The 272,055-nt window shown below is 42.5% G+C and overlaps 17 protein-coding genes across 28 annotated transcripts; 5 read left to right on the forward strand and 12 right to left on the reverse strand.

Annotated features, from left to right (window-relative positions):
* Nucleotides 1-46,425: 46,425 nt before the first annotated feature.
* On the reverse strand, nucleotides 46,426-48,724 carry cfap73 (cilia and flagella associated protein 73). The gene is made up of 7 exons (XM_041042872.1): nucleotides 48,646-48,724; nucleotides 48,417-48,546; nucleotides 47,937-48,029; nucleotides 47,645-47,836; nucleotides 46,917-47,138; nucleotides 46,653-46,811; nucleotides 46,426-46,560 (listed from the first exon to the last, which is right to left on the reverse strand). The coding sequence occupies exons 1-7, from the start codon at nucleotides 48,684-48,686 to the stop codon at nucleotides 46,435-46,437; spliced, it is 963 nt and encodes a 320-aa protein (XP_040898806.1). The 5' UTR covers nucleotides 48,687-48,724; the 3' UTR covers nucleotides 46,426-46,434.
* A 9,813-nt stretch (nucleotides 48,725-58,537) lies between these two features.
* On the reverse strand, nucleotides 58,538-68,309 carry tbx5b (T-box transcription factor 5b). Its single transcript, XM_041042586.1, has 8 exons — nucleotides 68,139-68,309; nucleotides 67,630-67,724; nucleotides 67,240-67,359; nucleotides 65,734-65,881; nucleotides 63,941-64,093; nucleotides 62,075-62,166; nucleotides 60,844-61,097; nucleotides 58,538-59,124 (listed from the first exon to the last, which is right to left on the reverse strand). Exons 1-8 carry the CDS (start codon nucleotides 68,307-68,309, stop codon nucleotides 58,538-58,540), a joined length of 1,620 nt encoding a protein of 539 aa, XP_040898520.1.
* Nucleotides 68,310-75,829: 7,520 nt separating this feature from the next.
* On the reverse strand, nucleotides 75,830-86,955 carry plekha2 (pleckstrin homology domain containing A2). The gene is made up of 12 exons (XM_041041708.1): nucleotides 86,728-86,955; nucleotides 83,039-83,199; nucleotides 82,853-82,909; nucleotides 82,285-82,333; nucleotides 82,063-82,160; nucleotides 80,508-80,639; nucleotides 80,161-80,250; nucleotides 80,002-80,070; nucleotides 79,845-79,915; nucleotides 79,243-79,306; nucleotides 77,714-77,791; nucleotides 75,830-77,575 (listed from the first exon to the last, which is right to left on the reverse strand). Exons 2-12 carry the CDS (start codon nucleotides 83,177-83,179, stop codon nucleotides 77,123-77,125), a joined length of 1,302 nt encoding a protein of 433 aa, XP_040897642.1. The 5' UTR covers nucleotides 83,180-83,199; nucleotides 86,728-86,955; the 3' UTR covers nucleotides 75,830-77,122.
* A 4,675-nt stretch (nucleotides 86,956-91,630) lies between these two features.
* Nucleotides 91,631-111,492, reverse strand: LOC121184200 (transforming acidic coiled-coil-containing protein 1-like). 6 transcript variants are annotated; one of them, XM_041041702.1, is made up of 14 exons: nucleotides 104,945-105,136; nucleotides 104,671-104,844; nucleotides 102,795-102,886; nucleotides 100,054-100,492; nucleotides 98,037-98,091; nucleotides 97,834-97,915; nucleotides 96,638-96,690; nucleotides 95,571-95,705; nucleotides 95,382-95,458; nucleotides 95,034-95,077; nucleotides 94,700-94,860; nucleotides 94,027-94,133; nucleotides 93,798-93,918; nucleotides 91,631-93,622 (listed from the first exon to the last, which is right to left on the reverse strand). In XM_041041702.1, the coding sequence occupies exons 2-14, from the start codon at nucleotides 104,775-104,777 to the stop codon at nucleotides 93,554-93,556; spliced, it is 1,542 nt and encodes a 513-aa protein (XP_040897636.1). In that variant the 5' UTR covers nucleotides 104,778-104,844; nucleotides 104,945-105,136; the 3' UTR covers nucleotides 91,631-93,553. The 6 variants fall into 6 exon arrangements, with proteins under 6 accessions (XP_040897636.1, XP_040897637.1, XP_040897640.1 ...); XM_041041703.1 differs by having other exon boundaries at nucleotides 104,933-105,136; XM_041041706.1 differs by lacking the exons at nucleotides 104,671-104,844; nucleotides 104,945-105,136 and adding an exon at nucleotides 111,315-111,492.
* Nucleotides 111,493-113,259: 1,767 nt separating this feature from the next.
* Nucleotides 113,260-125,374, reverse strand: ddhd2 (DDHD domain containing 2). 5 transcript variants are annotated; one of them, XM_041042928.1, is made up of 18 exons: nucleotides 125,271-125,374; nucleotides 124,650-124,856; nucleotides 122,433-122,625; nucleotides 120,935-121,122; nucleotides 120,718-120,807; nucleotides 120,460-120,580; nucleotides 120,268-120,357; nucleotides 120,035-120,176; nucleotides 119,691-119,899; nucleotides 119,543-119,604; nucleotides 119,305-119,424; nucleotides 119,124-119,219; nucleotides 118,619-118,786; nucleotides 117,875-118,030; nucleotides 117,620-117,722; nucleotides 117,368-117,529; nucleotides 115,481-115,655; nucleotides 113,260-115,335 (listed from the first exon to the last, which is right to left on the reverse strand). In XM_041042928.1, the coding sequence occupies exons 2-18, from the start codon at nucleotides 124,767-124,769 to the stop codon at nucleotides 115,254-115,256; spliced, it is 2,277 nt and encodes a 758-aa protein (XP_040898862.1). In that variant the 5' UTR covers nucleotides 124,770-124,856; nucleotides 125,271-125,374; the 3' UTR covers nucleotides 113,260-115,253. The 5 variants fall into 5 exon arrangements, with proteins under 5 accessions (XP_040898862.1, XP_040898860.1, XP_040898861.1 ...); XM_041042926.1 differs by having other exon boundaries at nucleotides 120,935-121,125; XM_041042927.1 differs by having other exon boundaries at nucleotides 120,935-121,125; nucleotides 124,650-124,804; nucleotides 125,271-125,358.
* Nucleotides 125,375-126,612: 1,238 nt separating this feature from the next.
* Nucleotides 126,613-137,646, forward strand: si:ch211-166a6.5 (clustered mitochondria protein homolog). Its single transcript, XM_041042804.1, has 28 exons — nucleotides 126,613-126,881; nucleotides 128,366-128,475; nucleotides 128,936-129,107; nucleotides 129,679-129,816; nucleotides 129,914-130,068; nucleotides 130,165-130,319; nucleotides 130,506-130,628; nucleotides 130,768-130,900; nucleotides 131,001-131,093; nucleotides 131,191-131,357; nucleotides 131,510-131,689; nucleotides 131,778-132,218; nucleotides 132,308-132,381; nucleotides 132,484-132,588; nucleotides 132,690-132,790; nucleotides 132,881-133,033; nucleotides 133,134-133,196; nucleotides 133,308-133,540; nucleotides 133,639-133,723; nucleotides 133,869-134,022; nucleotides 134,126-134,265; nucleotides 134,939-135,019; nucleotides 135,117-135,242; nucleotides 135,371-135,480; nucleotides 135,593-135,686; nucleotides 135,785-135,910; nucleotides 136,024-136,097; nucleotides 136,462-137,646. Exons 1-28 carry the CDS (start codon nucleotides 126,833-126,835, stop codon nucleotides 137,138-137,140), a joined length of 4,314 nt encoding a protein of 1,437 aa, XP_040898738.1. The 5' UTR covers nucleotides 126,613-126,832; the 3' UTR covers nucleotides 137,141-137,646.
* Nucleotides 137,568-139,765, reverse strand: srrd (SRR1 domain containing). Its single transcript, XM_041042805.1, has 6 exons — nucleotides 139,524-139,765; nucleotides 139,353-139,393; nucleotides 139,044-139,252; nucleotides 138,864-138,962; nucleotides 138,174-138,325; nucleotides 137,568-138,087 (listed from the first exon to the last, which is right to left on the reverse strand). Exons 1-6 carry the CDS (start codon nucleotides 139,670-139,672, stop codon nucleotides 137,847-137,849), a joined length of 891 nt encoding a protein of 296 aa, XP_040898739.1. The 5' UTR covers nucleotides 139,673-139,765; the 3' UTR covers nucleotides 137,568-137,846.
* A 413-nt stretch (nucleotides 139,766-140,178) lies between these two features.
* Nucleotides 140,179-145,169, forward strand: tfip11 (tuftelin interacting protein 11). The gene is made up of 15 exons (XM_041043261.1): nucleotides 140,179-140,294; nucleotides 140,801-141,011; nucleotides 141,133-141,301; nucleotides 141,395-141,551; nucleotides 141,666-141,793; nucleotides 141,915-142,076; nucleotides 142,321-142,512; nucleotides 142,655-142,834; nucleotides 142,942-143,076; nucleotides 143,182-143,285; nucleotides 143,388-143,556; nucleotides 143,735-143,978; nucleotides 144,129-144,271; nucleotides 144,361-144,526; nucleotides 144,666-145,169. Exons 2-15 carry the CDS (start codon nucleotides 140,803-140,805, stop codon nucleotides 145,010-145,012), a joined length of 2,505 nt encoding a protein of 834 aa, XP_040899195.1. The 5' UTR covers nucleotides 140,179-140,294; nucleotides 140,801-140,802; the 3' UTR covers nucleotides 145,013-145,169.
* A 540-nt stretch (nucleotides 145,170-145,709) lies between these two features.
* Nucleotides 145,710-152,998, forward strand: thoc5 (THO complex 5). The gene is made up of 20 exons (XM_041043321.1): nucleotides 145,710-145,820; nucleotides 146,099-146,203; nucleotides 147,176-147,319; nucleotides 147,589-147,702; nucleotides 148,092-148,189; nucleotides 148,415-148,561; nucleotides 148,687-148,801; nucleotides 148,927-149,059; nucleotides 149,159-149,236; nucleotides 149,420-149,463; nucleotides 150,141-150,240; nucleotides 151,057-151,165; nucleotides 151,257-151,358; nucleotides 151,460-151,556; nucleotides 151,648-151,759; nucleotides 151,851-151,954; nucleotides 152,073-152,160; nucleotides 152,258-152,373; nucleotides 152,512-152,702; nucleotides 152,805-152,998. Exons 2-20 carry the CDS (start codon nucleotides 146,105-146,107, stop codon nucleotides 152,866-152,868), a joined length of 2,055 nt encoding a protein of 684 aa, XP_040899255.1. The 5' UTR covers nucleotides 145,710-145,820; nucleotides 146,099-146,104; the 3' UTR covers nucleotides 152,869-152,998.
* A 2,921-nt stretch (nucleotides 152,999-155,919) lies between these two features.
* On the reverse strand, nucleotides 155,920-159,802 carry LOC121184528 (neurofilament medium polypeptide-like). The gene is made up of 4 exons (XM_041042256.1): nucleotides 159,052-159,802; nucleotides 157,541-157,740; nucleotides 157,299-157,423; nucleotides 155,920-157,208 (listed from the first exon to the last, which is right to left on the reverse strand). Exons 1-4 carry the CDS (start codon nucleotides 159,800-159,802, stop codon nucleotides 155,951-155,953), a joined length of 2,334 nt encoding a protein of 777 aa, XP_040898190.1. The 3' UTR covers nucleotides 155,920-155,950.
* Nucleotides 159,803-162,705: 2,903 nt separating this feature from the next.
* fancg (FA complementation group G) lies at nucleotides 162,706-168,863 on the forward strand. Of its 2 annotated transcripts, none has more exons than XM_041042432.1 (14): nucleotides 162,706-162,857; nucleotides 163,471-163,570; nucleotides 163,685-163,810; nucleotides 163,946-164,118; nucleotides 164,673-164,826; nucleotides 165,302-165,432; nucleotides 165,542-165,688; nucleotides 165,913-166,073; nucleotides 166,228-166,300; nucleotides 166,443-166,780; nucleotides 166,870-166,910; nucleotides 167,015-167,188; nucleotides 167,617-167,731; nucleotides 168,273-168,863. In XM_041042432.1, the coding sequence occupies exons 1-14, from the start codon at nucleotides 162,789-162,791 to the stop codon at nucleotides 168,364-168,366; spliced, it is 1,896 nt and encodes a 631-aa protein (XP_040898366.1). In that variant the 5' UTR covers nucleotides 162,706-162,788; the 3' UTR covers nucleotides 168,367-168,863. The 2 variants fall into 2 exon arrangements, with proteins under 2 accessions (XP_040898366.1, XP_040898367.1); XM_041042433.1 differs by having other exon boundaries at nucleotides 166,228-166,294; nucleotides 168,273-168,862.
* Nucleotides 168,864-169,126: 263 nt separating this feature from the next.
* LOC121184354 (valosin containing protein) lies at nucleotides 169,127-177,556 on the forward strand. Its single transcript, XM_041041980.1, has 17 exons — nucleotides 169,127-169,269; nucleotides 170,880-170,991; nucleotides 171,155-171,327; nucleotides 171,416-171,558; nucleotides 171,684-171,814; nucleotides 171,900-172,031; nucleotides 172,261-172,363; nucleotides 172,907-173,040; nucleotides 173,399-173,534; nucleotides 174,399-174,511; nucleotides 174,682-174,846; nucleotides 174,955-175,077; nucleotides 175,173-175,385; nucleotides 175,520-175,828; nucleotides 176,175-176,330; nucleotides 176,424-176,578; nucleotides 176,958-177,556. The coding sequence occupies exons 1-17, from the start codon at nucleotides 169,253-169,255 to the stop codon at nucleotides 177,061-177,063; spliced, it is 2,421 nt and encodes an 806-aa protein (XP_040897914.1). The 5' UTR covers nucleotides 169,127-169,252; the 3' UTR covers nucleotides 177,064-177,556.
* A 25-nt stretch (nucleotides 177,557-177,581) lies between these two features.
* Nucleotides 177,582-181,039, reverse strand: akr1a1a (aldo-keto reductase family 1, member A1a (aldehyde reductase)). Its single transcript, XM_041041981.1, has 9 exons — nucleotides 181,006-181,039; nucleotides 180,231-180,328; nucleotides 180,018-180,137; nucleotides 179,475-179,626; nucleotides 179,150-179,345; nucleotides 178,959-179,008; nucleotides 178,708-178,857; nucleotides 178,456-178,615; nucleotides 177,582-178,160 (listed from the first exon to the last, which is right to left on the reverse strand). The coding sequence occupies exons 2-9, from the start codon at nucleotides 180,309-180,311 to the stop codon at nucleotides 178,095-178,097; spliced, it is 975 nt and encodes a 324-aa protein (XP_040897915.1). The 5' UTR covers nucleotides 180,312-180,328; nucleotides 181,006-181,039; the 3' UTR covers nucleotides 177,582-178,094.
* Nucleotides 181,040-186,090: 5,051 nt separating this feature from the next.
* dnajb5 (DnaJ heat shock protein family (Hsp40) member B5) lies at nucleotides 186,091-196,053 on the reverse strand. 2 transcript variants are annotated; one of them, XM_041043256.1, is made up of 4 exons: nucleotides 195,924-196,053; nucleotides 194,085-194,366; nucleotides 192,558-193,219; nucleotides 186,091-188,234 (listed from the first exon to the last, which is right to left on the reverse strand). In XM_041043256.1, the coding sequence occupies exons 2-4, from the start codon at nucleotides 194,293-194,295 to the stop codon at nucleotides 188,001-188,003; spliced, it is 1,107 nt and encodes a 368-aa protein (XP_040899190.1). In that variant the 5' UTR covers nucleotides 194,296-194,366; nucleotides 195,924-196,053; the 3' UTR covers nucleotides 186,091-188,000. The 2 variants fall into 2 exon arrangements, with proteins under 2 accessions (XP_040899190.1, XP_040899189.1); XM_041043255.1 differs by lacking the exon at nucleotides 195,924-196,053 and adding an exon at nucleotides 195,216-195,364.
* Nucleotides 196,054-200,027: 3,974 nt separating this feature from the next.
* epg5 (ectopic P-granules autophagy protein 5 homolog (C. elegans)) lies at nucleotides 200,028-221,112 on the reverse strand. The gene is made up of 46 exons (XM_041042201.1): nucleotides 220,937-221,112; nucleotides 220,575-220,732; nucleotides 219,523-220,197; nucleotides 218,770-219,030; nucleotides 218,472-218,670; nucleotides 217,504-217,640; nucleotides 217,301-217,408; nucleotides 217,119-217,192; nucleotides 216,901-217,009; nucleotides 216,023-216,137; nucleotides 215,794-215,944; nucleotides 215,505-215,666; nucleotides 215,255-215,412; nucleotides 214,789-214,940; nucleotides 214,264-214,404; nucleotides 213,986-214,147; nucleotides 213,768-213,890; nucleotides 213,421-213,683; nucleotides 213,191-213,331; nucleotides 212,920-213,064; nucleotides 212,301-212,498; nucleotides 211,744-211,851; nucleotides 211,534-211,656; nucleotides 211,101-211,267; nucleotides 210,760-210,993; nucleotides 210,526-210,649; nucleotides 210,229-210,373; nucleotides 209,924-210,095; nucleotides 209,583-209,745; nucleotides 209,339-209,481; nucleotides 209,033-209,189; nucleotides 208,594-208,788; nucleotides 208,283-208,496; nucleotides 206,806-206,993; nucleotides 206,479-206,686; nucleotides 206,293-206,368; nucleotides 205,750-205,853; nucleotides 205,450-205,625; nucleotides 204,435-204,659; nucleotides 204,135-204,344; nucleotides 202,506-202,650; nucleotides 202,176-202,418; nucleotides 201,683-201,896; nucleotides 201,353-201,571; nucleotides 201,122-201,236; nucleotides 200,028-201,016 (listed from the first exon to the last, which is right to left on the reverse strand). The coding sequence occupies exons 2-46, from the start codon at nucleotides 220,626-220,628 to the stop codon at nucleotides 200,834-200,836; spliced, it is 7,779 nt and encodes a 2,592-aa protein (XP_040898135.1). The 5' UTR covers nucleotides 220,629-220,732; nucleotides 220,937-221,112; the 3' UTR covers nucleotides 200,028-200,833.
* A 1,459-nt stretch (nucleotides 221,113-222,571) lies between these two features.
* Nucleotides 222,572-226,356, reverse strand: LOC121184845 (protein limb expression 1-like). The gene is made up of 6 exons (XM_041042745.1): nucleotides 226,281-226,356; nucleotides 225,395-225,600; nucleotides 224,543-224,683; nucleotides 224,324-224,419; nucleotides 223,146-223,223; nucleotides 222,572-223,030 (listed from the first exon to the last, which is right to left on the reverse strand). The coding sequence occupies exons 1-6, from the start codon at nucleotides 226,354-226,356 to the stop codon at nucleotides 222,572-222,574; spliced, it is 1,056 nt and encodes a 351-aa protein (XP_040898679.1).
* A 1,273-nt stretch (nucleotides 226,357-227,629) lies between these two features.
* Nucleotides 227,630-231,981, reverse strand: riok2 (RIO kinase 2 (yeast)). The gene is made up of 10 exons (XM_041041371.1): nucleotides 231,818-231,981; nucleotides 231,025-231,163; nucleotides 230,820-230,936; nucleotides 230,365-230,540; nucleotides 230,153-230,241; nucleotides 229,856-230,047; nucleotides 229,665-229,757; nucleotides 228,897-229,307; nucleotides 228,532-228,631; nucleotides 227,630-228,184 (listed from the first exon to the last, which is right to left on the reverse strand). The coding sequence occupies exons 1-10, from the start codon at nucleotides 231,881-231,883 to the stop codon at nucleotides 228,023-228,025; spliced, it is 1,545 nt and encodes a 514-aa protein (XP_040897305.1). The 5' UTR covers nucleotides 231,884-231,981; the 3' UTR covers nucleotides 227,630-228,022.
* Between the last annotated feature and the right edge of the window lie 40,074 nt (nucleotides 231,982-272,055).

The raw sequence follows: 272,055 nt of genomic DNA on the forward strand, positions 1-272,055 counted from the left end.
CCTCAGAGCCGGCAGGTTCTCATAGTTTGTTTCAGCTGTTCTCAGTGGACTGGAGATGAACTCAGTCCATAAAATATTATAACTTTCAGACGGTCGTCCCTCAGACTCTCTGTGTTGCACAAGGTTGAAGTAACTGACTAAACAACAATGTAAAACCTTTTTTCCATCTGTCCTCAGTTGAACCAGTGATCCTGGAGAGTCCCGTCCTCCCTGTGACGGAGCGAGACAACGTCACTCTGCACTGTAAAACATCAAACTCCGCCTCCTACCTCACAGCTGATTTCTACAAAGACAACACATCTTAATTGGGTCTGAGGGAACATGACCATTCACAATTTTTCCAAGTCTAATGAAGGTGTCTACAGATGTGCAGGCCTTGGAGAGTCTCCGAGCAGCTGGCTGTTGGTGAGGGGCAAAGATTCAAAGTCACTAAACTTTACTCAACAAATCTGAGGCAACGGACAAAACTGAAACTGCTTAGAGGACAGATTTTATCTGCTAGTAGTCAAGCCTGGAGGAGACAAAGGCATGGACAAGCTTTTCTGTATCCGAAAGGGTGAGAGATGGGCAGAGTTTAGCAATGTTTTTAAGGTGAAAGAAGGATGATTTAGACAGATGTTTAATGTGATTATTAAATGTTAAGTGAGGGTCCAAGGTTGGTAACTACAGATGAGAGGGGAATGTCCAGTCCAGAAAAAGTGATGGTATTTATGGAGGATGACTGGAACTGATGGGGGTGCCAACAAGTATGGCTTCAGTTTTGGAGCTGTTTAATTGGAGGAAATTTTGGCTCATCCATGCCTTTATCTCCTCCAGGCAGGTGGTAAGGGTGGACAATGGTGATGGCAGTGATGAAGATGGTAGGGCAGCAGAAGGGGTTGAGTCAGTCTTGATATAGAGCTGTGTGTCGTCAGCGTAGCAATGGAAAGAGATTCCATGCCGGCTGATGACACGACCGAGGGGAAGCATGTATAAAACAAATAGAATCAGCCCAAGGACGGACCCCTGAGGGACTCCACAGGTGACAGGAAGCGACCGGGACTTAGCACCACCCACGCTGACATATTCTGTCCTCCCAGAAAGATAAGATCTGAACCAATCTAAGGCAGTGCCACATAGACCAATGCAGTGGAACCGGTTAAGAAGAATGCAGTGATCCACTGTGTCAAAAGCCGCAGTTCGGTCGAGGAGTATGAGTAGGGAGGGAGAGCCAGAATCCGCCACCATCAGAAAGTCATTTGTGACCCTGACCAGAGCAGTTTCTGTACTGTGGGTGGAGTGGAAACCTGACTGGATTTCTCTGATAATTCATGAAATTATTACTTAACCCTGCAGAAAGGACCCTACCTGTTTCCATGACGATGCCCCCAGCCAGCGAGGATGATGAAGGAGTGGAAGGGGAGTACAATGACGTTACTGCTGGCGTCACCACCAAGCACCATTTTTAAGCTGAACATCGTCTCCAGTTCGTCCACTGAGAAGTTTCCGTCCTCACGCAGCTGCTTTCTCATGGTTTTCATCTGTGGAGCACCTGCTGGTCTCCCTCAGTCCATGTTCAGTGTTCTTCTCTGGTGCTGGACTAGTTCTTTGAGCGTGCAGTGCATTATTTTAATAATATTAAAATAATTATAAGAATTGTATTATAATTCTTGTTTTTTGTGTAAAGGTTTTACTCACTTTTTTTTTACTCTGTATTTAATGAAAGAAAACTTCTTGCTTCATCACAGCCAGTTTTCAAGTTGTGGCTTTGACGAGTTTTGTTCAGTTAATTTTTTTAGGCCTTGTCCACACTGAAAACGATCTATTTATATTTCTTTTTAAAAAAGTTTTCTGTAAACATAGCATCGTCTCAAGAAATGTGTGTGTCCACACGACACCACTGAAAACGCTGCAGTACATACGCCAGGCCTGTAATTCAACGTTCAATGTTTTGTCTTCAGGCTCCCAAAAAGCCAGTTCAGTGCAGATGAAACGTCCATATGATAAAAAACATTTGCAGATATTCGTCTCCATGTGGATGGCCCCTTAGTTTAACAGCTGTGAAGCCTGGAAACTGCCTTTCCTTCACTTTAAAGTCTAAACAGTTTGTAAAGGAAATAATCAGGTTAGACAGCAACGCACTGCCGTCTTAACACTGATACACATTTGATTAAAGGGTTTTAATCTACGATGACTATCACGAAAAATACCTGTTATACCTGTTTTTAATATTCCTGTAAAATAATTCCTTAGCCTGTTTTCTGGCTTGGTCAGTTCTTTGTTCAGTTTAGAAAACATCCCTCCCACTTTCTGACTCCATGGTGACATATTTGTGTCCAAGACCCAAAGATCAAAACTCAAAATCTGAAAACAGAAACAATTTATTATTTCAGAAAAAGTGTATTTTTTTAAAGTACAGATCTACAACTTCTTGACATTTCTCAGTAATAAAAAAAATCCTAACACAATCTGTGACCTGCATACCCACAGCATCACAGCATCGCAATATATACAATACATCTACAATACATCAAAAATCCTATTTTCCCAGTTTGTTTGTGCTGTCCTCAGACAGATGTCCTGTTCCAGTGGTGCATATTTCAAAAGTCCTTTCAAAGGTGAGGTCTGGATGTCAGAGCAGTGTGCAGGGTTTGGGGAGCTCAGGTCAGGTCACAGGCCACTTTCCAGTCTTCCTTAAGGTTGGACATCTGTCTCAGAAAAAAAAAAATTAGCATAAATACAGAGCACAGACAGATTTAGCTGAAGTGGATGATGTATCTGACAGAACACACCAGTATCCGCAGAGATCAATCACATGGTGCAGAGGTGGGGGTGGCATCGCCGTCATCAGGGAGGACTCGGTCCAGCTCGGCCTTCGTCTTCTTCACACGTCTCTGGGACTCAGCTCCTCAGGGTCGCAGCGTCCCACGCTAAATTCTCTGGTGGCACAGGAAACCTCGGAACCTACGGCAGCCTTCGTCAACGCCTGGCACCATCTGGCTCGTGCACCCTGCAACTATTCATCCACAAAGCATAATGAGATGTAGTCCACAACGGGCCACTACGCCCATACATGACACCCCACCCCCATCCATCAGAGACTGGCTGAAAACTACTCCAAGACAATCTAAGCTCAAGAGTATGATGTTATTAGTTAGACAACAAAAGTCTCTGCCCTTCCCAAACTTTGACCTGGTCTGAGAGTCCCTAAGTGTCATGTCTGGTGTTGGGGGGTCTGCAAAACAAGTTTAGTATCCTGAAAAACAGGATTAAGTTGGATGAATAAGTGATCTAAGGAGCTGGAGGACTGACAGGCTCATCAGCTGGTGATGGACTGATGGTCCAGTGTGTCCATTACACAGTAAATGACACAGTTAAAGAGGGAGGTTGTTTTAACTGTGGCAGCAGAAACCTGTAAAACTCAAACTTCTGTCAAGATTCAAAGTGGACTCGTGGTCCATCTGAACTGCATGTTGAATGGTGGGACGACATCAACACCACACACACACAGACACACACCTCTCCAACATCAGCTAACAGGTGTTTGTGTCTGCCACTATCTGAAACTTTCCAACCTTGATGATCTGACATTGAGACCCACTTCCTGCTGTGACTGGCCCAGAGATCACCTGGCTGCTGACTCACAGTTCCTCCTCTGCCCCTGATTCTGGAGCCTCCCCTACATTTCACTCTCTGCTTGAACCTGCTCTTAACAAAATAAAACAATCACCCTTCATTGTCAGCTGTTGTCTCATCTGCAAAGGGAGCTGCTTCCAAATTCAACAAACAATCAACAAAGCAAACAGCTTGAAGCCTGATCTGCCCCTGAAATGCATCAATGATGACTCATGATCACAAGTCTGAAAGTGGTAATGTTACTCAAATGTGTTTTACCTTCATCTTCTGCAGGTATCTGTGCATCAGAAAAACCTGAACACCTGTAGTTTGCTCTACATTACCAAATCTATCTTTGAAACATGAACTCAGAGTAGGATCCTGACAGCAGCACACCACGATCAGCTGATTCACAAAGCCAGAGGGATCCTTGTCTGGTTTTGGAAACTGCATGATTGAGGCACACAAGCTCTGCAGAATAAACTCACAGGGCTAAGTTTCTCCTTACTTGTCTAGGAACCTGTTCCACTGCCTGGAAACACTCCCAGCCTCTGGTCCTGTAAAAGTCCCTGATTAAGACAGAGCCAGCAGCAGAACTAACGATGACTGATTACAGCACAGACTTCGTCACACACAGAGAAGAAGGGGAAGGAGAAAAGCCTTGCCTTCTTATGAAGTGAGTCGACTCGTGTGGCCTCATTCTCTGTTGTCTTCAGAAATCTGAGCTCATTGAAACCTGAAAATAATCCTGGGGAGACATTTTCAAACGCTGCTGATTCTGTCAGGACATGTCAACGTCTCTGGCATCGTCTCCTACATCACTTCAAACTGTTCACAGACTACAGGCAGGGTCACGGTCTCTCAGACAACTAGTCCTGGAGACGTGTTGTCCAACAACATCAGAAACCAACTGAGTAAACAAGTGTTCACAGTGACCATGCTGGAAAATCCAGCTGCCACAGAGAGGGGGAGGGTTTAAAAACATAACTACCATTTCAGACACTACAAGGGGAGTCACTAATGGTGCTGCATTGGGCGAAACACCTGTCACCTGTCTCACCTCCACACACCTGGCCAATGTCAAAACAGCTGAATCAGATCATTTCAGAAAGACGACACAGGCTTCTACTATCTGCCAGCAGTGTGTGTGTGTGTGTGTGTGTGTGTGTGTGTGTGTGTGTGTGTCATATGACCATCCAAAATGCAGTTCAGACTCACCATAAATCACACTCACCTCAGCAGGTTTGTGTCTTAGGCCTAGAGACAGACAGCTGAAATGAAAATTTAAGGTTTAATTAAAAAGGACCAAACACTAGAAGTGGTCTGTGGGTCCTGGACTGGACTTCAGTACTGAACTCATCAGGTTCAGGAAAGTGAAACCCTGATGATGCAGAGGGCCTCTTCTGTTTTTCTTTACCCTGATCCATCTCTCTGATGCTGTTCCACTAGGGGGCAGCAATGAGAAGGAAGAACGTGTCATGAGGTGGAGAGGTCACATGTTCATGTCTTCTGTCCCTTCTGTGGTCACATTAGCCCCTGCAGCTAATTTAATGCTAATGAAGCCGGCTGTGTACACGGAAACATCCTCCTCAGTCGGTTCCTTCAGCCCTTAACACTACCCCCCACCCCCCGTCTTAGAGACTATGTCCAAGGACTGAACAAGTTTTTCCTTTTGTCTTACACACGGTTTCTAGGTTTGACTTGTTGAAATTGTTGTAACAGCTCAGATTAACACATGATGTTTCTTTAAAAATATATATATATATATGCCACCTTCACTGGTTTAACAGTACAGCTGCCTCCTGCCTCTGAAACAGACACTGACCACTTGTCAGCTTAGAAAACACTGTTTAGAACACGTGATCAGATTAAACACAATAAACAGCAACTCTGCAAAGAAATAAATCTCATGGAATGTTATAAAAGCACAGAACCAGTTTTGGTCACTAATTATTAATATCAATATGTCTAATACAGGTACTTTCAGTGCATCAAGAGCTCAAAGTCTGTCCTTTGTCTCTACTTCAACCTGAAGACCTTCTCTGGGATTCAGCCCACAGTTTGTATTTCAAATACAGCAACAGCTGGTAACTGATCCCTCAGAATCAAACTGGAAAATATGGTGTCAAACTGGTACAATAGACTTAAAGAAGGATCTAACAGTCTCTGCTGCTGCCTCTCTCATCACCAATAAGGGCAAATTAATCAAAGGCACCCAACACGGGTCTCCACAAGCTTCATCTGTGGTATCTGAGTTGTCTCTTTCTGCCAGGCTTCCTCCATCCATAAAACCAGAACGCAGAACGGTCTACCGATCATTAAACAGGTCCGAGGACAACCCCCCCACCACCCAGTAAGAATTCCTGTGTCGGTTGATAACACGGCAAGTGTCAGAGGTGGTTGACGGTACCGTACCCTAGAGACGTAACGCTTTGCAGGGGCGGGAAAAAGTCCCCTGCCGGGAGGCCTCCCTACATGGACGGGGAAGAAGAAGAAGAAGAAGAAATATGACACGCAAAACTGGACGTTGCTGGACCGACTTCAGCTCAACGGCTGTAATTGAGTCGCCCCTTGGAATGAAACTTGGCAGAGAGACAAACCAGAGTTCAACATCCAGATAAATTAACCAGGAAGCCCAGTAAACAGGAAGTCTATTTAAAATTTGAATGGTGATGATCTCAACAGCAGCACAGATCTCAGTTTGGAGGATCCCCAATCAGTCTGGATCAGACCTGCCCACATGCCTCCATCTGATGACGGAAGAACAGATGCAGGATCCACAATCGACTCATGGAGCCAAAAGGTTTCATTCAACAAAAGAAATGTGGAAATACTCAGAAGCCAAAACTGATTTTACATAGATTCATAATCTACTACCCGTGGGCTGAAAACCACAGCAGTCTGAAACCAGTCTCAGATGGACAGTGATGTCATGGAAGGATGGATCATGGAAGGACAGAAGGAATGAAAGAGGAAGGGAGAGAGAGAGAGGGGGGGGGGAGAGAAAGTTGAAAAGTTAAAAAAAAATTCAAAGTTACTCACCGTTTGTAGATCCCCCCACCCCCACCCCCACCACCACACACACACACACACACACACACACACACACACACACACATACACACACACACACACACACACACACACACACACACACACACACACACACACACAGACCAGCTGAGACGTCCCAGTCCAGGAAGACCCTCAGCTGGAGCCCTGAGTACAGAACTGTTGAGAAACTCTGACTAATGTGCAGAGCAGAACTTTCAAAGGTGAGGTCTGGACGTCAGAGCAGTGTGCAGGGTTTGGTGAGCTCAGGTCAGGTCACAGGCCACTTTCCAGTCTTCCTTAAGGTTGGACATCTGTATCAGAAAAAGAAAATCAATTAGCATAAATACAGAGCACAGACAGATTTAGCTGAAGTGGATCTGACAGAACACACCAGTATCTGCAGAGATCAATCACATGGTGCAGAGGTGGGGGTGGTGTCGCCTTCATCAGGGAGGACTCGGTCCAGCTCGGCCTTCGTCTTCTTCACACGTCTCTGGGACTCAGCTCCTCAGGGTCGCAGCATCCCACGCTAAATTCGCTGGTGGCACAGGAATCCTCGGAACCTACGGCAGCCTTCGTCAACGCCTGGCACCATCTGGCTCGTGCACCCTGCAACTATTCATCCACAAAGCATAATGAGATGTAGTCCACAACGGGCCACTACGCCCATACATGACACCCCACCCCCATCCATCAGAGACTGGCTGAAAACTACTCCAAGACAATCTAAGCTCAAGATCACCTGAGTATGATGTCATTAGTTAGACAACAAAAGTCTCTGCCCTTCCCAAACTTTGACCTGGTCTTAGAGTCCCTAAGTGTCATGTCTGGTGTTGGGGGGTCTGCAAAACAAGTTTAGTATCCTGAAAAACAGGATTAAGTTGGATGAATAAGTGATCTAAGGAGCTGGAGGACTGACAGGCTCATCAGCTGCTGATGGACTGATGGTCCAGTGTGTCCATTACACAGTAAATGACACAGTTAAAGAGGGAGGTTGTTTTAACTGTGGCAGCAGAAACCTGTAAAACTCAAACTTCTGTCAAGATTCAAAGTGGACTCATGGTCCATCTGAACTGCATGTTGAATGGTGGGACGACATCAACACCACACACACACACAGACACACACCTCTCCAACATCAGCTAACAGGTGTTTGTGTCTGCCACTATCTGAAACTTTCCAACCTTGATGATCTGACATTGAGACCCACTTCCTGCTGTGACTGGCCCAGAGATCACCTGGCTGCTGACTCACAGTTCCTCCTCTGCCCCTGATTCTGGAGCCTCCCCTACATTTCACTCTCTGCTTGAACCTGCTGCTCTTAACAAAATAAAACAATCACCCTTCATTGTCAGCTGTTGTCTCATCTGCAAAGGGAGCTGCTTCCAAATTCAACAAACAATCAACAAAGCAAACAGCTTGAAGCCTGATCTGCCCCTGAAATGCATCAAGACTCATGATCACAAGTCTGAAAGTGGTAATATTACTCAAACGTGTTTTACCTTCATCTTCTGCAGGTATCTGTGCATCAGAAAGACCTGAACACCTGTAGTTTGCTCTACATTACCAAATCTATCCTTGAAACATGAACTCAGAGTAGGATCCTGACAACAGCACACCACGATCAGCTGATTCACAAAGCCAGAGGGATCCTTGTCTGGTTTTGGAAACTGCATGACTGAGGCACACAAGCTCTGCAGAATAAACTCACAGGGCTAAGTTTCTCCTTACTTGTCTAGGAACCTGTTCCACTGCCTGGAAACACTCCCAGCCTCTGGTCCTGTAAAAGTCCCTGATTAAGACAGAGCCAGCAGCAGAACTAACGATGACTGATTACATCACAGACTTCGTCACACACAGAGAAGAAGGGGAAGGAGAAAAGCCTTGCCTTCTTATGAAGTGAGTCGACTCGTGTGGCCTCATTCTCTGTTGTCTTCAGAAATCCGAGCTCATTGAAACCTGAAAATAATCCTGGGGAGACATTTTCAAAAGCTGCTGATTCTGTCAGGACATGTCAACGTCTCTGGCATCGTCTCCTACATCACTTCAAACTGTTCACAGACTACAGGCAAGGTCACGGTCTCTCAGACAACTGGTCCTGGAGACGTGTTGTCCAACAACATCAGAAACCAACTGAGTAAACAAGTGTTCACAGTGACCACGCTGGAAAATCCAGCAGCCACAGAGAGGGGGAGGGGTTAAAAACATAACTACCATTTCAGACACTACAAGAGGAATCACTAATGGTGCTGCATTGGGCCAAACACCTCTCACCTGTCTCACCTCCACACACCTGGCCAATGTCAAAACAGCTGAATCAGATCATTTCAGAAAGACGACACAGGCTTCTACTATCTGACAGCAGTGTGTGTGTGTGTGTCATCTGACCACTGCCTGCCCCCCCGTCTTACAGACTATGTCCAAGGACTGAACAAGTTTTTCCTTTTGTCTTACACACATTTTCTAGGTTTGACTTGTTGAACCCTAACAGTTCAGGATAACCCATGATGTTTCCAATAATAATAATAACAGGCCAGGCTTCCTCCCTCCATAAAACCCAAATGCAAAATGGTCTACTGATCCCTAACAGGTCAGAGGAAGAATAAACAATCGTCTCATGGAGCAGAAAGGTTTTATATAAAAAAAGAAATGTGGAAATACAGAGAAGCCAAAACTGATTTTACATGGATTCATAATCTAGTACCCATGGGCTGAAACCAGTCTAAGATGGACCGGGGTGTCAAGGAAGGAAGGAAAGATACAGGGGGGGGGGGGGGGGGGGGAGTGCAAAAGTAAAAAAAAGAAAAAGAAAAAAAATTACTCACCGTTTGTAGATAAACCTGAAATAAAGTTCTGCCACACACACACACACACACACACAGACCAGCTGATACGTCCCAGTCTAGACAACAAATGTCTCTGCCCTTCACAACCTTCGACCTGGTCTTAGAGTCTCTGACTGTCGTGTCTGGTGTTGGGGGGTCTGCAAAACAAGAAAATCAATTAGCATAAATACAGATCACAGACAGATTTAGTTGAAATGGATGATGTATCTGACAAAACACACTGGTCAGTATCCGCAGAGATTGATCACATGGTGCAGAGGACGGGGGTGGCGTCGCCTTCATCAGGGAGGACTCGGTCCAGCTCAGCCTTCGTCTTCTTCACACATCTCTGAGACTCAGCTCCTCTGGGTCACAGCGTCCCACGCTGAATTCTCCGGTGGCAAAGGAAACCTCGGAACCTATGGCATTGAAGCTTGGACCATGTTTAGTTTTTAATTTATAGCTCAGAACCAAACTACACCATTCTCACCTGTCTCACTATGAACTCAGGTGACTGTGGTCAGTGGGACTCAACTCCTCTGGGTCACAGCGTCCCACGCTGAATTCTCCAGTGGCACAGGAAACCTCAGAACCTATGGAACCCTCGTCAACGCCTGGCACCATCTGGCTCGTGCACACTGCAACTATTCATCCACAAAGCACAATGAGATATATTCCACAACGGGCCACAACGCCCGAACATGACACGCCACCCTCGTCCATCAGAGAATGGCTGAAAACTACACCAAGACAATCTAAGCTAAGGATCACCTGAGTACGATGTCATTAGTTAGACAACAAAAGTCTCTGCCCTTCACAACCTTCAACTTGGTCTTAGAGTCTCTGACTGTCGTGTCTGGTGTTGGGGGGTCTGCAAAACAAAAAAGTCAATTAGCATAAATACAGAGCACAGACAGATTTGGCTGAAGTGGATGATGTATCTGACAGAACACACTGGTCAGTATCCGCAGAGATCAATCACATGGTGCAGAGGTGGGGGCGGCGTCGCCTTCATCAGGGAGGACTCGGTCAAGCTCGGCCTTCGTCTTCTTCACACGTTAAAGACCCACATAGAGAAAGACAGGCTCACATAGAGACAGACACAAAAGACAGACCCACATAGCGACATAGAGACAGACCAGCTGAGACATCCAACACAATACACAGAGATGCGGAGGTGGCCATGTTGGAGAAACAGAAATATCTTCATGACACCGTGACCACAGAAAACCCATCACCAACAGCACATAACTTTGTATATTGGCAGGAAAATCATCAAACTGGACGACGAGCAGACAGGTGGAGACATCTTGGACGGAGAAATGTCTTCATCAGATGTAAAGGTGGAGACATCTTGGACGGAGAAATGTCTTCATCAGATGTAAAGGTGGAGACATCTTGGACGGAGAAGTGTCTTCATCAGATGTAAATTGGCAGGAAATTCATCAAAATGGACGAACAATAAATGAAATGACGGCGAGCGGACAGGTGGAGATGTCTTGGACGGCGAAATTAAAATGTCCTCATCAGATGTAAATTGGCGGGAAAATCATCAAAATGGACGAACAATAAAATGATGACGAGCGGACAGGTGGAGATGTCTTGGACGGAGAAATTAAAATGTCTTCATCAGGTGTAAATTGGCAGGAAAATCATCAAAATGGACAAATAATAAATGAAATGATGACGAGCGGACAGGTGGCGACGTCTTGGTTGGAGAAAATAAAATGACTACATCGCATTTAAATTGGCAGGAAAATCATCAAAATGGAAAACAGACGGATAAGGATCTAACGGGCTGCCATGTTAAATGGAGAAATGTGTGGGCGATGGTTGGAAAAAAACAACAAATTACAGCAGAAAAAAAAAAAAAACTACAAGAGGCAGAGACAAAGCCCTGTTTTAAAAAACTATAGATATATAGATGTGTTTGTAGATATGCCTTAATAATGAGTGGTCATGTTGGACGTGTTCAACAACCAGAGGAAAAAATGTGATGGCACAGCATTAAGAAAGATGGGGGCATGAGGATGGAACTAGCAAAGAGGGCAAACGGATGAAAATAAACAGGGCATGAGGTTGAGGATGAAAATAACAAACGGGGCAAGAGGATGGAAATAAAGAGATGATGAGAATTAAAATAACAAAAAGGGCATGAGAATGGAACTATCAAAGAGGGCATGAGGTTAAGGACGAAAATAACAAACGGGGAGAGAGGATGAAAATAACAAACGGGGCATGAGGATGGAACTAGCAAAGAGGGCATGAGGTTGAGGATGAAAATAACAAACGGGGAGAGAGGATGAAAATAACAAACGGGGAGAGAGGATAAAAATAACAAACGGGGCATGACGATGGAACTAGCAAAAAGGGCATGAGGATGAAAATAAACGGCATGAGGTTTAGGATGAAAATAACAAACGGGGCAAGAGGATAGAAATAAAGAGATGATGAGGATTAAAATAACAAACGGGGAAAGAGGATGAAAATAACAAACGGGGCATGAGGATGGAACTAGCAAAGAGGGCATGAGGTTTAGGATGAAAATAAACGGGGCAAGAGGATAGAAATAAAGAGATGATGAGGATTAAAATAAACAGGGCATGAAGATGAAAATAAACAGGGTATAAGGATGAAAATAAGAAACGGGGCATGAGGATGGAACTAGCAAAAAGGGCATGAGGATGAGGATGGAACTAGCAAATAGGGTACGAAGATGAAAATAAACGGGGCAAGAGGATAGAACTAAGAAAGACAGGATGAGGATCAAAATAACAAGCACAGTAGCAAAATAAAAAATACAAGAGGCAGAGGCACAGTGGCTGACAGCAGTGACGGTCGGCGAACATCCAAACCACATATTAAAGAAAATGCAGACTTACAGTTCGTAGATCTACCTGAAAAAAAAAGAAGAAGAAAACAGATTTAGTGTCAGTCGAGTCTAGAACTCCTGATGTTTTCAGGTTTGGTCTTGTCCTGACTGAAGTTCATGATGGGGGGTGTGTGTAGTATTTTATCTCACTCTCTCACTCACATATTCTCTCTTTACTGAGCACCTACTCCACCACGTTAGTCATTTAAAAAAAATAAATAAATAAAAATAAAAACACATATAGGAGAAAAGGCTTAAATATTAAACATAATTTATTTAATGCAGCCGACTCGTGCACATTTGTAATATCTTTGACTAAAAATTCAAACTGTATTTGTAAGGAATATTTTCACCTGACATTCTGACCGGCGGGGTTGGAAAATACCGGCAGATTTTAACAGACCCCCAGGTCGCAGTAATAACGTATACCGGGGTAAAATGTGGAGGAGGTTTGACGGTGTGGAAGTTTGGATACCGCCCAACTCTACCTGAAAGCTCTCATTTTGAAGCTAACTAGTAGCTACTTCAGCAGACCGACAGGTGTCACTGACCTCTCTGGATTAGTTTAAGTTCCATGTGAATCTGGACGAGGTCAAGTCAGCATCTCTGTCCTTCTCCTGCCTTCTTCACCAGAGGAGCCGTTTCTCTGTTAAATCAAAGAGAAAAGTCAATTAGTCTGAATGCAGACCTGAGGCCTGGACCATAAGGCAGGACTTGTGATTGGCCGGCTAACTTCAGGTTCAAGCCTGGGCTCTCAGGGTTATGGCAGCGGTCTACCTTTAACAAGTGTGCATCACCAAGCTAACTTGTGCTGTGTAATTCAAGGTGTTAGTTGTTGTTTTTTTTTTTTTTTTTCTAAAATGACTGATCCTCATTATGACGAAGGCCCGGCTACTGAGCTGGAGAGTCCTCTGAAGGACCGAGGCACTGAAGATTGGACCATGTTTAGTTTTTAATTTACAGCTCAGAAGCAGACTACACCATTCTCACCTGTCTCACTGTGAACTCAGGTGACTGTAGTCAGTGGGACTCAGCTCCTCTGGGTCACAGCCTTTGTCACCGCTTGGCACCATCTGGCTCGTGCACTGTGCAACTATTCATCCACAAAGCACAATGAGATATATTCCACAACGGGCGAAAACGCCCAAACATGACACGCCACCCCCCGTCCATCGGAGGCCAGCTGAAAACTACACCAAGAAAATCAAAGCTAAGGATCACCTGAGTATGATGTCATTAGTTAGACAACAAAAGTCTCTGCCCTTCACAACCTTCGGCCTGGTCTTGGAGTCTCTGACTGTCGTGTCTGGTGTTGGGGGGTCTGCAAAACAAGAAAATCAATTAGCATAAATACAGAGCACAGACAGATTTGGCTGAAATGGATGATGTATCTGACAGAAGACACTGGTCAGTATCCGCAGAGATCAATCACATGGTGCAGAGGTGGGGGTGGCATCACCTTCATCAGGGAGGACTCGGTCCAGCTCGCCCTTCGTCTTCTTCACACGTCAAAGACCAACAAGGAGACAGACTCACATAGAGACAGACACAAAAAACAGACAGACCCACATAGAGACACAGAGACAGACCAGCTACAAGAGGCAAATAGATATATTGCTATTTAAAAGCAATATATCTGTTGCTTTTAAATAGCAATAGATATATAGATGTGTTTGTAGATACGCCTGAATAATAAGTGGTTATGTTAGACGTGTTTAACAACCAGAGGAAAACCTGTCATGGCATTAAGAAAGATGGGGGCATGATGATGAAAATAACAAACTGGGCATGAGGATGGAACTAGCAAACAGGGCATGGGGATGAAAATAACAAACAGGGAATGAAGATGAGGATGAAAATAACAAACAGGGCATGACGATGAGGATGAAAATAACAAACGGGGCAAGAGGATAGAAATAAAGAGATGATGAGGATGAAAATAACAAACAGGGCCTGAGGATGGAACTAGCAAAGAGGGCATGAGGTTGAGGATGAAAATAACAAACGGGGAGAGAGGATGAAAATAACAAACGGGGAGAGAGGATGAAAATAACAAACGGGGCATGAGGACGGAACTAGCAAAGAGAGCATGAGGATGAAAATAAACGGTATGAGGTTTAGGATGAAAATAACAAACGGGGCAAGAGGACAGAAATAAAGAGATGATGAGGATTAAAATAACAAACGGGGCATGAGGATGAAAATAAGAAACGGGGCATGAGGATGGAACTAGCAAAAAGGGCATGAGGATGAGGATGGAACTAGCAAATAGGGTATGAAGATGAAAATAATAAACGGGGCAAGAGGACAGAACTAAGAAAGACAGGATGAGGATGAAAATAACAAATGGGGCATGAGAATGAGGATGAAAATAACAAACAGGGCATGAGGATGAAAATAACAAATGGGGCATGAGGATGGAAATAACAAGCACAGTAGCAAAATAAAAAATACAAGAGGCAGAGGCACAGTGGCTGACAGCAGTGACGGTCGGCGAACATCCAAACCACATATTAAAGAAAATGCAGACTTACAGTTCGTAGATCTACCTGAAAAAAAAGAAGAAGAAAACAGAGTGTGAGTCGAGTCTGGAGCCTCTGATGTTTTCAGGTTTGGTGTTGTCCTGACTGAAGTTCATGATTGGGGGGGGTATTTTATCTCACTCTCTCCCTCACACATTCTCTCTTTGCAGAGTACATACTCCACCAAGTTACCCTGACTTAACCAGGTTAACACACCTGACAGTAGGGTTGGGCAGTAATAAGGTATACCGTCGGATCTTAAAAATAGCAACGGTATTAGTTTCAATACGTCAGTAAAAAAATAAACAATAAATAAATAAATAAATAAAAAAAATGCAATGCACTTATATAGGAGATAAGGATTAAATATTAAACATCATTTATTTAATGCAGCCAACTTGTCCTCGACTCAAAATTCAAACTGTATTTGTAAAGAATATTTTCACCTGAAATTCTGACCAGTGGGGTTGGAAAATAACAACAGATTTTAGCGGAAACCCAGGTCACAGTAATAACGTATACCGAGGTAAAATGTGGAGGAGGTTTGACAGTGTGAAAATTTGGATACCGTCCAACTCTACCCGAAAGCTCTCATTTTGATGCTAACTAGTAGCTACTTCAGCAGACCGACAGGTGTCACTGACCTCTCTGGATTAGTTTAAGTTCCACGTGAATATGGACGAGGTCGAGTCGGCATCTCTGTCCTTCTTCTGCCTTCTTCACCAGAGGAGCTGTTTCTCTGTTAAATCAAAGAGAAAAGTCAGTTAGTCTGAATCCAGACCTGAGGCCTGGACCACAAGGTAGGATCTGTGGTTAGCCGGCTAACTTCAGGTTTAAGCCTGGGCTCTCAGGGTTATGGCGGTGGTACACCTTTAACAGGTGTGCATCACCAAGCTAACTTGTACTGTGTATTTCAAGGTGTTTTTTTTTTTTTTTTTAAATGACTGATCCTCATTATGACTAAGGCCCGGCTCCTGAGCTGGAGAGTCCTCTGGAGGACCGAGCCACTGAAGCCTGGACCATATTTAGTTTTTAATTTACAGCTCAGAACCAGACTACACCATTCTCACCTGTCTCACTGTGAACTCAGGTGACTGTAGTCAGTGGGACTCAGCTCCTCTGGGTCACAGCTTCCCACGCTGAATTCTCCAGTGGCACAGGAAACCTCGGAACCTCCGGCAGCCTTCGTCAACGCCTGGCACCATCTGGCTCGTGCATCCTGCAATTATACATCCACAAAGCACAATGAGATATATTCCACGACGGGCCACAACGCCCATACATGACACGCCACCCCCGTCCATCAGAGAATGGCTGAAAACTACATCAAGAAAATCAAAGCTAAGGATCACCTGAGTATGATGTCATTAGTTAGACAACAAAAGTCTCTGCCCTTCACAACCTTCGACCTGGTCTTGGAGTCTCTGACTGTCGTGTCTGGTGTTGGGGGGTCTGCAAAACAAGAAAATCAATTAGCATAAATACAGAGCACAGACAGATTTGGCTGAAGTGGATGATGTATCTGACAGAACACACTGGTCAGTATCCGCAGAGATCAATTACATGGTGCCGAGGTGGGGGGTGGCGTCGCCTTCATCAGGGAGGACTCGGTCCAGCTCGGCCTTCGTCTTCTTCACACGTTAAAGACCCACACAAAGACAGACAGGCTCACATAGAGACGGACACAAAAGACAGACCCACATAGAGACATAGAGACAGACCAGCTGAGACATCCAACACAATACACAGTGATGCGGAGGTGGCCATATTGGAGAAACTGAAATATCTTCATGACACGGTGGCCACAGAAAACCCATCACCAACAGCACATAACTTTGTACATTGGCAGGAAAATCATCAAACTGGACAACGAGCAGACAGGTGGAGACATCTTGGACGGAGAAATATCTTCATCAGATGTAAAAGTGGAGACATCTTGGACGGAGAAATGTCTTCATCAGATGTAAATTGGCAGGAAATTCATCAAAATGGACGATCAATAAATAAAATGATGACGAGTGGACAGGTGGAGATGTCTTGGACGTAGAAATTAAAATGTCTTCATCAGATGTAAATTGGCGGGAATATCATCAAAATGGACGAATAATAAATAAAATGACGACGAGCGGACAGGTGGAGATGTCTTGGACGGAGAAATTAAAATGTCTTCATCAGTTGTAAATTGGCAGGAAAATCATCAAAATGGACAAATAATAAATGAAATGATGACGAGCGGACAGGTGGCGACGTCTTGGACGGAGAAATTAAAATGACTACATCGCATTCAAATTGGCAGGAAAATCATCAAAATGGACAACGGACGGATAAGGATCTAACGGGCTGCCATGTTAAATGGAGAAATGTGTGGGCGATGGTTGGAAACAACCAACAAATTACAGCAGAAAAATAAAAATAAACTACAAGAGGCAGAGACAAAGCCCTGTTTTAAAAAGCTATAGATATATAGATGTGTGTGTAGATATGCCTGAATAATGAGTGGTCATGTTGGACGTGTTCAACAACCAGAGGAAAACCTGTCATGGCACAACATTAAGAAAGATGGGGGCATGACGATGAAAATAACAAACAGGGCATGAGGATGGAACTATCAAAAAGGGCATGAGGATGGAATTAGCAAACAGGGCATGAGGTTGAGGATGAAAATAACAAACGGGGCAAGAGGATAGAAATAAAGAGATGATGAGGATTAAAATAACAAACGGCATGAGGATGGAATTAGCAAACAGGGCATGAGTTTGAGGATGAAAATAACAAACGGGGCATGAGGATGGAACTAGCAAAGAGGGCATAAGGATGAAAATAAACAGGGCATGAGGTTGAGGATGAAAATAAACGGGGCAAGAGGATAGAAATAAAGAGATGATGAGGATTAAAATAACAAACAGGGCATGAGGATGGAACTAGCAAAGAGGGCATGAGGTTGAGGATGAAAATAACAAACGGGGCAAGAGGATAGAAATAAAGAGATGATGAGGATTAAAATAACAAACGGCATGAGGATGGAATTAGCAAAGAGGGCATGAGTTTGAGGATGAAAATAACAAACGGGGCATGAGGATGGAACTAGCAAAGAGGGCATAAGGATGAAAATAAACAGGGAATGAGGTTGAGGATGAAAATAACAAACGGGGCAAGAGGATAGAAATAAAGAGATGATGAGGATTAAAATAATAAGGGCATGAGGATGGAACTAGCAAAGAGGGCATGAGGTTGAGGATGAAAATAACAAACGGGGAGAGAGGATGAAAATAACAAACAGGGCATGAGGTTTCGGATGAAAATAACAAACGGAGCAAGAGGATAGAAATAAAGAGATGATGAGGATTAAAATAACAAACGGCATGAGGATGGAATTAGCAAACAGGGCATGAGTTTGAGGATGAAAATAACAAACGGGGCATGAGGATGGAACTAGCAAAAAGGGCATGAGGATGAGGATGGAACTAGCAAATAGGGTATGAAGATGAAAATAATAAACGGGGCAAGAGGACAGAATTAAGAAAGACAGGATGAGGATGAAAATAACAAACGGGGCATGAGAATGAGGATAAAAATAACAAACAGGATATGAGGATGAAAATAAGAAATGGGGCATGAGGATGGAAATAAGCACAGTAGCAAAATAAAAAATACAAGAGGCAGAGGCACAGTGGCTGACAGCAGTGACGGTCGGCGAACATCCAAACCACATATTAAAGAAAATGCAGACTTACAGTTCGTAGATCTACCTGAAAAAAAAGAAGAAGAAAACAGATTTAGTGTCAGTCGAGTCTAGAACTCCTGATGTTTTCAGGTTTGGTCTTGTCCTGACTGAAGTTCATGATGGGGGGTGTGTGTAGTATTTTATCTCACTCTCTCACTCACATACTCTCTCTTTACTGAGCACCTACTCCACCACGTTAGTCATTTAAAAAAAAAAAAAAAAAAAGCAAAACACATATAGGAGATAAGGCTTAAATATTAAACATCATTTATTTAATGCAGCCGACTCGTCCACATTTGTAATACCTTTGACTAAAAATTCAAACTGTATTTGTAAGGAATATTTTCACCTGACATTCTGACCGGCGGGGTTGGAAAATACCGGCAGATTTTAACAGACACCCAGGTCGCAGTAATAACGTATACCGGGGTAAAATGTGGAGGAGGTTTGACGGTGTGGAAGTTTGGATACCGCCCAACTCTACCTGAAAGCTCTCATTTTGAAGCTAACTAGTAGCTACTTCAGCAGACCGACAGGTGTCACTGACCTCTCTGGATTAGTTTAAGTTCCACGTGAATCTGGACGAGGTCAAGTCGGCATCTCTGTCCTTCTCCTGCCTTCTTCACCAGAGGAGCCGTTTCTCTGTTAAATCAAAGAGAAAAGTCAATTAGTCTGAATGCAGACCTGAGGCCTGGACCATAAGGCAGGACTTGTGATTGGCCGGCTAACTTCAGGTTCAAGCCTGGGCTCTCAGGGTTATGGCAGCGGTCTACCTTTAACAAGTGTGCATCACCAAGCTAACTTGTACTGTGTAATTCAAGGTGTTTGTTGTTGTTGTTGTTGTTGTTTTTTTTTTTTTTTTCTAAAATGACTGATCCTCATTATGACGAAGATATATTCCACAACGGGCGAAAACGCCCAAACATGACACGCCACCCCCCGTCCATCGGAGGCCAGCTGAAAACTACACCAAGAAAATCAAAGCTAAGGATCACCTGAGTATGATGTCATTAGTTAGACAACAAAAGTCTCTGCCCTTCACAACCTTCGACCTGGTCTTGGCGTCTCTGACTGTCGTGTCTGGTGTTGGGGGGTCTGCAAAACAAGAAAATCAATTAGCATAAATACAGAGCACAGACAGATTTGGCTGAAATGGATGATGTATCTGACAGAAGACACTGGTCAGTATCCGCAGAGATCAATCACATGGTGCAGAGGTGGGGGTGGCATCACCTTCATCAGGGAGGACTCGGTCCAGCTCGCCCTTCGTCTTCTTCACACGTCAAAGACCAACACAGAGACAGACTCACATAGAGACAGACACAAAAAACAGACAGACCCACATAGAGACACAGAGACAGACCAGCTACAAGAGGCAAAGACAAAGCCCCGTTTTAAATAGCTATAGATATATAGATGTGTTTGTAGATATGCCTGAATGTGTGAAGTGAAGTGGTTATGTTAGACGTGTTCAACAACCAGAGGAAAACCTGTCATGGCATTAAGAAAGATGGGGGCATGATGATGAAAATAACAAACTGGGCATGAGGATGGAACTAGCAAACAGGGCATGGGGATGAAAATAACAAACAGGGAATGAAGATGAGGATGAAAATAACAAACAGGGCATGGCGATGAGGATGAAAATAACAAACGGGGCAAGAGGATAGAAATAAAGAGATGATGAGGATTAAAATAACAAACAGGGCCTGAGGATGGAACTAGCAAAGAGGGCATGAGGTTGAGGATGAAAATAACAAACGGGGAGAGAGGATGAAAATAACAAACGGGGCATGAGGATGAAAATAAACGGTATGAGGTTTAGGATGAAAATAACAAACGGGGCAAAAGGACAGAAATAAAGAGATGATGAGGATAAAAATAACAAACGGGGCATGAGGATGAAAGTAAGAAACGGGGCATGAGGATGGAACTAGCAAAAAGGGCATGAGGATGAGGATGGGACTAGCAAATAGGGTATGAAGATGAAAATAATAAACGGGGCAAGAGGACAGAATTAAGAAAGACAGGATGAGGATGAAAATAACAAATGGGGCATGAGAATGAGGATGAAAATAACAAACAGGGCATGAGGATGAAAATAACAAATGGGGCATGAGGATGGAAATAACAAGCACAGTAGCAAAATAAAAAATACAAGAGGCAGAGGCACAGTGGCTGACAGCAGTGACGGTCGGCGAACATCCAAACCACATATTAAAGAAATTGCAGACTTACAGTTCGTAGATCTACCTGAAAAAAAAGAAGAAGAAAACAGAGTGTGAGTCGAGTCTGGAGCCTCTGATGTTTTCAGGTTTGGTGTTGTCCTACTGAAGTTCATGATTGGGGGGGGGGGGTATTTTATCTCACTCTCTCCCTCACACATTCTCTCTTTGCAGAGTACATACTCCACCAAGTTACCCTGACTTAACCAGGTTAACACACCTGACAGTAGGGTTGGGCAGTAATAAGGTATACCGTCGGATCTTAAAAATAGCAACGGTATTAGTTTCAATACGTCAGTAAAAAAATAAACAATAAATAAATAAATAAATAAAAAAAATGCAATGCACTTATATAGGAGATAAGGATTAAATATTAAACATCATTTATTTAATGCAGCCAACTTGTCCTCGACTCAAAATTCAAACTGTATTTGTAAAGAATATTTTCACCTGAAATTCTGACCAGTGGGGTTGGAAAATAACAACAGATTTTAGCGGAAACCCAGGTCACAGTAATAACGTATACCGAGGTAAAATGTGGAGGAGGTTTGACAGTGTGAAAGTTTGGATACCGTCCAACTCTACCCGAAAGCTCTCATTTTGATGCTAACTAGTAGCTACTTCAGCAGACCGACAGGTGTCACTGACCTCTCTGGATTAGTTTAAGTTCCACGTGAATATGGACGAGGTCGAGTCGGCATCTCTGTCCTTCTTCTGCCTTCTTCACCAGAGGAGCTGTTTCTCTGTTAAATCAAAGAGAAAAGTCAGTTAGTCTGAATCCAGACCTGAGGCCTGGACCACAAGGCAGGATCTGTGGTTAACCGGCTAACTTCAGGTTTAAGCCTGGGCTCTCAGGGTTATGGCGGCGGTCCACCTTTAACAGGTGTGCATCACCAAGCTAACTTGTACTGTGTATTTCAAGGTGTTTTTTTTTTTAAATGACTGATCCTCATTATGACTGAGGCCCGGCTCCTGAGCTGGAGAGTCCTCTGGAGGACCGAGCCACTGAAGCCTGGACCATATTTAGTTTTTAATTTACAGCTCAGAACCAGACTACACCGTTCTCACCTGTCTCACTGTGAACTCAGGTGACTGTAGTCAGTGGGACTCAGCTCCTCTGGGTCACAGCGTCCCACGCTGAATTCTCCAGTGGCACAGGAAACCTCGGAACCTACGGCAGCCTTCGTCAACGCCTGGCACCATCTGGCTCGTGCATCCTGCAATTATACATCCACAAAGCACAATAAGATATATTCCACAACGGGCCACAACGCCCATACATGACACGCCACCCCCGTCCATCAGAGACTGGCTGAAAACTACACCAAGACAATCTAAGCTAAGGATCACCTGAGTACAATGCCATTAGTTAGACAACAAAAGTCTCTGCCCTTCACAACGTTCGACCTGGTCTTAGAGTCTCTGACTGTCGTGTCTGGTGTTGGGGGGTCTGCAAAACAAGAAAATCAATTAGCTTAAATACAGAGCACAGACAGATTTGGCTGAAATGGATGATGTAGGATTAAATATTAAACATCATTTATTTAATGCAGCCAACTTGTCCCACTCAAAATTCAAACTGTATTTGTAAAGAATATTTTCACCTGAAATTCTGACCAGTGGGGTTGGAAAATACCGACAGATTTTAGCGGAAACCCAGGTCACAGTAATAACGTATACCGGGATAAAATGTGGAGGAGGTTTGACAGTGTGAAAGTTTGGATACTGCCCAACTCTACCCGAAAGCTCTCATTTTGATGCTAACTAGTAGCTACTTCAGCAGACCGACAGGTGTCACTGACCTCTCTGGATTAGTTTAAGTTCCACGTGAATATGGACAAGGTCGAGTCGGCATCTCTGTCCTTCTTCTGCCTTCTTCACCAGAGGAGCTGTTTCTCTGTTAAATCAAAGAGAAAAGTCAGTTAGTCTGAATCCAGACCTGAGGCCTGGACCACAAGGCAGGATCTGTGGTTAGCTGGCTAACTTCAGGTTTAAGCCTGGGCTCTCAGGGTTATGGCGGCGGTCCACCTTTAACAGGTGTGCATCACCAAGCTAACTTGTACTGTGTATTTCAAGGTGTGGTTTTGTTTTTGTTTGTTTGTTTGTTTGTTTTTTTGTTTTTTTAAATGACTGATCCTCATTATGACTGAGGCCCAGTTCCTGAGCTGGAGAGTCCTCTGGAGGACCGAGCCACTGAAGCCTGGACCATATTTAGTTTTTAATTTACAGCTCAGAACCAGACTACACCATTCTCACCTGTCTCACTGTGAACTCAGGTGACTGAAGTCAGTGGGACTCAGCTCCTCTGGGTCACAGCGTCCCACGCTGAATTCTCCAGTGGCACAGGAAACCTCGGAACCTACGGCAGCCTTCGTCAACGTCTGGCACCATCTGGCTCGTGCATCCTGCAATTATACATCCACAAAGCACAATGAGATATATTCCACGACGGGCCACAACGCCCATACATGGCACGCCACCCCCGTCCATCAGAGAATGGCTGAAAACTACATCAAGAAAATCAAAGCTAAGGATCACCTGAGTATGATGTCATTAGTTAGACAACAAAAGTCTCTGCCCTTCACAACCTTCGACCTGGTCTTGGAGTCTCTGACTGTCGTGTCTGGTGTTGGGGGGTCTGCAAAACAAGAAAATCAATTAGCATAAATACAGAGCACAGACAGATTTGGCTGAAGTGGATGATGTATCTGACAGAACACACTGGTCAGTATCCGCAGAGATCAATTACATGGTGCAGAGGTGGGGGTGGCGTCGCCTTCATCAGGGAGGACTCGGTCCAGCTCGGCCTTCGTCTTCTTCACACATTAAAGACCCACACAAAGACAGACAGGCTCACATAGAGACGGACACAAAAGACAGACCCACATAGAAACATAGAGACAGACCAGCTGAGACATCCAACACAATACACAGTGATGCGGAGGTGGCCATATTGGAGAAACTGAAATATCTTCATGACACGGTGGCCACAGAAAACCCATCACCAACAGCACATAACTTTGTACATTGGCAGGAAAATCATCAAACTGGACAACGAGCAGACAGGTGGAGACATCTTGGACGGAGAAATGTCTTCATCAGATGTAAAGGTGGAGACATCTTGGACGGAGAAATGTCTTCATCAGATGTAAATTGGCAGGAAATTCATCAAAATGGACGATCAATAAATAAAATGATGACGAGTGGACAGGTGGAGATGTCTTGGACGTAGAAATTAAAATGTCTTCATCAGATGTAAATTGGCGGGAATATCATCAAAATGGACGAATAATAAATAAAATGACGACGAGCGGACAGGTGGAGATGTCTTGGACGGAGAAATTAAAATGTCTTCATCAGGTGTAAATTGGCAGGAAAATCATCAAAATGGACAAATAATAAATGAAATGATGACGAGCGGACAGGTGGCGACGTCTTGGACGGAGAAATTAAAATGACTACATCGCATTCAAATTGGCAGGAAAATCATCAAAATGGACAACGGACGGATAAGGATCTAACGGGCTGCCATGTTAAATGGAGAAATGTGTGGGCGATGGTTGGAAACAACCAACAAATTACAGCAGAAAAATAAAAATAAACTACAAGAGGCAGAGACAAAGCCCTGTTTTAAAAAGCTATAGATATATAGATGTGTTTGTAGATATGCCTGAATAATGAGTGGTCATGTTGGACGTGTTCAAATACCAGAGGAAAACCTGTCATGGCACAACATTAAGAAAGATGGGGGCATGACGATGAAAATAACAAACAGGGCATGAGGATGGAACTATCAAAAAGGGCATGAGGATGGAATTAGCAAACAGGGCATGAGGTTGAGGATGAAAATAACAAAAGGGGCAAGAGGATAGAAATAAAGAGATGATGAGGATTAAAATAACAAACGGCATGAGGATGGAATTAGCAAACAGGGCATGAGTTTGAGGATGAAAATAACAAACGGGGCATGAGGATGGAACTAGCAAAGAGGGCATAAGGATGAAAATAAACAGGGCATGAGGTTGAGGATGAAAATAAACGGGGCAAGAGGATAGAAATAAAGAGATGACGAGGATTAAAATAACAAACAGGGCATGAGGATGGAACTAGCAAAGAGGGCATGAGGTTGAGGATGAAAATAACAAACGGGGCAAGAGGATAGAAATAAAGAGATGATGAGGATTAAAATAACAAACGGCATGAGGATGGAATTAGCAAAGAGGGCATGAGTTTGAGGATGAAAATAACAAACGGGGCATGAGGATGGAACTAGCAAAGAGGGCATAAGGATGAAAATAAACAGGGAATGAGGTTGAGGATGAAAACAAACGGGGCAAGAGGATAGAAATAAAGAGATGATGAGGATTAAAATAAAAAGGGCATGAGGATGGAACTAGCAAATAGGGCATGAGGTTGAGGATGAAAATAACAAACGGGGAGAGAGGATGGAACTAGCAAAGAGGGCATGAGGTTGAGGATGAAAATAACAAACGGGGCAAGAGGATAGAAATAAAGAGATGATGAGGATTAAAATAACAAACGGCATGAGGATGGAATTAGCAAAGAGGGCATGAGTTTGAGGATGAAAATAACAAACGGGGCATGAGGATGGAACTAGCAAAGAGGGCATAAGGATGAAAATAAACAGGGAATGAGGTTGAGGATGAAAACAAACGGGGCAAGAGGATAGAAATAAAGAGATGATGAGGATTAAAATAAAAAGGGCATGAGGATGGAACTAGCAAAGAGGGCATGAGGTTGAGGATGAAAATAACAAACGGGGAGAGAGGATGAAAATAACAAACAGGGCATGAGGTTTCGGATGAAAATAACAAACGGAGCAAGAGGATAGAAATAAAGAGATGATGAGGATTAAAATAACAAACGGCATGAGGATGGAATTAGCAAACAGGGCATGAGTTTGAGGATGAAAATAACAAACGGGGCATGAGGATGGAACTAGCAAAAAGGGCATGAGGATGAGGATGGAACTAGCAAATAGGGTATGAAGATGAAAATAATAAACGGGGCAAGAGGACAGAATTAAGAAAGACAGGATGAGGATGAAAATAACAAACGGGGCATGAGAATGAGGATGAAAATAACAAACAGGACATGAGGATGAAAATAAGAAATGGGGCATGAGGATGGAAATAAGCACAGTAGCAAAATAAAAAATACAAGAGGCAGAGGCACAGTGGCTGACAGCAGTGACGGTCGGCGAACATCCAAACCACATATTAAAGAAAATGCAGACTTACAGTTCGTAGATCTAACTGAAAAAAAAGAAGAAGAAAACAGATTTAGTGTCAGTCGAGTCTAGAACTCCTGATGTTTTCAGGTTTGGTCTTGTCCTGACTGAAGTTCATGATGGGGGGTGTGTGTAGTATTTTATCTCACTCTCTCACTCAAATACTCTGTCTTTACTGAGCACCTACTCCACCACGTTAGTCATTTAAAAAAAAAAAAAAAAAAAAAAGCAAAACACATATAGGAGATAAGGCTTAAATATTAAACATCATTTATTTAATGCAGCCGACTCGTCCACATTTGTAATACCTTTGACTAAAAATTCAAACTGTATTTGTAAGGAATATTTTCACCTGACATTCTGACCGGCGGGGTTGGAAAATACCGGCAGATTTTAACAGACACCCAGGTCGCAGTAATAACGTATACCGGGGTAAAATGTGGAGGAGGTTTGACGGTGTGGAAGTTTGGATACCGCCCAACTCTACCTGAAAGCTCTCATTTTGAAGCTAACTAGTAGCTACTTCAGCAGACCGACAGGTGTCACTGACCTCTCTGGATTAGTTTAAGTTCCACGTGAATCTGGACGAGGTCAAGTCGGCATCTCTGTCCTTCTCCTGCCTTCTTCACCAGAGGAGCCGTTTCTCTGTTAAATCAAAGAGAAAAGTCAATTAGTCTGAATGCAGACCTGAGGCCTGGACCATAAGGCAGGACTTGTGATTGGCCGGCTAACTTCAGGTTCAAGCCTGGGCTCTCAGGGTTATGGCAGCGGTCTACCTTTAACAAGTGTGCATCACCAAGCTAACTTGTACTGTGTAATTCAAGGTGTTTGTTGTTGTTGTTGTTGTTGTTTTGTTTTTGTTTTTTCTAAAATGACTGATCCTCATTATGACGAAGATATATTCCACAACGGGCGAAAACGCCCAAACATGACACGCCACCCCCCGTCCATCGGAGGCCAGCTGAAAACTACACCAAGAAAATCAAAGCTAAGGATCACCTGAGTATGATGTCATTAGTTAGACAACAAAAGTCTCTGCCCTTCACAACCTTCGACCTGGTCTTGGCGTCTCTCGACTGTCGTGTCTGGTGTTGGGGGGGTCTGCAAAACAAGAAAATCAATTAGCATAAATACAGAGCACAGACAGATTTGGCTGAAATGGATGATGTATCTGACAGAAGACACTGGTCAGTATCCGCAGAGATCAATCACATGGTGCAGAGGTGGGGGTGGCATCACCTTCATCAGGGAGGACTCGGTCCAGCTCGCCCTTCGTCTTCTTCACACGTCAAAGACCAACACAGAGACAGACTCACATAGAGACAGACACAAAAAACAGACAGACCCACATAGAGACACAGAGACAGACCAGCTACAAGAGGCAAAGACAAAGCCCCGTTTTAAATAGCTATAGATATATAGATGTGTTTGTAGATATGCCTGAATGTGTGAAGTGAAGTGGTTATGTTAGACGTGTTCAACAACCAGAGGAAAACCTGTCATGGCATTAAGAAAGATGGGGGCATGATGATGAAAATAACAAACTGGGCATGAGGATGGAACTAGCAAACAGGGCATGGGGATGAAAATAACAAACAGGGAATGAAGATGAGGATGAAAATAACAAACAGGGCATGGCGATGAGGATGAAAATAACAAACGGGGCAAGAGGATAGAAATAAAGAGATGATGAGGATTAAAATAACAAACAGGGCCTGAGGATGGAACTAGCAAAGAGGGCATGAGGTTGAGGATGAAAATAACAAACTGGGAGAGAGGATGAAAATAACAAACGGGGAGAGAGGATGAAAATAACAAACGGGGAGAGAGGATGAAAATAAACGGTATGAGGTTTAGGATGAAAATAACAAACGGGGCAAGAGGACAGAAATAAAGAGATGATGAGGATAAAAATAACAAACGGGGCATGAGGATGGAACTAGCAAAAAGGGCATGAGGATGAGGATGGAACTAGCAAATAGGGTATGAAGATGAAAATAATAAACGGGGCAAGAGGACAGAATTAAGAAAGACAGGATTTGGATGAAAATAAAAAATGGGGCATGAGAATGAGGATGAAAATAACAAACAGGGCATGAGGATGAAAATAACAAATGGGGCATGAGGATGGAAATAACAAGCACAGTAGCAAAATAAAAAATACAAGAGGCAGAGGCACAGTGGCTGACAGCAGTGACGGTCGGCGAACATCCAAACCACATATTAAAGAAATTGCAGACTTACAGTTCGTAGATCTACCTGAAAAAAAAGAAGAAGAAAACAGAGTGTGAGTCGAGTCTGGAGCCTCTGATGTTTTCAGGTTTGGTGTTGTCCTGACTGAAGTTCATGATTGGGGGGGGGGGTATTTTATCTCACTCTCTCCCTCACACATTCTCTCTTTGCAGAGTACATACTCCACCAAGTTACCCTGACTTAACCAGGTTAACACACCTGACAGTAGGGTTGGGCAGTAATAAGGTATACCGTCGGATCTTAAAAATAGCAACGGTATTAGTTTCAATACGTCAGTAAAAAAATAAACAATAAATAAATAAATAAATAAATAAAATGCAATGCACTTATATAGGAGATAAGGATTAAATATTAAACATCATTTATTTAATGCAGCCAACTTGTTCTCGACTCAAAATTCAAACTGTATTTGTAAAGAATATTTTCACCTGAAATTCTGACCAGTGGGGTTGGAAAATAACAACAGATTTTAGCGGAAACCCAGGTCACAGTAATAACGTATACCGAGGTAAAATGTGGAGGAGGTTTGACAGTGTGAAAGTTTGGATACCGTCCAACTCTACCCGAAAGCTCTCATTTTGATGCTAACTAGTAGCTACTTCAGCAGACCGACAGGTGTCACTGACCTCTCTGGATTAGTTTAAGTTCCACGTGAATATGGACGAGGTCGAGTCGGCATCTCTGTCCTTCTTCTGCCTTCTTCACCAGAGGAGCTGTTTCTCTGTTAAATCAAAGAGAAAAGTCAGTTAGTCTGAATCCAGACCTGAGGCCTGGACCACAAGGTAGGATCTGTGGTTAGCTGGCTAACTTCAGGTTTAAGCCTGGGCTCTCAGGGTTATGGCGGCGGTACACCTTTAACAGGTGTGCATCACCAAGCTAACTTGTACTGTGTATTTCAAGGTGTTTTTTTTTTAAATGACTGATCCTCATTATGACTGAGGCCCGGCTCCTGAGCTGGAGAGTCCTCTGGAGGACCGAGCCACTGAAGCCTGGACCATATTTAGTTTTTAATTTACAGCTCAGAACCAGACTACACCGTTCTCACCTGTCTCACTGTGAACTCAGGTGACTGTAGTCAGTGGGACTCAGCTCCTCTGGGTCACAGCGTCCCACGCTGAATTCTCCAGTGGCACAGGAAACCTCGGAACCTACAGCAACCTTCGTCAACGCCTTGCACCAGCTGGCTCGTGCATCCTGCAATTATACATCCACAAAGCACAATAAGATATATTCCACAACGCCCATACATGACACGCCACCCCCGTCCATCAGAGACTGGCTGAAAACTACACCAAGACAATCTAAGCTAAGGATCACCTGAGTACGATGCCATTAGTTAGACAACAAAAGTCTCTGCCCTTCACAACCTTCGACCTGGTCTTAGAGCCTCTGACTGCCGTGTCTGGTGTTGGGGGGCCTGCAAAACAAGAAAATCAATTAGCATAAATACAGAGCACAGACAGATTTGGCTGAAATGGATGATGTAGGATTAAATATTAAACATCATTGATTTAATGCAGCCGACTTGTCCTCGACTCAAAATTCAAACTGTATTTGTAAAGAATATTTTCACCTGAAATTCTGACCAGTGGGGTTGGAATATACCGACAGATTTTAGCGGAAACCCAGGTCAGAATAATAACGTATACCGGGGTAAAATGTGGAGGAGGTTTGACAGTGTGAAAGTTTGGATACTGCCCAACTCTACCCGAAAGCTCTCATTTTGATGATAACTGGTAGCTACTTCAGCAGACCTTCACTGACCTCTCTGACCACTGACCTCTCTGGATTAGTTTAAGTTCCACGTGAATATGGACGAGGTCGAGTCGGCATCTCTGTCCTTCTTCTGCCTTCTTCACCAGAGGAGCTGTTTCTCTGTTAAATCAAAGAGAAAAGTCAGTTAGTCTGAATCCAGACCTGAGGCCTGGACCACAAGGCAGGATCTGTGGTTAACCGGCTAACTTCAGGTTTAAGCCTGGGCTCTCAGGGTTATGGCGGCGGTCCACCTTTAACAGGTGTGCATCACCAAGCTAACTTGTACTGTGTATTTCAAGGTGTTTTTTTTTTTAAATGACTGATCCTCATTATGACTGAGGCCCGGCTCCTGAGCTGGAGAGTCCTCTGGAGGACCGAGCCACTGAAGCCTGGACCATATTTAGTTTTTAATTTACAGCTCAGAACCAGACTACACCGTTCTCACCTGTCTCACTGTGAACTCAGGTGACTGTAGTCAGTGGGACTCAGCTCCTCTGGGTCACAGCGTCCCACGCTGAATTCTCCAGTGGCACAGGAAACCTCGGAACCTACGGCAGCCTTCGTCAACGCCTGGCACCAGCTGGCTCGTGCATCCTGCAATTATACATCCACAAAGCACAATAAGATATATTCCACAGCGGGCCACAACGCCCATACATGACACGCCACCCCCGTCCATCAGAGACTGGCTGAAAACTACACCAAGACAATCTAAGCTAAGGATCACCTGAGTACAATGCCATTAGTTAGACAACAAAAGTCTCTGCCCTTCACAACGTTCGACCTGGTCTTAGAGTCTCTGACTGTCGTTTCTGGTGTTGGGGGGTCTGCAAAACAAGAAAATCAATTAGCTTAAATACAGAGCACAGACAGATTTGGCTGAAATGGATGATGTAGGATTAAATATTAAACATCATTTATTTAATGCAGCCAACTTGTCCCACTCAAAATTCAAACTGTATTTGTAAAGAATATTTTCACCTGAAATTCTGACCAGTGGGTTTGGAAAATACCGACAGATTTTAGTGGAAACCCAGGTCACAGTAATAACGTATACCGGGATAAAATGTGGAAGAGGTTTGACAGTGTGAAAGTTTGGATACTGCCCAACTCTACCCGAAAGCTCTCATTTTGATGCTAACTAGTAGCTACTTCAGCAGACCGACAGGTGTCACTGACCTCTCTGGATTAGTTTAAGTTCCACGTGAATATGGACAAGGTCGAGTCGGCATCTCTGTCCTTCTTCTGCCTTCTTCACCAGAGGAGCTGTTTCTCTGTTAAATCAAAGAGAAAAGTCAGTTAGTCTGAATCCAGACCTGAGGCCTGGACCACAAGGCAGGATCTGTGGTTAGCTGGCTAACTTCAGGTTTAAGCCTGGGCTCTCAGGGTTATGGCGGCGGTCCACCTTTAACAGGTGTGCATCACCAAGCTAACTTGTACTGTGTATTTCAAGGTGTGGTTTTGTTTTTGTTTGTTTGTTTGTTTTGTTTTTGTTTTTTTTTAATGACTGATCCTCATTATGACTGAGGCCCAGCTCCTGAGCTGGAGAGTCCTCTGGAGGACCGAGCCACTGAAGCCTGGACCATATTTAGTTTTTAATTTACAGCTCAGAACCAGACTACACCATTCTCACCTGTCTCACTGTGAACTCAGGTGACTGAAGTCAGTGGGACTCAGCTCCTCTGGGTCACAGCGTCCCACGCTGAATTCTCCAGTGGCACAGGAAACCTCGGAACCTACGGCAGCCTTCGTCAACGCCTGGCACCATCTGGCTCGTGCATCCTGCAATTATACATCCACAAAGCACAATGAGATATATTCCACGACGGGCCACAACGCCCATACATGACACGCCACCCCCGTCCATCAGAGAATGGCTGAAAACTACATCAAGAAAATCAAAGCTAAGGATCACCTGAGTATGATGTCATTAGTTAGACAACAAAAGTCTCTGCCCTTCACAACCTTCGACCTGGTCTTGGAGTCTCTGACTGTCGTGTCTGGTGTTGGGGGGTCTGCAAAACAAGAAAATCAATTAGCATAAATACAGAGCACAGACAGATTTGGCTGAAGTGGATGATGTATCTGACAGAACACACTGGTCAGTATCCGCAGAGATCAATTACATGGTGCAGAGGTGGGGGTGGCGTCGCCTTCATCAGGGAGGACTCGGTCCAGCTCGGCCTTCGTCTTCTTCACACGTTAAAGACCCACACAAAGACAGACAGGCTCACATAGAGACGGACACAAAAGACAGACCCACATAGAGACATAGAGACAAACCAGCTGAGACATCCAACACAATACACAGTGATGCGGAGGTGGCCATATTGGAGAAACTGAAATATCTTCATGACACGGTGGCCACAGAAAACCCATCACCAACAGCACATAACTTTGTACATTGGCAGGAAAATCATCAAACTGGACAACGAGCAGACAGGTGGAGACATCTTGGACGGAGAAATGTCTTCATCAGATGTAAAGGTGGAGACATCTTGGACGGAGAAATGTCTTCATCAGATGTAAATTGGCAGGAAATTCATCAAAATGGACGATCAATAAATAAAATGATGACGAGTGGACAGGTGGAGATGTCTTGGACGTAGAAATTAAAATGTCTTCATCAGATGTAAATTGGCGGGAATATCATCAAAATGGACGAATAATAAATAAAATGACGACGAGCGGACAGGTGGAGATGTCTTGGACGGAGAAATTAAAATGTCTTCATCAGTTGTAAATTGGCAGGAAAATCATCAAAATGGACAAATAATAAATGAAATGATGACGAGCGGACAGGTGGCGACGTCTTGGACGGAGAAATTAAAATGACTACATCGCATTCAAATTGGCAGGAAAATCATCAAAATGGACAACGGACGGATAAGGATCTAACGGGCTGCCATGTTAAATGGAGAAATGTGTGGGCGATGGTTGGAAACAACCAACAAATTACAGCAGAAAAATAAAAATAAACTACAAGAGGCAGAGACAAAGCCCTGTTTTAAAAAGCTATAGATATATAGATGTGTGTGTAGATATGCCTGAATAATGAGTGGTCATGTTGGACGTGTTCAACAACCAGAGGAAAACCTGTCATGGCACAACATTAAGAAAGATGGGGGCATGACGATGAAAATAACAAACAGGGCATGAGGATGGAACTATCAAAAAGGGCATGAGGATGGAATTAGCAAACAGGGCATGAGGTTGAGGATGAAAATAACAAACGGGGCAAGAGGATAGAAATAAAGAGATGATGAGGATTAAAATAACAAACGGCATGAGGATGGAATTAGCAAACAGGGCATGAGTTTGAGGATGAAAATAACAAACGGGGCATGAGGATGGAACTAGCAAAGAGGGCATAAGGATGAAAATAAACAGGGCATGAGGTTGAGGATGAAAATAAACGGGGCAAGAGGATAGAAATAAAGAGATGATGAGGATTAAAATAACAAACAGGGCATGAGGATGGAACTAGCAAAGAGGGCATGAGGTTGAGGATGAAAATAACAAACGGGGCAAGAGGATAGAAATAAAGAGATGATGAGGATTAAAATAACAAACGGCATGAGGATGGAATTAGCAAAGAGGGCATGAGTTTGAGGATGAAAATAACAAACGGGGCATGAGGATGGAACTAGCAAAGAGGGCATAAGGATGAAAATAAACAGGGAATGAGGTTGAGGATGAAAATAACAAACGGGGCAAGAGGATAGAAATAAAGAGATGATGAGGATTAAAATAAAAAGGGCATGAGGATGGAACTAGCAAAGAGGGCATGAGGTTGAGGATGAAAATAACAAACGGGGAGAGAGGATGAAAATAACAAACAGGGCATGAGGTTTCGGATGAAAATAACAAACGGCGCAAGAGGATAGAAATAAAGAGATGATGAGGATTAAAATAACAAACGGCATGAGGATGGAATTAGCAAACAGGGCATGAGTTTGAGGATGAAAATAACAAACGGGGCATGAGGATGGAACTAGCAAAAAGGGCATGAGGATGAGGATGGAACTAGCAAATAGGGTATGAAGATGAAAATAATAAACGGGGCAAGAGGACAGAATTAAGAAAGACAGGATGAGGATGAAAATAACAAACGGGGCATGAGAATGAGGATAAAAATAACAAACAGGACATGAGGATGAAAATAAGAAATGGGGCATGAGGATGGAAATAAGCACAGTAGCAAAATAAAAAATACAAGAGGCAGAGGCACAGTGGCTGACAGCAGTGACGGTCGGCGAACATCAAAACCACATATTAAAGAAAATGCAGACTTACAGTTCGTAGATCTACCTGAAAAAAAAGAAGAAGAAAACAGATTTAGTGTCAGTCGAGTCTAGAACTCCTGATGTTTTCAGGTTTAGTCTTGTCCTGACTGAAGTTCATGATGGGGGGTGTGTGTAGTATTTTATCTCACTCTCTCACTCACATACTCTCTCTTTACTGAGCACCTACTCCACCACGTTAGTCATTTAAAAAAAAAAAAAAAAAGCAAAACACATAGAGGAGATAAGGCTTAAATATTAAACATCATTTATTTAATGCAGCCAACTCGTCCACATTTGTAATATCTTTGACTAAAAATTCAAACTGTATTTGTAAGGAATATTTTCACCTGACATTCTGACCGGCGGGGTTGGAAAATACCGGCAGATTTTAACAGACACCCAGGTCGCAGTAATAACGTATACCGGGGTAAAATGTGGAGGAGGTTTGACGGTGTGGAAGTTTGGATACCGCCCAACTCTACCTGAAAGCTCTCATTTTGAAGCTAACTAGTAGCTACTTCAGCAGACCGACAGGTGTCACTGACCTCTCTGGATTAGTTTAAGTTCTACGTGAATCTGGACGAGGTCAAGTCGGCATCTCTGTCCTTCTCCTGCCTTCTTCACCAGAGGAGCCGTTTCTCTGTTAAATCAAAGAGAAAAGTCAATTAGTCTGAATGCAGACCTGAGGCCTGGACCATAAGGCAGGACTTGTGATTGGCCGGCTAACTTCAGGTTCAAGCCTGGGCTTTCAGGGTTATGGCAGCGGTCTACCTTTAACAAGTGTGCATCACCAAGCTAACTTGTACTGTGTAATTCAAGGTGTTTGTTGTTGTTGTTTTTTGTTTTTTCTAAAATGACTGATCCTCATTATGACGAAGGCCCGGCTACTGAGCTGGAGAGTCCTCTGAAGGACCGAGGCACTGAAGATTGGACCATGTTTAGTTTTTAATTTACAGCTCAGAAGCAGACTACACCATTCTCACCTGTCTCACTGTGAACTCAGGTGACTGTAGTCAGTGGGACTCAGCTCCTCTGGGTCACAGCCTTTGTCACCGCTTGGCACCATCTGGCTCGTGCACTGTGCAACTATTCATCCACAAAGCACAATGAGATATATTCCACAACGGGCGAAAACGTCCAAACATGACACACCACCCCCCGTCCATCGGAGGCCAGCTGAAAACTACACCAAGAAAATCAAAGCTAAGGATCACCTGAGTATGATGTCATTAGTTAGACAACAAAAGTCTCTGCCCTTCACAACCTTCGACCTGGTCTTGGAGTCTCTGACTGTCGTGTCTGGTGTTGGGGGGTCTGCAAAACAAGAAAATCAATTAGCATAAATACAGAGCACAGGCAGATTTGGCTGAAATGGATGATGTATCTGACAGAAGACACTGGTCAGTATCCGCAGAGATCAATCACATGGTGCAGAGGTGGGGGTGGCATCACCTTCATCAGGGAGGACTCGGTCCAGCTCGCCCTTCGTCTTCTTCACACGTCAAAGACCAACACGGAGACAGACTCACATAGAGACAGACACAAAAAACAGACAGACCCAGATAGAGACACAGAGACAGACCAGCTACAAGAGGCAAAGACAAAGCCCCGTTTTAAATAGCTATAGATATATAGATGTGTTTGTAGATACGCCTGAATAATAAGTGGTTATGTTAGACGTGTTCAACAACCAGAGGAAAACCTGTCATGGCATTAAGAAAGATGGGGGGATGATGATGAAAATAACAAACGGGGCATGAGGATGGAACTAGCAAACAGGGCATGGGGATGAAAATAAAAAACAGGGAATGAAGATGAGGATGAAAATAACAAACAGGGCATGACGATGAGGATGAAAATAACAAACAGGGCATGACGATGAGGATGAAAATAACAAACGGGGCAAGAGGATAGAACTAGCAAAGAGGGCATGAGGTTGAGGATGAAAATAACAAACGGGGAGAGAGGATGAAAATAACAAACGGGAAGAGAGGATGAAAATAAACGGGGCATGAGGATGAAAATAAACGGCATGAGGTTTAGGATGAAAATAACAAACGGGGAAAGAGGATAGAAACAAAGAGATGATGAGGATTAAAATAAACTGGGAGAGAGGATTAAAATAACAAACTGGGAGAGAGGATGAAAATAACAAACGGGGCAAGAGGATAGAAACAAAGAGATGATGAGGATTAAAATAAACTGGGAGACAGGATTAAAATAACAAACTGGGAGAGAGGATGAAAATAACAAACGGGGCATGAGGATGGAACTAGCAAAGAGATGATGAGAATTAAAATAAATGGGGAGAGAGGATGAAAATAACAAACTGGGCATGAGGATGAAAATAAACAGGGCATGAGGTTTAGGATGAAAATAACAAACGGGGCAAGAGGATAGAAATAAAGAGATGATGAGGATTAAAATAACAAACAGGGCATGAAGATGAAAATAACAAACAGGGCCTGAGGATGGAAGTAGCAAAGAGGGCATGAGGTTGAGGATGAAAATAACAAACGGGGAGAGAGGATGAAAATAATAAACGGGAAGAGAGGATGAAAATAAACGGGGCATGAGGATGAAAATAAACGGCATGAGGTTTAGGATGAAAATAAACGGGGCAAGAGGATAGAAACAAAGAGATGATGAGGATTAAAATAAACTGGGAGAGAGGATTAAAATAACAAACTGGGAGAGAGGATGAAAATAACAAACGGGGCAAGAGGATAGAAACAAAGAGATGATGAGGATTAAAATAAACTGGGAGAGAGGATTAAAATAACAAACTGGGAGAGAGGATGAAAATAACAAACGGGGAATGAGGATGGAACTAGCAAAGAGATGATGAGAATTAAAATAAATGGGGAGAGAGGATGAAAATAACAAACTGGGCATGAGGATGAAAATAAACAGGGCATGAGGTTTAGGATGAAAATAACAAACGGGGCAAGAGGATAGAAATAAAGAGATGATGAGGATTAAAATAACAAACAGGGTATGAGGATAAAAATAAGAAACCGGACATGAGGATGGAACTAGCAAACGGGGCATGAGGATGGAACTAGCAAAAAGGGCATGAGGATGAGGATGGAACTAGCAAATAGGGTATGAAGATGAAAATAACCGGGGCAAGAGGATAGAACTAAGAAAGACAGGATGAGGATGAAAATAACAAACGGGGCATAAGAATGAGGATGAGGATGAAAAATAGAAATGTGGCATGAGGATGGAAATAAAGAGGGCAAGAGGATCAAAATAACAAAGAGGGCATGAGGATCAAAATAACAAAGAGGGCATGAGGATCAAAATAACACAGTAGGGAAATAAAAAAAATACAAGAAGCAGAGGCACGGTGGCTGACAGCAGTGATGGTTCGGCGAACATCCAAACCACATATTAAAGAAAAAGCAGACTTACAGTTTGTAGATCTACCTGGAAAAAAAAGAAGAAGAAAACAGTTAGTGTGAGTCGAGTCTGGAGCCTCTGTTGTTTTCAGGTTTGGTCTTTTCCTGACTGAAGTTCATGATGGTGTATGTGTGTGGTATTTTATCTCACTCTCTCTTTACTGAGTATCTACTCCACCACGTTACCCTGAGTTAACCAGGTTAACACACCTGACAGTAGGGTTGGGCAGTAATAAGGTATTAAGGTAATCAGGTATACGGTCGTCTTAAAAATAGCAACGGTATCAGTTTCAATACGTCAGTAAAAAATATAAAATGCACTTATATAGGAGATCAGGATTAAACATTAAACATCATTTATTTAATGCCTTATGTGGTTGAACTTTCAGTTTTACTTCAGTAGTACATAGAATATAATATGTTTTACTTTTCGAGACATTTGATAAAGTTTATGAACGTGACGTCATTACGTGACAGCACGGAGAAGAGAAAGAAAGATGTCTAGTCGCACAACAAGTGACTATCCATTCAGTTTGTGAACAGTGCAGGCACAAGCCAATACTTTGCTGAGCCTCACGGTCATCATTTTTATTTCACAACATGACCGGCAGGTTTTCAATTTACCGGACAAATGTTTTTATTAAATATTTGTATTATCTGAATTTATAGAGCTTGAGGATGTATGAGAATGATATCAAAGTATGTCAGTTTAGAATCTTTTTATTGAAACATATAGGCTATATCAGATAAAATAAGGGCCGTCAACTGACTCCCATGCCTCACTTCTAAAATAAATATTGCACAAAGCTGCGCTCTTTGAACATGAATATAAAGAAAGTATTCTCAAATAAAACCCATCTGGACTGACTCATACCGTTTTAATAACATGGCGTGCTGCCAACTGAAAAAAGTCCGTTCGCTATATGCGTTTTCAATGCAATAAAAACTATATTAATATTAAAAGATCCCTTGACATGTTTCAGACTTTTTCTAATGCATATTTGCTGCAGTTAATTGAAGGCTACGGCAGCTGAATTAAAATCTAAAGTATGCAATGTCTCTCCGCAACTTGCAATGCGCATTATACAATAGGCGCCGTTTGAATGCGGCTCTGCAGAGAGAAACCTCTGTGCTGGCACACTGGAGACGGGGATCACGGGAGCTATCTTGGCCAGTTTAGCCCACTCAGGGTAGATTTCGCTGAAATCTCTAATGAGAAATTCGCTGTTGATAAGTTCAAGCCTCCAGAATCACGGAGAAGCGATGGCGTCTTGTTGCGCACTTGTGGCATCTATGAGCGGCTGTAGCTGCAGCCGACTTGTCCTCATTTGTAATGTCTTTGACTCAAAATTCAGATTGTACTTGTAGGGAATATTTTCACCTGAGATTCTGGCCGGCGGGGTTAGAAAATACCGGCAGAGTTTAACGGAAACCCAGGTCGCGGTAATAACGTATACCGGGGCAAAATGTGGAGGAGGTTTGACGGTGTGAAGGTTTGAATACGGCCCTACTTTACCTGAAAGCTCTCATTTTGATACTAACTTTAGGCTAACTAGTAGCTACTTCAGCAGACCGACAGGTGTCACTGACCTCTCTGGATTAGTTTAAGTTCCACATGAATCTAAACGAGGTCGAGTCGGCGTCTCAGTCCTTCTCCTGCCTTCATCACCAGAGGAGCCGTTTCTCTGTTAAATTAAAGAGAAAAGTCAGTTAGTCTGAATCCAGACCTGAGGCCTGGACCACAAGGCAGGACCTGTGGTTAGCCGGCTAACTTGAGGTTTAAGCCTGAACTCTCAGGGTTATGGCGGCGGTCCACCTTTAACAGGTGTGCATCACCAAGCTAACTTGGCCCGGCTCCTGAGCTGGAAAGTCCTCTGGAGGACCGAGGCACATAGTGATGTGACTCAGTTAATTCACCACTTCACCCAGTTTAGACTCAACCTCAGGCCTTCGGCAGCTACAGGAACATGAACCAGCGTGGAGACGCGCTCACCTGGCGGTAATGACAGTGATGGCCGACTCATGGCGTCACTGGCCTGAGCGAGCGACACTTCGGATCCGGGTTCTGAAGTCTCGCCGCTCGCCCACATTCTTTACAGGACTCGGTCTCTCTGGCTCTGTCAGGTTCGGGGGTTTAACTTCAGTCCGGCACCCACGCGGTTTTATTGGCGTCTGACGTCACACGCTTGGCAGTCGCGCGCTGTGGCGCGTTGAAAGAAAGAGTAAAACTTTCCCCGCACACAAATGTCCGGTACCTGGACTAAACTCCGATAGAGTCCTAGTGCCCTCGTCTCTCTGTTGGTGTAAACCGAGTGTCAGTGGATGCGCACCTTTTAAAAGGTTTCCCGCGCGGGATTCTAATTCTAATTGGTTTGTGGCTGCACCTGACCAGGGGGAGGGCGGAGCAACACAAAAAAAAAAACATACTTCACACACCCCCCTGTGTGTGAGCTGTTCACACATGGGGGGATTCAAACACACAGAACTTTATTGAAACCTTAACAAATGGCAGGACGCTGTAAATGTTCTGATCAGCTGATTATTTCACCATCTCACTGGCTCTGACTCTGAAGTGATGCTGGGTGGAGACCACCACAACTTCATCATCGGCCTCAGCCAACCACTGCTCAGCCTCGGTGGGTTGTGCTGTTGCCATGGAAACAGGGAGGTCACTTCCTGTCAGCGGAGTTCAAATGTTAAGTTAATAAACAGAATCAAATACAGCAACAGCAACAATCAGCACCACATAACTGTAACTGATAACAACAGAGATGTTGTGGAATATTTCACTTATTGATTGATTGATTGATCACTGTGAGGACAATGATTCAGAGTGTTACCTGTGGGTCTGTGGCGATATAAAGACACATTGAGAAGGGTGGAGACGAAGTGCGGACAGAACACCACCAGGTGGCAGAGCAGTCTGAAGACAAGCTGGAGGGGGGCGGAGCTAAGAGGCGAGGCTAAGCCAGAGTTCACAGGGGCTGAGGCTTCATCTGTAGAGTCCCACCTGGTCAGGTGAATACGTGGATGAAACGAGTGATGAAGTCAAAGTGAAGCCCCTGACCTGAGAGGTTCAGGAGTCCACAAAAACACGTGCCCACACGTGTGTTTGGACACATATGACAGTTCGGGGTTTTCCTGTTGACTTCCGAACAGTCACAGTCTGATCACAGCAGACTGGACATTAGAGGAACTGCAGCTCAACACACGTCAGCTCTGACATACGACGTCTGCAGGTGACTGATGTTAAATGCAGCTCACCTGAATTCTGAGCTCAGTTATTGGTTATAGACAAACTGTCACTAATTGTTGATGTTCTCCACTATAACAGTGAAATCAATGTGGAGGTTTCCATCAGCTGTTAATGTTTCTTCAGTTTTAGATGGAGATTTTTCCTCCACCTGAACTTTAACCTCGTTTTTATTTCTTATATTTTATTGAATCATTGATTCTGTTTAGGAAACATTTTGTTATCAGACGCAGGCCCGGCCCTAACCAATTTGGCGGCCTAGGCAAGATTTTAGTTGACGCCCCCCTTGCATCACAGTAAATTCCACTGCTAGTGTACATATACTCACAAGAAACTGAATAGCTTTGTCTTAGACATTCTTTTATTGAAATAAAGAAATTGCACATTCAAAACACTTAGAACAGTGTAAACGAGTGATAAAAATTAACTTGTAAATAGAATATAAATAAGGAACTGCACAAAATAAGATAGTAAAAACCAGTGTGCACAAAAATTAAAAGAATTTAAATAAAAATAAAAAAATATAAAAAAGTGATCTTACAAAGACCTCTAGGGGTGTTTTTTGGTACTGCCTTAGCTTAAACTATTCAAAAACTACACCACCACCTCCTCAATCTCACATAATCGGCTACAGCTTTACCCTCCTGGTCTTTCTTGCAGCAGTCACACATTGCACATTCAAAATACTTAGGGCCTAGAAAAGTGTAAACGAGTGATATAAATTAACTTGTAAATACAATATAAATAAGGCACTGCACAAAAATAAGATATTAAAGAAACCAGTGTGCACAAAAATTACAAGGATTTAAATTAAAAAAAATATATATATAAAAAGGTGATCTTGCAAAGACCTCTAGTGTTTTTGGGTTTTGTTTTTTTTTTTGGTATTGCCTTAGCTTAAACTATTTAAAAACTACACCACCACCTCCTCAATCTCACATAACCTGCTACAGCTTTACTCTCCTGGTCTTTCTTGCAGCAAGGTCATCTACAACATCATCATATGACAACTGATTTGAGACCACATGGTTTATGCTTATGATGGCAAGTCCACTGAGACGTTCTTGCATCATAGTAGACCTCAGATAAGTTTTAATTAGTTTGAGCTTAGAGCAGCTTCGTTTAGCAGCAGCAACTGTAACAGGAAGAGTGGCAGAGATTCTCAAAGCAACCCACATGTTGGGGTAAATTTCTGTCAGCTTCTTCTCATAGAGGAAGGTCAAAAGTTCCATGGTTGTCATATTCTTTGATGGCAATGGTGGGAAATTCTGCATTTCCTTTGCAAGTTCTGTGCCATCAATGTCAGGCTGGCTGTCATGGGTCAGAGCAGTACTTAGGGTGTGACACTTCTGTAGCAGGTCCTCTTTTTCTAAGATGGGGAAATCAAGGGGCACAGCAAAGGTGTTATTCACCTCTCCAAGATTCTGAAATCTCTCATCAAGTGAAGAGATGGCAGTATCCACAACCACATTAAAAAATGTGGTTTCCATTTTTCTTAGTGCATCTTGTATGGGCTCATCTGGAGACTCATAGCCAGCCTTTTTGTGGTTCTCAAACGCTTTTGTTTGAGTTCAGCCTCCACATTCATCTCTTCACACATCTCCTTTGCAGTTGTCTGTGCATCAGAAAACCCAGTGTTTCTGTAAGTGGTGAGGGAATCTCTGGTTTTCTTCAGCAAGTTGACAGCCACACCAAGCTGCATGGAGGGTGACTGCATCAGTTTACTGACATACTGGATCTTGCTGAGAATGTCATACCATATAGCTGTGCAAATGCAAAAGCGATAGGATCCAATCTCCTCAGCCAAAGACTGGGCTTCAGCTCTCACCACAGGGTCTGCAGTTGTTTCCCTCACCTCCAGAAGTGCCTCCCTGACTTGCCCAGCCTGATACCTTACTGCTTCAATGCTTTTTATCCTGCTTTCCCTTCTGGTCTCAGACCATGATTTCAGAGTGATTTTCACATATTTCAGGAGGACATCCCACCTATGGGTGGAGGCTGAGAAGAGCTTGAATAATTTTGTTAAATGCCCAAAGTAGTTAAGGGCATCTGGTGAGCTTTTTACAGCATCAGCTACTACCAGATTTAAAGCGTGGGCACCACATGGGACAAAAAAAGCTCTTGAGTTCAGCTGAAGCAACTTTGCCTGAACACCTTTATTTTTTCCCTTCATGTTGGCCCGATTGTCAAATGGGATGTTGAGTTTCTCTAGCCTTTTTAGGATTAGAGATGACAAATGTTGTCCTGTTGACTGCTCTGCAACAAGAAAGCCCAAGAAATGCTCCTTAACTCGAGGTACGTCTTCTTGTGACACTATCCTGACTATGACAGAGAGTTGTTCCTTATGACTCAGATCAGGGGTGCAATCCAAAATGATGGAGAAATGTTTGGATACTTTGATCTCTTTCACAATGCGTTCTATTATTTTAGAACTGATGGAGTCTATCAGTTCATTTTGGACTGCCAGCTCCACTTTCCACCCTACTGACATGCTGCTTCATCACTGGATCAAATTTGGCCATAAGCTCCACCTCTTTCAGAAAATTTCCATTGTCTGGTTTATTTAATGTGTCTGTGGAACCCCTAAGAGCCATGTTTCTTTCAGCTAAAGACTGAATTATTGCCACCAATCGATGTAGAACATCACGCCACCTTTTCCTCTCTGCCTCAGCAAGTGCCATCTCTTGTCTATCTATTGTGAGCCCTTTCGCTATACAGACCTCTAAGTCCTTCTATGTTGTCATGTGAGCATTATGCTCCTGGCTATCCTCATGGACCTTCAGCAAGTGACTTGCATTTTTCCAGTCCTTTAGTCCTTCCCTAGTCAGCTTGTACTCTCTTTTAGAAAAAAGTTTGCAACAGAAGCAGTGCAAGCTATCATCTTTCTTAGAGTACATAAGCCAACTCCTTCTGACTTTTTCTCCATTGACTAAGACTCTGTTAAAATAGTCATGTTGACACCTTCATCCGTCCTTTTGTTTAGGGAATGTGAAGGTGTTTCCAATTTGAAATGGACCACTGTTCTTACATTATCAGTTAGAGGAGATGGCCAGTCCGCCAGGTCTATTGGAGCAGCAGAAGGTCCGCTTGATACTGCTACATCAATGCTGGATTGTGTTGCTGAGGTGGAGACAACAGGAGGAGGAGTGCCTGATGCTGCTGCATCACTGCTGGATTGGGTTGCAGAGGTGGAGGCGGCAGGAGGATTGGCAAGGGTGGGACTGAGGAATCTCAGCAGTGCATCTGAAGAGAGGAGTATGTGAATGTGGTAAACCGAATGTTACTGAATGATAACCTCTGTAATGTAATGATAGAGCTAGAGAATTAGAACCAGAGAATAAGAAGCAGAGCCACGAGCTGTAGGCATGTTGAGTTGTAGACAATAAACAGCATCAAGTCAAAGAAAGGCATTCATTCGTGTGGTAATTGCTTCAAACGTAGGATATCACAGTAACACCAGTCTTATAATAAACACATGATTTCAAGAATAAAATAAAATGAAATAATATAAATGAAAAACATGAAGAAATACATGCATGATGTAGACTGTGCTGTACAGTATAATATACAATGCACTTTTTCTGATATGCAAATTAAATTAGTAATTCATATAGGCCTATTAGTAATGAAATCGATTTTATTGTCATTACAGTGAAATGCTACTTGGCAGAATGCAAAGAATCAATAAAGTGCAGTATAGTATAGCATGTGGGAATGTACACTGATATAAAGTTTAACACTATAAACACACTTTTGACGATATTAACACAACAAACAGCTAGGCTTACACCTATAATATATAAAGGAGTGGGAAATGAATAGCATTTTGATTAACTATTACAAGCTGGGAAAACGTGAGCTAACCTGATATCAAAATGTGAAATTTAATACATGCTGAATAAATGTAATATTTACACATTTACCTGAAGAAGGTATGGTGGAAATAGTTACATTACTATTTTCCATAACAGCTTAGGCACTTCCATAACATAAACTGACGTTAACAGCCTAGTGCTGGCTATTTATTTATTAGCTGAATATGTTATGCTAATGGTTAATGACGTTATCAATCATTGTTCTGTATTGCAACAGAAAAATAATATCATGACATCATCTTTACAGTAACATTACCTCTGTCTTTGTTGCGTTTTTCCTCCTCTTCTTTTCTTTTTTTCCTCCCCTGGGCACCAGACAGTTTGGGGCGTTTTGACATTGTCCAATTTTACGTTGTATGAGCTTGTTGTTGACGCATCATCAAAAAAACGAACATCCTTCCCAAGTAGTAGGGTTTGGACCTCTGTCTGGTGTGCACATTTAAAAACTGGATCCAAGAGCCATTTCAATCATTTATTTGGGAAAGATGGATGGGTGAAGGGATGAATGGACGATTTTCTGTATAAAGGAATACATAATTAAATACTGCCATACATGTCACAACCAGCTAAGTGAACAAAGGGAAATAATCTGCTTACATTTTTTATGCATCCACCGAAGGCCTAAAAGGAGTAATGCTCTGTCACATAATCTATTTAAACAAGGAAATTAATATACAACAAATGTTACTCAACAGAATTGGGTATAAATAAACTCAAATATAAGCAAAGGCAAACAAAACAGCAGATAATATGGAGTGACTTACTGGTGTGGCAGCATGGCTGAGAACAAAGGGGGATCTGTGGAGAACACACAGCCTTTTATCACCTACTTAGCTCCTCCCCCGTTCAGGTGAGCATTTCCACCCACACCCACACACTGTCTAACTAAACTCTCTGGATATGAGATTCTTTAACAAAGACATAATAATAACTAGTTTTAAGAATAGTGGAAGTTTTTTTTCACCTGATTTCTGGTGCCCCCTGGAGGAATGGCGGCATTAGCATTTGCCTATATTGCCTATAGCACGGGCCGGCCCTGGTCATGCAGACAGCAACAACAGCTATTTGATGATGGTACTAGATATACAGTATTCTTTAGGTTAAAACAACTCAACTTAAAATGGGCAATTACAACGTAAGAACCATTTCAGAATTTATAATTAATGCACATTAATGTCAGCAAGGACAAACATCCTACTGACCACAAAAATGTCTGCTAATTTTACACCCAATCCTGACACTTGTTCATTACTGACAGAATAAATATAAAGTAACTGCAAAGCAGATCCAACTGAGAATTCTTGTCAAAAAAATGAGTCAGTTGCTGACTGCATTCTTCATTGTCTTGACTTTATAGAAGTTCATTGTCTTTAAAGTTCATTTAACTCACAATAAGAAAACTGAACACAATTAGAACAACGTTTACCATTAGAATAACTGAGAAAACTTTATTTATGAATTGAAAAATATTAACAATTCTACTTCAGAAAAATCGGTGTTAAAGCAGCATAGAAACATATGCTCAAGTGCAAATTGAAATATCACTTTTTAGAGTGAGCTGTGATGGGCATTTTACCCGTGTTTCTTTTCTGCCTGTTGCTGTGTCTCTGCGAGGAAGTGTGATATTGTTTCACTATGTCTTCATGGTCCAGGATGAACATTTTGATCTAAGAGGGAGACAGTAGGAGACAGTATGTCACAATGATCTTTTGTTCTGTTGCTCTGTCTGTCACCATCTCTGCTCTGTCAGAGTACATACCTTGTCCAGCTGTTTCTCTGTGTCATTTATATCGACACCTTCATTTTCTCCTAACTGGCCATCTGTCGCTTCATAGAGGTTGAGGGTCGCCATCTTAATCTGGCCCAGCAGCACAACTTTCTTCATAGCAGTTTCCTCAATGTGGTTCCACCTCTTTTCCTGTATGAAGTACATGGATGAAGATGCCAGTTCAGCCTTCAAGCAACATTTGATCTGGTCTATGTGCTCTGACATCAAACACTGATTTAGGATTATGTGTGGTACCCAGACTAGAGCTTCGGAGAGTGTGTTCTCCAGCTCGGTCTGGAGCTGGGACAGTTCGTTGAACTTTTGCAGCCGTTTCACAGCATGCTGATCCTCGAGTGCCACCATTGTTTTTCTCAGCTGGTCAACCTGCTCCTCCTCCTTACTCAGCCTCTGACAGAGCTTGTCTCTCAAGTGGAGTTGTCTTTCCAATTGTCCTGCCAGCGAATTCACATCTTTGAACTGTAACACACACATTAAGAGTGACAGGGTTTTCCATAATGTTTCATGGCAGAGGTGGGCAAACTCAGCTGAAACAAAGACCACTCCTGCTAACATCACACAAACTCACAACACCCTTCTGCAATAAAACATCAACCTGTTGGGAGAAAGAGCCAGAGGTGCTATTTCACAGTGTGGCTACTGTTTAAGTCATCATCAAGAGACAAGGTGAATCAAGATTTAGATTTAGGGTGGCTTACCACTATGACTAAACGGTTTCCAGGGATCAAAACTAGCTTCGAACCCTCAGTGAAATTTTTCAGTTACAAAATACTTACATCACACTGAAGGGGTTGTGTGAGGAAAGCTGATGAGCATCTTATGCTTTTAGAACAGCAAAAATATGAGTTATGTGTAATAAACTATAACTCACAGTTTAGGAGTTGACATACAATGCAAAAATATCTTTTTGTGATTTCATCACACGTCTGTCTGCCATGTAAAAATCCTCGCTGTAGTCATCCTACCGTAGTCGTTTTCAATATCTGCTCCATGATGTCCCGGTACACTGTGTGTCTTTGCACCTCACGCTCAACCTTCCGTTTCTGCTCTATCAGTTCGGCCTTCTCCTTCTTCAGCTTCTCTATCTCTTCAACCATTTGAAGCACCTCTTTCCTCTCCCTTTCTGCGTCCTCAACAGCTTGGTCAGTGGCTGCATTCTGCACAGGAGATATAGTGATTTTAGTCATCCAGATCCAGCCGTGAAGCCGAAATCCAATGTGTACGGTCTAAAATAGTTGTGTGTAAAATGTACTGTACCTTGAGAAAAATATCAAAGCTTAAGTTCTCCTCCTGCAGTTCCCGGTAGTGCTTCTGCAGCTCATTTATGCGCTGATTCAGACTCTCCAACCTCTACATGAAAACACACAGCAAAAACAGATTTTGCTTAAAAATATTAGTTGATTCTCAAATGCGTCATCAGTGACTTTCCTTTTGACTGAAAGATGATTTCTTTGGCATCTTTGATTACCAAAAAGAAGGTGGAGGCATTTTTTCCCAATTGATCGTATTTTTCAATAGTCAGTGAGTTTTTTATTTAAATTGAGTTGAAGAGGTATTTTGATTTGATTCCTTGAAGTCTTCCACAAACGTTAAAGTTATGAAGACTGTGCGTTAATTTAAACGGTTTTCCGAGATTTGTGTTTATGTGTTTGATTAACCTGTTATGTTATTATTTACTTGTTTATGTTGCTCCTTGTGCCCTTTAATAAAGCACTGATAAACCAAACTTTTAGCCACCTGTTTGGAGTCATCTGACACTGCTTCAAGGTCTTCCTTCTCCCGGCGTTTCTTCAGTTGTTCAAAGCTGAAAACGGTCTCATCGTCAAGCGCTCCTGTCATCACAAGGCCGGACCCCGCAGGCTGCCCCCTGTTCACACACAAGCATAGTAGAAAGTTATTAACATTGATCGCTCTGATTGATCCTGGCCGGGCTTCACACGCTCGGACTCCACACTCACAAACTCACCGCGAAGCCTTCTCCGGACGGATGGGCCTGGAAAGTCTCATGATTTTCAGATTTTTCTTCAAAGTTTTAGCTCTTTCTTTCTCTTAATCGTTGGTTAAAAGTTTGGTTTTTTTTTTTACGAGCGTGCGTTTCCAACAGCGCCGCCCACCACCGTCTTCCTCCAACCCCCTTGTTTCTATGGTAACACAAACCAGGGGATCTTTAAAGGCACAAAGGCACAATCCGGGATTTCAGTGCAAAGGAAAAACGCGCCACCTACAACTTCAAAACAATTTCTTAAAACGTAATCTTCAAGGCAGAATCTATTACAACTGCGAACATTAGCCGATTAATCAGTTAGAAATTCTAAAGAAGACCAAAGAAACATTCCCACAAAAAACTTTGAGAACATGATCGTTATACTGAGTTGATCTATGAGTCCATATTAGTTATAACATGCCAAACATTTGATGGTTTCAGCTTTTGAAATATCCCTTCAGACATTTTTAGATAGATATAAAAATACTCAGAAGCTTTGAAAAATAATGTGTGCATGATTTGGCTTTTCCTTGCAAACATTAAACAAACAAACGATTATCTATGTAGTTGAAAATTCTTTAGAGCACATTTACTCTTCTTTCCCATTAGATGAATCCAGATGAATCTTGTACTTCACTTTCATACTGAATATCTGACCACCTACAACACTATTAATTTCCATCACATTTCTCAATACTGCAGCTCATTCCATACTAACACTGTACTGTGACTACTACTTACTAGCATAAGGCTTTCCTTTGAGTATAACGTTTAGTACAGTGTCCCATCTTATTTTATATGTCTGTAGAGACAAATGTCAGTGTAGATCACCTGTGGGTTTTGAAATAAGTCAGCCTCTCTTCGTCTCCAGAGTGAGCCAAATACACACAGTTTTCAACCATGATTAACCTACAAAATCTCTAAACACAAAGCTACAAGGAGAAACATGGCTCTGCCTGCAGGGGGCTTTTCTCTTATAAGCATATAGGTGCCCACTGTCTCATAATCTGTCCATGTGAAACATCTAAACTCTATGATTAAAAAACAGAAGAAAATATGTGTACAGTGTGGCTGTCAGTGATGTTACCCCTGATACATTTGATTGACAGGTGTTACCATGGGGAGATGTGTGATTTTTTCTCTTTAAGCATAAAAATCACACTTGATGTCACACCTTTCCACTGCAGACGCTTTGACGACGCTGGACAGTGCATGGTTACACACCACATTCCTCACCATACACTAGAATGACAGACACACCCACACATGATGACACTTTGCGATAAACATGTCAGAAAGAAGATCAGTTGTGTGAAATTGTCGAGGCTACTTTGGATCAAAAGATGTAGGCTTAATTTATGTGAGGATTTATTGGAGTCTGACGGGGTTGTTTACATACTGAAACATGTTTGGAAATAAATCCCCTCTGACCTGTCAGTGGGTCATGCTATGCAGCCCAAACATCACCATTTTTAAAAAATCAGACACTGGAAATGTGGGAGGAGGGATGGTTATATCATCTATAAAAGTCCCTAAAGACACATAGTTATAGAGAACTGCTCTTGAGAACTGAAGTTCAAAGTTCATTGTTCACACTGGAAACAGCAGCTGATTTCAGTGATAATGACTGAAAGATCCAGAGCAGCAACTAAATGGACCAGATGAACATTACCGCTCTAACCAGGACATTCATGACTTTGTTCACGCCTAAAATATCCTCAGAGACTTGTTATCACCTTTAAGGAAGAGTTGTATAGGACTGAGTTAATGGTAATGTGACATTACATGTTCATACTGCCACATGGTGACAGAGGAAGGTGGCATCAGTGCACTTAATGGAAATGCTGTGTGCTGTAATTTTCGCATAACAATTGCCTGGTGTGATGAAGATGGTGATGCTGACAGTGACAGCAGCAGAACCAGGAAAATGCATTGGATGTAAATGTGTGTCATGAACACACACACAGAGACACACGCAAACACACATGCACACACAAAACAGGCAGAGAAAGAAAGAAAGAAAGCTATGACCAAAAGCCAGTGAAGGGGAAAAACAACAACACAGATAGCTGCAGGCAGAGATGCCACTCTGTCCATTTTTGATGAATGAATAAATAGCTTGCTGCACATACACACATAGTGCTTTATTAATAGTAATGGAATGATGCTATTATAATAAAAGCATGTTGTGTCAGGTGTGAGGCTGCGGAGATGGAGACATCACACCCATGTAAACACCAGGAGACCTTTTAACAGCTGAGGAGGACGAGGAGAAGAAGATCAGTTAGAAGCTACAATGGCAGACACAAAGCCCACAGGGACAATAAAAAAATACTGCTCATCTTTTTTAACCTTAATGCTACTTTGTCCCATGAAATGTTGCTGAAGTTGCACATATATAGTATTGATTCTGAGCATCCGGATCTTGGGAAATGATTTCACAAGGCTTTAGGAAAGTAAAGCAATGTGCAATGTGTCTCTGTTTTGGACTTTGACTGGATGATGTAATGTTTGATGTGTATGTTTCTGCACATGCTGATGGTGTCGGTCTATCTTAAAAAAAGTCCTCCTACTTCTCTAATTTATATATTTATATTTCCTCCTTAGCACGTCACTCAGAGAACCGCTTTTTTGACATGTTCCTTCCTTTTTTCTTCTTCTTTTTTTCTTGTAAAAAAATTGTACACAAAGTTGTGTTCTGGTCTCGTTCTCATTCACACACCTCTGTTTAAGTACAATTAAAATAAAAAACTGAGAATAGGCAAACATGCAACCATTAAAAGCCTTTGATTTTCACTGTAGCTTGCACACACACACACACACGCAGTCACAGTTGAGTGGACAGGTAACAAACATTTAGACATCCATAATTAAAGGTCAACAGTGTGGTGCAAACAGATATTGAGAGGAAGTCTGTGTTTATGCTAATGCCTTGTCAGACAGAGAGGCGAGTGGCTCTCTGACACTATCTATTAATAATGAGACAAGATTACAGAAATGCACTGGGTATGAACCAAACAATGCTGCTTCTGGCAAACAATGGGATCTGCCAGTGGGCTGAGTGAGTGCTATGAAATCGGGCTGCGTGTGCGTGCAGTGTTTAGAGGGAGTGGGGTGAATGAATGGATTTGTTTGTTTATTGATGTTTGTGTTTTGTGTTTGTCTCACAGCAGTGGTTCTTGTCTGGCCTGTTTGCAAACATGCTTGTACATGAGTGGCGACAAGCTCGGAGGAGGACGTGGGCAACCGAGATGCAGGGAGAGAGGGAAACCTGTCTGGAGTTGCTGAGGCCCACCAGACCTCTACAAAAACTCAAATACAAACATACTTATCATGATCTGTATAAAAAACAACAGTGTATGCTTTTTAAATGTATTTTACAGATTTAAAAATATATTTTTCTAGTTGGGATATCTGTTAATCTAATTTACAAAAAAAAAGAGTGATTCCCAAACTCGGCCCACGACTGCTCAATAGACGCGATTTCCCAGATACACCTGTTAAACAAAATTATGTCTATGAAGTTTTTTGCTTTTTTCTCTTGTGAAATTCTCAATGTTTTTACTGCTCTAGGGCACTAAAATCCTTCAAATCAAACAATCCATGTTGGAAAGTCATCTTTGTGGTTGCCTTTGTTTTTAATCCTAACTGGCAAATGTTAGCATGGTAACATGCTAAATTAAAATGGTGAACATGTTAAAATAAAATTATGCCTTCTATACATCATCATGTTAGCATTTCTATTGTGAACATGTTTGCATGCTGACATTAGCATTTAGTATAGCCCTGCAGGGCCACTAGTAGGGTTAGATTTGAGTATTTTACAGACTGGTTCCAGTATTTTGGATGCCATTTTTGACTATTTAAACCCAAAATAGCTGATTTGTGTGGCCACTTGGGGGCAGTAAAAAGGAGTTATGAAAACAAGATTGTGATATCATTACCTTTTAAGTGGTTTGCAGACTGGTGAGTGTAAGTCCAATATTTACTCTGCTTTAGCTCAGTTTTCCGTCTCTGCCAATTCCAGAGAGAAATGCTCCACTAGTCCACTAGTCCACTAGTCATTACTGTGTCCGTCTGCTGTTAGGTGATGAGGCAGGAAGTGTACCGTGGGTTTATAGACCCATTTCCCTGAAAACCAGCTGCCTGCTGCAGCCGAAAATGATGCCATGGGAGTGGTGAGAGTCAACCAGAAGAGTAAAGTTGCAGAACAGACAGCTAAACAATGAGTGGAAATCACCTTAAAGCTCCATGATCTGAGGGAAGCTCCAGATTCAGGTAATAGTTCTCTGTAGGTTCATCAGTGCCGCACTGTCATTTGAAACTCTTAAATAAATATTAATTATAGCAGCTTTATGGTTATTAAAGCAGAATAAACATTTAAAAAAGGGGGATTAAGTAACTTGGACTCACAGGAGTATTTTAATAAATTTTGGCTATGGTTCTGTCCTGGGCACATGCACAACAGTGACCTGACAACGGTCCTTTATTCAAAACTGGGAGACTGTGAAGGGCCGCAGCCACTCTGTACAGTGAGCAAACTAGTAGAGCGACAAAGTGAAGTCCTGCTGGTAGTGATATCATTATGCTGTGTGTCCTGTCTGGACAAGGGGACTGGTGTGAGGTCAGGGGGTATGGGGTGTAATCTTTTGATTGAATAGGTTTGTGTGTGTCAGAATTTGTGTGTGTGTGTCCATGTCTTTCTGTCTTGCTGGTTCTGTGTCTTTTTCCAAGAGAGTGTGTGTGTGCATCCACATTTGTGTGTGTGTGTGTGTGTTGGTGGAGGATTAGCGTGCCTCTCCAGTCCTCTGGCTGTAATCAGACGGGACACTGGCTCCATGACGGCCCACAACCCCCACCACCACCCACTGCGGGAGCGCCTCTATCCCTTTCACCCTGTCATGTGTATTTGGCTGCCGGTCTTGGGACCATGGCGGTATGTTAGGAGTTAAAACAATTATTCATGCTCACATCACAGTGTCCTTTTTCAAAACATAACTTCTATTGGAGAGAGTGACCGGAGTATCAGTGAGACAAAGATCTTCATCTGGACCTGATCCTGGGACGCAAGCTCCTCTAGGTCAGCCAGATATCCTGCTTCTTTAACATGATGTTTGTATGCTTTACTTTCAGTGGGATCAGCTATCCTTGAAAACTGGCGCTGAAATGCAAAAGTGAGAGTCCAGAATGAGAAGGAACGATGCAGCAGCTCTATCAGGGTGATGGTTTGAGGGTCGTCAGATAAACAACCATCACTGATCAGGTTAGTCTGAGCCCTCTGACCCTGGACTGGCCTGTCTGCTGTTAGTTTGACCCTTAACCTCTCCCTTTGTCTTTCAGATGCAACACGCTGGACAACCCCAGCGCACCCACCCACTCACACACACACACACACACTTACTTGGCCTCTTATCCTTGACAGCTCTTACGCTCATATTAAGATCTACTTCAGTGATTTCAGAGCTGTTTCAGCCATAAACTCTCATTTAGGGGGAAATTAGCTTGGGTCTGAGTCTTGTTACTATACTGTGCTTAACAGAATTAGACCATTCTTGTGGCTTTTAAATAACAACAAGGATGGATAGTACCATTCAAATAAACCTCCACCACCCTACTTTGTTGCACCATATGTAATGGCCGAGCATTCATTGTTTTACATAATTGTGCTGCCATTGTGCGGTCCTCTTAGTGCCATGCAGTGCTTACTGATTATAATTGCAGATACTTATGGTTTGTATATTAAGATGTTCTGAAAAAAGTGGGGATTTTTTTGCATCCAGCAGCTCATTTTGTGATGATGTCCTCTCAACTTTTGAATCCCACATAATTCGATGAAGCTCTAAAAACAGCAAACATTCACCTAAATAAGCTTTGATAAGATTTTGGAGCCACTGAGGAAAAGAAAAAAAAAAAAAAAATCATACAGATACTCAGATACCTGCAGTTTTAACATTAAGTGCCAAACATGAAAATTGCATGGATCCAAGCTTTCTCTGCTCTCTGTGGCATTCCAGCGTAATAGCTGTTTTACCAGTACCATGCTAGTCAGGAAGGACTAAGCTGTCGCCCTTTACTGCCACAGAGACGGAGCACCATCAGACCTATAGAGACGAACCATAATCAACTTTACCAATTACACTCCATCTCAGACCACTTATTCCACACAAAATGGCATCACTAATGCCAGACATCACACAAGTGCCTCTCAGAGTTCTGCAAGAGACTCCGAATACACATTTATATATTCAAACCGATAGTTCAAACTATAATGAAATAAACTTTAAAATAAGTCTTTGATGTCTTTTAAAAAAAGCTTGTTTTGCAAGAGAAATTGCTCTGCATGACTGCGCAGCAGCTTTAACATAAAACATGGCAAAAACATAAGCATTCCTCAGGAACCATCCTGGTTTAGCTCAACAAAAATTCAGGTCTGCAGGCCAAATGAGTGACATTTAAAAATGTCAGTCTTTCTTTCTTTTAACGTGGTGTCTCGACTGTGCACACGACAAAAAAAAAAAAAAATAAATAAAATAAAATGCGCGGATGTGGTTGTCTGTGCTCTGTGCTTGTTAGAAACCATCACAGACTAGTAAATTTTGGATAAGGGTGAGAAAAGGAGAATATGTAGAGGGCAGGCAGAGGGGTTAGCAGTAGTGTGGGGGTGGAGGGGTGGGTGGGGGGTGTTGGGGAGATAACGATAAGCACCACTTAGGCTCTTTGATCACAAAGGTTCATCAATCTACTGTCCAGCCAGTGTGTCTGAGAAAGTCCTCCACAGATGGATTACACACACACACACACACACACACACACACACACACACACACACACACACACACACACACACACAAACACAAACACACACACGCACACAAATCCACACTGGCTTTGTTTAATATTACTTTACCACTTTACCCAAAGCTTTATTCTATCATCTAACTCCCAGCCCCACAGAGGTCATCACAGAACTCTGTTACTGTACAAGCAAGCATGAGGCAATGCAATCCATCTTCAGAGCTGGAGGCCCCTGAGACCTCGTTCTTTCTCCCCCTCCTCTCCCCCTCTCTTCGTCCTGTCCTGAATTTGACTGGAGACGAAGGGTTAAGGAGGAACAGACCCTCTGAAGAGCTGCCTGCTTAACCTCCGACCTCAGGGTGTGTGAGAGAGAGAGAGAAAGGAAGAAAGAAAAAGAGGAGAGAGGGAGGTCTGACAATGTCTGACAGACACATAACTGTGTAATTAAATGTAAATACACTTGGATAGAAGTTTAGCAATTTAACAACCTTTGCAAATAAATCTTTGTGTTATGTCCATCTGTTCTTTGAAAATACGCATGTTGTAAACTCTGAGCAGGTGTAAGGTGTAAGAGGTTAACTCTGCTGTGAGAGACGCAGATGCATGACATGCCAGGCGAGAGGAAGGATGGCGAATGGCGGCCTGTAGGGGAATCTAAGAGAAAACAGGGACCACCAACACCCCTCCACCTTTCTTTGTCCTACATCCCAGTAGACCCCTCCTCTCTCTGGGCAGCAGGTTGTCAGTGAGGGGGTCCAGCTGGTGAAGACTGGAGATGCCAAACAACCTGTCAGAGATAAGAGAAGGCGGACAAGCTATGCACAGCACTCCAGCACCCACACCACTCTGGGAGGGGGGCGGGGTTCGCTGCTAAGTGGAAGAGCTGGAGACACTGGGGTTCCTTATACTTGATAAGACAGCATAGTACACACTGTTACGCTTTAAACAATACTCTCTCTACATTGTCGAATGAGACTGTTGGACACTTTGGGAACATACATTTGGGAAAAGGTGCAGGCTAGTGTTGTTATCAGGTCCTTCATATTTATACATGCATTGAAACTGATAAACTGCAGTGCACTTAAAAGAGTTTCCACTCCCAAGGTGCTGAGCGTACTTTAAATAACCCACTGGGAATGTTAATAGTTTGTCTCTGCTGTGTTTGTCGTCTAATCACAAAGAAGAACACCACAACCAGTTGACTTACGCAACGTTCTCTAAAATTTATTTCATTTCTGTATATAAATCTGTCTTTATTTCCATAGAACAGAAAATGTTTGTTTATCACAACTATTTATCGATTTATCGCCATTTGGAGATGGAGGGTGAAACCAGAAACAAACCATCAAAGAGAAACAAATATCTCTGAACAGTACCATCTTGTTTCACAAGTTGACAACAAAGTAATCTTTACAAATCTAGAGTAATAAATACTATTATCAGGAAAAAGGCTATAAAACACAAACATTTTCATCTTTACATCTCACTGTCACACACATACACACAAATCAAATACATATCAAGGAATGATGAAGATCTGCTCTCTGCATACTAATGCTTTGCAATGGTAGAGTGCCTTCTCACGTTACTGCATGTATAACATCTCGGCAGAAACATTAAAAAAACTGCTTCATTACACAAAAATAAACCAAAATCTCAGCTTATGTCTATTGTGCACAAAAGGAACCACAAATCCTTCTTAACAGTTAGCTACAAGGATGAAAGTAATACCCAAATCTGCAGGGAAATGTATTTAACCAAGTCTAGTCAAAGCAATTAGTGGAGTAATGCTGTATGGACATGACAGGGACCAATTTAGATTTAAAATAAAGAGACTAATAAAAAGTCGGTGCATCAACATGATCACATTTACAGCACTGTGTTTCCTTGTGCTTGCTGAGCAATCCCCGCATGTCAAGGATCAACACTGGCCTCATGAATATTTCAGAAACAAACAAAAAATGAGCCATCACACACACACACACACACACACACACACACACACACACACACACACACACACACACACACACACACACACACACACAAAACAGGCTGCGCTCCAGCTCTGACTGGTCAGCTGGGGATAAAAAAGAGCTGGATGCCCATTGGTTGGCTGTCAGTGAACGGAGAACGCTAATTGGTCAGCCAGGGGTGACTGAGAGGACAGTGGTGACAGCTGTGTGACGTTGAGTAGTGCATTTACCCAGAATGCAGCGGAAACAGTGTTTACAGGTCCTCCAGCCTGTAGCGTGGTCTAAACAAACTGTTTATCTCTATGCTGCAGAGCCTGCAGCTACTACTGCCTGTCTCATTGGAAATTAACTCATAGCATCCTTGAGCTGAGCTGACATAGGCTTTACATATAAACACAAACACACACACACACACACACACACACACACACACACACACACACACACACACACACACACACACACACACACACACACACACACACACACAAGACAACTCATGCCTTTTCTCCTTCACTGAGACTGAGCATGGAGCTGTGTTTTGCTCCACTAAAGAGAAAGAATGTCTCCCTCAGACTCTGCTGTGAGAGCTGAGATTGTTTTGGTCAGTAAATGTTACTGCCTGTCTGACACTGGGTCACAATTCACATCCTCGACAATGCAAAGAGTGAGAGTCATTGAGAAGAAAACAGCCTATTGCTCTTCATGGTCTGGCCTTAACAGGGCTCACAGTGCAAACATTTGGATGACCAGTCTTTGAGTTATGAAAAGATGAACAACTACAACTTTGATTGTGCTGCTTTTTTTTTCTTCTTCTTCTTCTTCTTTTTTTTTTTTTTGTTAAACATCTGAAGCTTCATGGATGTCCAAGTCCAGTCTTTAACAATCCACTCCTCCATCCAGCACAGGGAAAAAAACATGGCTATTAGATCAGACCTCTTCACACGGCACAAGAGCACACTTTTCACAATTATATTACAAAGGTAATATCATAATTAGTCTGTATACGGTGCAGCATCTTTCCGAAGACCAGAAAGAAGGGTCATTGAGTTTGAGACTCTCTGTCTACTAATCATTGTTTTAGGTACGTCCCCCTGGTTCAGTTAAGAGGCTGCACTCCATTCTGGTACCCCACACCTGATGTGCGTGTGTGTCTCTAGCGTGTGGTATAGAGGAGGGGACAGGTTGGGAGTGTAGCGAGGATACTCTCTGAGCGGAGGGCTGAGCTGCCTGCTGTGAATGTTTTGGGAGCTCTGAGATGGAGGTCCGGAGCTCTGGCTCTGGTAGGGATCGTGGGCGATGTGCTCTCCTAGCGGTGGTGAGCTCTGGTGGGCTATGGCACTAAGTCGAGAGCCCTGAGGGCTGGAGCTGTAGGGAGGATGCGGGGTATATGGTGGGTAGGGTTCCATTGGGGTCATGGCAGAGGGGAGGGGACAGGCGTACGACCAGGATGTACAGTTGAGTTCATCCAGTCTGGGCTCTGAGCCGGCAAACATGCACGCCTGACGCTGCCCCATGTCTGAGCTGTAGGGGGAGTCAGTGAGACCCAGGGCAGTGTTGTTGGATAGACCAGGTGGAGGAGGAGGAAAGGAGGAGGGGTGATAGTAAGACTCGCCTTCGCTTGGTGAGCTACCAGTGAAGGGTTTCTTGTACGGGTGCTGGCGGTTTCCTGAAGGGCAGTTCTCCTCCACTGCAGACAGACAGAGAGAAAATACTGTGTTGATTTTCCATTTCACAGCAAGTGAGAACTGGAAAAGTTCCAGCTCATAATTTCCGACTTCCCTCATTAGACAGTTCAAATATCTGAGTCAAGAACAAAATGTACACATAAAAAAAAATTGAATTAGTTTGGCTGCTTTTAAAGTATGTATGACATTAACTCAGGTACAAACATAATGCCAGGGTTAAAGTGCAGTTAATCTGTAAAACTGTCTCTTTAACTAATAGGTTACAACCAAAATGTGTCCAAGTCACCTTCAGGTTTACTTACACTGTGATCATAGTTTCTGAATTAAATCATAATTTTATTATAGTTATAATATGTGTTTTATTTGGGCAAACTGCTTCTGTGGCTCCTTGTGTTTAGACAATATTTAATATTTACAACATCTGGCTTGTTTTGTTGAATGAACAAAAGGTTATGTTTTATGTATGAGTTTATATTCCTCAGACTGATTCCACATGTAGAGACAGGCATGTATTTTTTTTTTTTTTTTTTCAAATTGTCACGCAGGCCTTAAAGCACTGGTTACCTGTCACCTGAATTATACCCATGATTAGTGAAGTGATCAGTTAAGCGTAACACAAATCGTGTTTCTCGGCTTGGGTTTAGTTGCGGCCTTAGAAAATGTATTAGAATTTAACATTTTGGTATTTTCAGCCTCGTTACGCTTTGATTTTTTTTTTTTTCATCTGAATTCTATGACCTAAAATGAATCTCAACACAAGTCTCCTTCTCTGGAAAAGTGGAGAGGTGGTGGCACGGTCATCGTTACTTTTGTCGCTGATTAATACGTCTGAATAGACCCATGCAAGCATGTGTAAACGAACAGCCATGAACATAAATTCATTCATTCGGCTGCTGCCTCAGTAAATCTGATGCTAATTACACACAGTCTGCAAACACAAACTGAAGGCCAGTCACAGCACAAATTAATGTAAATCTGGTTTTTAAGTTGATTTCCAGCTTCCCAGGTATGCAAAAGGAGTAGTCTTGGCACACAGTAGTACAGAACAAAAAAAAATAAAAAATAAAAAATCAACTCCTGCACACAGCTGCATTTCAGTCAAACAAAATTCATAAATTCCTGATGAAGGTTTTTTTTTTCACCAAAAACTACCTACACCACCAAACCAACATCTGTCCTTTATGGTCAAAAAAAAGGTAACTCTTTTTTCTTAGTTAGGCGTTACGTGAATGATCATTATTTTAAACCTAACTCATGAATGTGATGCTTTCAAAACTTGTGTGAAGTTTAGAAAAACGTCAGCAATAACTTTGAGTATGTATATTAGCAGCCGATAGGAAAAAACATGTAAAGCCACTGGGGTGGTCCTTTTGTAACCCGCTAACAGAAATTTAATTATTATGAAATTTATGAAATTTATTATAAAAATTTTTTTTCACCATGAATATTTTGGCACAAAACCACAAATAAGAGAAGTCAGTAATCATCAGTCTTAAGGCTGCTCAAAGGATATTTTCCTACTTGGAATAAGGAAACATTAGGAGGAGTAATAATAGTCATAAATAATTTTTAAAATGAGATAAACACACAATTGTTTCCACTATACAAAACCTATTACAATAATTCAGTGAATATTAAACTATTCAATTTACAGCTTGACTAAGGCAGTAATTCTCTTTTACATAGTGCAGTGAAGGTACCGACGCACAGCTTCCTCCTACCTTTCCTCTTCGTGCAGTGGTAGACCTGCGGCTGTTGGCCATGCTGCAGGTGAGGATGAGGCAGGGCGTAGTGACCAGGGGGAGCGCTCAGCAGCTCCTGGGGGCTGCTGCTGTTCAAGCTGTTCTCGCAGCTATAAGGGGATCCTACAGCTTCGGGGGAGCCCCTCAGACCCCGGCCCTCCCCGCTGAAAGGACTCCCGGCGGAGCAGGCTCTCTGACGGACGGTGCTGCGGGGTACCACTGGGTAGTCCTTGCTGAAACAGAAAGAGAGAAGTGGGTCGAGAATTACAGCAATAGCAGCGATTTGCATCCGATGTTGTTAAGGCCTCAGGTATGCAGAAAGCCCCAAACTGCCTTTCCTGACTCTGTACAGATATTTTTGTTAGATTCAATTCTGCCAGGTTGTATTTTTTGCAGTCTTGTTTTTTTTCTTCTTCTTCTTTTCCTTTTCTTTCAAGTCTACTTTGCCGTTCTCCATCCTTTCAGCTCTGATCTCTCGCCGTACACACTGGCCTCTCGGTGAACTCTGTGGTATGTAGGGGACAGCGGGCCACATCTCCCTGACTCTCACTGAGATAGTGACACACTCTCAGACAAACACACATGCAGGCACACACACACACACAGTCAGTGCTGTTGTGAGATAATTTGCCGCTCTAAAAATAAACATCCATCGTTGTGTCACTTCAGATACACTCTTCTCCTCTCCTCTCCACCAGCCACAGCAGCACAATAACACAGGGGTGCTGCTTTTAACACAAACCTCCCTCCATCCTACTCCTCCTCCCCTGTTCTCGTTCCTCTCCCTCCCCTTGAATGGAGAGCAGTTGAGCACACAAACAGACACCATGTAAGGCCATCAGCTGATCAGCAGTAATAGACCAGCAGCAACGTGATATCATCTATCTGTCAATGCAGCAGTGGAACTGATGCTCGGCGCGTGTTGTGTTTGCGCTGCACGTTTTGGACCAGGTTTCAGGCTGAGATCAACCTTCAGGTGACAATGGCTCACATCTCTTTATATCACTTGGCTCCGCTCACGCTCTCACACACACACACACACACACACACACAGCTTTGACCATATGTACCCCATCATAACAACCTCCCCCCTTAGGTGAGGGAGGGAGGGAGAGAGAGAGAGAGAGGGAAGAACAGATTTTGTCTCCTATAAATGTTGACGCACAGACACTGGAAGCACAAACACACACACTGACAAAGCTGTACTCACCCTTGCAGCTTGGCCATGCGGTGCAGCTCATTGTCATCACTGCCTCTGAAGCCCTTAGCAAAAGGATTATTCTCGATCTTCAGCTGCGTAATCTGAGGATGACACACGAAAAACCTTTCACTCAGACACCGGTATTACACCGCAGGACGCTCGCAGACCCAAACACACACACACACACAGTTTCATGCATGCACAGACACACACAGGCGCAAAAGCACATTCAGTTTTTAACTGTTCTCTCTTCATTGACTGAAAGTCAATAGTTTACTATTAGTCAGAGGCCCTGCAGATGTTAAAAGCAGCCCCACTGAAGCTCTGCACGGCCAACATTCCTCAGCCACTGACGTTTCTAACGGAGAGGACAGTGTTCTCGCCAGCTGACACAGAATAAACTGTTTACCCAAACAGCCGCCAGGTTTAAGGATTTCAGGCCAAAGCTTTTAGAGGTCCAAAGCTGAGAGCTTTGATGTTAAGTCCTCAAACTTTTCTCACTGATGTCATGGCGGGAAACCTTCGTGTTTTGAAGGATTTCATTTGGCTGAAGACCATGTCCATCACACAGGAGGCAAGTGGACTGGAGATCTGACACCAGCTCAGGTCCAAACAAACTTTGAAGTGCAGATAATACTGATAACGACCTCCACCAAACTACTGCTCAACAGCTCTAATTTCTATATCGTACCAGAAGATTACATTTAGTTTGGTAATGTGAGATCAGATCTATGTGTTACTGTATCTATGATGGAACAAATATAAACGTTCAGAAAATAAAAACAATAATTTGCAAAACTTAAAACTAATTCGGGGTCACTTTGTCCTTCTCACTCTGTTTTACTACTTCTGCGATACTGATAATAATATAAATCAGTAGTAAAATTTAAAATACAATCTACATATTTGTTACACTACATTATATACACATTTTATTAAATACATAAAATAAAACAATATGAAATTACACATTTGTTTATAAGCTAAATTGTACAAGAAATGAAAAAAAACATTAACACTGTACATAAATGTGTGATGAATTTAGACCTCTATTTCTGTCAGGTGAGCTATTATGCTAACAGGACATACTATGTAAAAATGAAGGAAAATAGCTTTGAATAAAAAAAACTTTAGCTGACATTTGTTCATGTTATTTATGACTTGTCATGAAATGTGATCAAATTGAAGCCATCTCATGAAAAATATATCAGCAGAGTGCGAGGCTTAAAGCTGCAGCAATCTGTCTTTCAAGTAGAGACAGAGGAAACTGGATCAGCCAAGATCAAGGGAAAGAAACAGGTCATTACAGACCGACACTCACACATACTCACCCACCCACACACACACACACACACACACACACAAAAATACCCTTGCAGACACTCTTTCTCTGTTTGTATAACTGTCTGTATTTTGTATCCAGAAAGTCAATTTGCATCTTCTTTGTTTATGTGTCCTTATTGAGTATTTGTAAACATGTCTGAAAATAAATCATGCTTGTGTGTGTGCATGCATGTACACATGTGTGAGGGTGTGTGTCCAAAGGCGAAACCTCATGCATTTATCTAAGTGGTCACAAATCTGACAACAGAACAGATTTGATCTGAACGCATAAGAGTCTGAGATCAATGTCCATAATCGTTAGAATAATTATGAGGCAGCCTATAGCTCCAGCCAGTAGAAGATCAGTTACACTTCATATTCAAACTCAGAGTGATTTCAATATTACTGTATTTATTTTTTCTTAAAACCTCCAGTATTTTACTGTAGTTACATCCATAAAAGAGGTTCAAGGGGAACCTCTCTAAAACATGTGGGCAGGATAGGTCCTGACTTTTGAGCCTGTTTCAGTAATGTGCCCTGTGCCGGGCCTACCTTGTGGTTCTGGTAGGACGTGACAGCGATGAAGGCAGTCTCGGAGAAGACGTGGGTACAGAAAGCTGTGTTTTTTGAGCCGAAGCCGTTGTTCTCATCCGCCTTGACAATATGGAGACGAGGCTGGTATTTGTGCATGGAGTTGAGTATTATCTGCACAAGGGAGAGATTGAGAGGGTGAGGCTGACAGAACTGTCTCTGCGTTTCCAGAAACACACCAGCACATGCTGGGACCTGGACTGGAGTGGAGACTTATGTGGAGGGTAAGCCCACCTAAATTCAAGATACCAAGATTTCTTAGCTGACATGAAACTCTAAGACAGGGATTTGTGCTTTACATATTAGCAGGATCAAACTGGTGTAAGTCAAGATGAAAAACAAATAAATAATTGATTTTTATTTCCTCCAAGACTTTAGCCAAGGTTTATAATAATAAGATTCTTTAAAACCTGCTTTGGTTAAAAAAAAAAAATACCAACAACTTATGAAGAATCTTATTTTAATGTAAATGTCACTAGAAATTCATACATGAAACAAAAGTAGCCACCATCTTGAAAACAAGATGATTAGTGAAGCACATTATTCATTGTTTACTTTAATCAATTCATCAATTATGGCATATGTGACCATTTTCTTTCAACCAAATAACACACAGGTAAGACCAGAACCCACAGGACAGGACATTGGTAGACAAGGCCTAAATGTAAAAATCCTAATGTTCATGTTCAGTAACCTGACAGTCCAGTTCGGCTGATTAAGTTACTGCACTGTTACTGGTGACCACTTCCTACTACAGCATTTTTTTTCTCCACTCAACAGGCTCTAACATTGCTAAATTTGGTTTGGACATACCAGTGATGTAAAACTATAACAACTCTCTGCATCCCGTCTAAACTTCCCACGACACTGACAACTCCACAAGTGCTTTTTAATTGGAGCACATTTGTTTATCCAGGGCTGGAGGGGGGGGGGGGGGGGGGGGGGGCGTTCGGTTTAATCGCAGTGACGACTCCGCCGGTGACATGCATTAGCTAATGGACGTTAATAAAGTCACTGAAATCATTACCTCTAATTTATCCTACCGAGCCTGAAAAGATGATGTTTATGTCTCTTTCCGCGCGGACACACACATGGCTGCGCAAAAGAATAGGCTACCTGCTGGCGCGCCGCACAGTTCATTGCGCGCTTTGAAACCCAATGTATAGCCTATACAGCAGTTATTGTAAGGTAATTAGTGTTTGGACATGGCGGGAAACGAGTCCCAGCTCCGTGGAGTCTGAAACGTGTCCTCTCTGCCCTCGTGGTGATTTGTGCTGTGTTGTGATGTCTGCTGAGTTTTATGTGCTGCCACCTGAGCTCAGGCCTGAATGGGTTATGCCTCGGGTTATGCCTGTCTGCTGAGCTGGTCCCGTGACTATAGTTTGTATAATTAGTCTCCTTAAATTAAAAACATCACCCACAGATATTTATTTAAAATGCATAGGATGGATGTTTGACATGATCAGATTTAATGGGAGGGTTTATGATTTTGTATCCTCATGCGCATTTTGTTTTTGTTTTTTTAAACGACGTTTTATATGAAATAGCCTAAAACTGTAGCCCTACAATTGCGCTGCAAAGGCCCAGGTGGTTATTATTATTATTATTATTATTATTATTATTATTATTATTATTATTATTATTATTATTTCAATTCAAGCAAACACAGATAAAGAACACGTTTTTCTTGTTTTGTCTGTTCAGAAATAGAAATCCACCACATTTCAGAAATGTTACCAATAAGTCAGACTCACGTGTCCAAAGGGGTCCAGGTGGTTGTTGGTGAGTTTGAGCTTTTGAAAAGAAACGAGCTGGCGGCTCCAGTGCGCCCCGGTGGCGGGAGAGTCCGGATGGACGTAGAGCCTACCCGGCATCGCGGGTTCTGCCTTTCCCGTTATCGACCTATGTGGCCAAGAAAACAAAAAGAGGCAGACAAGAAAATGGTCAGACATTGACGCTCAGTTGATCACAGTTGGTTTTGTCTGAGCGCGGTTCTGCCCGGCGCCCTGTGGCGCAGGAGGCCTGCGCTGCCGCCGGCTGCAGAAGGCCTATCTGGCGCTTTAATTAGACAGACACAAAACGCACCATGTTTTGCTGAAGTTTACACAGATAGTCACATCTGGACCTCAGCCTAGTCGACCCAAATTAATTCGGTCTCCTCCAAAGTTGCTGTAGCCTCTGTTATTCTCTGCTGGAGAGATGTTGTTGTGTGAGGCGCCGAGCGAAATGCTGAAATAAATCACCACAAAACTAAAACAACAACAAGGGCCACACTTTAAACCATCGAATCTAAGAACTAATGGTCTATTCTACGTCTAGCTGAAGAGCAGATACTAAAGTCAGGGCCAAAGACGTTTCAGCTCTGGAGCGAGAATAAAGGCCTTGAAGAAATAGTCATCATATGTAGCTGCATGTAGTCTGGCCTATGTTATGTCTCTGCATCATGATATTTTGTGGAAAAAATTACAGCCTGTTCTATTTGAGGGGATCAATCACCCCCCTCACTCACACACACATATACACACAAAAAACTTTATCTCTCAAAACTGCCTCCAGGCTGTAACACCGACTCTGTAAACACCGAGCGCCTCCATGATGCTCTGAGCTGGGACTTTGTGTCACACTAAGTTTATCCACACACGAAAAAGTCCTGTTACCGGCCCGTTACATTGATGGATCTCAGTGTAGAGTCAGTGCTCTGTCCGGATTTCCCCCTCAGCGCAACAAACGTTGAACGGGAGACTTTAATCCGGCCTGTCCGCCCGGTGAACCCTTCACACTCTGATCCAACCGGCGGGCAGACACGGGGGGGAAACACGGGGAACTAGGCCACCCCAGTCTGTGTAAGAAGGACCCGACCTTTACACAGTGCGCAGGCGGATACAGACCCACAACAGCACGATTTACCGGGATTTCCATTTACTGGTTTATTAGACTGATATAGTCGGAATAAGCTGACAGCCTCGTGAGCGCAAAAGTGCTAAATTTGGGAGGTTTAAAATTTACGGATCAGGATATAAAGACAATTGATTTTTTTCCCCCACCATATCAATAAAGTTATTTTATTTAGAATTCAATCTGTCATCCCACCATGAGAACACGGTTAGACATTAACAAACAGCTGACCTGTGCAGACATACAGCTCCACTGCATCTTCAATACTTCAAACATTATAATAGGTTGTATTTGATCACATTAAATATTAAAAATCACAGGTTTTGGGGTGTTGTAGATTTGATCGATTGCTCTGATATACGAACCATTTGTTGTCTGCAAACTTGTAGCGATGATCGTCCCCGGGGACAATGTCCATCAGGAGTATGTACTTGGTTTTTGGGTTGAGGCCTGTGACCTTCACCTTGTAACTGGGGAACATCCTCCTACAGGAAACACAGTCAGTTTAAAAAAAAAACGATGACGTGCGCCATGTATATTGTACATTTTGCCCGAGATATATTGTTGGGCCAGAGATTCATAAAAAATAATTCTGGTTCTTTCAGTTCGATTACAAAGTTTTAGTTAACTCCATGATGTCTACATTACCAAAAAAACAAAACAAAAAAAAAAAAAAAACATGATAAACAAAATAAATATAACCAAAGTCAGAATTTATTTTCTGTAGTCAGTGGATAATGATTTGTCCCTCCTACCTTCCAGCCTTAGTGATGATCATTTCAGTTCCCACTTCATCAAACTTTGTCCACAGTTCCCTGTCATGGAGGAAAACTTTGATTCCTTCCATCCCCTGCAGCAAAAATACAAACAGAGCTCACTACAAATGAAGAGGAAGTCTTCTGGAAGGAAAGTTAAAGCAGGACAACGGTCTCTAAATGAATTGCAATTTCAATTTATTTATTTTTTTCAAAATTAAATTTAGAAAATAAAAGTATTTTTATGGTGATTCGTACATTTGGGATGGTGATTTATTGGTTTATGATTGACTATAAGCCTAATCCTTGGTGAATGAAAATAAAAATACTACACATTGAGGTGAATGCTCTTCTGCGGGTTGGGTAGCATCAATAAAATTCTCTGTGCTTTATCTTCTTTAAACAAAGACTGCACAAACTGGTCCAAGAAGTTAGTTCAACCCAAAGATCAATCAAATTTAAAAATAACATAAAAATAAATAATTAACATTATAAATAACAATAATTACATCACGATCCGCAGAACAGGCCGTAGATACCTGCTGGCTGGACGCTGTCTGCGGGGAAGGTGGTGAGTTTAAAGTGTAACTGGGATTTTCCTGTTTGCTTTCTTTTGGGGAATCCATGCAGTCCGAGTCCGGACGCTCTGCAAGACCGAACTGGTCCCCTCCGTTTGCCATGTCCCACTGCTAAACACACACACACACACACACACACACACACACACACACACACACACACACACACACACACACACACACACAGACAGAGTCAAAAAGGTCAGCATTGTGTGCGTTTGGTTTTGAGGGGCTTTGAATCTGGTTTGTTGTGGGTCCTGCACACACAAAGCACACTCTCGCCCCTTTTACTAGTGTAAAACATTTGTTGCGAAATTGTTCTGTGACAACGAGGCGTCTTACAGACCTTGTGATTGTCACTGAATATTTCATATCACAGTTGCATGTCTGATTGGGCAAATTAAGGGTAGCCTCAACAAAACTACAAATAATCAATCTTAGATTTTTGAAATCCATAGGACAAAAAAAAAACACTTATGTCCTAACCATAAACTATAAAACGAAATAAATATAAACTAATAATAAATACAAACTCCTGCACAATTGCTGTTTGGTTGAGACTTTGTCAAAGGACACACAAAGAGGTGGTCAGTGCTGGCCTTTATTATCTATCTATCTATACGCTCAGTGATATGATGGTGAAAAACCACTAAGAACCTACAGTCTTTGCAAAACAGCATGAGGATAATGACATTACATTATAATGGCGTCCAGTGACTTAGACTGCGACTGATCCAATAACCTAATTACAGGCTTCCACTTAAAAGGAGATTAAATGTTGAACATGAACTTGAACTTTAACATTGTTCTCGAAGAAGAAGGCCACAGGATACAGCCCGCTACTGATCACGCATGTTTATGTGATATTAACAATCCAGATGACAGACTACATTTTAAATAGAGTGGTTATATTGATTACACCACTATTCAGTCTTTGTGTTTCAAACACAAATTCCTGATAAACTGGAGCTTTAAATTCTTCGGTGTGTTTACAGCTGAATTGTGACTTAAGCCTACATGTTGTTTAAAGTGGAAGCAGCTCTTAAAAGTGTGTATCACTGACATAAAATAAGCTAACCGCAGCCTTTATCTGGCATGTGTGTGTGTGCGTGTGTGTGTGTGTGTGTGTGTGTGTGTTTTGGATGGTCTCTCAGAGGGCCTTTACCTCAAACGCACTGCTCTGCCCTCCCTGCAGAAAACACACTCATCCTGCTCCCGCGCGCTCTGCAGGCTTGCTTTGTTTTTTCCTTGAATTATTATTGTTATTATTATTTAAATCCAACAGTCCAGTTGTTGCAGTTGTAGGTTCTCAAAAATCCACCATGTTCCCTGTGCAGCTTTGAAATATCAACGGGTTTGTTTCTCTCTGCGCCGTCCGTCTGCCCTCCCTTCCTGCGCGCAGACCGCGGCTCGTCCGCTCCGCTGCCTCCAGTCACCGGCGGCTACAGCGGAGCCTGAGTTCCGTTCAAAGCGGCTGCAATTTCTTCCTCGTTTAGCTCACTCCTCTCCCGTATTGCCCTCGCGGACGCGGAGGCAGCCTTGATCTGAGCCCCGCTCATCAGATCCTTCATTACAAATGGAGTCAAGACCGCCTCAGCTATTCTGCCCTCCCCCTTCTGCTTTTCCTGCGCTCCCATAGGTCTGCACGGTGCATCGGTATCCGCAGCCCAAATCACGGCCGCGACACTAGCCAATCACACACACACACAAACAAACACGCACACACAAATACGTACACACACTGACCTACACACAAGCAGCCGCGTTATTTCTTTTTCTGAAACATTATTTATTAATTTACATTGTCGATTTGTCCCTGCAGCATTAATCATTCATACCACACACCTCCCAAAATGACCGCTGACCCCTTCTACCTGAAAACAATTGCATTATCCGCCCAACTGTTCTGACTGAGCAGAGGAACTTGTTACTGTTACTGCTAAAGTCAGAGTGAGTGGGAATATTTCACTCTTGTATTAACGTTTTTTTTTAACCACTGATGTGAGAGGAAAACGACTAAAGGCAAAATTAGGCTGAAAATAAAAAGGAGATTTAGATTTTTTTTTTCCCCCAAACTTTTGAGGTGATCAATCACCAATCCCATATATCCAGAGAAGATGGATGACAAAAATGACAGGATTTGTTTCCACTGGTGGACAGAGGTCCTGGACTCATCTTCATTAACAGTCTATTAATTCATGCCTGTTACCAACGCATCCAGATGCCATGTGAACTCAGTCTGTGCATTTCCTAAAACGATTTAAAAAACACAGGCCTAATCTCACATGAGGGCCACACACATATGATCTCATAGTTTGATAGATTATAGATGCAGGCACAATAGGCCTATAGCAGCAGCGGATTGACGCGAGCGCGCATCACTTTGACTGGATTACTGTAGATCCCGGAGGCAGCCAGAGTTGAAAGTTGAAGGGGTCACTGGGGGGTCAACATGTCGGATGCCTCCCTTACTCATTTCTACCGATTTCTACAGCCGCGTGTCCTCTCCTTTCCACATTGCTCCATTCATCCTAACCACACACAGTCTGCTAATTTAGAGTGTTTTGTGGAGATTTAAGCATTTATAACAATTCTCCGATCAATAATTTACAGGAAACGTATGTGATGTTGACTGTTTTTCTATTAAAACCGCTTGTGGCAGGTGCACATGGTCTAAAATAGCCTGCTGCACAAATTACTGCAGCTTATGTTCACATATTGGAATTGAACATAAATATAACGAAATACAGTATAAGATATTTTAATATAGGCTGAAATGTTAATTAAATTAAATCATAGCCTTTGAGGAAATATTGTGCGTAAAAATGCGCTTTTTACGCACGAGAATTTATCCGGTTTTGCGCACGTGCAAGTGTCTATCTTTTGCTTGAAAAAGCAGTTCATAATTGGAGCTCTTACCGTATTCAAATATCAAATTCCCCGGTGAGAGACCTCCGGTTACCAGCAGCTCGGCGCACAGCCTCTCCTGCAAAGCGTGACACGCGGGTGCATGCAGTGAGAGCGCGCTTCCACTGGGAGAGATTGGATCTGTTTGCATGTTTGCGTGCGTGCGTGTGTGTGTGTGTGTGTAAATGCAGACCCATCAAGTTTCCGATCTGCTTGATACCCTACCAATAAGCCTATCAATTTCTACTCTGACACGCTCAGACACACGCGATGTCTGTGCCGTTTTAAGCTGATGTCTTCAATAAACAGCTTACACACTCTGCGTGTGAGATTATTATTGAAGTAGGCTACGATTCTAAATAAATTGTTTACTGTTCTTCATCTGATGATCAGGCAAAATTAAAGGTTGCAATAATTTAGTCACCTACAGAAAAGGATTTGAGCAACAAGCGAGAAAATCTTGACTTTGATAATGCGCCTTTTCATGAAAACACTACTAAGTATCATTATCATTTCATATTCTAAAAAGGAGTGAAGAAAACATACAGTAGCTTATTTTAACAATGTCGGTCAGACCATAGTAGCCAGGATATATTAACTGTCAGTTTACAAGAAAAACCCCGAAAATAGTGCATGTTTATCACATTCATTAGATTTGTTTATAGTTGGGGTTTTGAAGGTCTCCTTGAGAATTTGTGTTGTCCACAGGTCAATCATTCGACTTTTCATCCAAAACAGAAATAAACAGACGTGGCAAATCAAAATATGAACCTAAATATTTGTAATATGGAGAAAGGCTAGGCTTTGCATTGAAAAAAAAAGTAATTATCTGAAATTTTTATCTGGATTATCTGAAAAACAAAAGTCTCTGGAATCACATCCAAAATGATGACTCAGATTAATCATTAGTCACTACATTTGTAATCCCCCTCGGACAGGCAGAGATTTAAATATTTTCTCATCAGTATGTTGCCACGGGAAAGTTACTGTACACAGAAATCAGCAAAAATATATATGATATATTCTGAGGATCGAAATAATCTTGAGCAAAACATACTTGAAGTGAGTCTGGACAAGCTGCTCCGCCGAAATGTTGAGCAAATAATTCAAAACGAGCGATTTGGCAAAACCCGTTTTACTGTTAACTGAACTTCAAGCTAAAGAGATATGACAGACAGCAGCCATCCGTTATTTTATTCTGAAAATAAAATATATAATTATTTTGTGTATTCCTGGAAAATATAGTTTCATCAAATACAATATTTGACGACAGATGGCAATTACACAATCGAAATTGTAATAAATAAAACAATCCGTCTAATTATCTCACGAGTTAAAGCAACACAGCTAAATTTCTGTTTTTAATCTGGGAATTAAAAACCAAATGCTCAATAATGCCACCATACAGGAAAACAACTGGGTTAATATATGTATATTTTTTAAACTAGCTTTTACTTTTCAGATATGATGAGCCCCTGGAATATGTTTAATAATCAACAGTGTTAATAAGTCACACAAACACTAACTGAAGTTAAAATAATTCTCCATAAAACTCCACAGTCCTTTTCAAGTCATTTTCTTAATTTGGTCTAAATGTTTCATTATTTTTATACCTCAATTAATGGCCTTGTCCTTAAATTATTTGAAAATTAATTTTCCAAAATTAAACATTTACTATGAGAAAACTGTGATATTGGGCGTGAGGTTGACACACACTATTAAGATATACACACCACAGTCATTAAGGTTTCTGTTTATCTGATTACATTTACTTACAAAAAGCTTTTTGTTGCTTAAATCATTTTTTTTTTTAAAAACTGAGTAATGAGTCTAAATCTTAAACTGGGTTTTGCTTTTTCTGGGCTATAATGTTTCACATGGCCTTATCCCTGAGTTGCTTGGTCTTTGCAGAGGAAAATAGAGAGGAGAAGGTTTCAATAATACCTGAAATGAGGTGGTGGTGGCTGGACGGCTCATTATTGTCCCATCCTGGCTTCAGCTGACTGGATCCTCTGTTCTCTGTCTGGAGGAAGTGGTGAAGGGGTCCCAGACCTCCTGCACTCAGCAGGTCTGTCTCACACACCTCCAGCTCGGCCAGAGTGAGTGTGTGTGGCATTAGAGGGCAAGGTCAACCCATTCCTCTGCAAACAATCACATCACACAAGGCAAAATACATTCCAACCACCCCCCCTCCCCACCCAAGCCTCCAGTTTGTAAGGCAGTCTGATGTGGGAACAGAGGAGGGTTAGGGGTTTGGCAGTGGTCCAGACGGGGCCTCTGAGTCCAGATGAAGGGAAACCTGTTCCACATTAATATGACTTCATATTACACATGTTAGAGAGACTCTGCTTTCTGCACAGGCTTAGTTACATGTTGTGCTCCTCATTAAAGTCAGTGTGTGAAATTTTCACTTGCTGTAAATGTGCCTTCAGACCAGATCACTTAGTGCTTCAGGGACAAAAAATAAAAATATTACACTGCAAAGGTCATTTTTGATCAAAGCTAAGATGCCTGTAAAAACTCTACACACACAAAAACCTAAAATCCTAAAACCTGAAATCAGAAGATGTTGTAGCTTGAGAATTCAAGCAATGTGACTTGAATTCATGAGTTGTATCACACTAATGTCCTTCCAAACATTGACAACGCTGATCAAAATAATTTATTAGTATCAGCTTATTGGCAGAGTTCATATGGACGAACCCTCCAAAGACCTTGAAAAAGTGACTCAGTCACCGTTATAGCTCCAATCACTGCGCTTGCTTTTTTCTGACGGAAAACCTTAAGTATCTTAAGCTTAAATTCCTTCTCTCATAATCTTCATGTTTAGCTGTAGTCCATAGTCCATTTCTTGTGCTGGCACTGGATTCAGCAGCTAACAGACCCATAAACCTGAAATAATTATACATAAACATGAGCAACTAACATTTCTATACAAGTGAATAAATGAGATATCTGAAAACCATTTCACTCATTAATGGGGTGAAACCTGACTAAACTTTTTTGTGGTTGTTTTTAGCTCGTTGTTATTGTTGGTCTAACAACACTGTTTGTTCTATTAAACTGATTCTGCACTTCTTTTCTGATCTGATCCCTGTTTTTAATTTCTGTTGGGGCTTTTATTCTGAAGGCAACACAGGAGTATGAGGCTAACAGCAACATAACAGTCTCAGTGACAAACAAAAGAAAATAATGTATGAACACGTGGCACATTATCCTCAGTTTTTCTTGTTGTACCTTAACGTTGGATTGATATTGAATGGAATTATAGCTTCTGTGTAAAGTTTTACAGGGTTTTAAAGTGAACCATAGTAACAGAGGAAGGCTGCTTCATGATCTCATTGCACCTTAATCTGCATCATGCCTGGTCCTCTCACCGACTTGACACACTAGGCAGTGTGGTGTCTTGCAGCTCCCTCTAGTGGTTTTCCTCTGTAAACAGGGAAACCACAGTTGGGAGCAAAGGCGTCAACATGGCAAGGTCCAAAAGAAACAAACAACACACAGCACATCTGTCTTCACCATACACGCATTCTTTATGCCTGTCTACAAGCAATAAAACACACAGGTCCAAAGTACTGGGAAGCGATGACTGTATTTTCTAACAGTTAAAATCACCAGAGTGTAACAACATCAGAGACAGGCAGAGAGAGAGAGAGAGAGAGAGAGAGAGAGCAGTCTGCTGTGGATTCATCCATGTGGGAACATTAACATTTAAGGGAGCAGTGCGTCTGTCTGCCCTCAGAGCCTCTGTCACTCACAGGCGTCAAACTGAAGTGCTATGTGACCTTTACATTATGGACAAAAAAAATTCCAGCTCCAAGGCTTCTGGTGTGTTGCCATATTTCCAGACATTTATCTCCTTGTTTCTCAGACTGTTTAGAGACTTAAAGAGAGACTAGGAGCTCACCAGAGAACTAGATTACATTGGTAGGAGGTTTTAGGTCAACATGTCAAAGCTTCACAGTTTAGTGAGTTTCTAATTGGCAAAAAGTGACAAGCTCCTCCTCTGTGGACTGCGTTATATCATTTCTTTCCTTAACCTCACCAAACTTTCATCACTGTCTTCATTCCCACATGTTCCTGCATGGCTTTCTCTCAGTACCTAGGGGAGCTCTGTCTTTAACAGACTGAAAACTCATTTCAGCACAGCTGACATTTCACAGGCACTCAGGGCCTTTTTACCTAACGACACAATTTAAACTGTTCAGTGGAGACATTTTACTCTCGCCGGGTCCTGCAGCCGCACAGCTGCTCTAGGAGCCGAGAGAGGGACGTGGACGGAGGTCAGGACAGCGTTTTAGGCGTTTTACCTAATGGACCTTTGCACTGGACGTGTGAAACACTTCACTTAACACAGCCTCTGGGCTTCAGATTGGCATGTGTGTGCATGTTTGTGTTTGTATCTACATGGCGTGCATGTGTTTATGGTGACAGTGTTAAAGGGCAAATGTGCTGGCCCTGACCCTCTGCATGCCTCGCAGCTGGACATTTTTGCCCTTTAGAGAGAAAACAGGCGATAAAAAGATAAAAGTTGAAAGTCTTCACTTTTAGTAGAAGGTAAATTAGAAAACTCTTCAAAGTTTCTCTGTGATGTCTTTGGTGTGAAAGGTGCATTGACACACAAGCCACTAGATGGCAGATTGTGAGAAGTCAAACGGGAAAAAAAACAACAAAACTTCAGAGTTGATCAAAAACAGCCCAAACGAGACAAATAAAAGGCATCATTTTAATGTACAAGAAGAAAAATTAACAATATACGCAGGCAGACGAGTGCACACAGCCTCATAAAACGGAAACAGGAATGGAACATGGTACCACATCAATGAAGTCTTGAGGTGAACCTGAGAAGGGTTGAGACTGCTGGTGAAACAACACAAAGTATCTGAGGCATTTTCTCAGAGGAAGCCGTTATATCTGCTGTGAAAGCTGTGATAAAATATAAAAAAAAAAAAAAAAAAAAAAAAACACATGAAAAGGAGAAGAGCAAAGTGCGGAATTTCAATTCAAATTACCAAAAGTAGTGGCACATCTTCCCGCGTAATGCTGCAATAAGAAAAATCACATTTACAAAGCTGTCAACCAGCTGATCAGCTGTAATTTGAAGTACATTCTACAACAAGTACCATGAAAACACTGCTGTGTTATGGTACCCGCGTTAAAAGCCAAAAAAGGAGTCACAGTTTACTAACAATTGACCTTCAAGCCAAGTATATTATGAAGATTAGAGAAAGTTTAAAACATAGTACGAACACATAAAAGCTGCTGCTGACTCCATCTTCTCTGTCGGTACAGATTAAAACCAGAGTCAGCTGGCATGTGAGTGCACGTACCTTTTTTAAATGAGACCCACAGGATACTTTCCCCCAGACGCCTGATCAGATTGTAGCTATAAATGCTTGTTAATTATTAATGTGGGTAAGTTGATGGGAGGCTTTTCATGTAACGTGTGTCCCAGGAAAAAAAAACAGTAGGAAAAACACTGCTCGGCTCAACAGGAAAATAAAGTTGTCCAGAGTATTTAAAAGTACTTTGTGAACATAAGCTTGAATATAGGACATATGGATACTAATGTGCTAAAATGCCTTTAAACACTTCTTTGTGAATACTTTGTGAAGCGGGGGTTCAAACACGATCCTGGTGATACATGTCCAGCGGGAGCCAAGTGCAAAAGACTGAAAGCATGTGCCATAATTTGTAGGTCCGCAAGAACGACTAACAACAAGATTATTCAAGTTTCCAGAGGAAGTTGCACTAACAACACTCCATCATACCTTTTCACAGTCCTGTGATCAACTAACACTGTCCCTCTTGGTTTCCTCCCAGCTGGGTGATCCTTCATCTGCAATGCAGCTACAAGACCAGCAGGGGGCCCCAGTCACACATCATGACATTGAGGCAGATGGTCACAGTGTCACTTCGTTAGCAGAGAATACTATTATTACCAGTCACATTCATTTTAAAGCAGGTACCAACACCACACAGGAGTCTGGACAGACTTCAGTGAACTACACGTCTGTGGTGCGGATGCTGTCGTCATCCAAGTTGAAGGGGAAGGTGCAGCTGGTGTGAGACTGAGGCTGAGAGCGGTGCCTCCGACGCCCGCTCGCCACATCCCCTGATGCTGTAAGCATGCCCAGTCCGCTGGTCGAAGGCGCAGGGTTCGCACTGGTACAAGGGGTCGGGGTAGAGAGGGAGTTAGAGGAGGAGGAAGTGGAGGAGGAGGTGGAAGAGGAGGAGAGAGAAGGCAAGGTGGGTATGGAGCTGAAAGCGCTGTCTTCATCCTCTACATCCACAATGGGGGGCTCACACTGGGGGACAGGCGTCCAGGGCTGCCAGCCCGGCGCCACAGAGCAGGACTTGACCAGCGGAGGTCTGCGGTCATCACTCTGTTGACCACGAGACGCAGAGGAGGCATTTTGACTTCGATAGAGAGAAGACGCACGTTTAAATGAAAAACCCTGCAATAAGAAAAAGACAAAAACGCCATCTTTATGAGTCAGAGTTTTCATACACAGCCAGAGGGAAGCGACGAAAGCATTGTCTGTTTCTGATGTTTCGCCTCAGATCAAAGGAGAGAGACGACACGACAGAGTTACCTTGGGGGGACCTCTGAACTCCTGGATCTTCATCTCGATGTCCCTGATCCAACCATGCATCTCCTCTGGAGAGTCTGCCTGTAGAGAAAAGTTACCAGAAGATAAAGCCATGCAGAGGAACATGTCTGCGGTCATTTTCACAGCAGCCATTGAACTTAGTTTGTCCTGTTGTGTCCTTTCATATTTTCTAGCAGCTGCTAATCTTATTTTAAAGTTTAGGTCTAGACATACTCTATATTTTTCCTACTGTCAACAGATCTCATGAAAGAACAAAACCAACGATCAATTGATCCCACTAACAAGTAATTTATGTGTAGCCAAACCTGATTCAGCTTTTACTTCAGCACCATTTACTGTGCCTCTATATTCCTTTATTAGGCTAAACGTGGACAGTGTGGTTTATTTTGACTCCTGCATAAAATGTTCTGCCCCTGTAAACACTTCATATTTTAAAAAATGTGTATTAATCTGCCACTAAAAATAGTCCCCAACATACAGGCTATTTTCTCCTTGAGTAATGTTTTTATTGGTGACCCATTTTTAAAAACTGACATTTTCAGAAGGTACATGTAGGCTCAAGGCTACGTGCCATAGACAGGCTGGGGAAATGCAGAGGTACTGAGAGATGGGCAAATGCATTGCCGGTGTTTGACTATAACAAAAATACTGATTATCACCAGGCTTATCCTTTAATTAGATTAAAAGAAATTTAACGTGCAAATATTTTGGTTGATCGTTTAAGTAATTTTAAAGTAAAAATTACACCAATTCACTGTTTATAGCCTCTTAAGTTTAAACATTTATTATTTTTTAAGTCTCTGGGTTTTGAACCGATCGTCTGACAACTTTTTAAAATTTATGTCACTATATGTAGCAGGGAAATTAAAGAAAAACATAATGGATAGATGATAAAAGTTTATGTTATGTATAAGCAGATATATCTCTGACAGGTTTTTCAAACTCTCAATTATCAATATTGATCTTGACTGGACTTTTAATTTGTAATTCAAATTTCATTCTCGTTTAAGATGATTTTTCATTTTGGTGCCTGCACTTCCACTGTGATAATAATCTCTGTTTAATCTATTTTTGTTGACATGTTGGTTTTTCAGTTTTAATGTTTGTCATGCTTCCTTTTTTTCTTGCACAGATAAAAATAAAAGTGCTCTGGCTTGCAGCCTCTCTCTCTCTCTCTCTCTCGCTCTGAGCACTTCCCATCTGATCAGACGCTCATCGTCTCCATCAGCTGTTCTCCCAGGGGGAGGAACAGGATGTTATTATTGTTATGGTAACAGATGGCTGTGCCCCCTTCACAAAAACAAACTTTTCATGCTCCTAAAAAAGAGCCCGTGCCACACATCAGCAGCAGAGCATTTAGAGAAAACAACTCAAAACATCAGGACAGACACACCTGGGAGTACATACCCTCTCTGTTCTTACTCTGTGTTCATTAATTCTGAGTTATATCAGTTTTTTTTTTTAATGTGTCATAAACAAAGATTCACACAAGCAGGTGATTGGGATTTTACCTGGATGTAGAAAGTTCGGGAGCTGGTGATGATCTCAAACAGGTTGTCTCTCAGCAGGAGATCCCTGAAAGTGAAAAATTAAGCGTCCAAGAGAAAGAGCCTTAATAGTTTATAGGGCTACTTTTTTTTACCCCCCAAAGGTGATAGATGTTTGTGGTGTCTAAGAAAAAATGAGAAAGCCATTCTTGACTATTGTGCATGCATTTGTAAGACATAACTGTAACTTCAGCTCATCAGTTTCCTTCTACTCTTCTCAAGTCCAGCACAGTACCAGGCTTCAATGTTGGATCATGAGGTGAAAAATAACACCTGTACAACATCAGTCAAGCTTCATCCTGCACTGAACAACAAATGTAGCAAAGACTGATGAAAACTTATTGGAGATGAATCTCATCAAATGTGTGAATATCAAATTTAAAATGATCTGTCTTTGTTTTTAGCCTGTGGTCTATTTGTTTAAACAGGTACAGCTTGTACCTGTTCAGAGTGCGTTATCTGTTCACATACAAATAATGTATTTGTTTACGTCCATACCAGATAGATAACCAGATGGAGAGCCATTAAAATGCTAGGAAAATTTGACTCATTGACATTTGACTCACCCTGACTTGACAAGACACTCGTGGACCTTCTGAATGTCCCTCAGTGGAATAGCTCGGAGCGGCTCTTTATCCTGCGACAAACATGAGCGCAGTTCATACATGGGAAGATAACAACTACAGTCACACAAAAAGAGACAAAAAAACTCTGGCTCCTCACCATCTCAGACTTGTAGTAATTGACAGTGCTGTCGTCCAGCGTGAAAAATCGCCTCTTCCAGCTTTTTCTCTGAAAAACACCCGACATTACAGTTTCCACACACCGTTTTTTTTTTTTTCAAACCCAGAGTTAATCAGTTATAAGTAGCTTGGTACTCACCACATTTCCCTGTTTCACACAGTAACCACATCTCAGCACACCCGGCCTGTTGCCCTTCCTCTCTCTCCCTTCTGCCTCTTCACTCTCATTCTGAAACATATCATCATAACCATCTTCATTACCACCATTATCATGGTCACAGTAACGGTCATCTCCAGACATCTGAGCCTATACTTTCAGTGTTTTTTTGACTGTGCTATTTTTGCATGGCTGAAATTAAATGCCAAAAAATTAGACGAAAAAAAAAAACATTACACCAAAAAGATGCATCATTACCTTTGAGGATCACCGCTGACATTGTCATTACAGTAACCACTGGTTACTGGTTTTGGCTTCCTCTACTTTACCTGGATGAGAGTGTGAACCACCACACCGCCTATGATCTCAGTCTTGTAGGCCTGCTGTTTCTTCCCCCCCTGAGTGTCACTGATCACTGCGGTCACATCAGACCTTGCAGGTGCAGGAAAAGATTTAGGAACCTGTCAACAGGTAGAACAACACATTAACCACGTAGACATTAGCAAGTAAAAAAGATTGGCGTAACATTTGCTCTAACGGCCAGAAGTTAGCAGTTTAATTCCCACTGGGAGTCCCCTGTGCTGGAAAACCCCCCCTCCCCCAACAACTGTGAGACGTTCTGGACGAGAGCATCCAGCTTGTGCAGTTGTTTGAGCATTTACCTTTGCCAGACTCTGACTGAACTGCAATGAAAAGTTAACAGTAGATTTTGGAGAACAACAGCTGGGAAGTAATTGGCATGTCACTTGTTTCAATGAGAAACACTTAACAAAGAAGGAAAAAAAGAACTGCATGTCTGTGGTGCCATACTGCATTACACAGAGAGATATTTTTAGAGCTGTCACCTAGCCTACCCTCATTGATATAGACAGGGTGGACGAACACCTGTCATTTACACACAGTATGATTTAACCGCACCACAAGCTGCAGCCTCCTAAATGATCATACAGTTAAATCAACACCTAACTAAAAGCTAAAACTGAACATTATAACCTTCATGAAAGGAGGATTTATTTCAGCACTGTTGTATAAGACTGCACTAGTTTTAGTTGGATGGACCTAAATAGTAGCAGCTGACTGTGGATCAAACACTCAGTTTTAATACTGTACGAAGTATATGACAAAAACATAAACTCCCCCACACACTGATGTGGCTGAAGAAGAAGAAGAAAAAAAAAATGAGCAGAAGGGCCTTATTTTTACCACTTTATCTTTTTTGACATATAACGCTGAAATTCATTAGTCAGTGTTTTACTTTTATCCCTGCATTATCATCATGCCCAATCTGCTTTTTAAAGCATTTTCACACAGTTTCATTGAGGTCAAGGAAGCTCAGAAAAGGCGGCAGAGCAGCCCTCCAATCGAAGGGGAAGTGAAAGAGAGAGTGAGCAGTGCTGCTTCCTGTCACTGTGCAGGTGAGAAAAAAAAAGAGAAACACTCTTCTCTGTCATCTGCCGTCGTGAGACATCTGGATGTTGCCGGTTATAAAGGCCCTTGTTATATTGCTGAACAACAAATACAAATATCATGCAAATGTACATGGCATGCACACTCACGCACACACATATGTGTACATATTCAGTGGTTTTTTTGACACCTCCACCACAGTGACGTGAGTGTGTTATCACTCATAATTGAGCACATTCACAATTTCCTCATTCACTGACTATGTGAAAGGGTATTTGCAGGTGACGCGCTGGCATTTGCACCCACTTGGGCCACACTGGCTTTTAGTCACACCACCGCAAACTGCAGCTTCTTGCACTCAGGTGGAAACACATCCCTTATCGATAACTGCTAGTTCAGCCTTTTTTTCTGCAGCATTAGACAAAGACATCTGGTTATAATTTCATGTACGTGTGCAGGTGTTTGTGTTGCACTCACAGTGATCTTGCTGGCCTTGTTGAGAGCAGCCACCCAGTCCCTCATGTCAGTAACATCGTTGGCTTGGAGGAAGTACCGCCGGGAAACTGCGTTGATGACTGCAGAAACAGACATTAATTCCATGAATATCAACAATAACCCCATTATGTAATTTTATCTCATGTGTGATGCCATTGTGCACCACCGCATAAGGCTGACTCAGTGTTTCCCTGAAAAACTCACCAAAACAGAACTCTGCCTTGGGCTTTTGCTTCGCTGTGGCTTCACTCACCTGAGAGAAAGAGAGGAGAGGAGTGAGGAGAGGAAATAAAAGGAAAAAAGAGGAGAAAAAAGAAGATCAGAGGAGACAAAACAGAAAGAGTCAAGAGGAGACAAAAAACAGACAGAAGAGGAGAGAAGAGAAAAGAGAAGAGAAGAGAAGAGAAGAAACATTTCATATCTTTGACGTCTATTTGACTCAGAGTGTCCAGGGAGGAGCTGTCAGCACAAAAGTGCAGTGAAGCCAGATGTCATTATCTCTGGTTAGCTCAGCGAGCGCCGTGACATCTGGAAAACTTCACAAAGTCTGCTTCAGCTCTGCGCAGCGCATGTGACCGTTAACTATAACGGCAGATAACCCAAAGAGCTCATGTATCTGTGAAGCCTATTTGCATGTTTCTATTTGTGTGCACTTTGTGTGAATTCCTGCATCCACACTGTTCTCAAATGTCTCCATTAGATGTTCACGGGACTTTATGTAACTACGGCCCACAAAGGAGGGAAATGACAGGCAGTCGAGAGAGTGGTTTACCTTAGATATGTAGGTTAGTTTCAGGCTGCCAACAAAGCTGGCTCCACTGGGCAGGTTCTGCATGCAAACACAAACACACAGACTCGGCATTGGCTCAGGGTCCAAGGTTACATGGCTTCTGTTGGTCAATTTCACTTCCTCTTGCTGTTTGCACAAGTGTGTGTCATGCATGTATGTGTGGAGCACCTGAGGGTTGTCCATATACCACAGCAGAGCATTTCCCTGGGTGTCGAGGATGAAGTATCGTCTCTGGAAGCGGCAGCTGTTCTCCTTCTCCTCGATGTCCAGGAAGCCACATACACGGTTTAGCCGGTCCACGTACGGCATGCTGCTGCTATCACATATCACTGGGACAGATGGACATACAGAAAGACAGGGAATCAAGTGAGATGGACAACGGGAGGCAAAAAGGGAGCAGCAGAAGGAGACAGACAGAAAGGCAGGCAGATGTGATGTGGGGAATAAACCATCTTTCTTTGAGTGTTCAAATACACACAAGCATGCACACATGAGCACACACACACACGCAGGAAGAGAGAGACCCGCTCACACTCAGCAGTTTTTCATGTGACGTGATTGAGGCTGAGCAGCAAACCCTGAAGCCCGAGGCTGAGCTGAGGCCCTCCACCACAGCCAAAAATTACAGACTGCACTCAAGATCTGCACACACGCACATTTCCACTGGCCAGAGAAGAGAGAGGAGGAGGGGAGAGGGAGGGGGGAGAGGGAAAAAGAGGAGAGGAAGAAGAGGAGGAGGGTGGTGCTGGTAGAGGTGGAGGTGGTGGTGATGGTCGGGGGGGGGGGTGTTGTTCATTGAGATGATGCCATGCATGTGTATCACTGAGCTGCTGGCTGACTGCAAAATCAAGACTCGTTCAGCCCAGACGCTCAGGTATGTGGATGGTATGTCGATCGTGTTTGCTTTCCAAGAGAACTTTATCCACGGCAGACATCTGACAGTAAATTTAAGATGTTTTTTTTTTTTTTTATTCTTTGGGGGAGTTGGAAGTCTTTTGGCATGGAGAGAGCTCCATTTTATAGCTTTGTCCTCCTTAAGTTGTGGGGGGAACATTTCAGTCACTCCAATGTTGTTTCTTTTGCATCTCTGCAGACTGAAAAGTGAAGTTATTGCAGTGACATACTGTACACAGTCAGATGCACTGAATACAAAAATGCAAAGCAGGGTCTCTGCACTTTTTCCATTTCACTGGCCTCTACTTCTCCAGATATTTGAATTTATGGAAAGGACTTGAACGTAACATGGCCACAAAAGGTAATATGATGGCAACGAGGCCACATCTGTGACTGATTTTTTTAATTTTTTATAATAAGAACAAAAATTATAACGCGAGTGACAGTCACATAAAATATATAATCAGGACTGCACAGTTGTCCCCTCTGCCAATACTTTTAAAGGATTGTCTTGGCTGGAAACCTTTCGAGAGATGGAAATTATTTCCATGGAATCATTCGCACACATCACCCAACAAAACACAGACAAACGAAAGAAATGACGACAGACACACAGGCTGCATCTTCTGTAAAACTATTTTTAAGTCCATGGTTTGGAAAACGCTTCATTTTGAAACTGCTTTGAAAAATTTGCAGGCTGTGCTTATGATGCATCAGTCATTCATTTTATTTTCTTTTGCGTATTGTAATAGGTCAAAGACACAAACTCTAGACAGGCCTTTTCGCAGAAACTTTGAGTCTAATGGAAAAGTGAAAATGATGCTGCAAAGGTCAGACACCAACACTGAGGCTGGCACTTACACACAGACACGCTCGTTTACACACACGCAAACCATTTTGGGTATCAGAAAACATCTGGGCTTAACCACTATAGGGAGAAGCAGCGGTGAGGCCACAGCATCTTTGGCAAAACTTAACCAATAAATATAATTCAGACGGGCTTTAGCAGATTTTTATGAGATTTAAAGCACTAAGGCTTTGAAATGCAACAGGATGGCACAAATGTACAAGTTTATGTGAGCAGAGTTTGTGTGCATGAACACAGTGTATAGATCAGAGCAGTGATATCAGAGATATTTTCTTTTACCACATCCAGGGTAGCGAAGTGAAACCCACCTACTCTCTCTATACACATCTGCTTTATTTGTGGACGAGTTCAGCCTCAGATTAACAGAAACCAATAGTAAAAATGTTGGAGAGCAAATTCTAACTGATATCAGTTCTATAAGGATTAAAAGGGCACTTTGGTAATGTACAGACAGAATGACAGGATAACAAAACATTGGTCAAAATGGATGCAACTGAAGACATCTTTGAATCCTTCATATGAGTCAAACCCAAAAGACTCTCAATACTACATTTCCCTGCATGCAATTCAGTACTGTGGCGCCTTTTGTTTTGCCTGGTAAATGCTTCTTTCAAACTCCATCCGCCCAGGTCGTAACGCAGGATTTCGGTTAAAACTTTTTAGACCAAACCGAGGAACCCAGCTGCTGCCACTTGAATTATCTCTAATTTGACAAAGTTCGCTGAGGACATTACACAACTGTTTTCACAGGCTGAAGAGTACTCCCCGCAACAAGGAAATTGGCTCTGACGTGTAAAATTACCCCTTTAACTTAGAGTTGAAAAGATTTGGCGATTTGACCGAAAAAAAGAATCTGCGACAACCTGAATAATCGATTAATCCTTTGTGTCATTTTTGAAGCAGAAACATTCCTCATTTCCAGCTGGTTCACTGTGAAGATCAGCTGATAGTGGTGGAGTATTATTCATATCAGTGATGCATTAACATGTAAGTATCTTGTATTTTTAGGAAATGTGTTAAAAATATTAGGGAGAGTTATGTATTTTTTCTTTTTGTTGAAAGATGGGAAGTCTGGAAGTTTTGGCTGAATTCTTCTCATATATTTTTTTCCATCCATCACTACTAGTCACTGACAGTGGTAATAACCATCCAACTGGTAGCTCGGACTTCAAAAGTACAGCGGCTGGAGCCAGACGCACTGCAATTCTATGTTCAGACAGAATTTCTGATGTGAAATTTGCAGATATAATTTGAGATATTAGGGCTGGAAGATGTTGCAGTCCAGAAAATGATAATAAAGCTGGGAACCAGTTCAGCTCCCTCCCCACCCAAACAATTTTCATACAGTCCCTAAACTCATCATATGTTTTCAATACAAAATCATGATCTGAAAAGTGTAGCTATGGCTGTAAAATAAATACATGTGGTGGAGTTAAAAAGTGAAAATATTTTCCACCAAAATGTGTTGGACTACAAATAATGTAGCATAAAAAAGTTACTGCTCCAATATAATGCCACAAATTTTTAAATATTTTTGAGTTTTGGACTCTTGTTTAGACAAAAAAAAAGCGATCTTAAGACTGCCCTTAGGCTCTGGGGAAGTTGTGACAGACATTTTTCAATAGTATCTAACATTTTACGAACCAAACAATTAATAGATTACAGAAATATGTGTTGGATGCAGCTCTAGATTAGTCACTTTCTTTCTTTGCTGTTTTCAAGTCATGGCACAGCCTTTTCCACAGAAGCAGCAGCAGCAGTGAGGACACTATCTTCACACCATTGATTGACGTGTGGTGGACACTGACGAGCACGTACAGCGTGATTATGAGCGTGCGACGAAAAGTTTAGACCAAGGCAGAATTACTCAGCAACACCTGACAGACATGACATATGTTCAGCTCAGATGACCTGCACTGACTCACCAGACCCAACGACTCAACGGCCTGCCACACCTACTGCACTGTGCCATCCGCGCACATTTAAGACACAAGCATGGGGCAACACACATACACACACACACACACACACACACACACACACACACACACACACACACACACACACAAAGTGCCAATGTCGACTGACTACTTACCCACTGTGGAGAGTCAGTGTGCGCCACAGCCAGCGCCCCGCACGGCTACGAAGCAGAGAAGGAGAGACCCGAGTTCGGTAAATACAAGCATGGTAGAGAAAGTTTTTAACAACTTTTACAAACAGCAGACATTTACAAAGCCGGTGTGCATCGGGCTGTCACACTCTCGTCTATTTGTTTGTGTGATCGGATTACAGAAGACTTGTCTTTTTTTCCGGGTAGGACGTTTCGTTATTAGAATAAACCAGCCCCGGATGTGATCTATGCGTCCTCTCAGCTCCGGCCGGGTCCTCCTCCTCCTCCTCAGCTCTGCTTCTGCTGCTGCTCCGCTCTCATATGAGGAAATAAATGGAGCTCAACAGGCTTAACTGCCCGTTTTTAACCCCATATATTGTAAATTCAACAGCTTTAGCGCTGCAACTTTGGCCCTTTGTTGGATTTTTTGTATTATTACTTTTTTTTGGTGAGAGCTTTGGCTCCTTGCCTCCTCCTTAAGTAAAAACTGTGCACTTACACTTTCTCTTCCTGCAGCTGCGTGCTGTATATCGCCTTTTCTCAGGTGGCAACTTGAGAACTGGGTCAAACGCGCGCACACACTCACTCTGCTGGTTCGCATAAATGCTTAGCCATAAAGGAAGAGAGAGTGAACCTGGATAAACAGGAACACAGTGAAGAATAGAACCATTCATACACCTGTCACCATAGGTGAGTTTGTCTGAGTGTGTGTCACAGGTGCAACATTATGTACCAAGAGGAGTTAGTGACAACACAACTGTACTTCCTGTTAATGTGAGTCCTGTTCTGAGGAAAACCAGAATGTAAAACTGCTTCTTTTAAAACCAGCCCATAACCTTCTCTAACCTGCCAGTTATTTCTGATGGAGAAATACTGAATAAACTGAATCTTTTTTATTTTATATTTTTAATTAGAATATAAAAATATTTCATAAAGGTTTCACACTATTACAAATGGATAATTTTACTTTATTACCATTACCACACAAAACACAACAGTTTTAGCCTGAGCAGAGTTTTCCTCTGCATCAATGAGCTCAGGTCAAAGGGTCATTTGGGATTGTTGGGTTCAGTTTTGACGTAAGTCAAATCAAGTGACCTTACAGTGTCAACCATGATAAATACTGTAAAGTAACACCCCTGACCAAAGCTAACCACCACAGCTCACATATGTTCCACTTTCCAGTTAACCAGCAGAGTGCAAAATAGAAGATGGAGGGGTTCACCATTGAGGAATGAACTTCATGAACTGGTACTAAGTACCAGGTAGTACAGCTGATGCAGAAGGGTCCCATCCCCAATAGGGAAAAATAACTGGCTTGACCACCACATAGTTTAAAATTCATCTTATCTTTGAGCTTATCTTATGTTTTAGTGCAAAAATCGTGATCTGCAAAGTAGAAACTTCACCATCAGACAAATGCTTTTGTGTAAAAGTAATAACATCACGTCTCACTAACTGTGAAGCACCTCAGACCGTATCCGTCTTGAGTACAACAGTTATTGCTTCATTGTTTCTCCACTTTCACACAAAGGTGATCACAGTTTGAGTCCTGTGATGAAACTCCCGAGAGACTGAACGAGAGGATGAACTGATCTGACCTGTTGGTTTCAACACTTTATGTCTAGTCAAGAGTCTGGGTTTCGACTTTTCGTACGTGTTTGATCTTTCTCCGTGCTGAGCCTGTCACTTTTCTAAATGCTGAAATAAGAATTGTAAGCATTTACAGGAGGGATTCTGTTTTCTGTGTCTTGGTTTTCTGTCTTTTGGTAAAATTTGTGTCCTCCCATTAAGAGGAAGTGGTTGCACGTCATATGACCTGCCCGAGGACGGAGACCTACCTCACTGATTTCATATCCTGTGGCGACTGCACAGGATTGAAGTTGCACAGTTGCAGAAGGAAGTCCTGAAGTTTCCACAGATCCCCCCACCGTTTCTGCTGAAAATCTCAGTGATGGTATGTGCACATCTGCAGACATGCTTTTACACCAGGGACATTAATGTAAACACAAACCTCTTTTCTCTGCCTTTCAAAGGTCAAGTCTAGGGTATGAAATGCAAAACCCAAAGTGATCTTACCCGCGCACAATCACACATCACACACCACAAACACACACACAAAAAAAGGGGTGATTTGATCTTTATTCAGAGAAGCTTGTGTGCACAAACAAAACACAACGGCGAATAATTCAAGCACTAAACACATCATTACGAACGTGTCTTCAAACATGTTCCTTTGATTGTGGTGTTGAAATACCCTTAGCGGTTGCCATGGCAACAACATAAGCGAATAATGTGGTTCTATGGCGTCACGAGAGCTGTGTACTAGCTACCCACTGAGGCATCCAAGCACCTACCAAAACCACACCCAAGTCCCCCATCAGCTAGGTCAAAGCTGTGAGTAGGTGTACTTCACTTTGTACACATTTATTCACCACAAATACTCTCAGGTTCACAGGATGCTTTACAGCTTTATATCACCTGAAAGTGAACATACCAGTGCAGATAATGATTTTGATGATAATCAAAAAAAAAAAAAAAAAAAAAGAAATAGACAAAGTAAGCTGCTGAAATACAGCTCGTATTTACGGGACACAGCACACGTCTTTAATGCTCCACCACAGTCGTCAGAAACACTCATTATATTCATGTGTTTTGGGATTGTTTTCACCACAGTCTCAAAACACAAGAAACTCTCTGCAGCACAAATCCTTTTTTTCTGAGCTTGGATTAAAAAGGGTGGATGGAGAGATGGATATATAACATAACAATGAAAAAGATAAGAAAGAGGAGATGGCTCACTGAAGGAAAAGAAGAGGTGGAGGAGTTTAGAGCTGGCTGAAGGCCAGACGCAGCAACAGGGCTGTGATCAGCAGGACAGGACTGGAGGCCAGAGCCCCTGCACCGTTGTGGTGGTGATCCCCATGGCTGTGGCTCTTGTGTGGGCCGTTACAGTCGTCACCGAAGCAACACACCATCTTGGCTCCAGAGTTGCCACCGTGAGCCTTGTCGCAGAAAGCCTTGTACGTGCACGACTTCATCACGGTGTCTGAAAGAGAGCGAGACACATAAGGATGCGTGAGGCAGACAGACATTCACAGTTAAATTGCTTTGAAGTGATTGGATGAATGACTGCTTTTGTTAATTTGGTATGACACTGTGAACCCGTTCAACTCTCTTCCAAAACCCCACTCCTCTTCACACATAAACACACACACACACACATATACACATATATACACACACACACACACACATATATAGGCACAGAGAGGTCTGTGGTAATCATAAGCTGCTGGGATAACATCCAGCAACCTCAAATGATGAGAGGATGCAGAGTCGGAGGCTTTATGATCACACACACACTCTCTCTCTCTCACACACACACACACACAGACACTCACACACACACACACACACACACACACACACACACACACACACACACATAAACAAACAGACTACGAGAGCATTGACAGAATAATGAAAAGGCCGTGTATCTGCACAGCATGCAACTATTGCATTAAATACAAAAATACTTCTACTGCTGCATTATGGGTTTTAATACTGACCTTCATTTTGTCAATGGAAAGAACATGGGGGCTATTTTAAGCCCGTCTGACTTCCTTAAACTCACACTGACAACTGAGTTGTCAGTGTTGTGCTGACCTCTAGTGAGGCGTTTACACTTCAGCCAAATCATGCTTGTGTTGCATGTTTTCCCAAGTGTGTGTTTGTATTTATGTGTTTACTCACTGGGTCCTGTGATGGTGGAGCAGGCATCAGCGTACTGAGGACAGGAGGTGGAGCCCTGTCTGTTGCAGTCGTCCTCATTGGACGCCACGCATGTGTGACATTTGAGGCTGTGGCCTTTGCAGACAGAACAGGAGAAAACACCTGACTTGAGACTAAGCATGTATGTTCACAGGCAGGTGTAAGGACGCAGACACACAACCATTTGTTGTCATCAGTCCGTTCCCTCCACTATGCATCCACACACACACACACACAAGCACACACTCATTTGTGTAGAGATCCATACATAGGTTCAAATTTATGCAGCCTAAACTTCATCTGTGTATCTATAACCCATCCACAGTTAGTTGGTCTACCAGCTGCCAATCAACTAAATCCTTCCCCAATGGTAAAAAAAACAACAACAAAAAAACAAGTCCAGTGTCGGTATCAGTGTTGTAGAAACTTACTGTGGCAGGCCAGAGAGATGAACAGCAGCAGGGCGAGAGCAGTCTTCATAGCGGCTGGCTGATGGATCGCTGTGTCTTCAAGAGTCCAGAGAAAGACTGGATGAGCTGAGAGGAGACTCTGATGGAGGGGACACCGGGGTTGAGGAGCAGGAGGAGGAGGAGGAAGGGGGTTTAGACATGGGAAGGTGTCAGAGGACATTAAGGTCTTATCTCTCTGTAATCTCCATGTATGCTGCACAGACAGCACCCTGCAGTAATAGACTTAACCGAGCGAGCTTTAACAGGGAGGCACAGTTACAGTTAAGTGTTATGAAGTGATCACTTGTGTGATTAATTGAGGTCATTTGTCGGAGGTTTGTTTCTATAGTTTTCAAAGTGTGGACGTGAAATGAATCAGAAGCTGCCAAAAAAAAAAAAAAGCTCAAGTTCATTATTCACTCATAGAAGACATCACCACCTAAACTGGGATGTGTGTTACTTTGTGTGTGTGCGTGTGTGCTGGGAAGTCTGATGCAAGCACTGTGCATAATTGCCAGTACCTAGGCTGAAGCTGAGGCCATGACGCTGACAAACATAACACACACATACAAACTGTGAGAATTCATACAGCAGTCAGGAAAGCTGCCATATCAGCTGCATATGAAGGTAATCACAACTGAACACACACGAGTGAAAACTTAAGGTAAGACAAATTATATTTATGTTTATTCAGGCAAATGTACAACACCCTCACTGTTAGTCCTCAATGAGCCAACACAAGTGTGAGATGGCTATTTCTAATTTACAAATACAAACAATAACTCAAGAAAGGCGCTAAAACAATAGTTCATAAAACAAAGACAAACCAGCTGACGTGACCTTAGAATGGCACAAACTGTGGCATACCAGTGTGGGTTTGTGTCATAAGTGGATTTACATGGTGGTTAAGAGGCTGGCAATCAGATATTAAAACTTTTTCAATAGTGACTGAATCCACAGAACTGAGTATTGAAACCAGTGAAGTATCTAAAATTAGAACTTAATGTTTAGTCAGATTTTCAGTCTTGTTTCACTTTCTTTAACCAAAACGTTCCCTGATTATAGCTTTGCAAATAATATACTGTATTATATTGAGGTAAATAGTGTTTTGTGTTATGCCTTCAGTAAACACTGATGTTGTTGGAAACAAATGTTTTTTTGTAGAAAAAGGCAAGTTTTGAAAAGGTTTTTTTAAAATCAGAACCAATACCCAGGTATCACATTGACACCAGCTCTGAAATAATTTATCTAATACGCAGTTACGTCACAACCTCCCAGTCATTACTAAAGCACTGTGCTGAACACAACTTAGTGTTACTGGTGTGTTAAGAAGACAATCTGAATCCTGAGAAATGTGAAGCCAAGAAAATAAACATGCAAAAAAACTGATCTGTTGAATAACTAGTGCAGCACTGCAAATACAGGAATGAGAGCTCATATCTTTGTCACAAGTAAGCAACAGAAAAAAGAAACTTCTCACAAAGACGTCAAACTCTTAGTTTCCTTTGTGGTAAGTAAGTAAATGTGATTAGTGGACAGTCTGTGACTGAGTGATGGTTTTAAAAAATGTTGACATATTGCACCACTGGCTAATAGTAATATCTTCAACTAAAATATAGTGTCATTATGTTTGAACTTTTTCCAGTTGTTCAGGATTCTTAACACAAGAAAGGGACCAGTGGTGAAGGATAAAGTTGTCTCTGTATTGACTTTGTGGATCAGATAAGACAATGCACAAAGTTTACACAGAAAAGTCCCTGATTGTCGGATCATTATACGTCTCTGTGAATGATAAACATTCTGCAGCTACTTGAATTGCCTAGAATCTCAACTTTGTGGTACTGTAAATCAGGTAAAGCAAATACTGTGAATTATTTGCTGCTTTAATTTCACTGAAATGTGGTCCTGACTCTTCTGCTTGCAGTGTCACTCCTTAACAACCCAAGTCCCCTGAGGACTAATGCACTCCCTTAAACAACCCTAAATCCTTTGCTTCAGCTCTTGTGCAGCTTCACTTTAACCCTGACCTCATTCTGCCCTACACCATACCCCTGAGCTTCCCTCTCTCAGACTAAAATCCTTGTTCATGTCATAGAAAAATACATTTTATGGATTGTTGCTTTTAAACAATCCTTATCAAATGTCAATCAAAGCATAAGCACTGAAAATGAAACTCCAAAACAATCCCAGCCTGCATTAAATCTGATGTCATCCTGCAGGAATTTAGCCGTTAAGCTGCTGGGAACTTAAGTTGAGTCACAAGCAGGTTGTTGTTCGCTGGCATGATGGACGAAAGTACAAGGGGTCCAGATGGCCTCATAACGGGCAATAAATGCAAACAAAACAAAGCGACCAAATATAACAACGTCTCAACAATAATTAGTATTTCTAGAACCTTCTTGATTCTGGTCACAAGTAGTGCAATAGAAGTTTATAGGAAGTTACTTTAGACATTTGTACATAAGCAGTCTCTGAGATGCAGGGCTGGCACAGGGTATAAGAGCTGCTTTGTGGCTGGGGACATGCATGGGGCGTCACTGTAAGCAGGACCAGAGGAACGGCAGTCGCTGATTCACAGGAAGGGCCTCTCAGTCTATTTTTCCCATTTTGGCAATCAGTTCATCACAGATCTTTGTGAGTTCCTCGATTTCTTGATTCTACGACAACACAACAAAAAGGATGAATACGTACATTTAATACATCTCTATATATTAAATCACAGCACAAAAATAAATACAGTGTAAAAAAAAAGATACTAAATATGCCATATTATGTACTAAGCTGTAAGTTTCATTAAGAACTAGCGTGCAGAAAGATGAGGATGCCTCTGACCTTCTGCTGCAGGGCTTGTTCAAGAGACTCATTCTTCATCTGCTCCTTCCTCAGGCTGGCGGTCAGCGCCATGCTCTCTGAGCTCGCCTTCACACGCACCTGAGCGATCTCCTCATTGGCCCTGAGTGAGACGTGGAATGAAGTTAATCAGACGTTTTATATAACAGGATCTCAAACCTGTAAAAGTAATTAGTTTGTTATAAATTACTTCCTTTCAGTCTCTACATACTTGTCCAGTTTCTCCTCAGCATGGAGTTTAAGAGTCTGGTATCTCTGCTCCTCCTGTTTGACTCTGGTGAGATACTCCTGAGCACACTTCTTAAGGACCTCTTCATTCTGTTTGATGAAACAGAGATTAGCCACTGCGTTATTTATCCATCACCCTCAGACCCTTATATATCCTTACAATATTCTTATATTCATCAGTTCCTTTAACCTTTCTGTATTCGTGGATATATTTTTCTAGACACTGTAGGCTCTTTTCTTTCTAATCCTTCTGAATTCCTGCAGTTACACACATTCACTGCTGAAAGCTGCCCAACATATTCACCACAGCTGTCTGTTTCCCCATAAGCAGCTGCTCCAAACCAGCTGTGAGTCAACCGGGGGTCAACATTTGGTCATAAACTACTTTAATGGGGGCTTTTGTGTGGTATTTGTTGAGGGAGAGAACAGTGTTTGAGGGCCAGATTTCTCCAGTGACCTTCAATTTAAACCCTTGTTACTCTCACTTCCTGGTGACCGCTGTCCCTAATCACAGGATACCTTCCAACCATATTCTGACCTTAATCTTCTTAGAGACCCTCCAGTTTGTGCCACTATCAGCTGATCATCTCAGCACTTGAAACTGACACTTTCCATTAGTAATTATCTAGACATGAGCTTGTCCTACAACCCCTTACTTTCTTGAAGCCCTCCAGGGTGCTCTTCATATTTTCATAACGCCGAAACACGTCAGAGAGAGAGCGCTCCACGGAGTTCAGATCTGCCAGGGCGGCTTCCTTCTCCATCGTCACAGCATGCAAAGCCTTCTGGGAGCTCAAGCTGTTGCGCTGCTCATCCTCTGAGAGCAGTGAAGAAGAAGACATTATTGTGAACTGCTAAATAACTTATTTATTGTATTCAGCCTAGTAACAGTGACTGAAACAGCGAAATGTGTGATTGCATGAAAAATGTACTCCTGACAACACAGTTCAAAGGTTTTGTTAGATTTTATCTTTCGATATTTCTACTCACCGATCATTTGAGCAATTGTCTTCTCGTATTCTGCAACAATCTTCCTGTAATACGACAAAACATATGATGGTTCTTAATGAAACCGAGAAACAGACTAGTGGTTTTCAAAGATAACACTGACACCATTGCACTGATAGTTCCACCCCTATCATCAAAAAAAAAAAAAAAATCTTAAGTGGTAGATACAAAAATGTGATGGGAGTAACATCTCCACTAAACCACACACTCTCAGCTGTGTCTGATGTTTTTGTGTGTCCAAATCTCACAGTACCCTCAAAGTCAGTGACGGTCACTTCTTTATGATCACTGGGTAAATAAAAAAAAACGTGCACCAGCATGTTTTCTAACCTCATCTCACTGACTTCTTGTCTGCAGTCCTCGTACTTTTTCTTCCAGTCGTTGGCTTCCACTTCTTTAGTGATGATCTGAAATGAGACGCTGACTGTGAGCAGAACTGTGCATAGAAATGAAACCATGCCCAATACCTAAACGACAAACACATGTTTCATGTTGGATGAGTGTGATAAAATTGTGTACCTCCTCTCTAATGAGAGTGAGAACGGCCTCTTTTTCTGCCTCACTGATGCAGATGGAATCCAGGACCTGACTTCCTGTTTTCTGCATCTCACTTCCCCTTGACTTGTTCTTCAGTTTGCACGTGTCCTCGTACTGCTGAGGGCAGAAGGGAATCAGTCATGTGCTCCTACATCTATGTTTTTTTGTACATCCAGTAATGCAATGGGGGGATAAGCCCTCCTAAACTTTTCAAGAATTTATAACATATTCATGGCAGTATACTTTCTTATATTCAAAAATAAAATCAATAAACTATAGAAAAAAGTTATATTTTTTGTTTCTGATATTTTATACTGAATATTTAATCTTTCTCTCTGTCTCTGTACGCATGTCCTTTCCTTCCCTCTGATCCTCTCTCTTATTGTTACTTCTTTAGTCTATTGGACTTTTCTCCCTCATAACCATCTTGCCTTTCAATCGGTTTTCTTCTTCTCCTCCCCCGTTTGTCCCTCTCCTCTCTCATTTTGTCCTTCCCTGGATTATGACAGTCATATTCTAATCTCCTGAATGATAATCTAAATCCATCTGTCACCTGAGTAGACGAACATGGTGGCAGACACTAAGTACCTCCTGCTGTCCTACGGCACACTGCAGTCATCATATCAGACAGGCGGTCATGCCGCAGCTTTGTACATAATCTCTTATTTAGTCACATCTTTAAATCACAACACACAACTTTACTTGCACAATTACTCATTTACTGTGTAAATGTCTCCCATTCAATTCATCTGAATTTGCCTCTGGTACCGCTCGAGGACATGTAACACTAAGACACGTCTGGACTTGTCATAGCTGTTTTTTCTCTGGTGATGGTGGCGACAGTTCGGTCTGACCAATAAACGAGCACTTCAGCCCCACCTAGTGGTATATGATGACATCATCATTGCAGGTGCGCTCGTAGTCTAAATCTGATACAGTAGGTATGATAACATACCGCTCTGATGATGATTAAATACACTGTACATGTGGGCCTGGTACAGCAGATGTAGAGAAAATTGCTTAAATGGTCAAATGTGATAATTCCTCACCACAGAGCAGCAGTCTGACTCCTCAGGTTTGGATGTCACATGGCAGTCTTTGACTAGAAGAAAAAACAGACTCATGTTAGGAGGGATTTGGTCTTATTAATGCTATAATATAGTTCATAAACATAATAAGCAGGTGGCAGCACACAAGAGGTAAATCTTATAAAATCTCCCCAAATTTTTTGTAAAATTGAATTTTACTGCCACTGGAACGAGATGGCATCACTTGTTTCCAATATGATACAAGTATTCTCATGACTAACTGTATGTAATATATTTTGGTAAGGCTGTAGTGGTGAGCGGTATTTCAGTACTTGCTGAACTACTGAAGTCTTCAATTTTTAAGATTAATGTCTTTAATCTTTTGTCCTGAGTTTATCCCAACCTACTGGCAGTTCATACAGACTTAACTGAAGATGAGCTCAAATTACTACTTCAGACAGTTGTTGCAGGATTATTTATAAAAGTAGGAGACCACTTCTTCTTGCAATTGCATACATTTCTGTGAGTCTATGGTGTGTTTATACTAAGAGCCAAATAAATATCAGCTCAGTAAATCTTTGAGACTTGTCTTTCCTGCTAAGTCAGAAAAAATATATTCCACAATAAAAACCCACTGGACCTTTAGAAACAATAAATCCACAGACTACTGCACTTGATGCAGTGATGGTTCGTTATGTGGCATCTGCAACACTGAGGCCTTCTGATGTCAGACCGGTCTGTAACTGAAGCTGTGTCACATGTGGCCTGAAGGCATCTGTGTGATCGTACAATCTGATGTTTTATCACACCAGCACAGCTCTGCTCAAACAGACACAGCAGGGGGAAAGATTCTGTATTGTTGTACTGTCTGTTTGCTCATGACTCACAAAGTCACAAGTTTCACTGCGGCACAAAATCATATGTGAAGTTAATGATTAATGTTGTGTGGTTCTGTAACAGTAAGGCAAAGATGACCTTCTCACTGTCCAGTATTGATCGAGCATGGCTGATTGTTTGCCCTGAGGGAAGCTAAAGCACTCTGTCTAAACTTTAACATCCAGTTATCTGATCTCTGTACATGAGAGTCCCTCACTGAGCTGAGTAACAACTGAGTTATTCACAACTGTATCAGTGTACACTCTAACTGGGTGGTTCTCAAAATTGTAGACATTATGAACACAACGTTCAAATCAGTATTCATTAGTCCTTCTACTCACTGCTTTGGTCCTTGTCTGGTTTGACACTGCTCGCCAGTTTCTCCTCGTCTGTGGCGTGCCCTCCATGATGGTCATCCTTCAGCTGCAGAAAACATACTCAACTGCACTGACTGCATGTAGTTTTTCAAGAGCTAATGGAACCACATGAGTCAGATGTTGCTAAAAACCAAAAACTGAGCAGTATGCACATTATTGATTCTTACCTGTTCACCGAAGTCCTTTTGCATCAACTGGTTCTGCTTCACTTTACAGGAGTTCCTGAGAACGAAGGTCATCATGAGAACATCGGTGTTAACACAAAACAGATCATATCTCTGTATGTGGGTATATGTGGGACGATGTACTGATGAGAAAAACAAGCAGGAGAGACAGAAAGCCTCACAGCCAGACCTCATTGCTTTGCTCTGTGTGCGCGCGCTGAGCTTACATGCTCTGCTAAAAGTGCTGAATTACGCAGAAGAAAAAGCAGATTAACAATGAAGTACAACTTGTAATAAGAGCAAGAACAGTTGCACAGAGCATTAGAGGAAATCACAAGGTTTCCACTAACACTCCTCCACTTTCTAAATCTATTCTTCACCCCCCCCACACACACACACTTTCACTTTGTGATCGAAGGGAAATTTAGGTCAAGTGGATGACACAGCAGGCTGTGGAGGGAGCCTAGAGTTGGACATGTATTCAGAGCGGCAAATTAGAAAAACACACACGTCTGCACATACAGCTATACAGTACTTACAACAGAACACAGAGGAAATGGACTTGCTCAGCAGTCCTGATGCCACACAGAGAGAAGGGGAAACAGAATGACGGGTTTGTAAGGAAAAGGAAGGAAAGACACAGGAGAGGACGGGACAGGGATTAGGTTAAACAGAAGGTGAGTGCAGGGTTATTATAGTTTAGTAAACATAAAATCAAGACTAAAACTAGAGAGGTGAGAATTTTCAGTTGAAATGGAAAGCAAAACTGTGAAATAAAATATTGAAACCTACGTGAATTTAAAATCTCCAAAAACTAAACTAATTTAAGTAATATATTAAAATACTTTTAAAGCTAAATATAAATTATTCTCTGGGAGCCTCCTTCAATTTTTTCATATTGACAAGAGATACTGAAAAAATTTGGAATTAAGGTTGAGTGCCCTTGAGTTACATTATTATCTTTGCAAAGTCCCAGACAAACATACAGCTCAGGCTGAATATCTGAGTAAGTATTTCTGACAGAAGAAAGAGAGCAATCCCACAGAAATGATTGCAAGCAAACCCTCCAACAAAGGACAACTGGACTGCAACTGTCAACAACATGAACTGTATAGAGAAACTGACCTTTATCTGGAGACTGAAATATGGACAATATGTTAAATAATGAGAAAATAATAATTGACCATATATACAGTATACTGGCCTAGAAGATTAATCCATTACATATGTAATTCAAATACCCTGGTCCTGTACTTGTAATACATTGCCCACGTCAAGTCACATTTTTAGCCTGAAAATATAAATACACATAAAGAAATAAATCTAATCTCGGTGCATACTGTAATATGGGGACAGTGATGCCATTTGCAGCAATGGTTGTTCTAACAACAAGAATTACAGTTTGTTGTTCAGTGCTGATCCTGGTCAGTGGAAATAATAGAGATGTGAATGGTGAGTCTTGTTTAGTAGAACGGTTACAGAAACGCACCACAAGAGGGCACTGTTTGACACTTTGACTTCTCTTTACCATTCAAAGAACATCTTCTGCCAGCAAACACTAAGCAGTTCTTAAAAATATATCATCCAGCTGTGAACACTGAAAAACTGCCCAAAATCAGCATCTATGGAAGAATTCAAGCAAATTCGAAACCAAAATGAAAGTGAACACAAATTCGGAAATAAAAACAACAGAAATAAAAACAGTAAAAACTATAATAATGCTGGTGAGGAGTGAATGGATGCAGGAGAGAAACAACGGCTGACTGAACAACTGAGAGAACAGGTCATAGTTTTTTTTTAAATGAGAACACTTTGATCCCGTCATGTTCACTGTGTACAATAGCAGGCATTCACTACGGTTCCCTACAGCCATAAAAGAGGGAAGCCTTCTTTTCAGCTAGAAAATCTGGGAGTCACATTAGTTCAGTAAATGCAGCCACTAGCTGGAAAGAGGATGATTATGATTGATGACTGGAGAGGAATGGCCCTTGTGCATGTTTGTCTATAATGTTCTACTCACTTGATTGTGGTGTCGCTGGTCTCACAGGTCAGTTTAGTGTTTGACAGCACAGTGTCAGAGTTCATGTTGCCATTGAGCAAATCAGGGTCCACACAAATGTCATGACCGGGGATCAAGTTTGAGTCTGGGCTGGAGTCGGACGTCACCGGTGCCTCGTCATCCACTTCTGTAGGGTCGGGTTTGTTCAGTGGGGAGATGACGGATAGCGACGGGGGCCGGAGAGCTTGAGACTGAGGCTGAGGTGTGGACGGGGAGAGGCCCTCTCCTGGACTGGGTTTGGTGCTTAGGGTCAAATTAAGGTTCTGATCCAAACTGAAGCTGTTGTTGTTAGGTGAGGAGCTGGTGAGGTTGTTCAGGGAATCAGCCTCTTGGAATGAAAGTGTACCATCATCCTGGTTAGAGTTCTTGTCCAGAAAGTGGTTTGTAACATCAGGAAGAACTGTGAAAAGAGAAGAAACATGACTAATGATGTTTATGTATCACCTTATCAGAGCAGAATGTCACAGAGTGCTAGGCAATTCAAAAATAAGGCAAGAGACATATGATGCAGACTTAAGAAGAATAAAAAGAGTAAAATAAAATAAGTAAAAATTTCAGAACAGTAAGTCTAAACAAGTGGGTCTTGAGCTGTACACAGATCCAGAGCCTCAACCTCAAAAGCATAATTTTCTTTTTTTAATTTTATGCCTGGAGCAAGGAACAACCAACTCTTAGAGACATCTTGGAAACCTACTGGTGACACAGAGCTTAGCATGTTGGTAATATAAGAGCAGTGAGAGTGAACCAAACAGTGAAGTAGAAGAACCACTCCAGGGCTGACCTGGAGTAAACAGATCTCACTCCCTCCTCTAGTGTTTCTATCATCTGGGTATAAACATCCCAATCTTGTGGCTACTTAATGATTTTATGTGTCACTCAGGGATTTTAGCCTTGACGCAACAAACTCTCCTTCTCCTGTTAGAACACTTAAAATGGCTGCAGGCTTCCTCTCAGAGCCCTTCACATCCTGTGTCCTCACACATCCCGTTAGCAGCCAGCTAACGACCACAGCAGCAGACCAGTCCCTGTTGAGTCACACTGATGCTGGAACACAGGATGCCCTGTTACTGAAAAATGGATCCACAAGAACTCACACAGCAACATACAATAATAAACCGTCAAGAACCTCCCCTGTATTTTTCTGAATTTCTCCTCAACATGCATAACATGAATGAAGTCACTGTGGTTTCACATTGGGTGGGTGACGGCTTCTCACATCGTTTGTCATGAACAAAGGCTAATGTGTGACCTCTTACAACATACAGTCAATTAATGTAAATTTAGCTAAGCTTCCGCTTAAAATCTAGGTACTTTCAGACGAACTGCACACACGCCCTTTGGAGACGAGGAACAGATGTAGAGGAACCACACCCAGTCACTGAGAGTACACACCACCACGTGGCCTAGCAACAAAAACAACATCATGTTTTATTACAGTTTCACAACCCAACGAAAAAGAGGAAAAGCAGACAGAAGGGGAAGTTATAGCGAGAGACAGTGAGAAAAAAAAAAAACATACAGTGTATAGGTAGGCACACTGCAGTCTTAGGTTTCTTCCTGGTTCAGCACTACATACAATTAGATTGTGGCATGTGCTTGTTCCCATGAACAGGCAGCGATTCCAGCCTGAGCTGTTTGAGTCTAATTATATGGAACCAGACTATCAGTTTCTCCACACAGTCGATCTTTTATTTATGAAACTAACCCACATTTTGCACTGACCATGTGACTGTTATTGCACGAAAAGGAGACTGTTATTGTCTGCAAACTAGATTCAATATCAAACACATCAATCTCCCCGTTATTATCTGGCACAGCATCCCAAACGTTGTGGTCAAAACATGTCTGATTTCAAGCAGCTGAGACATCAACACTATGCAGACAAATTTTACCCTAATACATATTCAGTACATGTCAAAGTCAATCCCTAAGATGGAGATGGATGAAGAAACTGCGTTTGTAAACATTACTGATATAATGGTGGTTTCAGCACCGAAAAGGCACTCCAGATGATCTATTACCATGGTAACGTGTGGTATTCATGCTTGTGCGGGTGAAAGCAGGACAGCTGAATGCGAGGGGGGTGAGGAAGGGGACTTGGACACTAGGGGGCCTCTTTGGCAGCTTCAAACAGACAGCTATCACAAGTCTGTGTCTAACTGGAGAGAGCTAATTTTCATTTCTAAAAACAAACAATCCTGGCAGATGACAGTATGCTGATCCAAGATCTGTAGCAGGCCTGGTAACACTGGGGTCAAAATATTGAATTACACAAGGTAATATTGCATCAACAAAACAAAATTTCCTGCAATAACAGAAAAAACACTAGCCCTAACCCTCATTTTTAAGAGAGATATCTCAAAAACTGGGCAAATTAAGCTAAAACTATCTGTATGATAGTTTTGACTGGAGGTAAGAGAGAGAATTTTTTTTGTTTAAAATTTGCATGAACCAACCCCTTAACTCAAATCTGCCAAAATCTGCTAGACTGCTTTACAGTACAAAACAGGAGGCGGCTGCTGTTCATCCAGTGCAAGCGGAGTTCAAGTTTTTCTCTATGTTTAGCTGCCTACCCTCACTTCCAGTCCCGATCTGAATCTATGAGGTAAAGACCGATAAACAATTCAACCAGAGTGGGCAGCCCTGGTACCACAAAAGTACTGACCAGCGTAAGGGCCCTGGATCATCCTGAGCAATCTCACCTGTGTGGTTGGAGTTGTCCAGTTGGCCCAGTAGCTTCACAACACCTGGAGACTCGGCCTCTGGAGTCTCAAAGGTTCCCTCCGAGTCTGAACTGTGGGGAGAAAGAGAGAGAGGAAGAAACAGGTTTATTTCTGCCTGTAATCTAAGTGATATTTAACAAAATGTTACCAGCAAAAAGCAGAGATATAGGCAGTGAAAGAGATAAAGAGACTGCAAGAAAGAAATCAGAGCTACAGCTGAGTTTGAGCATTTGGCAACTATATATGTTGTATCTGGAACTAAATATGAAATATCAAATGTCCAATCAAAAATGTCCTGACATGGAGAAGAAATTACTGTTCTCATACAGTGATCTGGAGCATGTGATAAAACAAACGGCATAGCTGGGTTTAGGGCTATAGGAATGCTTCTCAAACAGCAGTCTACTGTCCCCGAGAACAGAGAGGCATTGAAAATGTTGATCAGTCTAAATAACCTATAAATGCTACAAACCGCTATTAAATGATGCACACATAGGCTAACAATAAAAGCCCCGACTGTGACTGTTGCAGTGTCAAATTCACTCTAACAAATAAGCACCAGCTTTCCAATATCAATCTTCTGTTTTCTTAAAGTGACATGAAAACAATAGATTTCAGAGTTCAAAGCAGCTTAAAATAAAACAAGCTGCTTTTATTTTAAAGGAAGTCAGAGGAAGGGAGAGGGGAGGAAGTGAAGCCCTACAAGGCCACCTGCATCCTTTGCCACTCAATAAGGACACACTCTGTCCCACAACACTCATTCACGCACAGACACACACAAACACACAGTCTTTTGGTCTGCTGTGTCAGCTGCCTAGACACCCAGCCCAAATTTATTTCCAAACTGTGGAGAGACAAAAAGGAAGGGAGAGACAGAGAGAGTGAGAGTTCATGAGGGTGGGTGTGTGTGTGTGTTTGTGTGTGAGTACCCGTTCCCAGCCACTTGAACGCACATCAAAAAAGTCCACACTCTAATGAAAAACAGCACAAGAGGGAACAAAGCTCACAGTGCCAATACCCAACCACACTCCATCTCTGATACCAGTTCACACAAACATTCACACACTCAGGAGCTCTATACAACACCACCACCCAGAGCTAATCCTAATATACATACCCACCCCCCATCCAGCACACACACACACACACACACACACACACACTGAATCACGTCCCAGAGATGGCCCCAGTGGCTGCGATCTTGGATTGGTTACTTAGAAACTAGAAATGGACAGAAAAAAAAAAAATCAAAAGCTTTGGAAACGGTGGCTTTTTTTCCCCTGCCCCCAACTTTTAGCAACTGTTCCCCAACTGCCAAACAGCCTTCACACACACACACACACACACACACACACACACTTAAACACACACGAAAACAGACAGAGACAGTAAGATCCTCAGCATTTGGTGACACAAGATGGTGCACACAAAGCAGGGACTGACAAAGCAGTACTTTGAGTGTCTGTATTTTGACTAAGGATCTGTTTTTAGCCAATGACAGCAGCCTGACCCAGCCGCTGAGATCCACAGCATAGGAAAGAATCTGATTATTATACCACAGTATCAATCAATTTGTCTGTGTGTGTGTGTGTGTATATCCACCACCTGTCAGTATGACTCAGGGGAATCTGCAGTCATCACACAAACACCCACACACACGCAATCAATCTACAAGAGTCCAAACACTATCATGAAGCTATTCCTTCTGATTTTATTTCTTATAAAATAAGATCCACCTTTAAACCAGCGTATCCCTCTCTCTCTCACTCACACACACACACACACACACACACACACACACACACACACACACACACACACACACACACACACACAGAAACATCTGTCCTCTTACTTGTCCTCTCCGTCATCCTTCGCTCTGGGCTGCCCATCATCTCCCGCACCCCCAGTCACTGCTGACCATGTCCATTTGGCCCACTGGACCGGAGACAACCAGGACATCCCTGCACTACGTCGAGTCCTAAACCTGATGCCACCTTTCTCTTTCCGTGGATCAGTTTAGACTGATCTGTCAATCAAAAGGGCAAGTCAGTGATCTTCCACAGTCAGTCTTTCAACAGCAAAGAAAGGCGGTTGTCAAAAAAGGAGCCGTCGACCTGTCGTCTTACTTCTCTCCCTCACTTCTTGCTGTCTATATGGTTGTTTCACTTCCTCCTCTTGCTCAGCCGCTCAGCTTTCCCATCCTGCTCTTCTGCGTTGTTGGCACTCGTGAGAGTGAAACGTGTCTCACGCTGCTGCTGCTGCTGCTGTGTCTGTTGCCTCTCTGCTCTCCACAGCACTGACTCACACATTACTGGAGCATCAGTAGTCACTCCTCTCTCTGCTGCCCTCCCTCTCCGTTCTCCCCTCTGTGTTCTCTGTCTGGGCGGATGATCAGCTGGTTAACAGACAGCGTCTCGCCCTGCTCCTGCATGTTTGCTAACTCGCTCGCTTGCTCTCAGGAGTTTGCCTCTCCCCTCCCTGATTCTTTGAGGGTTTGCTGATTGTGAGGGACGACAGGGGGGAGAGAGAGGAAATGCTTCCTGTTTTAAGAGGCAAAGAAGACTCTGGTTTGTCTGTGTCTGAGAAACTACCAGATGTTCGTGTCTCCAAAGAAGAGATGAAAAGCAGTCAGGAGAAGAAAGGGAATAAATTAACAGGGAATACAGTATATTTAAAGGAGCTGAGTTTGGATCTGAGATAAAGCTTATAGTGTATGCTGAACTCATAGCACTGCAATATCCTACATTTCTGAAAATATGCCTTCCAATAAAGCTAGTTTAATAAAATTACACCCTCCATTTTTGCTTAAAACTATAAATTGTAATGCAGTAAAGCCCTTGATATTTGCATTTTGACCACGTTACAGATATATTACATCTTTTAGAAGCATGTTTGCTTTGAAACAAGAAACCATTTATTAAACCAGACTGAAGGAATTTTCTTGCAAATTAAGCAACTGAGCTATTGCTGACATGACTGAGCAGCCCACTGTGAGTTTGAAGGGTAATCTGAAAGTAATTTGAGTTGTTAATGGTTTGTTTACATGGCAGCTCCCAGCAGAGACAGTGGATAACTGTGATTGTGACACAGTCCTTTGCCGAAAAGGAGCTTTTTTTGTCCCCCCCGGATGAATAAGAGGAAACAAGAGCAATTCAATTAGATATTTTCAGCAAGGACTAACAGTAGTACCCATTATATGTATAACTGCCACAGACAGATAAAATCCATGCGTTAATGTCATGATGTGTGATCAAACCGACAGAGGACCTAATGTTGACTGAAAATATCCAGGCCAGAAAGCAAACAAATCAATAAAGCGAACCTAGATTGAACAAAACAACAGACTGACAGAAAAGTCATTTGGATGAAAGCTTTTATCGCTGCTCACACACACATCACCCACATACACTCTCACATGTGTGCCTCTGAGGCCGTTCGTGGACGGCTTATGTAACTTTAAGTCCAGGCTTGCACATTTATACATCTCCCTCACACACACACACAGGGTATCTAGGCCAGATGAGATGTGTTCTTTGTAAAAACATAGACCGTGACTAATCTAATAGCAAGAGGATGGTGCAGCCACTGTGAACAAAGGTGAACGGGGAAAGAAAAGGGAAGGAGCAGAGATGCTTTTCTTTTTACTTGCACTTTGAGGTACCTCTCCTGCTGCTTGCTGCTCACACGTGAGACACATGGAAGGAAAGGCAGAAGCTCTAAAACTGATCACACTGAGCTGGTCTACAGGGACACACAGCCAGATTGATGAGAAAACATGCACGTACACACTCGCAAATAATGTCACACACTGGTGAACACAGAGAAAGAGGCCCCTGTTCAATCTGTGATGGCTGGATAGAAAAATGGAGCAAATTAGAGGAATGACAGATGGAAAACAGCATCAATTAAAATTGGGGGGAGAGGAAGATGGGGAGATAATAAGGATGAGAATATTTTGGAAATCAAAGGGAAGGGGAAAGAAAGTGAGTTTCTGGGCAGGACCGGAATCTTAAACATTTGTTTGTGTTTCTTTGACATTCCTTACATTGTCTCCTTCCCCTCCTTTGTCTCTTTATCTGTCAGTCAGGAACAGCTGAGTAGACAAACCTGTCCGTCTTGCAGAGGACAAGATCTGCCTTAAGCTAACAAAGCCCCTCAAGCAGCGCACTCAGACGTAATGGACATCCTTTGTTCTACAAACAGTTTACTCCGCGACACCTTGAAGCTGTAAACTCGCCTTTGGACACACAAAAACACACACAAAACACGTGTGTTTACACAAACAGGGAGACAACATGCAGAGATGGACAGAGTGGGAATATCCCTGGCTCTCTCTGGCAGTGAAGTAGAAGGAAAACAGTAAGAGGGAAAAGAATCAGCTCTTATGTAATACCTTGAAACCACAAATAGCACACTGAGTAACAGTGGCGAAACCCACACATACATACACCCTATGTGATCTAGTGCCGTCATCTTAGCACACACACAGAGACTAGTATGGTAGATAAATAGATGCACTACACCACACGCACTGAACCACAGCTATTGTGGCTGTTTGCTGTTGGTTAATCCACCAAGAATGCACAACCTTAATCATCAATTACATTTTGACTGATGGCAACACATGTGGTTATGAGCTAAGAATAAATCGGCAATGATAAACATGTCTGTGAGCCACAACAGCGGTGAAGTGATACTGGATGAAATTACTCTGTGTGTGTGTGTGTGTGTGTGTGTGTGTGTGTGTGTGTGTGTGTGTGTGTGTGTGTGTGTGTGTGTGTGTGTGAATTACAGAAGCTTCTCAGCTATCACAGACTGTTTATCTCTGCTCTCATTCCCCTACATGATGACAGAAGGTCAAACAGCCTGCACCTTCACCATCAAACACTTCCATTATGCAGTATGTTAAAAATTAATGGCTGGGTTTCCATTAAATTTGCTATGAATGTTCTTTGTCCCTGGATGATGAATACTAATGTTTTTGGTCGCCCTGTTTTTTTGCTCCAGTGTCACTATCAGGAAAAATCTTCCTCTTGATCAGAAATCATAATCTGATGGGCTTTTATTATATGTTTATGTTTTTTATGTTTAAGTATTTGTGTGTTCTGTGTTTCATCTGACAGCAAGACAAATTTTCTCTCAGGGGACAATAAAGTTAAGCTGTAGCTGATGAAATTTCTTGAGCACATTCAAGCCACCGAGGCGATGAACCCTTTTGATTTTCAATGTCATCACGACCTCCTCAAAAATTTACATTTTTATCCCCAGGACAGCTTAGAATAACACAGCTGCCAGCATGCTGTCTGTCCAACATTTTCAAATTGCGGGATATAATTACAGCTTTCATTCTTTTAATTTTAGACTTAGCTCTACTCTTGTTTCAATTAGAGGTTATATTCGAATGTATGTACCAAGTGATGTCCTCAAATGTTTCTTGTTTGCTCGACATTTACACGGAGCAAATGTCAGTAATGCAATAAACATGTCAGTGTCAGTGTATACAATATTTGAGTTTCTGGTCGCGTGTCTAAGTTGAAACGACTACAAAGGATAACCATGCCTGTCCTACAGGTAGTTATAGATTTTGTCAAAAAAGAAGTATCTTCAAAAATTGAGTACAATACACCTCTGAGATTTAGATTCATTCTGACTGGGGTTATTTAAAAAGATGGGAATTCTGTTTCTGTAGTGGAATATCGTTTTAAGTATAAGCTTTAAAAACTTCAATATCTGAACCTTCACAGTGAAGTACTGTAAATTGCATAACAAACTATTTTGTTATGCAAGTACTTGAGTTAGTGATTATTATTATAGCAATTATGTATTGCATTTATCAGTAAGTTTTCCCACTTGAGACATAAACATGAGCTCAACATCTTTCAGGCTGTAAAAGAAGATGGGAGGGCTGGCTCACTGCTATTCTGAACAGAATAATATTGCTGGGTCACATTTGTTGGCTTGTTCAATGATATAGCTCCATCTAGTGGTCATTACTGGACTCTCACCCAGATTCCTCACAAAAATAAAACAAAATAACATAAACAGCAGCAATAGATTCAGCCACCTGTTCTGGCAGACAGTGCCAGGATGAGAGAGGAGAAAATGAGCTGAGGGAAGAATAGATGTGAGGGAGAAAGAGCAAGGGAGATGCAGAACAGATCGGACATCACCTTTGGGAGCTTAAACAGGGCTGACAGGGTCTCTGATTTCACCATGGCAACCATTTGGGAAAGGGTCACAAGTGTATTACACTATGAAAACATGCATATAGACACCACACACACTCTCGCACACAGACGGGTAGCACAACTGGTGACGTTTACCATCTTTTGTTGATTTTTATACTTAAATAATACTCAATAAACGATAGCATTTACAGAGAGAGACAGGTGCTCCAAAGTGGGAAGCACAACTGTGCTTACATTATTGAAATCCTTGCCTCTTTAACACAGAACACCAAATTAGCTGCAATCAGAGCAGAAAACTAGCACGGAGTGAACGGAGTTAGACTAAATGGAGCAGAGGCACTCACCGTCCCAGAGGACCCTAGGATAACTTAACTGACAGTGGAGTGATAAAACAAAAAGAGAAAGAATGAGGCAGCAAGAGAGAAAGAAAGGAGGGGTTATCCAGAGAGGAGTCATGTACAGACACCAACCGAGCTATTGTTCATGACTACAACAGGGATACAAGAGCACACAATTCCCAGACAAAAACGCATGTACATTGTGCACATATGAACACAGAGAGCTGGGAGACGACACACCCCCTACTGTTCTTCTTTATGAGATTTCCCTTCATTTTCTTTGCCTTTTATATTCAGGCCCACAAGATTTATTTTCCATTCAGATTTCCATTTAGCTATATTGAAATCATTGTTTAACTGTGATTCAAACACAGATATAGCTACATCATCTACAACAAGCTAAGGTTTTCAGCCATTAACTTCAACATGATTCCACAGTGAGTTTCACTTTCAAGCTGGCAAGCAGTGTCAGTGAAGGCTTATGCATAATTAAAATGTATATCCTCAATTTTTCTGCCTGTCTTCATGTATTCACAATGCGTGCCTCTCTAAAGATAAGAAAAGTTTTTCAGCCAACACTGGCCTGAATTTGTACCACTGCGGCAAGAAATGAGCTCCAAATACAGGTCAGCTTTTTCCCAAATGAGGAACTGTTTGGATGTTCAGGGGTTTTGGAGAACAGGAAGTCCTCTGTGCATCCAAGACTGCTCCAGTTCAGACATAAAACGGATGATTAGGCTGACTAAAATTAGACCAAAAGCTTGAAAGCTGCAATCCCACGGCACTGGTTGCCTTCCCAGTTTTCCCACAGGGACGACCCCAACCCCCACCTGCCCTAACACAAACACAGATGTATGCAGAAGACTACAGTAAGCTTGTGTGATGAGAGAGAGATTTTTTTAAAGCACCCAAATAACAATGAGCATGGATCTCCCTACCATCTCCAAAACAACATCTGCTTCAATACATGGTGGTGCTGCTTCTCCCACTATTCTCAATGACTTGAATCCCTGAGTGAATGCGGCTTAGCAAGTGCATTTATGTGTATCAAGAGAAAGCGATCTGCTTCAAGGGCTTTACAGTAGCTTTTTAAAAAGGAGATCAGAAGCATCACTGGGAGGACAAAGTGAAAGGACTCGCTCTGTTACAAAGGATTAGAGAAAAAAAAAAAAGGAAGAGTGAGCGCAGCGGTTAAGTGCTTTTAAGCTCTGACGATGCCTCGGTAACAACATCTCCATTCCTTCTCCCTACATTTTGACTAGAGTAAGGCTCCAGATAGCTGCAGTTCATACATCACACCTTACTTTAAGGATGTCAAACACCCTGCATGAGCAGAACAGAAAGCTGTGGTAAGTGATGGGATGGATATAAACTGAACAGCTTGTATGACCAAAATACCACTTTAGAATTAGGGTCACAGCTGCATAATTAATATCTGGCAGCAGCATTAGCTCTTCTACTGTTGTAACTACAAAAGCAGCTGCTAAAATGTCAATACCAGTGAAAGGAAGGTTTGGAAACTGCCTTAATTTCAGGAGCATGACCTAATCAGCTCATGCTCATTGCGTTAGTCTCTCTGCTGATGGCATCAGCTGTACCACTCAGCTCTCTAGCCCTGTTACTCTTCCAGCTCTCCTTAGATTTGAATACCTAAATAATATTCAAACTAGCATAGCAGCAGCGGCTGTGTGCTGTGCCATCTGATCAGCTGATGTGTTTGCAGTCCAACAGGGAAGGTCCTGGCTTTATAGGAAACATCAAGGTCCCAGCACTGCCCTCGCCTTCCCCACCCTGACATAGAATCACTGAGTTCATACACACAAAACAACACAATCTCAAGTGCAAAAGGGCGAAATTGATCAACTTGATCGTCCACTCAGCTATTTTGGAGCGTCTCACTCCCGGCGCAAGTTTCCTTTTCAGCGCATACTGAGACACAAACATACAAACAATGAAGAATATCGTCTTACATGCTGCTCTTCTTCCGAGGAGAGCTGACGGAGCCCTTCCTGTGCTGGCTGAGGGAGCCCCCCATGGCAACAGCCGAGTCTGTTTATGTCAGGCTTATCCCAGATGCTCTGTATGTCCTTTTCCACTCTCACGGTTCACCTCTGCTTCTCCTCCAAACAGTCTGGCTCAATGTCGGAGCCCTGTAGCGCACCGCTTCTCATGACTGACTAGTTATTATTTAACCAACCCGCCTCTCCCCTCCTCTCTTCTCCTCTCCTCATCATTTCACTTTCGCTGTCTCTGTTGATGCTGTACAGTCTAAACACTCAGGAGTACTACTGATCACACATGAATAGCTCGGCTGACAGCCCCGCCTCCTCGCTCTAATTCTCCTCACCCTCCATCATCTCTCTCTTTCACACACACACACACACACACACACACAGACACACCACAGGCAGATTATATTCACTTGTTAGGCAATGCACAGCCTTTAGAAGAAGAAAGACAGAGAGTGAAGTGTGTGTGTGTGGCAGTTTAATGACCACTAGGTCCAAGGAGTTGGAGGGAGTAGGTGGAGAGTGTGTGTTTGTGTCAGCGTGTCATGGGGGTATCTGGCAGGGGTGGGGGTATTGTTCAAGAAAGAAAGAGTCTCTTCTATTGTTAGTCAGCTGAATACCAGATCTGAGATTCAGGGAGGGGAGGGGGGGGGGGGGGGGGGGGGGGTCGGGTGATGGAGGGAGAGTTGGCGGCATAAAACACAGCCCCACTTGTTGTGCCACATTCCCACTACCTGCTGTGACCCAAAACCCACCCCTGCAGCCCCTCACAGTTTTAGCATGATAATACACACACACACACACACACACACACACACAATGATACAGCTCTCAGTTTGTTTGCATGCAATCATTTCCTAAGCTCATCAGTTGCATTTTGACCCCTCACCCTGAAACTAAACGCACTTAAAAGTCAGATCAAACAATGCAATCAGTGTGATAAAAAGACATAATGTCGGCTGACGGAGACGGAATAAGATCACTCTAAACGTGTGAAAAGGTAGTTACTCATCATTTAACCAACATGGTAAGAGAAAGCCTGGAAACGTAGAGTATCATTGGTCCATCCATCCCATTGAGCGTCAACACAGCAAAACCATTTAATGATTGAAGGAAAGCTTACCTCCAGATTCAAGTCTGTCCCATCCTGTTAGTCTCTTCTGATAAAATGAACAATAGCTAAAGAAAAAAAAAACGCTTCAGAGTACGGGAGGGTCAGGCAGTGGTGCCCGGGACAGGCCCGCCTTTGAAAATAACTGAGAGGCTTTAGTGCATAACTTCCTCCCACTGCAGTGAATCACATGAGGCTTTGAATGAAAGGTCCTAATTTCTGAATGACTTCACCACATTTCATACACAGTGGGCACAACCACATACATTGCGAGAAAAAAAAAAAAAACACAAACAAAGTGCTACTGAAATAAATATAATTTACCATTAATGACTCATGATATGAATATGTGGCTTTATACGGTCAGAGGAGCCAGTCGATCGTTGCTCTGCTCACTAGTTTGCTGAACTAACTTCTGGCTAGCGCCGTAAATTACCAAAGAAATGCATGAAAAACGAAGCGAACAGCTTTGACACGTGGCTTAAAAACAATCGCTTAAACCAAATATAAGACTTCAACTTGCCTCATGGTTGTTAACAATGGTTAGTCAATAGTCAATTCACCCGCTGCAAGTGATGCTGTGTTTACCGAACGACTGCGCATGCTCGAGTGATTTGCCATATAAAAAGGCTGCAGGTTAATTTATTGTGTTTAAGACCCAGAATAAGCATGCTTCAGTGAACTCCAAAGAACACAACAAGGCGTTTGTAATGTTTTATTATGGCACACACGACATGTAACCATATTAATGGGATATGTATCCAGAAAGGGGAACATTTGTTTTTGTTTTTTTTGATACGTATCAACATATAAGTATCAAATTGACAGTAGTTATGGTAATGAGGAGGAGCCGGGGAACATTAAGTTCTGTTTTTAGTGTTACTAAAATTTCCAAAAACAGGGACGGTGGTGTGGTTCAAATCACTAAAACATGGAAACTTAGTGTTCAGTGCATTTCTAAAGGAATAATAATTAACAACCACATTCGGTTAATTCGTTAATTGTGCGGATTTTCCCACCTGGAGGGCTAGGAAACAGATCATTCAGAGCTTTGGTGGTGGGGGCTGTGCTGCCCTGACAGTGCATTAACATAGGATTATCATTTATAAGTCATTTAAGTTAAATCACTCTAACGAGAGAGTTGCTCAACTTTGCAGTCTGGACCTCATGTTGTTTGAAATGCAGATTCAGATCTGAGAGATTTCTAACACTGATATACCTATATTTTTAAATATATTTTTATATAAAATAAATATGATTAGCTTGGACGACAAAGTGTCTACATTATCAATTTTATCATGCTCTTTAAATCAAATTTACATGATTTCAGTGTGACAACTCACTTATTGCTCCATAAGAATTATGTAAATATTGGTAATTCAGTCAGGACCAGGAAATGTTGAGAAACTCTGTTCTAACATGAAAAAGTCCATGCAATACAGACAGAAATGGTGATTATACAATACCTTCATACAAAGGAACAGATGAGGAAAAACATGTATGATTTGGCCCTTAGAATTTGCAAATGTTATTCAGTTCCCAGAATACACTGCTGTTATGGGCTTACAGCAAGATATAATTAAAGATAAAAGAGTCCACTGAAACAGGGCGGAGGGAAGAAAAGGATAAAGGAGGAATGGCACAGACCTGGAGGAAAGAAAGTGGAACTGGCCTTTCTGTACACTGCTATAACATACTGTACACAAACACATGGACACACACACCTCATGCATTGCTGTACTTCATTTCTGACACAATTCTTCATCAGGATTACTTCTTTCCAATACATGTGTAGATATGATCAAACTTAAATAGATATTTCAAAAATAAGTAAAAATGTAGTAAGGAAGGTAAGGTGAAGTTCACTTTCATTTATGGTCAGCATAAAACTTCATCTGAGTAATGAAAAAGGAGCTGCCTGGAAACTTGTAACAGACAAAATATCAACCTTAATTTTTCTAAATCAGAAACACAGTCAACCAAATGAATCCACCTGACCTGGTTATTTATAAAAGGGGGGTCTAAATAATATGCTACTGGAGAGCTTCCTTTGTCAATAGAGGTTACGTTTCATAGGTCAGATAGCAAGGCCCAGCTGAACACACATAACAAGAACTATAGTTAACTATAATTATGGTTCTACATTTCTGAGTTTTGAAAGCTGTACATAAGGCTGGGAAATATATCAAAATGTATAGATTATAATTACTACTTTAATTTTATTCTGTGATTTTTAAATATATAGATTTTTTTGAACTACACTGAAATGTCAGAGAATGAATTCCAGTTTGTGATGCAACTCGATGTGTTTTGTGTGTGTCCTCTGGTTATCATGACCATTTTTTCAGCATTATTCAGCTACAGCTTTATGCATGATATGTCAATAACTGTTGGTAAGTGAAAGTGCAAAATAAAGTAAAATAAACAATGACTAGAATAAAAAAAAATGTGCAACCAGGAGCATGACGCTGTGCTGTTTGGGTAGACTATCAGACACCAAAACCAGTCCTGTAGGACTGTCCTGTCCTGCAGTGGGAGTTTAAGCAACACCAAGAAGCCACCACTACCTCAAATGAAGGTTAACTGACATATATCTGAAACAAGATCACCTGACTGCAGCCATATAGTCTTCACCATTGGAGGACAAGAGGGCGGGGTAGTCAGGTAACACCCATACAGTAAGGCATTCTGGAGGAGGATTGCGGAGCCTCTGGCTCACTCAGTTGTCCTTCATTTTCTCACTTTAAGGTTACTGTCATGTTAGCAATTTTACATTCATAAAACTTTTATTACTGTTGTGGCTGTTCAAAGGTCACACCCAGCTTGTCATAGATCTCTTTCAACAGCAGGAGAGCTGTATCTTCAGATTCCCTAAGAGACAGAGAAACAGAGAGAGAAAAAATTTAAATCAGCCACGGAAAATGTGATTTGACAAAGAGAAAATGTCAGGAACACAAAATACAAGAGCACAATTACTGTAGTCCAAACCTCCTATGAACAGATATGCATGACTCACCAGTAACACAGATGAGACTGGATGGCAAACAGGTATTCATTAAAGCTCTCAATGGGTTTTTCCTGAAGTACGTAGTCAATCCTTCGTCCTCCATTCAACATCCCCACTTTTATCTCTGGCTGCTCTCCCTGCTCTGCTGACACTGAGGGCTCTGTCTCCTCACTCACTCCTGCGGCTGTACAGGCAGACAACAGAGAGCAGAAATAATGATTATAACCAGCTACCAGCTTCCTTATTATTTTGGGACAATGAGAACAGATTGGATAATAGACAGGAAAGAAGAGAGTAGCTTCTGTTTGCAGCAAACAATATCAAAACCAAAAGGAATTTGCAGAACAGTGCGGGCAAAATGCAACACAGTGCAGTTTCATTGTTCTCTGCTCTGCAGATGAATAAAACTCATATTAGTCTACAACCCAGTGCCCTTCATCTACCCCAGAGATGAGTCAGCAGCTGAATTCAGTAAGAATATATAGTATACATAGGTATCAGTCAGCATTCCTAACTTGAACTATCCAAAAAGTGGTCACAGGACACAAATATTTTTAGAGATGATTTAAAGAAGTTGTAACAAGTTTAAATGAGTGTGTGAATGTGATTGTTTGAGAATTACTTTTTTTTCTACGACACAGTCCTATGTCTGGGATCTTGCAGTACTATTCAGGGAGGTGAGGCAAACAAAAGAAGGTTTCAAAGGTTGAAGATTGAAGATATGTCTTCTTTTAGGGGTAAAGAGCAAAAAAATGACAAAAAAACATGTAATTTAATTTGATCTGTTCTGTTCTGACAGCAGCTGCATTCCCACAGGCAAATTAAGTGCTCCAGGTGGTTTGGAAAAGGTCAGGACATGTACCTGCCTGTAGCTACTGCATGTGACCTGCTGCTGATGAATGATATTACCTGCTGGTTCAGCACCAGCCAAGTACTCTTGTTAAAATAACAACTACTATACTTTATTATATTACTATTACTTACATTATCATTTGATCCAGCTGTTAAGAGAGTGTGCCATGGGCTAGTTACGTGAGAGGCCTCTGATGCTGACAGTCAGTGAAGCAGTCATTGAATTCAACCAATCAGAAGTGATAGCCAGAGAGGGAGGGAAAGGCCTGAAGGGAGTGTCAATAAACTAAACTTTGAGGTGAAGACCCTATGTACAGCTGCAGTGATGCTGTTAGGCATGGGGAAAGAAGGTGCAGAAGAGCAGTGAGAGCCTGCAGTAATAATGACTTACATTACATAACATTTGCTCTTTGTGAGGGAGCTTATGTTCCAAAGTAAACCAGACTGAACTGAATTGTTTTTTTAAATCAATACTACAGGTAAAGCTGCATACTTTCTACAATGAAGGGAGAAGTGATCATATTTTTCTGTATTTCTTATTTTAATACTGGAAATTCAAGCCAGGGAGATTAAACATAAAAGGCTGTATGAGTGACAGTTTATAATAGGTTCATAGGCTTTCACTGAATAGTGGGAGTTTACAGAGAGGCCTCTGAGAGAAAACTAGACGATCACCAACCAGATAGCAAAGCAGTCAGTAATACACTAGTAAGAGTTCATTTATCTGTTTTTTTTTTCATTTACTCATGCCTTTCCTGGCTTACCTTGGAAGTAATGCTTATGAAGGGCCCTGGGCCACTCCAGTACTTTAGTCCAAAAATCAGCACTTTTCTCTTTCCTCTCAGCAGAAGCAGTGACTGCCGCTGTGGCTGAGGTTCAGGGTAAAGTGGTAATGGGTGAGATGCAGCAGACGAGGGGAGGGGAGGGTGAAGCATGCAGACAGGAATGAGAGCAGTGTGAGGAGACAGTGTTAGACACACTCTTCTGCACACTCCCACTTACATACACAACATACGCAAATATAAACAAAAGAGATTTTTCTACCCTCTGTCTCTTGAAGATTTCTCTCTATTGCGGTTTCTCCTTCCTCCACTGGAGGCAGTGCAGCAACAGGTAGTCTGGCAAAAGACTGCCACGCCGTCCGTAATGATCCCAGTACATTGTTCTTCAAATCCATGCTCATACGGGTCAAGCTGTCCTTCAGTTCTATGAGACAAAGAGGGATTATCATTAAACAAAAGCTCATAATACAATACTGTTCACCAAAGACAAGGAAAGACAAACAGACAGTCCTACCCAGGTGCATCCTCTTGCGGCCTTTATGGTGAGGTATTAGCATGGGCTCCAGATCCACCTCTGAAATAATCATGGGCTCTATCCGATAGGCCACAGGGTCATACTACACAGCAATAAAGGAACAAAGAGTTACATAGTAAATAATTATAATTATATAATAACTGCTATTTTTGGCAAATAAAAGCTGGTTTAATCCTTTTCAGGGTCAAGCACAGGATGTGTGACTGAATGGGCAGTAAATGTGTGATTACTCACTGGGTGGTAGATGTTGTAAAAGCTCTTGCAGGTTGGGAATGTGTAGTTTGGATCGATGCGTTTGAGCCCACGAACGGTCAGGAACATTCCGATGGGAGAGCCGAATGCAAAGAACGTCTGAGGGTGGAATGCCAGCTGCGGGTAATCAATGGATACCTGGAGGGAGAAGGTGGGTTCAGAAACATAACGTGCAGCTAAAACTGTGGGACAACTACACATCCAGTAAGACAGATGGAAATTTGATAATACTCCTCTGGTGCACTCTGTTTGAAAACACTGAGACAAGCATTCGTAGCATCAAGACAACAGCCGGGGAATATGCAAGTAAGGAGGAGACCAGGGAACTGACCACTCATGCAGGACTGGATGAGCACAGACACAGTGTGGTACTGGATTGTACGACTCAATGGGACAAACACAGTAGCCTCAATCAGAGCATTATGTGACTTAGCAATGGAAACCCCACGGCTCATAAATTAGCCACTATAAAGTCGCCTTGAGCTTTCCCTGACCAGACTGGACTGTATATGAAGAGAAACTCCACGCACAGTGAAATCAAAGAGAGCTAAGGACAAAGCCTGAGAGCAAGAGGACACCATGTGAGACACACCTGTCCCTTGGCTATGCCTCCATTGGTCTGTCCAGGCAAGCGGAGGGGGAGGAGAGAAGCAGGAATTTGATGCATCAAAGCGTTCAGCCCCTAAGCACAAATAATCCTACCGATTCAGTATTCTTGTGTGCTACCTGTCCGATGCCCACGTCGAAGTATTCATAGTCCACAGCACTGGTGACAGACTGCGCCCTATGGAATTGGAACTGCTGTTGTGTAGATCCCGTACCACTGTGATCACTGGTCACTTGAGGTGGAACTTGCAGCCCTGGTGCCGGACACACCGTTCCTGTCTTACAATCCTGTTTAGAGTGAGAGATACAAAAAATGCTCTTAAAATATATCTGAACTGTAGATACTTTATTTGGAAATGAACAGAGCTCCCAGACAGGCCGTGGCCTCAGATAAAATGAAAATAGCTGCATCAAACTGCCTGCTTGTCACTGTTGTCTACAGTATACAGGCTATCATGGACAGTTTGTCCCGATTCCAAACGTAAACAAACACAAGCACCAGCAATGAAACGATTCACAACAGTTGTTAACATATAAAATGGGAAAAGAACTAATAATTGTATGAGAATTTTTTTTTTTTTCACCCAAGAAGTAACACTAAGCTTAGTTTTCAGCTGTGCCTGACCTCTGGAATCCATTTCCTCTTGACATAGTTCAGGATCTTCTTCCGAGGTCCAAGAGGAATTCCTAAAGCTTTGAGATCGCTGTCATGGCAAAGAGCCTAAAATAAGAGAAAAATACGTTTTTAACAATGCATTACATTTTAATTTGTACGTCCATTGTGTGTGTGTGTGTGTGTGTATTACCAGTGATTCCAGGTCGAGGTTTTCTGCCTTCAGTGTATCCAGGTATTGTTGTAGGCCCAGTCTGGTCAGAGTCTCTTCCAGTGTGTCACAGTTCAGGTGACACGGCTCACCAGAGGGTACCTTAAGCACAGGCAGGGACAGAAAGGGAAATCAATTTTCTTATCTTCTAGAGAAATATGCCATCTCTTTATCAGTATACTGATGTTATCTTTTGCTGTGACTGTCATTGTCATTGTACCCCCTCTCTGGCTTCTGATCCAGTCCTCTGATTGGTTAGCAGGTCAAACAGGATCAGAGAACCTGAGGGGCAAAGTGGAAGAGTTCAAACTCTGCATTTTTTATGTTCCACTTATTTGTGAGTGTGTGTGTATTTTTGCATCTCTAACCCAGGCTGTGGCCCACTACTGAGACTGCCCCGCTGAATTCTGGGTGTCTCTGTTTAAAGAGGGCGTGCAAACTGTTGATCTCTGAGGCCACTGTGTCCACTATGGTCTGGCAGTAGGTGGGGCTGTTATAGAAAAACAGGTCCAGCAGAGTGTCATTGGTGAAATGTCTCAGCCTGCTGATGCTGGGAAGAGTGATCTTCTGGATGTCCCTGGAAAGTGGGGAAGCAGGGAGAAAAAAAAATGTGTGTAGCCAGAGTTTGACCACTTCCATCAAGTAATGAATATGTAAGTAGATTTGTAGGGGAATCTAGTTTTGTACACTCTCTATCTGTCTTCATACTTACTCATCCACACCGGTGGCATCCCCGTGTAGAGCACTGTGCCAGTTAACTGGGAGGAACTCAACTCTGCCCACCTGGCCGTCCTGCTGAGCTCGCTTATAATGAGAGGCCAGGAGGGACAGGGAAGCACTCCTGAAGTCATTTACTGTAGAGAGACAAGATGACAAGGACTCATAAATACACATAAAGATATGGATATACACAAAAAATTAAAATACACACACACACACACCTACCACACTGTATGATGGATCTGAAGCGCAAATCACATGCAGGACCGATGCCATGTACCATAAAGACAAGGTGATCCACCTTTTCTGGTTCACCTGGGAACACACAGAAATATGATGAACTCAAAAGTGCTGACTTTACTTTATGAAAATGGCTTATGTTTTAGTATGACTCTTTCAGCACACCCACACACATACCATCTGGTATTTCTACAGAGATGTTGTCTACTCCCCTCTTGACTGTTCGAGGGCGGGTCTGCTCCGAAGGGGAGGAAACCCACTCATCCTGCAGTCCTATTGGCTGATAATGCATTATCAGCTGAGTGTGGAGAAGGGAAATGAAAGACAGGAAAACAATGTACTTAATTAAAAATAAATATATATATATATATTCACTTGTGGTGTGGCTTTGTCATGTATTTAATTTTACATAAGATTTTACCAGCTGGGCCTTACTTTGGGATTGTGCAAGATAACAGTCTCTCCAGTGGGGAACTCCAATTTCCTCTTCCATTCATCCAAGGTCACTGCTATCATGTAAGCCTCCTGAAAAATTGGAGGATAGGTGGGGCAGGAATGAAACAACAACAGAGTATGAAAAGAGTAACTGAGGAACAGGCACAGTCAGAAAGAGCGGTGAGGTGGTATAAGCTCAGGGTCGTAGTCAGACTACCTCCAGACTTTTGCTGAAGTCCTCAGAGTAAGGCATGAACCTGGTGTCTTTATCGCCTTTGTAGAACCAGGTACAGCGGCGGACTTCAGTGGGAGCTTGCTCCCAGTACACAGCGTAGCGCTTCCTCTCCTTGACGTGTACATCATACCGCTCACCATCCACGGCTACCACCACCTCCTCCTGCTCGTCTCCTGGTGCAAAGTACACACACACACACACGTAGACAAGGAGATTCAAAACCTAGATTTTAAGCAAAGGGTCTGTAAGGACAGGTAAGCATAACAGTGTTGTGCTTTAGGTCTGGAAAAAGATTTGTAAGAAAACATGTTCCCTGATGTTCTGGTTATTTGTGTTAAGAGTCTGCAGAAAAAATGGCACATTAATTCATCATTTCTGAGAATGTCCAAGGCTACAGTGATTCTGGAGGATGACTAATGATAAAGACATATTACTGGCAAAGAACTTACTTTCCAAGCTAAACTCTGTTGACTCAGAATAGACTCACAGGACTATGTTGTTACTTTGCTGCAATTGTTGCTCACTGACTTTGGACTTCTGCAGACGCAGCACCAGCAGGAGGATAAGTGCAGTCTTCTGGGTATAATATGGACATAATGTACCTTCTATAGGAATGTGGGCAAAAACTCCCATCCTATCTCGCTTTAGGCAGACTTATACTGTCACAGAGAAAGACAAGAACTTTATACAGAATTTGTAGAAAATCATACTTTTGATTTATTTGGAAATTAAACTGAATGTAAATTGCTTTGTTTACTATTTTATATTTTCCTTTGTGTGGGGTATATGCATGATTATTAATTTAGGTAATCAGTATGTTAAAGGAACAGCCAAGTGCATAACCTCAACATAAAGTTTTTATATGGATTAAACACAACAGATAGAATATGGTAATTAGTGATCTTAGTAGGTGCTGTTAGATGGATTTTGTTACCTTTGGACAGAGTTTAGCTTTATCCTTGTATCAAGTCTCTATGCTGAGCTAACCGGCTGCATACTGTGGCCTCATATTTACCATATAGACATTAGAGTGGTGTCTATCTTCTCAAATAATTCAAATAAAATTATTATTTAAAAAATATCTTGGTTTAATAGCTTTGTTTTCTAATGGTCTTTTCAATTAGAAGTTTAAATATGAATACCATGAATGCAAACACTGAATACATGTTTTTTGGGGTTTTTTTTTCCAAATGCACTGTATATGGACAATAATGAAGCCCACCTGAAACCTCCCTGAAACTGAACTTCACCTTGCTGTTAAACTGCTATTAGCAGCGAGCATGTCCTGTCAGGAGAGTCAAGCGCCCTACTGGGCATCAGGCCAGTGTTGGCAACACTTAATGTTTTGACATTTTATCTTTCTCAAAGCTATTTATAGCGAACTCACTCCTTTTCTTCTTTTCACACATCGGCCCTGATAACCAATTTAAACAAAATGTGCATGTACAGTATACAATGTGCATGTAAAATATATACTCACCAGTGTTACAGGCCCTCTCTAGCTTGTCAGAGTCTTCTCTGCTGAAAGGAAGCCAGGTGGTGTTGTCACTTGCTCGTCGACAGAAGAACCAGTGAGGCTGCACTTCTCGGTAAGGAGCTGGGGCCGACTCCATGTCGAGCATCTCAAAGGAGGATGTGGAGGAAGGAGAGGCCTCATCCACCAAAGGAGACACCTAGAGAAAAATGATGCCAGCATAGTCAAGATGTTAAATTCATATTTGCTCAGTTACTAAGTAAAATGCCTGTTACATACACGATATACACCTGTGTTTTTCTTCTTTAGAACAGCCCACTGTTAAACTCTGTAGCTTCCAGAATAAGTAATTATAGAAGTCTGAGCTAAGTCTGCACCCTTCCATTAAGCTCTTATCGAGGAACCTGAGACCATCAGACAAAGCAAAGGACAGTTGGACAGGAAAGGATCAGGCCTCCTCTTGGCAAGAAACACAAAACCCTGTTTTATTCTTTCCTCTTCTACAAGCTATGTCGTGTCTCATCTTCTTTCCAGTACTGATACAGCCACAGTGACATATCAGCTACTTTCCACTAAACATCTTACATTCACAAACAATGCTGCCAGTAATACATTAGGTAATCTGTTGCTCCACTTTCATTGTTTTGAAAGCCTGTATACTCATTGACGCAACAATCCACACACACCTTACAGCAGCCAAATAAACAATCCGATTGGCAATGTAATGTGCAAGACTGAGAATAAACTGGAATGTGGATGGAACACCCTTCCTGAGAATAAAATCAGCTGATCTCCTTGTAAGTAATTACTTGCCCTATGTGCACTGTTCAGCAGGTTTGTCAATTACAGACTGTATATAGTAGATTTGGCTGCATGTCATGCAACAAAACAAAAATTCCTTTAGTGATAAAACCTCAGGAGAACTCACTCTGATTCATAATACTCTGTATGTTTCTGGCTTATCACTGAGAAGAAGATACATACTGACACTAGCCTGTGACACTATGCTGGTTTCATTGTCTCCTCTGGTCTATGTGCTGTGCCAAAAGAATTTACGATGTGTGAACACCATAAAGAGGGACAGTATGTGACTGACATCTATAGCGCCTCCACAACCTCACCTTTTCTACTTTGCCCTATATCCAAAAAGGTGGAAAGAATGCACTGGTTATTTCTGCATGACGGAACGGGAGCACAAACAATCACACAGTACTTTTGCATCTGTTAATCAGATTTTTTAAGCAGTGTGGTTAAATATAAAGCCTTGTTTGGAGGCACATTACAAAGCACCATATGATAACTGCATTTTTGTGACTACAGTGATCAACACTTGCTCTTTTTCAAATTCATAATCACTTGATTCTGTTTCTGTTACTGTGGTGATAGAGTATTTCAGTACCAGCATGGCGTTGTGATTTGTTGTATAGAGGTACAATGTTACTTCTATCAAATTGATAGAAACTCTCAGGGTTTCCCTGATCACAAATCAGCCTAGTCCAGAACGGAGAAAATAACAAAACATTATTAGAGAAAACATAAATATACTTTAAAACACAAAGACCAGCCAAGCAGCCTTCTGTGCCCCAGCAGCTCATCAAGGACAGATAGACAATAGGACTGAAAATAATACTATTGATAATATTTGATGTAGATAACCCACTGACAGTGTACTGCAAAATGAAGATAACTTTAAGCAGTCAGACTGGGTCTTTCTTCTGTACAACAACATACATGTCAAAGTCCTTCTTCAGACAATAAATGTAAGATAGTACACACTACTCTGCTCATTATGAGCAGACTGTCACCATTGACTCAAGCATGAAATCACACTTCATCAATTCATGTCAATAAATCACTGTCAAGAGGCTACAGTATGTTGTTTTTCAGCACTGGCCTGGTCTTTTTTATCATTAAAACTTGTCAAAGTTCCTTATTATACGGTAACAATTCATCAACTTCTTTTGTAATGAGAAAAAGTCATACTGCTCTTTGGAAAGTATGCACAAGGCCTGTGTGCTGTGATGTGTTGAAGTCTATTTCTCATCAGTTTGTTTTACCTTTTATCTTAAATTGAACCAAATCCCTTGATCCCAAATCATATCTGTGATGCCTAACCACGATCTAGCCAAAATCTCCAATCATGGAGGTCAGGGCTACAGAAAACTGATTCTGACAATCAACAATGATGCATTCATACACAAAATTACACATATGCAGCCTCACCTGATCTTCAGATGTGCTCCCTGTAGCTGCTGTCTGAGCGGGTTTGTCAAACAGGTCTTGGCTGTTGACGTTTGGGGCAGCCTGAGACAGACCCCCCTCCTCACCAGGACTGAATGACATTAGTCCAAGACCTGACCCCAACCCTCAGTTCTGACCTGGGGGGGGGGGGGGGGGGGGCACACAAACACAGGACCTGCAACAACCCAGCTGCACATGGAATGAGAACAAACAGGGGGATGAAACACCATCACAACACCACCACCACTGTCACCACTTCACGCGAATAAAAATGTAAACAGTCAGGTTAATGTGTCAGCTAACGCTAACCGCTAAGCCATACAGACTTACTGTGAGTTATGCGGATGTACGAGTGAATTTCTTGACATTATCCCACAAAACCAGCTAGCGCCAAGAGTTATTTCCCTTGTCTTTCTGTTAACTTTAAAGAATGCAACAAACGCATTCTAGAGGCCAAAGGTTGTTAACGCTGGTTGAGGTTTATGCTAGCTGAGTTGTGATGGTTGACCGGGACAGTAGTGTTAAGTTCTCCGTTCTCACATCCCATTGGGTATTTTGGACGTTATAGCAACTAGTAACAAACAGTTGTTAACGTAAACTCACCGACAACTTCACATGCATGGAGAGAGTTTGTTTATGCTGAGGATTTGTTTTCGTTGTTTAGCTTGCTCTGGTTAGCTCGACCAGCCAAGGACAGCCTCCTGTCATACGCTGCAACGTTAAGGTGTACTCGGAAATATGACTACCACGAGATTAACGTTCACGAATGACCACAGTAACGGCCAAATAAAGAGTTAAAAATACACAGGAATACAGATGGAGTTCCCTAGCTTTCAACGTGTGACAGTAAGAAGGTGAAATACATAAACACAGCGACAGTGACTTTAGAAAATATATTCCTGCTCCTAATTAATAAAGTCATACGTTTTCTTCCGGTAAGTATTCCGCTGTATCACAAAGTAAATATGAATCTGGTAAAGTCAGAAAATTCAGAATCAAACTGAACTGATCTGAACTTCATTTAAAAAATAAATAAATAAAAAAATAAAACAGTAAATTTACGAGGAGTGAGGGAAGGCAGCATGAATGACAACAGCATCACCAGGCCACCGCCCCCAAATATTAACCTGACGTCATGAATTTGTAAAACGGTGAGTTTGATTATTTTAATCTTTAATTCCGCAAAAGTATAAATGTTTCGCGGTGGAGGTGGTGGAGCGTGAGCCACGGTAACTGTTTACCTGACAGTTACCGTGTATTAATATTCTACACACATTCAGTTACATACTAGAACCTGCTTATGCAATGTCTAATTTACTTCATGGCATTCACCTTCTCAGACTAACCCAGCAATCTTAATGCTTGGTTTGTAATGAAATATGCTCAGGTATGAGTAAAATGTGAATATAGTGGGTGTAGACTTCTCAACAATGAGAGAGTAATCATGAAAAGCAGGCACACCCATTTGTCTAATGGCTGTATTTTCAACTAAATCTGACTTAACTATCATGAGTCAAGAGTGTAACATAGAGGATGCACCCATTAGGGCGCCCTTGACCTTGGATTAAAGGAATATTTGAATTAGAATACTACTTGATCGTGTCCCTTTTGTTGCCATTACGCATGTACTCACATGCAGTAAATGAATATCAGCATTTGTAACATGAAATGCTTGATGTTAGAAACAGAGTGCAGACTGGAGTCAAACCACCACCAAACACACTGTGTGCTTAATTCCCACTTTTCCCCCAGGGTTTATAGAGAGCAAGAGGGAGGGAGGAGTGAAACATGCCAGGGGAAGGAAGAGTGAGTAGAGCTACAACACATAGACACACCCAGTCCAACAAAGTGTGAGAGACACGCAGAGGGTAATGAGCTTGTGTGGAGCAATAAGAGGGTGTGGCTTTTTTTTTTTACACAGGGAGTACAGATAAGCTGAGTTTGCCTTGTAAAAAGGGACAGGAGTCACAATCCTGAAGAGACAGCCACTTACTTTCACTCTGCTGCGCTCACAAGCAATCCAGCTGCAAATTTCCACTCACCCTCTCCCTCTTCTTGTGCATTCTTCCAGCAGTTTGAAGCAAGGCACTGAGGGGGAGTAACTTTCAGAACAGAGAAGTGAAAACACAAGAGGACAGCTTCAACAAAAGCTTCAACACGCAGCCATGAAGGACAAAGTTAGGAGAGGAGGAGGAAGAAATCAGACCAAGACTGGTGAGAAAACCCTGCAATGTGTTTTCCTTCATTGCTCCTCACTCTCTGCTCACTCTGTCTCCCTTTTGCACTTTCCTCTTCCTTCTTTTTCTGCCCGGTGCCTCCCTCGCTGGAGAATGTGAGGAGGGTGGGAGATTTAGCACTGCACTGCTGCTCTGAGCACGGCCTCTGCTCTTCGCTGCTTTCACAAACTTTTTGACCACTTGGAGAATACAGTTCGCACTTTTTATTTTGTGTTACATTTAGAAGGACAAAGAGTAGATTTCATATGTACACCTTTTCTTGCTGTTCATGCAAAATCTAAAATCTTATTCATATCTTTTAAGTTCCAACCATCTTGCCTGGATTATAATTGCTTCACCTTTTGCCAAACTCTGAAGTGGGCCTCTTAACTTATTTTAACCTTTACCACTCCCCTTCAGCAAGACAGAATATGAACCCCTGCACAGCTCAGCGTTGTGATTGATAGGTTATGTCACTCTGAAGAGCTCATTTGAATATACTGAAGTATTTTATGTTATGAACACATGAGATATGGGGAAGGAATTCTGCCTGCTTGTCTAGTTTATAGTATGAGCCAACCTCAGAAACCAGTGCCAAAATAAACTTGTCAGGACTGAAAACAATGCTGTGTTCTGTAGTAGTGAGGCAGTAGCTCCAATAGAAAAGAGGCTGATGGCTCCAAGTCTGTGCCGAGGAGGGGCTTTCTTCCAGCCAATCCCAAACAGAAAAGCTATTTTTTTGGTTGCTTTCCAGTGGCAAAGTGGTCCCAGATTGACAGCAAGAACTGGGGATTTACTGTAGAATGAGCAACAGTCTTCGGTGATGAGTACAAAATAAATTTTTTGCTTTGCTGCGTACATGTCAAAGGTGTTATATATACACTATGTGCATGTATCCATTCAAGAAAGCACTCTCTACTGCCAAGTAATAGTTTTTTTAGTTGATGTGTTGTAGTATTTTGCTGTCTAAACATGCCAGTGCTGGGTGTGGTTGACCCTTTTACTCTGAGATGACATGAGGGCCAGTAGGCAAATTCAACAGGTTTAGTCACACACAGCAGGTTGAAGAACACGCTGGGTCCTGCTCTCCCTCTGGTTCTGCGAGTGTGAAAAATAGCCAGACACACCCCACTTTCCCTTTCTTTGACTTTTTTTTTTTTTTTTTGCATAAATTCACTCTCACCCTCAGGCACTCTCACACACACAGACTCCTCAGTTCAAAGCATGATTATTATAGAGATTAGTGATTCCGGAGCAAGAACAGATCTGAACATAATAAGTCATGATTATAATTTGTTCATTCAGTTGTTCATGCATTTTCTGTAACAGCTTTAGCCATTTCAGGATCACAGTAAGCTGGAAACTATCCCGGCACATAATGAGCCGAAAGCAGGAAAGCCACCCACTTTATTGGCTTCTCCATTGGAGATCTCTTTGCATATCCTCAGTTAGTTTTGTTTCTCTTACTGCTCCTTCAAACAGATGTAATCAGTGTGACCGGTGAAAAGAATGCCGCTGGTATTAAGCGAGAGGAGGACACATCATTCCCTGTGAAGATCCAGGGAGCAGGAATAGAGCCATTTGAGCTGCAGGTATAAAACTGGACTGATATTTCTTCTCAGATACTGTTCCCTGTTTTTTTTTTTAAGTGTAAGAAAATTTTATAAGTGATTAGGAGATGATGGAAACCAGTAGAGATTACTGAGGCTAGGTTTTTTAACAGTTCACCATCTTTATCTGGTGCTTTAACTTTAATCTTTGATTGTGTAGAACCCTTACAGCGAACAGTTGACACATACTGTATGTTTATGTTTTACTCATATGTTCTCCTATCTGTGTCCAGGACGATGTAAAGACCTTATGTATATACTGTTTACATACACAATGCTGTATTGTTGTTATTGTGAATATTTAAAGTACTACCTGAAACACTTTATCTTCTTTTATCCACATCTTTCTGTGTATAGCAGGGACTATCCTCACACAGTAAATATCTGGATTTTCATCGAATAGGCAGGTTTACTTGGTGTGTTAAACCATGCATCTTTGTAGGTCCATGGATTCTGGCTTGTCCAAGATGCAGTCATGACCCTGCTTTCGAGGAATGAGGTGTGTCCGCGCTCCAACCTGTCACTGGCTCTAGCTGGTACGACTCTGGATCCTCTTGCAGAACTGCAAACCCTCAAGGGCCTTAAACCAGGAGCCATCGTTCGCCTGGTGGAAGGTAGTAACCTCCTTTTTTTTCTTTAGCTTTTCTGATTAAGTCAAATCAAGGGAAATGGGATTTTTTATTAATTTCATGATTTTTCCAGTCCCTCGAACTCCTGACTTTCTTCTGATTTCTGATGGATAACGCATTAATAGCAGTGACAAAACTTATTTATACTGTGGTACAATTAGGATCTTAGTAAGGATGATCCTATGCATATTTTCATCACACCCTTTGCTTTCGCACACACTTAAGTCTCTCTCAGCTCAATGTAAATAGCTGACTCACTTTTTCTGAGTCATCATAACAAGGTTTATGGTTGCAGAGATTTATAGTTGTAGAGGTTACAACTGTGTGCCAACCAATTAGTCTGTCTCTCACCTTCTAGCTGCTAAAATACAGAAACAAACTTTCCTGTAGGCTGTGTGTTCTCATGTACAGTACGTACGTACGTGTTTAGATAATATGCACTGATTGACTGCTGTACTTAAAAGTTCACAAGTTCATCAGACCTTCGCCAGATTACTGTCAGTTTCATAAAGAAGGTCAGTCTAAATTTTGTGTTAACTGGTGCATTACTTTCCAGAGCCCTACACTGCCTGCTCAGCCAGGCTCCATCTGGCTCGTGTCCTGGAGCTGCTGAGAGTATCCGGACCTCAGGATGCACTGAGAGAGGGACGCTCACCAAGCCTACTAGAGACACTCACACATACGCAAACACCAGGTACATACACATGCTGGGCACTTAACACAAAATGAGAATGCAAAGCCACAAAATCTCAGCTAACTCATTGTGAAATGTTTTTTTGTTACTGGCACAGACTCTAGCTTACCGAACGGAAAGAGCCTGAGGCGCTCTTTAAGCAACACAAAAACAGAATCAACCAACCAGGATGGAGCTCCTCCCGAGTACCTCCTCCCTGGCTCCTCAGAAAGACCACTCATGGCCGTGCTACCACATAGCTCCCAGCCAGAGGTACGTACTGTAAATACCTGGAATTTGTTTGAACACTGGGCCACTTCACCCAAACACACACACTGACTCTCTGTAACTTTATGTTTGTCTGGTCAGGCTCCCAGTTACTTGAGGGACCTGTCTCTCAGCTGCTGGAACCCGCCTCCAGGACACAGGAAGTTGCAGGGAGACTTCCTATACATCTCTGTTGTGACAATGGAGGGACGACGGTGTGACATCACATCTTGTCCAAAAGGTTTCTTCCTCAACAAGTAAAGAAAATCATGATATTTGATCAAACTATATTAATAAAAACTAATAATGTACCCATCCCTGTTTTTCTGAGTAACATTCTTTTAAACTTGTATATGAATGACAATATAAATAACTGAACTTTAACTTGATATATGTCTCAGTATAAACATTAATTCTTTTCTCTCTCTACTTCTTCATTTCAGGTCCACAGAAGATGTGTTCGATCCTCGTCCTGCACAGTCTTCTCCAGTTTGTCACTGTTTCACCGACCTGCTCTGTCATATCAGCCCTGCTTTCAAACAAACTTTTACCACACTCAAAAATAGGTAACCCTGTTACCTGTGTATAAAGGAAGCACAAATACTACAGTATCTTGCCAGAATCCCAAAGTCTGATGCTGTAAACTGTCGGACTGTAAGTGAAGTGGATTTTGGGTCATGCAGCTTGTTCTCTCTCTTCCTTTAGGCCTCAGTTACCACCAGTAGAGGTGATGCCTACTCCTTACCACACGCTGAGCTGGCTCGGGCCTCCATGTGCCTCTCGCACTCACAAAAACACCTTCAGCAGACTGGGAGTGGATGAACAGGCAGCACGACAGGTTATTTACAACAGAGGACAAGTCTTTGTTGCTGCTCACTGGCAGCAGTTTGCCGTTGGCAGTGATATTTAGTGTGCACAATTGTGTGTGTTATGTGTAGGCTCCAGACTGGAATGAGGAGTTGCAAGCGGCCAGAGATCTTCCACAAGGCAATCTGGAGGAGAGGCTGCAGAGAGATAGAGCTCTGCTCCAGGTAAGAGCTCTAAAGAGCAGCAGTACAGTTCAGGACTCTTATCACCTGTTTGTTCACTCACTTTCTCCTCACCTCATTCATGCCTGTTTTCTTTCAGGTAAACAGTGCGTTTGTGAGGGCTGCCATGCAGGGGGCAGAGACTGTTGTAGATGGCTTTGTGGAGCCAGTAAATGGAAACCCAGAGGAACCAGCTTTCCTGTGGGGTGGCCTGTTCATGAGCCAGGGGGCCGCAAGTACAGTGTTTGGTGGGGAAAGGGGCCGGAGGTGAGAGCAAACCACAAAAAAATAACAAGATATTATGGATGTAAAGCCATTTGCTGTTAATTATATACATGTAAATGTTTAATAGGGTATGCTGTGTTTCACTTTTAGAATAGCTCAGATTATTTAAATGTTTCCTCATCTTCTACTTACAGGGCAGCTCAGAGGCTGGAGCTTAAAGGAGTGCAAGCCTACAGTGACCTCGAGGGGCTGGAGGGGCTGCACACACTACCTACAGTCATTGTAGACTACAGAGGTGTACGCCTCTCTGCACAGGGTCTGGCTCCTGGTTTGGAAGGCTCAGACCAAGACCAGGGATCTACCTCTGCCTCAAGGTACACCTTGCTGACTTAAACAACGAACTGGGTTTGGCATTTTCATGATTTTTTGTGCTAACATCCTTCTTCTTCCTCTGGTCTTCAGAGGCTTGCTGTATGGGGTAAATGCAGGACCCCAAGAGTCCCCTCATCGCAGACGCCTCCTAGCGCTCTTGGCTCAAGCTGCCAAATCTCTTTCTCTCCAGAGACATGTTGTTGTGGCGCCCAACGGTCACCAGGTACCACTGTTCACCTCAGTGGACGCTCAGGGACTGTTGGGAGCTGATGGGAGGTTCTACATACTTGATGTGTTCAGGAGCTTCCCAGCTGATGCCAACTTCTGCACAGAGGTGGAGACAGAAAGTCAGACAGTCAGTGGAGAAGAGGAGGGGAAAGAAAACTGTGAAGAGAACGAGGAGGAGAAGAAGGGTTGTGTAAAAGAAGGTTGGCCAGAGAATTATCACACAGACTCTGGGCTTCCAAAGAGCTTTCCTCACTCCCTTTGTAGACTGAGGCCAGAGCTGGTGCAGGCTTTCATCCAGCACAAGTGAGTTCTACATGAAATAAAACATTTGTAAACTTTTTGGGTTTTCTCACAAAGATTAATTTTTTTTTTTTTTTTTTGCCTTCTTTTAGACATTGCCAGTTCACTCAGTGTGTCAGGGAGACGTTGGACGAGAACGGAGGCTTTGAAGAATGTGCAACAGCTTGTAAGAAGTGCTTTCATATATCCAACTGAATAACAACCATTATAGGTAATACCTAGTGCACTTTGGCCATGTTATACTTGGCAATTTTTTTTATTCTTGCAGGTGACTCTCGGGCTACTAATGCTGTGCGAGCTGCTTGTAAAGACGTGGGCTCAGTGAGTGACATCATCTTTGAGATGCGCTTTAACCCAAACATATTTTCTCCAGGTATACAGAGAAACCCCCCCCCCCAACACACACAGTCAAATCATATGCTATATAAAATATATGTAATATAATATGACATGCTTTTTGTGCTCTGTGTTTAGGAGTATCCTTCCCTCCTGGTGAAAGTGCATCAACAAACCTGCAGAAGAGGTTACTGAGGGAAGCTGCAGCTTTCATCATCACACACCAGATACCAGCCTTTGTAAGTGGATCCACTGCTAACATGTTATAACAGTTACATCTTGTGTGAAAATGAAACAAGCTCACCATATGTATGTATGTATGTTTACAGTTGCAGTATTGCCTGCAAAGCTATGAGGCACCAATGGATGGAGCTTCTCTAAAACAGGCACTGCACCAGCGAGGCATCAACCTCCGCTATCTGGGCCATGTGATCAAGGCCATCAACCAGTCAGAACACAAGGAGAGCCTGAGGCATATAATGGTGTGTTTCATTTACAGGACAGCCAAACTTAAACTTGTCTCGATGGCCTAACCGCTCTCCTAACCATGGTTTCTATTGTCCCTCTTTCTGTGTTCAACAGAGAACGGTCATAGGTGAAATTTTCATCCGCTCAACAAGAAGAGTGTTCAACAATTTCCTCCAGGTACTTTACAGAATTTTGTGAACATTCCTGTCTTTGCACACCTCCGGTGAAATAGCAGCAGGTGTGGGTCTCTGCATGCCACACAGAATTAACCGCTCGGTGTCTTTGCAGGGTGTGGATGTGCCTAGTCTCTCTGCAGCAGTCAGTCACTTCCTCTGCTGCCTATTGGTTCCCCACTTCACGCCCACTCCTGTCGGGGAGGAGACGAAAAAGAAGTCAAGGCGGCGTGGCCGAGGGGCCGGGGCCTCTGAAAGCACGCCCTGGAGCACTCTGACAGGGGCTGAGCTGTGGAACCTGGTCTGCCAGGATTCTGTAGAGACATACAACGTCTCCGACAGCCTCGGGTGAGAACACAGCCTTTGTTTGTTCTCACTTCATGTTTGTTAGTTATGCAATGGCTCAGTGTCAATTTTAGGACAACTGTCATTTGTCTCTGTGGCAGCTCTGGTCCAAACCACCTCGTTGAGCACTACGGCCTTCAGAAGCTCTCTCTGCTCAGAGAGTTCTGTTTAAAGACTGGAGTCCAGGTAACAGACATAAGAAATATGGATTAAATATGCTGCTAAAATGAATCATTAGATCAAATGAAACACATACATATTAATAATAATCTAATATACACTGAATTAGAGAAAAGAGAAAATTGGCATGTTCATTTTGTGTCTGCACCAGTTGAGACTGAGGGACTACTTCCTCGACAACCAAAATAAAGCTCCCATTGGTCCAGACGACGTCCTCAACATCTTCCCTGTTGTCAAGCATGTTCACATGCCGACTGTGGATGCTTCAAAAGCGTATCATGCTGCACAGATCTCCCTTCAGAAAGGTGGGTCAATAAAACTGGACCATAATCTTTATGTTCAATGTATGTTTTTGAACAAAATATAAATGAATGATGTGCAAAATTACTGTGTATTTCCCAACTGCAGGTCTGCTGGATCAGGCCCACGAGCACCTGAAAGAAGCAGCCTATTTGTTTGGTAGGGTGTGTGATGACCTGCACCCTGAGGCCTGTTATTGCCACAGCCTGTTGGCCAGGGTGGCCTTCCTGCAGGGAAAGGCAGCAGAGGTAAGCTTACTGCTCCACATTTCTTCACTTCTCCTATGCTATTGGTTAAAAAAAAACATCATTACTTTGCAGTGGTGTAAGGTAACCAAGTACATTTCCTCAATTACCGTACAATTACTGTTTTACAACTTGTACTTTACTTGCGTATCCCCATTCCTACTTTATATTTCAATTTCTCTACATTTGAGAAGGAAATATTGTACTTTTTACTCCACCACATTTAACTGACAACAGTGACTAATTAGTTTGCAGATTTAGATCACAGATACATACATATACATTAGTTAAAATCACCTATACCTCAGCAATATCAACATGCTGCTTACATGTCAATACATTAATAATTAGTGAATCAACTGAATAAAACAATACTACACTGTAGATGATATTTTAACACTCTAAAAGGCAATTCTGCTTCAAACTTTCATACTTTTAATTATGATACATTATGTACATTTTGATGATAATACTAAAATAGTATAATTTGCTTGCAGGGCTTCCACTAATAATGTATTTATACGTGGTGGTATTGCTGCTTATACTTAAGTCTTCCAACACTACTATTTTGTGGGTCAGAGTGTATTATAACACTCTGGAGAGGGTCAGTGTGTCTGCATTGGTTTCAGGGTCAGGGTCATTTCTGCTGCTCACTGTGACTTCCTGTGTTCTCAAGGCTCGCAGTGTCCAGCTGAAAGCGGTGGTCATCAGTGAGAGGGTGCTTGGCTTTGACCATCCAAACACTCTCCAGCAATATGTGAGTACAGCTTCACATAAACATTTGTGTAGTAGAGTATGTCCTTTGTCATGCAGTTGCACTGTGATTGTCATCATATCTGTTGTGTTTTATGTAGGCCCTCTTGGGTGTGTATGTGTATGCTGGAGGGGAGACCGCCCTGGCTCAGAAATGTTTCCTCAGAGCTCGTCTGCTAACGCTAACAGTCCACGGAGAAGACCATCCCTACACTGCAACACTGGATGTAGGTTCAACAACACCTCAATAATCACCTCACCCTCTGCTGCTAATCCACTCCAAGCTCAAGACAACATACAACAAGAAGTATATAAACAATATGCCCTTTTCTCACTGCCTCTTGTTTCCTCCCAGAGCTGTCTTGGGTTGGTGCTGACAGGAGATCAGACGGGGCAGTTCCTAAAGAATGCCCTAAGACTTAACATTTCCTTCTTTGGCCCCACAGACTTGCACACTGCTCTCAAGTAAGTTGTCATATAAAGCTTGCACTGACATTTTGTGGAAAAGATCTTTTCCTTCGATGGATTTTTTTTTGTATTGTTTTCCCAAATCATCACTGTTTCTCCACCTGTGCAGTCAGCACCTGTTGGCCCAGTGGATGTGCAGTAAGGGTGACTACCGAAGCGCTATGACACATGAGAAAGAGGCCTTCAGTGCTTTCACCTCCTTGGTAAGTATATCTTTGTTAAAGGGAGCAAGATGTGTGTGTGTGTGTGTGTGTGTGTGTGTGTGTGTGTGTGTGTTATCATATGGCTGTTTCCTTTTTAGTTTGGAGAGGATCACCCACAGACACGCTGCAGCAAAGAGTTTCTTTGCATCATTACCAAGCAAGCAGTGCAGGTGGAACGCTCTCTCAGACAGGCAGCAGCCGACTGCACGGAGCAAACAGTGGAGGTACGTCCAGGAGCTCAGTTTGTCTCTGAGACCTCTGAAATCTCATTGAATCTTAACAAGAACTACAAATAGGTAAATGTGTTTGTTAACATGAATGTCCTCTGCGTCTTTAGTGTCTGAGTCCCACAACTGATACCATTTTGGAGCAGATGGTTCTGATGACAGGAATCAGGAGGATCACACAAAGGTAAATATTACTGATGTGATATAATATGCCTAAAACTTGTTGAATGTGTTGATGCTGCAATGTAGCTTAACCAATATTGGAATTTTTAAGCATCAGAATCTCTAAAATACAGTTACCGCGATATCATACATATAGCAATGTTAATCAGTTCAGCTCTAAAAGTAGCCCAATTATTTTGGTTCTGCTGGAGGTCTTCTTGCTATTGCTATCCATGCCGAAAATATACAAAAAAACAAAACAGTGAAATCTGATATTTAAAGCATGTAGTGATGCAAAATCTGCTTTTCAAGTACAATTTACCCCAGCTGCCTTTGTACTTTTTTTTACTACTTAAGAAACTACTGATGCCATTTTGTTTTAACAGTGACAGGCTCCAGGAGTATAAGCAGAAACACCTGGAACTAAAGGCGGCAGTGGCAAAAGAACTGGGATTCAAACTAACTAACGACCCAGTCTCCTCAGAGATTGTGAATGGAGAAGAGAAAAGCTCAGATCAAGAAACAGGAAGCGGGAAGGAAGCTGAGGATGGAGGAAGCCCAGTGGTGAAGAATAACAGCAAGAGCCAACAGGAGCAGCCGGTGGAAGAGCAGGCGTCAGTGGAGAGTGCTGCTGGAGTTTCAGCTAATGGTCATGTGGTAGAGCCAGATGAAGAAAAACAGCATGAGGAGAAAACAGATGTAGATGGAGGAGACAGTGACAGAGCAGCTTCAGATGCCAAGGTCAGGATAGTGAATGGGGAGTCAGAGGTCAGGGCTGCAGGAGAGGAAAACAAGACCAGTGTACAAAGTGGAGCAAAGGGCAGCGCAGCCAACGGGAAGATGAAGTCTGAAGCAACATGTGATGAGATGAAGTCAGATGAGAAAGATGGTGAAATAAATGGAGCAGGGGACATCACTGCTAGCCCATCAGTCCTTAAGAGTAAAGGGACCTGGGCAGATATTGTTAGTTCAAAAGCGATTATAGCCAATGGAACAGGAGACAGAGACACAGCCGTCAATGGAGTAGCAGATAATGCCACTGCCAATGGAAGAGCTGAAGAGTGAACCCATATCAAACAAGAACACAGTGTTGTAGGCAAGTTTTTCCAAAGTCACTGCTGTAAGATTAAACTCTCCCAGGATCCAAGCTGTAATTTGATCCAATGAACATGAAGCACAGAATAAGATAAGAGAGGGAGAGAGGATATTACTTTGCGTTGGACAGGTGATTACTGATGTGGGGAGAGGGCTGTACTGTTAAGTGTTTTTTTTCAACAATAAACTTTTTACTCTGGTGTTCAACATGTGCCTTCTCTTTAACAGCTATCTTGATTTTACCACATACACAACTGGAGACAATAAACATGCATGTAAGGTTGAAATGTATTAAGGATCTATAAATCGCCAAATTATGATTCAGGTGTAAACAAACACACATGAAGATATTTTTCTGTTGAGGTGAGAAGCAGAAGTTAGAGGATCAAGCAATAAAATGGGAAAGTTTGATTTATTTGGAATATAAAACAGTTTCATTAAATTGTCTTGTTTGTAAGACATAAAGTTGAATCTGACAGATGCAAACACATGAAAATACACCTATAATACTTTTTATATTAATTAATCCAAGATTATCAACTCTATCTTTTCCTCTTCTGTAAAGTGGGATAGTGGCTCAGTTATTGAGTCAACCCTCAATTTGTAGCATAGTTCATTTATTAAAAAACTTCAATAGAAACATAAAAAAAATGTCCAGTATTATCTGTCTCCTGTGTCAACTCTGTGTTTCCCTCAGTATAATCTCCAAATCAGGGCAGTGTTGGTAATGCGGTTCAGGTGGCTCTGCCCAGGTGGATTGTGGGAGTCTGTTAAGGCTGCTGGTAGGAAAGGTAATGACTGCTGTGTCACTGAAGACATCAATCAGACGCGATGGACAAGGCAGCTGTCTCTCCTCACACACATCCACAGCCTGTCGAATGTAGCCGTAGTCCCGCTCGAACTCTCTCTCGATCATCCTGTTTGTATGACAGATAAAAAATGTCACCTCATCTCACCTTAAGTTTCTTAAAGGTTATCTCCCTTATTCATGTCTTGTACAAACCTGTCCCTCATGCCATTGAAGCTGTTTCCAATGATTATCATCAGAGGAAGACATTGTATACTCCAGTTCTTCCACAGAAGGTTGTTGTACAGAGCTTTCCCACAATGCATCAGGTAAAAGAGTGTGGGCTTAGTTGCCACACGCTTCCCCTCCTGCACAACACAGAGCAGTGAGACAGAATGTAGTTGTATTTGCACTGATTTCCTACCTTTCAGACAGCCAGTAAGCTATGGAAATCAACTTGCAGAAACCTAAAACTTGTTTGAAATAAGTCCTCTTCGGTTTTGTCAGTGTTCTATTATTGTTGTATTTTGATTATTATTAAAACTAACAAATAATTAAATTAATTAATCATTAGTGGAACCTTAATCAAGTCATAACAGGTGGTCGTTTAGTGTGTGGGGGGTCATAGACCTTGTTTCTGTTCAAATTGCCTCTCTGTCAGCATTCATTAAAATCACTTTTAATCTGTGACCAAATTCCATACCTTGGACAAGTGATTGTAATGTGGTTGTTTCCATGACAACAGAACAAATTCTGCTGAGGAAGACAAGAAATGCTGTGGAAAGCTCCAGAAACAGGGTGTTTCCATGCTCATCTGTGGTATTATGAAAAGTATTCATAATCTGGATTCTGCATTCAACAACACTGGTTTGGTGTATTTCTTCCATAGGCAAGTGATCAACTGACCTCATTTTCTGTGAGTACAGTCAGACCCAGCTCTTTCAAAGCATCCCTCTCTCCGGTGGAGAACGCAGGGTCATAAACAGAGCAGTCCTTCAGTGGAATCTAAAGGGAGGGGAGTGGTTATGGGATGAATGGAGCCACATGTGAGTGTTTGTTATGTCACTGATGAAACCCATCTCTGACCTGTCCTGCATCCAGCAGCAGCAGCAACATGGCAAGCTGGTAGCGAGCCGAGACACAGGAGGAAAAGGAGCCAAGGCCATAACACACACACTCCAGCTGTTGAGACAGTCTGCCTTCTCCTCTCTTCTCCAGCTGGTCAGTCGGATCCTCTGTGTCCTTATTCTCTGGAGGTTTTGAGAGGGATGCTGATCCTGCTACCAGTAGCTGCTCTGAAGAGGAAACCTGAAAGGTTCATCAAGCTGCAAGCTAAATTATCCTTGAGCAAAAGCTAAATGTTTGGTGATACCTCCACAACTCCAGTATACTCACCTTTCCACTCTTGCCAAAACTCCTCACATCTTAGCTCAGACCTATAGGGGGAGTGGATAAGCAGGGTTACACTCTTGGGTTTGTGCAAAAGCCTGTGGTGAAAATGTGCATTTACCTAAAATACGAATTACAATTCAAGGCTTGGTGTTTGATTGGAAATAGATTCCTTACACTGTATCTCTAATCCGTTTTACAGTTTTCCCGATATCCAGCTGCTCCTGGCAGCATGTTGAAGCAGAGGACACCTGAAGTGACTTTGATTTCCGCGCTGCGCCTTTTCGTCGCCGGGCCACCTGCCACTCCTCTCCGGTGTCCGACATCTACGCTCCCCGTGTACACAGACATGTGATTTAAAAAAAATAATGTTACTTAAGTTAACATTTGAGTGATGATTCCGCTCGGAGAGTCCGTAACACGCGTGACAATTTTGAGTGTGACACAAGCATTTCCTCTTCCGGTGTCATGCCATTTGTCTAAAATTTGTCTATAAAATTATCCTTTTTTGTTTTTCTATTTTTTCTAGAAACTAACCAATAAAGGGACTGTAGAGCAATTCATCGCTCAATCATCTTGTAGAATTAGTTGACATTTATGATTTGATAACAATCTGGAAAACACTGTATTAAAAGGTCTTTTTATGAGACCAGGCGTTCAATCAAATTATTTTAAAAATATAGTTTTGCTTTCTGAGCTTCCATTTGTCCAAAAACTGCACACAAGTGAATTGTTTTGTAATTTACTTTGTTTACTTCTTTAAATTTGAGGCACATTTATGCGCAGTTCAACATTTGGCAGAACACCGGCAGTTACCGGAAGTACATGTGTTTTCGTGTGTAAAACGCAGAAGCTAGCTGCTGTTGGCTGGATTGTTGACTCTCATTAGTGCCATAGAGGAAATAATGTATTACTAATCTCCAAGTAAAGGAATTACTACCATTTCGGGTGAGTTACAGAAAACAGCTTGCCATTATTTACCAGGACGCAAGTTTTTCCCTATAAAGCGGGCTGCTTACATTAGCTAACGTTAGCTTTAGCTTATTCGCTTGTCTTCACTTTGTATTTTCTGTACAGTAGTAGTTTAGATGTGTGTGCCAAGAGTATTTGTCACCTAACTAGCAAGGTATTTGAAAGGATACGGTTTATATTTTTATTTCAGTTGATGTTAACCTAGTTAAACGGAAAGTGGTGCTTTTGATCTCATATCTGGAGGAGCTACAGTGACCACATGCTCATAGCCACAGAGTCCTGAAAATAAATAAAACATTATGGATGTAACGATGGTTTGAGAAATAAATCATCTCACTTCCCGACCTTTCGGCTACATCTCGTGGCTTTCATCAGCGTATAGAATTTGTTCTGTTCTCACGGAGAATGGCTCTGGATGCAGATTATCATTTGGAGTTTTTACGCTTCTTTAACCGCCTTGGTATTTTGTTTATGATATGCAGAGATGTCCATGTCCCACTTGTATGGGCGGAGAGGGGAGGAGGAGGAGGAAGGTGTGGAGATTGAGAGCTTTGAGGTGACAGACTGGGACCTAGCCAATGAGTTCAACCCAGACCGCCGCAGACACAGGCAGACCAAGGAGCAGGCCACCTATGGCATCTGGGCTGACAGGGACTCAGACGAGGATGAGAGGCCGAGCTTTGGAGGCAAGAGGTAAGAAGTTTGTTTTTGTTGCTGCTTAAATGTCTCACGTTATTCCAAGTGGAGTAGTACAACACAGAAACATGAACAACTTCTTTTACAAAAATGAGTCAGTTGTTTGTGTCTTCTCCAGATCTAAAGACTACACTGCTCCAGTAAACTTTGTGAGTGCTGGTCTGCGTAAGACTGCAGCTGAGGAGAAACAACAGCAAAAAGGAGAAGGAGGTGCTAATGACTCTGATGACGATGCTCCTTTGGTGCCTTCCCCTCCCCGCAGCACTGCTCCTAAAAAATTCCAGATGGTAAATTTTGTCATGTGTGCATTTTATGACACACTGCAATAGAAAATGATATGAACCATGGTATGATTTATTAAAATGTATTGTTATTGGCAGGGTAATTTCCGCGGTAACCAGTCACAGAGGTTTGCGGGTGGCATACAGTCTGGACAAGGCATTGGTAGCTGGGAGAAGCACACAAAGGGAATTGGACAGAAGCTTCTGCAGAAAATGGGATACCAACCAGGCAAAGGCTTGGGCAAGAATGCACAAGGTGGGTAAACTGGAGGAGGCTATGTTATTGACATGTTTAGTAACACTGTGTGTTTTGTAAGAGTAGTAGAGCAGAGCTGATAAACTTTGACATGTTGGTCTGTTACTTCTGCAGGTATTGTAAACCCTATTGAGGCAAAGGTTCGTAAAGGCAAGGGAGCAGTGGGTGCTTATGGCAATGAACGAACCCAGCAGAGTCTTCAGGATTTTCCTGTGGTTGATTCAGATGAAGAAGAGGAAAAGGTAGTGTCAACAAAAATGATCTTTGCCTTTGATTCCATCTAGATCCACATTTAGATTATATAGCTGAAGTGTTACTGTAGAATCGATCAACATTTATTTTTCTCAATTCCTGTCTGTGCAGGAGTTTCAGAAAGAGCTAGGCCAGTGGCGTAAGGATCCTGCAGGGTCTGGAGGAAAGAAGAAACCCAAGTATTCCTACAAAACTGTTGACGAGCTGAAGGCTAAAGGCAAAGTGGCAGGGCGGAGTACAGCAGCATCCGCTGGAGAGCTGGCACAGGTCAAGGTATGTTAGAAAAGACACTTGCATTAATGCTTTTTTGGTTTGGGTCTCATAGGAACGTTATCAGGGTGCTATAGCTTGGATCTTAGCACTCTTTGAAATAGGCTGTATTGTTGTAACAAGCTTCAGGAACTCACTTAATTGTACTCAATAAAAGTCCCTGTGGAGATAATCTTAAAAAGGTAAGCACATCTTTTCTTTTTTTTCTTCAGAATCTCATTGACTCTGTATCTTTACCCGTCTCTAGGTAATAGATATGACTGGAAGAGAGCAAAAGGTATACTACAGTTACAGTCAGATGTCCAACAAACACAGTGTCCCAGATGAAGGTCCACCAAGCATGTCCACTCGGGAACAGAAAGGATCTGGCTTTGCTCTGCCTGAGCTTGAGCATAACCTGCAGCTACTGATAGACCTTACGGAACAGGACATATTACAGGTATGAGGTGTATCAGCAATCTCAAGGTTGATTTATATTGTTGTGGTTTTTATAAGTCTTCCATGTGCCATTCTGTTACTTTTACTTCTACCACATACTTACACGTTTTCTCTTTTCCTCACCATATTAACCTTGCCTGTAGTCTGCCAGACGTCTGCAGCATGAAAAAGATGTTGTTGTGTCTCTGAGTCACGAGTCACGGGCACTGCAGGGCAGACTGGATGCAGAGCAAGATGCCATCCAGAGAATGGAAGCTGTACTGGCACTAGTGGAGCGTTTTCCTTCTGGGGAGACAGCACCTGGGGAGGGACCCACCCTGCAGGTGCATATAGTGTGAACACAAATAGACGAAGAGGTACAATTATCAGACTGTGTTTAGTTCCTGCTATGTTTTCAAATCCACAAACGTCATCCATTTTTTCTGATCAGGAGTGTGCCCGGATCTTTGAGACCTTACAAACAGACTATTATGAAGAATACAAGACAATGGGATTGGCAGACCTGGCCGTAGCTGTTGTTCATCCGTTACTCAAAGAGAAGCTTCGTTCCTGGGACCCACTGAGGGTAGGCATTTGCAATTATTTTCTTTTGAGGTAACCACATACTCCCGTTATTTACTTTAACCAACAGTGATTAAGCTTCTAAGACTTTTCTCTTTTACTTCTTCAGGACAACTCTTATTGTCTGGAGGACATCGGTCAGTGGAGAGCAATCCTTGAATCTAGAGACCTCCACTCCAGTGCCCCAGATTCAAATATGGACTCTTACCACAGGTCATTTTTAGCAAACAAACACACAGCTGTGCTCATGTATTCGTATGAATAAATTTTTTAAACTGTATGTGTTTGTGACGTGTCCTTTCTTACTTGTTCCAGGCTGTTGTGGGAAGTGTGGATCCCAGTGATGCGGTCCTGTGTGTCAGGCTGGCAGCCTCGTATGGTCGGGCCAATGGTGGACTGTGTGGAAGTGTGGGCTCCTCTTCTCCCCCTGTGGATCCTGGATCACTTTTTGGAGCAGCTGATCTTACCCCGTCTACAGCGAGAGGCAAGACAAACACTCTCTCTCTCTCTCTCTCTCTCTCTCTCTCTCTCTCTCTCTCTCTCTCACACACACACACTTCATGGTTTTGATCATTTCACTTAATTTATTTGCGCATAACTGGCTTCTACATTGCAAGAGTTATTTTCCCCCTTTTTTCCCCCCTTTGTTTCCTGTTTGATAGGTGGACAACTGGAACCCGTTAACTGACACAGTTCCCATCCACTCCTGGATCCACCCTTGGCTGCCTCTTCTTCAAGCACGTCTAGAGCCTCTCTACCCGCCCATCAGGAGCAAACTTTCTAATGCATTGCAACGGTGGCATCCCAATGACACCTCGGCCCGCCTCATCTTGCAACCATGGAAAGATGTTTTCACTCCAGGGGCTTGGGAGGCCTTCATGGTGAAAAACATCATCCCTAAACTGGGTATGTCTTCATTAGTGACAACTTTAAGGATACTATAGCAATGGGAGAAAATCCATTTCTCTGCAGACTCTCCTTCTTTTATCTTTCCCTGTCACTCTTTTTTCCACTGCTTTCTCTTTTTTATGTGATGTTTCCTGTTTCTCTCTTCAGCTTTGTGTCTGGAAGAGCTGGTTATCAACCCTCACCAGCAGCAGATGGAGCCATTTCACTGGGTGATGGACTGGGAGGGCATGCTATCCCCATCCAGCCTTGTGTCTCTGCTGGACAAAAACTTCTTCCCAAAGTGGTTGCAGGTCAGTGAACATATAGAGTTATTAGGATGTTATTTGTGACCTACTTTGATTAAATCTTTAATGTGTCTGTCTTTTGTTGTTGATTACAGGTGCTGTGTTCATGGTTGAGCAACAGTCCCAACTATGAGGAAATCACTAAATGGTATCTGGGTTGGAAAAGCATGTTCAGTGACGTCTTGTTGGCACAGCCACTCATAAAAGAGAAATTTAATGAAGCTTTGGACATCATGAACCGTGCAGTGTCTTCCGGCATGGGTTAGTGTTGCACAGTTTCAGCATTTAAACACATTAAATATAAAGGAGAGCCATACATTTTAAAATGATGACAGTAAAGCAGTAATGCTCTTTCTTCTGCAGTATCAAAACATATAACAATCCTTTTACATATTTACAGGTGGATATATGCAACCCGGTGCGAGGGAGAACATTGCATATCTCACACAGACAGAAAGACGAAAGGACTTCCAATATGAAGCGATGCAGGAGCGCAGGGATGCCGAGAGTGTGGCTCACAGGGGCATCAGCGCTGGTGTGCCAACTAACTTTAAAGATCTTATCCAGACCAAGGCAGAGGAGAACAACATTGTCTTTATGCCCATAGTAGCCAAACGTCACGAGGGCAAACAGCTTTACACATTTGGGCGTATTGTCATCTACATAGACAGAGGGGTTGTGTTTGTGCAAGGAGAGAAGACTTGGGTGCCCACGTCTTTGCAGAGTCTGATAGATATGGCCAAGTGAGGGAGGGCTGGCTGATTCGCTGAGGAAAGCGTAAAAGAGAGTAAGCAGGGCAAATGTTTGCTTTTTATGTAACTTCAGTATACTGATCTTTGTCATATGTGACTTTGTATATTTTTAAAGTGTCATTAGAACTGTGAATAAATCAGTTTTGAATGTATGTGGTCTACTTTGTTGCTGTTTTACTCAGAGATGAAATAAATATAAGTTCTTTAGCTATATAGTATATATAATATATATAATACAGTATTTATATGTGTGTGTGATATGATGTATGTTATAGTACAGGTAGTTGGTTTTCTGAAGGTTTTGCATTCAGCACAGGCAAATATCATTAGTAGTAAATTCCACTTTAGGTAGAAATACTGCATACAGGGTGGTAGTAGAGGTCATAGGATTTATGTACATGTACAAAAACAGGGTACTTATATTGTTGTTTATGGAGGTGACTAATTTTTAAATGATTTCTCTTTAACTGTATTTCTACTTCACCTTTTGAGAACATTTTTACCATTTCTGTTTTCTTGAATTTTCTGTTTGTATGGGATAACCTAGCAATAGAGATAAGGGTAACTAAATAGACATAAATAAAAGTCATAATTATTAATTTATTTATGTTAGTGTAGTGCAGTCTTTTTGAAAAACGTAATATTTACATCTGGTGTACTGTAGGTGGCAGTCTAGCTGCTGTGGGTGTTTGACACAATAGGGCTTCCGTCCGCTGTCGGCGGTTTGTGGTGGTACAAAGTATCTTATGCATGTGCATTTTCACACGATTTAATAATTTCTGACGTATTTTTGCATCCCAGAGGTAAGTGGATTCTTAAAGACATTTCATTGAACACATAATGTATCCACGATTTTTTAAAATCTGTGATTGAAATCTGCCTTTCTCAGTCGATAAGCTAGCGGGTGTTAGCCAGTGAACTAGCCAGCCTTAGCTATCACACAGCTACAATGCTAATATTGGCTGGTAGGCTAATAGGGGAATATATGTGGCACGTACGTATCTGTTACTAGTTTAAGCTTTTCACGGCTTATCTTTTTAATTTATGGTGTTTATTGAATGTACCCCCGGTCTCTATCTAGCCACCAATGTCATCGGACGCCCTGAAGAAGCGAAAGTCTAAGGTTCTCCGTAGTGAAGGAGGAACCCCGGAGATGAAGCGAGGTCGCGGAGAGGGGGACCTGCAGGTAATGTTTGGACACCGCCGAGAGGGAGCAGATGAGGGGGTTACAGGGGCGCCAGTGTGCCCTAACCTGTAGGAAGTGCTCTGTTAAAAAACTAGACCGGGTCAAGGTCTTGTGTCAGCACCAAACGCCCTCACCGGCGAGGTGTCACTGGGCAACGTAGCCCAGTTATACAATTCAAAACAGTGAAGTTCAGCTTCGCGTTCAGTTCGAATTAAGCAATGAGAAACAAAATACGTAAATAGAAGTGTCCGCTACAGCGAATTTAAGAGTAAAACCTTTCACATCTTACATGAAAAGATTTATTAAGTGAATGTCCAACTTCTAAAACATAAACACTAAATCACACAGACGTTCCTGGGTTTACAAAATATCATTTTACTCATAAGGCAGCAGTATGCAGAACAACCAGTTAAACCTTAGAAATGATCAGAGTTGAATTAGCAGCTCTTGGTCAGTCTGAGAAAAAAGTGGGTATTTGAAGCTGTAGAAATGTTTCATATGGCTGTGGGATTACCATATATGTTACAGGTGTTTTTTGTCTTCAACCTATTAGCCTTGCCAGCTTCATTGAAAATCTATTCATAGTTAAAAGTGTTTTTGTGGTTGGGATGAAGGTCCTCATGTGACTCAGACTCTAATCCCTTGTTTAAAAATACTGGGTTTGATGTGCATTTTCCATGTTTAAATGCTAGATTGTTACCAAACAGATAACAAGGCATTAACTTTTTGTAATTCAAGTTTAAGGTGTCAGTCCTGAAGTTTGAATCAAGTTCAGAGTCCTGAAATTTGGAAGTTTGAGTCAAGTTCAGTGTCTTGAAAATTGGGGACCTGAGTTAACTCAGTCAGTCACCTTTGTATTGACCGCAAGTGTGAATCTTCAGACATCTCTACATCAAGAAGAGTGGACTAAGTTAAAGCAGGACTAATAGGACTGTGATATACTGTATGTATTGATGTAGTGTTTTTCTTTAGGATGCACGTGTGTATTGTGAGGAGGTGGAGCTGGATGGGAGAGACCCTGAGCAAGACTATCTGCAGTACAAAGAGTCATGTGAGAATTTGGCCACTCTCATGAGTGAGATCCAGGAGCTTAAAGCCAACGGAGCCAAAGAGGGGGTGAGAATCCTACTTTCAAGATACTTGTCATATGTGCTCTGTAATTATAGACTGATGTCGTTAGCTGTAGTAGTGTGGTTTTACTACAGAGCAGTCAGACTCATCGAGATGGTGTGCTGGTTTATCACTGTAGTACATCGCCTTTATCCCTTTAAACTTAGTACGGGTCAAATCTAATACATGACATAATTGTATATGCGATCCCTGAAAAAGTTGATGTGGTATCTTCATCATTAGAACGAGGTCTAACTAGTTGTATCTGTTCTCAGTGTGCTGAGGTCGAGCAGAGACGGATGCAGAGCTGCATCCACTTCATGAATCTTAAAAAACTCAATCGTCTGGCTCATATGCGACTGAAGAAAGCCAGAGACCAGACACACGAGGTAACTCCCACACTAAAAATGTTGTTCTATGTTTATGAGATATTAAATATAGTACTAGCTTAGGTTACGCTTGCTCTGATCCATTCATATGCTGAAAAAGTGCTGCCTCAACTCCCTTTTGTGCTGATCAAGAAAGGAAAATTGAACAGTGAGCACTTTGTTTCTACTTATAACATCTACCTGCAGTAGCTGCCACTGTCAGCAAAGAGAGATTATAAGCCCCCGGGTTTGTTATCTTTAAGGATTTTTTGATTCAGATGCCAGGTCTGCTTGTTGATCCCTGTTCTTATTGAATCCTGGTTTGGATTTGTGCCATATTGTTTGGCATCTCAGGGTCACCTGGGTTGTGTTTTCAAACCAGCATTTACCGCTGTTTTTTCTCCACCCAGGCAAAGCAGAGAGTGGATGTGTTGCATCTTCAGTTACAGAACCTGCTGTATGAAGTTATGCATCTTCAGAAGGAGATCAGCAAGTGTCTGGAATTCAAGTTAGTACAAAATATTTAATTAGTTGAGAACAGCTTTTACTTGTTTTAGTGTACTTGAGTCAAAGCAGATTTATTCTTATGAAATCCTAGTTTAACATAACAAAAATGAGGCAAGGAAACAAATTTGTTTGTGCTCAGCTCAAAAGGTACAGAAAAATGCTTTCACAACTTTTACAAAGTTAGGAATAATGACAGTGGTAGTTAACCTCTGTTTCACTGGCCCAGGTCTAAGCATGAGGAAATAGACTTGGTGTCTGAGGAAGAGTTTTATCAGGAGGCCCCACCGGAGATCTCCAGGCCCCATCTCACAAAAAATGACCCCCACCAACTCACACTGGCGCGACTGGACTGGGAGCTTGAACAGAGAAAGAGGTACGCAAACCTGCACGTGCTACAAATGCACAACCCAGTGCATTTGTAGCATGCTGTGGTAAAAAAAAAGGATCTTTTTTTTTTTTGGAGGCACAGAGTTGTTAAAAGTTTGTGTTTGGATTCAGGTTGGCAGAACAATACAAGGAGTCACAGGCCACAAAGGAGAATATCCAGAAGAGCATTGAGGTGAAGAAGGAACATCTGAGAAGTTTGCAGCCAGGACTGAATGCCATCATGCAGGTATAACAACTGTCTGCGTGCCACATTATCAAGGTTTTGTCCTCTGAACCTTGACAGGACCACAAAGTGTTTTGAAAATGAGTTAAGTCAAGCCCCAACTGTCAAGTTGCTGTCTTCTTTCTCAGGCATCTCTCCCAGTGCAGGACTGCCTGTCCATGCCTTTTGAACAGACTCAAAAACAGACTGAGATTGCCCGCCATCTCCCTCCACCTCTGTATGTCCTGTTTGTTCAAGCCAATGCCTACGGTCAAGCCTGTGGTCAGTAATCATCAGAGAACATCCTATATTTCAAGACAAAAATAGAGTTTTTTTTATTGAGCCCCGATTGCCAATGGTTTATTTTTGTTTCCATTTCAGACAAAAACCTCAATGTGTCAATCAGTGGTGATGTGGATGAGGCCAAGGCCTTGTCCAAACCCCCAGAAGATTCCCAGGGTATATACACATTAATACATAACTTCCATCATACACACAGCATGGGCACATATTCATATAAGCACACAAACACAGCTTTGTTGACCACTTCATTTTTTCTGTTGCTCAGTATTTCAAAATGTTATATTTAAAGATCCATTCTCAACTTAAGAAACATAAAATCGTTTGTTGTGTATCATCCAGATGATGAGAGCGATTCAGATGCAGAGGAGGAACAAGAGAAAACGGTGAGTCTCATACTTGGTTTTACGCCAGAACACACACGCACACAACCTCAGGTCAGTGAGTGCAGATATTTCTTAATATACCCATCTCTGCACTGGACATACTAGCTGTCCCTGAAGCCCTAGCTGTCACACATTGGCAGGTTGGGGAGCAGCATCTATCGATCGCTTCCTGCCTCCAGATGAGTGCCAGCGGCGGTATTCTGAGAAATATTCAGCAAGAATGGCTGCGCGACTGAAACCTGAGCCCACTTTGGGTGCGCACACTCAGCACCAAACCAGTGCTTGTTTTAAGACTTGATGTCTGAATGTTTCTCTAGATGTGAAGTGAAAAAAAAGTGTGTGTGTGTGTGTGTGTGTATATCTATATATATGGTGTAGGAATATTTAATTGCAACCTTTGTCTGGCTGTCTGCATATGACTGCTCATTTAAAACAGTCTCTTCACCTTCAGTCCTTCACTGCTTTCAGCTCTTCTCTTCCTCCTTTTATCAGTAATAGTAGATGGCCAAAATGCTTGAGATGCTAAGTCACTATCATGTTTCTCCTGTAAGCAGCTGAAATTTGATGCAGATTGTTTCTCTAATTTATTTTATATGCCACAAACATGCGTAAACATGCACTTTATTTTGCTTTCCTTCTCCTATCTCAATTGCTTTTTATTGTCCGTCATTTCACAGAAGAGGAGAAGGCCAACTACAGGCGGCCAGCTGGATGACAAAAGACGGGAGATGCTGAAAAGGCACCCTCTGTCCCTCGGCTTAGACCTCAAGTGTAAAGGTAACACATTCTGCATGCTAGGTGTCTCTGAATGTCAGAGGAGGTGCAAAACAGGCCTATAAATTTACTGTCTTTACACAGAATATGTTTAAGCTCAAATATTTAGAATTCATCTGTGTCACATTCCTTGTAATGCGGCCGTGTATATACGGTGTAGTGTAGTAATTTTACACCGCTCCTTCTTTCACTTATGTGAAAGAAAGCTTGACCCATTATGCTCTGATGACACCACTTGACCCTTGTGTTCCCTCTGCTGGCGATAAAAGGAATAGTGACAGATTATGAGACCTGCATTGCAGGCTTAACTCTACCTAAGAGAGGGGGAGGAGGGAGGAAGGGAGGCAAAGGGACGTTGTAAGAGAGGCGTTTGCAGCATTGTGGTTCTGCAGCACATACAACCAGCTGTAAGCACATTTCCTCATCACCGGTCTTTCTCCGATTCTTCTTTGTATTTCTAGTACCTTCCCCCTCCTCAGGTATCTTCACTGCTGCCAGCTGCAGCAGTCATTTTACTGCAGTAAAAGCAAAAGTCAGGCAGTGTAGGTGTCTGTGAGTGACAGAGTGTCACCGAGTTCACCCGGACTGCAGAGTGTGGAGCGTGAAAGATGACCATCAGCATAGTATGTGTCCCCTGGGCGCTGCTTTCGTCCATCGTGACCACACCTTGTTATTGCTCTCTAATGCGCTGCAGTGTAAAGTAAACCCTAGGGGGACGTTTACCGGTAGGATAAGTGAAAGAGGGTGGTTGAGAGAATATTGAATTAAGCTGGTAATGGATTAGTTCATCGCCATGTGTTATCTGCCTTGTCTCCACAGATGGCAACATCCTCCATCTCTACTTCTACTACCTGATGAATCTGAACATTATGACAGTTAAGACCAAGGTCTCCACCTCCACAGACCTAAACACAGCCATCAGTGCAGGGTGGGTGTGTGTACGTGTGTGTGTGGACCTGAATATTCATTTCCTGCTCCGTGTCACTGAAAGGAAAGCCTATTGATGTCTTCTTTTGCAGGGACCTACTGAAATCAGACACTCTACTCAGCTGTCTCTACACCAGCGATCAGGGACGGGAAACACCCAATCCAGCTAATCGCTACCAGTTTGACAAAGTCGGGTGAGGATGTCAGATAGTGAAAGTAAAGAAGAAGACGTGTAGGGAATACACCAATGAATTTAACAAAATCCCAGCAGAATTAACCCATCATTTCCTTTTAGGATTGTTTCCTTTGCTGATTATGTGGAGGAGCTGGGCCATCCCTACATGTGGGTTCAGAATCTGGGAGGACTACATTTTCCCAGTGATACTTCAGAGGTGTGTGTTAACATTGAGTGTCATCCCAGCAGAGTGCAGTCTCTGAGTGCTACAACCACATCATGTTGTGTTCACTTTTTTTTTTTTCCAGGGTGTGCGTGTGGGCAGTTCTCTGAGTGCCAGCCACATGGAGAGCACCATGAAGCTGCTGAGGGGACGCGTCCAGTCCCGCTTGGCTTTGCACAAACAGTTTGCTTCTTTAGGTACATTATTTGTTAACAGCTTTTCACATTAAATGCTCCTAATGAACAGATGGTAGATTTGGACTGAGATTGTTTGCGCTCCTGCCCTCAGAGCACAGCATCATCCCAGTCTCCAGTGAGTGTCAGCACCTCTTTCCTGCCAAGATCATCTCCCGTTTAGCTCGCTGGACCACTATCACTCACCAAGAGTACATGGTACACACCCACAAACACACTTTTACAGATATTCAGAATCACCTGTACTGAAAGTATTCATTCAAACAGACACCTGACGTAGCACACATCTCACTGGGATATTTCTCTTCCTTTTAAGGATCTGCCATATACGCGTTACGTGACTGAGGCCGGGCTTGCAAAGGAGAGTGATCTGTACTTTATGGGAGTGGTTGAAAGAGGCACAGGTAGATACAGCCATTGCCGATAGAACTGGCCTTTATTGATTACTCGATTTGAATTAGTTTTTATTAACAAGCTGTCTCTTGTGTCTCTTGCTTTCAGCTCGTCTCAATGCCGCAGTGGTCCTGAGTCCCCGTTACCCAGAGATCTCCCCTCTTTTCTCCCTCTCTCTCAGCTGGAAGGGAGAGCGCAGTGGGCGCACTGATGACAACCTTCGGGTATGAACATTTCAGTAACGGTCATTTATGTCCCAGAAACTTGTGCTCCGTTGCTGCATGAGCTCATTTTTTGTTTAGTCCTGTTACTGACGACACACATGAATTTTCACGCTCTGACTTGTCTTTTTCTTTATTTAGGCCATGGAGAGTGAGGTCAACGTGTTCAAAAATGAACTACAGGGACCACGCCCAGGACACCAGCTCCTGACCAATCAGATTTCACGCCTGTGCGTCTGCCTGGATGTGTATTTGGAGACCGAAGGGCAAGATGACAGCGTGGAGGGACCACGAGAGTTCCCCCGCGAAAAGATGTGCTTGCGCACTGTCAGGTACACAATTACAGAAGGGAGTTAGTAAACTTTTTACACACATTTGTTCAATGACACACTGATTAGATTTACATCTGACATCTCTGCCTCTTTGAATTTCAGGGGTCCAAATCGTCTGAAGCCATTCAAGTACAACCATCCTCAGGGCTTCTTCAGTCATCGCTAAACTTCTCCCTGCTCTACATCACAGCTCTAACTCCTTCAAGTTTACCTTGGTGACTTTAACACACATCTGTATCCCTTTTTAAAACCTTTATACTGGTATGAAAATAAAAGAACACTGTTATTTTCTTGAATGAGTGTGGATTTGGTCTGTTTAAGGCTCTGGTTGCACCCAGGCTTTTTTTGTGTTCTCCAGATTTTCCTGTTTTATCTCTCTGCCTTCCTCTCTACCCTCACCTCTCTGTGCTGCTCTATTTATAGGTGTCGTCTGCACTAGCTGATTAGCATGCCATTGTGGTTCAGTGCTGGCGCGAGCTGAGTCATTTCCACAGAGAATCATGTCTGTGGAACATGATATTTGGTGTATTGTTTACAGTTAGCCTTTGACCTCTCATTTATCATTCTGGTGGCAGTAAAACAGGTTGTTGTTTAGGATACAAATCCTGAAAGATGCAACCTGATGCCTCAGACTTATGAGTAAGGACGCTTGTAATGAGAAGGAAGAAGGACTGTTGTCTGTTTTTGAGACAAGGCCTTTGACAGTGATTAGTATGTCATGTGTGAGGCTGAGGATTTTTTTGTGTCGGTGGGTGGTGAAAAGAGCACTGCAGTCAGGAACTTTTACTTGATGCTTTTCCTCAAGATATAAAAAGTTTTATAGAAACTTTTTATTCAACTTAGAATTATGAGTAGTTATTGTAAGAGAGGACATTCTTAGATGTGATCTTTTCCACTTGATTCTCAAAGGGCATAACAAATTACTGAGAAATTACTGCTGAAATTACTTTCAAATTGAGAATAGAGCTCAAAAAATAAAAAAGTCAGATAGTGAGTCTTGTCTGACATGGTGGAATGGTTGCACTAAGAGCAGTCATAGTTGAACTGATATAATTAAAAGTGTGGTTAAGTTCATTAAATATTAACTGAAATGTAAAAGTAAAGGAATACATCTATCAGATACAATATGATTGGGTTTAGAGGAGATATGATGTGAGAAGCCTGAAAACATGCCAGCAGAGAAACCCTTCCAATGTCAGCCACAGTGTGTCCAATGTCAGTATTGTATCAAAAGAAAGAGGTTCAAAAGCTTAAATTTAATGGTTAGCTGCTTTTAAATAGACATGGATTGATATGATGAATGGGTTTTGTCACCAGCTGCAGCCCTCATTATTAAATCCTATTAAAATGTAGCTGCACCTTTTCAAGATTGCTGAAACCTATTTATAGCTCAAATATTACTGGAGGCTATGACCAAAAATGACAGGCAGGATTTGTATTTCTGTATTAATTTTTCCATGGTTTAGAAAGTGGAAACCTACTTATCATAGTCAATAGCTGATAATTATGGTAATTATGAATTAATAAAGGCACAAATGTGGGAGGTGTACAGTCCTTGTCAAAATTATTGGCAACCCTGAATTTTAAGTACATAATTCAGAATGAACCAATTTTGTATAACTGGATATAAATTTTTAAAATGTCTTAAAGTTACTGAACCGAAGAAAAATAAACTTGCATAATAGTGAAAAAATACAAACACAAAATGTATCCCCTGACAAAATTATTGGCACCCCTCACTAATACTTACCTACGAAAGTTTTTGCAAACAAGAGTGTTGCCTATTTGTGCTTTTCATTCAACCCTGGTGTCTTCCTTTATCTTCGCTCATGGAGCCATATTTGCTCGAATGGTTTGGGCTACAAACCACCACTCCTGATATTAGCGTTTCTGAAAGTAAACTCTCTAAAAGTAAACTGGAGACAATCATCCCCTTTTTATCCAGTAAAATCATCATTCATTAGTTAATTCAGGTGATGTGAACACTGAAAATTAAAGTGAATCTTATTAGTGTTTTTTTTTTTTTTTTCTTTTGAGTGAGGATTTAAATTCATTAAAAAAGGTGCCAGTAATGTGTCTGGGGTACAATTTGTGTTTGTATTGCTTCACTATTATGCTATTAAGTTTGGTTTTTCTTTTAATTTGTTCATTAACCTTGGACATTTTATAAAAATATTCTGCTTACACAAAATTGTTTCATTTGCATTTATTTGCATTTGCCCCATTAAATTTTGACCAGTGCTTTGTTGTGTGTGAACTTCTTGCAGTGAGCTGGGATATAAGGGTGGTGGTGGTGGTGGTGGGGGGTGGGAGTCTTCTCTGTTCAAGCGAGCAGCACTGCTCCTGATTTATACATGAACGTGGTCTGTGGGTCGTGAGGAAGGGTGCGGTGGCTGCTGTGGGTGGATACAGCCCCCCCCCCTCTCCTTAGCCGCAATGCAGTGCAGTTACATGCAGCCTTTACCTTTGGGCCTCACACCTTACAGGCTTTGATTATTATTGACACCTCTCTTTTATCAATCTTCACTTAAAGTCAGTGTGCTATAGATTTTCTTAGTAGCGTGAACAGATGAAGAAAACCCCGCAGATAAAGACTCTTGGTGTTTGACTTTTCGTTCTTTATTTACTGTTTCATATTGCATATTCTCAGCAGTTTATACATAGCACAGTCATCATTGTCCTAGCATTGCAGACCAGACACTGCAGTTCACCTGTCAGGAGAAGCTGCATTAAGGTGCACGACAAGCAAAATTCAAGTCTTTCTTAATGATGTATCTGTAAATATAATATAGACATTTGTATCTCCTTAAATATACATTTTTATAGTCAACATCTGTCACAATCTTTAGCTTGATGTTGTTTTGACATCTCTACCCTTGAAGGCTTGTGTAGGTACAGCAGGCCCCTGCAGTTCCCTCCCCGTCAGCGGGATTCAGTTTAAATGCACTTGTTATTTATTAAGGGCAGGTGTCACATTCAGATAAGGAGTTTAGAGCATTCTGCATTCACTACAGTCATACATCAGAAGCATCAGGGATGTGTAATGGCCATACTTAGGGAGCAGGGGATTATTTGCTACAGAAATCACTATTGCTTACATACCATTACCTGCTTTGTTTTGGACACTACAGTGCCAGTCTGAACTGCTGGGTATGTCCAGCCTCTCTGTCCTGCCCTCCCTTCCCTTCCCTCCCTCGTAGTTCTTTGGCATCTCCACCACTCTTGCCCTGAAGCACAGCTTTTCAGGCTTACTTCTTGGCCTTCTCCTCCTTGCTCTCCTTTGACTCAGTGCCAGAAGATTTCTCTGCTTTCTCTGCCTTCCCTGCTTCCTTAACCTCCTTGCCCTCTTCTTTACCAGTCTCCTTTTTCTCCTCTGGCTTCTTCACCTCTTTCTTGCTCTCTGTTTTTTCGGGCTCTGCTTTGGGTGCAGGCTTCTCCTCCGGCTTCTTCTCCTCCTTCTTGGCCTCTGTTTTCTCGGGCTCTGCTTTAGGGGTGGGCTTTGCCTCAGGCTCGGTCTTCTCTGATTTAGGAGCAGAGGGTTTCTCCTCCTTAGCAGGGGGAGCGCTCTCTTTAGCCTCGGACTTGGGGGCAGGTTTGTCCTCTGCCGGCTTGCTGGGAGCAGCAGGTTTTGAAGCTTCATCCTTCTTCGGTGCTTCTTCTGCTTTGCTCTCTTTCTTTGTATCAGGCTTATCTGCCTTCTCTGCTTTGCTCTCGGGCTCTTTTTCCTTGGGCTCCTGTTTCTTCTCCTCCTTCACAGGCTGTTCTTTCTCCTTCTTTTCCTCCTTGACAGGCTGAGGCTTCTCCTCTTTTTTCTCCTCTTTAGGGGTGTCTTTGTCAGCGGCAGGCTTGGCCTTCTCTTTCTCTGGAGACTTTGCTTCAGGGGTCTTGGCGGGAGGAGATTTAGATTCAGGTGATTTGCTGGGTGGGGATTTTGACACAGGTGACTTTGGTGCAGGTGACTTTGACTCATCTCCTGCAGGGGATTTGGCTGCTGGTGATTTAGATTCAGGTGATTTTTGTGGAGATTTAGATTCTGGTGATTTGACAGCAGGAGATTTAGGTTGAGGGGACTTTGAAGGCGGAGATTCAGCCTTTTCTGGAGATTCTGACTTCTCTTCTTCCTTGCCTGCCTCCTCTTCCTGTTCCTTCTCCTCCCCTTCCTCCTCTTTTTCCTCTTCTTTTTCCTCCTCTCCCTTTTCCTCCTCTTTCTCTTCCTCTCCCTCTCCTTCCTCCTCCTTTTCCTCTCCCTCCTCACCTTCTCCTTCCTCTTCTTTGGTTTCCTCACCTTCGTCTTCTTCCTCTCCTGTCTCCTCCTCCTTCTTTTCCTCCTCATCTGCCTCCTCTGTCACTTCTGTCACCTGGGTCTCATCTGTCTGTTCCTCCACAATGACTGTATCTGAGATCTCCTCTCCTTTCACCTTCAGGTGGGCAGAGATTCTGCTTTCCAGGTAGGCATACGGACCTCCTCCTGACAAAAAGCGGTTCTCCTCTCCCTCCAGTAATTTCCTGTTTTAAAGACAAAGATGCACAGTCAGTGAAAACGCCAACAAGAATCAATCAAATTAAACCCTGATGTGGTTTTAAACTATGGCCAACCTATAAGCAGCTATCTCAATATCTAGAGCCATCTTCACATTCAGCAGGTCCTGGTAGTCCTTCAGCTGGCTGGCCATCTCCCATTTGGTGGTTTTCAGCTCATTATCCAGTTGATTGATGGTCTCCTGCAAAGTGAAAACACAGCCTTTCAGGTCAAATATCACACTGATGGTATCAGACGGTATATGCAACGAATATGGACTGCTGGTTCTCTCCATGAGAAATAAGTGAGAGGTTTGTGCCTGTAGCGAGTTGAGGTCATCATGGTGTCTGTCTTCGCTCTCTATACGCTGCCTCTCCAGTGACTCCTTGGTTCCTCGGAGAGTCTCCAGCTCAATGGTACGGCTCTGGAGCTGACGGCGGTACTCCGCAATCTCTTCCTGGGACCCACGAATTGCATCCTGGTTAGACCTAGCAGCGTCAGACAGACGCTCCATACGGACTGAAGGAATTTGCAGACAGAAAAATGTATAGCGTTTAGATATCACTTGTAATATAAGACATTTTGCTGTGTCACACCATTGGCTGGCCCAAGTCCCAAAACAGTTTGAAGTGACCTGCATATCCTGAAGTACAGAGACATTCAGCGTTCTTATTCAGTCCATATGCATACTTTTTCTTTTTGTCCTGAGACATTTGACCTGTCTTCTATATATCGAAGGCCCAAGAGAGCAGTCAGTCACCACTGGGAGACTGAGTGACCTTGACAGTGTCCATCTGTCTGTCAGTCATCTGACTCAGCTTCCTCCCTTGTCCAAGCATGAATAAGCCTCACTGCTGCAGTCAGCTGGACACCACACAGGGAAGGTCATACGGTTTGCACCTTTTGCTTGCTGTATCAAGTCAGCATGTAAATGAGCTACAAGGGTCAGAGTATCTGTAGTGTGTCATTCAACTAAATTGCTGTTTACATGAAACCCTTCTTGGCCTTTGTGTGTAGTATGACAAACATCAGCAGCACAGTGGTGCATCTGATTTTACATCTACTTAAGCAAATTGTCGGTTACTGTAATTACCGTGCTTCAACGACTAGAAAAAATTTCAGGTCACTTCTATGTCCTTGGTAAACTCCAATCACGACAGCAGTGAGGATGAGTGTTAAAGCAAGAAGAAGCATCGCCTGGCTGCCACGCACGGTGACCCTGACAAGTCTATTCTATTTGTAGAGGGTCAGGTTCAGGGGTAAGATCCATCAACACAGTAAGCAAAGGCACATAGGCAACACACATGGGGCGTAAGCAAGAACACACCCACTGTGAGAGTGCAAATTAGTCACAGTCTCCTTCCACTCTGTGTGCCATCTCACGCCTGCAGTGCGTGCCTCAAGTAAAAATGATCATTCTGCGGCAACGATGCACCCACAGAAAAACGCACCATTCACAATCTTGATCGTTCCGTATTTTCTATTTAGACTGATTTACTTGACTCGCCTGTAATTAAGCGTCTTCGATCTGGCAGACTGGTACAAAAATACAACCAGTGGGATGTGTTAATCTGCTTGTAGTGTTGCGGCCTCGCAGCTGTTTTATGTCATCGAGCAAGATACTGCAAGCCACTGCTCGCCTCATGCAGTGTTATAGGATTACAAGTAAATGTAATGTAAATCCCTGGGATGTAACTTCATACTTCAGCACCATGGACAGGGACGTGGTGCATTAACAAAGTTTCTCTGTGATTTTAAATCTTTAAAAAGTTTTTTTTTTTTTTTTTTAATATAAATTAAATAAAACTTTACCTTTTCGAGCCAACTCACCTTTGAACCATTCCTCTGCATGCGTCGCGCTCTTGGATGCGTGACTATCCAGCTGCGCGCGGATCTCTCGCAGTGCGCTGGTGACGTCCACCTTGAGCGCCTCTCGCAAGTCGAAGCTCACGTCCGAGCTCTGAATCTGCGCGAGGAGCTCCGCCACTTCTTCCTCGTGGTTCTTCTTCAGAAAAGCGGCCTCCTCCTCCAGGGCACGGTGCTTCTTGTCCAGCTCCAGCCGCGCCAGCCGGCACTCCTCCACATACTTTTTCATGGCGCGAGCGGCAGCCTCCAACTCCTCCCTGTTCCGCGCCTCGTCCTCCAGCCTGACGCGCAGGTGCTGGATGTCCTCCTCTAGGTGCTCGTGCTCTAGAGACGCGCGGGCCTTCTCCCCGGTCAGCTGCTGCAGGAGACCCCTCAGGTCACCCAGCTCTCGCTCGTAGTGCTCCCCAACCGAGGCGCGTCCGGCCTGGCTCTGTCGCAGCGCTGCCGCTTCCGCCTCCAGGTTGCGGTTGTGCATCTCTAGGTTCCGCACCTTGTCGATGTAGCCGGCGAACCGGTCGTTCAGAGCCTGCAGAATCTCTTTCTCGCTCCTCCGCGTCATATCACCGTTGAAGGTCTCCAGGCTGTCGGCGGAGGACGGCTGGCTGTAAGTGAGGCGGCGGCGCTGGGAGTGAAAGCCGCTGGAAGACACGGAGGCAGGCCGAGCCTTGCGGTACGAGGTCGGCCCGAAGTAGTGATGTTCCACCGTGAAACTCATGTTGGCCGGTCCAGAGGAGAACTGACTGCAGCAGGAGGGAGAGCGCTGGGCTTTTATAGGAGGGAGGGAAAACTCACTAGTCAGCACCAGGACACACTCCATTTAAAGAGATATCTTTTCCTCAGAAAACTACTGCCTGCGCAGGAATATAATCAGTGTAGCACCTTGTAGATGAGTTGTATTTTTACTGAAGGTGTTCTTTATTTTATTGAAGGAAAAAAAACAAAAAACAAAAACAAAAAAAACGAATTATTGGTTTTATAGAATGTAAGATGTTTATCGGGCATTACTTTTCACTTTATATCTTAGGGTGTTTGGTGCCTAAAAACACCTGGGAAAGTGTTTGCATAGTCTCTGTGTTAAATCATTTTAGGCCTATTTGCAACTCTATCAATTGCTCTGTCTCTTCATAAACATCCCTGATGGATCTTTTTTTTTTTTTTTCATTTGAAAACTTATTCATATTTTAGGTTTTCTGTGGCTGAAGTCAGTGTGAACTGATTGTGTGGGTGTACAGTGTGTTCTGCTGATGCTCTCTGTAGCTTTACTGCTGCAGTGTGAGTTTGCAGATCCACGCCATCCCCCCTGGGACTCAACTCAACTGCTGGGCCATTGACAGACTCTCTCTCTCTCTCTCTATTTCAGCCTCTTACTACACAGAAAAAATGGTTTGTTTCTGCCCTTTTACTTCAAACGTAACTTTTAATCTCTCCATTTTTTCTGCCTCTTTTTGTTGCTGAAGTATAACTGATCTCCAGATGTACAAATGTGGTTGCAGGCCAAGCATGACACGTGACAGCACTGACATTAAAAAAAAAACATAAATGGCAGCAGCATAAAGAGCAACTTTACAGTGCATGCACATCAGACTGAGCACACTGAGCTACGATGATACAGCATTCACGCAAAACTAAACTGGGCTGTCTCTGCTGATCCAAAGGGATGTCTGCTCCGAGAGGAGGACCAGCTCTGGAGAGCACGTACAGCACCTATTGATTACTCAAACTCTGGGTGAGTGAGTTTGCTCAGCATGCCTTAAAGGAGCAGGGAGAACTGTGTGTGTATGCCTTTCCTTTGAGGTGTATAATGAAGAATAGACAGATCAGAACACATTCATTCCTTTGTATCAGCCATTCTTCATCCTTGTGAAACATGTGTGTTGTCAGCCCATTGACACCCAGGGGACTGTGTGACACCTAAGCCCTTTACCTGTCCTCCAGCATGTGTGTCCTGTTTAAGGTCTTTAAATCTCACTTTCAAAGGTGAAACCCATTACAGCTTTTTTCATCTGTTTTCAAAAGTGTGTTCAAATGCATATTGGAATTTGTTAGTGCTGTTTGTGAGACACGATGAAGTCACAGTGTGTTTTGCACCACACCTCATGTGTTCGGATGCAGGATAGAAATAACATGCGTCACATCCCCTCCCTCCGCCAGCCTTATGTTTTATAAATGAGGATCATAGAGCAGAGTAGGCAGAATTCAGCTGTGATGTTGCGTGAGGATCTCATGTTCAGTAGCTCATGTTCGTCAATACCTTGTTACTTACAATTTTAAAAAAGGCACATACTTGTAGTAGAGTGTGCGTTATAATGTTTCTGCAGAAGAACTATCACAAACCAGCCACATTTGGGGTTCTTCTATCCACTGTTGCAGTGCGGATGGTGAGTAAGGTTTGGTTAAAATAGTGTGGAGCAAACCAGTGACCCCAGTATCTGTTAAATCAACCCATTCACCTGAAACTATTTCTATTTATCAATCAAATTAAGACAGGGAACAGAATAAGACCTCCAAATGATGAAAGGTCAGCAGCCAAATTTGGGGACAGTCTGTTCTTTGATGGTGCCATGGGTGGATTCATCACAGCAAATTTTTTTATTAAAACCTTTTTAAAGAAGGTCTGAAGTCTTGCCTTGTAAATGACATTGGGAGGGAAAGGAGGTGGGAGGATCTTGCCATGTAAGCGACCTTGTCCTTGAAGGAATGGATAGACAGAGACAGAGTGAGACAGAGATGGAAAATAGCAGGATCAATTCAGAGGAAAATGTCAGAAAACAGTGAAGCCTGTCTCAGGGGAATTGAAAGGCGAGGAGAACTGGAACAGAGGATATCGCTGCTTTATGTTACGTGTGTGCATGCCTATGCAGCTATGAGAGCCCAGATGTATGCTATGGAGCAGTGGATGTCAGGAGCTTCCCTTGTTTTTTCCATAGCGGTATATTTAGAGCTTTCAGTGACTTGAGACACTGAAAGAAAGGAGGAGCAGGGAGGTTGTGATACAGGTAGACAGTGGAGGTTGCAGACAACAGGGAACAAGATAATGCAATGATGGAGGGATGATAGAGAGACAGGGGGATGAGAGGAGAGGAAAGGAGTGGAACTGGGTGAGAAAAGAAGGAGTCACCTTGTGAGGGACAACTAGAAAAATGGCTGTCCTGGCAGTCTCAAGGATGACTCAGCTGTAATACAATTAAGGCCCTGGCTTGTGTTTACTTGCTTCAGACTTGTATGTGTGTGTGCATGTGTGCTTGTGTATGCATGTGATTGTGGTAGCATGCCACTGTGGCCAAGGTTGATTTTTTTTTTTAAAGAAGTGGAGGGCCATCACAGAGTCAAACTGAATACATTAAGGCTGGGTAGTCGTGAGCGTGTCTGTAGGTGTACTGAGAGTGTTGTAAAGTTAATGACCAAAAGCAAACAGCATTAGCACTTCACAGTTTGGTGGGTGTGGGAAATTTAATGATTGAAGTTTCCAGAACACAGCTGAACCTGGCTCTGTCACGGCGCCACCTGGTGGACAGTCAGCAGAGTGCCGGTGTAGTTTCCAGGTCTGTCCACAGGGGGCAGCACAGCCTCACTGCAACAAACCAAACTCAAGAGCGTTTCCTTTCTTCCTGTGTTGTTAGCGCTCGTTTCACAGACGAGGGAAAGTTCAAACAAAACAACGTTAACTTTCTCATAAAACAGCGATGTAGTATCTGATAAAAATGCATTCGTCAACCACTTTATTAAATAAATGGGTCCTGGAAAACAACCAGTTGGTAAATAAATGGAAGGTACGTTGAGACAGCAGTTTAATGTCTGATCTTTTCAGCGGTTAATGTCATGCTAGCTTCTGAAACATAGGGAAATACTGTCATTTATTAAACCGTTTAGATTAAGAAAGCTAAAAAACAGTGTGATCCTAGCTAACGTTAAATTTATACATGTGGTATCTAATGACGGCATTTTTGTACATAATTTACATAAACAGACTGTTTTCTACTGTTGTATTTGATTTATTGTTTTCTTAGCTGGATTGTCCAATTACATGTGAATTAACATGTAAGAAGCATTTTATTGTCAAGGTGAAGCTGATTTCTAAATAATATATAAACTGTTGGGTCATGCGAATTATATATACAGCAGATTTGAAAGACTGATCATATGATTTGTGTGTACAATCTTTTTTGAGAGGTAACTTATAACTATATCTAATCAGTGTTGTGAATATGAACTAATATGAACCATATTTCCCTCAAAACAGTGTAGTAGCAGTGTGAAGTAGCATAAAATGAAAACACAAATAAAGCACAAGTACCTCTAAAGTGAACTTAGGTAAGGTACTTGGTTACTTTCCACTGCGGATCACTACCTAAATTTAGCACTGTGTTATTTTGGTCGTTTCAGCAGCCGGAAGGAGGAGGGGACACCCTGAGCCGAGATCACAACCGGACCCATCTGAGATGTTGTTCTGCTGAGTTTCACAAACTTTTAAGGAAAATCCAAGGTGTTCCATCTTCCCTCATAATACAAAGGCCTCATTTGTTAAGGTGGAGAGCTGAGCTCTTTATGCATCTTCTGTCTCCCTCTTTTCCATTGTTCCCATGTTTCTCGCCTGCAGGTGTTCCTCATCTTGCAGATCAAACTCATTTGGAGCTGTCAGTGGTGTACAATGCCTGTGTGTTCTCTACTGCTCTATCTCAGTTCACAGAAGCTGAGCTGCTCCTCACCCAAGCCGTACAGAGAGGTACACCTATGCTGTGAAATGATGACAAAACCATAGATGTAGATGACAAAGGAGCTAATACCATACACCCAGGTTTGTGTTAGTTTAAAGGATTCCTGAGCTCTGACTTTTACAGTGTGCTCTCGTTGCCTGCAGCTCTACAGATGACAGGAGTTGAACCTGTTACTTCAGACCATCCTGTATTTTGGAGAAAGGTTCTCAAATCAGCTGGAAACACACCTTTGAATTCCTGTGTACTGCATCTTCTCTGTCTGCAGTGGGCTATATGGTTGGCCACCTGCCAGCTGAAAACTATACAGGAATTGAAGGTAAGATCTTGTTTTTAGATTGAGTTCCCACCTTACATGTTTTGTGTTGTTTAAAGGAACTCTGTTGCATCTACCCATTCAGTACAGTCTGGTTAGGCTAATAAGATAGGTGTCATTTAGTCTTAGATGTGGAGGCTAAATGACAAAGGTACCTTTTTGTCTCCTTCCTTTTTTATCTCATGGCCCCTCTGTGTTATTTTTGAGACAAATGCCTCACACTAACTGCCATCAGCGGTTGGATTTTTACTCTTGTCCTACAGAGAATTTAAATGTTTTGTTATTGTTTTTTTGTTGTTGAAAACATGCAGGAATACCAATTTTCTTCAGAACAATTTAAGTGCAGTTTTCCCCAGTGTCTGCAGGGACAGGAATTTCATGTCCCTGCCAGTGAAACTTTAGATGTATTTCTGTCAGCAAGCTACATTGTCCAGTCCCTCACTGTGTGGGATAGTGCAAGCGTGATCATGTATTTGTTATTGTTACTGTGGATATGACAGTATTGAAAAATAAAACTGTGCTGTAAAACTACACTGTATTTGTTTCCTGTGATGCAGGAGGAGCTGTCCTTTCTGTTTGAGACACTTTGTGGTGAAGCTGGGGATGATGGGAGGAGCAAGACAAGAGGAAAAACCTCTGACATCCCACTACTGGTGACTGACCCAAGAACGCTTGTTGAATTATTGCAGATCTGCACTTCCATTGTCCAAGGTCAGTTACATTCATGACTTTTGTTAGTGCGTATTGAAAGATTGGATTCAATGGGTTGTGGCCAAAGATTGTATTAAGTTTAAGCCCCGAGTTAATGTTTTTATTTCTGTACTGTGATTTCTATACATGTTTATCATGGTATAAACAGCTAGTCCCTTTTTTTGGATGAATGCAGCCAAAAGATTGCAGGGGCAGACAAACTCAGTTATAGTACAAGATAAATATTATCTGAATCCAAACTGCTGTGTTGGTCTGTGTGTTTGAATGCTGATTGTGAGAGTTGAGTAAATAGTGGATTCAGGCACCCAGAACCAGTACTGGGGAGTAGCTCGCAGATTCCTAAACACTAAAAATATTTTATGACTTTTTCTTTAAACTGAACACAAAGATAAATGACAGTGATGCATACACTGGCTCCTTGTGTTTCTGGCAGTGAGTAATTAATTCTGTGTTTTGCTCTGTGTGTTTCATTAAGGTGCTGAAAGGTTGAATGAGGGTCAGAGTTCAGAAGCACTCTCTGATCTGCAGACAGCTTCCTCCCTGCCGGCTGCCAGAACTCTAGTAGCATACGTTCACTTCCTCTCAGGCTTCTGCCTCGCCCGTATGGTACACATTCAGACTTCTCATATAAACCGAAAATTAGCGTGCATCATGCATGGGCCTAACAGGATTGAGTATTTACATGCATTAAGTGTGTGTTTCCATTTGTCTCCAGAGCTGTCCTCAGATGGCAGTGCAGTGTTACAGGAAGGCACTGGAGACTGACTCCAGTTGTGCATGTGCTCTTTACCAGAGCATGCTCATCTACAGACACCTGGGCAACATACAGGCTGAGATACAAGCTCTTCGTTTGCTGCATTCCGTAAGTGACACACATATACATAGGTACATATACATAGACACAGAGTAGATGACAGAAAAGGGCGCAAATTGCTGGTAAAATGATTCTTGTAGACATAGACAAATTATTTTTATTTTTAAATAGTCCCTGATAATAGGTGAGTCAAGAAGTTAATTTTGGACACATACATATTTGCGTAAGTGTTGGCCTGTATATTGAAACATAAAACCTCTCTTGTCCTGCAGACTTTGATGTTGCCCTCTGCACCAGTGCCTGCTCTGGCCAATACCCATCTCCTCTCCCCATCCTTACTGCTCTGCAGCCAATCACTAAGCAGCCTGCTCACAGTTCCGTCTGCCCTCTCTGTCCTTCATGATCTGGCCCTGAAATGTGTCCTCCATGGGAGGTGAGAAGACCAGCGTGGAGCTCAGCGTCTCTGTCTCTTTCTTTTACTGGCACCTGATCTCTACTCCAAACCATAAAATGTGGATGGAGATGAGAATAGTGGACTCATAGAGCAGACTTTAGTTGTTAAATGGGTGTGGTTGCTGTTTCTGCAGGCTGTCAGAGGGTGTGGAGCATTATCTGGACCTGCTGGCTGTTCTTCACTCAGAAGATGAACATGGAGTAAGAGTGAGAACACTGACAGACAAGATAATTTAACACTGAGCTCTGGATATATTTTTTGTGCATAATAAAAACTAATATGTCTTAAGTCAGAATGTACTTTTCACAGGGAGGAATAATTTAATGTCATTCTTCCCTGGGATGTTAGCAAAAACAGTCTCAGTCTCAGGTCCATGCTGAAGCCACTGCCCTCCCAAGGTTGCCTGAGCTTTACCTGGAGGCTGGCGCTGCCTTGCTCATGGCTCGGCGGCCTGCAGATTGTATGGCGCTGTGCAATGAAGTCATTGGCACGACACTGGAGCTGCTGCCAGAGAAGCTGGTGTTGGAAGATCCAGAGGAGAGGAGTGAGGCTGAGACCAGGGATGTGAATATGGAAGGTGAAGACAAGGTGACGATGTTGCTCTGGACGGGGGCTGCCTACCTCCTGCAGGGTCACTGCCACACTCACCTGAAAGACTGGAAACAAGCTGTGACTCACTACACAAGGTCTGTGAGAAGGAAGGTCTTTTCTTCTGTCATAAAATGATCATATTAGTATACCAACAAAAAGTTTAAGACTGTATTCTACATTACAGGTGCATCAACCTGCTGGTAAAGGTCAGAATTAAAAAGAAAGGTGAGTACCTTCCTGACTGAGGCTTTGGAGAGAAATTGCCCTCTTTACTCAACCTCAAGCCACCGTTATTTTTTGCATTTTTATTCTGTTGATGTTCATTACAGGTTTCCAACCACAGGTCCCCAGTGCAGACATGGTTGTCAAGCAGGGAACAGATCTGTGTATCCTCCAAAGGCTGAAGGGGCTTTCGCTAGCTGGCAGGGGTATCAGCTTCACCCAGACAGACCAACTGAGAGAGGCACTGAGAGACCTCCTGCTCAGCCTGCAGTCATTCCCAGGTGTATATAACATACTTGTATATTAATGATGTACACAGTGCTTGAAGCTATTTTTAGCCTATGCATGCATATTGCTACCTACATGATACAACAATTTTTTTCCAAATATGTCCTGCGAATTTTCCCTGAGGTAGATTCGAGTTCAGATATACATTTTTTGAACAATGAAAGTGAAGCTCATTTTCTTTAAATCATCTGTTTTCATTAATGAGGAACTGCTGGTCGCAAAAATGTGAAACCTAAATTGTATTGTGATCTTCACATCTTGTTTTTGAGGTTGTTACAAACAACACCTACATTTCTCTTCATGTATGAGTTATAGAACTGTAGGCGTTGACATGAATGTACCACAGAACTGTAGTGAATCTGTACTGGGTTTGTATGGTCCTTTGTTAGAACACATCATCATGCTGTATGTGCTGTCTCAGAATGTGTGGGTGCAGGGCTGTGGTGTGGTGAAGTGCTGTGGAGGCTTGGCAGGAGACAGGAGGCAGCAGCGTGTTGGGAAAAGACCTGGAGCTTCACCACACAGTCCTCAGTGGAGTAAGACACTGTCATTCTTAAATTTCCTGCCTTCACTAAAAAATACACTTCCGCCATGTTCACAAAAATCTCTAAATAGTTATGTGAATGTACCTAAAACCAACTTTAGTTTTGGGGGTTTTGGGTTTTGATTGTTGAAGCCACTCTCAGAGGTGGTCAGGAACTCATGTGGCCATGCACTATGTAGAGTGGGGTTAGCACATATGCATACCCGACCACACTAAAGGGTTGTAACATGACAAATCACCCAAAATCACAGATTTACCTAGTCTAAAGATTTCCCACAAGGTTTTTAAAGCAGCTGTCAACACTTTTCTAGCACATAATGTTGTTTCCTTCCATTGTTATTCTCTTCAGAAGGAGATGCATTTTCCCACAGATAAACTCATGTGTAGAGAGGGAAGTTAAAATCTGATCACAACTCATCACTCAAAATGCATTTGAGATGCCACATGTGAACTGCAGTCTGTCTCTGTTGGATCTAGATGTGTGATGTTGTGATGTTACTGTCCTAACTGTCTCCTTTCTTTTTGTATTGCAGGGCTCTTCCTGTGTACCTACAGGAACCCCAGTCTGGCCCTTTGCTAGACTCCACAGAGCTACGGCGCAGAATACAGGAACTTGGTCCTATCTAATCAACCCGGAGAGGGACAAAAGAAGAATGCCCTATCACTTACCAAACAGGATCAACTTTCTCTGGCCTGTGAACTCAAATCCATACCCACAACAAACATGCATCTACTGGGACAGTAAAATAAAGTTAAATATTGTAAGGACTTGGGGTGTTTGAGACTGAGAATGAACCCAGGTGTACCATGGCATATGTGTGAAATGATGAAAAATAACTGGACCTGCTATGAAGCTGATTGAACACTGAAGATCTAAACAATTTTGTTGAGGGGGGGGGTGTATGTTGGGCAGGCAAGAGTAATCCAGACTTTTATTTTAATAATTAGCAATGTCTGTGCAAGTTCTCATTCATCCAGGTCATAGTTATCAAATCAACCCAATGATTTTCAATACAAAGTACAGTACACACCATAAACTGTGCTGCCGTTTTTAATGGATTTCTCCTATCAATAAAAGGATTTTTAGCAAATTTGTTTAGGCACATAATATGTTACTATAAAGAGTATAAGACAAATTTAGTGTTTTTGCGAGTCTTGAGTATCAACGCGGTAAACGTCAATTGGATCGCTCAGGTTTGGCGACAGACGAATAAGAAAAAGGTTGATGAAAATAGGAACATCACACTCATTTGCAATTGGCTGAAGTTCGACAATATTCTCCGTGACGACAGACTCCAGATTCTTTGATTGGTTGTTGAATTTGTCGAGCAGCCTCCAGCCTATCAGAATGAAGGAGGCATCCAGCTCATGGTATAACAGTAAAGAAAAGCACGGAAACTGCTGCTCTTTCGTGTGAAATCACGGAGAACGTTGAGATACGAGAACCGGTTAAGCCTCTTAAACATTGAGCTAGAATTTCTTTATTTATTACTAGTAATCCAGGTGGACGACCATGGCCTCGGGAGGGGAGTAAGTGCAAATATATTTCGGTCTCATTAAATTCAATTTTTCTGAACAATGGCTATTAGCAAATGCCCTTTAAATGGCTAACGTGTGCTCAGAATACGTTAGTTTATTAAAGTTAGCTCGATTGCTAACACATTACCGAGTTTGTTAGCAGGAGAGCTAATGGGGTCAGTTACTTCAGCCTCCGCACTTTTGTCCGCTGGTTGAATAACCTAAAATTGCAAATGCACTGACCGCTTGATAGTATCCCAACGAATTGTTGACAGTTGTTAAACTGTTGTCGTTGGCCAGTTAACGGTACTGAGCTAGCCAGCAGTGTGACAGCGGCTCGACAAAGCGCAGTCATTGCTGTCGTGTTTGAATGCTAACGTTAGCTTAGCAGCAGTGTCAAGGCCAAAGCCGTCCACCGTCACGCCGACAAATTGGCCTATCCACCGGCTAATATCCTGTTTTGAGACTAGGCGTCAAATTGGACGGAACAAACACAAATGTACTTAGCAAACGGCTCAGATTTAGATAATAGAATAACGCTTTTATGAAAGAAAACACTAGTCATCCAGATGGCTAACTCCGTGACGAGCTGTCAATAGCCACTCTACAGTGTACCAAAGCTAGCAGGCTAACAGGGCTTGCTATTCATTTTAAATGATCGACAATTTACATGAGCTCTATTTCACTGTTAGCTAAACAGTCGTCAAATAACACATCTGATTAAAATGTAGTCAGCGGTTACATTGGCAGCTAAGGTATTCGTGTCACGGCGTTGTAACGTTTGTGTTTTTAAGGGACAACCTTGCTAGCTAACAAAGTTTTTTTTCTAATTCTTTTGCTGTGTCATCTGGGCTCGCTTGCTCGCCAGTCAGTTAGCTTAAAGGCTATCATTAGCATGCTAACAACATGAAAGAGAAACTGCAAAACGGGCCGGGAGTTTTCTGGAAACCCGTGGTTCTTTGAACCTTAACGTATTGATGAGGTTTTGATAGTATTTTGAACGTAGGTGTGATTGTGAGATTTTTTTTGACACGTAACGTTCGGTCATTGTAATTAGCATATTGTGTAAACGACCTGTTTACACTGAGAGGTGCAGAGATACACACTCGGTTATTATTACCTATATTAATAATAGGGACATACACACAATATAATATTACTAGAATTGGCCAATGCTTTATATCGTTTATAAGTTCATTTTCAATGCTCATTCCTTAATGGTATCAGTACTCACACCTGAGTACTGATTTATGCTTGATATCTTAAGAAATTGTTTCATGGTGGGTTTAAAATGACCCCAGTAATGGTTCATTTTGAATTAAGTGGGTAAGGAGTTCACCTTATAATCTTCTGAACACAGAAAGCTGGCCTTTTAGAGGGTAAATGAAAGGGTGATCTACGATTTCCCTGTAGACGCACCCTAGAAACTGAACCTGAAACTCTGAATGTTTCATGGGGCACTGTAGGAACCAGCTTTATCATTGGTTGATTAGTTAAGTTCCCAAACCTAACATTAATTTGCGGCTTTGTTATTGTTGAAGCTGTATGAGACCTCAGAGGTGCACAATAAGAAGTCTGTTGTTTGACCTACAACCTTTTTTTTCTGTTACACATCACAATAGACCCAAAAATGATGATCTAGCCACTGCAATTCTTAAACAGAAGAACAGACCCAACAGACTGATTGTTGATGAATCCATCAATGAAGACAACAGTGTGGTCTCTCTTTCTCAGGTAAACATTTAGAAAGTTTTATCCATGGTTGGTGCATCTACAAATTTGCAACCCTGTGATTTGTTGTGATAGATCAGCTATGCTTGAATACTATTTTTCATTTTGATATTTTAAGTGAAATAACACTGTGATCAGTGAAATAACTTTTTAAAATTGTTTCAAGACCAAGATGGATGAGCTGCAGCTCTTCCGTGGGGACACAGTGCTGATGAAGGGAAAGAAGAGGCGGGAGACTGTGTGCATCGTGCTGTCTGATGACACCTGTTCTGATGAAAAGGTTCGCATGAACAGAGTGGTCCGCAACAATCTGAGGGTCCATCTGGGTGACGTCATCAGGTGAGGGAAAAAAAACCAACACACCTAATTTCATTCATGTCACAGCCCTTTAAAAGAGGAGTGGTGTTAAGTCTAATATCTCCCTCAGTATTCAGCCATGCCCTGATGTGAAGTACGGAAAGAGGATCCATGTCCTCCCAATAGATGACACAGTAGAAGGAATTACTGGCAACCTGTTTGAGGTCTACCTGAAGCCATACTTCTTAGAGGCTTACAGGCCAATCCGCAAAGGTGAGTACCAGTTTCCATCAAGACAAAGATAATTTGCCTGACTGATCAGATCTGTTTTGGTGTATGTCAACATGTAGCTCTGTTAGAGTGGTAAAATTAACATGGTTGTCTTGCATCTTGTGAAGGTGATATTTTCCTGGTCAGGGGTGGCATGCGTGCTGTGGAGTTCAAGGTGGTGGAGACTGATCCCTCCCCCTACTGCATTGTTGCTCCTGATACAGTCATCCACTGTGAGGGAGAACCAATCCGGAGAGAGGTGGGTAGCAGGTACAGTGCATCAGTTAACCTTTACCAAAAATAAATCACGTTGAAATTTGAACGTCTTTGGTTCAAACATGCAGGATGAGGAAGAGTCCCTGAACGAGGTGGGCTATGATGACATTGGAGGGGTGAGGAAGCAGTTAGCTCAGATCAAAGAGATGGTGGAGCTGCCCCTTAGACACCCTGCACTCTTCAAGGCCATAGGAGTCAAGGTACGGCAACCTTATTTGGCACAGAACAAAATAAAACTGTTTGGCCTTCACTGTTGAATTTAAAGTGAGCTTATGTAAATTAAAAAAAAAAAAGGGTGGTCAGCTTCCTTTGGTTTTATTTGACTTACTTTTTGTTTCAGATAATTAGTCTTTCATTATTTATCTTACAAATGCTTTTAATTTTATAACAGGTAATGATTTCACAATTTTGCTGTTTCTACTTTTTCAGCCCCCACGTGGAATCCTGCTATATGGACCCCCTGGAACTGGAAAGACCTTGATTGCCAGAGCTGTGGCCAATGAAACTGGAGCTTTCTTCTTCCTGATTAATGGTGTGGACATCCACCTATATTTATTTTCTATACAAACTTATACCTAGTTGGGGCCATTTTTTTATGACATTGGATTTTTCCCTGACAGCATTGCCTTGTGGTTCCTGTTAGTTTTGTTTGTGATTGATTAAGTATTTATCAGAATCCTATTATTGGATACTTAGATATTACGTGAGTAACAAAATTGAATTGCTACCTTATTTTAGATGAAGTTTTTTACACACAGAATACATCACTTAACTGCATGGAGTGCAACTTAACATTTGTAAAGTTCTATTGTAAGAGAGGTAGTTCATCTCTTGAAATAACAGTTCCCAGTTAGAACAATTGACTTGTATGGTTAATACTCTGTTACACAAGTAGTTTTGCCATATGTGAATTGCATGGGATTAAGTATCAAACACTCTGTAGTGTGTTTATCTATTACTAGAATGTTTTGGTGGTACAGTGGTTTATCTTGTGATTCCTATTTGAACATGGTATAGTATATGCTGTGAGGTTAAGATTTCCTCTGAAATCAGAATGTTTTACTCTCTATTTTAGGTCCTGAGATCATGAGCAAGCTGGCAGGAGAGAGTGAGAGCAACCTGAGAAAGGCCTTCGAGGAAGCAGAGAAGAATGCTCCCGCCATCATTTTTATCGATGAGCTTGATGCAATCGCTCCTAAGAGAGAGAAGGTGAGTGGGAAGAGAGGAAAACTAAATGGATAGCTGAATGTGACTGTGCAGTGTCTCTGATTTTATCTGATTTTATGGATGTTTTGAGTGTAATAAATGAAAATGGATATCATAATCCAGATCTTGGAAAGTCCTGAAGTTGCATAAAAAAGTGTAATGATTGAAATGTGTTTTTTTCCTGTGTGTGTGTGTGTGTGTGTGTATAATTTTTCATTTTAAACAGTAGTCATTCATACACTGATTTGAAATATAGCTAATAGGGGCTTTGTTTGTAATTTCATTGCCATTCTCATCGCTGAAGTACTGAAGTTCAGTCAACACACATGTATAGCAACAATGTATGTTGTATTATTTGTAGACTCATGGAGAGGTGGAGAGGCGCATTGTTTCTCAGCTGTTGACTCTTATGGACGGCCTGAAACAGAGAGCTCATGTCATCGTCATGGCTGCCACCAACAGACCCAACAGCATTGACCCAGCCCTCAGGAGATTTGGTAAATTATCTGTATTAAGAGTATATTCAGTGGCTACAGTTACAGAGATCTAGAAGAAGCATCCAGCGCATGTCTATGCATGAATTAGCGAAATGTAATTTTTATTACTCAGGTTTCACTCTTGTTTTGGCACCATTCCTTTCATAACTGAAATCAGTTGTGTCTGTTGCATGATTCATGACTCTTTAAATTTAAAAGTTTTAAATATTTGTTTTATTTATTTGACTAGACATCACACACTATACCCATAGCCAACAGTAAACACTCACACTTTAAAATTTAGAAAACAATGAAGATGTGTTTACTTGTTGAGTAGCTCTGCATTAAAATATAGCCTGGGCTCTTAAAACATTTATTTATTTTATTTTTTCTGGATTTCTGCAGCAGGAAGGCGTGTTCATCTCAAATACAAATGCAATTTTTAAACCAGCAGAATCACTTCAGTGGTGTTGTGCACCTAAGAAATGTTACATGTGCCGCTCACATGGCTCACTGAAGCCTGTTGTCAAATCACTGATCAAAACTTCTGACTGCTGTCTATTTTGCAGACTCTGCAGTTCACCAGTGCATCAGTTTCTCAGAACAGTGTGCAGTTGCACAGTTTTAAATGCTTATGATGGGATGTTTCTGACAGCTTTGACAAAAGGTCTGAAAAGGATCTGGCTTATTCATCAAATACTGATGCTTGGTAAAATATAGACGGCTACTTTTGCAATTTGTAACTACAGTTTGAGATGTTACTTCTGCTGCCACATCAGTAGAGAGGAAACCGTAAGTTCCTGCACATGGTGCTATTAAAATGTCTGGTATGTATTGTATTTCTCTTAATCTGTTTCATTGGAACTTCTTTGTGTTTGCCTCCAGGGCGTTTTGATAGGGAAGTGGATATTGGCATCCCTGACGCTACTGGCAGACTGGAGATTCTTCAGATTCACACCAAGAACATGAAGCTGGCTGATGATGTTGACTTAGAACAGGTCTGTACACAGTTGTTATCCTACAGGCATGACACCTCACCACACACTGCTTAAATAAATAAATATACACGCGATTCATTTTCATAGGTAGTGTTACAGAGTTATAAGCATAAGTGGGGGAGTGGGCAGGAATAGCTTTTTAATTCTGAGCGGTGTATGTCTTTATATAGGTAGCCAATGAGACCCATGGACATGTGGGTGCAGATCTGGCTGCCCTCTGCTCTGAAGCTGCCCTGCAGGCCATCAGGAAGAAAATGGACCTGATTGACCTTGAGGATGAGACCATTGATGCTGAAGTCATGAACTCACTTGCAGTCACCATGGATGACTTCAAGGTAAGACCTGTAATATGGTTTGTTGCTGTGGGGTGACAGTAAGCTGGTGCCATACAGTCTACAGAGGTCTTCTGAGTCAATACTAACTCACTCAGTGCTCTTCTGCAGTGGGCCCTGAGCCAGAGCAACCCATCAGCACTGAGGGAGACAGTTGTTGAGGTCCCCAACATCACCTGGGAGGATATCGGAGGTCTGGACGATGTCAAGAGGGAGCTTCAGGAGTTGGTGCAGGTATGAAGGTCGTTCAAAAGTGAGATCATGTCTGAAACTGATGTATCATAAACTGTATAATTAGGATTGTACTCATATTGTGTTTTTCTTTTCAGTACCCAGTGGAGCACCCAGACAAGTTCCTCAAATTTGGCATGACCCCATCCAAGGGTGTGCTTTTCTATGGTCCCCCTGGTTGTGGTAAGACTCTGCTGGCCAAAGCCATCGCCAATGAGTGCCAGGCAAATTTCATCTCCATCAAAGGACCTGAGCTGCTCACGATGTGGTTTGGAGAGTCTGAAGCCAACGTCAGAGAGATCTTTGACAAGGTAAGAATGTTTTTAGTTTTCTGTTTGCAGTAGAACAGCCACATTCTTCAGTGTTTTCAGCTAATTTCACTGTACAGAATAAATTCCAGAATCGTTTTGTTTGACCATTTTGTGTGTTTGTGTTATGTTTCCAGGCTCGCCAAGCAGCCCCATGCGTTCTCTTCTTTGATGAGCTGGACTCCATAGCCAAGGCTCGTGGTGGCAACGTGGGTGACGGTGGTGGAGCCGCCGACCGTGTCATCAACCAGATCCTGACCGAGATGGATGGAATGTCCAGCAAGAAGAACGTCTTCATCATCGGAGCCACAAACAGACCAGACATCATAGACCCTGCCATCCTGAGACCTGGCCGTCTGGATCAGCTCATCTACATCCCCCTGCCCGACGAGAAGAGCAGGATCAGCATCCTGAAGGCCAACCTCCGCAAGAGTCCCATCAGCAAGGTGACAAGACACTATTTACATAGGCATTTTTTATTAGTGTGGTCAGTTTGGAGAACTGACTTTTTATTATTTTAAGGGCTTCTGAAAAAATGTTGAATACATTTATTTTAAGTCAGATTTTAACTCTTAAGGTAGCATTTTTGTTAGCCAAGTTTAAAATGATATTGTCATGAACTAAACTCTTCCATGTGTTAATTAAAAAAAGATAAGTTTTATAGAATTTTATAAAAAAATAAAAATCCTTTTAAAGATCCTGTGTAGTCATGTGACAAAGTTACAGAAAGGTAATGGTAATAAAATCAAATCAGAATCAAAACAGAAACCTTAAATTTCTTTTCTTTGACAGGATGTGGACTTGGACTACCTGGCCAAGATGACCAATGGGTTCTCTGGAGCTGATCTCACAGAGATCTGTCAGCGGGCGTGTAAGCTGGCCATCAGGGAGAGCATTGAGAATGAGATCCGCAGAGAGAGGGAGAGGCAGACCAACCCATCGGCTATGGTCAGTACTTTTTCTGTGTCCTTGTTTACTTTTTCATGCCTAGATAAGCATCTGCACTCTTTTTCATGTTTATGACAATTTATCTCTCTTTAGGAGGTGGAAGAGGACGATCCTGTGCCAGAGATCAGGAAGGACCACTTTGAAGAGGCGATGCGATTCGCCCGTCGCTCCGTCAGTGACAATGACATTCGCAAATACGAGATGTTTGCTCAGACACTGCAGCAGAGCCGTGGCTTTGGCAGCTTCAGGTAGGGTATAACTCTTTGTACAGTGTGTTGTACAGAGGTAGCTTTTGTTTTGTTTTGTTTTGTTTTGTTTTGTTTTGTTTTGTTTTGTTTTGTTTTGTTTTGTTTTGTTTTTTTCATGACATTCATTGATATGATTGATGCCCATACTGAAGCAGAGTGGAATAGGAACTGAAAGGTCAATTTCAGGCTAATCTTGTGTCTAAACAAACATTAGAACATAATCTGCTTGTATATGTTATTTTTTTAAACGACTTAATTACGTCAGTCGCAGCATTTTCCCATAGGGAAGATAGTGACTACTCCACATATCCAAGGACTAAAATATGCCATAATCACAGGATAATCTCCATATTAAATGACTTTGTTCTTTGTCCTTCAGGTTTCCCTCCAGTGCCACAAGTGGCAGCGGTCCAAGCCATGGCTCAGGAGGAACTGGTAGTGGTCCAGTGTTCAATGAAGATAACGATGACGACCTTTATGGATAAATGTACACTGCCCCACAGTGGTCAGTACCGGGATCACACCTGTACAAATTCTCACCAGATTCCACATTTTTAGGACTTTGTGCTTCTTTCATGTGTTCCTTTTTTTTTTTTTTTTTTTTTTTTCCTTTTTTTGTATGATTTCCCTCGGAGAAAGCATGTAGCCGCTTGGTTTGCCCTGGCTTTGATGTGGGTGGGGGTAAGGGGATGTTGGAAATGGAAGTTGAGTGACTGGTGCAGATTTTCCTTTTTTTTGTTTTGTTTTGTTTTTTCCAATGGGGTGGGTGGGGTTTTATTGAGTGGCCTCATTCTCAGTATATCACAACCAACATGAATGGCTTTAGTGATGGGATTCTATGCTAGACTCTAAGAAAGAAAAGAAAAAAACATATTGCTAATGACTTCCTCTTTTTTTTTTTTAAATAAACAGTAGCATATAATGTATTACAAATTTGTCAAGGTTATGTTGTTGAAAATAAAATCTCACGAAACTGAGGTCATCAGTGTCTGTTTAAAAAGTCTTTATTGATACAGAGTTGATGTACATTTCTTGGCTTTTTATTTGGTCACCAGGACGTTGTAATTATATGGTATGACTGGACCACGGGGACAGCCCATGTTGTTTTCATTTTTTTTCATTTTTACCTGATTCTGAAAAGGTGTTTTTAAAATACAATTCATCATTGATCAGGTGCATTTATAGCAGTGCTACAGCAGTGATTCAGTAACTATTAACCCATGAAACAGTCTTATCTTTTTGAAACAAACAAACAAAAGAAGCTGTTCTGTTACTGACCACACAGTGTCTCTCTGGAAAAAAAAAAACTTTATTTTTTCAGTTAAGAAGTAACTTGAAAATATCTTAAAAGCAGTGTTTTTGACAAACGTGGTCACTTAAATATTATTATTCATCCCAGAAAGAAAGAAAAATTTTATTTTTTATCAAATTTGAATCTTAATTCAAAAATTTGGTTTCATCAGTTCATGTGACAACAATCATTAAAAGTAAACTACTGCATCCTGTGGAGGTGGACTCAGTAAGGATCATGGAAGGGGAAATGAGGATGTTCTGCATCTCTCCACACTCTCTTACCGTCCCGCTGTGGATGAAAAGCAGGAAATTAATTATTCCTGCACTGTTTGCATTGACAAAAGACCATAACTACACATGACACAAAACACCTCACAGTACACCTCTCTAAGAAACAGGGAGACTCCACTGTGGATATCAGAGATTCACTGAATCATATGATCTAAAACGGCCTGAAGTTTCAGCCATTTACTGTCATCAATGAGTATCCAATCATAAACATTTTGGACTGAGGCGGCTGTTACAGATACATATCAGCAAGTAGTTGCGCAATCTTGTGAGGCGTGATAAGATTAGCGACTTGCCTCAACTGATGGGACGATGAAACGTTGGTTGCGGTTGAAGGACTCAATCAGCTCCATGTCGTCTTCTGACAGGGAAAAATCAAACACCTGCAAGTTCTGCTGGATCCTGGAGGGCGTCACACTTTTAGGGATACACACGACACCCCTCTGAACGTGCCATCTACGGATATCACATGGTGGGGATTTCACTTATGTACATGTGAAAGTAATCCACAACAGAATTAAAGTAGCTCTGAGGTTTTCCTGCCTTGCCTGAGAATGAGCTGTGCAGGTGTTTTCTGGTATTTCTGGGCGATAGCTCCCAGTCGAGGATCTTCCAGCAGACTTGGTTCATCGGGAGAGGCCCAGGGTCTGTCTCCGCTGCCCAGAGGACTGTAGGCTGTCACACAGACAGCCACTGACCTGCGGCAGAGGTAAGAGCACTGTTACTGACACAATAGGAACATGAAGCTCAGAGAATAAGGGATGCCATTTTGATTATGTTAACCTGGCATTACACTGACCGACAGTGTGACAGGAGATTTGCTTGAGACAAATAAGGATGACATTCCACCTGTGGCACAATGATAAACACAATTTTTTGAGTTTTCTGAGCATATTCCCGGATTACACATTCAGAACTGTAAATAAAACCTTATTTATTGTAAATTATATAAATTTATTTATTTTGGCTTATGAGAAAGTCACATTGTACCTGGTTCATCACAGGTTTGTGTCTGGCCATGCTGATGATGTCGTCCATCTGCCTGGCGTTGAAGTTGGACAGTCCTATAGCCTTGACCAAACCTTTGTCCACTAGCTTCTCCATGGCTGTCCAAGTGCGTCTATAGTGTGTGTCAGAGTAACAGATACTTCCATCTTCCCGTCGAGGCATGAGCTCCTTCCCCCGCCTAAAGGGTAAACACACAGAAGTCTGCCTCAGAGAATGTGTCTGTAATTTCACTTTCACATTGATCCTGAGCCACACACTGACAACCAGGGGGAGACAAAATCAGTTTATTGTGTGTGAAGCAGCTCACTGAAACGCCATGGGCCAGTGCATAAGGTAAAGGTCAAGGTAGGAGAGACCCAGGTGGGCAAGACTGGTCCTGCATGCTTCTTCAACATCCTCTGGGTCGTGCTTGGTGTTCCACAGTTTGGAAGTCACAAACACCTCCTCACGCTGCAGAGCCTGAAGTGGAAAATTTAGAGGACACACAAACATAAAAAACACTGACTCACCTCATGTTAATCCTAAATCTCAGGCATGTCATAGTCACCTGGAGCTTTAGACAATATTGCACTTTATGTACCAATTAAAATCCCTGGAACAGTCAAGTTAGTGGACCTTGGGATTGTTTTGTTTGCTTCTGTTTTCATTTTTTAAGATTTATCTAAAAAGCTCAACTCGAAAGACCACAAAGATGAGAAGTTTAAAAAATGCTCATGGCAGATTTAAACCTACTGATGAGGGGATATGGATGAAAGCTCTGAAACAACTGAGAAAATGGACCTTGAGCTGAGGTTGCTGCTTCTAAGCTCAAGAATGAACTGTTGAAATCAATATAACCAGGGTTTCTCACCTTCCCAAGACCGACCCTCAGAGCCAGAGCCTCTCCGACCTCCTGTTCGTTGCTGTAAGCAGCAGCGCAGTCGATGTGCCTGTACCCGCAATCTAAAGCTGCCAGCACAGCCTGTTTCACCTGAGAAACACACAGATGCAGACACCGTCCATATGCTCTTTTAAAAAAAAAAATATTGTTATCAAACTGAAGCTGTGTAAATAATAGTTCTACCTGTCCTGGGGCACTCTTCCATGTGCCAAGTCCGACCATAGGCATCTTCTGCCCTGTTGAGAGAGTCACAGAGGTGCTCATGTTCCTGCTCTGAGGACCTGATGGAGATAAGACAGTGACAGAGGAAGAAGTGTGTGAGGAGTTCATTTGTAGGAGCTTTCCCTGTGGCCTGTCCAGTCATCATGACTGTGTCCTAATATTCTGTTACTGATTATCACTCACATCTGAATTCATTAACTCCTGCACAACAGCAAGGCTCATGTGTATGTGTACATGTACTCTACATGGGCTAAAGCCTTTCACAAAGCCATATCCATGGTACATGTAGGCAACAGAAAAATAACACTTGGTGACCTGCTTTTTAGGAATATTTATTCGCTTTTTTAAAAAATCACTCTCTGAGCTTAAAGGGATGTTTCAGTAGAAATATAAACTCTCTGCGAACCCAGCCCCATAGCCAAAAATAGCTGATGCAGCTATATGGCATTAGTCACAGTGTAGTGTTACTGCAGCACATCTCAGAAAGCCTTCCCATGGTTCACTAATTGTCCTCTATATCCATATCCTATATCGATGCACACACACACACGGGTCATCAACCACCTTGTCACATGATCAGAGTCACTTAACACACGTCACCTGCCCTGACCTCCTCCTGCTCCAGCAGCAGGGCAGACTGTGTAATTGACTAAGGCGCTAACAGTCAGTAAATGCTACACAGATTAAACGCGAGGAGAATAAAAGTCTTTTTAGTTTTCAGTCAAAACGTTCCTACCCGAGATCGCTCTGGTAGATGGACCAGTGATCAGCTGCTCTCCAAGTGGATTTCAACTGGTCGAGGTCAAAGTCTGCCTTCATTTGTTTATCTGTAACTCAGAGTGGTGGAAAACATCCAAACTCCACTGTACTTACCAAAATAGCATACAGTTAAACATACACAACCAATGTTTTGTCACACAGGATCCTGAAAACTATTTCTCAACTCGTTTTATATGTTTCTAAGAACTGATGACAGATTTGTTTTTATGTTTACATACATATTATTATCAGAGTTTTGTGTCTTATCATGGTTGTGACCTCTTTCAGGATATTTACATGGAACATGAGAAACTTGGATATTGTGCTGTCTTTAGATTAACAAATAATGTTGAAGTTCATAAGTGTCAAGTGTAAAAATGTAAAAGATATATTTTTTCTTTAGTTCAGGTAATTTGTGTTGGAGTGAGTGTTCGGGTTCCTTTTTTGGGTTTTGAAAATGGCATCAGAGTGAGCGCTGCTCTTGACAATATGGTAACTAGCATCTTGGACGCTCCGCTCAGCCACGCTACGAGAGAGCAGTGAAGGCAGGAACGGAGTGTCGCGGTTTAAAAGTTTATGGATATTTGCTCACGCTTCGGCCTGTGACCGCTACAGTCTGTAAGTGTTATTGTGTGTAGTTTTAAGTTGTACGTTTAGCGTGTTATGGTTGTAGCATTTTATTTTAGCGGCTAACTTGCATATTGTTTAGCTTAGCTTGCTAGCTCCATTTTACTTTGCGAAATGTGTACTCTATTTTGTTATGTTTTGTGCGGATATTAATTTGCGTTATTTTTTCTGATGTATTTCAGTTTTACAAAAAAATAAATGACGGTGTGTGTGTCACAGGTTGACTAAGTGTGAGCGTGTGTGTGTCTCTAAGTGTGTATGTGTGAGAGGGTGCGTGCGCATCGACCGGAAGTAATTGGGAACAGGATAAGAGACAGGTGTGTGTGTGGCGTGGAGGCGAGTTTGTTCTCCTTTTATAGAGACGCGGACAGCGGGGAACGGGGGCAGCAGGCGGAAGAAGCAGCTGAGCTGATCGGGAGGAGAAGCGGCTGAGGACACTGTGTACGAGTGCTGGGCAGACTGTCGCCACGCCATCTTGGCCTAGGAGTCCGGTGAACAGCGCCAGAGGAGCGCCCCGGTCGATCCGTGTGCGCCGCTGCCGAGTGGGGATCCAGGCCGCCACCACGCCACAGACGCGCGGTGCGAGAGGGGGAAACCTCGGGTGAAAGTAGAGGGGTGGGGACGCGTTCCACCCCTCCTGCGGCTAAGTACCTCTTCATTCCTTATACACACCGATCGAAGTAGCATTGGGTGACGCTGTGTTTGCCGACGATAATTTCTTTCTTTTGTTCTTTGGGGGGGGGGGGGGGGGGGGGGGGGGTTACTTTGGACATTCTGGGACAGATTCGACATGTCAGGGTTAAGGCATTTATCCCTAAACTATTTTAGAAATCTCGTGGATCGGGCCTTATTGAGTTGGAGTGGGTTTATTTGCAGTGGAATAGTACTTTAAAGGCTTGAGTTGTTTTGTGTTGGTTTCTTTTGGGTTTTGTTGTTGTTCTTTGTTATCCCTGTATCCTATTTTATTAGTACTCGCCCCCACCCCACAGAAGATTTCTTCATTTTGTTTCTGGGACTAAGATACTTCATATAAAGATCGATGGACCACTGACCACCCTGATAGTTGCCCTGTTTTTTTTTGTTTGTCTCCCCTTCCCCCAAGCTACCATCCAACGGCCACGCAGAGACCTGTTGCCCAGGGGACTCTCTACATCCCATCTGGTCAGGTGGACAACCTGCGGGACTTTTTTAATTCAAGTATTCGGAGTACTCTTGGTTTTACCCATTGGTTTTTAATTTACGTTTGTAATAAAAATATATAAATATTTTTTAACTGAACCTTCCCCTGAGTGTTGTTGTTTTGATGTGCTCTTCCAACATTGGATGCTAAGTCACAGTCATCTAAAGCCTCCACTAGACTCTCCCAGAGATCACCATCAACAACCTCTTCAGCTGTTAAAGCATATGCTAAAGCAAAAGCTGCCAGGGCTCAACTAGCTTATGCTGAACGAGAGGCGGACATGATGAAGCAGAGAGCAGAACTGCTGAAACAACAGGCTGACTTCGACGCTAGTCTCCATCTTCTGCAGTGTCAAAGAGCTGCTGCTGCAGCTGAAGCTACGGCCTATATGGAAGCTGAAATTGAAAGTGGTGAGCTCAAGCCTGATCCTCCTGTTGCTGAGGAGCCCATCAGTACATTTCAGCGCACTCATGACTACATCCAACAACAGTCAGAGTTGCTCTTTACAGAAGAGCCATATTCAGGAAAAATAGATGAACTGAGAATACCTGATGTCAAACCGCCAGTGCTTCATGGTATTCAAAACAACACACAGTCAGTGTACGAAGACACAAAAGAGGAGCAAACAGCAATCAGGTGTTCAAATAATACTTACCTCCACAGTTCTCCAAAACACACAATCATTCCTGAAAAGACATCTTTGCCAGAGCCTAAAGATACAAATGAAGACTTTGCAAAATATCTCATGCGGAGAGAAATGGTGTGTGCTGGCCTCCTGCAATTTGATGACAAACCTGAAAATTACTGGGCCTGGAAAACTTCTTTTCTGAGTGCCACTAAGGATTTGAATCTCTCAGCCAGAGAAGAGCTGGATCTTTTTGACAAAGTAGCTTGGAGTTGAATCCTCAGAACAGGCAAAGAGAATTCGTGCTGTGCACATCCTCAATCCTACAGCAGGTGTCAGTATGGTCTGGCAGCGCCTTGAGGAGTGTTACGGGACACCTGAGGTCATTGAAGACACACTGCTCAAAAAGATTGAACATTTTCCAAAGCTGACTAATAAAGATAATGTTAAGCTACGAGAGCTAAGTGACATTCTTCTCGAGTTGGAATGTGCTAAGGAAGACGGGTCTCTTCCAGGGCTTGCATATTTGGATACAGCTCGTGGAGTAAAACAAATTGTGGAAAAACTTCCCTTTAACCTGCAAGAGAAATGGGCAAGCGTTGGAAGCCAATATAAGGAGGATCATGGAGTGGCTTTTCCTCCCTTCTTCCTCTTCTCCAAGTTTGTCCAAAAACAGGCAAGGATAAAAAATGATCCAAGCTTCACCATGTCTGCTACCAACAGTCATGTTCCTTCCAGGTCAGAAAAGCCTGCACAGTTCAGTCGTAAAGCTTCTGGGATGGTGCACAAAACAGACATCCCTGCAGAGTCATCAGGAATGCAAACCAGTCGTGTGCCAAAGAAATTGGAAGAACCAGATCGTCAGTGTCCCATACATAAGAAGCCACATCCATTGAGAAAATGTAAACTTTTCAGGGGCAAACCTTTAGAAGAACGCATTTACTGACGTTCACACTCATGTTCCAAAATCTGCCTAGTTAAAGTGTATCGTGCAGGAGAAGAAGAGAGGGCAGTTAAAATGTATGCAGTGCTGGATGAACAAAGTATCAAGTCTCTTGCCAAAGTTCTTCGCCCTTTTTAAAGTTAAAGGTAGCCCCACACCATACATTCTGAAAACCTGCTCTGGAAAATTAGAGGCAGCAGGTAGAAGAGCTGTCAATTTCATCATTGAATCCATGGATAGGAAGCTCTGGCTTCCTCTACCGCCCTTAATAGAGTGTGACATGATGCCGGATGAGAGGACAGAAATCCCCTCTCCAGAGGTTGCACGTCATCACCCTCATCTGCTCCCAGTTGCTACCAAGATTCAACCTGTAGACCAAGATGCTCAGATTCTCCTGCTTTTAGGAAGAGACATTCTTCAGGTGCACAAAGTACGTGAGCAAATCAATGGGCCCCACAACGCACCATACGCTCAACGGCTAGACCTAGGCTGAGTCATCGTGGGAGAAGTGTGCTTGGGAACAGCACACAAACCATCAGAGATCCACGTCTACAAAACAAACACACTGCACAATGGTCGTACATCCTTTCTCAAACCATGTCCAAACAGTGTCCACGTGAAGGAAGACTACGGTGACAAGACACAACACCACAGCCCAACCTTCCCTGCACGTAAGGAGAATGCAGGTCTCACTGTCAATGTACATGGCCTAGGGAGTTCAGTGTTTGATAAGTCTGAGGATGACATTAAAGTCAGCAGTATCCATCGATGACAAAGCTTTCCTAGCCATCATGGATTCAGAGGTCCACCAAAACGAAGGAAACAGCTGGGTGGCTCCTTTGCCATTTCGTTCTCCACGTCGAAGGCTTCCAAGCAACAGGGAACAAGCTTTCAGACGTCTCTGCTCGCTACGGAGGATGTTGGAGAAAAGGCCAGAGATGAAAGCTCACTACATCAAGTTCATGCAAAAGATGCTGGACAATGACCAAGCGGAGCTCGCCCCACCTTTGGATAAAGGTAAAGAACACTGGTACCTGCCAACATTTGGTGTGTACCACCCGCAGAAGCCAGACCAGATACGAGTCGTGTTTGACTCAAGTGCTGAACATGATGGAACATCTCTCAATGATGTACTCTTCAGTGGACCAGACTTAAACAACACTTTGTTGGGAGTTCTTCTGAGGTTCCGCAAAGAACCTATAGCCCTCACAGCAGATGTAGAACAAATGTTTTATTGCTTCATCGTCCGAGAAAACCACAGGCATTTTCTCCGCAACCTCTGGTATGAGGACGATGACATCAACAAGGGTGTAGCAGAATACAGGATGAAAGTACATGTATTTGGAAACAGTCCTTCACCTGCTGTAGCCATCTACTGCATGAGACGAGCAGCTCAGAAGGGTGAAGAAGAACATGGTTCTGACGCAAGACAGTTTGTTGAAAGACAGTTCTACGTTGACGATGGTCTTACCTCAGTTGCTACACCTGAGGAGGCAATAGATCTTCGAACCAGAGAGAGGCTGGCAGAATCCAACCTATGGTTGCACAGATATTAACATCCTTTTTTACATGATCGTAACATTACTTCTGGTCATCTGCATTCAGGACAGGTGTGTCCTGATCCCTCAGCATCTCAGACACTGGGCACTCTTGTAAGACAAATGACACAAACCATTAACTTCACACATTTGGTTTATTTGTTTCTGTTTTGAAAAGATCATAAATATTGTCAAATGCACATAAGCAGTGACAGTGAGTCTTTCAGCAGCAGCAGCACATGTGCATTCTGGCTGTAGCCACAGTCCAGCGTCCTCTTGAGACTCTGAGAGGCAGGACGCTCACACACTCAGACAAGTCATTCAAGTCTCTCCGATCATCTCATAGTATTCAGTATCTTTTATGACATAAAAAGTGCATTTTTCAACATGTTGCATTCAAACATTTTCCCATACATGTGATATATATGACCTACTAGGGCTGTCGGTATAAACCATACTCATACATACATCTGATCTTTGATGTAAACTATAGTAGGAAGAGCTGAAGAGAGCTTTGAGAACCCCCTGCAGCTGAGACAGAGAACAGCTTCTGCAATATTACAAAACCTGCTTTCTAAACAGGGTTTTCTACTTGAAAAAACAGACATGTAGTTTCATGTACAGATGTTATAGAGGGACAGAAGCAGTTATCAAATCACAAACTGAGGAAACCAAAAAGTAGACGCTGAGGTGGTCTATTTTTGGCACTGCTCACAGTAGCACCAAGACATGGCCTTTAGATGGCACTGGAGAAAAGCAGAATATACACAACAAGGCTGGTTTTCCCAGAGGAATATCCACTATTTTCTGCAGATTAGCTTCATGCTAACATTCCTCTGGGAAATCCAATCTCTACTTGTACGGCACTTTACCAGGACGTGTTGGCAAAATTCATCAGTCTTGTATGAACTCTCTTCCTAAAAACACATCCTTGCTTACATACAGTACCATATAGTGATTGATTTTACATTGCTTATCTGATGTTTTTCCAAGATCACCAGCTCCCAGTGGTCACGTCTAACACAGCATAGGGCGTTGTCTGTTTTACGCTTAACATGGCTGGTTGTATATATTAGGGTGTGATCTGTGTGTGTGTGTGTGTGTGTGTGTGTGTGTGTATGTATGTATATGTTCACATGTGGTATGACACCGGGCTAAGGCACCTAAATGTTCCTCGGATATCGAGCCAGGCTATTCGGTTCAGAGCAGCCACAGAGCTCAGAAGGGAAAGCACCCATATTATGTGCAGATTGTATTATCCAAGCTTACACTGCTATTACAGTATGTGATTGTCATTCTCAGATTTTCCAATGCAGCTGAGTTATGCTAGTATTATTTGGAGTAATGCGGGACTTTAAGTGCACTGTGGCACAGAGTACAACTTATTATGGGGGAGACAAATCTTACTAAACAGTAAACGGCCTACAGACTTCAAGCACAATGCTTTATTAGACTGAAAGCATGAGAAAAGCAGGTGGCAGTGGGAGAGTTGTGTTTAAACTGGGGTTTGCACTGAGCACACTGAAGCTGCTGGTACACTCAAGGTAAAAATAAATAATCCTATGTGAAACCTCCTTTGGAAAAGAAAATCCTGGAAAAAATGTTTCTTTTAAAAAATACTCACACTTCATCCTATCACAAAAAGACGAGGATCAGAGAGTTGGACAGCATATAAAACCACTGATAAATCCGTAAAAAACAGAGTTAAGAAAAGAAGTTCAGGTAAAAGCCATGATTGTGCTGAGCCCATCCTCAGCACCGCTCCACTGCTCGGGTGCTTGTGTGTGTATGTGTGTTTGGGCCAAAAGACAAAACAAACACAAGTAATTACATCCTGATTTTGCCATTTGTGTTGGCATTCTTCCTCCATCCTCCCACTGTGAAGTTCCTACAAACCACAGCATCTGTTTAATGCTATGTGCATTAACACAGGACATGGGAAGGTTAACTACAATAAGGGTCAGAATATAAGGGAAGAATGGATAAAGGAGTGTTAAGTGTTGTTTTTCTGGGTTTAGTCCGGAGTGTGTGGTGGTGGAGGGGTTGGTGGTGAGTCTTCCTATGACTGGGGGAGGTGCTGTCTGATAATCTCTCTGGACTGAGGGGGGATCCTGTCGGGAAAACGGACGGAAAACTCCACGATGAGGTCACCGCGCTGTGATGGGTTCTTAGGGAAAGGCAGGCCTTCCCCTCTGAGTCGCTTCACTGTCCCCGGCTTGATGATGTCGTGACAGGGCAGAGAGATGATGCGGTTTTCCAGCGTGGGAATGCTAACCGTGCAGCCACACAACGCCTGGAAAGGAGAGGAGATTTGAGACGGTTAATATCTTTATTAGGAATGAAATGCCAAGGTCGTGAATATTCCGATGACTTAATGTTTCCATTAACTAACAACTTTCGTTTATCTTCCCTCAATACGTCATCCTTGTGTTTTCGGTGTGAGTGTTTATCAGATGTGTGTAGTTATGTGTGTGTGAGAAAGAGACAGAAAGTAGGTCTTCCTGACAAATCGTTTTAGATTCGACTACAGCACTGTGGGGTCTACAGAGCAGTGTTTGGAACAGGGACATTAGGAAAACATGACTTGGCAGTGGAAAAGTTTTCCGGTCTTTTGTGTATGTGTGTAGGTGGAGTTGTGTGTGTAGTGTGTGTGTCCGTGTTGGAGGGGGGCTACACATTGCACAGGGGACTAATTTTAGCAACCGTCTCATAGCTGGGGCTAATGAAGTGAGGCAGGAATCGGCTGAGCTCGTAAATAGTTGGAGGGCTTGTCAGATGGGCTGGCAGGACAAGGAAAGAGCGCACACACACACTAAGCCTCACCTCCTTATCACAGCGCCTGATGAATCCAGTCAGAGCATAGAGAGCGCTAAACTAAACACGGAGACCTGTGGTTATCACGACTTCACAGGCTTTCCAGTGAGCATCACTCACCAGATTTGCGCTGAACAGAAAGAACTATTTAAATCCACAACTCTGTGAATGAACATCCTGACGAACAAACTTGCCTTTCTAAGCAACTGTTACAAAATGTTCTACTATACAAAATAAGGTCACAGAATAAATACTATAAAGGTGTGGAGAAAGAAACCTGCATTGTGGATGATCTATAATTGTGGGAGTGAAAAGGATTAGGTCAAGAAAGTAAGAAAAAAGGAGTAAAAGAATGATAACTTGAGGCATTAACTTATCCAGGTATAAAACAGAAGACTTAAAAAGTAGGTGTTTAATAGGAGGATAGGATTGTCAAAGGTTTTGTGACACAGACCATGTCGTTGTGAAGTCTCTGGTTTTGATTCTTGTTGATGACCTTTGTTCATATTATCTTCCCTCTTGCTCTTACTCTATTATAAAGGCAAACATAACCCAAAAAGTAGTTAGATAATGATAATAGTGACATACTGTAGCTACTTTGACTTTGTCCAACACAGCTTTTAGAAATGTGGGAGTATTGGTCACAGCATTTGTTGCCACTTGAGTTCTCGGAACAACCAGCTTGTCTCTAAAGACTCATCAGCCATGCTAACGGCTCTGTGAGGCTGTACTGAAAAAAATGCTTATGTACACTTGCTGACAATGAAAATACTAGCATAATTAGCACGTATAAATACATTGTTAACCATCATAGTCCATCAACATGCTAACATTTGCTAATTGGCAGTAAACACGCGGTATAGCGGCCAATGAAAATGTCTTTACCTGTACAGGTATTTATTAAAATCTTGACCTTATGATGGCACTAGATGAAGAGTCAGGGGACAACTAAATGCAGCTTATATGAGCCAAGACATTAACAAAGTTAATTTTTTGTAGGTGGAGAAATTGCATAATGGCATGTGTAAGAGTAAGGGGGGCGGATACTAGGAGCTGGAGTTGAAAGGAGGCTGGTTATAACAGGAATATTGTATTTAGGAAGGAATTCTTACTGTGAACTCAGATTATTTAAGCTGTATGCTACTTCCGGAGAGAGGACGGAAAGAGAAGCATTAGTTCAATTCTCCTAACTCCTAACCCCATTCATCTCAAGGCAACCAGCCCCCCATGATGTAACAGAGATTTTGCCTGCATTGGCCTGTGCTTAACCTCTAAGACCCCAGTCTATGACATTACATGGGTAATGTTGTATTAAGATAGCTGGGGGATTGTCTTGTCTCGTCTGGTGTTTTTTTTTTAACAAACAGGGACATGGGACATGTGGACAGTTGAAGTTCAGTCAGGAACAGCAGCTGCCACAGAGCTTTCCAGCCATGACATCAGCCTCCCGTTACCCCCTACATACGTTACGGGGTGACTTAGCCTGTGACTGTGATGGAGACTAGTGGCTCATCCTCTTGTTATGAACAGTTCCATTCACTAACACAAGACTTACACACAGAGACAGGTTGCCATGACGCTCATTGACACACACTGCCAGCTGATCTGAGGGCCCACTGATTGCATAAGCCTCAGCTCAGACAACACAGCTCTAGAAACTGACACAAACAAACACACACATACACTTTGATTTGTAAGAATGCTCTGAATTTCCCCCTGGGGGAATCAATAATATACCATCTATCTATCTAGACTTATGTTCATTCCCTGAGGCCATATCGTGACATAACCACCACCATTACATACCTAACCCTAGCAGGTATGTTTTTTCAGTAAGGACCAGCTAAAAGTGTCTTCACTAGACTGTGGACTGTCAGTCCAGTCCCTTAATATTATGCTTGTCTTGTATTTGTTAAAACTGACAGGACTAAAACACATTAGCTGCCTTAGTTCCACAGATTCATCATCATCTACCGTCATATATTTCCCTTTCTAAATGATAACAGAGGTGGAGCTGTAAAAAGCCGGCCACTTAGCCTTTGGAGCCCCACAGCTACAGTTAGCACCTACGTGTGTGTGGACGTGGGTTTTGCTGCTGAGCTGAGAGCGGCTGTGACAGGGGCTAGAAATGCACTGCCACAGATGATACCAGCTCACTGCAGAGGCATCATCAGTGCCAGAAATAGCCACCCTATAGAACCAGGTGTAGGTCTGTTTCAGGGAAATCAATGTGTCAAAATCACAGTAAGCTCCCTAACTGTGTCTGTCTGCTGTCACAGTGAAGACACAGCAGGCAACTTCCAGTGAAGACACTGGAAGTATATGTCAATATGTGTCCAAATATCATTAAGTCTCAGCTCCATTTCTGTTTTTATACTTTTTACAATGAGTTTGTTTTGCTAACGGAAACAACCATCTTGTTGGCTGGGTAATATTGTCTACTGCTGGTGCCCTGATAGCATTTGCCATATTACATGTGGCAGGTTGCCTGGTGTGCAGCATGGAGCTGGTGCTGTGGTTTCACTGCAGCATTTAGCATCGTAGCTTCAGGGAAGCAGAGAAGAGTGGAGCAGTGGAATATGAGCTCTTATTTGCTTTGGATACTGAATCATCTGACCCACTTCCCTAATATTCCCCGGATACCGCCCCCCACCCTGCACGCCCCCCCCCCCCCCCCCCCCCCCACATCTTCACTTCTCTCCACCATCCGTATTTGGCTGCTTCAGACTTAAGTCTCTTATCTGGCTGCTGGAGGAGCACAGGGTTTTAGCTGTGGGAGTTCTGCAGTGCAAATCCTAACCATTGTGCCGGTTTGATCAAGATCCTGCTTAATGTGACTCAACAAACTCTAATGTGCTCTCATTAACTAGGCTGTCTTCGTATTTGTGCTGTGTGCAGGCACTCAGTTGTTTCCCAGTCGGCGCTGCTTCTAGAGGAAAATTTTCAGAATTGGCTTGAGTTGAGACATCTCCAGCTCTTTGTGAACACCTGCCATTAAGCTGACCATGTGGAGAACAGGCCATTGAGTGGCAGCGCCATTAGAAACATTAAAGCCTGTGTAATTCACAGACAGACCAGAGCTGTGCTGGACCCGTTGCCCTCGTAGGAGCAGCTAATTAAATGTCCTGCCAGTCACAGTAATAGCAGCCTGGATTGTCACCACTGTCACACTGCAATACATCTTTAACCAAGTGTGTTTGCAAATACGCTTGAAGATGCAAGACCGTGCACACTTGCATGCATGTTTATTCCTGTGTGCAGCTTTTTGTGCGCCTGCCTGCATGTGTGTTTGTGTATATGTATTTATACAGCAGTGCAGCGAAGGTGAGGACGATGGCTCTGTGCCGGTCACACAAGGACAACACATTCCTGCTGCTTCTTTCACACTGCAGTGACAGAGACTCCGCTTTCACTGATCTTGCCCTCCAGCAACACACACACACACACATACACACACAATACACACTCATTCCTCAATATGTTTTATATGACAGTCCTACCCTTAAATTACAGGCACACCTCCTCCACTGTTTGCCCATGCTGAGTGACAAGAAGGGTATGAAGAAGGGAAGTGGGAAAAAAAAGTGTGCTATTTTTGGATATTCATCCAAAACTTTGCAGCTCCATGAATGCATTAAAATTCTGCCTGGTTTGCTCCACTGGGAATCAAACTCCCAACCTCAGCGACATTAGCTACTCATCTGTCTGCAGAACTGTGACAAAGACAGAGGACTGGAGATAGATAGAAAAGCGGAAAGCATGACAGAAGAGAGGGAGGTTAGGTGAAAATGGGCAGACACACCTCTTTTAGACTGATCTTGCAGTTATAAATAATATTGGAACCATCTCTCTTGAAGTGGGCGTGACCTTTGTCTTTAAGTACAAAGGCTATGTCGGCAGGAATGTTCTCAGGGGTCTCGTCCCCCTCCTTTGGGAAGGTGATCTTGGTCCCCTCCTTCCAGCCCTTCTTGATGACGATGTTGAGGATCTTGTCCTCTGTCCTCATACTCCGCCCATCTGGGTTCAGCCTGCGACGGGTGATCTTCATGCGCTTGGTGCAGCCGTGGAAGATCTCTTCCAGCGAGACCTTCAGCTCGTGGACCACCGGAGGGTCTTGCTGCTTTCGGCCGGTGCCCAGGCGCTCTGACGGCACCCCCCTCCTCCTGCGACCCTCCCCCGGGAAGCCGTTGTTCATCCCTCCGGGAAAACCAAACTGTCTCCCAAAATGAGCGAAGGGGTCATCCTCATCCATATCCACATCCTGCTCGCCGTCGTTGCTGTGATCATTGTGGAAGGAGAAACCGTTGGAGCGGCTGTGGCCGCGGTTGGAGCCAAAAAACATGTCAAAGGGGTTGGAGCCGCCGAAGAAGGAGGCGAAGGTGGCATGGGGGTCTCCGTGGAAGGTGTAGTGGTACGTTGAGCTGCCAGGGGCACCTGAAGAGCTGCTGCCTCCTGTCTTCAAACCTGAGAGAGAAAAGCGAGAGAGAGGAACGTGAGACCTCATATGCTCATGCACACACTCAAACACCCACCAGCTGTAAACGCACATTAATATGAACTCAGATACCAGACACAGGACCCTGTTCAGAGAAAACCAAGAGTGTGGGTAACAGCAGAGAGAAGAGAGTGGAGCCCTTGTGGGCGGGAAAATTCCCACAGCATCACTGATCTTCCAACAGTGCTGGTGGTGGAGCAACTCATAAAATACCAGGTCACTCCATCCAACACACACAAACACACACACACACACACACACACACACACACACACACACACACACACACACACACACACACACACACACACACACACACCTTTTCAACAGAGACACATGCATAGAACACCCACAAATGCAAACTATAGCAGTCGCTGCTATTCATATCTCAACCACATAATGATCTTAAGCCATCTGTCTGTCAGCTAACACACACACAGTTATACACACTACACTACCAGCTGAGGTAGACTAGAAGGTGTTGGAGCTGATAAATGTTGTTGACATTAAAGATAACAATAGGCAATCCTGCGCACATTCCTGTACAAAACACAAACATGAAAACATGGAAGAGACACAGCATTATTACTTCAGTGACTGAAGCCCACCCAAATCCTCCACTGTGATATTAGATGCTGAGTCTGTTCCTGAGCTATTTCAATAACAACTTAATCCATCATAACGCCTCTTTAACAAGGCTTCACTAGCAGAGTGCTGAAGCCTGCTCTGCCTGAACTCTGACTGCTTTCACTCAGTGATCCTACACAGACACATGCAGACGGACAGGATCAAACCCAGACACCCCAGCCCCCTCCCACACCAGCCCCTCCTCACCTTCCTCTCCTAGCTGATCATAGACGACCCTTTTCTTGGGGTCGCTGAGCACCTCGTAGGCCTCTGCGATCTCCTTGAACTTCTCCTCTGCGTTGGCATCCTTGTTCTTGTCTGGGTGGAAGCGTAGCGCCATGCGCCGGTAGGCCTTCTTGATCTCCTCCTCATTGGAGCCCTTGGGGATGCCCAGGATCTTGTAGTAGTCCTTCCCCATAGCTGTGCACACGCATACACTCTTGGGAATGGGACCCCCCTCCCTTATTCAGCTCCGGCCGTGTTCGTTCACTGGTGAGATAGACGGCTAACTGTTAGGGTCTCATTATTACTCCTCTGAGGAGGACGCTGCTCAGAACAAGCAACTATATAGCTGTATATGTCCTGGCAAAGGTGTAGAGTGCACTCAAAGTGATCTCTTTCAGGGCTTTAATGTAAAGTCTGTTTAGTGATAGCTGAAGATGGGAACACAGAGTGCTGGTTTCACTAACTGTTGCTATGGGGATTATGTGGTTGCTGTGCTGATGCAGAGTCAGGTAGAGTGCAGAGGAATCCCCTTCATCTGCTTTATCAAAGGGCTTCTCCCTCCCAGCTCACCCAGGCAGGTACAAACAACACTTGGAATCATTTATTTCAAATGCGCTTATATTGAAATCATCTGATTTTGCGCTGTGTAAATCAAACGGACTTCACTGATTGGCTGATGGTACTGACTGGTCAGCGTCCAGCTCTGGCTGGGCAGAGACACACAACCTGTCAGACGGAGGAAACCCTTTCACTGAGACACTGCGGAGCCTCTGAACAGGACACACACACACACAGAGAGCGCTTCTGTCCTGATTTATATCTATATCATTACAACATACTGCTTCTATGCTGCTACAAACAGACACCGGTTCGCTATTACTATATATAGAGACAAAATCTTAAATTCCGACATTTTAAACCATTACTTTATATTTATAATCAACACCAACCACTGGAATATACAGCCTGATAAACCTCAGATATTTCCACAGTAGCCCATACAATGAAAATGAAATTTTAGTGACAGAAAGCCAGGTTCAGAAACATTATACGAGCAATGAGAAATAGAAAGGAAGATATGAAGGGAAGAAATGGAAAAAAAGAAAATCCTACCCGAATGCTAGGCAATTAATGTAGAATATCAAATCAGCATGGTCCGGCTTCCCTCTCCTTCTTTCTTACCCTCTCTTTCTCTTTCTGTGTCTCTCTCTGTGTCTCTCTCTGTGTCTTTCTTTTCCTCAGTCCTCGTTATCTGCCTGCCGCCCCGGCACCGCTGCGTCCTTATAAATTGACGTCAGGACGCCGGGAGGATCACAGGCTCCGAAATAACCGGTGACCGAATACTGAGGTGCATCCATCTGACGTTTCAGCGGAAAACCTCGGACAACGGGCCCAACACAGCCACAGCCACAGTCACAGACCTCCATCCACTACCACAGCGCTGCAGCTGGGGTTCAGTGTGGGCAAAACAGGACCGTGATCACTGGGCTACTGACGGGATTTGGGAGAGAAAACAAAGCTGAGGAAAAAAAAAAGTTCACCCCCCCCCCCCCCCCTTCTGATTCAGTCAGTGACTGCCATCAATAGCCATTATGTAAAAATAAAATAAAATAAAAATTCTTTGTGAACTTATTTGATTCGAGGCTGTGATGAGAGGCTGCAAACAACTCTCCCTAATGATGGTTGGGGAATTTAAGCCGACTCCCCACCCGTGATCATGATCTTCCCTGCACTGTAAAAATCTGCCAGCAATTATGGCAGCTTTCGCTTAAAAATGTATTTACATACACAAATATATATATAAAGATTTGTTTTCCTTACCTGCAGCTGCTGCTTTGTTTGCGTCCGATCCGGGTCCTGTCGGTGTCTAAAAATCCGCTTGCAGCCTGGAGAGCAAACCCAGCCCTCTCCCTCTCCGTCTCTGTCTCTCAGCCAGCAGAACTCTTTGTTTAAGGTCTGCTCTCAAACACACTCAGCTCTCAGACCGACTCACACTCAGGATTAAGTTTAAACTGAGGAATTTGAGAGAGGGACTGACCAGTGCCTTTGTTTCAAAACTCTGTCCTCCTGCGGGATTTGGCTGCGGCATGTCAGAGGTGTGGGGGTCCACTGTGCAGGGAAACAGGGTCATATTTGGAAAGAGAGAGGGAGAGAGCAGGGGTGGGGGTGGGGGGCGGGGGGGGTTAGTCCTGAGAGCTAACAGGAACAATCACCTGATAAAAACTGTATGCGTGTGCATGTGAAGCCTATGCGCGCGATCCTGTAGTCGTGCCTGGGTTGATTGGGTATAATAAACACAGCTGAGTCATGTGTTGACTCCACACACACACGCATTTTGATCTTCTGTCTTTGCGAAGACTGTAGATTTATTCAGACTCCCACTTTCCCAACACCAGACCTAAAATAAAGCTTTAACCCTTTCCTTAACTCTACACTTACACAGCCCCAAAATTACCCATCCTGCCCTTAACCCTTAGCTTGATGCCTCGACCTTGACACCAGACCTCATCCCAACTAAAATTCCACTGTGGCCCTGAAAATCAACTCTAGACCTTAAAATGAATCCCAACATTAACCCTTGTCCTCATTTTAAGTTGAAACCCCAAAATCACCCAACCAAATAACCCAGCTTTAAGATTATTAAACACAAAACAGGAATATTCAACACATTCACACAAAACTAAAATTGTGAAAATCTGAAACTTAGATGTTAACATAGTGACCCTCTTTAAGTGCCTCAAGAATAGGCAATGAAGCAGGATCCACCTTACGGCCCCTCAACATGTAAGATGATTATATCCTTTAATAGTGTACATTTAAATATTCCAGATCGACTGACATGTAAGGCTGAAGCTATTAGACCACATGGAGGTCTGACTCCTTGCCCACTTTTACAGGTTGGTAAACCAAGTCTTGTTCTACCCCTAATTACACCTCAACCTAACTTTACTTTCAACAGTAACCCTAACCTCTTAGCCCTAGAATCATTGGTCCCACAGTCCAGAGATAAACCAACATTAAGTAGTTTTTAAAAAATGTCCTTTGCTGTGGGGGAGATTTGGCTCATTCAACAGACTAAGAAGACACGCAGTACATCCTGAAGGCCAAACATTCCTCCCTGACTTCACCACTGTTCTCAGTCCAGGGCAACTTCAACGAGCAGCCCACCCGTCTTTCTAAAGAACTGCGTATATTACAGCACCGGTGGAGGTCTGAATCATTATTGATGACTTTTACTGCTAAGTGCACAGGAAGGTACACTCAGCGGGGAGAAGCGCTTTTGCTCTGCTGGGTCATTGTGAGAGAGAGTGAGAAATAAGGACTCATTTAAGCTTGAGTCATCAGTCCCCACCGAACCGGCGAGGAGGTGCGAGAAAAGTGGGTGTCTCAATGGAGGAGTCTGTCTGACACACACATGCATGTATTTAAACATTCAAAACAATGCAAGGATGCAGAGAAGTTGCTGTGTTGCAGAGTGTTGTGGAAGTTTTTCCTGCTGCTGCTGCTGGTGAAGAATGAAATAGAGACTTCTGCTGGCCGATAAGGTTTTATTTTCTCTGCAAAGAAAAGGTCAATCAGCACACAAGACGGTCTGAGTGAAGAAAGACCCCGAACATGGGGAGACCTAAGCATTTACGCCTGAGGAACGCCCCCTAAGGTGGGTTTCACATCCTTTGTCTGCCACAATGTCAGACATTTGGCATGGACTCCCTGGAGTGTGTTTCACACCTGGGGTATCCTGCAGGAGTTTGCATTCAGGTGATAGGTGTTAAGAGGTCTAGGCATCACAAACTAATATACAAAAAGGTCTGATGTCTTGGCGAGAAAGAAGGAAGTGGGGTACCTCAGGGAGAGGACCAAATTGCGATTACAATAGGTCACAATCTAACAGACAACAGGGTCTGGTATCTTGGTGAGAAACAAAAGGAAGTGAGGTACACAAAGAGAATCGAATTGCAATTACACAGAGCTGTGGAGGAGAATGAAGATAGACAATCCTCTGTGTGTGTGTGTTTTGGCAGCAGGGAGGGCTCTTGGGTCCAGTGCAGCTGTCCCAGAAGAGCAACTGGTCAGCAGTGGAGTGTTATCCATGCAGGGCCCCCTCTGCTTGGCCTGTGACGGAGACTGGAACGTGTTGAAATCGACTGCAGTGCACTGACGGAAACATCCGGTTAAAACGGGATCTGAAATCTGCATGTGTGTGTGCCAAGTGAGCACATAGGTTATAAAACTGCTCTTACTCATGACTGTCAGAAGATCTTGCATAACTGGTCAGGTTTCAGAGATTGTAATCACATTGCTGGAATTGCGCACTCTGTTTGTTTTGTGTCTGCATCCCTAATTGCCAGTGATGACCGATGAGAGCCGATCCACGTGCTGCTCCGATGCTGAGTATGCACTGAAACAGTCTAGGAGCAACTATTCCTGACCTGACGCTGGGTTTCCATGGTGACACAGGAATCTGCCAGACAGTGATGTGTCTGGCAGGAATACGCCGTCTCAGCAATGGCTCCTCTGAGCACGTGTGTGCATGTGTGTGTGTGTGTGAACATGGGATGAGATATCCAGTGAGGCTAATGTCTGAGTGTGAGGGCACACTGTCACATAAATATCGACTGCTGAAGTGTACTCCGCCACCTGAGCCGAGAGACGGGAGGAGGCTGGGTGGCGAGAGGCAACAGACGAGGGGTTCACAGAACCCACTGGAGGTTGTTTTTGAGTGCGAAGAGGAGGCTGCAACGAGCGTCTGTAAGCATCTCCCACCTCTTCTCTCCCTCTCGCAGCCTCAGAACACCCCGTCCTTTCCACCTCCTCTCTCACTTCTACCCTTCCTGTAACCATAGAGACCACCGTTGCCTGAGGAGAGGTTTTCTCCCAGACAGACGTGGTGGTGTCAAGTGAGGATGCTGGATGTTATGTGTGCACACACATGCACACCAAAGCGCACAGCTCAATTTATAGCCTGAACAATCTTTGTTTAAAAAAATAAATAAATAAAAATTCTTCTTTCAGTTGTGCACATGGGCTGTACCTTCGCACAGATGCAGGGAACAAGATGCGGATGCCAATCAAATTACTCACAGTACACACTTGTCATACCAGGCTTCTTACACAAGGAAGCTTTAATTTCAATATGACCATCTGCAGCATTATGCATGGAGAATGCAGATTCAGGTTTTGTCATAGAAGCTGCACAGGGTGTTGGTATTGCTGTCCAGACCTCTTTCACTCCCTCACTTGGTCATTACAACTCGATTTAGGAGTGTCCTAATTAGGTGTCTCCCCATGTGACACTGTCCAGGGTGTTTAGATCAGTCCTCCTGCTCTCAGAGGCTCCATGTATTATATATGGTCCCAGACCACAGAGCTGAATTGATAAATATCAGCTGTGAGACGCTGAGCTCCCTTTATTGAACAGTCGTGTCTCCTTTGTGCGGCCTGGCTCTGTAGCCCCCCTCCTGCAGGCAGCCCTACAGACCCATTCCTGATCAGTGACTCATAAAAAAAGAAATGCTTTTGACATTAACAGCCATCACATAACACAAGGCGAGCTTCAGGCTCCAGAAGTGCAGCGTGATTATTATTGAGATGGCACAGAGCAACAGAAGAGGTAAACTTGACGAAGGTGATTAAAATGTGAAATCTGTTTTGGATGTCCAGGCTGAATTATGGACTGTCTTTATCTTCAAATGCCACTAAATGTGTATGTAAGTCCAGTTACAGAAAAGCTCCGACAGCATTACATCCCTGCTCTTTCAGTAATACCAGCGGCATTAGCAATTTGTATCACAGAGCCCATACTACTTTATAAGGAAGCCAAGAGGTGTTGCACATTGTAAGTGGTGCTTTGTGTATCTTCTAGAGTGTGTGCCGTTTTCAGACTGCTGTTTTTGTGCCTAACAAACAGGGATGAAACAGCCAGGGTACATGTTCAAGAAGGTTTAAGTAGCTGAGCAGATGAAAATAACATCTCTTTGGCAGAAACAAGTGAAGCACTTTTGGCTGGACATGAACTTAATACTGGCAAATGTTCTGTTACTAAACATGATCACTTCATACAGGCAGCCACTGTATTCACTTCAGATTGTAACTTGTAGCTTGATGCTAGCACCAACAGCAAACCTCAGGAGTTGTATCAGTCTTTGAACCCAGTCAAGCAGCAGATATGTCCTTCAACTTCCTCCAAATAATTTGTGGACCCTTCAACTTCTTTTTTTTTTTTTTGCTGTTAGATTCCACATGCAGGTGTGAAATGGACACCTAAAGCCCACAGTTAAATTCTGATTCACGAATTCTGCATCAATAAATATTTCAAAAAAGGTTCTCTCAAATTCATTCTAGAACAGATGGCGTTGAAAACCAACAGGCAAGTTACATAAAAAAGCAACAAGGCATTAACATGGGAGAGGAAAGAAAAGTGCGAGAAAAGGGCAGAGTTTAGCACACAACACTTTGTATGCTCCTGACTGGTTTTATGTTCATTCATTGTACATTACCAGTCAAAAGTTGTTTTTCTTCAATAAACAGTCAGTTTCTGTTGCACAAAGCCCTCGCTGATAAGACAGCAAAAGAAGTTCAGCAAAAGCAGTTCAGTGCCAGTGCCACTACTTGGAATTTTTGTGCTCCAGCAAGATTTTGTCTGCGCAGAGCAGACGTTTACTGTCACTGCTTTTGCCTCTGAAGTGTAAAGTCCTCCCAGTGTTCAGCATGAGTGACTGGTTCACTCAATGTTAACGGATAACGTGCAGGTATCTGAGGTCAGGGTACAGGAGGTTGGCTAGCAGCGCCAGAAGTCGGGGTGCATCTCTGAGGCAGTGTCCTGGGTAACGGATGAACTCGAGAGCCTTATTCACAGAGTCCTCTAACTCAGCGTATTGCTTATTGCTGGGCATGGCCTCCAACATCCCCAACGTCTGCACTCGCAAAAAAAAAAAAAACACAAGAGAAACAAGTTATTTTTAGGAGATAATCATAGACTGGAAAATGAAAACACTGTATTTGCAGTTTTTGTTGCATACTTGCTGTGCTTTCGCAGAGAGCTGCAAGTCACTGGTGGGCTGGAGTCGAAGCTCAGTCTCTGATGGGACCTGGACTGACATAAATGCTGCCAGACTACGTACCACCACCCTGAACCTAGATGTACAGTAGATAAACATTAACGGTTGGTTAATCAGCAGCGGCAAATTAACAATTTACTCTATCTGGCCTACAGGTGTTTTGACGTGCTAATGAAATGCATGTGAGCAAACCTATTAGAAACAGGAGACCTCTTCCCCAGGCCTATAGCTCCCAGCAGCCCCGAGTTCAGTCTTTCTTCTCCCATTTGAAGCAGCCTGGTTTGCAACTTCACCAGACCCATGACGACTCCCGACACTTCAGTCTGGCCTGCCTGGGGCTGCAGCTGCTCCGCTGCCAGGTTCAGCGCTTTGTGCCACCAAAGAAACAGTTTGGCTTCATCACCTGGACCACTGAACAGACAAAAACACATCACAGCACAGATACTGGTCAGTACGATTGAAACTTAAACTCTAAATCTGACATATCAAACCGATAGAAAATTTAAAATGAGGGGGGCAAACCTGGGGAAGACCTGGTTGGTCCATGTGTTAATTAGAGCCAGAGTCCTTCTCTCATTGGCTGCTGTGTATTCCGTGTTGAGGCGTTGCAGGATGAAGGCATAGAGTGTCAGGAAGCTGCCGCCTGCGTGACTCTCAGAGAGGAAGTCGTCCACTGTTAGCTCAGGGACCTGCAGCGATGCCAACACAGGACCCCAACCTACGGACTCCTCCTCAGCTGAACATGGAGAAACAAAATCACCAAACTGAACTAAAGGGAGAAATTTAAAGGACTAAAACCAACTTTTTGGGAACTTGCTCAACTTAGAACTTGTATGAGGAGAGCAGTTTATAACCGGTATACATTATGCTAATCCATGCCTAGGTACAAAGGTATCTGCCAGAGGACAGCATCTGAGCACTTTACTCTTACTGTAAAACTGTATAAGAACAAAAGTTAACCTCAGTTAAATGATGTGGGTGCTAATAACAAACCCCAGAGTGTTCTTTTGCTTACCATGGTTGAAGTACGCTGTGATGCATGCCTCCATGATGCGTGTCATGTGCCGTACTGATGCGAGGCAGCGGGTGCAAGCGGTGAGAAGAGGCAGAATAGGAAAACCCCTCCCCTTCCTGTCGAGCCAGGTAATGACATGAGCGGCGAGCGCCTCGCCTGTTGAGACGCCAACTCCGTTCAGCAAAGCCAGCGCATCGCTGAAGAGGCTGCAGAACGCCATGTGCCTCTGCTCCAAACCCGTCTCTGCAGAGGAAAAACGGAAGAGTGGATAAGTGACAAGAACTGATCGCTTATGCGTGGTGTTAGAACAGGACAGTGAGGATGTCTCACCTGGTGGGTTGAATGTGACAATGCTCTCTAGAAGTGTCTCCAGCTGAGCCTCCAGGCTGCTGAGGCTGATGCTGCCTCCTTGCTCCAGAGTCACCAACGACTGCACACTCCAGCACACGTACGCTCCGGCCTTCAGCGTCTCCTCCTGACAGATGGACAGAAAGCGAGATTTTGTTTGTTTGGGTTAATGCCATACAGAAATAGATGCATGAATAAATATATAACTCTTTATACTTTATCGTGTTAATTCTTTAAAAGATATTCCAACTCTTGAAGTAAAATATGTCAACTTCAGCAAAGAAATACATTAATTTCTTACAGTAAGTTTCATTTCATTTATTCTGAGTGTATCTCAGCACAAAACTATAATATACTATCATTACTGGTACCTATGTTTGACAGTAAGGCTATTTTTAAGAATGTAGTTACGGAGAAAACACATTGCTGGATCTCAGAGCAGTCCTGTGTACAGTATGGCTTGGAAGTGTATTGTACAGATATTGCCAAAGCCTGCCTACTTTGGAACATTATCAAGTGGTAAAATTCCCTCCATCTACTCTACATCAACAACATCTACGGACTGAAGTGTTACATTTATGCAGTTTGGCTGAGGGATACAGATCTGGTGAAGAAAACTGAATTGTTTAAGTCTAAATTTATTGCGGATGTTTGTGAAAACAGTGTGAGGGTCTAATCCTACAGAGGGAAAACTCAGACCGGGTGTTGTGAATCAAGTCTTTAATTTCATGTAGCATGGAGACATTACAGAACACACTGTGAACTGTATGTCTGAAGAGTGTTCTGTAGTATGACTCTTTATATCTGTAATCAGTATGGTATAAATACCTTTCCCAGCAGGAGGGACAGTAAAGGATGTCTTCTGATCACACCTACTGTAAACACTCAGGACAATCAAATGGGGTTCACTCCCAGGCCATCTAAGGTCTTTCCAGATAAGCAGTTACAGATGTCATTTCACTTTAGGGGACATCTGTTCTAAATGACCACAAGGTATAATCCTTATTTTCTTAAAACGCCTCCGGGGAGAGTTTTACAACCTTAAAGAATGTGGGAAAACTTGTACAAAGGATGGTTTTGGGTACACCTTATTTCAAAATTACCAATCCTAAACTTACTTATCACTAACCACAGATACAGTGAAAAAATTTTTTCCACATGCTCTAAGCCTCCCACTTTTGCACAAGATGTGTCTGGCCTTAGGGAGTGGAGGTGCAGATATAAGACACTCATGAATATATTCTTATATTCTCTAACATCTTCTATATTTTCCAGCTGGCAGTTTTATCTTGTGCCTCCTTTCTCCCTTTAAATTGGCTCTCATGAAATTTCAATTGTAAGTAGCTAAAAGAGTCTTCATTGATTCATTTATCTGTAATTACACTCCACTCAATGCTAGATCATGAGCAGTGAAGTTTTGTGATAAATTTCTGGGTTTGAAACCTCAACTGGGCTGAAACAAGCAGTGCTTGTTTGAGAGATTTAAACCACCTTTAAACCAGTGTAGCTGTAATGGAGTCTAGGTGGGCTTTAAGAGGTTTATGATGCATTAATAACTCTGAGATTTGTAGAAAGAAAGAAAGAAAAAAAAACAGCCCTGTATTTTCTCACCTGGTGTGGGACTTCATTAGGACGCGGGTGGAGCCCTGCAGCACTACGCAGTATTTTCAGCAGCAGCCCAGGGGCAGAATCAACACTGAGCAACAAAGAGGGAGGATAGTGGGTGCTGACATATCCCAGAATGCCTTGGTATGAGGACAGGTCCAGCTGATGCCAGGGCAGAGAGGTGGACTGGACCAACAGACTGAGCAGAGGGGAGTCCTGCAGATAGCGGAGAAATAAAATGAAGAACGAATGAAAGAAGGGGGAAAGGTCTGATCCTGATGTCAAATTAAACCAGTCTGGACTCACCTGCTGACTCAGGAGCTGATCCTCCTTTGCCAGAAAAACTAGCATGTAGAGCAGATAGACTAACATGGTGTGTGACTCCTTCTGAGTGCCAGCGTCTGGTAAAGTTGGATATGTTGTGGATGCGGGAGGTGTTTGTAAGTGGTCACTCAGGACGCTGACCCAGTTAACTTCACATAACACTTCTCCCATAAACAGGAAGCAGCTCTTGGGACTTCCTCGCTCCACCTGCAAGGCACAGCAAGATAGAGATAATTAAAAAACTGTACTGTCGAAATACAGAACTACAAGCAAATCAAACCTCTTGAGTCTCAACAGACTGTAATCAGAATACTTATTACTTCTGATTATGCTTTACATATACGAGCTGCATGTTTACAACTACATAGATAATCAAATGCTTGAAAGTAATCAGAATAAACTAGATAGAAATCTGTTGAAATGTATCTAATTTAATTGAAGAAACCGCCACAGAGAAATAACAGAGAATGAGAGGTGTCTTTAGAAAACACCTGACTTGTAAATGTAAAAATGGTTATACATACAGCAGATAATTGGTTAAAAATTATTAAAGAAATCCATGAGACTAAAAGATAAACTTTACTACTACAAGTAAGAAATGGTCCACAAAATACATGATGGACAAAATGGGAGATATTTTGTTTGAATAATGAAAATAGCAGCCTTCCCTTTACCTCCTCCTGGTTATTTCTATATCTTTTTGTGGTATGTTTTACCATTCACAGATAAGCATGTACAATTATAAGTCTTTGGGATCTGGGACAACATATATTTGTTAACATGTATAGTAGCTTCTATAGATCCATATGGGTCTGGAGAGACAGGAGCTTGTTTTTAAGAACAGGGTGTTGAGACTATAATTATGAGAAGTGAGGCTAATAATAGGATCTGGGGCCAAGGACTGAGGTCTCAAATTAACAAGCTCCCATGTGTCATGCACGTCTAGATCAGTGTGCAGGGTTGGCAGGGTCAGGAGTCAGGGGGCAGAGTGTCTCACATTGAAGAGCTGCTCCATGAGCTGGGTGTCAGGGTGCAGGTGTCTCCAAGGCAGGCTGCGGAGGTGTGTGTGGTACAGGTAGAGAAGGTACTCGGGAGTACGGGGTGAGGTGCAGCTCTCACAGTACTGCATCATACACAGCCACAGAGCCCCTCCCTGACCAGGGAGCAAACGATCTGCAACGTACCAACGCACACGTTATAAATAACCCAAACAGAACAGGCAACAAAGAATAGTAACACTTAAACGCTCACTCATGTGAGCGTTTAAGTGTTGAACACAGCAACGCTGGGGACCCACCTCTGAATCTGTGATGCAGCGTGTCAGTGAGTTGAGCATACAGTCCAACCAGACGTCCTGCCGCATTCGCATCAGTCTCCAGCCACGGGTAACACTTGAGGTTACTGAGACACGGATATTGACATTGTTTTGTTTTTGTGGCCACATGACAGATATAGTTTGACACGATCACCTTACAACTCACATTCAAAAGTAAATACCTAATGTACTCTTTTCTCTCTGATCAGTGTCATGTTTGTGTTTTATTTTGAGTAATATATAATGTGCTTCAAAGATAAAGGAATCTGTCACTGTTGGTTCAGTTAGGTAATACAACTACTATAACACCATAAGCATCTGCTCTCCACCTGCAAAAGAGGCACAGACTACATCTGAAATAAAAAAAAAAAATCAGTCTTGTGGACTATGAATATTTTTTTATCTGCTGCCCTCTCTGGAGTCTCTTTCGTCTGTTCTCACATCTGTTTCACATCTGTCTCGCTAACAGCTCTGCTCTATCTAAACCCAATGGCTGCCTGAGAGATGAAGATGTGCAATGCTCACCTGCCATCATCAGTGTCCACGGGAAAGATCCAAGGCTTAAATAACTTCACAGTCTTACTGTGCAGGTCGTGCAGAGCTGTGAGAGAGCAAGAGACATTTCTCTTTCATAACGACTGGTAACAAAATAAAAGGTTGAACTCCACAAATGATCAATGCCTTCAATGTACGGCGACATTCGGTGGTTACCTTTCATTATTTTGCTGCTGCCCATTGACTCTCTGGCACAGCTGCTGAGCTGCACACTGATCTGACAACTAATCAGATGGTCCCAGAAGGTGACAACGTCACTGATGTAAGGAGTCCAGGCAGAGTAGAGGCCAAAGCTGCGGAGGTCTGGCTTACTGATACGGCTCCGCAGGAAGTAATCACTCAGCCATTCAACTGTCTCATCCACCTGTTAGCGACCAATTACACAACACAGCATCGTTGAATTAATAATGAGTATTTAAATATCAATTTGTTTGTATCAGATAAAGGGGACATGAGTCTAATATCAACATCAACATTAGTTACCTGCTGAGGAGAGAGGCTGACAGGGGATCTGTAGGGAGAGGCCTGGGGCCCGACAGCGCGGCTGGGGACATCAGTAGCGCTGAGGGTTTGTTCAGCTTTGCTCTTGGTGCTGCGGGATGGAGGTAAACAGCCCAGCACTCGCAGAGTCACCTTCCAGCACTCCGGACTCAGTAGCTGGTTTGATGAGCCTGGTGAGGTTTTTAAAAAAAAAAAAAAAAAAAATGCCTTAGTGTGCTGTCTTTAGATTAAAAATAATGTTGAAGTTCATAAGTGTTAAGTGTGAAAATGTAAAAGATATATTTTTTCTTTAGTTCAGGTAATTTGTGTTGGAGAGAGTGTTCGGGTTCCTTTTTTGGGTTTTGAAAATGGCATCAGAGTGAGCGCTGCTCTTGACAATATGGTAACTAGCATCATGGACGCTCCGCTCAGCCACGCTACGAGAGAGCAGTGAAGGCAGGAACGGAGTGTCGCGGTTTAAAAGTTTATGGATGTTTGCTCACGCTTCGGCCTGTGACCGCTACAGTCTGTAAGTGTTATTGTGTGTAGTTTTAAGTTGTACGGTTAGCGTGTTATGGTTGTAGCATCTTATTTTAGCGGCTAACTTGCATATTGTTTAGCTTAGCATGCTAGCTCCATTTTACTTTGCGAAATGTGTATTGTTTTTTGTTATGTTTTGTGCGGATATTAATTTGCGTTATTTTTTTCTGTTGTATTTCCGTTTTACAAAAAATAAATGACGGTGTGTGTCCTAAAACAAGAAAAGTCGCACTCGTCGTTTGATGTTAGCTAGCTGTCTAGCCTAGCAAGATTACGCTTGGTGAGGGCAGCACACTTAGTTTGTTGAAGAAGTTGTGCATCAAACACTTAAACTAAATATTCTTGATATGAATACAGTATTATTTTTTGTTGATTGATTTAACATTTGTGACTCTATTTTTAACCATCTCATGGGGCTGTATTAGAAAAACCCAAAGTCTGTCACGATAAATCCCTCAGTAGACACACTCTTTCAACTGAGATCTGAATCTGTGATTGATGGAATGATTCAGCTAACGTTAATGACATTCATTAATTCGTTTAATCCTTTGTTGGTGGGAAGATGAGTAGGAGGCATTCTTTGAGAAGAATGACTCTGTTTTCTCTGAATCACTTGAATGAGGAACAAGAAGACTTTTCAAAGCAGCCCCTGCTCCTACTTGCACTAGCAGGCAACATGCAGCAAAACAGACAATGCAAAGCTGCTGTGCAGTTTTTCATTGTCTGAGAATAGATTGGCTATTCTCAGGCAATTCTCTGCTCTGTTAGTTTCCATTCAGTACCAGTGTTTAGTCTGCTGTGGTTTAACTATTCATTATGTGATGTTCTATCAGCATGGCTGATGTTCTAGCTGCGATTTGATTATTTGACTGTGTAAATGATGATTCAAGTTGTGGTTTCCTGAGTTAATAATTATTTGTACACACACACACACACTTACTGGTCATAAGCAGACGCAGGCAGTCACTGTAATGATCAGGGAAATGGTGGCGTAAAAGCAGGGTCCAGTGTTTGGTGAAAAGGTGAAAAGGCATGAGAAGTTCAGGCTCCGGGTCTCGCCCGCAGACGCAGAGAGCTCCGTGGACCAACTCCAGCAAACGCGTTCTCTCCGAAAATACAGGATGGGCTTCGTTCAGCCACTGGGACAAGTCAAACTGCAGAGGAAGGTGCAGAAGTGGCTGCAGTGACTGGACTGCTGTGGATGTACAGTATATATTTCTTCAGAGTGTTTGAATTTGTGTCTGGACTAACCTTAGTGAGCAGCATGAAAATGACGTCAGCACTGTCGAGGTGTAGGGATGTCACCACGTCTTGATAGAGAAAGACGAGCTGATTGGCTGCTGCGTTAGGAGTGAAGAAGGGGGAAATGAGAGGGCAAAGACGCCGGTGCTCCAAGATGGTCTTCAGGACACGGCCACACTCCTCGGCGTTGCCCTGGATAAACACCTAGACACGAATACAGTTTATGAGAATATTTTATCAATTAATACAATGCACATGTTGTTCAACATGAGGTGAACCTGCTACTTTTATTTGCTCCACATAAATGGTCACATCTGTGCCCTATTTATCTATAACTCCTCTTTCTGTCTCTGGTATTGTTTGTACTGTACTGTACTGTACTTGTCATTCAGCACCTCCCCACTGAGTAACATAAATCTTGTAATGCTATGTGAATGTGTGTACGCACCTGTCCCAGTATCTCCACACACGAGGAGAGGTACTGGCGCGTTGGGGGATGTCGCAGAGTGTCCTCGCACACAAAGGAGACCACCTGGTAGAAGGCTGACACGCCAACATGCTGCACTGCAGGTGATTTCTGTGCCTTGTACATATTCACCAGAGCCCTGAGCACATAAACATAGTCCATGATACAGTCAAAAAAAAAAACTATTTTAATCAAAAACTCTATTTCCTCCCAAATGTGTTTGCATTTATATTTATTGTGATGTAGATGATGTTTTTTCTTCTGCTAGCAGAATCTGTTTATACTGACGTGATGAAGTTCTCAGTATGGACAGCAGCCTGGGCCAGGCTCTGAGGTGGAGGAGCCATGGTGTCGGTTTGGAGTTTCTTAATATCCCTGCGCAGCGACGTTATCTGAGTCTGCACTGCCTCCTGTCTCTGGACACGCTCACACTACACAGTTATACAAATACACACACACATTAACAAATCATGGCAAAGACTTCATAGTAGTATCTCACAATGTGACATGCATGAAGCTTTAGAGGTTTTACTGTGACAGTGATGTTTGCAGGTCCCTGGCATGGCAGCCCTCCCTTCCCTTTACACTCCAGGGCCATGGTGACTTGCTCTGGTCGGTTCTTATACAGCAGTGGAAGGCTCTCCAGCAGTTCCTGCTCCATCGCCACCTGTTGGGCTTCACGTGCCACTGCAATCCTGATGCCAGGATGAAGTATTTCAGAATCAGTATGTAGCCTTGGATATGTTCTAATGTACAAAGTCACAAAATAAAACATGTACAACATATACACTTGTTTGTGTGTGTACAAACAAGTGAGTGTGTTTCCATGTATGCATGTGTGCACCACTGGTGACGTGTATGATCTCTGTATACCTGGCCTGGTCTTGCAGATGACTGAGGTCCCGCTGCAGCAGTTCAGCAGCAGCTTTAGAGTCAGTGAGGCAGGCGGTGGGTACCTCAGCCACTGGGGCCTTCTGCTGCTGCAGCTGTGGGGCTGGACAGGGAACAGGATGCTTCTGCAGGTTGGACAGGATACGCTCCCTTGCTGCACACAGAGAACAACATCAGACTACTGGGAAACTAAATGTGTTCATGCTCAGTCAGAGCTCAGTTACCCCTGAATCTATGCAGAAGTTATCTTTACAAAATATTTTGGGTCTAAACTGATAATTTTGTACCATTGTTAGGGCTGGCATAGTCAGTGAAGCCGGGGTTTTGGGTCTGCAGGAAGGTCGGCTCACACTGCACCTTCTCCCACAGAGACAAAACCTCTCTCTGATCATACTGCAGACGCTCCTGGTCCACATACTCCAGCCACAGCTCCTACAGCACAACACGGTAGCACACATTAAAACGTAAGCACAATATGATATAACACAATAACACACCAGAGCTTTGACAAACCTGCTGTAACACTCAAATTTTGTACTTGTAAATAAAAACAAACAAAAGGACAAACACTAAGAGACACCAACCTGATGCCGCTGCATAACTTGTGCCAGTCTGTGTGGTTCATATTCTGCAGGAAGAGAGGGAAGGTACACTTCCTGCTTCTGCAGAGTCTCATCATCCAACCACACGGCAAATACACCAAACAACCTGTAGACAAAATATCAGCTGAGAGCCTGCAAACCTACCAATGTCTGGTACTACCTACCAAACAACAGGGAGGAATGGTTTTAAATACCCGTTAAGCATCAGTGACCTACCTGACCAGCTCTGTGTGCAGCTGAGGAGAGGTGAGGTAAGGGGGATGGGGATTGTCGGTGGTTTCATCGCCATGGCTGTTTGAGGGTGTGTGTGGTGGGGGCACCCTGAGGGCCTGGCTGGCAGCATGGTGGAAGTCTGACACTTCTTGTATCCTCTGTCTCAGTTCTCTGAGTAAAGTGGCCTGAGATGAAACCTGGAAGAACCTTCGCCCAATACATCCGCCTGCAGCCAGCCTGGTGGACGACATACACAAACATATACAAGGTACCTGCACATGGGTTCTGTCTATTTCCTGGTTTCTCTGGCTAAGGATAGTAATATGTATGTGTTTTCATCGTACCCATACTCAGGCCCAGGCTGTCTGAGGTAAAGCTGTAGGAACTTCTGCCAGACCAGAGGAAGGAGTGGGTGGTCAGGGGGTGTGGCTAAAGCCTGACACGCCCAGCGGTACACCTGCAGCCGTTGCAGAGATGGGGCTACTGGCAACTTCAGCCTCTGTTGTGCCTTCTGGCTCAGACACAGACACACTGTTAACACCAGCTATATGCTGAGTGTTTAGCTCACAAAAGGTAGCTCTTTGGCTTTGCAAGTACTTTGTAGCTTCAATGTGTGTTTAATCAAGTGCAAAATTATTTGAAGTGGTGCAGCAGTCTGCCATCCACTTACTGTCCCCGGTACTCTGAAATGCCTTGTAAATTCTCAGTGTCAAGTGATACTGAATGCTTGCTATTCATAGTAATCAACAAATGTATAACTTGTGTACTAGCGTGTACCTTTAAGGCTTGTTCTGGGGAGATGTTTGCCTCTGACAGGAGTTCATGTTCGACACAGCGTCTCAGCTGAGACTCTTCCTCAAATGCGCCTTCCATAGTCAGCACCATCCAGGCGAACCAAACCTACAAACAAGTCTGTCAGGACTGAGTGCTTTATTGATATGAGCCTTAGTACTTGTTCATACTGTTTACTGTACTTGGGACCTTTACCTCTGCACTCAGGGATTGGCCCTCTATGAAGGAAGGCGTGGCATTTCCAGCAATCCAGCCAACCAGAGAAGAGAGCAAACCCCGATCTCCATGGTAACCCAAGGCATTCTGCATAAGGTATGTCAATGGAAAAAAATGATAAACATTGTTGGCATCACTGTGACTGTTCCTTCTTTCTGAGTACTAAATTCCTCAAGTCGTTATGATGAAAAACTTTCACTGTTGAATCAAAGTTGCTAAGCTAATTTATGCTGTAAGAATACAATAATTAATGATAGCAGACCAGTTCCATCAGTGTACATAAACTAGATGCTGCTTGCACAGCACTAAAATTTGTACCAAGGTGAAAGCTTAATGGGTTTAAGTTGACTTTTTAGAGCCCCTCACCTCCAAACTCTTCCTCTTTCTGTAATGCGGGACCCATTAAATGTTAACGTAATATTTATCTTTCTAATGTTACTAAAGGCAGTTTACAGTGCTAAAATCAAACACCTGCAACTCTGAGACCCACGAGAGTCCTTAAATTATGCAAACCTCTAACCAAACTGAGCAAATACCTTATGCTGTTGGTACAGGAGTTTCTGCACACAATCCTCCTGGTGGTGTGTGAATGCAGCACAGCAGATCTGATCCATGAGGAATAGGACTGTTTTGTCTCTGTACCACAGGTTCTGCTGAGTCAGAATTCCCACCCAAAACTCCAGCACTGCTGCAGCTCCGACACGACCGGGTTGTGAACTCTCCACCACATGACTCTGGTCGATAGAACACATCCATTTCCATTTATCATCATTATAATACGAGAAGATGTACGGGATAAGAAAGCCTACACTCACTTTACAAGATTACGTAGTTAAAAATGATCCCTAACCCTGATACATATTTTCTGTGCTTTTAATAAAAATTGAGGAAATGTTAGGTGACTAAAACCTACATTAGAAGTGAAAGGTGCAAACAAGTCTCATGCTAGTACAGTTCATTTTCTGCACAAAGTCCTGGCATCTTCTCTGAATGTTTTTTCTTTTGACTGCTGCCTTATGACATTACTGAGACTACTTACATACAGAAAGTAAATACTTTGCAGACTGTTCCAACACTTCTTCCAATCCAGGACATTTAAAAATTCTCTGTGATGACTGAAATATATATTTATAGTAAAAGGTCTTTGGGACAAACCTGAATGACGCTGTTTAACAGTCTGACATTGTCTCCGTAGGTGGTTCCTGTGAGGAGTGGTGCTACCCGGTGAGTGACCTGCTGTGTCACACCTTGAGGACACACACTGTCGTACTGCAAGAACAGCTGGATACAGCTTACAAACCTGGCATTAACAGAGGGATAACAGCAGAGACAAAAATAAATTTAACAGCTGGAGATACAGTAGCTGCGATAATAAATACCCTTCTGGTCTTTTATAGGCTGTGTGCCAAGGATGTATCTGTCTTACTGAGAGTTGTTGAGCAGGTAGAAGCTGAGAGGGTAAGTTGGGGGTAGGATGCTGTCCAGCAGATGCACAGCAGCTTTCAGATGGCGAGACTGAATCAGACTTTTCAACAACCCAACTCCATCAGTGCAAAAGTGTTCCACGCTAGAAAAACAGAGAGAGTAAAATGGAGGTCAACTTAATTCAGATTCAAAGTATCCATAAATATTTAGATTGTACATGTGAGTACAAACCTGTGTCCCACTGTTGTCATGGCAATGGACAGGTAGCATCCAATTGGGATGCCTGCTTTTACAGCCCTGAGAACAGAGTGCATGCTGGGAGTGTGTGTAAGCTCTGGAGGAGGGTTGGATGCCATAGCAGGCACCGACCAGGCACCTTTAGGGCTCTGGGCATTGCCATGGAGCTTGAGCCTTAGCAACAGTTGCCATGCCCATTGACTAAAGGAAGCTTCAGGAGATACGCCCAAACGAAGGACACTGGCAAGGTAAGACACCTGAGGGGAGGAAACATGAGACAGATGGAAAAACAGGATGTGGGTGACATCAGATGTTTGTGGTTTCAAGGGTAGATGTGTCACCTGTTTGATCCCCTCTGATATGAGGCCACTGTATGGTTTGTCAGTAAGGTACTTCTGATACGCATCAGCCACGAGCAGAGCCACTTCGCTGTGGAGAGACGAAGACAGGGCCAAGGAGCCATCCTGTGAGAGGAAACAGGTTTAGTCATTTAATTACAAACTCACAACTGTGATGTCAAATCTCTTGAAAAGATCATTTTTAATGCATCCACGTCTACCTGTGTGTAACCCCAGTCCAGACCCTCGAGAATGACGCAGGCCAGCCGGTTCTCCACAGCAGACAGAGGGTGCTGGAGTAGCCACGCTCCGATCACACAGATTTCCTCTGGCTGCGGCCGCCACAGACTCAGAGGAAGTTCTTTACACAAGTATAGAGCCACCTAACACACACACACAAACTTGTGACTTTAACATCTGAAAAAAATTATTTTTTCCTCTGAATGCAGAACTATTCGCAGTTAAAGCCATAACATCCTTACAGAATAGAAATACCAACCATTCCTACAGACTGTATGGTCTCTCTCAGTTTCTCCAGCAGCACAGAAATAACACAGGGATGGGCTGTGGCTATGGCAGCCAGCAACTCCCTCCCCACCTTAGAGTATATTTCTCTGGTAGACACACTCACATAAGACACCTGAGGCAAAATAAAAAGAGAGATGTCAAAGAACAAGGCAGGTACTATTTCACTTCTAACCAGGGGACCAGGGTAATGAATCTTTAACCAGTGTTTTTTCGCTTTATCTTTTTCTTTATGCTACTCTCTTCAGTAGAAAAAGCTAAGTTTAATGTAGTTACAAATTGTGCTGAACAATGGATCAGATGCTCCACTATGGATGAACAAATCTATTTTCCAAGTGTATTTCATCCAGAACATCCAAGGTAAAAAAACCCAACAGATCCACTATCCATACAGTAAATACAGGTTCATGATGTTTCACAAAGTGTTTCCTTCCCAGTCAACCTTTGCTCCAATATTTTAATCCCCTCTAGTACTGCATTCTAAATATCCTTATTATACCTGGTAAATCAGCAGAGTTATTGTAGTAATGAAGGTGGGGTCAGAGTGCTGAGTTGGTGTGGCCATGTGTGCTAGTGCAGTGAGGAGAGAGATCCCATCAGAGCTGTTCACCTCACACAGCCACTGCTCAAATCTGTCCTGGTGCTCTGGGTCTGTGAGAGAGACAGTCATAAAATATCAGGATGACAACTGTCAGAAGAAGACGAAGACGCCACTCCCCTTATTTATTTATTTATACCTGAAGTTGCCAAATGTTTTGTGAAATGTGAAACTGAGCTTAAGTAGTCTGGGAAAAGTTCAATTCTAAAGTTTGTGTTTGTGTTTAAGATACATTCAGTTTTCAATGTGATAATGAAAGGGGTGACATCTAAGCATTGTGCACTGTGCAAATGCATGTTATAGTTAGATTTTTAAAAACATTTTATAAAGATACTTTTTTGTGCAGGTTAAGTGTGTTTACTGGTACCTCTGAGAGCCTGAATGCAGGAGTGTGTGTCAGTAGCAGTGCTGAGTGTTTCTGGTCCTGCTGTCTCTGCGCTCTGCATAACATAAAGGACCCTCCACAGCATTGAGCTTGACAAAGTCCCATAAGGCATCTCAGACATAAACAACCAAATGCCCAACCTGTGAGAAAGGACCACAAATCAAATTAATACAAAAAGTCCATTAAGTGGAAAGTTTCCAGTAACAATGGAAACTTGAGGCCGATTCCTCACCTTTTGTTTCTGAGTACATGTAAAACAGCTCTGAGAAAGAGGTGATCATATTCCAGTTGCAGTTTTTCCAAAGACAGAGAGTGTACATGAGAGCTAGATCCACCAGCACAAGTCACACTCACATACTGAGCCCAGTGATCACTGACATAACACACTGTCATTCTGAGGAAAAGGAGAGAAAACAAACATTACAGATATTTAATACTATGGATTCTGATGTTAACGGTGTTGTAATTTCTCCTAAGAAGTGTGAGCATGTATTCTTTTCTTATATTATTGGTGAACTGACCGTATGATGTGTCCTATGCGTTTGACCAGCTGTCTGTATCGTGCTCTGTTGTAGGTTTGCAGGCCGAGAGCAAGAATTTCAATGAGAGAGGAAGCAAAAGCAAACACACGCATCATCTTCTGACTGGAGCAGGCCTGGGGCTCATACACACCTGGAAACAGAGTGGTCTGTCAGTTCACTCACTGAGTGATGAAAACCAGCAGACAGAAGGATAGACAGACTCTCTTACCCTGTTTGCTCATCCCCAGCATGTGTGAGTAGAGCTGCTGGAAGGGGAACTGGGTCAGCAAGGATATCAGGTCCTCCTCACAGAGCAGCAGCCAGCTGCTCTCTGGATCCTCATCCTGGACATAGAGGACAGCAGGGCAATGCAATTAGAGGTTAAATGACTAGATATTGCACTTATTTAAGAAAATAAACCATGACATTCAATTAATCACAAAAAATGTTAGAAGTGTGAAGGCTATTTTCCTTTTATATAAAAGAGTAATTTTACGTGTATTAACATTTAGAGGTTTGGAAATATGTTTTTTTAATCATAATAATTCAATGACAGTATCTTAAAATGTTACTGTCTTGCATAAATAATATGTTTCTAGAAAGTTTTCAAAACAAAGTGGTTCCTAAGTAACACATCCGTACTGGGAGCAGCCACGCTTTTAAAACTGATATTTAAATGGTCATAGGTGTTCATTTGGCATCTGTTTTCAGCAGCTTTAAATGTGACTCAGCAGATCAGAACAAAGACTAGAACACGCTGATTTAAAACCAACATCTACAAACCTCACTGACATATTCACTTTGTGAAAGACATAAAACTGGGTGTTTATAAATATCACTAAATCACAGTCAGTAAAGGAAATAAAGATATTGTATTTACCAGGTAAATATTTTTTTCCTCACACAATCACCATGGTTATTTGCCTTTTGTTTTTTTCTTTTTACTGTTAGCTTTTATTTTCTTCTTTCTCATGCACACATATACCAGAAATCTTCCTATGTATTGACTACGCTTCATTTTCTTTAAATAATTGTATTGTTTTTAAACTGTGACGTGGAAGTTTGGTTTCTTTGCATAATATGCAATCATTGCCTTCCTGCACTTACCTCCTCTCCCCCTTCATCCACTAGGGTCCAGTTGCCAGACTCAGGTCCAGAAGCTGAGGAGATCTGGCTCTCACACGGCTTCATATGGCTCAGAAACTCTGCACGGTGTCTGAGTTAAAACAGAAGAAGCCACTGGTTAGAGGCTGTTAGACCCTGAAAAGGTCATGGAAAACAGATATAAAAGAAAAAGTCATTGCTAAAGGGGCTCCTTTACTTACCTGGCAGGCGACATTAGGATGGCTAGAGCGTGCATAAAGTGTTGCACTCCACAGGTGTTCCCCCAAATCTGAATCTGGGGCAGATAATAATAAGAAAACTACAGTTATCTGGATGCACAACCATGAACAATATGTCACAACTATAAAACAACAAAAAAAGAAAGACTGTGTCCCAAACTAACCTGAAGGAAGGGCGCAGACCACTTGCCAACCCCAGCAGGACAGCAGAGAAGATGGCACAGCAGGTACAGGTGTTCTCCTGACCCGCCAACATGCAGCAGGACTGCCACCTGGAGAGTGGACCACATCCTTGTGAGGAAGCACAATAACAAAATACCTGGACTAGTAGAAGATACAGTAAGAAAAGTGGCTTGTGTGTGTATACCAGTCTCTCCAGCCAGTGATGGATGTCTGTCTGGAACTGGGTGTCATCGAGGACTCTACGTGTGAAGCTAAACAGGACACTTATGGCTTCTTTCAGGGGCTGGAGAGAACAAGGTTCTGTTCGGATGGCAGAACAATCTGAAAACAAAAACATACAAGATAAAACTGATGAAATATATGCACTTTACATTAGTAGTACAGTACGCATGACTGCCATGTTTGCACTCTGCTCAGGGTCGTGCCTAACAACGCCCCTTGTGGGTTGTTGTTTTATTATAAAAGGGTTACTATGTGTACCTGCTAAGGTTTCATAAAATAAACACACAGCAACACAAAAAATGCAATAATTTATTGATAACAAATAATAATTCTTCCACCGAGAAATGTAGTTCTTCAGCAACATTTAGGAGAATGGTTGCTAAGCAACACACAGATGTAGTGGAAAGCAGACGTAATGATTGGGGTCATTATTCCAATTTCTTTAACATCTATCCGGATATCGCCATTACTTGTGCAATTGTTGAAGTAGTGTTCAATTATGTTATTACTCCCCTTTATTGGTACAGGTTTGTTTGACTCTGGACAAATGCATTTGAATTGCGCAGAGAAAGAAGCAAAGATATTGTTCCAGCATCATCTCTCATTGAAGTCTGGGTGTCAGTAAAAGAGCAGGGACAGTTCCCTGCATTGACATGACTTCTCTTGCCTCTAGGCCAGCATCAGACAGTTTTTGTACAGTGGAGCTTTGTAAGCAGTGGTTGGTGTAGACTGTCTCCGTGCCAGCATCTTTATTTTGAAACTGTTTTTTGGTGCAGTAATACTGATGTAATGTGGTCTCAGTTGTGTGTGTTTCAAGGGTGTTTTAAAAAAGCTTCCAACATGGCTCAGCCAGTCATAATCAAGGATTGGAACTACTTATTTTATAACAGGCATTTTATGGCTACAGCAGGACAAGTAAAAGTCTCTCACCTTTCAGTAGACGATACAAGTATGATTCCACTTGTAGGCGTGACAGGAGAGCAGTGTATGCGTGCAGCGCCACCTTCTGATAGAGCAGCTCGCTGCGAGCTTCAAACAGTCTCCTCAGCTCAGCCAGAACACTCTGACTGAAATCTGCCTGCTGGAAGCGGTGGTATCCACACACCTTCGACTGGTCTGCACACACACCCTGTGGGAAAAGAAATTACATTAAATGTGTGTTAACAGCAGAGGATCATTATAGTTCTCTTCATTATATGTTTTTTCTTTATTGATCCAAAAACCACACCTGAAGTGTAAGCTGTTCATCTCTGAAGCTCCAGAGACGATTCTGTGTGCTCTTGCAGTCAGAGGACTGCGTGTGCAGCTGTGTGTGTGACTGGGTCAGCTGTCTGCGGCAGCGCCAGTAATTCTGCAGCAGTTCCGTCAGTTCATGGTTCTCTTGTCGGGCCAGAGCACAGAACTGAGCTGCACACACTTCAACACCTTCTAACCATGCACGCAAACCTCCACCTGGCTCCCAGACACTCAGCTGCTCCAATGTGAACGGCTGCAGAGGGAAAAATATAAGACGAGTGAGATTATTCCCCACATCAATACATGTGTATATGTAAACCCACACTACAATGAATGCAGTGTGGGCTTGGGGAATATTTATAAAATATTTTTGACTAAATAATGTTGATATGTACTGATACAAGGGGGTGAAACTTTTTTTTAGAAAGAAAATCACTAATAATGTGGATACAATGGCCAAATAAATAGACACAGTCTAATAAGCCATCTCAGTAACCTGTATCATCACAAAACAATAACCATAACCATCACATTCATATATATTTTGAAATGGTAAATGTATGTAGACCAAACACATTCTCAATCTTTTAGTAACACTGAGAATCAAGTTATAAAGTAATGACTTCATAGTTATAACTCTGTCTTACTGGTTTCTGTGGTGATCCACTACAAACAGGTATACATTTGTAATTAAATCCATTCAGTCTTTTACCACTTAATGTTATCTCTTGGTGTATAACAGTACCTGAATTTCTGGAGCTGTCTTGGGTAATTCTGGGTAAAGTCGGCTCCTGGAAAGTTCAGCTACAGACTCTAGAGGCTGCAAACTTGGAGGAGAAGATTCCTGCTCAGGAAGCGCCAACACTGCAGGTCCTTTTGTACTATTTTTCACAGCTTGCTCATGGAGCTGTATCACAGGACCCTCCTCAAGCGTGGGAACAGATGGGTAGAGTGCAGGGGTACTCGGGGGATTTGGGATCTCAAACTGAGTTGAAACACAAGGCTGATTCCATGATTGGGTGTCTCTTCCCAACTCAGTGGTGTGTGGAGCAGCTTTAGGCTCAGGCTCCTGAGCTGCTACTCTGTCGTCCACCTCTTTCTCCTTTTTTGACTCTGTCAGATGCTTTGCACCTTGTGACGTCTCTGCTGACAAACTGATAGTTGGCTGCAAAGTCTTAGTTAACACAGATGTGGATAAAATCTGTGATAAAGAGGTCTCCTGTTTCTCAGAGGGCTGATCTGATAGCTGTGGTGTGGTCTCGGGGGGCTGAACGGAGTCCTGCTGCTTCTCCTCCTCTGGCTCCTGATGTGGCAGACTGAGGGGGATGTCAGTGAAGCCAGAGGTGGAGGCCTCATCACAGACCACTGAAGGGGCTGTGGCTCTTTTTTCTTCCTCTGCCTGCTTCTGCTTCCTGACCAGCTGAAAACATAAGACAATAAATAAAAAATTAAATTTCCTTGGTTAACCACTCAGCCTGTGATGTAATGTTCTACATGTAACAAAGGACGTGCAACTAAAGAGCAAAGATTATAATAAATGTGGCATTAATAATAAATGTCTCAGCCATGTTTTGCAGGCCAGTCCAGTTTCCTATTAGTTTCTAAAGACATAAAACTATGTTGGATTGGATACTGTAACTTGTCCATATTTGTGTGTCTGTGTGCGTGAGTGTTTAACTCTGTTGGTCTGAAGGGCCCTGTCAGGTATGCTTGTTGGAATAGTCCCCATCCCCTTCCACCAGTGACCTCAAAAGCAAAGAGAAAAAGAAAATCTTAAGACTGTCTTGGTTTAATCACCTGAGACTTCCCGCTGGTTTTTGCCTTGGTCTTCTTTGGTCTTACAGCCTCCATCTTTAGTGACAGCTCACCTCAGCCTTTTTTCACAACTCACATCAGCCTGACATGCAGCTGACCGAGGTGTCTCCTGGTGGAAACGAACAGTCCTCATACGTATACTGTATACACACACACACACACACACACACAAACAAACACCATTAGCTGGAATAGTTAGCGAAGTCGTTCCTGTGATAAGCAGCTAGAGGCTGGCTGTGCTGCCATGATAAACACTGTCACTGGTTGTAAACAAAGCACTCTCTTGTATGGATCGTTGAGAAAAGTCTCAAACGGAGGATAGCAAGGCAACAGCTACCATGTACCTTAGTCCTTATTTAATATTCAGACAATACATTTTAGGAAAACGAAACCAGTCACCGCTCGTTAAATTTTACAACTGAAGACGTCCTGCCACGGCTAAGCTAAGCTAACGCCTAGCTGTTCGCGCGTTAATCTGCCTTTCTCCTTAGTTATTTATCCACAAGCGGCTCAAAGTTTTCCGTATTGTCGCTCACATTGTCAAAACAAGGTTTCAGCACATCGAGGTGAGTGACGTGGGGCGACAGCCCTGTTGGCTGGTCAGCTGTCATTTGTTTTGCTTGTTCCAGGAACTCCGTTATCGCAATCTTAGAACACGTGACCACTCCACCTCTCTACGGAAAGCCAACAAAACCAAACTTAGCACCAGCGCATGCCAAGGCACTGCTTGAGAATAAATCATTTATGGTCTGCACTTAATGATCTATGTAATGGTTAATACATGATTAACTAATGTTTTATAGATCAGTTATAAGCCATTAAAGGAGCAGAAGTTAGGCTGACAGGTTTTTTGCTTGTCTTATTTGGTTTTAAATCATTAGTGATACCTTTTCAATGGACCAAAATCCATTATTAATATTTACAAGACTTATTATGGTATAACCATTTGGATAGAGTTTTACCAACCGTTGATATACGTATAAAACCTAAAAAAGTAAAAACAAAAAACAAAAAAAAAAAAACAACTGACAAGTTGCGATAGTAAAGGTCTGACCGAAATGTGCTGATTTCCTCCTTCATTTAAAATGATATCCATAAAAATAGTTCAAAATTCAAGTGTTCAAATATGTATTGTTCATGTAACTGTTTTTATCTACTCTAATGTTCATGAAATGAACGTAATTTTTAAAGGAAATCCATAAAAAAATTGATTTCAGTATCATAACATTACATCATTACATTAAGCAAAACCCGATGTCCACTAAAAGGGACAGCTGAAAAATAAAAATAATGTGTTTGAAAAGAAAAGGATTTTCCACAACCGTTTTAGGACTTATAATGAATCTATTGCATTAGTAAATGATTTATTAACCATTAATAAAGCTATTAATTACAGCTTATAAACCCTTTACAAATTGTACCTCATCAAAACTAAGGTAATCACACAAGAAAGGAACATGTAGGCAAAGACAGGTCACAAATAAAGGAAAAAATATTTATACAAATGTATATTACAATGATAAGTGAAATATTTCCCTTTAAAATGCATTCACTCCCTGTTCTTAACCAGGTGTACAGGAATTGAACATTTCATAAAGACACCAGAGTTTAACATTAATTAAAGGTAAGGCAGTTAAGTAGAGTGCTCTTCATACAAAAACAGATACATGGCCACTGCTACAGTATAACTACATTTCCTACTAGCTGATTTATAACATTTGAATGATGTATTTCTTGTGGTTAAAGCTGCAAATACACTACGCACACCTTTAACTCTTAGTTCTATGTTCATAAAAGAGTGTTAATAAGGTTAGAGTATACAAATTAACCCAATATTTGTAGCTCTCGTGATTACAGGACTCTGAAGACCAAGACCATGCCTCATATGTTCTGTTCTCCCAAACAGATGCCTCATCTCTTTTAGCACATTATAATCAAATGACAGCTTTTATCATCCAACCTCTACCTCCTGTATCAGTCTACTCAAAGTTATTCAAAGGCACGTAAGTCTGCTGTGAGCACGGTGAAGGACTGTTGGAGGCCATTTGTTTGCCAGAGGTTTGACAGACTGTTTGCTTTGTGTTTTTATGAAGGGTTGGTGAAGGACTGCAGGGAGGGATTATCTGGGTGTCTGTGTCCTGGCTGTATAAGTTGTGTAGGGGAAGTTGCTCGTGCATGTGACTCTGTATCTGGCTCGGGGCTTCAGGTGTGTGGTGAATGTACGCTTGACTCAGAGCTAAACTGAGGATCTCTGTTTTTTCCTTGTAGAAGCGTAGTTCTATGCCTCGACGTCGGGCCAACACTAGCTCCCTCTGTGCCACCTGGAGTTCTTCCCCGAGCCGCCCCGGCGACCTCTGCTCCCGTCCGAGCCAATCCAGAGCCATGCTGCTGCGCATGTACTCATCAAGACCTCGCTGAGAGTAATAGGCGATCACACTCTAATGGGGAGGAATGAAAATATGCAACCAGCATTATGTAGAGGCAAAGATACATATGTTTTTATCAAAGTTTACAGTAACCGAGGCTGAGACATGTCCTTTGCATGACCTGTACCTGTCGTGAGCACTGTCTCTCCCTCAAAGCTTTCAGTGTCCCGTTCCAGTGCAACAACTGGAAAACTGTCATCATCTCCTACAGAGAGAAAGAGAAGGGGAGAAAGTGGGTTAGAGGGAGACACTTAGAAAGAGAAAGTCTTGTGCAACTCCATAAGTAAAGACATGAATAACAAACCCTAACCAGCTCTGTGTACTGTACTGTGTACTGTCTGACAAATATAACACATTACGTGGATATTTCTTGAACTCACACCTAAACTGTGGATGATTGGTTTGAAAAGATATTGTAAATCTTTCCGCCCCAGGTAGGTTCCACCCTGGTTTATAAAACGCTGCCTGGCTAAACAGCTGCCATGTGTTAAGAGCAAGTGACATTACTGTTAAACAGAGAGAGTCTATACATTAACTGAAATTGACCTAATGAGCCACAGATGGAAAATGTGACACATAAGTAGTCTGGGGTTGAAGTCCATGCTGTACCTGCCAGCCTGTTTACTCTGTTTTCAACTGTGCATCTGCCCTATGCTACATGTTTATGATTCACCTCCTGCACTGACTGCATTTAGAAATACTACAGCACTGACAGCTGCACACCTCATGGCTGACGCTGTGTGTGCAGGCTTTTGTATGTGTGTGACTAAATCTCTGTGTGCTTGCACATGTGTGCATGTATGGAGGAGTGCGTATTACTTGGAAGCTCTCCATCTCTATGAGTCGTGCTTTAGCAGGAATGATAATGAACCCATTTCCCCTTGCTAATAACCCTCTGTCTGCAGACATATGCTTATTTACACAAAGGCAGAAATATTAGGTGTTTCATACCAAGTCTCCCTGTCAGTGTCTAACTCAGAGTGAGACAGGATGGGAATAAATAGGCAAAAACAGAGTACGTGTGTAATGATAACAATGTAGAGTGGAATTACCACTCAGTGATTGTGATTTTTATTGTGTTTGTTCTTAATAATTCCCAATTATGTAAAATGATATTGCTTTAATTTGGGGTCCAATTATGAATACCCTATTTAAGGTCCCCTTAGCGCAAAGAAGCATTTCACATAGCCTGAATCCTTTTCACTAAACAGACCTTTCACACAATAACCACATGACCCCACATGATTTATGAGCATAGCTAGAAGGAGAACAGTTTGCAAAGTAGGCTCTGGTTTTATGTTTTACCTGGAACTCCAGCATCGTCTTTCCTATGTAGGAGTGAAGGAGCAAACTGTAGGTTCCTATACTGGTGCTGGAATCACATGCATCTTCTATTGAGACCTTTACAGAGACAACAATGCAGGTCAACATTCATGTTGAGACTACCTCTTCTTCTGTGTCATCCCTATAACCTGCTTTGTAACAAGATGTAATAGTGTGCATTTGGCACTGTCTCACACTTACAGCGCTGTCTGTGGCCGCCTGCTGCAAACTCTGAGTGATGAACTGAGGGTTGATGCGTCGACACGGCAGCTCGTTCACGAGAGAGTTCATCAGAGCCACACGAGCTGCATCCCTCCGAGCTTCTGCCTGAGTGTCACACACCTGAGGACGAAGAGATGATGAACATAAGGGGTTAAAATGACTGGAGGAGTGCAAAAGGGGAGGCAAGCGATGTGAAACTATGTCACTTCAAATAGAAATTTCTGGGTCTGCTGATGTGTGTGAGCCTAAGGTTGACTGACTTGGGTCTATAAATCCTATTCATAAATGGGCGCCCACTCTTAGTTACATTTTGATGATTTTACACTTCGCTACAGCTAATCATGGGATCAGAACTCAAATTACCAATGAGATTAGGACATTAGAGGTATTCACAGATAACCAATCACATGCCTGCCCTGAGCTAGGGGGGCTGCTGTCTAGGTCACAATGAGCCCATTGAGAAGCGTCATGGGATTTAAACTGAACTACATCAATCTAACATAACCTTAAAAGCAATGTGTGACTGTGTGTTTATTCCAGCTGAATGTCCTTCAAGTGTTGCTTGTAAGCCCCTACCTCTGAGTGTGGAAGCTGATGTGATACAATTTGGCAAAAATTCAAATTGTTTTAGTTTATTACATTTTCAACTGATGCTATGGTTTATATGCTCTTTGTGGTTTTTCTCTTACTATTTCTGATCACCAGGGGCACTCACCACATGTTGGTGATATTTCCAATAGAATGTTATGGATAACTATGAGCCACGAAGGTAGTACAGACATGATACACTGCAGGAATGTTGGTAGACAGCACTTATGATGACAAACACACCTTATAATTACCAAAACAGCTTCCTCCAGGAAGGGTGACATAGCAGATGTACGGAGGACCGGGGGAGGGTGCAGACTCGTACAACAGCAGGCTCTCGGTCTGGACGACTGTGTCCCCACCAGGACCACATGATTCACTGAAGGAACCATTTGACTTACTCGTCTGCTTCTGCTCCCAGAAGTTATGGAGCATGGCCACCACATTCACTACATGTACAAAGACGTCAAAAAGAAGACTGACGGTGCTGAAAACATTCATGGCCTTGACAGAAAGCAAACTGTTGGAGTGTAAATTCATGCATTTATCTAAAGGAGGCTCAGTTCATCAATCTTGATTTCCTTCTGATGCATTAAAAATTCGGACAAGTCTTCTGTGTTATCTTTAGAGGTGAAGTTTTCAGTCTGAGAAAACTTGTAAGATCATGTCTAAATGCTAACCTAAATATACAAGTCAGGCATCTGTTAAATCTACATTCCCAGACACTGTTTATTTAAGTAGAAGCAGGAACTGAAGGGAAACACCCTAAAACCTAAACGAATCAGCATTTTGTAACCCTTTGAACTTTTTCTAGCCCTGAAATAGGTTTTAAGGTTTCCTGTATCCTTAACGGTTTGCCAAACAATTCACTGCAGCACAGTTAATGGAAGAAGGAATAACTTGATCAACACTTGTTTGAGGTGTTGCACTTTACAGGAAATGTAACTAAGTTATGAGAAAACAATGAAATGCCTGTTTAAAAAAATAATAATTTTAATGCATCGTTGTCATGTCCGTTGGAAACACAGTTGTAAATTGCAACATTATGATTCTGATATTTAAAACAGAAAGATGTGTGACTCTTTCCCGCTGAAACTAACATTAAATGCGTTGTTTCTCAGTTACTCACAGTCTTTGGGGCTGGTGTCAGTCTCACTCTGCGACAGGTATGACATGATGTTCTCCTCAACTTTCACCTTACTCATCCTCACTCAGCGTTTACTTCCACAGCCGCTTCAAGACCCTTTCAGTCTACTTTTCTCAGCTCCCACATACTTCACCAAAACGGTCCACCACCTTAAAAATCAGCAACCTCCATCTCCATCGCAGCTCAGGATGGGAACATTATGAGAAATAAATTCAAAATCTGAAAGCCCCTCCACTCTCTCATTCTCCACCTCCCAAACTCCCTTGCTCCTCTCCTCCTCCTCCTCTCCTGTGTGAACATCTCACCAGGATTTCTCTTTTGAAGCAGACCACCTTTGTCACCCTCGCTGCCAATTAGCTCAGAGGGGCCCTCACTCTTTCTACACATGCACACACACAGAGGTGCAGAGAAGGAATGCTGAGCCCCTCCCCTCGGGTCCTGCAGCTGGCTAATCCCTGAACAGAGTTGGACAGTTGAAGACCTGCACTACGTTGCCAAGTTGAACCACTGACAACACATCTTGAGGAACAGGAACACTATGAAGTGTCCTGCAGGACGTTTAGTATATAACTAGCTGATTCTTTTACATGTCAGTATCCATGATCATAGGAACAATTCTGCACAACACGTAGTGCCTAAGATGTGTGGGGGGTGGGATACTTTTGACTTCACACACTAATTTGAGCCCAGTGAGCCCAGGCTGTGAGCCCCATTCACCCTCTTCAATATGAATGGCCTTTGTTCAAGTCTGAATTCACCCGCTCTGTGAAAGCCTCTTACACATAAATGAACTAAGTTCTGAGAAAGAAGAGACTTCTCAGCTCCCAAGTTCTCTACTCTCACATCTTTTACACGTCTCGCTCAGTGTGTTAAAATATGTCAGTGAGAGAGAGCGAAATGGTATACGTGTCTTTTTCTCGTACCTTTTCATGGTTGTAGAGCACACATGCCTGTGTCAGTCTCTACTTCATTGATTGGCTGCTAGGAGGGTGGAAGGAGCGAACTATTCAAACAACCACAATAGTCAGAGACCTCTGATCAACAGGAGTTTTCGCATAAATAAAAGCTCTCCCTGAATGCATACGGTTTGAGTCTTAAATCCACACCCACATAAGTCACTCTGTCAGCAGTATACTCTGAGAATGAACTTGAGACTTTGATCATGACAAGTAACTCTAAACCTTTCTGTCTGTTGTCACAATGTTGTAGGTTAATATATCATATGCAAGCACCAGTTTTAATGAATGTACCCAATTTGACTTGGCAAGCACACTGAACCGTTGCAGGATGCTCCATTTATTTTGAACAGGCACAGAAAAACACAGCTCAGCAGAAATGTATAAATGGTTTAATTGTCAATGAAATCACTTCATTATATTTACATTAGACTGTGTGTGACGCATAATAGTCCACATAGTTCAAATAGAACTATGGCCTGTCTTCATACTTGAAAGTGAGGAGTAGGAGAACCAACTGGAGAAATACAAACAAGATCACACTGTTTTCCACTTCAGTGTGATCTTAGTTTTGTCATCCCTCTCTCTGATTTTTCCATGACAGTACAGAGCAGCTGAGCTGTTGCACAAGTCTTGTTGGATTTTCCCATCAACCATCCTGTGTTTACAAGTCTTTGGACAGAGTAACAGGGGAACCATGCAGCACATGTTAACCAAACAAAAAGGATGTTGACATGATTTCTGTCTGTCCATCACTGCAGTCTCCATTTATCCCCAGAAGCTGGCACTCTCCATACTAGACTTGATGTTATTTTGGTTCTCCCTCCTGGATTTGGTCACCAAGTTGGCCTCTCCCTTTTGCAGACGTCTCCTCTGTGCTGCCTTCTGCTGTTTGGTGAGCTGCCTCCGCACCTTCTGACGGACCACCTCCTGCAGAGGTGAAGGAGAAGACAAAATAATGAAGACAGCAGATGACTACAGATGAATGTACGGACTGTCTGCCACAACACTATGCAGACATACTGGCTCTGCTACAAGTTGCCTGTCTTATTCTTTGACAAACTGCGACACCATGTGAATGCTCTTTACAAAACCTACAAGATATTACAGTTTTTGCACAGAACTATGTACAAAGATTGTTACAGTGGGTGGTGAAATGTCCAAATAGTCATATGTTTAAGTGATCAAACCAGAGTGCTTATTTTTTGTAGTGGAACCTGTACTCCTGTGTAATACACATAGGTGCAGACAGCTGAGTGTGTCTGTATTTGACTTACTGGTGGTATGGTAGAACAGCTCCCTGTGCTGCCCATTGTGGCCTCACTGTCCGTCCTCCTCCTCCTGTGCTCTGCCATGTGCAGAAGACTGTCTGAGTCTCTGCAGGAAAAAATATGCTATTACAGCAATTTTTACTACAAAGCACAGACATTCATTGTTGTGTAATTTAACAACCCTGCTTAATTGGACATAAATTAAGCTATATTTTTCACACATCTGTGTGTCTGGAATTCAGCTACCAGGCTCCCATGTTAACAGAACTAAAATTATTTGTTGGCTTAGTACCACAGCACTCAGACTTTAACTCATCCTCTTATCAAATAGGCTTCATTTTGGTGCTTTTATTGTGTTAACTTTCCATTACCTGAAGGGTTTGAACTCTTTGTTGGAGGCAGAAAGGTCTGCCAGCTCTGGGCACTCATCCTCTGCTTCCTTCAACTCTTCCTCTAAGTCTTTCTCTGTTTCGTCATCACTTTGAACAGCAGCCTCAGTCTCAGGCTCTTCTTCTCTTTTTTCACTCTTTTCCTCTTCCTCATCTTGTCTGTCTGCATGTGTGTCGCTGACCTTCAGACCCTCCAGCTCTAGCATTGCATGTTTATATTCCTCCATGTCCACACTCTCCTCTTCTCTTTCTGCTTCCTCGTCTGTTGCCTCTTCATCCTCATCATCATCGTCCTCTTCCTCTGGTCCAGCTGGGTGCAGCAATGCACCATCTCTCTCCATATCTTTGGTGAAGCCGCTGGCTGAGACTTCAACATCTAGAGAATACGACCGCCTATAGGAATAAACAGTGACAAGAAAATATCAGTAAAGAGTCCAACTCAAAATGTGATTTTCAATGCTGGATGATTTATTACATAACTGGCTATTAAATTATTATCTCGCACACACATGCAATACAAATGCCTGCACTTCAGCTGTGCAGAAATTATTTTTTTTGGTGAGAGCATGCCTCAGGAATCACAAACAAAACTAAACCATACCCCCCAATGTGTCTGATGAAACAAAACAGACAACAGGAGAGCAATTTCAATTTTCACACTGAAAAAGTATATTGTAAATATCCAGTGGAATTTTCATTGTGTATGTGTGTCTTACTGTGTTATTGTAACTGAAAAATTATAGCAGTTACCTGATGTCTTTGAAGGTTGGAAAGAGCTCGCTCTCGTAATTGAACCTTTTTGCAAAGAAATCTCTTATGCATTTCACGTCACGGTCAAAATACCTAGGAACAAAAGTTGGAGAGGTGAAAGACATGCAAATCTTTTGTCTCTTTTATTAATTTTACTCACTGATTTTCAACACCATGGCAGAGACACTAACCATTCAGCATTAGGATGGGATGTGGACACCATCTGAGGGAAGTCGATCATAGTTATGTGGTCCTGGTCGTCCAACATAAGGTTGAACTCGTTAAAGTCTCCGTGAATCAGGCCATGATTGGCCAGTTTGACTATGAGCTCCATGAACTCATTGTACAGGGCTGGTGGATCCTGTAGCTCATGAACCTGACACCTGGAAGAGAGAGAGACAATACAAACAAATTATCCAAGGGACAGAGAGTACAAAGACTGTACTTTTTAATATTTTAAAGAAAGAAAGAATGGCTTGTTTACATACAGTGGATAGCCATTGATGAGCTCCATCACTACAGCATGTCTGTTATAGTCCACAGGTTTGGGAACGGGAAAACCTCTATCATACAATGCCTGAAAAATCAGGAGATGATTCAAAAGATGCACCACATGAAACTGAATTCCTACTGCACTGGTTGGTGGCATTTTCTTCCAGTTCCACTTAGCTTGCATACTTTCTCTGATTTGTGACTTTACCTTCATGTAGGCAAACTCCTTCATGGCAGAGAGGCGAGAGAGGTAGAGCCAGGACATATTCTTCCTGTGTTTGTGGTAATCTCTCTTGTTCTTTAGGTTCCTGAAGGAGGTACGACCCAATCTGTGAAGCTTCAGCGCATACTGCTCCCCATTTGGACTTGCCACAATATATATGTCTACAGGAGGTAAACACAAAGAAAAGTTTTGCATGAACATGAGGACGTTAAAGATTGGCAATGATGGCTAGAAATCTGTTAAGGAACATATTTTCATTTAAGTTTAATAATTTAATTCTTAAAATGTCATAGAATATATTGTACCTTTTAAAAAGGATTTATATCATGTCATTGATCTTAAACAAATCACTACAGTAAAACAAAAGTGATTATGTGGAAGAATACACAAATATTAAATTATTATAATAAAAACTTGAGATCGAGATTTTTTTTTCTTACCCGACTCTTTACCCACTCCCATCTGGTTACCAACTGAAATGATCACTTCTCTGGAGCACAAGGTCTTCAGGGCAAGGTAGTCATATCCTCCATTGTTCAACCTGTAGCCCTGCACAGCTGAAATCAACATATACATAACACATTAGAAAATAATCTACATATATTGTTTTTATCTGCAATAGAATCAGTAAGAATTGTTTCTTACTCTTGGTGCGTTCATAGACAACAAGCTTGTGCTTGACAAGTTCTCTGAGAGTCTTGTTGCAACCCCCATGTTTGAGGCTAGCAATGGATGACAGGAGACTCACTGGAACAATCTCATGGTTCTTCATCCCCATCTCAACCTGTGTGAGGAGAAATTGCCAGGACAAGAATATGATCCTGAAATTCACTCATGTTTGCACCAACAGTATTACACCTGCTGTAAAGATAACATGGAATAAGCACTGACTAACGAGACCATGGTCTGAGATTTGGCTTATAGTAATATATTTTGAAGAGGCATTTTAACACAATATTTCCAAGCCCATATGTATGATTAAACATTTTGCAGGTGCTCCTTTACGATGAAAGGAAACACATCACAAGAAAGATGCTACTGGTTCCATTATTGACTGATACTAGATCCTAAAACTCTGGATATACAGTATCTACAATTGCCAGGACCTGCTTGGTTATCATGTCTCCATACTTAATATATAATGATGCTATATTACCCAGTGGCGGTTGTTAGCAAAATAATCCAATCAACGTGTAAGTACATATTTATATAACACATTATTAATATATGTTCATTTGTCTTTTAATTGACAGCACTAACTTTATTTTACCCACTGTAACGGTGACATCTCATCGGGCAACTGTTTGACAGCCCCCCAAAGAGCTCTACAGTTTGTTGGTGTACCTACTGTACATGCAGGGCTGACTATTTACAACGCTAGCCTAGCACATGCTAACTCAGCTGGGGCTTAGCTGACTTTAATTAACGCGCGACTTACCGCTGTGAGGACTCGGAAGTCATCTCGAGACAAGTATCTCAACACCACGACATTCAGCTTCCCCATGTTTCAAACGGTTACCGTGTATAGACTGCTGATACTAATATTTATTGAGCTAGGTTGTCCACATTTTCAGTAAACACATGTGGAAGGCGGAAGTTCGGCTAACGGAGCATCCGTCACTTCAGGTTTACGTCTGACGTCATTGCGACGTAGCGACGCATGGTACGACGCAAGTTCGAAATAGATTCTCATCAGCCAGTTACTGAGAACACCTGTGTGGCTGCATAAGAGTTTTTCATCAAAACGTTTCATTGATTTTATTTTCCAAAAGTGGGAGCAAAAGAAAGATAAGGAAAATTTATGTTTTCCTTAATGATCTGTAAAAACCAGTCCCAGCTTGGGTCCGATTCCACCCAGTTTTTGCTAACATTAACATAAAGTTACACAGGAAAAACGATAGTGTAACCTCTGTGCGCTGAATGATTGCACTGATTTTAGTTTAAATTAAATTGACTTGATAAATTTATGTGTGCATTGTTGGCTGCAGGGGTTGTGCAGGAAATATTCAGCACTGCCAGTGCTGAATATTTATAACATTTTGACATGTCACTGGTGTAAATAATAAAATGAATGATGGGTGAATGTCATGGAGCTGCTTCGGTTTCAGGTTCCTGGTGTCGCGCATGCTGTCACACTTGAACTTGACAGTGCCATCTCTATTGTTGTTATTAGTAACACCTGTGCGTTTTCTCATTCTTAGGTCAAAATGTCTGCTGTGAAAAAGAAATGTGGATGCAAACATGTTTTGACTGAGTGAATAAATGTTTGGGTGTGGGAATGTTTGAATATGTTCTACATTGTTATTTGTTGTGAATAAGTATTGGATAGAATTTATCTGATGGTTGATTGCTCTATTGACATTTTTATAGTCTCATTGTGTCTTGTAATCATGATCAATCACTGCTGTAAGTCCAAGACAAGTTTCCCCAAAGGGACAATGAAGTATGGCCTTACTGAATCATAAAATGAGAGAAATATATCTAAACTGATGGTACAATCATCATCACACTGAAATCTGAAGGTCAGGTGTGTGTGTGTGTGTGTGTGAGAGAGAGAAAAAGAGAGAGAAAGAAAGTGAGAGAGAAGGTGTTAAACAGAGATTTACTGGCAGGTTTCTGTTGCCATAGCAGCTGGATTCTGTGCATTCCATGGGCAGGTAGGTTATATACAGAGTGTGCATGTGTGTGTGTGTGTGTGTTTACTCCGGATCGCCCTGTGAAAGACACCGCTCTACCCTGCTCCCAACACACACACACACACAGACACACATAGACACACACACACACATACACACAGCGCTCCACTACCACAGGCTGTGTTGACTCAGTGGAATTCCTCCGCTGGTTTATTTAACATTGTGCGGTTCAGCAAGTGCCTGTGTCCAAAAAGAGGCCAGGCACATGCTGTGTGTGCATATATACATACATGTGCGCAAATTAAGCAGAGGTGTTTTACTGGCCTCCCTGTGATATAACTGTAGACTCAAGAATTTAATTCACTCCTTTATTAGCAGTTAATTTATTCCAAAGCATTAGAAGTTTATTACACAAGACAAATGGACAAGTGTGGAAGTGAGCAAGAGTGAGAAAGTGAGCACTGTGTGAGTCACTAGGTCTCTGGAGTGTTTAATTCAGCCATTCACACCCTCTGCAATGTGCCATGGATGTTTCTGTGCCTGTGACCACCAATGGGGGAGTTGTAGGTTTCAGCAGTGAGGATCACTTCCGTGTTCAAAAAGCTGCAGTTCCTCGGCTGCCGCTGGGGGCTGGCTCCAGAAGTGAGCAATTCTCCATTGAACCCCATGTTAAAATAGCCAACTTTACAGCCTAAGAAACCATATTTACAGTCTAGTACATTTTTTGTTTTTGGTCTCTATTGATAGTTGATTTTTTTTTGTACCACAACCGTTTTAGTGTTATTTAGGCTTAATAAATTGGGGCGTGGTTACGTTGAGTGAGTTAGCTCTTTGCTAAAGCATCGGCTGGGCTAGGCGGCTACATCCAGAGACCTCCGGCTACCTCCAGCGGTTGACAGGTCCGTGTTTGTTTGCCAATGTTCGGATAGGTTTTTGTGACAGTATGGCTTGTTGTAGTGTAGACTGTACTAACCGACCGTCGAAGGAGTCTGTGTTGCAGTTTTTTCGGTAAGTAAATTTCTCACTATTTTACCTGGATGTTTGCACTAATTAGCATGTATTAGCATATTTTGCCGCTGGCTTATGACTTAATTGCCGATTTATGGTCGCTGCTGATACAGATAGAGGACCGGAGCTGTTGCGGTGTGTTCCGTGCTCTCAGAGTCCGTTTATTGCGGGAATACTAGGCTACAATTTTATTTCGTCTCATTTTTCTGTTTAAAAAGTCCGACAACGGCTGCTGTTGTTTGTGTGCTTCTGTAACTGTAAGTGGATAGTGGATGGAGGCAGCGGTGAAAGCCGATAAATATTAAATATTAAACATTTTAATATATTATTATTATCATTATTTTTTATTTATTCATTCATTATATATATATCATTAATAACAATGACAATAATAATAATAATAATGTTTTAACTTTTTAATATATTTTATTAATATGAAATAATAATGATTGTTTCACAGTTAAATAACATGTTAGAAATAAATTTCCCCCCACAACTCCACCAAACCCCGCAGCTCCACCTAAAACCTCTCTATCTGAAACAGTCATATTTAAAACAGCAGCAACATTATGATCTCTGTTGTACGCTGTGTCGCGGTTACACGGAGTCGAGCTAGTCGGGTCGGACTCGGAGACTGTCGTGTGATGGATGTAGCTGCGTGTAGCTGCCGCTTAGCTTGTTAGCCTAGCTGATTAACCTCAGGCTAGCTCGGTTGCTCCGAGCTAAGTGGCCTGGTTCTCGGCCGGCTGACCCCGGCTGACAAATATGGAAAGTACACTCCCACTAAAATTCAACGTCCATGTCTTATACAGTCTATGGTGACCACTCAGTGTTACTGTCTGTTAAAATGTGTCACCAAAGTGTGCAGTTTGCAATAACAGCTCCAGCACCTGTGTCCTGGGTGGTAAAATATACATAATATACATGCACTTTATACGCAAGAGGTGCACAAAATTGCAGTGATACATTACAAGTTAATGTAGTATAACACAACACCATCACAAACTAGACTGAAAAAAATGACTGAAATGAAGGAGCATGTTTCTAATGCAGCCTAAATTTGAAACCTCACTAAGTAACTATATTGAATTACAATAAGTTAAAATTTGTAATATTTCAATTTTACTCTTTAGAAACTAAACATGGAGCGCTAGTCATCAGTCAACTGTAAACTGAGGAAAGTGCAATTCTTCACTGGGAAACTAGATGGCACTGTGACACAGGTGGATCACTGAAGCTGCTGAGCTGCTGGCTTTTGTCTTATAGAACATTGTTGTTTCTGGTTTATTTCAAGAATTTAAACTGAATAAATTTCCTGGTGTATGTGCACCTGGCCTTTTGTTTGAACTGTAGTGTTTTTGAGATATTAAGCAGACACAGCATTTCTAACAGGGTCAGGCCTGTGATTACAGGATGAGTGTAAGAGGAGATTGTTACTCTACATTGCTGCACAGTGTTGACTGAATCCCTGGATTTGATAATTCACCACATTGCTTTGTCCCATAATGTAAAAAAAAAAAATAATACCATAAATGTTAATCACCTGACAGCCTTAAACATGAGAGAAAAACATGGTTGGGAATTCTCCCACCGACATCGCACACATGCTGATGAAACCATTTAGTTTATCTTTATAATAAATGATTAATTTGACTTCATGCTTTTGAAAGTATAGAAATACATAGGACAAATAAAAACTTTGCACTCTGCAGATATTGGAAAAGCTAGTCATTACCCAAGTCATTGTTTTGGCTTCCATGAGGACTTCAATTTCTTCCAATATGACTGAAGTGTTTTAATCATATGCATCTTTTCCTGTTCACCTCATCTTTATTTTTCTGCTATGTCCTCTTTCATTGCCCGCTGAAGGCAAATGGGAGCACATGATAACACTCTAACTTGATTGGACACCAGTGATAATAGACCAACTCTGATTTTGATTAGATTATCATATAATCCTATAACTCAATTTTCTCACAGGAATTTTCTTCATATTCTGCTGCTACGATAGCATGACTGCTTTTAAATGATGTTTTAATCATTTAGAGTTTTGCTCAAAAGCTGTAGAGATATGACTGATTGCACAGATGGACCAAATGTGTTTTTTTGCTCCTCTGGCTCTAAGCAGCTGCAGACTGAGAGTCTCAAGGCAGAAGTTTTTTTGGTTAAGCAGCCTGTGACAGACAGGCGCAGTCGTGTGTTTCACTGAGTCTGGACAGTTACACACAAGCACAGACCAGAGTGACCGATGGTGTGTTAGTTGAACTAGGCCAGGAGTATAGAGGGAGAGTGTGGGCCCGCCTGTGTGCAGAATTATCTGGAACGTGGCGGAACAGCCATTCCTGTGTGTGTGTTCGCATACACATACTCGCTAACACACAGTGAGATAGTGTCTTCTTTCCAGATGTGGGTAAGGGAACTTTTTGCTACGCTTCAACACAAAGCAGCTCTCTTTCCAGGCCTCCTACCAATTTAAATCTTTTTCTCCCTCATCGTTTTTTTTCTTCACTTCAGTCTTAGCTGCATAAAATTGAATATACCTGATTTAAAAATGGCCAAAATGTTCTGAGACTGTTTCACCTCCACCTTGTATGTTTATGTGTGTCCACCGGTCTTCAGATGTATTGTTAAAAATGTGATGACCCAATGCACTTTCTGTGTATAAAGGACTGAATATCCTCAATGGACCTGCAGTGAATCAGGATCCTTTGATTAGAAATTAATGAGCCCCTCGTTAGTGTAAGATGAAAGTGAGAGCTGGATAGGTCAAAGTGATGAAAGGACCTTTGCCGTACTGACTGAATTGAAGTGATCTCTACATTTGATGTACACATAGAGTATCAAAGCTATGAGCCCTTCCCCCTATTATTTCATTCATGTGAAAAAAGAAGTTACTCATGATGTTTTAATAATGTATGAGAGCTGAAAAGTGGCAGTCTACCACCACCCAATCCTATACTGACTCCCCAACATCTATGTATCTTAGATATGTAGGGATAATCACACACAGGTTAGGTAACAAAGAAAACTCAACTTACCCATCAACGCAAACCTAATTGTAAAAGTAATGCTGTCTACACATATTTGAACATGTAATGCATCTTTGTGACAGATGAAGTAATATATTCAGAGGGCCAAGATATATTTAAGGGGTTGTTTGTGTTGTCTGTATGTGTTGTCACCAAATTTTCCTTTTGGTGTTTCTACAGAGTAAACGTATGATCATGAACTTGCTCTCATCGGTCCACAGGGGATGGCTTCTCCACAAAGAGATGTGTACAATTTTGAGGATAATAGACACACACACACCTAAGCGCACACTTGTATCGGGCCGTTAAATTGCTTTCTTGTCAGTGTTAAGCTTCAGGGAGAGAACGCCAAATTGAGTCAGGAATTGGAGAAGCTTAGGTAAGTCTCCAGCAACAAGCGTGGGCTTTGTTCCTGGGGTATCATCACTGTGCCTTTAGCCAGCTGCTGTGTGTTTGGAAACATCAAATTTGATTAGATTAGAGCAGAGGAGAGGAGATCTACTTACTCTGCCTGTTCTGTTGCAAGTCTCCTAAACAATAATGTGCTCTCAGGTGCTGGTACAGGCAGCTAGTAAACAAGGGGCCTGAGGAGAAATATGAGGAGGGGAGCCATAACCTACTCCAAGCCCAGCTGACACAGCTCAAGACACAGGTACGTGCACACACACACACACACACACACACACACACACACACACACACACACATTCTCCATTGACCCCCATGTTAAAATAGCCAACTTTACAGCCTAAAAAAACATATTTACAGCCTGGTACATTTTTTGTTTTTGGTCTGTATTGATAGTTTCCACCTCTGTGAACACTGTGGGGGGAGGGGGGATTTTTTTGTACCACAACCGTTTTAGTGTTTAGGCTTAATAAATTAGGGCGTGGTTACGTTGAGTGACAGCCCATAGACAGGCACAGGCAGTTAGCTCTTTGCTAAAGCATCGGCTTAATATGAAATAATAATGATTGTTTCACAGTTAAATAATAGGCTAGAAATAAATTTCCCCCCACAACTCCACCAAACCCTGCAGCTCCACCTAAAACCTCTCTATCTGAAACAGTCATGTTTAAAACACAGCAGCAACATTATGATCTCTGTTGTATGCTGTGTGTCGCGGCCGTACGGGGTCGAACTAGTCGGGTCGGACTCGGGGAGTGTCGTGTTGTGGATGTAGCTGCGTGTAGCTGCCGCTTAGCTTGTTAGCCTAGCTGATTAGCTAATTAACCTTAGGCTAGCTCGGTTGCTCCGAGCTAAGTGGCCGGCTGACCCCGGCTGACCCGTAGAGTAACCGCCTCTTCGCCAAATATGGAAAGTACACTCCCACTAAAATTCAAGATGGCGCAGCTCAAATGCCCATGGTCTGGTCACAAGACCGACTCCCTGAAACCAATGGGTGATGTCACGGGTGCTACGTCCATGTCTTATACAGTCTATGGACCATTATGTTTTATGTCTCTCTATCTAATTGAACTTTTGCTATTAAAATGAGCATAAATGTGTGTTTTTAGCTATTTACATATCAGATATGAAAGACAGATTATAACAGAATGTAATATATACACAAATTAGGTTTGGATCATACAAGATTTTCACCTTGGTTTTAACTCTGTGGTTTATTGAGCATTTGTCATACTGTTTATGTAAATGTGTGTGCACTTGCAGTTTATATGGATGTGTTTGTGTAAGTGAAGAGTAAGTGATGCATCATTTAACTGTCTCTCAGACTGAGCTGACTAGACTGGCTGAATTGTGCTGCACTGTCAGGCAGTCAGGTTGGCACTGCACAGGAATAACAAGGTACTGGGAAGGCAGGTTTGCATAGAGATAAAGACTAGTTGGCGGTACAGTGTGTACACTCAGTGCCACATCCAGTGTTGTTGTTTAAAGCTCCTGTTTTACTGCACTTCTAAGAAGTTTTATAGCCGTGTTCCTTTGTTACTCACAAATGTAATGCGTGGTCTGATTACATCAATAATACCCTATAAAATAATACCTGTAGGGATCAGTGTGCGTGAGCAGCTGGGTGGACTTCCCTTTTAGCTTCAGTGACATTTCCCAACAAAAATTAAAATGCTGATAATCCTGGTTTTTTGTGTGTTGTCTAAGAACAATCAATAAAAGTAATAATAAAAGTAATAAAGTAGGTGTAGGTCGGGCTTTAAGATTAGACAAATCGTGATTTTGATGGGCCTGTTTCTTAAAGTGGTGCAGTGCCATCTTTGAGTCTTGCCATCACTTGTCAACCCCTTTATTTCCAGTCTTGATGCTAAGCTAAGCTAGCCATCTCTTTGCCCCAGCTTCATATTTGATGGATAGACATGAAAGTGATATCAATCTTCTCTTCTAACTCCCGGCAAGAAAGTGAATAAGTCTATTTCCCAAAAATGTCTTCAAACTTTTTCTTCAGGGTTGTATATGTAGTGATGAGGAACAAGGAATGGATGCAGTCATGGAATGTCCTCACAAAAATATTGAGACAAATCTGCGTTCGTGTGTCTGTGTGTGCACCTGTACGTGCACGTGTGTGTATGTGAAAGTATGAGTGATGTAACATAGGCCGTAGCCAGATAATAACATGCCACAGTGATCGAGAATGCTGCTAACTAACAGCAGTCCTCAGATGATCCTCTCCATCACACACACGCGTGCACACTGACACACACACAACCTTTGCTTGTCAGACCCCTGTAATGGGATCACTGAGGGATTGGACCTGCATCAGTCACAGCGCAGGTGCAAATGTGTACTCAGACACAAAGGCACAACCACCCACACACACGCACACATATCATCTAGAGGCTGAACATGACCGTGTATCACTGGAACAGGAAAGCTGCTCTTTATCTCAGAGGTTGCTGTTGTTCGGGCCATCAGATAGCAGCTACATCTTGTCTGTCTGTGTGTGCAAGTGTGTGTGTGTGTGTGTGTGTATGTGTGTATCTGAACGTGTGCATGTGTGAGTGTATCTCTGTGTCTAGTTTAATAGCATTAACTCCTGCAAGCGTGAAATGAGACAGTCTCCCGCTATCTGTCTTTAAGAACGGGGCTGAGAGAGCAGAGTGGCTGAAATGAACTGATGGATCATGCAGGCTTCCAGTCAGATGAGCCCGTTCGCTTTAATAGAAACTGTGCTGGTCTAAGTAGAGACACATCTCACAGTGACCGACAAAAAAATCGGTACATATTGTACCTGATACATTCTTTCCTTAATGGCAGTTTGTTAGTTGATGTGCGTGGGGTGACGTATTTCTGACCACTGGGCAAGGCTTTAGCTCATTTCAAGATATTTAGGCTTTAGTCTATGGAAAATTACACTTGTAGTCACTAGGGAACCAGTTAATCAAATGCTTGTCACTACAGATAGTTTTATAGTATTTTCCTGTCACAGCCACCGCAGATCAATATGTATTTGTGTTCAAATTGTTAAAAGAAAGTGAAATTGTTTTGCACTAATAAGAAATATACTGTAAATAGAAGTTTGGTAGATTCTCTTAAAAACAAACATAATGCTTGGAAAATTTCCTGGATGTCCTGACAGCAGCCTTGGCTTCCGATCAATGACATTACTTAATGAAACCCTGGACATGTCTAAGCCTCGCCTACAGGTCAGTGTGCACAGTAACTCTGATAACTGCCAGAGACAGTATCGCAAAAAAAAAAAAAAAAACCAAATCCTGAAAAACAGATGTTTTTTTTCCTGTCTGGTAGTTTTGATGAGTTTAGTTTCTCACTTGCTGTGACTAAATCTGTCTTCCAGTTCTGCATGAGCTGTTGCCTTGAGAGAAATGAAATAACACACACACACACACACACACACGCATTGCACACAAACATCAAGACTGTGCATAATCACACCGCAAGGGATGCCGGGTAATTTGGTTAAAGATGTCAGGAACGTAAATCACCCCCAATCAGTCCTGCTCTCTCATTGGTCAATCCTCCCACCTCCAGAAGAACTTCATGTGCTGCTCATCCACCCTGCTGTCTCTGCGGGTCTCGTTCAGTTCAGCTGTTGCTCACCATGGCACATCAGGTTGGAAACCTGATTCAGGCTTCAGTATGTCAATCAAAACAAAAATATCTTAATATGATTGAGCTACTTCACATAAGAAGACACTGGTATATTAAGCACACACAATCTGTAGGGACAAAGCTGTGTTTCTTTTAAAGGAATAATTCAATCATTTTGGAAACATTTGTGTTTACTTTCTTGTCAGTTGGATGTAAAGATTGACAACGTTCTCAAATGTACCTAACTAGCCAGCAGCTGGTTAGCTTAGCTTAGCATATGGAGTGGAAACTTCTTCCAGTTTTAAGTGATTAGCTAACTGACTCCTGGCTGTGGTATCAATTTTTTCATCTGTCTTTCCACAAGAAAGTGAATATTTCTCAAAATGTTTAACTTTGAGTGGGAATGGGAACTAATGAAAAATGGGAAAAATGTTGAAATTAACTGTACTTTCTGCTGTATGCTTCACATTATGAATCACAAGTTCTGGAAAAGTTTCATCCTTGTCTGTAGTTTTGCTGGAGTGTATATTTCTGTCTCTGTTCTGTGGTGGAATGGCGAGGGAAGGCTTCTAACCTACAGACACACACGCACACATACACGTTTATATAGACACATACTTTAGATGTTCAGGGCTTTGATTTTCTCCAGTCTGCACTACAGGGTAGACAGCTAGAGATCTTCAAACAATACCTGGATAACACTCTGACACCCTCACTGCATATCTAATGCTAATGATTACTTGTTAAGCACAACACACACATATGCACACACAGGCCTGAGCTCAGACTTAATGATTCTGTGAACGCTGCACATCTCAGAGACTTTTCCATTTGCTCTCTCTCCCCTCAGGCAAGGACCTTCATCACAACACCGACCATTGATTGGGACGATACACAGCATTAATAAATGAAATGAGCGCATGTAGCCAGTCGAGAGAAGACACACACACCAACCCGGTCTCATATCAAAATGTGAAATAGCTACGTTTGTTCACAGTACAAAATGTATCAGTCTCACATTTAAGACCGCTGCAATCAGTCACATGACCCGTTGGCAGGCCAATAGAAAAGAATGGGACAAAAAAAAAAAGTGAACATTTCACAATTTTCAGGCCCTAATTGTGAGACTGATATGTTTTGTACTGTGGACAAACGTAGCTATTCCACATTTTGATATGAGACCAGGTTTCACACACACACCGAAGTATGTATGACATTCCTGAGTCTGTTGAAAATGATGAGACCGTCAAACTGTGGTGGCGTGTGTTTGCTTTCGTGGACGGAGGCAGCAGAGGTGATGGACAGTGAAAGAGCATTCAAATGAACAGCCACCCACAGGGAAAATCATCCCACCTTGGATGTTTACTGCACAGGGAGTGCTCTGTGAGAGACTGCGGTTCTCAGTAAATATTCCTGGTATGTGTGTATGTGGTAGTGTACACCCCTGGGAGGGGGGTGCTGTGTGGACTGCTGGAAATGCAGCAAGAGAAGAGATGCTGTTTGTAAGTGTATGTGTGTGTGTGTGTGTGTGTGTGTCGTGTCCAAGTGGACGCATTCTAGGTCAGGCTGTTTGTCAGAGTTGAGAGCAGATCGATGTGGCTCTAATCTAAGGCAGTATGATGTGATTGATTACCTCATATTCTGAGGCCCTGCACATAGACCTCCACTGAGTGTGATGGACACATGCACACACACACACACACAACAAAGACATGCACACACACACACACTGTGGTCAGTTCACCCAAGCAAAAGAATTGATTTGGATGAAATGAAATAAGAGCAGATTGGTTTTGCTGGGCACAAGACTGGACGGTCTATCCAAGAGGGTCAGAAAAGATGATGAGAGCAGAAAATGTTCACTGATACCATCTTTCATGTGTGAGAAGTCGATGTGAGTGTGTGTGTGTTTTTTTTTTCTGAAATTGGTTTTCTTTAGCAGCATTAGCTGTGCTATTTTTGTCTGTCTCTGCCCCCACCGATGTCTGCGTGTGTGTTAATGTAAATGTGAGCGTGCACGACGCTGACAAGATGTTTGTTTTGGTAAATAGTGGAACACCGACAGATGAGACAACGGTTCCGTCTGAGCGGCTGGAGTAGTGTGTTAAATGAGCAGAGCTGCCTGCCCCCACAGCGTGGCACAGTGTTTGCATAATTTTCCATGTTTGAAACATTAATGACACCTGTAGGCTACGTTGTAGTGAATCTGCTCATAGGCGAATAAAATGAGACACTGATGTGCGCATGTAATTGTGGGTATTTACTAGAGTTACTAGATTTTCTGTGTGTGTTTTTATATGCCACAGCTCCTCCTCATTGACATGCATGATGTCAGGAACCTCATTTGAACCACTGTGCTTGGCTTTGCTGTGTGTTTGCCTACTAGGCTGTATTGCCCTGTCTCTAACGTATTGTTTGAAAATTCTCTGCTTACTGTTATATCAGTTCAGAAATCCTTCAAGGAAGAGTTCAACATTTTGGGAAGCAAGTTTTTTTGTTTTCTTGCTGAGAGTTTGATGAAAAGATTATAAAACTGCAGCCTGATGTTTTACACAGGATTTTTTTTTCCCTATAAAACAAATGAGATACATGTGCTGATTAGTAAACTTTAGAGGCGGATTTTGTTACCTTCTGTTCCCTCCTTCTCCCTCTTTTCTGTCTTAATGCTAAGTTAAGCTAATCAGCTGCTGGCTCCAGCTACATGTTTAATACACAGATATAGAATGGTATCAGTCTTATCGAGGAAGGGAAAAGGCGTATTTCTCAAAATGTTGTACTAATCATTAATATTCACGGCGTGCAGGCGAACACAGTGCAAGGCCTCACTGTGCCCTGGGTATTATCTCTACAAAACAGACAATCACACACTTGGATGTGTGTTAAGGTCAGAGGGAGAGCATCAGCCTCCAGCATGTGGCAAGTCCAGTTGCGACTTCTGTCGACAGGGATTTTTTTTCCTGCTCCTAATTAGCCAAACACTAAATGAATTGCTCTTGACTGCATCACATTCAAGGTTACATATTTGATGTGTTTCATCTTTCCTCACAGAACAACGTGTAGTCTTTTCTGTGACTGCTTTTTAAATAAATGCTGGATCTCAAACACAGCATTACAAGAATCCAAACCCAGCTCTGGCTCAGGTCCAGCCACAGCCCCTGAGGTGGGCTGCGAATGCCTCTTAGCCTCAGTGCGTATCCCCCTCTGTGCCCTGTAGCTGTAGAGACCTTCTCTCTCTCTCACAGTGTAACAGGACCATACTCACCATGGGCAAACACACAACACAGATAAGGCCACTCTGCTGGACTTATCACAGCTAGTCTCACACGCCAAATGTGTGAACCACTCCCTGTCTGTCCCCCTCTGTCTCTTTCCATCTCTGACTCCCCTCTTCCCTCCTTTTGGACCTACCTCCATGGCTCCATATTGTCGTTTTATCTGACTCCCATTTTCCCCCATCCCATCGGTCACTCTGCCTCCATTGCACCATGGGAGGAGGAGGATGTCCCTTCATGTTGTGCCCAGGTTTGCCTCTCTGAAGCTGCTGCATGTGTGTGTGTTTGTGCGCCTACACAAGGGCATGAAAGAGAGAGAGGGAGCATTTGAAAACGCCATTACAGAGCAGGTGTCCTACCATCTGTGCTGATCACAGTTAACTTTTTCCCTCTTTCCCTAACTGTGTCTCTTTCTGTCACACACATCCTGTCTTCACACAACACACATTCACACAAGACATTCGCCACAGGGCGGCATGACATTATCGACTGAAAATGAGAAAATGCAGAAATTAGCGAAAGCAAAGGAAAAAGGGGATAGAGGTGAAAGAGGAGGGTGGGAGGGTAGAGAGATAAGGGACAAAAGAAAGAACAAGACATGAAAGGATGCTACGGAGAGAAGAATAACCAGGGAGTTAAATGAGAGGTTTTATGTGGAGGTAGAAATCAGTGTTTGAATAAAGAAATGGTGTATAAATTTGCGGAGGGGAATAGAAATGCAGGTAGAGGCATTAGCGAGGTGACCATTGCTGATATACATGCAATTTTATGCAGTGTTTGATGTGCGTGTGTGACAGTGTGTGTGCGTCTCAGGAGAGCCAGAGGAGCCTATAGTTCAATCTCACCATTAAAACATGTCTAAGGGCTACAGGAGGCAGCTGAGCCTCTCCCAGGGGAGAGCAGCTCACTGCCTGGATGGATGGACCGATTCTATGAATGTTTACATGGATGTATGGATGGATGAGTGGTAGATGGATGTCGAGATGGATGGTCAGGTGGACAGATAGAGATGTTCAGAAGAGAAACAGGCTGCTTAATGCAATGCCTATAAAAAAAAAAATCAGTTAGTGTGGTGAATTCTCTGCAGTCAGAAATGATTTTTCAGCTGGCAATAACTGTCATTCTCAGTACTACAATATCAGAACCAAGCAACAATGCTCATTGTAGCAGCAACACAGCTACATGAGCCACAACTGAGCATGAAAGTGGCAGTCCATGTTTTGTCGTGATAAGTGGTCCTTGCTGAGTGGCTTTTGCATAGTACTTCCGAGAAATCAATAAATACTGTTATCAAAAATGCTGCAGTCACTGTTTTTTTTTTTTGTTTGTTTTTTTTTTGTTTTTTTTTTTGTTTTTGGACTTTCAGTTTCTTCATGTCTGGGTTTTTCTTTGTCCGTTCAGTCACGGTGTCCATCAGTAATTATGCTAAATACCCAATTCTCCCTTTATTTATTCCAACAATTGTGCTGTTGCCCCTGCCACAATTGCTCATTAAATCTCTTTTTTCAACCTCCTGTCTTAGAACAGCAGGTACAAACAGCATGATGCACAGATTGTGTGATAGACTTATTGGCTAACAGACCAAAAATTTATTATGTTTTAAATCCTAAGAATGGGTTTCATTCCCTTAGAGCTAAGGAATGAGGCTGAAATGGAGCATCTCATCCACTTCTCCCACATCTGTCCTTTGTTACTTCTGTATTTTGGATCAGTGGCATCAATACATCTCGTCCCTCTGTTTGCCTGGAGGACTGAACTGATTATGTGCATGGGTATGAAGGTCCTTCATCCCTGCTCCATCTAACAGCTACACCACCTGCTTTGGCCATCATTCATGAACAACCACACACATCACCGCTTTCTTCTTTAGCTGTCATAAAATATGACCACGCCTGTTGTATTGGCACTGATATGATCCTGTTTGTTGTGACATATAGTCATTATTCACTGCCACGTCCTCCAATTTGACATTTGCGTCTGTGCTGTCAAATATTTTCTGACGTATATATTTATAAGTATCTCCTCTGATTTACTGATGGCCTCTGGCACGGCTGAGGCACTTAAAGGCTTCCTGTCAGCATTTGAAACAAACCAGTCAGCGAGACTGTCAGGGCTCTGGCTGCCTCTCAGGAACACTGTAAAAAGAAAAATGTTCAGCTTGATGTCTTTAAGTTGTGTTTTTTTTTTTGTTGAAGATGTCTGATAAATGGTTTGAACAATGGATCAGTGTTTACTTCTTTTGAATGTTAGGTGAGGTCATGCTGGACTGCTCTGAACAGGTCTTCCAGCTGCTTTAGTAGGTAGAGGGAGGAGAAGAGCGACAGTGTTTCAGCAAAGAGCTTTAGGGAGGTGCACAACTCAGTGCTGATTCACCTGGAAGCACTGAGGTGAGAAGAAATACTGCACATGCACATTTTTCAAACACGCTATGGCAGCAACAGACAGGCACTTGACCCACTTTTTTGTCTATCTGTAAGAGGATGCAAAGGCCTCTCCCATAAACACCTACTCAGACACAGTTCCTGTAACCTCAGAGCATCATGTTCCTCCATGTGTAGTTCTCGTCAGACTCCCAGCAGCTCTGGGTCACTCAGAGGCCAGCCAATCAGAGGGTTTGCAGTAAAGTCCTCACTCGAACCCCCTGGCAGAACCAAGCAGCATAACAGTATATCATCTTAATCAGACAGACATCTGGAGGGAGTGAGTCTGCAGCTCCTACATCCATCTGTCCTACTTCTGTGGTTTTATGAATGGTGTAAATATCTGTTATGGTTGCCCCTTATGTCTAACACAACAGCTTGTTTGACCTGAATTATGACACGCTCAAGGGAGAAAAGGGTGAAGTCTCATTGTCTCTCTGTCTTTCTCCCCCAGAGGTGATTTGAGGAAACGAGCAGCACTCAGAGGCTATGAGCACTGGAGTCAGACGTCTGGATGTATCAGCTCAACCATGCATGAGTTTTGTGCGTATTTACGTAGGTGTGTGTGTGTGTGTCTATGTGTATGACTGAATGCGTAATGCTGTGTGATGTACTGTAGCAGGCACCTGCTGGTGTACGTTTATGGGACTGACCTCACAGACACACTCTCGCTGTGCTACAGATGCAGGTTTAGTGCACTTAGTTTGTTGGTGGTAGTGAGATGGAAAAATGGTTCACGCAGACTGAAGCAGAACACTTTGTTTTGTTTGCCACGATTGTGCAAACAGGTTCTCTCATTGACTGTTACTGACACTAGTTGTTTTACTTTGGTAATTAAATAGACAGTGAGGTTTCTTTTTTATTTTCCAGATTTTGCACAGTTCTCTCTGGACCCTCTTTAATGAAAGTTTGAGTCAATTGCATTGACCGGTGTTCATATGTGGAAAAAACTTGAAAAAGAACATTTATCATGAACATGTGCCCTGTGGCAAACACTTGGGAACAATCACTGCAATTAAAAATTCCATCATGGCAGGGGAAAAAATTCATTGCTGGAATGTAATAAGAATTTAATTAATTACACATTTTTATTACAGCAGCTCAAAAATGGGACAAGATAAGCTTGGAAACACGCATGTTTTCTTTTTTTTTTTTTTTAAATGCTGCATCATTCCTTCATCTTTCACAAAAATAAGACTGGTGGTTTTCTAATGAATGCACAGGTAGAAACAGATTCATCGCTCCCCATTGCTCTGTCAGCGCAGGGAGCAATTAACACATTCAGTGGTTGTAACTGGTTAGGCACGCTCTGGTTTGCAAGTATTTTTCACTTCATTTGTACATTGTGTTTGAACAACATTGTGTAATTGTTTGTTTATCTCGATTTATAAGCCTTCCTGAAGACTAATAGAGCCAGTTTGGTTTCAGTTTACTTTTCAAATGTCAATCAGTCAGACTGTCTTTCAGTGGATCAGAGAGACAACAGTGACATGTTTCTCCTGCTCTCTTCATCCTGAGATGTGGCACCTGGAGCATTACACTGTCCTCGTTTAGCCCATCCACACCCCCGCCCTTACTCCTTCAGTCCTCTCTTATCACTTCAATCTTGTATCCAACACTCTTTTTATCCCTTTCCTTTCCTCAAATTCTCCCCCATCTGCCTCCCTTTCTTCCCTTTCCCCTCTCTACTTCTGGTGGATGTCTGGGACTCTTTCAGTCCCTTACATTGCTGTCTTCCATCTGACAGCCTCAGAAAGGAAACAAAAGAGAAAGCAGAAGATGGAGGGAGAGAGATAAAACAGCAAAAAGCCAAGTGAAGTCATACTTTCACCCTCACTGCTCCCCCCCACTCTTCCTTACTTTGCTGTCCTCTCTTTTTCTTAATGTTTGAAAGAGCTTTTATTTCACAAATTCTCTGCGCTCTCATGAATAACACATGAGCATCAGCATCGAAACTCTCTCTCTTTTTGCTTCATCCCCACCCTATTCTGCTCTCGCTCGCTCTCTAAAACACACACACACACACACACATACACTCTGATACACGGCCTTACACACATTTCACTCACAGATGGCCTGGTCCAGGTCATTTCCTCTGTGGATGGAGGATAACTGGATTTACCAGTCTGTTGTGTTCTGCTGTTCTCACAGATCTGTTTATGGACATAAAAAGGCAAAAACACAAGCAGCTAATAAACTGTATGTGCGTGTGTCTGTGTATAAATCCTCAAGGACTTTTACATCTGCAGCAGCAGAACCCCTACTGATGATCACACTGACCCTACAGTTCAGTAATAGTGGTAGTAGTTAATAGCATATCAACCACCTTGTGACAGTGTAATGTTTAGTTAATGTGTTTAGCAGATTATTCCATTACGGCCCTCTGTGTTTTGCCGAGAAGGCATAATGGTGTTATTTCTCATTTTTGTCACTGTGTGTGGTTGCCATTTTTTCTGTCTTTATGTGCACACAGTCACCCATGCATATTATATTACACTGCTGAAAAAGCTATTTCCCTATCAAGTCTGATAGAGCTTCCAGTGAAACTGCTAGCTCTGTTTAAAACTCAAATATGTCATTTTGAAGAAAATGTTTCAGCTTTTGAGAAGTAAATATGCTACATGCCTTTGGAGCTGAATGAGTAAAGTGCCCCAGGAGGATACTTGTAACCATAAAACAGAGTTGGAAGCAAGAAGAGAATTATTTGGCTGTGGTGGCTGTATACTCTATAAGTCATTGTCTCTAGTCAGAGAAGTATTTTCCAGGCTAAAAAGTGGAGTTTCTTGTCATTCAAGCACTTTGAGTGATTGTGTGACGGTGTCAGTACACACATACCAATGGAAGCTACCTGTCTGAGTATGAAACCACTGGAGGAGTGTGTGTTTGTGTGTGTGTGTGTGTGTGTGTGTGTGTGTGTGTGTGTGTGGTAGATTCAGGTCTGGCTGTGGAAGTAAATGTTGCGCGGAAATAACCAAGTTGGCCAATTAACTGTGCGTGAAGTCATCAGCCCACACAGCCCCATTGCAATTTTAATGCCCCCACACTTAAGAATAAACACACTCTGGTGCATGCACACACATACACACACGCACACCTCTCCAAACTAAACAAACCATTAAAGTTAACTATCCTTCCCCAGGGTGTAGTCTGTCGGGAGGTGCTGAAACATAACATATTTCATGTTTTTGACTTAAGCTGTCAGTCAGCTGCCAGCTTTACTGTAAGCTGCACCGTTCCAGTCTGAGATCATGGATCAACCGACCGGCAGGGAGACACAAAGCAAGACAGGCCTGCGCTGCTGGATATTTTCTCTTTTTTAATTCAAACTGGGAAGGTGGCATGCTGTGAAAAGCTAATTTAGACATCATAACGTCACTGCTTAACATCAGTTTAGCTGTAATTAGAGGGGTGGACACCCAGTTATCACAGCTCCCTTTCCTTTGTCATTTGCACGACATGGCTCGATGGATGCTCAAAAAATGACCCCATACTATTCAGCGATGATGTTTGTGTCGGCGGATACGTAGTGTGCCAGGTGGGAACAGGACCAGTTGAATTCAGATTGATTACTATTTGTCCTCTGAGCACCTGCTTAAACACACACACACACACACACACACACAAGTGGTGGATGAATTCCCAGTCCTATGTTTGAGCTGCATTACAAATGCATACGTAGTGTTTAGAGTGACACAGAGCTCCTTTCATATGGAGATGGGATGTGATGAGTCCGGGCTTTGACCTGCCACTGCCTATCTGGTACAGCATTACATCCACAGCTGCCCCCCTCTGTCTTTAATACATCTCTTATTCCTCCTCTCTTCCTCCTCTGTAAGGCTCTTCCCCTCTCACATATTATAATAAGCCTTAACAATACACACAGCAGAGGAACTTCTATTAATAGTGTAGACAGTGATGCTGTTCCAGTTGTTTGCCTTTGTTGGTAGCCTAGATACTAAATTAATGATTCTAAATTCAGGGACTGTGAAAAGGGGGCCGGGTGCTAAAGGACTGAAATGTAAATGCATGCTACAGAGGAAATGATAAGAAAAGACCCAGATAGACGGGGCAACCGCGTTTTTCTACTCCGCCAGGAGATAAATATGATGGAGATGAATGCCAGTGATTCTCATTGTTTGGCTGCCATGAAAGGTGTGGGCGACTCGTCATGTATGTCAGTGTGTGTCGTGTGTGTGTGTATGTGTATGTGTGTGTGTGCTAATTATGTGCACGCTCTGAGCTCCAGTCTGATTGTCAGTCTGACGTGTGCTCACCTTTGTCTAAGGGAGGAGACGGGTGAAAAAGGGGGGAGAGGAGGAGCACAGAAGGAGAGCAGCGGGAGTGTGAGAGAGACAAAGCTTTGGATGAAGTTTAAGAGGAAGCAGGAGGCTCTGATCAAGCTTTTGTCAGAGATTTGTGTGTCTCCGTGTGTGTGTCAGAGACAGAAAAAGACACAACGAGGGGAACAAGAAGCCTTGCCATGACAATATATCCGTTGCTTAGCAGGTGCAGTCTGACCCCCCCCCCCCCCCCCCACCCCCGCATCTCTGAGTTTTCTATTCCATCTCTCCCCTCTGCCAAACAAAGGAAAGGAAGTCTGTTTTTACTGATGTCAGGCTGAACAAAGACACAGGATGAAACACTCTTCCACTGTAGCATTGCCTTTTATGTGCACATGACTTCAAAAGACATTTAGTTTTTACTTCCATGACACCACCATCACCCACTGTCATTTATACTGTTACGTATGTATTTTTATCTCCATACATTCTTATGTAGGGCACTGTCTGAAGTTCTGATTGCACGCGCATCATTTCATATTATAACTGATCCCAGGTGTGTATTGTTTTAACAGTGCTAGTCAATGTTGGCCCTTTGGCCTCTATTTCTAACACTTCCAAAATGAACGTACACGTCAATGCATACATTTGCCCTTCCATTTCCACCCCTGTTCACACACATACACACACATGCACAAAACCACACACAACCTTACTCAAAGATCAGCCATTGATCTTCTCTTTCTCCTCTGCCTGGGCAATTATCTCACTAATTATTCAGAATCCATCTTCAGCTCAGTGTAGGCCATCAACCAGGAAACTAGCAGAGTCTGTGTGTGTGTGTGTGTGTGTTTCTTTCTGTGTTTTTGTCTAGGTGTGTGAGGACGTGTCACTGGGTGGGACAGAAACTGTTCCCCTAATTGCTTAAAAAAAGACAGTGAGCCTGCTCTGGCTGACATTTGCCGGCACCCTGCAAACTTCAGCCTGCAGTGTAAATCAGGCACCAGTATATGCACAGGCCTCTCTGCTAGACATGAATACACACCCCCGCACACAAACACAGGATCACCACACATGGACAATATGTCAAGCCTGTCATATTTAGGGAGCCATTAGGGAAGAGTCAGCACCCTGGCTCTTATTAATGATGTCACTGTGGACAGTATGTCGTATTAATGATGTCACAGCGAGGAGTGAGCTGCAGCAGTGGGGCGTTCATCAGCCTGCGTGTGTGTGTTTATAGGACTGTGTTTATTGTGTGTGTGTGTGTAGAGTGGATTGGAGAGAGGTGGAGCAGTGCTTCATTTCTATCGCGGTCTGACCTTGATGCCTGGGAATGAACAATGGGGGATGGGAGGAAAGTGGAGGGAGGTGGTGGAGGAGGGACGGGTGAGGTGTAACATCTCTTTGTCATCGCTCCTCTCCTGTGGTTTTCCACTCGGCCCTGACGCTTCGCTCTGTGGTGCTCACAGTAGCACAACCTCGGTTTGTGTGCATGTGTCTGAGCCACTGTCCTTTGCTTTCTCAGTGCAGTGTGGGTGTTTAAACAAGCTCAGACACCAAAACAACACCAGAACATTCCTCTGGCCTTACACGGCGCAGCGCAAGGGAAATATTGAATAAAAGAAAAGTGAGAGAGAGGAGAGTTTACACAGTGGGTGTGAATGTAAGAGCGTCTAATTAGAATCTGCAGTATGACGATATGCTGCAAGGGCATCGCACCAACAGCAGCTGAGGCAAAAGAGCAAATACTCTGTGTTTTTAACCAGACAAAAGTGTTTTTTTTTTAAATTAGATATTCTGGACTCTATAAAAGCTGATGTCAGAGCTTTACGTGATGAAGCTGATGTCAGTTCAGAGGAGTTCAGAGAGGAGAGAGGTCAGGTTACAGTGTGTGTGTGTGTGTGTGTGTGTGTATGTGTGTGTGTGTGAGCGGGTGAGGGTATGTGCCCATAGGTGCTGACTGCACTGTTCCACACCACACCAAGGTTGGATCAGTATGAACAAACACAATTTACAGAGATTTGTGCCTTGACTCATGAGGACAAGGTTAAAGACTGGGCTCCTTTTTTGTGGCTTTGTTCAAGCTGGACAATAGATGTGTATAAAATGTTTCTTTCCACAGACCTTGCCTGTTTATATTGTCACTTTTATAAAAATTCAATCTCCTTCTTTTTAGGCTAAAAATGCAGCTGCTGTGTGTGCCGGAGAGAAGTGATGGTCTTCCTACTGTGAGTTCAGTGATTGCTTCAGAGTCTCACTGGGGCCCAGAACCCCTGCTGGCAATACTATTAGCATCTGGAAAACAGTGTGTGTGTGTGTGTGTGTGTGTGTGTGTGTGTGTGTGTGTGTGTGTGTGTGTGTGTGTGTGTGTGTGTGTGTGTGTGTGTCCTGCAGCCTCCCACTAATGATGTTTTTGACCTGCTCTTTGTCTTGAAACAAAGATGTGCTTGTGGCCAAGCTCTTCTTGGTCACAGACATTATGCACACTTAGTGAAGGGACAGCTCTGAGTGTGTAATATATGTGTATGTGTCTTTGACAGCTGCGTCAATGTTGAGGACTCTTCATTGAAATGCATTGAAATACTGAAATTATTTGGGATGTGTGTGTCTGAAGCATCTCTTCAAACAGCCCCAGCCCTTCTCAAATCACCTCTACTTCACTGTATGTGGTGTGTGTCTTTGTGACAGAGATATGTATGTGTGTGTATCTGTGTGTATTAATTCATGAAACTAGTCTGGGACATAATCTCCATAAGTGATGATTTGAGAGTGCAGACACATTTTGATGTAATTATCTCTATTGGTACACACTCTGTACACACACACTCTGTACACACACACACACACACTCTGTACACACACACACACACACACCAACCTTCAGGCACTGCACCTGGGTACAACACTCACACATGCAGACACATACAGATATACACACATACACAAATGCATGCATGGACACATTCCCCCACACACATACAAGGACAAAAAAACGCACAAATATATGCTGACACAAACTCACAAACTATGTATTTCCACTCTGCAACAGCCAATCAGATTGTGTGTTAAACTCAGTGTTTGGGCAGTATGTAGCTCCTAACAGCCGTCGTCAGGAGGTCTCCCATTAGGTCTGATAACAGCTAAACACCATGACCACCTGGGAAATTGCACACACACACACACACACACACACACACACACACACACACACACACACACACACACACACACACACACACACACACACAGTGTGAAAACCACTGAGAGACACACAGCAGGATTGGTCTTCCTCAATGGTATTGATTAGCCCACCCCCAACTCAGAACTGAAGATACCAGCTGTGTCAAGCCATTTACTTCCTAAAGTGCTCCGTCTCCTGCATGGAAGATGAAAATAATGACGCTGCGAGCTCTGTCTCTCTGAGAAATTCTGCTGGCTGCAAAAGGGCAGGAAGTCCACAGGGAAACAGTTACCTCAGATGAAGGTCGCTCCGAGCCATTTGTTTTAACCCCTGCCCTGGTACTGCTGAATGTGTGTGTGTGTGTGTGTATAATAGCCTCTGTGTAACTACTCTATGGGCTTACGTCTCATGTGGCTGGTATGTGGGCTAGTCTGTCAAAAAAAAGCACAACTCACTGTGTGTCCTGTGTCCTCATCTTTCAGTAATTTTGCAACACACATGGACACACACTCAAATGCATGGCTGGGAGTAACATCAAGTGAATTCTATTTATAGTTTTTACAGAGTGTTATTCTCCTAGGACAGGAGAGTTATTTACATGATTTGTAAAAGCATGACTACTTTTCTTTTTGCAAAGCTACAAGACAAAGATTCAGTATGATAATATCACAATGTAAGATTTACAAAGCTTAGAAAAGATTAATAAGCTGCTCTTTTTCATTTGGGACTTCCAGATTTCCCTACTTTTATCACGATTCTGTCTGGTACTAAGACAAAAATTCACATTTATCCATCTGAAACTGTTTGTTCTTTTTAAAGTCTGATTTAATCTATAAAACACTGCAGCTAAAATGGGACAAATGAAAAGACTAGATTGTCTTACTGAGTGAATTATGAAGACTCAAATCCAGTGGTATTTCTGTTCAAAACCAAAATTACTATTGTTAGTGTTGTCTCGTGAAAGCGCTGCATCACTGCCAAAACAGTCATGAATTATATCACTGGCAGGAAAAAAAACAGCTGTTTGAGCTATGATGAGGCGTCCCAACTGTCTGATTTACAGTAGAAGCGCAGTTTCCAGACTTTTAAGTTTAACTCTTTTAACATTCAAAAACAACATCATCCTCTCTGGTAGACAATAAAAAAAATATTAAAAAGAAACAACAAGGAGAAAAATATGTGTCATAAAACACTGAATGTAGAGTCAAAAATATGCTTTCTTTCAGTAATAAGTAGTGCAATGGAATAATTACATTACAATCAGTAATCTCAGTCATGCTCCGTTACTTCAAACATTTCAAGGGGAAGTTTGTTTAATGTCATACGACGAGATGGATAGAGGGTTGATATCAATTCATGTAGCACAGGCTTGCTGAGCGTTGAGGCTAGAGGTGTGAGGGAGGCTGTTAGCGTCTACCAAAAGAGATGTAAAGCAATACACAGTAACTCAAAATTTGCCTTATTTGCATGTTGTTTGTTCTGTGCCTGCATTCAGGAATCACCTGGTTTTGGATGAAGATGGAGGGTGTGTGAACCCTGCTGTTCCACTGCCAGGACAGGACTTCCTTTATGTTGTGTGCTGTCACTGTGGCTAAAATTATTCCGGATGTAAATGGTCAGTAAATACCTCTGAAATGTAAAATGACTGCTTTCCAAGCCATAGTGTCTTTTTTTGTTTCTACATATGTTAACTACAGAGGATGTGACCTGTGTGTATGGAGGATGTGGAGCTGCTCAAAGGTGCCTTTGACAGAACTGGGTCAGGTGATAAAAGTAAAGTAAAGTAATGTGTAATGTAACAAATTACTTTTGCCGTCGCATAAAAGAAGAAGAAAGAAAAGAAGATGAAATAAATTACATTTTTCATCACAGTCAATTAATGGGTATATTTTCAGCACAGAATAAGTTTTATTTTTCATGAAAAAGAAGCTGTTTGATGTAACTTCTATCAGCACCATTTGCTTTCCTCTATATCCCTGTCTATAAATTATAAATTTTTACAGAAATACTTTAAATAGTCCCATATGTGCAGAGACTGCAATATGCCAGAGTCCAGTATATGTGTGGAAGATATTCTGCAGGACAGTGAGAACTTCTCTGAAAGTCTGGTCACTTTGAACCATCCTCAGTTTGGGGGAAACTGCACATACAGTAAACACATAAATTTCAGCAGGGAACGTGCACAGTAAATCACAAGTGTTCACCTGTGGTCTAGCAAGAATTTGTGTGTATTATGTGAGCATACAGTACATGACAGTCTGGAAACCCATTCATCATTTGATGATGGAATGATGTGAGGATGAGAAAACTTAAGAAATAAATAAATAAATAAAACTAAATATGACAAACCAACATGACCAACACCAACATGATGTGTTTGATTTGTGTAATGGTCCCTTGTTGTCTGATGCCTGAAGTACCATTTGCACATTTTCAAAGTGAAGCTTAGGTGGTTTTTCTGTACAGGTGGGACTTCCTGCCTGGCACCTCAGCTTTTCAAACAGCTCTCTGATCTGACAGGCTGGAGTTGTCTGGAGTTGAGACAGCTGTCCATCTCTCTCCTTCCCAGCTCAAAATGTCTCTCTCCTACTCTTCCCCCTTTTTCCCTCTTTGCCCTCTCTCTATTTTTGACAAGCTGGCACACTCAAAGGGCATTGTCAAAACGTCAAACTTTATAAAATATAGATACAGAAAGGGATGTACAGAAGCCGAGGAGAAGGGGAAAGAAGATGAATTGGAGGAATGTGAGAGAAGTGTAAAAAAAAAAAGAGAGGATGGAGCCAGAGAGTGAGAAAAGAGATATGAGCTCTCTGTGGTAAAAGACAATAAAGTGTGAAAGGTTTTTCCTTTGTTTGATGTCCTCCCCTCGGGGGCTCTGTGACAGAGACCACTGCAGAGCCCGAGTTAAAAGAGGAAAAATGACAGGAGCCATTTCTCTCTTATTCTCTCTATGGCTTTTCAGGATGATGGTTGTCTGTGTGTGTGTGTGTGTGTGTGTGTGTGTGTGTGTGTGTGTGTGTGTGTGTGTGTGTGTGTGTGTGTGTGTGTGTGCGTTTCACACACACAGTGAGAGTGAGAGAAAGCGGGAGAAGAAGAAGCAAAAGAAAGGGAGAGAGGAAGCCCTTGGGGTCTAATAAATCAGGCCTGCATTGAACAGGAGGGTCCTGGAGGATCTTGCGTGGGAAGACAGGTGTCCATAGCATTCTGGGGCAAGGGTTACAGTCAGACATATCAGTCATTTCATATAACACACATACACACATAGACTCAGGCAGGGCTGAAATTAACCAGAGACAAAACCCATTTCCTCCTCTTGTACCTCATTACCATGCCATAGCCCTCTGTTTCATATTTGGTTTCGTTTTAAATGTGAAATACTGCTGTGCTGTGATCAAATAATGAGAGCAAAAGGCAATGCGAGCCGCTTTTGTAAACAGTTTACCATTGATTATTCCAGCGCTTATTGTGTTTCGCTGTGTTTTTCTATCACTTCATAAAAAAGCGAGGCTGGCACCTTAGTGCACTGTGGCGATGGCTCCCCGACATTAGCATAATAATAATTCACAGGCTGGATTTATGGAAATGAAATAAAATATTGTTCTTTTATTCTGAAGCACGCAGCAGTATTCCTCTAAGACATCCAGTTATTATACATGACAAATATGAATTAAAGACATGAGTTTGAGCCGGAATGAAGGCCTCTTACCTCTCACACCCCCCCTCTGCTGTTTGAGTGTGTATGCTGGGATGTGTGTGTGTATTTGTATGCATATAAATGTGTGTTTGTGTGACCCCTTGTATAACCCGGGATCGATAGTTTAGTCACTGTAATATACACAGGAGGTCCTGAGAAATGGAGCTGTATATTTGTTTCTGGGATAAAACCAGAGCAGTCCATCATCTGTTTGAGTCATTTCCATGAGTGTGTATGTGTGTGTGCGCGCGCACAGGTGCACATGTGTGAGTGTGTGCATGCCTCGGGGTCACGGATAGGGGAATGTTGTGTGCCTCTCTTCTCTGTCTTCCTTTTCACCCTCACAGATGCAGAAAAATGAAACTCCTGCATGCGGTGAATACACACATGAACACACACACACACACACACAAATACACACATGTATACACGTGCAGACAGTCAAAGAGTGAAGGGTCCCACAGAGTTCATAAGCTAGTGAATAATAAAAGCTCCACACTGGACCAGGCTGTCTGTCTGCTGTAAAAATGGCCTGTCTGTGACATGAATATCATTTTTACTGTGTGTGTGTGTGTGTGTGTGTGTGTGTGTGTGTTTGTGCACATGCAGATGTGTGTGAGTGAATGTGCTCTCTATGGTAACTAGATGAATTATTCACTGTTTACTGATGAGGAAGCATTTAGGTTCCCAAGAGTGCTGCTCAGAAGCAGGCCTCACCTCTCTCCTCTTGCCCTCTCCATCTCTATCGTTCTCTTCTCCTCCTTCCCTCTTTCCTACTTGCCCCCCATCACACTTTTATCATCTCTCTTCATTACTGGAGCTGCTGGTTCTAACATGACGCCTTTGTGGGATAGCAGCGCAGCTGCAGAGATACATTGATTTAAGTAGTTCTCCGTCTTTAGCTCCAAATCTCTGCCTGTCTGATCCTGCTGACCTAGTTGAGAAACAATGTTCTGATGGTGAAATCTCTGTTATGGCGAACACAGTAGGAATCTATTTGCATGTATTAAGCAGTAGGATGGCATTCAACACTTCCTCTTTGGGGCTGCTTTCGCTGAATTAGCATCACTTCACTGACTAGACTTAGATTTACAAATACACCCACACGAATATGCACAAATCACTGGAAGCCAAGTTTAATTCTCTTTCTTACACACACAAATGCATGCACACACGCACACACATATTCACATTGGCTAAAACACAGTTAATACACCCACTAATCAAGCTCCTATTAGCAGGAGGAGGCTTTCACACCTGGGGACCAAACTCCCTTCATCTAATTGGTCCGCTGAGAAAATCGCTAAGCTGTTCACATCTGCAGGGATACATACACACATATATGCACACATGGATACACACTCACACATGCGGTCACTCTGTGCCAATCAGCGTAGAGCTCCTTGGGCAATGTGCACAGTTCTATCCTTTCCTTTATCCATTCTTTATCCCATGGTTCATCCCTCGCTTTCAGCTCCATCGGTCCCAATTACCACAGCCAGGGACCCCAATCCCTGGAACAGAACCTTGACACACATATGCACACAAACACACAAATACAGCACACTCAGCCACAGCCCAGCTTCCACCATAACAAAAGGGTCCAAGCTTTTTTAGCCTTTTGGTATCTTTCCTATGTGTTTGTGGTATTTCTGCATGTGTGTGTGTGTGTTTTTGGAGTTGGGTGGTTTCCCATCCGGAACAGCCGTTGTGCTGCTTATCAAACAAAGCCTGTCTAAAGCTGTTCTAATCCTTTCCCATAGCTATCCCTGACTACACATATAGACACACACAGATTTCTGCACAGTTGCTGAAGTCCAGTGCTCAGCAACACATTTTGTCCTCTGTCAACCCCAGTGGATAGAGAGGGAAAGAGACGACGGGAAAGAAAAACTTGGCTATACACATATTCATACGCAAACCAGTGGCGGTTCTACATTGAATTACTCCCTGGGCGAGACGCCCTCCGGGCCCAACACTGGACTCAAAGTATAGATAGTCCTTGTCGTATATTACTCAATTACACATGAAAGTTGCTTGGTCAAAATTTTACTTGAGTTAAAGCACTGTGGAGTACTTTGCTTTTAAACATACTTAAGAATTCAAAAGTACAAATTACAAAGTACATTTTCTAATATTGATACATTGTTGTATTGTTTTCACAATGCATTCACAGAACCTGGGAGATGGGAGGGCCCCCACACTCTCCCAAGCCCAGCCACCACCCCGAGTCAGGGTGCCACTCTTATACATGCATGCTTGCAGTGCATGCTGGGAGATGGGACGGCCCCCACAGTAAAAGCAAAACCCTGACAGAGGAAGGCTTGGGCTGCGGCCTAGTAGTGATGGCCCTTTTAATATTCACATTTCTGTCCTTAAAACATCGTTGTGAAGAATATCTGAAAATCTGTATCATACAGTAGTTTAATAGCATAATCCATGAATGAAGACAAAATATAAATTTTCATATGAAAATTTTTAATTTTCCTGTTTTTTTTAATGATCAATGAAAAACTTGCTTGTGCAAAATTTACATTTTACTTACAATTTTTTATAGTCTCGTCAGAGACTGAACTTACTGTAAAATAAAGTATGCTCCATAACAGAATTAAATCGCTAATATACTGAAAACACTATGTGGCGTGCAACAGGGTTTATTTCTGCACTGAACAGGAGAGGAGGGTGGGGGTTTACAAGGGACACACACACAGAGAAACAAGATCAATTTCTCAAAATGTGTCAAATTAAAGCTCTGTTTGCGAACACAGGCATGTATAAAGCAAAACCGTGACGCAGGGGGCTGGTGGGGAGGAAGTGTTGACCCGCCCCTGTGCAGATTAAATAAATGATTGGTTACACGCAGAACTGATTGGCACGGGCAACAGCCAATCAGTAGTGAAAGCTGTGCATGCATTTTAAAGAGATTAAATTGACTGTGTTCATGACCCAGTCTGTTTCCACCACAGACAGCTCCACTGAAGGTGATGAAGCTCCCCGTTTGATAGGTAGACTTCGGCCAGGGTCGCCTGCCGAGATTCCCCATTTGACTATTTTTAAAGGAAATTTTCAAAATCTTTGCAACTACATTATGGCAAAAGACCTTAGTGAAAAATTTGTATTTCTTTTTTGAGTTTTCAAAGTAACTAGAAATCGTGGCCAATAGTGTTTTTGGTTGGCTGTCACTTGTGTGTGTGTGTGTGTGTGTGTGTGAGTGTGTGTGTGTGTGTGTGTCGGTGAAGGCATGACAGGGAGCATCAAGAGGATTCTTTTCCCAAAACCCCAGCACAAGAAATAAGGTCAAATTCAAAATATCATGTCAGAAGAAAAAAAAGAGAGATAGAAAGAGAGCTGGAAGTTGTTTTTATGTAAATTATGATCATCCACTGAATTAGAAATGTAGAATTGAAACTGGATACTTCAGTAAAATTCTTTCAGCAGCACAAAGCTTATTCTTGAGGTATGCTGATGTGATAAATAGTGACGTGAAGAAGACTTTTTGCATTGTCCTCATAGATGGGTGTGCTCATTCTGGTAGCTACACTCCTCAGGAGTGAATATTGTATTAAATACTGAGGAAATGTATCCGATTTGCATTTTACTTTATTTCTTTGTTTGTTGTCATGGTTCAGAAAGAATAGGGTCCAGAATCCAGAAAGTTCACATGGTCTGAAAACTGCTGCCTTTTTTCCACAGATATAATGTGAATGAGAAATTAAACAGTATTTTTGACTGGTTTTTTTTTTTTTTTTTCAATTTCCACTTTTTAGAAATTCTCTAACCAACAGCCCCACTTTTGTTAATCATTTGTGGGCTGTTGTTTTCAAGGCATGGCTATTTTTCTGTTAAGCATGTTAGCTGTTATGATTCTGAAAAATTGTGCCTGAAATTTGATGAAAGCACAGTGTAAGAGAGAGGCAGGGAGGACAATATACTGCTAAAATGTGAGTGAGACAGAGACAAAGAGACAGAGCAGAAGAGACACCTGCGAGGCCCTTTACCTCCCCTGCTCCGTTATTCCGTTTAGCCCTCTGGTGATTGGGTGTGTGTGTGTGTGGGTGTGAATACGAGCTTGTAAAATCACAAGAGAGCACACACACACACACACACACTCTGCAGCTCCACAGACACCCACACGGACACGTGCAGACACAATGGTGTCTGAATATTTCTCAACACTCAGGCCTTGAGGAAAGCAGGATAAATCATGTGTGCAAATATTTGGTTCACAGCCCGAGGTTCCATCTGAATAAGTCATCAGTTAGATCTGTGTGTGTGTGACATGTGAACATGCATGTGTTTTTGCTTTGTGTCTTTCTTTGATTTTGCCCAGATATGTGAATTGTGCACCTGAGCTCATGTTTTTCCATGAGCTTGTCATAAAAAACACAAAGGATCCTCCTAATACTTGGAAACACAGAAAACTGTGGGAGATGAAAAGAGGCAGTTTGCTGTTGACTTAGGTTTTTAATTTCTCCTGGAATAAATGATAATAAATAATTGAAATTATTTAATTAAAAGAAAATATTTTTAAAAATGCATATTTAAAAAATAAAAGTTACATGAAATCAGTCTTCCTTAAACTTCTTTGCTAACCCCAGCTGTTAAACTCTGATTCAGCCCATATTTTACTTCTTGATATAACATGCTAGGAAATCTGTCTCAATTAATTAGACCTTCTTATTATCATATTTCACCAGTGCTTCATGCTGATAAATGGTCAGCCATCAATGCTAATTTCTGTGGTCTTTTTTTAAACTGAGTTAAATGAGAAAATTAGACATGAACATTATCCCTGATGGATGATGTCTTTTGAACTTTGGTCATGGTGCCATGTGCTACTTCCATTAAACTGGGCTGATTTCATCTCTGGTGACATGTACACCAAATGAACATTTTCAGTTCAGTACTGTGGAACATAAACAAGATCTGAAACCAGATTATGTGACTTGGCGTCCCACAGATATAAACATATTCTGCTACTAAACGGAGGTTTTACTGTATTGCAATTATGTTTTTACTATGCAAATATTAATTTTAATAATTTAGATTTAATAATTTAACTCAAGAGACAACCTTACTCTCATTCTCACTTTTTTTCCCTTCTAGATGACTCAAACTGCCACACTGTTTTGAGTTTTGGACACTGTGCCCCACCCTTCCACCCGGCCTGGGTGGGCCTGTCTGCAGGGTGCCAAGCAGGGTGTCTGTGGCCAGTGATGTGAATTGACATGCTGTTTAAAAATGGATCTGTCTAAATTATTCAGTCTGTTATTTTAGTCTCAGCATTCAGTGATGATGCCTGGTTGTCACGGAAACATAGTCCCATGATCCCGAGCCTACAGCTGAGTCCCCCTTCGGAGGAGGAGGAGGAGGAGGAGGAGGAGAGAAAGAGATTCACTGTACCAGCCTGATCATTTCAACAGAAAATGAAGTGAAAGTAAATATTGTCGCTTTCTTACACTGTCACTGTGTAAAGAAAAACGTCTTTCCTAAAGAGAGACAGAGTGTTTTTATGTGACCATTAGGGCTGTAAGACATTATACAGGAGCAAAAATATTGTGTAGTGTGATGTAGGGTGTAGAGGAAACACAATACGTCTCTGGAACCGATGAATACATACAGGCGGTTCTCTGGCTCTGTCTTTCTTTCTCTTTCTGTCTAACTTTCTCAAGCACATGCATACACACACACACGCACACACACACACACAGGATGGTTCCCAGGCTGTGACGGTCAGGCTTTATGGCTCTCCAGTGAGACATGAACACATGGAACAGTAATCTAGCTTCCAGCTGCTGGTGTGGAGTTTCGCTCCATCTCCCACTGAGATCCTCTCTGTGATGAGAGGCTGCATCTAGGAGCTGGCACATCACTCACTGGTCACCTGTCTGCAAAGAGAAACTCCTATTCATTGACAGCGAGCTCTCCCTGTGTATTTGTCTGCATGCTTGAAAGTCTGTGTGCATGTGTGTCTTTGTTTGTGTACTGTAAACACTTCTTTGTGAGCGATCAGGCTGGCAGAGAAACGACTGTGAGAACAGCTGGGGAATCAGACGGTGATTCTGTTTTCCACCTAAACGCTGGGATTTACACACTGTCCAAAGCCCAGACACACAGCGCTCCTGTGCCAAGACGAACATGCATATGCATGTAATCATGCACGCATACACACAAAGGACTCTTCCACTTGCACAGCTTGCATCATACATTTCAGGTCATTTCATCATCTGTTAGTCATTTTTCATCCTAAGCTTTTCACCTTTAACAAACAACCATAATACACTCATTGATTTATTCAGAGAGAGAAAGGGAGAGGATGAGAAAGAGAGTCTCTTATGTACAAATTGGTTCCTGTTCAAGCAGCTTACTTGTGATATAACATGCTACCTTCTGTTTCAGTTCATTACGCACTCACTCAGCAGCATTTTAAGCCCTATTTAACCAGACAAATTGACAAAGTCAGCACTGAGCCTTTCTTTTAAAGGCAGGAGTACAGACACTGCATGCTTTCAAACTGGGAGCTTTCCAGTAAAACCAGAGTGCAACATGCTGAGATGTCTATCAAAGCACAAAGACGTGATGTGACAGTTTAGTTCCTCTTCACTGTCACAGGACAGATGGTTTCTTAAGTGTTGTACAGCATTCTGTGATTACAGCCCCCCCCCCAAAAAAAGTCGCCCCCCAAAAAACTTTTTAAAGTTGAATCAAAAAGAATTCTTTCAGTCATATTTACACAAAATTAATATTTCACTCATCACTCGAGATGCTGTGTGCCACAAAGCACAGAACTTAATGCCAGTCAGGATATGTTAATTCCCGCAGCAGCCATTTGGAGACATGCAGCCTGCTGTCTTCACAGTGTGACTCCAAATCCCACCGTCCCTATCGCGCTTTCATCCTTACCTGTCAGCAGATGAGAGCGCTATACACCTGCGGCAACCTGTGCTGGTGTGTGTATGTTTGTGCACGTTTGTGTGTGCCCACAGAGAAGCTTGCTGTGCAAGCATATTCACAGCCAGCATTTCTGACAAGCCTAATGAATCTCCAGAGAACTGCTGCCTGCCAGCTTTCTCTTGTTCTGTCTTGTCTTCATTGTTCTCTCACTCTGTTTTCTACCTACTTGTGCCCCCCCCCCCCCCCCCCCCCCCCCGACTGTTTGTCTGTCTAAACCGACGCTGCCTCTCTCACTGTGGTGGGTTTTGCCTCCATCAGCTAACAAACTTCCTTTATCTGCTCTGGGTACACATCTTACATATCCCCATTAAATCCCAAAGAGGTAAATGGTCCAAGAGAGACCTTGCTGTTATTCATGACAGGGATGAGATGAACTTCTCTCACAGCAATGCCGACTGATGTATGGTTACTCAAACTTCTTCTTCTGTGTGTGAGGGGAACCTCCTTCTCCAGAGAGGAGGCTTTAATTATACTTACCCATGATGTATTAGTCATGCCTCAGCTCAGCCTGTCTATCCAAAATCCATTACCTATGCCTGAGGAGGCCTTGTTAGTTCACAATTGAGTACTAATTATACAACATTATGATACATAGCCCTCATCTTGCTGTAATCACAGTAATTAGGGAAATAAAGTTGGTTCATATGAGCAGGGAGGCAGAAGAACCGTGAATGTGGGGAACAAAAGATTCAGATCCAGTCTGTCTAGCATCCACCTTAAATGTCCTTCAGAACACACACACACACACACACACACACACACACACACACACACACACACACACACACACACACACACACACACACACACACAGACACACACACACACACTTTCACACACACATATATATACTCACATGTCAGTTAGAAAGTTGTGACTGCATCACTGATCTGTTGCCTCGCATGAACCGGCGGGGAGCGTGCACACACAGAGCATGAGTAATGAAACGCTTCACACTCATTTGCCTTTTGCACTTCAAATGAGATTGGCACGGCACAGTGTCTAAAACACAACCATTAGATCTATAATGACTCTACAGCCTACTCCCCATGGACTGACTACACACACACACACACACACACACGCACACATGCACACACGCACACAGTGCACCCTCCCAGCCCCCAAATAGTCTATGTATTATGCATTCCACCCATCTGCCACTCTGTGAGCACTCTATCCCAAGGGGAAGAGAGGGGAGGAGAGGGGGAGGAGAAGAGTGGGAGGCACTCACAGCTGGATGTAGGAAAGAGAGAGGGGTGGTGAGCCTTCTGCCTTCTTTCTCTATGTCTCTTGCTCTCGTTCTCTCTCTCTCCATCTGTATATCTGTCAGGTTGCAGGCTGCTGGAATGTGAGGCGCTCACCTGTGTTTGGGCTTCTTCCTCACAGACAGGTATGAGCATATGGCTCTGATGTATGAGTGATTTATAGATGCCCATACCTTTTCTCTCTCTCTCTCTGTGTGTGTGTGTGTGTGTGTGTGTGTGTGTGTGTGCATATGTGTTTATGTGTGTGTTAAGGGGGTTTATGTTTACCACTGGAGGATGTAGACAGCACAGCAGGAGATGGAAGCTGACCATCTGCAGCCACAAGGCTCAAAGTATCTATGAAGCCTCAGTGTGTGTACATGTGTAGAAACCAGCACATCAACAAAACAACCTGCCTGTGTGTGTGAGAGAGAAACAGGAATAAAGAGAAAGAAGGATGTTTGTTTGCAACTGGATCAAAGTAGATGCACAGAAAGCAGCAGCGAACAATTATCCCCAGTGCTGCCTTCATGATCAGATGTACAGGCTTGAAGTTTTTTTTTTTTTTTTCCGGAAGTGATGATACATGCAAAATGAGCGCTGGCAGAATCACAAGGCTTCTGCTTATTTAACTCCATGTTCGCTAACCCGATGGTTTCGGCAAACTGACTGACAAAACAAGTTTGACTGCAGAGCAAGCTGGAGGCGAGAGTCGGTCAGTTTTAATAGTGCGTCTTTGTCTCAGAGCTGCCAAACATTCAACCTGACCCAAACCAAACTGTAACCCCATGATCCTCATCTGCCCTATTACATCCTTCAGCTGTTTCCTTCTCACTGCTCTGTGTGGATGTGTTTGCAAGAGTGTGTGTGTATGTGTGTGTGTTTGCCCAGAGAAAACAGAGGCTTCGTTGTCACTGACTGTGCCGTCTGATGCAGCTGTGTGCGCTTCAGATGTTTTTACACAAAGGATGAAGTGATAGATGAGGGAAATGTAGAGGGAGAGGCTAAAGACAAAGAGGATGAAAAGATAGATGTTTATTTCAGATTTATTCATTCTTGGTTTGCTACAAGATTTGTGGCAAATAGTTCACTTTCAAATTACCAGTATGTTCTGTTTTTTTTTTTTTTTTTTTTTTTTTTAATGGAACAATATTTTGTCAAACCCAAACAGGAAAGTGTTTCTGTCGACACCTTAGATGACAGGTGTGTAACTTGCTGTAGATATTCTTTATATTGTGTATCAAGTTTTGATGTGATCTCTGAGGAACTTGAGTGAGTTATGAGTCTTTTATTTAAGTCTTACTTAAATAAAAGTGCATGAGTATTATCAGCAAAATATACCTGAAGTATCTATTAGGGTAGTTATCCCTTTTGGGGTGTTGTATTACTGTGGATATTACTTAATTGGATTTTGTGTACTTTATGTTTTTAGTTATTGTCATCATCATATTTTAAAAGATGATACATTTTGTAAGACTTATTTGCTTCTGAAATGTGGCTGAATGGAAGCATAAAACAGCTTAAAATGAAAATACTCAAGTAAAATACAAACACAAAATTGAACTGATGTACAGCACTTGAGTGTGAGTTACTTTCCACTGATGTATATACATTAAAAAAAAACGTGTAGTGGTAATAAGGGGATGAAAAAGAGCACAAAAAGAGAGAAGAAAGAAAGGTATAGGGCAGAAATGTGTTTGGAGAACCAGAACAGAAGAACGATCATGATAATGTGCTCTATTTGCTCTCCTCTGCCTCTGACTGTAGAGCCGTGATAATATTTTGGTTTTGCGTCAGTAGCAGTCAATCACTGCACATCAACGGGCTGGTCTGGGGAAAAAGACACCGGAGGTTGAGAGCGTAAGAAGAGACGGACGAATGTGATAATCTCCCTCGCTGGCCTGCGTTAAAGGAATCCTCTCCCACTGATCTCTCTGATGATGCTACACTACTCTTCTGCGTTTTTAAAAGATAAACTGAGCCCAAGATAAGCGTTCTCGCTTTTCCCACTCTTTCACTTTTTGCATGGAGGCACCTGAAACCAGCCTCAGTCTCTCTCTCTCTCTCTCTCTCTCTCTCTCTGTGTCTTTCTCTTTGTAACAGTGGAGTGGATGTGCAGACAAAGGATGGTCTGATAAGGCCAACTCAGGTAAAACACAACATGAGTTTGGCTGGGCAGAGAAACAGCTATCAAACAGGCTATTATAGGATTGGGTTTCCAGTTGCATTACAAGAGGCTGTGATACCTAGACTTTATCTTTTATGTTATCGTCTCACATCAGGAGTATAAACACACACACCTGCAGCCCCACCACCCCACCCCACCCCACCCCACCCCGCCACCCCTCTGAGTCAGAAATTGCCTGTGTGGGATTTTTGTGTGTGGGCTGTGGTGACTGGCACCGAGATCGAACAGGAAATAACTGGATGGAGTGTGCAGTGTAGTGTGAAGTGGTGAAATGTAACAAAGTATATTTACTCAAGTACTATACTTGTTACTATACAGTTTTTAAGTATTTATACATGCATGCTATTTTTACAGGCTACTTCTACACCACAACATTTCAAAACAAAATATTGTACCTTCTACTTCACAGCAGTATTTAAGAATATTAGTTACTTACTTTACTGTTTTTTCATACAAAACATATGATCCCATGATAAATTATGATGCATTTGTTGTTGTTTGGTATCCAGTTATTTGAATTGATACTTGGCTGCTAACCACTTATTTTATCAAAAATAAACACCAGTTCAGTAAGAATATTTCAGCCTATTTAAATGATTTTGTCTCAAATGTTTTCTGAAATTAAGTTTGAGTTTTCATAACTGTAATGCTGCAATTCACTTTATTTGTGCCAAGATGCGAGTTCATTTGAATTTAAATACTCTTACTGAGCTAACAGGCTTTTGACCCAACTTTGGCCAGAATTGCACCTCAACCAGCTGCAACAGTTAAATGCTACTTACACATAAATATATCAGTCATAATGATGCAATAATACAGTTTGCTAAAACAACATCTTTACTTCTACTTTGGTGGGAGTTTGAATGCAGGACTTTTATATTTTAACACTGTTTTTTTTTTTACTTAAGTAAAACACCTGTATAACCTGTGTATCCTCTCACCACTGTACCTGTATGCGTGTGTGTGTTTGTGTGTGTGAGAGATTCATTGCAACATCTTTCCTAAACGCAGCCTTTTACATGTTTGCAACAATGGAAACTCAACATTTACACACTCTGACACACGCACTCATACATGCAGACACATGTGAGTTGCGAGAGCCATTTGTTGAATGACGGCCTGTTTGTTGTTGGGGTGGAGTGAGGGGGAGGTGGAGAGAGGTAGAAGTGGAGAAGGGAGGCAGAGGTGTGGAGGCGAAGACAAGCTGGACGTTCAGGAACAGACTGTCTTTGTGGCCGAGGTGCTGTGTATGAATGCATGTGTAACTAGGCAGAGCAGCTCTGTGGCGAGGTGTGTGTGTGTGCATGTGTGTGTGTGTGGAAGAGGATGAGTTAGTTTCAGGGTCCTCTGCTCCCAGGTCTCAGCTGTGGTGTAATTGATTAAATGAATTAGTATGAAATATAGAATTAAACTCCATGAATAGGGTCATATGTTATCTAGGTTTCTATGTGTGTGTGTGTGTGTGTGTAGGCAGATGTGTGATTAGAATGAAATATGAAATTAGTCATGATAAATAGCACCATATGCACACATGTAATTGAATTAACCACTCTGTGTTCGGCGTGTTAGCGCAAATGAAATGTTCACAGAGTGAGCTTCATCCTGCAGAGAGGTGCAGTGCAGCTTGGCAGGTTGGTCAGGGAGGCTGTCTGTCAAACCCTGCTTGTTTAATTCCTGTCCCAATAGTAGGTGTCCAGGATGTACAGCTGGGTGGCAAATATTAAAGTTAAACAGCAATAAGTGTCTCAGCAGGGTGTTGGACCAGTAAGATCCCTCAAATGGCTTCAGCTGAGCTCTACTGTAGGAGGATGAACACCATTCTTCCAAAAGATATTCCCCCATTTGGTGTTTTGCTGACAGCGGTGGAGAGAGCTGTCAAACACTTGGGCCCAAAATATCCCAAAGGTTCTTTAACTGGGTTATGGTCTGGTGACTGTGAAGTCCAAAGCATGTGATTCACATTAGCTTCATACTCAACAGTGGTGGAAAAAAAATGATCTTTTTGAAGAATTTTTGGAGCAATTTGTGTTTCTTTTATATTTGATAGTCAACACTAGAGCAGGAGATGAATGGAGGGTGGGGGGCTCATGATGTGCAACAAAGGATCCCATTGACAAATACGATGCAGGGACACTGTGGTCAATGCCCTAAAGAGACAAGGGGCCTTGTCTCTTTTGGGCACTTCTTGTACTTAAGAACATCTTCTACTTAAGTGCAAATATACAATGGCATGAAAATACTTCTTGAGTATGAAAAGCCAAATTTTGCATTAAGGTTCTTTTGAATGGTGTCATGTTGATACAGTATTACTGGTGTAATATGACTGATGCAATAACATGTGCAACATGTCAAGGTGGAGTTAATTTTAACTAGTTTCTGTACTGTTGGGTAGTTTAATCTAAAACAATCCATCCTCTTCTGTGAACCAACCATATATTTTGTAAGAAAAATGACATGTAACTGTAGCAGTCAAATGAACAGAGTGCAGTGAAAAGTGCAATAATTGCCGCTAAGATGTAGAAGCATAAAGTAGCATCAAATGGAAATACTTGTAAAATGCCAGTACCTGCGCTCATGTAAAGTACTTAAGTCATTGTTCTTTAAAACCACAGCTAATCACACATCCAGTATCCTCTCACACCTTGTACAGAATTATGTCTCTTCACTCGCTTTTTCATTTAATTTGTCTCCTGTCTGCATGTTTACCTCTTCCAGGGCTGCTCTGAAGGGACAAACTACATATGCATGGTACAAATACACATACATACTGCATTACAACATTTGGCAAAGTTTCCTCAGTCTTGGACGCACACATGCAGATGTCCTCACTGGTGAGATCAGAGGCTTCTGGGGCAAACAGGAAGCTAATATAATCTAATATCAGAGCCTGTTTGAGTCGCACACATCATCTCTGCTGGCCACACTTACTTTCAGATCTTTGTGTATAGTGACTGTGTGTGTTTATTTTACTGACACAATCAGTGGGGAATAAGTGGCCATGACTAAACTTATGGCCGGCAGTGATGTGAGCGTACATACGGTAGTTGAGTCATGTCAGGGTGAAACTAACCGGCTATGACACACAGCACATAAAATATCAGCCACAGAGAAGTTCTGTTTGCTGCACAGCAGTCAAAGTAGAAACAGATATCTCTCTCTCTCTCTCTCTCTCTATATATATATATATATATATATTATATATATATATTTTTTTTTAATATTTATATACACATAAGTGCACAGACATGCAAACAAGTAAAGACGGGCGGCACAATCTGTCAGAATGTAGTCGTCAGAAAAGGATTGCAGCAAACACCTTCAAAACACTTCCTCTCTTGAATGCAAACTGAGTATTAAAAGGACAAACACGTTGTAGATAAGCAGACCGGGTAAAAAATTATCTAGAACTGTAGATGCTTCGGTGCTTGCTTTGAAACCTGTCCAACTCCATAACCTTTACTTCAGAAAGTTAGTTTGGATCAGGTTCAACTTCTTTGCAAAGGAAAGTTTTAAAATGCATTAATTTCCATGACCTCCAGAATGCTGGTGTGAAGTTATTCATTTATGAATTATAGTTGTAGGTGGAGGGAACAATAACAACAGCAAGGTACAGTCTGTCTTGCATATGTAGTTGCGTGTTCAGTGTCTGTCATTATTGCTGGGAGGTGTTTACATTGTCTGCTCACCTTGCACCTTCTGCAGTTTTGTTCTTTTGACTGTACAGATTTACGACCGTCACAGTGT

This window comes from Toxotes jaculatrix, chromosome 7 (assembly GCF_017976425.1).
Source record: "Toxotes jaculatrix isolate fToxJac2 chromosome 7, fToxJac2.pri, whole genome shotgun sequence".
NCBI classification, from domain to species: Eukaryota; Metazoa; Chordata; class Actinopteri; family Toxotidae; genus Toxotes; species Toxotes jaculatrix.

Coding starts and splice junctions, on each gene's coding strand:
- si:ch211-166a6.5 (XM_041042804.1), top strand. CDS start 126,833: ATGAAGGACAAAGTTAGGAGAGGAGGAGGAAGAAATCAGACCAAGACT. Junction 134,266..134,938: donor TGCAGGGAAAGGCAGCAGAG/GTAAGCTTACTG, acceptor TGTGTTCTCAAG/GCTCGCAGTGTCCAGCTGAA. Junction 135,911..136,023: donor GCACGGAGCAAACAGTGGAG/GTACGTCCAGGA, acceptor CTGCGTCTTTAG/TGTCTGAGTCCCACAACTGA.
- dnajb5 (XM_041043256.1), bottom strand. CDS start 194,295: ATGGGGAAGGACTACTACAAGATCCTGGGCATCCCCAAGGGCTCCAAT. Junction 193,220..194,084: donor TGATCAGCTAGGAGAGGAAG/GTGAGGAGGGGC, acceptor TTTCTCTCTCAG/GTTTGAAGACAGGAGGCAGC. Junction 188,235..192,557: donor GCAAGATCAGTCTAAAAGAG/GTGTGTCTGCCC, acceptor TCTCCTTTCCAG/GCGTTGTGTGGCTGCACGGT.
- srrd (XM_041042805.1), bottom strand. CDS start 139,672: ATGTCGGACACCGGAGAGGAGTGGCAGGTGGCCCGGCGACGAAAAGGC. Junction 139,394..139,523: donor AAACGGATTAGAGATACAGT/GTAAGGAATCTA, acceptor CTCCCCCTATAG/GTCTGAGCTAAGATGTGAGG. Junction 138,963..139,043: donor TGCTGCTGGATGCAGGACAG/GTCAGAGATGGG, acceptor CCCTCCCTTTAG/ATTCCACTGAAGGACTGCTC.
- tfip11 (XM_041043261.1), top strand. CDS start 140,803: ATGTCCATGTCCCACTTGTATGGGCGGAGAGGGGAGGAGGAGGAGGAA. Junction 142,513..142,654: donor CGGAACAGGACATATTACAG/GTATGAGGTGTA, acceptor CCTTGCCTGTAG/TCTGCCAGACGTCTGCAGCA. Junction 142,835..142,941: donor GGGAGGGACCCACCCTGCAG/GTGCATATAGTG, acceptor TTTTCTGATCAG/GAGTGTGCCCGGATCTTTGA.
- LOC121184200 (XM_041041702.1), bottom strand. CDS start 104,777: ATGTCCTGGTTGTCTCCGGTCCAGTGGGCCAAATGGACATGGTCAGCA. Junction 98,092..100,053: donor ACCAGCGACACCACAATCAA/GTGAGTAGAACA, acceptor CTTCGTTCTCAG/GAACTCCTGTAAAGTGAAGC. Junction 93,623..93,797: donor AACAAGCCCTGCAGCAGAAG/GTCAGAGGCATC, acceptor GTGTTGTCGTAG/AATCAAGAAATCGAGGAACT.
- cfap73 (XM_041042872.1), bottom strand. CDS start 48,686: ATGAGACTTTCCAGGCCCATCCGTCCGGAGAAGGCTTCGCG. Junction 47,139..47,644: donor AGATATTGAAAACGACTACG/GTAGGATGACTA, acceptor TGTGTGTTACAG/TTCAAAGATGTGAATTCGCT. Junction 46,561..46,652: donor CAGAGAAACAGCTGGACAAG/GTATGTACTCTG, acceptor TCTCCCTCTTAG/ATCAAAATGTTCATCCTGGA.
- ddhd2 (XM_041042926.1), bottom strand. CDS start 124,769: ATGTCATTCAGTCCTGGTGAGGAGGGGGGTCTGTCTCAGGCTGCCCCA. Junction 120,808..120,934: donor ACTTCAGCAAAAGTCTGGAG/GTAGTCTGACTA, acceptor CCAATTTTTCAG/GAGGCTTACATGATAGCAGT. Junction 118,031..118,618: donor TCGACGTGGGCATCGGACAG/GTAGCACACAAG, acceptor TTCTCCCTCCAG/GTATCCATTGATTACCCGCA.
- LOC121184354 (XM_041041980.1), top strand. Junction 173,535..174,398: donor CCCAGCCCTCAGGAGATTTG/GTAAATTATCTG, acceptor GTTTGCCTCCAG/GGCGTTTTGATAGGGAAGTG. Junction 175,829..176,174: donor GCAAGAGTCCCATCAGCAAG/GTGACAAGACAC, acceptor TTTCTTTGACAG/GATGTGGACTTGGACTACCT.
- tbx5b (XM_041042586.1), bottom strand. CDS start 68,309: ATGGCAAACGGAGGGGACCAGTTCGGTCTTGCAGAGCGTCCGGACTCG. Junction 67,360..67,629: donor ATCATCACTAAGGCTGGAAG/GTAGGAGGGACA, acceptor TGTTTCCTGTAG/GAGGATGTTCCCCAGTTACA. Junction 59,125..60,843: donor CCACTGCACGAAGAGGAAAG/GTAGGAGGAAGC, acceptor GTCTGTCTGCAG/TGGAGGAGAACTGCCCTTCA.
- epg5 (XM_041042201.1), bottom strand. CDS start 220,628: ATGGAGGCTGTAAGACCAAAGAAGACCAAGGCAAAAACCAGCGGGAAG. Junction 220,198..220,574: donor AAACCAGCGGGAAGTCTCAG/GTGATTAAACCA, acceptor TTATGTTTTCAG/CTGGTCAGGAAGCAGAAGCA. Junction 217,641..218,471: donor CTTGTATCGTCTACTGAAAG/GTGAGAGACTTT, acceptor TTTTGTTTTCAG/ATTGTTCTGCCATCCGAACA.
- thoc5 (XM_041043321.1), top strand. CDS start 146,105: ATGTCATCGGACGCCCTGAAGAAGCGAAAGTCTAAGGTTCTCCGTAGT. Junction 146,204..147,175: donor GCGGAGAGGGGGACCTGCAG/GTAATGTTTGGA, acceptor GTTTTTCTTTAG/GATGCACGTGTGTATTGTGA. Junction 152,374..152,511: donor GCACTGATGACAACCTTCGG/GTATGAACATTT, acceptor TTCTTTATTTAG/GCCATGGAGAGTGAGGTCAA.
- fancg (XM_041042432.1), top strand. CDS start 162,789: ATGCATTCGTCAACCACTTTATTAAATAAATGGGTCCTGGAAAACAAC. Junction 163,571..163,684: donor ACTTTTAAGGAAAATCCAAG/GTGTTCCATCTT, acceptor TCTCGCCTGCAG/GTGTTCCTCATCTTGCAGAT. Junction 164,119..164,672: donor AAACTATACAGGAATTGAAG/GTAAGATCTTGT, acceptor CCTGTGATGCAG/GAGGAGCTGTCCTTTCTGTT.
- LOC121184845 (XM_041042745.1), bottom strand. CDS start 226,356: ATGAGTAAGGTGAAAGTTGAGGAGAACATCATGTCATACCTGTCGCAG. Junction 225,601..226,280: donor TGACACCAGCCCCAAAGACT/GTGAGTAACTGA, acceptor TTGTACATGTAG/TGAATGTGGTGGCCATGCTC. Junction 223,224..224,323: donor AGACGATGCTGGAGTTCCAG/GTAAAACATAAA, acceptor TTCTCTCTGTAG/GAGATGATGACAGTTTTCCA.
- akr1a1a (XM_041041981.1), bottom strand. CDS start 180,311: ATGAGCACCTCTGTGACTCTCTCAACAGGGCAGAAGATGCCTATGGTC. Junction 180,138..180,230: donor GGAAGAGTGCCCCAGGACAG/GTAGAACTATTA, acceptor TGTGTTTCTCAG/GTGAAACAGGCTGTGCTGGC. Junction 179,627..180,017: donor TGAGGGTCGGTCTTGGGAAG/GTGAGAAACCCT, acceptor TTTCCACTTCAG/GCTCTGCAGCGTGAGGAGGT.
- plekha2 (XM_041041708.1), bottom strand. CDS start 83,179: ATGCCGTACGTGGACCGGCTAAACCGTGTATGTGGCTTCCTGGACATC. Junction 80,251..80,507: donor TGGTTCACACTCTCATCCAG/GTAAAGTAGAGG, acceptor GATATGTTTCAG/AATGAGAGTGAAGAGGCAGA. Junction 77,792..79,242: donor CCCGAACTTTCTACATCCAG/GTAAAATCCCAA, acceptor TTTTCTCTACAG/GCAGACTCTCCAGAGGAGAT.
- LOC121184528 (XM_041042256.1), bottom strand. CDS start 159,802: ATGAGTTTCACGGTGGAACATCACTACTTCGGGCCGACCTCGTACCGC. Junction 157,424..157,540: donor ATGACCTCAACTCGCTACAG/GCACAAACCTCT, acceptor TTCACTTTGCAG/GAGACCATCAATCAACTGGA. Junction 157,209..157,298: donor ATTGAGATAGCTGCTTATAG/GTTGGCCATAGT, acceptor TCTTTAAAACAG/GAAATTACTGGAGGGAGAGG.
- riok2 (XM_041041371.1), bottom strand. CDS start 231,883: ATGGGGAAGCTGAATGTCGTGGTGTTGAGATACTTGTCTCGAGATGAC. Junction 230,242..230,364: donor AGGAGTTTGCCTACATGAAG/GTAAAGTCACAA, acceptor CTGATTTTTCAG/GCATTGTATGATAGAGGTTT. Junction 229,308..229,664: donor CCAACCTTCAAAGACATCAG/GTAACTGCTATA, acceptor TTATTCCTATAG/GCGGTCGTATTCTCTAGATG.